The following is a 270,237-nucleotide window of genomic DNA, read 5'->3' as shown; positions in this document are numbered from 1 at the left end:
GCAGGAAATAAGGTCCGTGGAAAACACAAAAGTGTTTATCAGAGTTAAAGTTCATCAGACTTGAATGTTTGGTTCAGCAAGAATATCTTCACAAGTGAACACCACTTTAATGATTTTTGTAGCATAAATGCAGTCACCAGAAGTAAAAAGCTGACGTCAGGCTAACAAACTAACTAGCAATCGCATACAACTCGACTCTGGTTCTTACTACGCTACATTATAAAAAGGTTGCAATAAATTGGTCAATCTACAAGTTTTACAGTTGAGGGTAGAATTCTCTGCAACCAGGCATTTAACAGGAAATCATAAAAAAAAAATAAAAAATAAAAAATTAAAAACGCTAACTGATTTCCAGGTTTTAGGACTCATTACTACTACAGCCTACATCAGATTTACAGGTGCTGGCAGCACCTCTGTTCGAACCTTTCTGGATTTCGGAGGCTTTATTCTTCTGCAACGGCTGCCAAACTCCTTATCCTAGATTGCGCTCTGTTAGCCAAAACCGACAAGTCTAATGTACCGTAACAATAAAGCCAGTGGAATCTAGCCTGTGAGCAACACTTTCTTAATTAAACACTCATTTCATCCATTGTTAAAATGAAAATATTAATCAGTGCAGCTTTAATTACACCAGCTCAGACAAATACTCCAGCTGAGCAGCTCCAGACGGTCTCCTCAGGTAGTGCTGCAGTCAGTGAGTTCGAGACGCACTGTAAAGTTCCTGAAAGTAAATATGTGGGTGGGGAATGGCATGAGTAAGACCTCTCATCATCGCTTTGAGTTTAATGCAGAGATGAACCTCTAATACCTGCACAGCACAGGGCACTGGGGAACGTACAGGAGTCTGCACCAGCCATTTTACAGTATTTAACGCACAGGGAAGCTCTTTCGCGCCCACTCAATTCCTGAGGCACTGAGCTCAAGTAAGAATTTTATTTTGAGGCCTGTGTTTATGAATTCCTGACCTCGAGTTTAAATTAGATGCAAAGTTTAAATGCGTTTATGTCGGCGAGAGCTCATGCAGTTGACTGCCGAGTTCTGGAGGTGTTCGCTGCTCTCATCTACACACAGACTGCACAGTAGGTAAGACGTTTATACGGCATTGTGCGCCTGTCAGACTGTCTCATTTCATGATATTGGTTTGCAGATTGGTACAGTCCCAGGAACTCTGCATTTAAAAATCCATCTTTTTTTTTTTTTTACCCATTGGCTGGTATATCTGTTATCTGCGAACTGCCTCCTCTCTGTACCAGCGGAGAGCTTGATGTGAGAGCCCAGCACATTTACGATTTATGTGCTTATTATTTAGACATGCTCGAAGCCCAAAGAAGGACCACGGCCGGTGGGGCTTATTCTTCCTCTGACAACTGATGTCTGCCAGAGCTGCGCCGCTGATGGAAGCAACGGTGGATGTCTGCACGACTGACACGAACATCTCTGTCAAACAAAAACATGACGCACGAAGTCTCTCCGTGTCCTCTTTATTGGGTGACAATGCCACTTAAGATTCTCAACAAAACTTGGTGTTTAAAACAGCTGTAAGTGCTGCTGGATGTTATTAGCTATTGAGGCGGACAACAGGAAGCTTAATAGAAAAAAAAAAAGAAAAAAAAAAGAACTACAGTCTAACAGATGTAACATAGTAAAAATGGCGTCAGAAACAAGGGAAATAATATGTTTGGTGCATTAACAAACTCAGTGAGGATTTCATAGAAAAGACATGGAATGTTGGCGGTCTGTATGGAAAAATACCTTCACAAGATAAAAAATTAATTAACCAAATGGTACAAAACACAAGGTAAAAAAAAAAAAAATAGTAAAATCAGATACATGGATTTGAATGATAGATCAGGTAGAACTCTGAGGTCTCAGCACAAGCTGTCAGGTATCTCACTCTTTCCTTACAACACCGTCATTCCCACTGCTGCCTGAGTAAACAACAGGCACACACGATGTTACAGTGGAATATCAAAAGGATTACAGGATAAATAGGTAGACTAAACCAAAGACCAACCCCCCCACCATATCTTTCTTTTTTGTACATTTAAGACCGAGGAAAGAAATATTCAGAGAAAACTCCCGCCGCGTCCCACTGGAACATTTCTTGAGGTTTGGAGGAAGAGGACAGAATCAGGTCTCTGGTACACAGTTCACTGAAGGGCTGACAGTCGTACACCTCCTGGTTTGGCATTTCTTCCCTCCTCCGAGACAAAAATTACAAAACAACAACAACAACCAAAGGAAAAAAAAAAAAAAAAACCCTCGCTGATCTCATCTGGCTGCTTCCCCTGAACAGGAAATTAATCTTCTTTTGACAAAATGGTGATGAGTACAACCTGCCCAAAGCAGCACCGCCGCACGGTGATGAAGAGTCATGAGCAGGGATATGAAGGGACGTTATTGGATCTGCAAGCTAAATAATAAACCGGCCGGGTGGCGCTACCCACAGCCAATGCGATGGGAGGTGAAGATAGGATTCTGCAGAGCACGTTCAGGAGCATCAGTCTGTGAAGAACATAAAGCGAACCTCTCAGAGAGGATCATTCTGGCTCAGTACAACTCGCGCCTCACTTCAAGTCTGCGTTTGTGATTCAATAATAACAACCTCATCAAATTAATTTTCTGAGTTGCTGCCTTTCCACATCTCATCAGTTAACTTTGTGTCTGTAATTATTAGACAGAAATGACAGCCAAAATTGCAAATAGCGATGGGATAAAACAGATTATTACCGCAGATTGCGATAAAAGCTCAGGATAAGTTGATCATGGGGAATTTCTATTACAAGTACAGATATCCAGATCGGCAGATCACCAAAACCACCATGGCTGAAAAATTGGCTTTTCCACTGTATTCAGCACATAAACACATAAATCAGATGTGTGGAAATGATTGATTGAAATTGGAACGATCCTATGATTCCGAATAAGGCCCGACATACTACAGAGTGTTGTTCTTAAAAAATGTAAGCTACAGTAATTCCTGTATGTTTTAGGGCCATTTTAACAGTTTTGAGCATATTGCGACGACTATGAGGATAATATCCCCAATCATAATTATTTTAGCCAACATAACTGTTGCATTTTCTATTGTCCCCTGCCTAATTGCAAAGTAAAGCTGCACCCGGCTCACAGTGTTCAAACTGTAATTCTCAGCAGCCGAGTGGGAAAAAAAGATTCAAGTTGTAATTCTGAGTCAGACTTATTGGAAAACCTTGACAGCTCTTACATTATCTCCCATTAGGCGAAAGAGAACGCCAGAAGTGTCAATAAGCTGGTGGCAAAATGACAACAAAAGTAGCTCATTCAGACTATTCAAATGGTGTGACCACAAGGCTTGAAATTCACATAGAAAATGTGTAAAGATTCCCAAGTCAGATAATGTTTTTTCTGGTCCTCCCATTCTGCCGACGTCGCCTGAATGGAGCATTCATTTATAATAAGCCAAATTGATCGTTTAAAGGTGCAATATGTAGGAATTCTGGTTGAAAACAATAACAATTCAAAATAAAATTATTAACAGAATGCGACAGTTTTCATTCTATGATGTTTATGTACTGTGTTGAAAAGCATGTTTAGCATGCTAAACAGCTAGCCCTGGCCCTTCACGGTCCAAACCTTCTGTTCTAACAGTGCAAACGCCAACTGGTGTTCTGAGCCCCCAGTCCAGATAGCTAACGGCACGGCTAACGGAGCTACAGTTAGCAGCACTTAGTCTGGTGATGTGCTGCTCCCTGTTTGTTTTGAGCAGAAATTCAACAGGTGGCCAATTCTTACATATTGCACCTTTAAAAACGTGCTGACATTGGCCTTTTTTTTTTTTCAATCCAATGCAGCCTGAACACAGTGTTTCATGACTTCAAGCAAATCTGGCTTCAGACGTATGAAAGCCCTTTTGTCTTTTACGTCCCGATTTTCTCAGCACTCCTTTAGCTTCAATGCCACTGGTGACGTTCGCAAGTATTTGTTTTTCAAAGCAAATGCATCTCCACCTCATCTCCAAGCCTTTGGAATTTGTCTTCTTTTGGTAAAGTGTGATTGCCTCCAGTTTGCTCGATCATCCCACAAGACTGAGCCTCTGATGCACAGCACAAGGCAACCATCTGCCCGACAAGTCGTAGACTGACGGCATATCTCCACTGAGTAGGGAAAAACTACAAAATAAAAAATGCCATTTTGTACATTCAGCAATGTATTAGGATTTTTTTTTGTTTGTTTTTGATTGATTCATACATTTATATTGCTGGTAAGCCATGTTCCAATGTGTGTTTTAAGGCAGAGGGTCCATGCAACAATCATCAGCCGATGTGGACGACAACAGCTGGTCCACATTTCCTTGAGCACAGATTTCAGTGCATACACCTGCAGTTTATCGACTGTATATATTCATGTTTGTGCACAATATTCTCCACATGCACAGGTTGATTGATTGAGGGATATACTCTTAGAAGTCTGCATTCCGAGACAAGCACACTGTCGCATTGAGAACAAGTCAGTAGCATAAATAAAGCAAAAAGGTCGAGCTTGTTTGTAACAAGTGTCCTTCAGGTATCGCTACAGACACCAACACCACAAAGTGTCTGTGTATGTTCCTGCCTTATTTATGGGTTTGTATGTGTCTTTATGTATACTTGAAGGTAAGGGTGAGCAGCCTGCATCATCTCAAGGTGCTTTGGTACTCGTGTATGTTTATACATGTCCACAGCGCCTCTACAAGTGCTTCCTCACGGGTGTTTTTTAAGTGTTGACGTGTCATCGGAGAGCTTGCGCAGGCTTTCAGAGGGCTTTGGCACTGGTGGTGTGGGAGACGGTGTGAGACACAGGCTTCTGTGGGTAGCGGCTGTAGTAGTAAACCTGGAACAGGATGGCGAAGTCCACGAAGACCTGCAGCAGCCCACACGTCCAGAACTGCACAGGAGCCTGGGTGAGCAGGAAGTAGCCCGTTTTAAAGGTGTCACCACTGGTCCACATCAGAACCATCTTGATACTGTGAGGAAAGAGTGACAAGAGGGATAATGATTAAAGAAGCTGTTCAAACTTAATGCCACCATGAAAATGTGATTATGAGAATTGGAATGATCAAACAACAACTCTGATGTGTTTATAGCGTTAAACACATTTTGTTTATTCAAGATGCCCCCGTTTTCTGTTCAGAAACCAGGTCAGAAAATCCAATCTCCACTAAAATGAGAGTACTAAGCACTGTCGATAGAGTACAATGTGCTTTTTCTGTAGAAATTACAGAATTCATTTCCACTTGGCACTAGCACCGTGTCACCAGACCTTGCTTGACAATACCATTAATGCATCTTGAAAACATTTATTTTTGCTCTGTGTAAATTCAATTTGGCCACCAAGAGCACAAATTAACGATGGTAGGAAAGGACGCAGACATACGCAATATCAATCCAGACAAGAAGGGGAAAACAAATTTGGCACAGTAACAACCAGAGGAAATTGAAATAGTTAATGTTCTCGGGACGCAGGCTTCTCATCAGCTCCGCATCCTGTGGCACATTTACACGCCGAGCTGGCTCCTCGTAGGGCGCTCATGAGACAATCCAGGGGATGAGTAACAGTTAAATAAGAGTTATTGTGTGAGAAGCGACTGGAGAAAAGCGTTGATGTGATTCAAGAAGGCAGGGTTACTTTAAGTGTAAGCTTTGTCCTCTCGCTGCCGCTGGGAAGCACTGTGAACTCAACTAATGAGATGGAAAAGGAAGTCTAATATGAGAAGAGGAAGCAAAGGGAAAAGACCGAAGCTCCCGGGCTTCAAAAACACAACTTCATGTACATGCCCCTGCAAAAATAGACCATGATACAGTAAACAACGGCACTGAGGAAAGGTAGGGACATCAACTCTTTAAGGCCCCATTAACAGCACTGCTGTTTGCTGTGCTTCTGCAGAGCTCACTTCTTCTCGCCTCTGTTGTGTTCATAAACTTTGTATTTCTTTTGCTTGAGGCAGAGATGTGTGTAGGCAACGCTGGCAAAGACAGGACTGAGCCAGCACTGTGTCTACAACGCACCGGTGTGCACACATAAATACACACACAGGTCCCTTCAGCAACCTGCCTACAACAATAGGAACACATGCTGAGACACTTGAAATCCTTTCACTCATGCGTGCCGGTTTGCTTGGTCAGCACTATTTGAATAAGCTTTGCAGGATTTTTTTTTTTTTTTTTGTCCCTGAGCCAAGTTCTACTGAATCTAAAGGGTTGGTTTATCCCCACTGTTGTCCACCCATGCAAGATAGTTTTGGTTTTATTTGCCCTCGTTTTGAAGCGGCTGTCTCTCAGATTTTCTGCCTCCACTCAAATCCAATGAATGTTGGTTAGCAGGAGTGCTGTTGGACCTGCAGTGCAGTTTTGCCTCTCTTGTGCATCAGCACCTCACCGTAACTGACTGGGCTGTATGCCTCCATTTTCCCCAACTTGTAAACATAATTCAACTGATAACTGTGAGGGAAATGTACAGTAATGTCACAGATCACGCCTCATTTGTAATCACTGTAGTAAATGTAGAGTAAAAAAACTCAGATATCTATATATCGGCTTATATAGGCAGAGAACATACATAATTACACATTTTCTGCAGTGAGCCCTCAAATTTGTTTGACACTTGTGATAAAAACACGTATGTAATGAAGGCAGGATATATGAAAGTTTCATTACAGCTTTTTTTTTTTTTACAACTTCATTGGTTATTTTATAATTATAAAATACCCCAAGTACCTTTTTTTGCATTTTGTTCTGTACATCGTCACATGATAAACAACGTAATCTACAGGTCAAGCTTTAGTTATTAGATCAAAGTTGTTACAAACTGTCACAACTATGGCGTCCCTTTATAATGATAACAGGTATGGTACCAATGGTATCCTAACTAACGCTCGAGTGCTGAAAAACGTGTTGTGTTACTATGACAACCGGCAACTGTAAGATGTTGTCACCATGCTGTAGCATAAAAGATCTGCAAATGGCAATGACTTTGTCAAGTTAAGGGAAAGTAATGGTTGTGGTTATGGAAAGTAAACTATGGGTAAACTGTAGTTAGGGTTAGGTGAATAAAACTCTGTGAAGGTTAGGTCGACCATGTTCATAGTTAATAAAACTACAAACACTGGTTGCATGTCTGTGATGGGAGGGAAGCTCCAGTTTCCTGAAGTCAGACATGCTTATCACTCACCCTTACATTTTGCCCAGACCATATAGGCCACATATCTTCCTGCACTGGCAATAGATGCAAAATGATGAGGTTGACAATCGTCCAGTATGAATGGATTTCTGTACTGGGCTGGACTGAATTGGAGCAAATCCATGCCATCAGGATCCACAGTCTACGACTGTTGTTACAGCAGCTGTAGCTGTCGCTGGATGGCCTGACTGAAAACATTTCCGGGCGACTATTTTCTCACTGTTTCAAGTCACTCGCACCATCTCTTATTAGATCTTGGTTGTCTCAGACTGTTTCTTTAACTGGGTGGAGGATTTTAGTCATGGGGTGTCTGGATCTTAAGGGTGTCACTGCATCCTAATCTGGTCGTTCAACAGTGAAGACAACAACTCCCATTATCCAATACTCCCTAGCTGCACGCCATCAAACTCAGTCTTTGGGTATTGTTTCGACCGGGAGACCCCACATTGAAGAAAATTACATCCTTTGACAAAACAGTCAATCAAATCCAAATCAAAACAGTCAACCCCCGCCCCCTCTGTCTCCAGCTGGCTACCATTAGCTGGGAACTGTGCGCACAAACAATGGTTTTCGATTCATTAGAGAAAGATCAATTCCGGCTGTGATCTCAAAACCGGCTCTCGACAATTAATCCATGGCGGGGTCAAGCATTGTCAATCAATAGAACTGCATCCTGTCACATCCTGTGTGGATCCTCAGATGGAACATGCAGCAGGTTAAAACAGGTGAAAGCGGGTGAAACATGACAGTGTGGCGCTTATCAAACAGGATGAGTCTTTGTGTTAGCATATTGCCTGCCTTTCTGTAAGCCTCTTAACAGATGTAAAGGATGGATGAGAGGTAATCTAGTATTCTCCCCCCCCCAGGTAGAGCAGAGTATAACCCCAACATGTTGTGCCTCATCGGGGGCAAAGCTCTGCAGCCAAATCTCTTCATACATTATTCATGCCTTCAGCTTCACCTCGGCCCTTTTCGTTTGTGAGGCCAATTTGTGCAAACCTTGCCATTTTCCTCATACTGCCGTCTTTCCTTCTACCTGCCCTTTCCCTGCAGCATCTCTGAATGTCCCTTCTGGCTTCCACATACTTTTTTTCGTTTTTTTTCATAAGCCCACTCTCTACAGCACTTCTCTCTTCCTCCATTCATCTTCCCACCTCCTTCCACCGGCGCCTTCGCCTCTCTATACCTGTTTGCCTTCGCCTCCCCCCCCTGCCTTCCGCCCTCACACTCTGCTTTCTCGGTAAGGAGCTTGTTAGTTCTGTGGGAAGAGACCCTCCCCACACAGTCCTCACTCCCTCCCCTCCCCCCTGCTCCCAGCCGGCCGAGTTATGACGATATGTACCTGCAAGTAATGATGAGAGAGGCAGGATCGGCGTTTGATCAATGCCTCGGCTGGTCCGCTAATAAGAGGTAACATGGAGAGAGCCGGGGAAACAGGGTGCGAACATGCCCGGCTACTTATTTGTCACTTTATCTGAGTGATATACAGAGGCAAGGAGAGAGAAAGCACAATGCGCTCCCGGTAGGTGTACTGTATAGCAGAGCTACCTTTGAATTTGTATCTCTCGTAAATTCAGTAAAGACTGATTGAAAGTTGAAGTGCAAACTGATTTATTTACAGGCTATTTTAAGCCAAGATGAAGTGAATTGGCAGCTACAGGCATTTTGGAACAGTTTCAGGGTTAAAAAGAAAAAAAAGACTTTGACGGAATAATATTGACAGGCGAGGAGACGTGGAGCTGTGGTGGGCGACAAACTTTCCACAGTACAAGAACAGGACTGCGTTATATCGGCTAGTCGTGAATCCTTTATAAAGTTTGTGCATAAAGTTCTTAATAACTACTTGTACGTTTCCCGAATGGCTGAAATATCTGTAGCACAGTCCAATCAAAATGCAACTATATAAAAGGCTATAATTGTAAGCTATGAAATCAGTTTTGAACCATTTAAGACATTTCTTGTTTTCCTTCTCTTCTTTTATTTATCTTATCCTTTATAAATGTGAGCATTGCTTCATTTTGTTGGTGATTAAAGGAGACATTTCTGTTTTAAGTACACTTTTCATATATTATAGAATGAGTAGGAAATATTTGGTTATGGCAATCTAGCTATGTTTTCACCTGGGTCCCTTCATTGGTTGGTTTGTCAGCAGGATAACACAAATGCTATAAGACGGTTTACCACAAAACTTGGATGGCGGATGGTTCTCAGCCCAGAACAGACCCCATTAAGTTTAAATAAAGGAACAGATTCAGGTCAAATTTTTTGGTAGATATTTTTAAATAATACATGAATATGGATGAAAAAAGGTGTATTTCAGGCTTACTTTATAGGGCTGGGATCTAAGAGAGAGTCCTATTTGATGCAGATCATAGCAGTTGTGGGTGGTTTAAAATTTAGAGTCATACAGGGTTCAGTGATACAGATTGAGCTTGATTGAATTAATTGAAACTTTCGGGCCTTGGTGGAGGTATGCACTGTACCATCTTCTATTCCAGTTTTATTGTTTTCTTTTCTTTAAAAACATCCGCTAAGCGCAATTTTTACACATACCTCAGACGACTTGTTTTTCTTGCTCATTTATACATTTAAATATATATTTTATATATATAACTTACATTAAATGTAGGTGGAGTTTCTTTTTCATATCACCACCTTGCCAAATGTTGTCGTTAGTTTATTGATGTGAATTAAGTTCCAATTTAAAAGAAAAGTTTACCCGTCCGCTCTCGATAGTAACTGTTATAAACTGACAGGCAAGACACACAAATTTGATTGCATTTCCATGGAGTAAAAATCATACATTTTCATCCTTGAGCTGTGGAACTCAAATTTAACTCTGTTATTTTATTCTCTTTTTCAGTTTTATTTTCATATTTAAATTTTATTTTCTGTTGCACTATTTTTTTGCACAGCCGACGAAGTGGCTGCAATTTCATTTACCTGCTGCACTACTTGTATAATTGCGTTTGATAATTAAACCTTTGAATCTTGAATCTTGAAATCTTTTGTTGGTGGTTGGTTCATTTAGACAGAGTATAGAACAGCTACATCATACAGTTATATTGCGTACATCACTGTTAACACAGTTATGTAGCTGGAACCACCACTTAAGTTGGGGTCAGTTGCTGCAGCTGCAAGTGAAACAGGAGCCACTCAGACTGAAATAAGCTCAAGAGCCATAATTTCATTTGAGGGAGCCGAAACCATTTACTGTTAAAATATCACTTAATTAAAAGTTCTTCTCTTAAGATTCAGCATTGAGTCAGCTCGCCTGTAAACCACTTCACCACGGCAGTGAGCGCACACAGGAGGTAAAGCAGACCAGCTCTGAATCATCGTGCACTTACTAAAACTGGGAGGTAGAACTGGGGGAATTACTATGGTGCTGAAAGGAAAGTCATTTGGGAGATAAAACAGTGAAGGGAGGAAGAATAAATCTTTGTATCCCAGAATGACAGCCTACACTGTCTGTTTCATGGAATAATGTCAGGAAGGTTACTGCCTCCTCATCCTTCAACACGGATTCAGTGTTTTTGTCTGCAGCTATTTTTGTTTGTGATATTTCTATTTTTCCACCCTTATTTTAGGCGACTCCATTCAGGGTTTTTTTTCCCCACATTGTAAATGAGCATAAACACTGTGTCTATGAAAACTGCTGAGTGCAAATGAAGCCAGAATGCTTCAACTTCCCAGCTATGTGTATATATATATACCTGGATCTTCCATTTGTGGGGCTTATAGAGCATTCGCACCAGAGAACGTGTCATTACAAGTGAATGTTTAAAGACACGTGATACAAAAAGTTCCAGCATGCTTTGAGGAGAAATAAAGTGGAAAACTGCACTGTGAAGGGTTACCCCACTGCACGGCAATATTGAAGGAAAAGTGTCTATCACCCTATAAATATTTGCGAGAGAGAAAATATTTAGACTCGCTGTGCCTTTGCTCAAACTCATCATTTCATTTTCTTCAAATATTGAGGGTCGGCACTGTAAGAGTGTAATCATTTTGAGGACGGAGCACTTGGGGTAGCGCTTGCACTGAGTTCCTAATAAACAAGTAACTTGTTATTAGTTTTGTTTTGTGAGTAGATGCCACTTTTTAAACTTAATTTAGCAGTTCTTTATGTTGCTTGCCAATATCATCAGTACTGTCTGCTGCCTTCACTGAATTTCGTTTAATTAGTTTCATGAGAAACGCGGCACAAAGAACAAAAGCCATACTTCCATCGGTTAGTCTCTGCAGGATTCTCCCCCTGAAGAAAAGAAACATTTTCTTCTACGCTGCTCGGTGCCCTGACTGATGTGCGCAGACGGCGGGCGGATGTGTTGGACAGATGCTCTTAAGGTTCTGCGGCTGCAGTGACCCGCTGCAGGAAGCCCCCGAGCTGCTCTGTTCGACAGCCACGCAAAGGCACAGCAGCACCACGCACCCGGCCACAGGGGTGACAGCCCGGCAGCATCAGTCGACAATACAGATCCATCCCAGTATGTGGCTCTGTGTGTGTGTGTGTGTGTGCGTGTGTGTGTGTGTGTGTGGACAGCAGCCTGCAGGCTAAATAAGGCTCTGGCACTTTTATGTAGCATACTGGGATGCAGCTCAAGACCACAAGCCTTATAAGGCCGCAGTTGGCTGTCTGGATGTCCCACTTCGCTGTTTTTTTGTCTGTGTTTGTCTGTGTGTTGTATTCTATTTGTTTTATGGCAGGCTGTTAAGTATCAGCATGCAGCTCTGACTCCCCAGGCTGTGGACCATCTAAAAATAGCAGCAGCCTGAAAACGTTTAACTTCAAACCCTCCAATCCATCCTCCAAACACTGCGCTCTCACACCTTTCATCTGGCCTGATGTCCCCCCCATAAAACATCTGTGTGTCTTCAAGTATTTACAGTAGCACTGGCGGAGGTAGTTTCACTTGGTTCCAAATCCAGTTCCAACTAGTTCAAAAGATTTAAGACGATTTCTTTCCCCCTGAGAAAAAAAAATAAAAAAAAACTAAAAACAAATGAACAAACCAAAAAAAAAAAGAAAAAGAAATTAAACATTAAATAGCAACACAGCCAGCATTAAGGGACTTGGATTAGTTTCACTTTCGAATCTAACGCAAGAAAAATTTATTAAAAAGTAAAGCTACTGTCAGACACAAATCGCACAACTAATTATGGGAAGCAAACAAGCCTTTCCCCCGCAAGACCTCTACACTTTTTTTCATTGCAATAAATCCTGACCTTTGTCCTTTTAAAAAAGGTCCCACTCTGCCTCTTTCTCCATCTCTTGGGGGTTTGAATAAGCTGTAATATGAGCGGTCTGGGCAGCTGCCAGTCACTGTAAGTGCTGTTCAGCCTTGGTAACTGCATCAGAGTGCAGTGTAATAACCAGAGGCTGAAGAAGGGCAGAACCCCTGGGTAGATGCGCACAAAAAAAAAAAAACCTGAAGAAATGGATTGCTTTATGGCACGAAATAGGGAGCAGAGCTTTTACGGGCCAAATATTGAAGAAACTGTCACTCAGGTTTGTGCAGTAGCAACTGGTGAGAGAAGTGGAGAGACAATAAATGAAATCAAACATGGTTATGGCAAACAGAGTACAAGCCGAGACTGAGGAGGAGGACTGTTACTTTCACAACATCCTCTGTAAATATCAACAGTGTGAAAAAGGCCAGCGGTGTCGTTCGCTTCAGCAATTATTGGAAGATATTACATTTGATAGTACTATGATGTTGTTGAACGGTGCATATACTGTAGCTGATACATTCGTGAAGCATCAAGTGTTACGTTTGAGCATTCTCTCACCCACACATAATTTTCTTGTCAATCTTTGGATTCTCTGCACTCTAAATTGACGTACATAGAGCTGAAGTTTGATGATCTGTGTGTTTTTGAGACTTTTCAACAGTAAAACCACAAGAGGAAAAGTGAAAGTAACTGATCATTCAGTGTGTTTTTCTACATTAGCAATGGTTACAAACATTTATGTTCAGCTAACTAGCTCACTAAGATTACTTTGCCAACACAAACGTACTCTAACTACATTACTTTATAGGGTTACAGGTAACCCTGGTTCAGGACTGACACGTGTGGAACCTGGTCCTGGAGACACTATATCAGAGTTTAGGCTAATGTTAGCAGCTCTGTCCTGCTTTTTATTGGATTTGGGTGGATGTCAATGTTACCCAGGCTTGCATCCAGTTAGTAACTAACTCATCAATAAACAGCTCTTAAAATTCTCTTCCTTAGTTATAATAAAACAGTTTAAAATAACAAACAAATGGCAATAAGGCATAAATAGTACTCATGATGCTTGTCCAAGTCTATCATAACATGAGCACTCAAATCAGTTCTTACAAACAAAAGAAAAAACACTGTTCTGATTTTACATTTTTCCTCATTGAGCTCATAACTCTAGCACTAATGAGTTGTACACTGGAACACAATAACAGCAGACAATACAGAAATTATAATCCAGTGAGGACACAGTATTGTTTTCCTGTGAAATGTAGATTATCTTTAACCAAGGGCTTGGAAAAATGGTCTTAAAATAATAATAAACGCATTTTTAGGCTGTATTGGGATAGATATATTTTGCAGCCACCTCAAAAGCACTTCCTAAATGCTGGGACGAAAAAAATTGAATATCATGATGTATGATTTTGTCGGCCAAACATCACGATAATCTGAGTTCCAAATACCTGGGTATCAATATTGCGTTAATATTGTAGCAATGGCTATTGATACCTACATACTTTTAAAGGCTATAAAAAAACAAGCAGAACAATTTGGCAAGCTCAGAAAATTAAATCACGTTTATGTAATGCAGCCTTTAAAGTCAGGAGAAAGAAAAAAACTTAGACGCAATCACAATATGGAGATATCCAAAATCTACACTGATAGTGGCATATCATGATAAAAAATGTATATGCAGTATTGTCCAGCCCTACTATAGCCTTTTCATATGTGTGTGTGTGTGTGTATATATTTATATATATATATATATATATATATATATATATATATATATATATATATATATATATATATATATATATATATATATATATATATATATATATATATATACACACACATATATATACACACACATATATATATATATACATATATACGTGTGTAGCCTAGAGCCTAATGCCTAATGTCATTTTCAAGACTAGTTAGCAAACTAGCTACTACTGATAACTGATACCTGGCATTAGCTGGAAATGATGACAGCACCTCTGTGAAATCATGACATATTTTGCAGATCGACAGCACTTTCACTGTAGACTGCCCAAGCTGAATGAGAGAAGAGAAGCAGAGCGCTGAAAAGATACCAGGAGTTGAAAAGTAGAGAGCTGGAAGGGACAGGGAATATCCTCACCCACACACACACACACACACACACAATGTATGGGTGGTGTTAATGCTGTCCCCTGAGGTCCCATTATGGTAGCAGAACAGTTGCTGGTGTCAGACAACATCAGTGAGGTTAACAGAGAACCTGGGGATGAATTAACATCAGGCAAATACCAAATGCCTTCAGCTGTATCCTCATGGGACAAACATGTCCAACATGGGACTCATCAGCCTCCCCCAGAACTCTACCCGTATTTCATTATTAGAAACTGCTCCGCTGCTGCCGGTCTGACAGTGTGTCATGGTGCAGCGCTGGTGTGTATACACACCGAGGACATACTGTATGATTCATTCTCCTGCTCCGACTCCATCCTCTGCCTACTGGGGAGGGTGTATACTGTATGGTGGTGATGTTTTACAGCATGCCTGAGTACTGGAAGTTTCACTGACACTTGTTAGAAATGTTAAGGCAGTTGGAGACGGGGCACACTGGCTGGGTTATTTACTGGAAGGAGGTCATCGTGCTGTTTTTCCCCCACACAGACGAGCTGCATGGGATCTGATTATTTTGCAAGACAGGGCACTCTGCCTGTTTTTGTCTCTATAAAATGCATATGTGCACAAACATGAATACATTATTTACTTCTGTAGCCTCCACATACCCTCACCACAAAACAAACCTTAAACCAGCGACTGCAACCAGATAAAGGATAAAATCTTTAAAAAAACAAAATATTTTGCTTTAAAAAAAATAATAAAAAAAATACACCTTTCCAGTTCCTTCCTATCCGCCCCCCACACACACACACACACGAGAACCTTGAACAGAGTGCTGAGGTAAAGTAACCTAGCAACAACGTGCTAGACTCAACAGGTTGCGCAGAGAGGGAGCAGGGACACAAACAACAAACAGAACTGGAAATGACAGCGTCCTCCGCCGTCTATGGCAGCTTTATCCTCAGCGGCTGATGGCTGGCACAATGAGCTGTGAGACAAAAGATCTGACAGGCAGAACTGACATGAAACTTCCCCATTCACACTGTCTGGGTATTACAGCATTTTACAATTGCTGTTTTGTAGTTTCGGAGTGTCAATTTGCAAGCAACAAAGTGCTTATTTTTCATAACAGGTTATTTTGTTTCGTTGCACAAACTGCAGCACATCTACCAATGCATCACAACACTGCATGTGTTTATCAGAGAAATTTAAACAGGGTTATATTTGAATATGGTAATAATCAAATAATGTGGTCAAAAGTGTGCAAAATTTAAATGTATTGAAAAAAGATTTAACAATGCTAAAGTTTCAAATGACGCAGTAAGATTGTCCCCAAACCGACCAGAAGTTTATGGCTCAGCTATCCAATGGCGAATGTGTTTTATCCCAATAGGTAACTGTTCAAAAGAAGATGAGAGGATACTTCCTTCTGTTGCTGGGTTTCACAGCAGAAAATGGTTGTGTTCTTTCTAAAGAAAAAAAAATCGAGGGCAGTCCTTCGGTTTTGTTGTCAGTAGTTCAAAATAGAGAGAAAGTGCTTTTTCTAGTGTCAGACACAAAGAAATCCATCTCTGACAGGACAAACACACCAATTGAGGCCTCGACAGTATCTGAAATAAACCATTGCAGCCAGAAAAAACATGAAGATGTTGTGGTAAGTGGGGAACAACAAAAATCAGGTAATCACAAATCAAATGATGAAATCTTCCAGACCGAGCAATACGAGAGTAACTGAGGGTGGGCTACTGTAAGCACTTACAGTAGACAGTGTGGTAGACAATGAGGGTGGCAGACAAACAAGTGTTGGATGTACAAAAAAAGAAAAAAAAATAGAAGAAATTCTAACACAAATAAGGCACAGGACAGAGGGTATGGCAAAGCCCAGCGTGGGGGCTGTCATGGCCAGTTAAGTGGACAGGCAGCCCTGCTGGAGTTCTGTTATCTGTCTGCTGCAGCAAGCCGACCAGCAGAAGGGGGGGTGGGGGTGGTGGGGGTGGTGGGGGCCGGCACTGCTCTGAGGCAGGACACATACTGTGAGGAAGGTTTTCTTATCAGGCCCGTGTGTTCTGTGGACAATCTCAAACTCGCAAGTCTCTTCATACATACGTTATCAGATTGATCATTTCAATTAATTTTTTACGACTCTAACGTCTCCCTTTGTCTTACTTCTTTCTCCCTGGAACCAGCTTCTAATCATTCGGTGCTGCTGGCCTCTTTGAGTGTTTCAAGTGCGATACAATAAAGGTTTAATGTGAAGCAGCTTCCAGGGCTTGGCTACAGCTCAAAAAGCTTGTACAGTAGCATTGATTATGAAACTGTATATGCTTTTGAAAATCTGTTTTATGTCAAGGCCTCTAATTGCAGCCTAAGACTTGATGCAAATCAACATTAATGACCCAAAATGATACATTAGCAACAGATACAGCAAGACAGAGCACCTCATTGTCAAATAGATGCGCGGGGAAACTTCAGAGGGTCAATTAAATCGTCATGTTAGCATTATAAATAGTTGTCAGGAGCCCTGTCCTTACTTTCGGTTCGACAGGTGCCAGAAATACTTAATAAGCATGTGTCAGTGTTAACGATCATTTGTGAGACAGTATAATCTGGAGCCATTACTCACAAGGGTGCTGCGGGACGCACACCCTCAGAGCTGCCGGTGATGGAGGTGGCACTCATAAATAAAACAATACTCATCAGGATAAAGACATGATCATTAATCAAGGAGGCAACAAGCCTTGTTTGGATCTCCATCTGACTGACTGTTGGTAAATTATACTGAGGGCCCAAATAGTAAAGGAAGAGGAAGAGAGAGAGTGACGGCAAATAACCTTTAAGCATTCAAAGAGTGTTCACACTGTGGGACACTCACATCCACCGGCGGCCGGTGTCCAGTTCTGGTGACAGAATCACAGCCTGCGGCTAAATTCTGACACTGTCAGAGATTTGGGGGCAAACTCTCACAATGTCACTGCTGCCAGGACCCCTTCTACAGGCTGACCAATTACAAAGGCATGTGAAGTGATGCAGGCTGTGGGTTGGTATTCATCTTTATGCCTGTGATTTGTGCTTTTTCATCATATTACTGATGTTTTTCTTCAGTCCCCTTATCTACAAGCAAAACATATATCATCTACTCTCCTGGCTGGAGGACAAAAAAATATGTGATGCAATAAAAATATTCTTATTTTTCATTTTATTTGGCATTGTGATTAGTTTAATGGCATGTCTAATGTCATATTAAGCAAAACTTATAAATAATAAAAAGTCTAAAATGGTTCTTGTTCTGGTTTCTAAAAATGAAGGCAATGAGCTAGCTTCATAAGATAAAAATGCTAATTTTCAAATATCGGAATTCAGGATAGTTAACCAATTACAGAACGTATATAATACGTATAATTCACTGTCATTTCATCTTCCACATATCTGTTACATTTTCAGTCCATGAACTGGCTTGAAAATGACTGCAGACCAGCTTCTGTATGCGGTACGCCACTTTAAAGGTAGACTGGAAAATTCCAGTAGGAAGCAGTGAATCGGTCCTGTCCTCCATCTTGTAAACCATGCTGCTGTCACCGCTGTCAGCAACCTCATCACACCTCCTGAATCTTCTTCTGATTATTTGCTCTTCTCCTCCATTTTCATCTCTTTTCTTCTTCTTCTTAATTTTATGGCTCCAAATATGTACACGCGAGGACACGGATCACACTCGCGAGAGTAGAGGTTTCTAGAGTTTATCCGACTGTTTGATATCCTGTCAGCGAGTCTGATGAGTCTGAGCAACCGATAGTCAAACCAATCTCCTATCACAGTGACTGTTTGAGTGGGCATTAACTTCAATATCGCTTTTTTCTGCCTTTTTGAAAACAGATTACTCCAGTAGTGGTGTTTGAGTTAGCAGATGAGCTGCTGATGAAAAACCAAAATAAAAAGATAATGCAATTATTTCAGTGCCCTTGTAACTTGTTTAACATGGGAGTAATACAGAACATCCTGGATGTTTAGTTTGCAGAGGTTGCACTATATGACTGCACAATCAATATTGCTCACCATGACCTTACTAAAAGCTTTTCTATCTATGTCTAGTGTACCTCCTAAGGCCAAAAGGCAAACAAACAAAAAAAAAATGTGCGTGCAACAAGCTCGGGTGATCATTACTGAATCCGTACCTCATGCCCTCTGTAGACTTGTTCTGATAATTGCAGTGGAGCTGCGGTGTGCCCAGCATGGCCTCAGTGAAGACGGCCAGGAAGCCCAGGGTCTCCACGAACAGCGCGGAGTCCAGGAGGAGGTAGGTGATGTAGGCCGCCACCAGCGTGAAGGCAAGCACGCACTGCAAGTAGTCCACGAAGTGAGTCCACGACCAGAAGTGGCTCCAGTCAAAGTCTGTAGGTGCACAACATAGGGAAACCACAAGTGAGTCCACAGAAATGAAATTTTTTTAACAACTAGCCGCTCAAGGGAGAGCAGTTCCAGCTGGCCAACACTGGCACAGCAACAGAAACATTACTTGATGTGCACTGATCCTGAAAAAAGAAAGACGGCGAGGCAATGCAGGTCTGAAAAAAGAGGCAGGAAAACACTTTTTCTCACATCACAGGAAAAAATTGAATTCCAAAGTGAAGTTGGGAATAAACAAACTTATCCAAAGTTTGTGTGTTCCCTAGTGGATGCAATATTCATTACCGCCAAAAGCACCTAAGTGGGGGTGTTGTCATCCTGAAAAAAAACCCAGCAACAATATGACAATGAATTTGCTATTTAAAAAGGGCCAGTCCACTAATTTTTACACATACACACGGGGGTGAAAATAACCAAGATGATATAACCCAGGTGGTCTCAACTTCGGTTTGGAAACAAAACACTGATAAAAGACTTCTTGCATTAGAAACTGTGGGGCAAGGAGTTAGAATAACGCGCGTATAAACCAGACATGGAGGATCAAAATTATTGTGATTTTGATTGCATCATGGGAGATGGAGGCTCCAGTGCTTTTCCAGGAAGTTTTCTCAGCTTTAAAGACACAACTGTGAGATTAAAATGTCACATGATGCACATCGGCCCAAAAAGACCTCCCATTAGCTTACATTGTAAAAGAAGAGGCTGCAAAATGGTGGATTTATTTCTTTTAGCATCACAGCCTCCAAAAACTGACTCATTTCACTATTAGAGTCTGATCCATCTCGAGTCGTCGGTCTAGAAGAGCTGCATGATTAAGAAAAAATGACTTCAGTTTTACTTAAATGTGATTTAAATTTCAGTTTAGGTGAACTGAGAGACTCTTTTACACCTATGCACTTACATCAAACCTGCTCCCCTCACTTCGCACTGGAGGAAATAATTATCTATCAGTCATGTTTGTTCTTTTTTAGATGGTATGTTAAAACAAAAAAAAAAATCTAAAAATCCCATTATTGTCAACATGTTTAAACAGCTTTCACACTTGAGCTGCAGATTTTCACATGACTCCCACCACCCCTTCTCGTATTCAGGAAGAAACTATATGTCACTGCCACAAATAGGCCGTCGGCACTGCACGTGATTTGGACTCATTCTCATTCAGGTTCTCGCAAAAACAGAAGCCTTTGACTTCAGGGTCTTGAGGGAGGAAGCTCTGTGCGAAGGAAAGACGGTGGTACAGAAAGCCCCGAGGGAGGCTGACAGTCAGCCAAGGTTATAGCATTTTCCACACAGCAGTAATGGCCTGGGTAAGAATATGGAAAGTGATGAATGATTAAAGCCCAGTTTTCTGCCCCCTGCACCTCTTGTGTGCCATCTTTCTCCAAGGAAATGATTAGATAAAGATTCAGAGCACAACACTGACTTTCCGTTATATGCGACAGAACCAATACTAATCATACTGTGATAATATTCTCAAATGGTTGTTCGCCTCAGGCACCGCTCTAACTAGCTGATGAGGGAAACAGGTAATCCTACAATGAGCCACGTAAGACATTTTTCTTTCACCTCTAATTCCTTCTACACAGTCAACACATCTTTATGGTGTGAGCAGCTAAAAGGCACAGATACAGATACAGTGTAGCTGCTGGTTTAATGCGTGAGCAGAGCACATTAAAAGAGTTTATCATGAAAATCTAATCACGGCTGAGAGCAAAAGATGTTTCTGCTCTGCTGTATCTTAAATGGGATTTCTACAGGCCTCAAATGCAATAGAGCCGATTCGTTTAATCACGTTTAAATGAGGCTCGCTTTGTCTAAGGGGCACATCTGAGCATTCTACAGAGGCCTACTGCATGGGCCGATATAGCCCTCCAGAGTAGGGCCTATAGAGTAGATAAGGCAAAACAGAAGAAAGAAAAAAAAATCAAAGCATTGTTTGAAATAACTACACCAGCTTATACCACGCTATAATAAACAGACCGGCTATTTTTCAAGGCTGTCAGGTGATAAAATCATAAGGGGAGCGATATAAGCATTTATGATGTGTGGGTTTATGATTTAATGAAATATCATTTCATAAGAAAATGATTGGTTGGTGATTCTGACATTTAGATGGCATTTCTACATGAATGCTCGTGGCGGGCATGCTTGCGAGCAAGGTAACCTGTTAAAATGAGCCAATCCAATTGTTCTTCGATCTCAGACAAATCCTCTAAATATAACTGCACAAACCTCAAAGACCAATTCAAACCAGGTCGCAGCTTTCTGTCAGCCCACCACACAATCCATACACCAAGATTTACCATGACATACAGCATGTAACACGGCCACACAAAGCACTGTTGAAGAGAAGACAAGCAAAACTGTTCTTGAAAGGTATAACAGGGCACGTATTTCTGTTCCGAGTATAATCAGCACTAAGAATATCCCTTTGAGAGCTGTTATGTGTACTGTTAAGCACTGTGCTGTTCTGTAGGTGTTGTGGCTGCAGATGCCTGGTGAGGCTGTGGAGCCAGAGCCAGAGGACTGTGAATCTGGGCCAACTAGCACCAGGCTGGCGTCCCTGATAACAGCCAAACACAGAGGGAAGCAATCAGGGGCAATAGAGCAGCGTTCAGTACCAACGTGACTGCTCAAGCCATGCACAGCTTCGCATTAAACACAAAACTGAACGTATGATGCATGTTACATATGGCTCCAAGTGGTGATGTGGCTGGCTTGGGTAGCATAACAGGCTCACACAGAAAGAGCTGGCAGGAGCCGTTGAAACATTTACAGTGTTGAATACTGTTAGCTAGCCAACAGCATGTTCAACCTCAGCAGACTTCTGGAATAAAGACCAAGAGTAAAACATATAACAGTGTCACACATGTGAACAAATTAGCATCAGCACATTTATTCAACAGTGTTAAAGCCCTTAAATAGCATCCAAAACAGAGCTAAAAGAAAAGTTGTTAGGCGGCTAAAAAACACAAAACTGAACACATGCTAACGTTGCTCTGTGCCTGCTGAATGTGTAAAAAGGCACCTGTTTGCTAGCATGGTAGCCGTAACAACTTCACCGCATCTGTTAGCTTGTTTCGCCTTTCCACAAGTGGCTAAAAGTTGGTGCTTAAGTTAGCAATATGCTAAGATTTAAAATGCAGCTACCTTTTTTTCCATTTTGAACCTCAAGATACATAATACGACAATTTCACATTAAAATAACCGCTTCAAAATCTTTTTTCATGGCTTGCTGACTCTGCCTGTAACTGGATTGGGAGAGCACTCGCAGATTGTTGGTGTTCTCACCACTAGCACACAAGCTCTGGTTCACTGGGAGGAGGCAGTTTTCAGGCCCAAAACAGGGGAACGGGCACCAGAGCTGTAAACACAGCCTGGCCCGGCGGCCTCTGGGGGACATCATGGGTGAAGGAAGAAAAGAAAAAGAGTCACCAAGCAAGAGGCCAATCAAGAGAACATCTCTGACTGGCTTTTAGTTCTTGGCAAGAGTTGAGCAAAATTAAAAGCAGCAGCATAGACGTCAAGTCTGGCCTTATTGCTTTGGGGCAGTAAGATAACTTCATAAAACTAGCTAGTTAAGATATGTCAAGAAATGTGATCATCCAAAATGCATGTCCATACTCTGACAGTGGTGTGTGAGTGAATGGCAATGCAAAACTGTAGTGGCACCCAACTGCAAAAAAAAAAAAAGACCTTTGCAAAGTGCAGAAAACCTTTCTTAAGAACGACTTTGGCTCTGATAAAAATAAATAAATAAATAACTTGATTATGACATGCATTTCAGTTATTTGTGCCATCCCTGCCTCTGCCTCATGTTTCAGTAATTACACTCTTTCCTGCCAGTGCTGTAGTGTCATCATCTCTTAATCCTGCGTGTGTGTGCAGGCTTTGAAAATGCACAAAAATCTGCTGTCAATTCTGAGCTGCAGCAAAAATGTAAAAACAAACAAACAAAAAAAAACAGCATCGTGAACAGCAGCATGTCGCACAGTCACACACTGACCACTATGGGATGTTTATCGCAGTATCGTACCTCAGCCACATCCTGCCACACACCCTCTCTTGCTGTGCCACTTGTGTTCCCTAGGGCACTCTCCTCCGCGCCTTTAATCCCCGTTGCTGTGTGGCAGCTGCGGTGGCACTGTGTGGGAACACACCGGAGCTACACACAATAAGACTCACTCTGGTGGCCAAACGTCTTGCACACAGCTCGGTTTGAAGTCCCACAGAGTTGCGCTGCATGTGTGGGTGAGTCGGGCCGGAGCCTGTTTACCAGCTGCTCCTCGAAAAGTTCCGTTAGGCTCTCGACACGTCTATGGGGTAGTTGAAATAACGACTTGCTGTCACTCAAAAGCACTCGTTGGAGGAGCGTGAACATTATTGTTCGAGACAGCCTGGGAAACTGAACCTCAGATTTCGACACGCTTCATTTTCTGAATTTAAGACATGGAGCTGTTTCACAGTGACTAACAGGCTTTCACTTGCAAGCCAAAGCACCGCAGCATTTCTGCCCTGACACCCAAACTACATGCTACGCCTCTTCTTTAAAAATGGACTGAGGCTGAAAGTTAGGCGTCTACCTGCCCTTAGGGAGCAGGTAAGTGCACCTACAGGAGAAGATGATTTATTATGAGCTGACAAACCCAATGAAGCTACAGGTAGAGACCCCCCACGGGACCACAGTGAGCAATGAGCCATGACCAACAATAGAAACAGTGGAGATCTGTTGTATTGCCATGTAGCTCTCTGGTACGGTATCGCTCTATCGCAGTGACATAATCAAGATACCTGCAGGTTTCATGAAATGCTTCCTGATTCGTGTTTTGAGCGAACCACAACTTGTGCAGGGGAAGTCAATTTAACTTTTGCAAGTGGGAAATTTTACAGAGAAGGGGTACTGTTTCTCTCTGGTGTCGTGTCAAAGTCTGTTCCCTTGTTGTTATGTGTCTCCCCTTAACCACCAGGCCATGAGATGGTTTAAAACCGTCATTCTTGCTATTAGATTGGTAAAGTCAAACCCTGTCTACTTATTAATACAACCAGGTGTTCAACATCTCCCTTTCATAGCACTGAGGTTTCTAGGTCAAACTTGGATTTCTACAGGTGTTTTTTTTTTTTTTTTTTTGCTTTGGACAGTAGCCATGATGATAATGCTGTGTTTGCAACATTGGCGCCAACAGTCATACCGCAGGGAAACACTGGGATGGAGAAATGGGGGGGTGGCAATCGAAAAGTTGTCTATTTCCGCTTTAAGATTAAACTGAGCTGTAACCGAATGAGAATGTGGTTGTGACAAATCAGAGCGACTGCCTCTAAGGAACAAACAGGCGAGCTCCCCCGCAGTCTGAAACCACAGACGGCCTAAAGTTTGCATGAAGGATTTTCAATCATGGAGCAGAGCCCTGTTTGACGGCTTGCTCGCTGACACAAATTCATTTATATGCGGCTGGAGATTTCGAAAAATTCAATCAGACTATTCCTCTTTCAGGTCTTCAAAAATAACCAACAGTAAAGTTTGACTCAGGCACACATTAGGCAAAGTGGAACTTTCCCCACTGTCATAACTTTTTCGACAAATATTCAATCTTACTTTCTCTTTCCAAACCCTTTTACCTCCACCTGAGTGATCGCCAGCATTTCGGATTCCGACACAGCCAAACGATCTGATCTTTTAATCTCCTTAAAGGATTGCAGAAGGCGGTCTTCCATATAAATCACCCTGAGCTGCTATTACACCAGGATTTCTTCTGTCTGAGAAGTTCAACTACACAGTCTCTGAGGACGTACTGTACTGCACAGATGTGGCCAGTTGTGTGAGTGCAGTTGAGGCACCACAGGCACTCTCTGAACCTTTGTGCGCTCTCACTTACATGAAATTATCTCAGCAAATTACACATTATGAAGTACAATGTCACCGGATGTAATGTTCACGGCCACTGATGTCTATTATAGTCCAGCTTTATTTAGACGTCCTCGGAAGTTCTGTGATTTTCGTTCTGAGTGCAAGTCTCCAGCTGTGAGACGGAAGTGCCCTGGTGTTATAATGACGCTGTGCTGCAACGGAACCAATATGTTCTATAATGAGGGCTTGGAGGACATAAAAGAATCCAACTGTACGATCAGAGAAATGTACAGGTTGAGAATTCATCCTGCTGACTAACACTATGGTGAGTCACAGTCAGAAAGCTACCATGTGAGCCTATTCCATCTCACAGCTGCACGCTCACACCAGTTTGGTGCTATATGTTATACTGTTAGCTCTATAATTTGCTTTTCCATCGCCGCATCTGCCCAGACGCCAACCACACTTGCTCCAGGCCCCAAAGGGCCGCCGCGTGTCTAACCGATACACGGCTCCGCTACACCTTTTCATTCCTCCCTCCCTCTACCTTGGCGTGTTCATGCCTCCGTCAATAGCAGACTATAACATGCTTACGCTTGATATTTACACTCGCAGATCAATGAGCAGGCGCAGACCAGCAAAGCTGCAATCAAAGAACATGGCCTTCTGTCAGTTCTAATGATGCTTGGCAGAGCTTACTGATCGATGACCATTCATAGAGAATCGAGCCCCCGCAGCTGAAAAGCTCGGTTCAACATGTGGGCAAAAAGAGCTGATGCCAGATGTCTCAAACAGACAAGACAGGCTGAACCACAGAAAGCCGTAACGATGGTGAAAAGTGGCTCTGCTCCTCTGCTCCTGCTTTTCTTAAAAACGACCGAAAAACCTCCAATAAAAAAGGGAACAAAACAGCACTTCAATACCCAGTCATCTAGTGTGCATTAGTCAGTCCCAAGAGGAGAATCTTTTATATATTACAACACAATGAGCCAAGAGAGCAAGTGCCTTTTTCCCATCCTACATAGATTGTTTCCTACTGCCATCTAATGTCCTCACCAGGAACAACAACAGCTGTGTCCTTTTCCCAAAGACCATACTTATTGTAAACAGCGTGAAATCGATATAGGTTGCTGTTTAATACAAGCGGGGTCACGTATCATCAGAATGCCACTGTCAATTCAACCTCAACGAAAAAGCGTAATGTTTCATTATTTTTGCAGTTGTGAGTAGTGCCTACATTTCTTTGTGCACTGCATTAAGGATAACGTGATATGGATTTGTGTAGGGCCAATACAGATAACCGACATTTGGTTTTGAATATACACAAAAAAAATATAGGTAACTAATGACAAGGTACTCAAGTAATGTACTTAAGCCCACTTTTGAGGTACTTTACTTGACCTTCTCCTTTTTCTGCTACATTTTACTTCCACTCTGCTCCATTTATTCAATAACTTTAGTTACTTAAATTCATATTTTTCAGTGCTCATATGCTACTACTTGTGCAAATGTTACCAGTCAGACAGTGTGTTGAGGGTGGGCCACTGAGTCAGACTACAGAGTGCTAACTACAGTCAAAGCAGGAATGTTGAATCTGAGCCAAAGCAGCAAGTATTTTTTAAAATATGTTTCTAATCAGCAATCAGTCAAAGAAAACAGCAAAACCGATGTGGGAAAATGCTGAATGATAATTGTCCAGGCTGATAACTGGTCCATCCCTTCATGTTAGACTGAACCTGTGCATTGAGTTATTTGACAATTTAGTGTTAGGTTTCTGTTTCTGGTCATACAGGTCACGTGACTGAGTCTCACATTTATAGAGCAGGAGAAGTAGTTACTTCTGCAATCCATTTCAAACCAGAAAGGCCTCTGAGACTGAAAAGTGTAATGGAGCGGCCTTTTGAGATGGAATCTTACATTTTGAAACTCTTGCAAGGTTCATTTAGCCCCAACTCGACTACTTTAACAAACTTTACATCACAGCAATGTGGGGGTGCACAGAGTAAACAGTGAGTAGGATTACCTTTAAGGAATTGTAACTTTATGTAGTGCTTGTGTCATGAAACTTGCTCTAATAAGTTTGTAGTTGTCATTTCCATTTATGAGTTCATTTGTGCTTCATGGAAGTCTTTCAGAGCATGCTGTACTAGCCTACGTCTCCCCTCTCTTTTAAATTGTGCTGGATGCTTATGAAGTCCAGAGACTTGGCATAAGTTTGCTGCGGGTGTCCATGTTTTCCCGAACAGATGCACTTGGCCACATTTAGATTGGAAGCCGGGAACGGTTTACGTTTAGTGCCATGGAGAAAGCTACTTAAATGAGTGGAAAAAACATTTCCTGGTATTGTGCATACGGGCTTACTGGGACATTTAAATAAAGTGGAGCCATTGTTAATGTTATGAATAACACCTGTGTTTTCCCCTACAATGACAAATCCAAAAATCTACTGTAAAAAGGCCTGTGAGGGGCTGATGGAGAACACGTGACTGTGTGAAAACACAACATTTTGACAGTTTGAAGTCAGTGTGAGCTGTACAGATTTCCGTCTTGATCCAAAAGTCAGTTCAGCTGTACTCTTGATGTTTTCTCTGTCATTTTAAGTCATTAAAAAAGACCATTACCAACAATGGCATTACTCTGTCTCAAGATACCTTCATACTCCCTTACTCATGTGTGCTGTACCACTCAACTCACTTTAAAAAAAAAAAGGGGGGGGCAATATATGAAATATATAGTTTCACTTTAAAAAAAACATCTGGGAACTTTCTGGGGACATTTTCAGCTGCAGACTGATACATACTTGCTGCACATGCAAGTATTTACAGCAGCAGGACGAGGTGTGTGGGACTTAAAAATAGACTTCCTATGAAGGAACATGTCTTTTGGCCAGTGCAGCAGTGTAGCTCATTGATTTGTTATTGTTTTTGGAGCTCTGTGGCACAGCTGAAGAAGATATATAAAGCTTTTGATTCACAGACAGTTCAACACATTCACTGCTGCTTTTTTTGTTCTTGTTGACACTCACAAAAACACAGAGACCATCATCAGCCTTAACCTTAAATTAGACCTCTTATTGTCTCGGGAAGGTTGAAATTATGCAAGATGTCTGGAGATAGTGACAAACCCTTTCAACAAGATAGAACTATAGATGGAAAACAGACAAATTCAGCCTAAATGCACAGTTTCCAACACACACACACACACACACACACGCACGCACACACACACACACGCACACACACAGAGCCTGATATCAATAAATCAACAAGCAGTTTTTCTCTTTTTCAACCTGCATATCCATCATACGAGTGGCATTGTGCTGAAACCAAACTTGTAGTTCGAAGAATGGTGGGGAAAAAAGACGATGAGAAGACAACATCAATTAAATGTCATTAGCATTTGACTTTGCATAAATCAGCCATTAACAAAGATGCTTTGGCATTCACAAAATAGAATCAGCATGCACCGGTTTAAGGGTCATTAAACACATACACAAAAACACATTTGGACTGAGATATCCATCATTTCAAATCTCAAAAACAAAAGTTAGATAAGTTAGAAGATGTCAGTATGTGGGTTGAAACTTTACTATCATCATGTTAGTCGGTTATAAATGACTGATTACCATTAACTACTGTATATCAGGTCAGAATACATGATAGCTTAGTTGTAAATACTATAAATACATGCAAAATCACATCCACACAGCTTTGTCAATGAAAGCTGTTCATTCATTTAAAGTGAAGGTGTGAGGTCTAACATGCATCGAAAGCATCACAGCAGTGGCCACAATGGACGGACAGTAAACACGTTCAATGAATCAAACATACGGATGCAACATCGGGACTACATGCGGGTGAAATGGGCTCATGCTTCAGCCAAACATGCGGTGGTGGGTGGTGTTAGTCATCAGTTAGTGTTGGCTGAGCTGGAGGAAGAGCAACAGCGGGGCGTCATGCATGAGACACAGAAATGGAGAGGCAGATGAACTACAACTGATGTTTCATGGCAGACACAGTAAGTTGTGTACATACCCAGAAAGATCCTCTTAGGGATTCTGATCTCCTCGTCCTTACTGTCTGTTGCTACAGACACGAAAATGAGGGGGAAAGCACAGGGAAAGAAAAAAAAGAGCTTGGTTTTCTTCTTTTTGACAGCAAAGCCAGAGGTTAACCGTGATGTGTCAGGTTACTGAGCTACGGCATGACTTTGTAATACTGTGAGACAGTCAGCCACACTTCAGATCATTGTGAGTAATCAGTGACACTACAAAGTGTCTGATTCCCTGAGTTATATTTATATATTACAGTTATATTGCTTCTCTACAGATCCCGCCCAAGCCTCCAGGAACATCTCTACATTTTGAGGCCGATTAGACATTTAATATTAATTCCAGTGTCACATGATGCACACTGACCCAAAGAGGTTTTTTTCCCTATAAGCTTTTATTGTGTAAAGCGGTGAATTTATTATTTCGAGCATCACAACCACCATGAAATGACTCATTTTACTATCAGAATTTGATCCTTTCGGTCCAGTAACATTTTGATGAAAGCCTAAAAGAGACACACGATTAATTTGTTTTATCCAGTTCAAAGTAGGGGAAACAGGATCGCTCTTTTGCCCTTTCTTTAAGTTGGGCTGTCATAGAGGTTTTGAAATGTCTGTCCAGCACTATGTCATTTGCAAACTAACAAAAATATATGCGTAACTGTAAAATGTGTCAAAACTGGTTGGCACAAAATTAGTACACCAATATCTACAAAGACAGAGCCTTGGAGCTGAATAATAGAAAGTTTAACAATCTGTCACATCCGTAGGGAGCAGTCTGGGAAATGAATTTTTCAACACTGGACATTTTTCCTGGCCCCACTGGTTGTCAAGATGGCTGACTGGCCTGAGGCTGCAGCCTTTCCTCTTTGAATGCAGACTACTTGAATGCGTTCTGTTCTGGATTCCACAGTTTTCGCTCTCTGTATTTTCCCATGTGACACTGGGCCTGAGGTCATTCAGCCTTGTTATTCAAGTGTCCTCCCCTGTCCTGTCTTCAGGTGCAGGGCAGGTAGAGCTGAGCAGTCCTGGAGCAGGAGTACAGTATAGTATGCCTGGATGGAAAACTCCAGAAGTGCATGCAACACATGATGCACATAGGGCTGTTCTTTGTTCGTTTGTGCACACAAGGACGCTCATAAAACCACAGGATGTGAGGTACTGAATTACTTAATAGGGCTGTTAGGAAAGACGCATTCTGCTTCCAGGAACACCTCAAGTTACTGCAAATGGCAGTGAGCTGTATACCGTGGACATTTTGAATTTTTCTCCTTATCTCGGGTGCACTTGATAATAACCACCATTAGGAAATGGCAACTGTATTGTTACTTAAACATAGTTAACAGTTATTTGACTGTTAACGAACAATGCAATGCTTTATAGACCATTTAATAACTAATGTAAACTTTAATACATAAATATCAGTTGGTGGTCTATTAATTGAAAAGATGATAGTAAAACATTTTTATATCTTTTCATTTGCGTGTCAGTGTTTTCCTCTTAAGAAGGCTGGTTTGAGTCATTTATTAACAAAAACATCCTGCCCGTCAAGTCACAGGCAACAATCTTCAGTCTAGTTAAAGGGCAAAGTTCACCTCTGGTCATAGTTTGCAACACTTGCGAGGTGTTAAAGCAGGATTTAAGGGATCATCAAAACATTACCAATTTAAGGAGTGGCTCGGTGGTAGCTCGCACTGAGGGGCAAGGAGACCTGTTAACACCATGCTCACACACTCAAGTGCATTCATTCACACACGTTTACACTTCTCTGTGCACCTGCCTACACACATCCACGAAGATATCTTTACACTCTCACACACAGGATCACTTCTCCATCACACGTCCTCTCATATTCACTCCCACGTACTCACTCTTTTTTTGCCGTGTAACATTTGGAGCGGCACTTAAAAGCATGCGCACAGATTCTAGCACAGTGTTTATCTGCAATGTAAAGAGGCCCTGCCGAGGGTTTCTGACCTATGAATGAGCGCCTCTTGGTGTTGAGTTCAGTGGCCATTCGGACGTTGGTGCACAGGTTCAGCATGATGAGCATGGTGGCGATCATGATGATGCTCTGCCACAGCAGCAGCGTCTCGAAGTAGCGGCCAAACCTGACGCGAGGAAGACACAGAAGAATGTGTGAACGTAGTAGGTCACATGTAGCATGCATGATTAGAGTCAAAGCTCTCTTAGTGCTGCAGCAAAGAGAGACCGTGACGGTATCAGCCACTCCAGATTAGATGAACACACAATAGATAAGTGAAAACTACTCAGTTTGATGTCTTTACTAGGAAGTTTGTACTTGCAGCAGACAGTTTTCAGACCTCCTGTTTGTCACATCTCTTGACTTTGTGTGTTTAGTATTACAGTTTTACTTTAGGATCAATTATACACCTTTCATGAAAAATTAGCAACCAATGTTTAACTGAAACAAATGATTGCTGTTATTCAGTGAACTTATAGCAGGGGTAAATTGTGTTTGGAGTTCACTTTTGGGTCACAAAATGAGTCCACCAGTTAAGCACGAAGACAACAGTGAGAACTAAATCTTCAGTTTCAATGCAATTGAAGTTCCTATGATGTTTTCCTTAAAGCCGAATTTCAAAGAATATCCTGCTGATTACTGAACATCTCATTACTTGTTTCATAATGTATCCAATTTGGCTCTTGTGCAAAAGAGTATTAAATTGAGTGATTTCCAAATGGAGTTTTGTTACAGTGCAACAAAGAGGGAATAACTCGTCACCTGAAGAGTATCCTCAGGATGTTTGCCACCAGGAGAACCAGGCACACATAGGTGGAGAACCCCTCTGCGTTCTGGGTCCTGCGGATGTCTCTGTACTGGGGGATGTAGGGCACCACCCCACCGAACACCATGGCACCAGCAGCCACCCACGACACCAGGCTGTTAAACACAGCCACAATCTGTTCGAATAGCTCATCATCCATGTTGAGCAGCTCAGCAGTCCAACACCTGGCCGAGAAGTTGTGAAGTGATGTCAGCTGGCTGTCACTGCCTCAGCGGAGACTACGACGAGGTGTTTCTCCTCGGCTGGATCCTTGAAACGAGTTTGACAGTGTAACAAAACAAACATCCGTGAGTTTCGTGCATAATCCTCACACGGACAAAGAAGAAGCTACTGCCACGCCATCACAAGCCGAGCAGTGAATCCGAAACGACGACCCCCGGGGGCTAACGATACAGTAACATCGGAGAACAGTCCAAACAGTGAGAACATCAACGTGTTAGCTACGGTGCCAGCGGAAAAACAATGCTTACAACAGGAAGCGGCGAAATTTGCTGTGGAGGAGACGACTGTAGATGCTTATCTGCTCAAAACGTCCCAGTTCTCTGATTCAACACTTCTGTTGATGCTAGCTGGCGCTGTTTTGAAAAGCTGCGCCGAACTCACGAGAAGAAACTCTCAGTTTTCCTGAAATAGTATAGAAAGCCCTTGAAATCTGCAGGAAAATTACAACAAACCGCATTTTTGTTGTCCAGGGTTCTTATATCATAATAGTTTGTTCGGCAAGTGGCCCATACTCGGTGTATTTCTGTTATATGGTCCAGCCCACACTTCCTGAAACGTCACACGTCACGCGTGACGACAAAGATGATCGACTCGGACAAGAGAGTTCACACACCACCTAAAACTGTCGTGTAAGCGGTCCGCAGCTCAAAGCAGGGATTTCTGAACTCACAGTGTGACTGTATCAGCAGTTTGGGAAATGATGGAGGGCAAACGGTTATTAATTAGGCTTTTTCTTAAAAAAACAAAAACAAAACAGCGGTGGAACACATGATTAAATATGTGCATACATGTACCACAAGGAACTTTAACTAGGAAACAGGCTCAGTGTAATACTGATGCCTCAAAATAACACCAGGACCATCAGGAAGAATTTTGGCTATTTGTATTCCTATTCTGAATGATGGTCAGTTGGTGATCTTCATTTGTAGAGGGACCATGTTCAATATTAAACATAAATGTTGCCATTTGATGCATTGCACCAGAGTTTACATCTGCAGTCCCTTGGCAGGTCATATATAGGCTATCATAATACCTGCTCTGAAAAAAAGGCGTACATCTGTATGGATAAAACCCCCTTCAAGTAATTCAAAGTCACATTTATAGATTTTAGAATTATTTAGCTTTTCTAGAATAAAGTTAATACTTTCTAACCAGTTAATGTTAGTTTTTATCTAGGGGCTCCAGTCCTGCATGTGGCCCACACCATTTTTTTTTCCTGTGACCGCTCCTGTAAATGAATCCAACCCTACTACAGGCAATGAAAATTGTACTGAAGTGAGGAATCTTACTCTGCCTGTTCTTGCTCTTACAGCTGAGCTGCACCTTGTTGAATATTTCATGCAACCTGGTTTATTTTAGTTGGCTTATTGCTTTGCACACCACGGCAGTGCCATACAAATAACAGGAGCGCTGCAGTTCAAATTGAGATGCCTTTTTACTGTGTTAAGGTTTTTAACATATTCAGCGGGAGTGAATTCAGACTGTCACCGACACAAAATCCAGATTATAAAGATTTAAAAAGGCTTAATGAAAGTTATATAACCCTCAGAGCAGACAACCTCTCATCTCTCAGCTGTCACTTTGATCCAGGATAATCTCTTACGTAAAAAAAAAAACAGAGCTTCAGTTTGGGGGTAGACAGACACAGAGACCTGCCTGACGGGATCAACCAGTTTACAAAGAGTTAATAAAACGCTCTGCCCATATGCTTCCATGCATACAGATCCCCGCGGATGTCAAAGTCAAGTCCAGCAAAGTAAGTCAGCACGGGACCGGATATTCAATAACAGATACCTTCACAATAAATGCGCTAACTATGAAGCTTGCAGGAAACGTGTCGTGGTGTCGTGGCAGAGGACGAATCGAACACCGGATTTGATTTAGTCTTTGCCATTTCGGATCAAGGTCACTTCACGATTTGAATTGGGTTTTCTAGACTTAAGATATAAAGTAAATAAAGCACATCTGATATGAATTGTAATCATACATTTTTCACGTGAAAACTATGATTGAAGGTGTCAGTCATGTTCCTTTGCTGAAATATACTAGTGTGACATGCTTGAGTTGTATGTATTTGAATTAAGCCCTTATTTATTGTAGAAATTAACATATAAACTGACAGTGAAATGTGATGTTATCGGAATAACACAAAACTGAGTAGTACCTCACCAAAGCAGAAAAAAGGCAGCAATGCTTTATCACTTGACCTTTATTTTGAAATGATAGACACGAGCGGAAGTCGTATAGTTTTCATTCCCCCGACTGAACTCGCCGCAAAGTTATGGGAGTCACAGCTAACGTTCCTGGGGGGAAGCCCAGTTGGGATTTTTACTGTCGTGGCCCCGTCTCAGTTACACCAAACAAACGGCATTATTCAGGTTGTTTGGCCGAGGTTTAGACTCTCGTTCTAATCTCTGTTGCTCCTGAAGAAACGATGTCAAAAACAGACAGCAAAGCAGCTGCAGACATGACAGAGGCGGTAAATTTATCCGGTGTGAGCCGACGTTCTGTCCTGTAAGATACTTGTTGTTTTTGACGGTTTTCTCTCCCTGTAGATGGAGAAGACGATGGAGAGACTGCAGGGACGATTCCAGGCGGTGTCTGAACAGCTGGAGTCCAAAAATATCCTTTAAAAAAAACCAGCTACATCCACTGTGGCCACAGCTGGTAACCTTCACTTTGAGGTGGCTCAGGTTCGGTGTGTGGCGTGTAGTCCGTTTGTCTCGACTCAGAGAGGTGCCATGTTAGCTAAATCAGCTAAAACACACCTGGGAGCACCTGCTAGTCTTCAGCATGCACGGCCACCAGGAGGCGTCCACACTCAGTTTAAACAAGGTCCCCTGGCAGCGCCGAAGCCACGCCCCTTTTGGTGGACAGTATAGGACGTAATTTCGGAAGAACAGTATGTTAGTGAATGGAGAGTCACTAAAAATGTTTTGGTCTGGCTTGAATTGTGCCACGAGCTACACATATGATGTTTGCATGATTTTCCAAGTGAAGAAAGTCACAGTTTGTCGTAATTAAGGTAGAATTTAATCTAGTTCTTTGTCAAAGTGCTCAGTGAATGTCACCAACACCAACATGGCCGCCAACTCGGCATAGAAAAGGATCTAAAAAAAGGTGAAAATCACAGTAAATCTTTAAAGTAAAGTAAAGTAGTTAAGGGTTTTGGTGAGCGTTCAACACAGTGACATCACTAATGCGATTGTTGCCTGTGTAGTCTTTATAAGAACCTATTTCCAATGTCTGTTTTTTCATTAGTTTTATGACAAACTGCAACTATTGTTTTAGAAAATTATAATTTCAACTGACAAACATCATATGTGTGTTTCACAACACTGTTTAAAAAATCTGTGCGACTCTACTTTAGGCTTTTCCCACAGCATTTTGACTTGACATAATAGGATAAAGCCTCTTTACGAAACTTCTCACAACAAGGGTCTATATTGTCTTGATTAACCAGGCCATGATTTCGGTAAAGAGACATTACTGCTGAGTTTTTCAAATGTATTTTAGCCCTTCAGGCGGAATGCTGTCTAGTTTAATTATATTAGAGGGAAGGCAGACATCTCTATGGATCATTAGTCCAAAACTCAAGAGACTCACACCAAACGAGTCTAGATGGATAAAAAGCATCACATAAGAAAAAAACATATTTTTGATTTTGGGATGTACTGTTCCTTTAAAAGACACATTTCCTTGTGTTTTACCAGAGCATATCAAACGTGGCTGCTGTGTGTTGCTGCGCTGTGTCCTTGATCTGTGGTACTAGCTGGGCAACCTGTACAGCTCCTGGCAGATCTCTCCTTGACTTTGGAACTCGGTGAGATGGGAACCCGCATCGATGACCTTGAGAAGAACGTGGCTGAGCTCATGACACAGGCCGGCATGGAGGGGCAGGCCACTTCAAAGTGACAGCAGGCCCACGGTTCATCCGTCTGGTGAGCTTGCGCCATGTAACTTACGAAATCTGAGGACTTCTGTTGTCTTCCCAACAGTGATGTCATTTAAATGGAGACTGCACAGGTCCACACATCCATCAGACTATCTTATAGAGGGACGTCTATGTTGTTATGATTTTAAAGTTTAGTTATGTGTGCGTGTTCTCTAAGGTGCTGCTGACAAATCTGTGCATTTCTCTCAGTACTAACACTAAGAAAAGGGTGAGGAACCTTGGAACAACACGCTAACACATGATTTATGTTTGTAACATTTTTTTTGTTTTCAAATCTTGTCCAATCAGATTGCAGCTGATCAAGGTGCTTACATGTATCCTGTTGAGATTTACGGAGATTTATTTATAATCAGACGGGGTCTACTTTGCATTTAGTGTTTTCAAACCACATCTTGTAAAGAACACATTGAATGCATCTGCTACCTCATACAAATTTAAAGCCTTTTTTAAATGTGTTTAACCTGCATTGCGTACCTTTTGTGGACTTCCTCCTATTTTACCAGCACCTACTGATGTTCCCTGACGTTGCAGATGCACAGGTGCACATTGTGACGGTGTTTCCTCATGCACTGAACAGTTGCTGTACAGTGCCTCTAGTGGTCAAACACTCAACAGGTTGGTCTTAAACATGAAGGGCAGGGATTTAAAAATCTGACCACCAAAGACAAAGTATGGTGTGTCATGTGAGCAGGCAGCCAAGCTGTCGCTAGTTAAGCTACTCTGTTATGTGAGCTGTACTCCAGCTGCACCCTGAGTCCCAAACACACATAAACACGTTGTTTCAACAAGAATCTGTAATCGTTTATATCAAAATGGGTGTCTATAGCATGACTTTATAATCTTTATTTACATGTCAAATAACTTTGGGTAGACATTTCAGACTGTATCTCACCCAGCAGTGACGTTGGCTCAGATCAATATGTGTAGGTGCTCTATATCCCAAAGGGAATTTATGACATTTTGGAATGCACACTGTAGCATGTGAAATTAGTCATGACATTATTGGGAGAAAATCAAGTTTTGAGATAATTTATTTTCATGTTTTAATATCACAGAATCGTTCACAGTGTTCATGAAAAACTGTTCCCCACCCAGTTTAATGTTTTAAACTGCTCCCTATAAGGTTTAAATGATGTTTTCATAGACATGTAGCTCACCATATCTCATCACAACCACATCATTGCACTTATCTAATAGTAATATTCTCTTTAGTGGTCACACATTTATAATGATTCCGTGAGTCACCATGCAGTATAAAGAGACGCATTCAGTGGCCTTAAAACAGTGTAGGGTCGACTGTTACCCACAGGTTGACATACTGCTTGTTTTATTGATGACTAACTTAATTTCTGGGAGAATATATTGTTTTACACATCTATGCAATTTATTTCTGTGCATAATATATCATGTAATGTTGACCTTTTTGCCATATCATGTGTCTTATGTTGTCCTCTTACCTATATATGTATATATGTTTAATGCACACGTCGTCGCACTCCGATTGACTGTAGTAGAAACTGTAGTTCTGTGACTGTTAATCACTGTGCACCAAAGCTAACATGCAGCTGCCAAATAAAGATTTTTCCAAACAGTTTCACTCTTACTCCTTGAAATTAAAAGTGGTCGAATTTATAGTGTGTCGCTGTGTTTTCTAGAGAGCATCAGTCCTTTGTTGTATTTACCAGGCCAAATGGTGACAGAGTTGTTTTATTGTTTCCCACAATGCAATGACATCCAAGTGGGTTTCTCACTTGGATGTCATATATCAGTTGAACACAGTTACATTAGCCTCATTTACCTAAGATCCATGAGACTGAGTGGTAATGCCAGTCTGCCGTATGTTAGAGATGAGGGGAAAGTGTCTCACACCGTGTTAGGACAAGTAACTAAATATTTTAAAGCACTGAATCTTAGATGTCTCCCGGTTGAGACTCCAAAGCTGAAGACTCATCTTCCATCAGTCAGATGATGTACCTTGAACAACCAATGCTTCATGTTGTTTAAAAAGCATTGCTGTGAATTGTTCGTCTGTAAAACTGTAGTTTTTTTTAAAATTAACTGGAGGGTCCTCTGATGCAAACCCAAAAAATACAGGATTTATCTTGGTTAGACTTATTAAAATATTTGAGATATTTTTATGGATTGTTTTCTATTCATTTTTGAGAAATCTTGCAGCAGGTCTGTGTTGGGATCTATTTTGCATTCGTATTATATTTTATTGTGATAATTTTAAATAATATATCACCCTCGTGTTTCAAACGACACCTCCTGTATATCTTGATGTGTAAGGCACCAGCCTGCGAGGCTGCCGCTGCACTGATTTTAATTGCAGAATGCTAATCATATGCCAGTCTTAATATTCAATTATCTCACGCTTCCAGCATCTGTTGTACTCCACAGCAAAGTGGAGACGGGTTTACCCATCAGACAAGACATGATGCTGTCAGTGAAAATATCATATATGAATACATTTTTGCATGTTAAGTTGCCAGCTGTCAGTGAGAAGAAAAGCAGGCTTTCCAAACTGGTTGGCAGTTACACAGGGAAATTGTCTCACAACTGAAGACAGTACGAGGCATATAGGGCTTTGGTGTTCATGCCCAAGCAGCATCAAAAGATTTATGCTGACGTTCCTGAAGAGATAAGGAAAAGCAGGGAAATTACATCATAATCACAGCAAATGAAAGACAAAAAATGTCTCAATATAAGTTCTTATTTATTTGGTGATGATCCACAATGATTAGGCAATTAACTTTTTCAGACTTTAGACTGGTAATCCAAAAAAAAAAAAAAAACGCAATGTGAAGCATTATCTTGTCCTATGATGGACATAATTCACTTTTTCTTGATGCATCATGAAGCAGTGATGTGAGTAAATGAGGTTTGTTTATATTGTGAATAATTAAACGTTTTATGTATCTTGAAGTGAACGTCAGTGGTTAAGAGTAGATAGAAAATACGAGCTCTTCTCTACCACGCTCCTACTCCACACTTCACACCTTCAACGCAGCTGCAGTTGTCTGATTCTGGCAGGAATAACAAGATACTTAAACAACTGGTAAATATAGACACATAACACTTTAGGTACTCCAATAGAGTACACATCCAGCTCTTGAGCCAGCCAGCTGATACACTGCAGAGGGCAGAGGGGATTAAAAAAAAAAAATAATCCAACAGATGTGCTAATTCAGGCCAATTCAGGCAAAATCACTCCCCTCTCTGTTTCTGTTTACTGAGGACTCCTCAAATCACAAAGACACTTTCATTTGAAGCACATCAGGGGGAAGGTGACAGACGGGACACCACAGATCATTTGTATAATCCTCAGAGATAAGTGAATATGTAAATGACTGTTTAATTAGTAAAAAATTAAAGAAAAAAAATCAACTGGGCTACAGTGTCTTGCTCAAAGACACTACAGCAGGACTGAAATTGTGGTGCCAGTAGAAGAAAATGCACATAGGACACATTAACCGATGACCTCGTCGTGGTCACACTGCTGCTGATGTGAGGCTGTACCGCCCTCTAGTGGTCACATGTGCTCATTACATTGAAGTTGTTGCTGACCGTGGTCCTGAAACAGCTCTGTGTAACTTGCGGTGTACCTGAATGTTTGTGAATTCAGCTTCTGTAAACAGTATTTTAATTATTTTGGATGCAGTAGCTATACAGAACACCATGTGGCCAAAAGTATCTGGACCACCCTCACACCTTTGTGTACTCTGGGCTGTTCTTCGTTATTTAGAACCTAAGCCAGATCTTACCATCATCCTAAGTAGAGGCTGTCATAACAGCACAAATAGCTCATAATTCCCATGGTTTGTGAATCAGACGTTTAACACTGACATATTGTAGATTCATAAATGAAGACGTCTACATACTTTTGGCCAGGCGGTGTGCACATCATGAGGTCATCGTGTTTGTTGATGCACTTGCGGTGTCTCCGCAGCAGGTGGCAGCGTTTGTCAGTGTCGCTGCTGCTCTCTTCTCGTGTGAGGACCATTTTGCAGCCACCAAAATCACCCCGATGACCGGAACCGACACGGCCAACGGATCAAACTGACACCTTCGTATGCAAGTAATGTACGTGCAGGAAAAAACAAAACAAAACAAAACAAAAAAAACAAACACACACACAGTTCATACAGGGCGTGCACGGATCTGTGTGAAAGTGACCGTGCGTGCTGTGTGAGCGCATGAAAAAAATAAAAAATAAATAAGACGGCGCACGTGTGAGCGCACAACTACCGACGGGCCCCGGTGTCACGCTCGGGGAAGCCAAAGCGCAAAGAGCGCCGCTGACCGTGTTGCTATGGCAACCCGTGCTGAGGCAGACACTTGTCAGCCTGTGTACATGTTAGCGTGCTTGTGTGTGAGTGTGTTTACCTCACAGCTATGTGTACTTGGAGGACAGCCGAGGCGGAGATCAGAATTAAAAAATAGATCAAATAAAACAAAGCGTGTTAAGCTGACGTTCTCTGTTCCTCGCACAGTGTCACTGAGAGTGACGAGAAACACTTTTAGCGTTTTATTTATTTATTTATTTATTTTTTACATGATACTACTTCTCAGTTGGGGCGGTAAATGGAGTTCACACGCTCTTCTCCCCGGCGGTGGAGTGCTGAGTGGGTGTGTGGAGAGCCGTGGCCGGCAGAGAGGGGAGGCTAAGAGGTTCGGCCCCGTGGCCCACGCCCGGGCGCTCTCCACTGGGAGGGAGTGGAGGGAGGGGAAGGGCTCTAATGGATGTCCGCATGGTTGGATGGGGGGAAGCACTTCAGGAAGAGTGTGTGTGTGTGTGTGTGTGTGTGTGTGTGTGTGTGTGTGTGTGTGTGATTGCACGTGGGTGTTGTCCGCCCTATTTCTCCCTCTCCCTAATGCTACTTTTGCACACTTCACTTACGAGGTGAAACACAAAGTAAATGTCAATAGTCTAAAGTGGCCCCCTCTCTTCTGTCATTATCCACGGATCCTTGCACCATCTATCTATCTATCTATCTATCTATCTATCTATCTATCTATCTATCTATCTATCTATCTATCTATCTATCTCAGCTCACACCCCTCTCATCTTATCTCTCCTCTCACTCTTTCCTCCCTGTATCACCATTCTATTTGCCTCCTGCCATTTAACAATCTTCATGCCATTACTGACCCAGCCTGAAGTGGAAAGAGTGCAGCGCGCAGAGGGGCTTCTGTGCACAAGATGATTGCTGTTTTTTTTTTTTTTTTTGCATAATTTTGGACGAGACCAGCCCATTCTGCAAAAATATGGAGCATCTGCGTCCATGGGAGCGCGCGTTTTTTTCTTCTTTGGTCTTTTTGTCAAAGGGAATGAAGGGGCTGAAGGAGATCTCGCCACAGGAATCCATTTTTGGACGCCACAGCGTTTCGAGTACAAAATGTTTCTGTGACACTTTATTTTAGGGCACAGTAATAAGACACAACAAGCTGAACTTTGAATCAAATTAGAGAAAACAAGGAATGATATATTTATTTTATTAGACAGCAAACATACACAGTTATACCTTAATTACAAACCATTCCCATAAATCACGTATAATTAGAATCTCCATTAGCCTCATTGGAGTAAAACATACTGTACTAAGATGCTATTATTTTAAATTACACTCCAATTAGAAACCAAGTAGGAGATCCTCACACACTGATACACACTACTTTACAAGATCGTGCAAGGAGAAATCATCTGTGCGGCCATATCAGATCTGATGCTATTCTACCCTTACTACCAAATAATACATGTCATGAGACGCCACATTAAATACTACCAACATGGACCTACGATGGCTTCATCGAACAACACAGTCTGTAACCGGACTAATGTAATGCTATGTTAATAATGGTCAGATAAAACACAGAGCTCAGAGGATGGTGAATTCATTTGGGTTTTATTTCACCTAGTTTCATTTTATGCCAGGTTATTTTGTGAGTCACTGCAATAAAACTGTTGTGTAAAAATAAAGCTAAATAACATCGAAGTCGCTCATAGTCCAGATGTTTTTCTGGAGTCCCATGAAGTTTGTGGGAACTAAGACTCTCTAATATATATATATATTTTTTTTTTTTGTCATATTTTTTTTCAAATAAATATTTTTGCGGGCCTTTTCATGGTTTTATTAGACAGGACAGCAAGAGGGAAAACAAGAAATCAGGACATGACATGAGGCAAAGAGCCACAGCTTAGATTCAAACCCCTGAGCCTCTGTGTATGGGAAATAGAACAGAATGGTACTGCAAAATAAATGGTGCTTTTTTTCTGTTAGGCCCTTGTTAGACAGGCTTTAACAGTTCATTTGTCACACTTTACAAAAAGAAAACTTTTGGCGGCTGTAGCTCCGGTGGTAGAGCGTGTCCTCGAAGCATCCTTGAGCAAGATGCTGAGCCCCAAATTGCTTCTGATGAACAGTGGGCACCTTGCACAGCAGCCTCTGCAATCAGTGTATGGATGTGTGTGTGAATGGGTGAATGTGACAAATGTTGTGCAGGCCTTTGGGTGGTCAGTAAACATGGAAAATCGCTATAGAAATGCAAGTCCATCCAACTTTACTGCAAAGGAAAACACAAAAACATCTTTATTTCCAACCTATTAGACCCTTTTAACCCTGGAACACTAACGGACACTTTTGTAACACCATCACTAACATTGGGTATATTTTACCCAATATGACATACCTGATAAAACATACTTCCCATCAAAACGTCAGTACTCTCCTTTCCCCTTAGATTACATCTCATAAAACAAAAAAAGGTATCATGGGGAGACCCTTTAAAAGGCTCTAAAATTAGTTTAAAACAATCTGGGAGTTGTTAGCAAAAGCTTCCTTAAATAAAAAGACAACAAAATGGGAACTTGTTCTTCTGTCCACCCATACCTGCGACATGTGAGCCTTGTCCTGTGAAGGCACTGTCTCTAATGCTGGTAAAATAAACCTGAAAAATATTTTACTCTCTATCATACGGAAGCCGAGAACGGCCATGGATTTTTTCTTTTCTTTATGCACTGTTTATCTCTTGATAACGACTTATTATCTGGTTATCTCGATATAACAAAGATTGTTTTCTCGTGATAACAAATTAATGAATAATGTGTCCCATAATATTAAATGAATGAATAAACGTTTCATCTGCAAACCGGTAGCCCCTAGACAAACCCAGTCAAGTAAACAAACTAACGTAAAGTGTAACTTACCGGTAGGCGGCAGCTACAGCCGGCTACGGAAGCCTTTGTGGCAGATCTTGTAGGGTGAAATCAAGACGAATACATTATCAATTAATTTGTTAGCACAAGAAACCAATCTTTGTCATATGGCGATAACGAAATGAATTAATTCGTTATCACGAAATGCATAAAAAAAAGTGCATAAAAAAAAAAGAAAAATCCTTGGCCTTTCTTGGCTTCCGTAGTATCACTAACATCAGGTGAAAATCATTCGAACACGTGCCTGTTGAGGAAAACCAGGGATGGGAGCAAGGAAACACGCCTACATTCAATGATGTCAGTGAGCGGACCGAAGCTACCCGAGGACCCGCGCAACTCAGACAGCAGCAACGCTATGAAAATCACATGAGCACATCTGCGAGGGAGAAAATCACCAGACGTTAGTGTTGTAGGGTTAAGACTTACTTAATTAATTTGGCACACATTAAAATAGACTTGTACCGTTAAGTAAAGTGATGTCACATACCCTCTACTTGAGAGACACCTCCTTCAGCTGCTCTGGTACAAGAAAAATATTTCCAGTCAAACGTAACTGTGAAATGCACGACAGAAAAAAGAGACAGCAGGATAAATCAGCCACTGTCCCCTCCTCAGTGTGGAGCCTCAGCCCTCCGGCCTGGTGGGCAGTGTTGGGGAGACTTAAACTACATGTAGTTGAACCACATAGCTTAACTATAATTTGCTGTAACTTGCTGGTAGTTAAACTACAATCGCATTTTGTGCTGCGTCAAGTATTTCAACTACTTTTTGGGTCATTTTTTGTAGTTTAACTACTCAATTTACAAGCTACAATTTTGGCCAAGAACATGAACTACTTTTTATTTAAAAAATACCTATATAATAGAAATGTTGTTTTATTTTTCTTTGAAAAAAGGCGTGAAACATGTTATGACATGCTAAGCCAACGCTGCCTCTCATTGGCTTGCCTCGGCAGCGCTCAGATGCTTCACAGAGTTGGATGGGTCTTTCTGCCAAGCAAGGCAGTGCTCATATGGCACAAGTAGGTCATGGACATGATGTTGTTGATGCTGGTCAAACAAAAACGTACTCATTTATGACCCACTCTAACGTTTCACAATTTTAAGAGCCAATAAATGTAAATTGTTAATATCTGGTGCCTATAAGAGACCCTGAGAGGCAGATTTATGGGGAAAAAAACACAATAGTGGTCAAAAAGTCTGCATAACAGATACTTCTTACTTTATAGCTTCTAATATATTTAGCTGATGATGCCTCTGTATTTACCATATGTCAGATTTTGAATGCAGAATACATTCACTCCAATTTGTATTGAATTAGCACTAATATTTTGATGTTGTTCCATTGGTTCTTGTGCTGAGGTAGAGGTCTGACTCTCGTGTTGTGGAAGTGCTGCTTTGTACAACACAGAATGCTTCACGCTGTAGAAAGCTTCCTGAAGATGCTGCGTCTGCTGTGGACATCCACAAAGTCAAACACTGAGAGCCGCTCTCGTCCGTGGTAGACTTGCCTTCATCTCCGACAACAACACTCCCCGTGTTGAAAGCCCCGAACGGCACAGACAAAAGCAAAGACAGCAAGAACCAAGAAAGGTGTTGGGAGAGATAAGAGACAAAAAAAAAAAAAAAAAAAAAGAATGACGGGCTCTCTCTTCTACAACACACATGCATGCACACAAACACATACAAACGGGGAACACCTGTGTGTTGCCTACCACCTGAGGCCCTTTGATTCCCGGTGTGCTTTAATCTGCGCTGTGCCCTCGCCCGGCTTTGAAGTGAAAATCCCCGTCACCGTCCACTCGCTCCCTCTCATTCACTCTCTCTCCACACACAAACAAAACCACAAATGACCGCCACCTGTTATCTTTGTCATAGTAGACGCAGACTCGCCGCTCAATCCAAGAAGCCCACCTCTCTCATTCAGATATTCTCTATTCCATTCTGCTGTGCCACAGGCGGCCCGTGCCTAATATTACCCCGGCAGTTATTCTGGGCTCTTTGTAACATACATCACCTTCCGTCTGCTCCTAATTCCGTTATACATCTACAAGAATAGAAGCTGATCTCCAACTTTGTCCTGCCACAGAAGGCTTTTCGTGGTGGGAGGAAGGAGCTGACAGAGGTTCACAGAACAGGTCTGCCTGGCTAATTATCCTGCAAAAATAGCAGGTTAGCGAGACAATAATCAGATGAGCCCAATCTGAATCAGCTAGATGAATGGCTTTTAAATTCTAATTTTTGTTGAGCTGATAATGGCAGGATTAATTCACATGGCCTACATATCAGTAGTTGCCCATAGCCTCCCAGAACTGTCAAACAAATGCATGATCATATTTAAACTGATTCTTACAGCTGCATTATGAAAGAGTGAGAGGCATCCTGTCAAATAAATTCTAAAAAACAACTATAGGGGGCAGCACATCACTAGAATAACCACTAAGTGCTGCTAAGTAGCTACAGTTAGCTAGTTAGCACAGTTAGCTGTGCAGCTAACAGTTTGGACTGTGGGTTCCAAGCACTGGGGGAGTGTTGGTGTTTTAGATATCTCCACAGCACAATACACACATGTCAAAACGTCATAACTGTTATTTCTTTACATTCTGTTAACATTTGAATTCATTTTAAAATGTTTTTATCCAAAATTCTTAGATATCAATATAAATTATGACAACTTCCCCAAATCCTTATGAGCATCCTTGCATATGACAGTTGAATTTGCACCAAACTCCCAATCTGACAATAGATATTCATATAAAACCTGCCCAAGTAGTAGTACTTATCATGTAACACACTATTTATGTCTTTCAGTAAATTTATCACCACAAAATGGAATTAAATCCACCAATATAAGCCCACACAATGTTTCCTTGCTTCTCTCCTCTTTTCTAATTTCAAAGTAACACTCCATCTTACTCTAATTTTCTAACATGGTCTATCCTGTTCTTTATACTTTTACTCCAAGAGCTGTTCAACTGTCCTCACACCCAACTTCCTCTCTCCCTTTTCTTAAGTGCTCTCTCATTCCTCTTCCACCCCTCCACCTCTCCTACCTCATCATCCCTTGCTATTTGTCTCTCCAGCTATCTCATCACGTCCTTCCTCTGTCTGCATCTTTCTGTCTCACTTCCCATCTTTTCATCCCCCCCTCTATTAGTAAAAAAATGGGTGTGTCTCGGGAGCCAGCAACCGACCCCGTCTCCATCGCCATGGAAACTGGGTCAGCTTCGCGGTAGCCATGGCAGTGAAATGTGTGTTTCCTCCTGCGACAGGTATGTGTGTATCTGTGCATGTGTTCGTGCGTGTGTGAGTTGGTGACATGTGTGTGCAGGTTGGGGGCATTCTGGAAATAGACAGGCCATGGAGATGAAAAGCAAGTGTGTGAACAGGTGTGTTTGTGTGTGTGTGTGTTTGTGTGAAGCTGTTTGTGTTCATGTGTAAATGATATGAGATGACATTTTGCATTATAGAAAAAGCAATTAGATATAATGCAATCATAAGGGTGACATTATTCAGAATATAAGGCTAAATATTGTGCTATATAAACAATGACAAAATATTGCATACCATACAGTCTACAGTGATTACGCTTCTACAAACTAACCCTAATGTAAACAAATGAATCCATTGCTTGGACATATGGAATGTAACACACTGTTATCATTTAGCAGCTTTCTGATTGATTAGCAACTAACAAGACAATTGTGGGGCCATCTTTAAAGGCAAAGTAATAATAACCTGTTAGCTAACGTTAGCGTTCAACCACTTTTACGCTCACATTACTGTTTGATTACATCCCATGTGTATTACTTCCAGGTCTGAATAAATGCGTCCGAGATGTGTGTCGATACATTAGAATTAATTTACGCCTCTTCTATCATTTTGTGTTACATGTATCAAACTGCACCATTAGCTTCGAAGTGCTTAAATGCCAATGTCGGCTGTTGTCTGATGGAAGCTAATGGGTATAAAGTTAGCTTCTGCTAGACAACAGCTAACAACAGCATTTAACCCCTACCGAGTCAACGTAACGGTCTGATCCACATTACACGATAAGAAAGCAGGGGCGTAAAATAATTCTAAAATATCACACCCATCACATCACACACCTTAAACAGATTAATTTAAACCTGGAAGTGAGACACACCGGATGTCATTAAACTGCAATGTTTGCAAGGAAGCTGGCGAATGGAAATGTTAGCTAAGGTTATCAAAAACTTTCAATATGGTCTATGGTGCTGAACATGTGAAGGTTTTGGCCATACCCTAACCCCAACCCAACACAAAGATGTTAAGGGTCAGAAAGTCTAGGGTCAGTGTGTATTTTCTGATCAATGGGTCTCTCAATAAGTGAGCTCTTGCTTTCAGTGTAAAGAGCTGTTGAACAAGAGGGATTTTCATCCAATTGCACATTTCAGACTACTGATGGTTTGGAATAATGGGACACTGGGACAACTGGCAGTCCTCACTCGCTGAGCTGACATTAGCTTGATTAGCTAGTTAGCTACAGCTGATAAAATCTGCCAGCAATCGATCTAGACATGAGAACGGTATTTCTGTCTACTTCCATCTTAAATCAAGAACCCGTTGCCACAAAATAAGAATGCATTTGATGGTAAATCTGCTGTTATCATGTGTGAGAATAGAAAACCTGACGCGTATCGACAGTAACAAAGTGGGACATATGGCCTTCTGTAATTGTGCATAGTGAAGACTTGCAGAAGCATCAGGATTTTGAGGATCCTGCTGTTTCCCCAACTTCTCCTGTCTCTCCTCCTCCCCCCCTCCTCTCTTACTCATTACCACAGTTAATTAAGGATCTGTCAGACTACATCTTCCTCCTCTCCCTCTCTCCCTCGTTTTTTCCCCCCTTATCATCCCTGTTGCTCCTCGTCTCCTTCCATGTGAAATCACTGGAGTGGAATCATTGTCCAATTTGCTCTCCCCTCACTTCATCTCACCCCTCCGTCTGCTCCCTTTTTTTTTTGTCCCCCCATGATTAAGCGGTTCAGTGCCCAAGGTGGTACATCCATTGGTCTACTAAAAGACAGGGTCATTAACACCAGCGAACTCTATCTACAGAGAGGTGAGAGTCGTTAGCTGTCTGCAAAAAACTGGGAAGCGAAGAAGCTCATACTGAAATATGAATTATCAGTGAAGATAGCCTGAGGTAATATTGGATTTTAATGCCAGTGGTGATGGCAGGTTTTTGGAATGGACGTACTCATAGCCAGCATTTTGCAAATGTGACTTGCCGTGACGGGGAAAAAGAAACCCAGGCATATAAATTAAGTAAAATAAAATAGATAAATAAACTGCTAAACTGTTTGCTTTTGAAGAATACATGATTTATACACAAAAGCATTTCATCCTCAGGTTAGACAGCAATTATTCCAGGTTTACATGAGATTCTGCGGGTGTTGTAGTTACAACAAGGTGAAGAGTTTTCACAACCTAAATGAAACACACATATTCCACTGGGACAGGGGAATTACAAAGATGAAATGTCACAAATGAACTGGTTAACATCTAGCAGTAACAGTTTTGATCGTCACAGTAGATTCCACTCAGAAACAACGGAGATACTATGCATATTTGCATTTATCTAAACACTAGCCCAATTTCTGGAAGTGGGGAGTATACTAAAAACTATATTTCTCCAGGACATTTGTGATATTTCAGCCCCGTGAAGGCAGTTTCTCTGCCTGCTGACCTCTCAGCAGCTCAGTCATGAAAAGAGACATAAATAGTAATGTGACAAATGAAAAACGAGAGCTCAAACGTTCAAACCCTGGATCCTTTCTCAGCTCTCCACAGCCGTCCAATCACAGTGTGAAGTGCGTGTGAATGTCAGATCACTGGTTTCAGAAAGTTACATAAATTGCCCGGTACGGCCCCTACTAATCCAACAATGTATTCTGTGGACTAAAAATCTTCAGTAAAAGATGCCTCAAACGGTCATTTGTGTAACAGGCCTTTAGACTTTTGAATTATGGCTAATCCTCACCGTTAACTTCTGTGGATAGCAGATCCATGGCCATGTAACTTTCCTTGCCATGTTAAAATGGATCTCTCGCCAAAACGCACCCGTATTTTTGTTTTCGGGTCAAACTCATTTTCAGTGGGAGTGCTTAGAGTATATTAGCGAAAGCATCAAAAAAGCTATTTTTAAAACGCTAAGAAGGCTCGACAGACCATTAAACTTTGCTTAGTATCACCAGGGCCTCTACACATGAACACGAGCATTGAGAACATTGTTTGTGTACACAGAGTTTGCTAAAAATAAAGTTCTTGAATATTAACATATAACAATCTCAATTTGTTTAGGTTTGTGCAACAAAACTACTTTGGTACGCTTTAGAAAAGATGACAATATCTACTACACAATGTAAGTAAAATACATTACACCCAAGTTAAAACAAGGCAGCAACTTTTGGTTCCACACAGGAAACAAAAACCTTTTTCACTCTGGTGAAAGTTCTGTATTTCCAACCCCTCACCCAACGTGGACACTCTCACTCTTCAAACTAAGTCTCCTGACATTTTAAGGCTTGGTATTTTGAGGCATGTGTTTTCCACAGAGCATAATGGGTAAACACGCACAATTAGACATGGTGAATTTACTTGCTGTAATTCTAAAGTCTAAGGTCATTTGCTTGGTATGCTTATTGAAGTGACTTTGCTGCTTTAGCTGTGAGGCTGGGTATGGTGAGAAGAAGTGTGTTTCTGTTCCTGGCAACCCACTCTCATGAATAAACAACTGACTGGATTGATTGCCAGGAAATACAAAATGTCATGTATCCTAAAAACAACATGACTGTTGCAGCATAATAGCAACAGGCATACTGGACCATTGTTGTACAGTCGTAGTTTGATTAGGTTTAGACACTGAAACTACTTGGTCAGATTTAGACGCTAAAACTACTTGGTCAAGTTTAGACACTGAAACTACTTGGTTAGGTTTAGGTATTGAATCTACTTGGTCAGGTCTAGACACTGAAACTACTATGTTAAATTTAGACACTGAAACTCCTTGGTCAGGTTTAGGAAAACATTGTGGTTTGGTTTAAAATAACAAGATTATCTTCTGTTACTTGAGTTTAAGACGTACCAACGTTTTATAAGTAACTTATGTTCGGTTGTTAAAGTTAAAAGAACTCACAGTTGACTTTTGGTTTCACACTGGACATGAAACAGCAGTCACCAGCAAGTCCTGTTTAACCTTAGCGGCCATCTCTGAATTCCTCTACGCACCGTTCCCTCTTTATACTATTTCACCCCACTTACTCCTTTGCTGCTCTAATAATTTAAACTGCCACTAGAGGACGCCGCCTAACAAGAAATGTTAATTGTGTGTTGTACTTAGCTGCTTTCATCATTAATCTGGATTATTAGGTGTTTTTCTGATGAGGACATGCTGGTCCCAGGAATACACTTTCAGCAAGTTGAAAAGTTAAGTTGCTATATTTAAAAAAAAAAAAAAAAGATTTTACGATTCTATTTTTATTTTTTTTTTTTATTGGTGATAACGTTCACATAACCAGTACAGACAGAACAACAAAAGAAATAATAACAAACAGTTAAACACTACATGATCGGTCAGTGTCCAGAGGCAGTGATTATAGTGATTCGGCAGCGTATACAGTATGTGTATAAGTGCGTGTGGACATTTGTTCGAGTGGCAGTGTGATGTATTAGTGTGCAGTCGGGAGTATGGCCTCTGAGTGGTGGGGAGAGTAAAGGAGAAAAGAGGTGAGAGAGAAAGACAGACATACTGAGAGGCAGGAGAAAGGGTGAAAAAGAGAAACCAAAAAAAGAAAATACATATATATACATATGTATACATACATACATACACATGTACACATATATACATGCACAAAAACATGCATGATTATAACATTGATGACAAATATTATCATGATATAAGTTGATTTTATGATTATGGTATGCTAGGCACATACTCTCACACACTTTTGCAGCAGATCATGACTTCAACATGGCCTAGTGAAACAATAATGATACAGCTGGATGTGATTCCACAAGGGCTTCTCCTGCAGTGTTATAATGGATGAACACTCCTCGACTCACAAGAGACGAACACTAAACAAACAGTCATCTTTGATGTAGCAGAGGCTCAGATATACCAACTTTAATTCTCTAGAATGAGCCAAAAATTCCGTAAACAATTTTGGTAACCTGACTCAGAACCTCGTCTTTCACATGCACTGTATATGCGAGAGGTTTTTCATGCCTTATGACAAAAATAGTGGACATGTATAGATTTAGGAGGATCGTGTTAGAGTTAACCTTGCACTGCAATAGTTGAGAACAACTGTTATGCTATTTCAGCACCAACCCTGATTATGTGTTTACGGCACATTAGGAGCTCCTAAAAGTAGGTTTCACAGCAGATTTCATAGATTGACAGCAAAACACACCCGAGGGAGTTCTCTCCTCAGCAGATTTAAGCAGATTGAAGATTACATTTAATCTAAAATGACTCCTCCGCTCTCCTGCCTAGAACGAGGAGGTTGATCTGAATAATAAAATCAGTCTGAATAAACACCTGTCACATCAACGACTCGTACTCTTTCCAGCGTCTCCGCGCACGTGCCGCATAATAACTCTCCTGCCGGCCTGATGCTGCAGTGCTCGTATCGCCAGAGGCAGTGTGACTCCCAGTGTTCTATCTACACCATCAGACAAAATGGCAGATGTTGACCTGCGATTGAGAGGTCATCGCAAGACATTTTCCCTAATCTCATTACATCGCTACAGACAGCAGGGAGGAGGAGATGCAGGGAGAGGGTGAAGGAAAGAAAAGGAGGGTCATTAAAAGGAGGGATGAGAGAAAGGTCAGAGTGTTTGTGTTTCAGACAGTACACTACAGGTTTGTGCAAGGAAGAACTGCTGGGACTTGGGACTTTTTGCCAGACTGAAAGCTGCAACACACACACACACACACACACACACACACACACACACACACACACAGAGAGAGCAACCACACGGATCAGTGGTGGTAATCAGCTGCTAGGACACATTCTTGTCTCCTAGACACTCACTTATCATCTCTCCCACACACACACACTGTGTCACCCTTTAAAGCCAGTGAAAGGAGGAATAACAGAGGAAGAGGAAGGAAAGGTAGCAGGAGGGGAGAAAACAGGACTGTAGGGAACAAGCAAATGTGAAACCTGTGTGTTTGTTTCAATCCAACCTCTACTCAACCAGGTAGCTTCCCTCTGAGAAAACCACCTGATGGCAGCATGAAAAGTTGCAGAAACGACAAAACAAAATTAGGTAAACAGATGAAACAAGAACTGTACAATTTAACTAAGAATAGAGACAATTAACACAGAAATTTAGCTTAACATTTTATGAAGACTTAAATTCCTTTAATTCATTTTTCTTTTGCAGACAGTTCCCAGTGCAGAGATATTACAAACGTTTGTGGAAATCATGTCTTTATGTTGTCTCCAGTGGATGCTGTGTATCCCTCTTGGAGCCAACAAGTCATCCAACCAAAACAGCTAAACAGATCATTTCCTCATTGCCTTCCAAAACAGCCCATATGGGCCTTTCTGATCTAATGCCTCAGCTGGCAGGATGACAGTGTTTGTCGGTGCTTTCTGGGGGATATTTTTTTAGCAGCACTGGATAGCTGATAGTATACACACAGACAGAAAATGGGAGAAGAGAGGGAAACAAGACTGTCAACATCAGACAATTCTGTAAGCTGCAGTGGTTGCAATGTAATCCCTTGGGGCAACTCTTTTATGTCCACTGAAAGTAGCTGTTTTTGCCTACTGACAGGCTGTCGTTACTCTGGTTGCAAGGCTGACAACTTTACAGAGATGATTCCTTAGGAGACAGGCCTTTTTGTGACCAGAAACACAAGTCTGTCTCAAGGAGAGATCTTGCTCTGAAAGGCCACGAGAGGTGAGCTGTTGCAGGAAGACGCCGGTGGAAATGTGAGTCAGAGTTTACCCAGCGCAATCGCCAGCAAGAAGTTTTGTCCAAAGTCATGGTTGACTATTTCACTGATATTAAGATAAGGCAAGAAGTGCAACAACAACTCACCTCGTGTGATTTCAAAATAAGACTTATCCACAAATGAGATGAATGGTGACAAAAGGGATTTCATTTTTTTAACAAAAAGGTTTCTCTATGTAATAATGCTTTCAATGAGAATAACAAACTCAGTCAGTCAGTGGCAGAAACATGTGCTTTAATTTCCACTGGGACATCATAGCTGCACTGTAGTTGGTTATCATTGTTTCACTGTGACATACAGACTGTTTTGATTGTTCCATGGTGACATCACAGCTGGTTATGATTGGTCCACTGTGACATCACAATTGGTTATGATTGTTCCACTGTGACATCACAGTTGGTTATGATTGTTCTACTGTGACATCATAGCTACACTGCTTGTTCCGCTGTGACATCACAGATGGTTATCATTGTTCTACTGTGACGTCACAGTTGGTTATCATTGTTCTACTGTGACATCTAGCTACACTGTTCCACTGTGACATCACAGTTGGTTATGATTATCTACTGTGACATCATAGCTACACTGTTTGTTCCACTGTGACATCACAGTTGGTTATCATTGTTCTACTGTGACATCATAGCTACACTGTTTGTTCCACTGTGACATCATAGATGGTTATCATTGTTCTACTGTGACATCATAGCTACACTGTTCCACTGTGACATCACAGATGGTTAGGATTTTTCCACTGTGACGTCATAGTTGGTTCTGATTGTTCTACTGTGAAATCACAGATGGTTATGATTGTTCCACTGTGGCATCATAGCTACACTGTTTGTTTCACTGTGACATCACAGTTGGTGATGATTGTTCCACTGTGACATCAATGCTGCACTGTTTGATCCACAGTGACATCAGAGCTGGTTAGGATTTTTCCACTGTGACATCACAGTTGGTTATGTTTGTTCCACTCTGACTTCATAGTTAAATTGTTTGTTCCACTGTGACATCACAGGTGGTTATGATTGTTCCACTCTGACATCACAGGTGGTTATGATTGTTCTACTGTGACATCAGTGCTGCACTGTTTGATCCATAGTGACATCACAGCTGGTTAGGATTTTTCCACTGTGACATCAGTGCTGCACTGTTTGATCCACTGTGACATCACAGTTGGTTATGATTCTTCCACTGTGACATCACAGTTGGTTAAGATTGTTCCACTGTGACATCACAGTTAGTTATGATTCTTCCACTCTGACATCACAGTTGGTTTTGATTGTTCCACTGTGACATCACAGTTGGTTATGATTCTTCCACTGTGACATCACAGTTGGTTAAGATTGTTCCACTGTGACATCACAGTTAGTTATGATTCTTCCACTCTGACATCACAGTTGGTTTTGATTGTTCCACTGTGACATCACAGTTGGTTATGATTGTTCCACTGTGACATCACAGCTGTTTATGATTGTTCTACTATGACTTCATAGTTACATTGTTTGTTCCACTGCGACATCACACGTGGTCATGATTGTTCCACTGTGACATCACAGCTATACTGTTTGGTCGACTGTGACATCACAGCTGGTTAGGATTTTTTCCACTGTGACATCACAGTTGCTTATGATTGTTCCTGTGTGGCATCAAGGCTTGCACCAAAAGAATTACAATGTAGCAATTGCAATTGGCTGACAGTCGGGTCAATTCCAAAAGTTTAGGTTAGTATGAATCATTCACACAGCAAAACATGTAAATATAGGGCCCGAGTTTAAAAAAATACCCACATTTTCCTTAAGATTAGGAAAAGAGTGCAGTTCTGGCAATCTAAGGATCTTAATCTAGGAGGAGATTGTGGTTACAGTTCATAAAAATGTAAAGTTTAATTGGAGGTTTCCAGTATGCAACAAATCCAACAAGAATACATAATTATTTTTTGTGCACCACACACAGTATAGTACCTTCTACCTCCTGCGTTTGCATTGAACATTGATAATGGACATCACGTGTGAGGTAGGGAATTATATGTTACAATATGTTACATAAACCTGATGATGCTGTGTCGGCTATATGCCACCAGGACACCCTCATATAAATGAAATGATCGTCTTCCTGTCAGGTTAAGTTAATTAAATCACTTTTTTAAGGCTAAAGATCGTGGTCATAGTTGGAAAACATATTTCTTATGTGTGTAAATAAATATTAGGTACAAAAAGTTTTGGATCCCGTCCTGTAGAACAGCTTAGATGGCCACTGTGACACAGCTGAAATAGCTGCAATTTAATTCTTGAGGGCAACTTCGACCTGTCAAATTACATCCACTAAGTGCTTGTTTTTTCCCACTGACAGGCTGAAATTGTTACATAAAGTGTCTGACAGTAACACAAAAAGGGTGAAATTCTCTTGCAGAATAAAGATGACCACCATTTAGCAAAACTTATAATTTCTTATAATTGTAAGCAACACATCATTCAGACTCCGCTGCGACAAAATACAACTCACAAAAAACATCTTGGTTAGTTTCTTTCGCTATTCCAACAATCAGCAACCCTGTTTTGGTTGAAATAAACGCTCAATTAACTGTGTGAGATGCAACAATATTGTGAGAGAATCGAGAAAGAGCATGGGGTGGTGTAAAGATCAAGCCAGATCTTATAATATGACAAGATATTGCCTAGGTAACAAAAGTCAAACAGTCCATTGTTCTGCTTATCAAGAGTAGTGCTGATTCCACCTTACTTCTGTCTCAGAACCACAAAACTGATTTGTAAAATACCATAAACATATGTTGTTTCAAGTTCATTCTTTGTATGCAATCATAGCATCCAGTCAGATGCCATAGAAACCATTACGTGAGACTTTTAAAAAATTCTGACTTTGTGAGTGTCAAGGGAGAATGGCAAAGGAGGATGGGAGAAAGAGGAGAAGGGAGGGAGTATGGGCCGGAAGGAGGCGGGCGGAGGAGCCGTCCTTGGTGTGGAGCGCGTAAAGGTCAATTAGACAGTTTACAGGCCGCCACCGCGCAGAATTACACACCACACGCACGCAAAACTCAGACGCACACTGAGGCATGAATGGAGGTTTGAATTTCATTATCAGGCTGCCAACTTGTCCATCAATTAGCGTGAATAAGATTGTATCACCTCTCGCTGAGGGAACAGGCCTGAAATCACAGCCACCAGCTGTGATCCCCACATTTTGTATCATCCAGGTCTGCCCTTATTATAACAACAGCACACTGCAAAAAATATAATATATACAAACCATTTTCCACACTTGCGATTTGTCATTTGAAGAGATAAACCCACACTTTTTCTTGACGGTTGGATTTATTTGAGAGGAAATTAAATCAAATGAAGTGAAGCAGCATACAAACCACAGAAATGTGTAGTTTCAATACAATAGGTGGTTAAAAGAGGAGTCGAAGTACAACATAGAACAGGAGAGTGTTGAGATTAATGGTGGGTTAGTGACAGAGGACAGGAGAGATGAAAGAGAGAAGAGAGGGATGAGAGGATGAGGACCGGCTCGATGGGTTGTCTCCCTTGGCAACCCTCTGTTGCCATTGAAGCCACACACACACACACACAGCCATGAATATTCATAGAAGTGAAAGAGAGAGAGGTTCATACTATATTCATGCCATTTTCAATAAAGCATATTTCAATTAGGGGGCGAGAGATTCATTTTATATCAATTAATGCGGTTTCAATAATACATATTTGAATTAGCGTGGGGAGATAGAAAGTAGAGACAGGTAGACAAAGTGGAGAAAGGAGGAGAAAATGTTGCTATAATACTTAGATGAGCTGAGAGTTGCATGAGAAGACTGATGCCATTCTCATGTCTACACGGCAAATATAAAGCTACAGCCAACAGCAGTTAGCTTAACGTAGCACAGAGACTGGATACAGGTTAACAGCTAGCTAGGATCTGTCTAAAAGTAACACAAGTCCTTCACATAACCCGCTGTAAAGCCACAACTACTTCATTTTTACAGTTTGGTTTATATATTAATTACACAAACAATATAAAAAGTGCTAATTATTGAGCTTTCAAGGTGATGGTTGGAGGATTTTGTCACCTTTAGACAGAGCAGGCAAGCTGTTTCCCTCCATTTCCAGTTATTTAACTGAGCCAAGCTAACGGCAGCTACGTTCATATTTATCAGACATGACAGTGATATCAATCTCCTTATCTAATTCCCGCAAAATCAAAATGTCAGACTATGCCCTTAAAGGTCCTGTTTGTAAGAAAAGTTGATTTTTCAGTCTCATTTCCCAATCGTCCAGGTTGACGCATCAGGGTGGCGGCCGGCCCGACATGCAATCCCAATGTGTCAGTGTTCGACAAGCTGGGAATAAGACTCAAAAATCAACTTTTCTTACTAATAGCATCTTTAAACTGGTGCGTCCTGCTGATATCTTCCATGATTTCAGCCATTTACCTGCAATACTGATAAATCGTTCTCTAAGTTCAACTGTTGATTTTAAGTGGTTATCTGTGTCTCTCGCCGAGCGAATAATGTCCACCTTGGATTGAAGGACACACACACACAGACACACACACGCACAGTCATCATGGTATCCAAGAAGTGTGGGTTGCCGTGGTCCTGCAGGATGATGGACGTTTACCTTGTGCTACAGATTATGTCACTCCCAACGAGAGGCCCTAGCTGACCTTGAATAGTCAGACTGCAACACATTTTTCCTCCTTTCTGTTATAACTCAGTCTCCGTTTTCTTCTTCTACCATTTCCTCATTCCCTCCCTTACTTTTATCTGACAGCCACAGAGAGAGATACTATCAGAAGGCAAGCTTTTTTGTGTTTCTGTCTGATTAACAACTTTGAAGACTGTCTGTCTTTTCACTTGACAAGCAACTCGGGCTCTGCATACAAATAATATGGCTTTAGACTTTCATACTGCATGCGGTGCATACACCAAATCCAATTTTGTGTGCAAGTGATATGCCAATCCTTCCTGTTACCTTCTGTGGAGAGCAGATCAACAGACAACAACAGACAAAGGACATACTGTATATAGTATATCACCATTCTCAAAACATGACTGTTGAAGCGTACCAGTGACAGCTGTACCAGAACTTTGTTGTGCGCTTGCTGTTTGGTTAGGTTTAAGCACAAAACTACTTGGTTAGGTTTAGCACACAAACTACTTGGTTAGGTTTAGGCACAAAAACTACTTGGTTAGGTTTAGGCCCTGAAATAAATGCTGGGTTTAGGGAAGAAAACTGCATGGCTAGGGTTCAGGCACTAAAACTACTTGGTTAGGTTTAGGCCCTTAAAAACACTTTAGCTAAGTCTAGGCAAGTTTAGGTTTAGGTAAAAAAAATCATTTGGCTTTAAATAACTATGTGACTCCTGTAACCTACATCACAGATGTACCTACTTATTTAATTAATCAATGTACTGTACAGATGCAACTTAACTACATTAGTGAGTTAAAAAAACAAGTTAAAACAGGTCAACATCGAGTCTTGGCTTCACATTGGAAAGAAACACCAGTCCCTCTGGAGGAATGTCCTGTGTTTGTTTGTCCCAGCCCTCCTCCTCCTGCTTGTACCTTCTTGCTCTTTATACAATGCCATCTGACATATCTTATGTGTGGTATTTTGACACATCCGCTTTCAGTAGAACTAAATAGGGAGGATTGTCGTGTCACCATCACCTTCAAGTCATGTTATTTGTACGCAGATTAAAGTGACTGGAATGTGTCTGTACCTTGTTAAACAAGAACGGTAATAAAACTGTCATGGTAGATCAACAGCACATACTGTAGTTGGAGAGGAAATACCAAAAATAATGCTTATATAAACCCAAATCAAATAATAATAGATGCTATTGTTAATGGATTTTGCAAGTAACAACAGATTGTAAAACCATGTCAGCTCAAAAGGAATCAATAATGCACTACAGTTGAAATCATTATATAACCATGCAGAACATTATTGAAGGCTGTGCTGTCATACGGTAAGACAAAGGGTAGGAAACAATTCTCTGCAGCGACAATTTCTCTCAGTTAAAATGACATTTGTGTCATTAAGAGACAAAGTCTTGGGGCTTTTCTCGCTCAGCTAACAGATGAAATATGGAAATGTTAGCCATGATAGGATTGTCTGAATTTCTTGTTTCCTTTGCAAGACAGCATAAAGTGAGCCTGTATCAGTCTGACTTAGAACATGAATATTTCATATACCAACACCGCAGTATTTCCATTAACAAGTCATATGTTGATATATTGTAGAAAGGGAGAATTATTAAGGTTTAAATTGTTAATGCGGACATGATCAGGACCTTAAAGATCCTATACAGTCATGTTTTAAGTACATCAAATAATTGATTTAACACGTTTGAAATATATGGAAAAATGTGGATGATTACAGACGTAGCTACCGTTCCAGGCCACAAGAACCAATGAGAGAGGGAGGCATCCCAGAGCCGCTGACATTGCTGACATGCAATGGTAAACCTTTAAAGCATAGAAGCCAACTTTAGCCAGCATATTGCTGTCGACAGAAAGTTAAGATCTTGCTTGCAGTTCTTGGAGAGCAATAGAAAACTTAATAGAAAAATAAAAAAAAAACGTTCTCACTGCAAAACGTTACCATGGCAAGTTGTTGCAACACTCTAATCTTCACTGTGTTTATGTCTGCTTCGCCATGGGGACTGCAATTTGCACCAAATTTGACACTTCCATTGGGTCCTCTGCTACAAACCTGCCATGTTTGAAAAGGGTCAGATTCCCTCTCCAGTCTCCACCAGATACAAAGACATTAGTGTCAAACATGGCTGTCCCATTATTCTGCACAGTTAATTTAAAACATCACAATAAGCAAAACATATTTTTCAACTGGGGGAGGACTTTAAGTCAGACCTCCTACTTTAATACCTGAACACGGGGACCTTCCTGAACTTGGGTGCTTGTGTCAAGCCTAGCGTTATAGTTTAACATTCATATTCCTCGATTAATGGAGTATGACAAAAACAACCAAGAGTTTACAGCTTATTTCTGCCCAGGGGAACCAGGCAGGTTAATCCAGCCAAGCCTTTTCTCCAAGCTGTTTTTCAGTGTGCAGTTGTTTGGTTAATTAGATGTTTCTTGCATTGTGGGTTTATTAAGTCAATTTTCTATTATGTTGTGTCATGTAAGTCCAGTTGGCCACCATTTAAAAGCCCAAGAGCTAGACTGAAGTCACAGCCTTTCAATAAAGAGCTTCAGTGTAAATTAGATCAAATGACGAGATTTCACTTATTTTCATGGTGAAAGATTATCATATCTATAGACCTGCTTTAATTGTTGTCTTTCATTTCCTTTAGCGCTTTTTGCAATATTTCCATATCTCTCTCTCTCTCTCTCTCTCTCTCTCTCTCTCTCTCTCTCCCTGTCTCTCTCTCACTCGCGCGCTCGGCGGAGCTTCAGAGGGGCACAGACGCGCGCGCGCTCAAAGCTCTCCGTCTCCGTGTTTGAATGACAAGTCGCTCCGTCCAGTCGGTGAGCAGGATGCGCCTTTAAATCGCAACCCTGGCCAATCGCCGCGCGGGGGAGGCGGCCCTCATGCAAATGTGTTGGCAGGGGAGACGCAGCGGTTCATTCATCTTCTTCCAGAGAGAGAGGTGAGTTAACGCGAAGGTTATTTTACATGAGGGAGGAACTGCCGGTGACCAAAACACTGCCGAGAGATTAGCTGCAAAGCAGAAAACACGCTCTTGGTTTGTGCCTGTGAGGAGCTTATATTTCTTCCCAACATTACAGGGTAAGTGGAGGACATTTTTAAAAAAAAAATTGTATATGGTTTGTTTGTGTCCTCATGTTAATGTGTACAAGTGTTGGTGAGAATGTGTCAAATGTCCCTCTGCTTACCTCTAATGCCTAACTAAGGGAAGCAATTTGGTGATGTTAAAGGAAGTCATGGACATTATTTTGCTGGTGTGTCCTCACCAGGAGGGGGGGGGGGGGGAGTGAACACTTAACCCTGTCAGTGTCACTTATTCAGCACTTCAAATGAGTCAAGTCAAGGTTTCAGTAATACTGAGCTGTCTTACGGAGCCGTCAGGGGGCTGTGGAGATAACTGAACCTGGGGCCATGGACATGGGGCACTTAGTTGATCATGTTTGCCATGGTGGCAGCAATATTGTCACGCTTGTGCTGTTGTTTTATGTGTAACATTTGGTGAGTCACCGTTAGAGAACAGTCTTCACATCTTGGACGGACCCCCAAAGTGTTTGCTTCGGCTCGGGTCTGAAAATGCAGCAAGTCAGTGCGAGAATGTCCTTCATGCTGTGGGCGCAATCGATGGATGAACAAAATCAGGCTACCTGTATGTCGCACCACTGACACTGGACTCCAGCGCATTAAGAGCATAAATGAGCATTATGCAAGCATGTCAGTTGAGTCAAATACAGGTTTTTTCCTGCTCATAACAGTGCTTGAAGACTGCAGGTGTAAGGTATGAATGCCTCCTGAGTGGCTGGTAGTTGCACTAACTGTAGTAAGCGCAAACAGATGAATAGTCAAAGAGCAAAAGAAGCCATCGGGTGCACGTCTCACTGTTTTGGCTTTTCAGTTTGAACTGTGTGAGTGAAGAGAGGAGCCACAGCAGGCTGAACATGTGGTTCAATTCTATCTGCATAGAACCAGGTCCCGCACAATCAATAGCACCAGCTTCCAATGTGTTCTGCGTGTGTGTGTGTTTGAGCTTGTTCACATTACTGGTGGCCTTCATGTGGCATCATAGGGTCATTTCAGATGAGTTATTGCATCACAGTCACTGACCGTGTGTGTCAACTATCTGTATGCCCTGCTGGGTCTATACATAATGTAGCGTCATTGATTCATTGTGTTTACATACAGTGAAATGCAGCACAGTGATGTTTGGTGGAAATGGAAAGACACAAATGCGTGCATGCACACCCGAGATGAGCACGTCAACGACAGACAGCTGGTGGCAGTGACAGCTCAGTTTGGCTCTGGAGCCCTTTTGCTGCCAGGCTTTGAGTGAGCAGGAGCAGAGCCTTGGTGCATGATGGGTTTCAGTGCTGAAGGGTCCACGTTTGCCTCTTTGTCACATTTTTAAAGCTCTGTTGTTTTTTTTAAATTAATCTCTCAATACAGTCTTCTCCATACAGATATAATTCTGTGTTGTAGCAGCATGATTGTTTGATTGAGGCGAAAACATACAGCCGGTTCTGCTGCTTCATTTCCACTGCAGCACACTTTTAGGGTGCATTCAGACTCATTGTGTTCGCAGTTTGCGCAAGCAAACCAGGAGGAATAAATATGAAGTTATACAGGCTGGCATAACTCATTGATCAGACAGTTTTTGTCGATCCTGCATCATTAGCTCATCATCATCGCCCACGTGGGGTCTCTGCAGCAGTTTATGCAGCACTTTAATGCTTCTGATTTATGTCTTTTGGTGTCACAAACAGCTCGCAAATAGATAATTTTCAGAATTATTAGCAATATTACAGTGCAAATCAACCACGTTATGACTTAAAAAATGACCAGTATGCAGCGATGAACACAAAGCCAAATTGCTTTTTGTCTGCAATCTGTAATAAACACAGAGAGGAATAAGGAGTGCAGAAGGCTGTTGTCACGCTAAAGACGTTAAACTGCTACAACTGTGAAGAGCCATGCATGGTATAGTACAGAGTCAAACATGTTGTCACTGCAGCCGTGACATTTCATTTACAAATTTAAAGAAAGACAACACGATCGTAATTTGCCCTGCAAGGGTTCAGAGAGGAGGGAAGAAGTATGAGTTCAACACAGCAAATCTTATCAGAGCTATGGAATATTAAATCATCTTTTTGCTTATCTTTACCTATCCTACATGAACTTAGAAATGAAGAACTTTCCTTACGATTCTATCTCCTAGATTGAAAATCCATGTAGTGCATCTGCACTGTGCAGAGCTTATTTCTGTGGGATTGCTGCCACACACTTTAATGAACTATAATTAATGCATTAAGTGCATGGAGTAGGATACAGCATGGGGTAAAGGTTAGTTTTTGACGTGCTAATCAGGGAAAATATCCGCACTGACTTGCATGCGTATTACAAAAATACACGGCTTGGCTACAGACAGCTTAGCGGATGAATATGTTTGTGGTTTGTGAGGTCTTGTGGTTGGTCCGCTTGCTTTTGCAACAGAGTCTGCTTGGAAGTGAAACAAGGCCAGTCTTTTCAAGTGGCCTCAGTCTGGATATTTGCTCTGCTCCGGGTTCGATTGACAGCTTGGACACCAGCCCAACAACCCCCACCCACCCCCCCTCAAAAAAACCCCACACTATTCAGGAAACTGCACCAGGGTCTGTTAAAACCAAACCGAACAGGTCAGGTGTGAAAGCACTCTTACGCTCTCAGCAGACAGTGTAGAGCTCAACCTGTCTGAAGTAGCACTTATCATCCCATGAGTGAACTATTACAGTGCCACAATTAATATCTTCCAGTACCATCTCCTCCAAAGTATCTCTAAGATCATCACTTATAATCCGTATCTGTTATCCCCTTAAGTACCATGTAGTGCTATATATAATGTTTCATCCATTTTGAATTGCACGATTGTTTAAATACGTGGTATAGTTGAGATTGACTTTTACATCACATCATATATAAATCATCAAAAACATGGAAAACTTTGATTGTTGTAATTTAGTATCAGTCCATGTATAAAAAGACATGTCATTCACTTTGGGAGTGACATCATGTCCCAGTTCTCTGCCTTCGATTTTGGTGTTGGAGCCACTGTACCCCTCATTTTTATTTATATCTTGTGTTATACGGAGAGCGTAGACTGCTAGAATGATTGTTAGCTCCACTCTAGAAGTACATTACATACACTTTGTTGAGGGGTAATCCAAATAAAGATGACGCAGCCTTCGCTAATATGTCTTAGTGTTGTCTCATTGACCTATACTTTAAGACTTTGTGTAAACACAGGCAACAACAGCTCATTTATTGTATATTCTCAATAAATCTGAATAGGATTAACAACATTTCTGCTCAGTGGTGAACACTGTTTAGCTTTACAGCTTCTACAGCCATCCACCACAGGCTAATTAATGGATGATTTTGGTGTTCCCATTACACAAGATGAGCAGCTGGCTGATCCTAAAGATGAACTAGGTGGGTTTCCTGTTTTTTGTGGTTATGTGTGACATAGTCATAGCTCCCTGTTATTTACGACATCAGAAGCCTCAGTTACACACAACAGCTGAGTGACAGATCAGTGGATGGGAAAACACATGATTACAGCTACTTCCTCTACTCTGGAAAGACCTATTGATCCATATTCCGTAGACTACACTAACATTAGCTTGGAGCAACATGTTATGCTACAGTTTCCGGCCTGCTTCGGAGCATGTGTGTGTTGTTTTGTTTTTTCCGGTGTCTGCGTCTGCCTCTCTTTCAGTTAACAGCAGATGAATGATGTGACGACACCCACAACCTCCCCCCATTTATTTTATCTCTTTCTTTCCTTACCTTTGTATCACTTCCATTTTGCCATGAGCCCGTGGCCAGGTGTACTATGAATCTGTCTCATGCATCACTGCCTCATTGTGTGCGTGTGCGTATGTGTGTGTGTATTTGTAGGAAGGTGGCTCGCATGAGCTGCTCCATGTGTATGTCTCTTGACTGATTGATTCATCCATTCCTGTCACATGCTTTATTACCCAAAGAGACAGATGTTGGAGTGTGTGTGTGTGTGTGTGAGAGAGAGAGAGAGAGAGAGAGAGAGAGAGAGAGAGAGAGAGAGAGAGATGGACCAGCTTATAGTGGTTGAGCAACAACAATGGAATGTTGAGTGAAGGAGTTTGGCATCACCAGTGGATAACTAATGAACACCCACAGTTATCAGTCGACTCCTTTGATAGTGTCCACAAGAGGCTTCACAGATACAATGTCGCACAATGGAAAGGTAAATTACACCAGAAACTGTGCTGAAGGACTGATCTCAGAAGTGAGACAAAACATTTTAAAGGAACAGTTCACCCATAAAATTTAAATTAATTCATTATCTACTCACTTGAATGCGGATGGAAGTTTTGCACAGTTCCTTCAATTTGTTATTTATGAGCTTACGTTTTGTAGATACTTGTAGATACATTTGAATTAAAGAAATAGGTGGGGAAACAGACTGAACTGTGCAGCAGATGTTATTTATTAAGACTTAACAATACACATATTCAGTGGTTAGCACGTTTGCCTTCCAGCTAGAAAGTCAAGGCTCTGAAATCTGTGTGGGTTTCTTCAAGGGGTGTAACAAAATCCTTGGATTGGTATGCGCCTCCTGCTATACCTTCACTCACTTATTTATTTATTCGTTATGTAACAGTAGCTCATTGGCCCCAAGTATTGCTTTGCAGTTAAGGCACTCTGATACTGGCATATTGTCATGGGAAAATTGAATAACAAAAACAATGTCCTCAGTGATCTCCCATAGCATTAGTTAATAATAGCACTGCTTCGGCATGACCAGAACCTGCAGTGAGAGGCTGCCTGAATGCTGTGGGGAAGTAGGACTCACCTTCATCGTCGCATTCGGTCAGTGCTGTCGTAAATGACATGCTTGAAGACTGAAGTTTCCACAGACCTACCTTTCCATTTTCACTGTAACTGGGAAACCATAACCGTCCATTAAGGTGGATCAAAATGTCGCTGGCGAGTCCTCCAGCTCTGGTCTCTCTTGTTTTGTCTGCCATAGAGAGCAGCTACACTACACAAGCTTGGTCAAGCCAACTAACATGCTACAGCTGATAAACAACAACAGCTAGACTGTGTGGGTAAATCTTGTGTTCTAGATTGTCTCACATGTGAGGACTAAACATTAACAGATTGTTTTGACAGTTAGTGTTTGGATCACAGGGTGTATTGAGTCAAGAAAGTCGCATACTGAACCTAATGTCCTGTAGCAAGCAGGACGAATACTTGTACTGCTGCAGTGCTTCAGTCTCCTCCCACAGTTCGAACCCATACAGGTTAGACAAACTGATGATGCTAAAATTGTCCGAAGGTGGGAATGTAAGTGTGAAAGTGTTGGTCTATCTATACTCTAAGTGACAACCTGGCGATAGACTGGCAGCCTGTCAGAGTTGGAAACAGGACTGTTAAACCTGCCTTGGTAGAATTGAAAATATTTCATCCAAAAGATAACACCTTGTATACCGGAGTTTCCTTCTTAAACAAATTTGAGGCTAATCTGTAGATGACCTGGGGGATGGTTTGGCATTTTATTTTTTCACACTGTACACTCTGTACTCCTTTCGAGGTTTTTTTTTTTTTTTTTGCAATTTAAATTTTTGAGAAAACAAAGTCCCACCAGCTTTTTCCTTTGACATGTACTATCTAAACCTCTGTACAAAGACAGCCAGCAGATGTCTGTGTGGTTGGTGTCCGATCCGTGAGAGTAAGTCAGCTGCAGCAGTTTTAATTTAATTTTGTACTTACAAACACTCACAGTGTCACTGTACAGAAATGTGGCTGTGAGTTAATAAACTTTCACCAGAAGATAAGTGGAAGTCAAAAGAAGTCAGGGCTAATGTTTGTTGAGTGCCAAAACTAGATCCAAAACAAGCAGAGACGCTGCCAAAATTATCTCAAGGTTGAAGACACATAATGCTTGAGTTTTTTTAAATATGCAGTGAAAAGTAATGAACTCTAACCCTACTTATAATAGAGTTTTGTGCTACGCTTCTTTTGTCAATCAACCAGTTAGGGAAATGGAATATGATATATAATAATATAACCCAATTTATTTTGCATATACACAAGTCATCTACACCCCTATATAACAATGTATCCACTAGATTATTAAACCATATCGTGTACTGCGTTTTCTATTTGCCGTATGTAGTGTAATGCATATGAACTTTTTTTTTTTACATTTTATGATCTTTTTGCAACACACATACACCAGAAACAAAAAGATGTAGACATAACTAAATAGAAAAAATCAACTGCCACATTGCAGAAAAAGTGCACATGTACCTGTCAACCCTAACCCTAAATCGAACCTGTAATCTACAATGCTGACAGGGAAGAATGGATTTCCAATTAGAATAATCCTTTTTGCTGTAACCAACATGAGAGCTTGTTGTAACACTAGGATAGAGTCATAGCATTGGAGCAACCCAATATCCCAAAGAGACTGTCAGGGATTAGTATTGTTGGATATTTCACTGTACAAATGAAAAATATTTTCCCAGAAAACCAAAAAAGATGACCTAGGGTGCCGTCAGCTAATTTACACTTGTCACAGGAAGCAGAGACAGTAGGGGAGATTCTGCTCAGTCTTGTAGCAGTGCATCCGAGAGATGACTTTAAACTGGATGAGTTCAGCATTAACAGAACACACTTTGATCCCAACTAAACCTTTCGTCCATTATTCATGTAAAAATCTCTTTATCAATGTCTTTTATCCATGCCTCTTTAATGTGTAGAGAAGGGCTTGCCAGGGTAAAAAGACCAACAAACCTTTGGACTATATGTTTGGAAGTTGGAGTTCTGGTCAGTTGTTCTTAAAAGCTGTGTTTGTCGGGATTTTAATGATTATATCAACTGCTTAACAGTGTAAGGTATATTTTGTGTGTATTACAGAGAATGCTAAGAAGAAATTATATTGTTTGGCAACTTCTGAAATGCAAGTAATTAATAAAACTTAAATTTGCGGCAGTGTGTTATATATGTTTTTGTGCATGTAAAGATCATGAAAGTTATAAAGCCCACTATCTGCACAATGGGAGCTCCTCTCTCTAACAGAAAACACTGCTCCTGAAGTGCCTGAAACACCTCATCGGTAGCCCCGCCCTTAATTCCCTGACTCCGTGATATCGCTATGTTACCATGTCACACACTTGCATAATTTATGCCTATTTTCACTGGAGAAGTGAAGCTAAATGGAAGAGCCGACTGGAGACACAGTAAGCAGTGCTGGCTCAGCCTTGTGTGAGCTGACCAATCAGAGTAGACTGGGTATTTGAGATGGGGGATCTTAGAGACAGGAACAAATAAAAGAGTTTTACAGACAGAGACAGAGAGAGAGTGCTGCAGGACTGGACAGGATGAGAAAACTGATGCATTTTTTGAGTACTGAAACACCTCTTACACACTTTAATTTCAAAAATGAAAGGATGAACTAGAACAATTAGCATAAAATGTCTCCTTAAAAATGGCACTCATAGTAGCTTTGAACACACTGTTCTGACATTGTTCTGTTGGCTGTATAATGTTGATTTGCCATTCATCAGTAGTCTTTTTTACAGGACACATTAAATGTTCATGTCAACATTGGATAGTGAGGACAGGATAGCGTTCAGTACAGGAGCAGGGGTAAGTGCTGCAGGCATTCTTCCCATGTTCTTCCTCCTCTTTTCAATTACCCTACTTTCAACGCACTACACAATAAATACAGTGTGTGTATGTGTGTGTGTGCATGTGTGTGCTTATGAGACATGGGTATATTTGTTCTAGAGACTGTTTTTGTCTAGAAACACCTGAGCCTTACAACCAAACAACCCTCCACCAGGGCTTTATGTAATACTGGAAAGTGTGTTTATGCATGGTGGTGCATGTGTGTGTGTGTGTGTGTGTGTGTGTGTGTGTGTGTGTGTGTGTGTGTGTGTGTGTGTGCATGCTGGCAGCTTTTCACTTGTGCCTGAGCTTAAAGGTGTCGCTGGAATATTATTAGCCACATTTTATGAGGCTGTGCAGGTTTGATAGCGTGCAGACAGAAACAATAGGCGACAATTAGAGCAGCCCTCAGACATGAGTCACCCAGACTTCAGCAAATGTTTAATAATTGTGGCAATAAATACATACTGAGGTGAATATATGATGTTTTGGGAGATATGGGAGATAAAGGTTAGCTGAGAGTCTGACTCATAAGGGCACACGCTCACAGTCGTTTTGTCCCCCGTGTTCCTCCCCAGGCTAGACATGCTGCCTGGTCTTAAATTAGAGTTTGAACCGAACAGAGGTGAGCTGCGTTTCTATAGTGATGCATCCTTCCTGCACCAGTCACCAGAGAGAATATATGTAGATTAGAATAATATGGAGATCCTACTGATAGGGAGCAACGCCTCAGCACCTCTCTTACATAACCATCCATTTTCCCTTCATGTTAACAAGGCTTTCAGCCTTTGTGAAGAGCAACACATTACTGACATTTTTGGATTCAAGCATCTATTGCTAATGCTTGGTTCGTTCCAACAGTTTAACCATTCAAACCATGATAACATAACTGCAACTATTACCACTTCTGGAATAATTACAATCATAGTATTAGAACAATGTTGAGTGATTTAAATACTTGATACTTCTTGGTCCTGGCTGTGGTGCAGGACTGCTCATTGATTTTCATCTTTACCCAGAAAAGCTTATGACCACTAGACAAAGTAATAAAGTCAAGTCTTAATTCTCTCAGGTACAGTATACCATTTGAAAATTACCCTCTGAAAGCAGTGTTCCTAAGGTTCCAAGGTTTTTACTTTTGTACAGCAGGTCAAAAACTTGAGTCATGAACATTTTACTTTCAAGTCTAAAGTCAAGAGTATTGACCTCCAGCTCTCATGTGAATTAGAATCAGGTCAAAACTCCAGTAATCCTTTTCATGACTGAATTCTGATTCGAGTCATAAGACTTCTGCAATCAGCGACTACAGACAAGGGCATAGAACATCTGAAAGAAGCATTCACGCATTCCTCCTTTAACAAATCAAAAGCTGCTGCTTTAGCTATTCAGTGAACATTGTGTATCTCATACTGTTGAGTCAGTTTGCTGATGTTATGGCTTGTCTCTCTGCTGTCCTACGGTTACACTGTGTAAGCGAGTCATAAATAAACATTTGTGTGGTCTTATCACAAAAGCAATACAAGAAGTAAACACAGCTCACCTTGACAGATTTTTCTTGTTTCCTGCTTGCAACAACATTCCTGCCATCTTTAAAGAGGCTCTGTAGAAACAAAAAAAGTAAATGTTATTGATGTATCATTCTGCTGGCTGCTGATTGCTAAACAATTTTCTGACATATAAACATGTATGCATAAATTGTATGCATGTATCTCACTGGATGTCAGTTAAATGGCCCATCACTTTTAAGAACATTTTGTGTGTCATGAGTGAACATTTTATGCTTTACAGGCAGATTTATTCAGTTTTGGATGTGCAGCACAGGATGAAGTCAGGTGACAGTGGGGTTGATTATCATAGTCTGGTGACCCTTGCTGTCATGATAATAATAATGAGCATGTTTGTTTATATTTAGGCACCAAAAGTACTTGGTCAGGTTTAGAAAACACCATAGTTTGGGTTAAAATAATTTGTATTTCTTTATGTACTTCTTAAACACGGATGTAAGACTGTTAGAGTCACATGGGACAGGAACACCAGGTCTCCTGGATGAAAGTCCTATTTGAGTTTGACCAATCCATTCACTCCAACTTCCTCCAGCTGGTGTTAAATGACAGGCAAAAAACAGGAAAATGTATTGCAGCAACTTTTAAAATGACTTCAGACATTGACATGTTATTCATATGCCATTTGGTCTGACCAAGCTGGCGTTAGAATTGTGTCTGGTTGCTTCTAATAAACAACCAGTGTATTACCCTCCTGCTTGATTCAACAATAAAAATCGAATCAAACACAGGGCACCATGTGGGATGTGGATGACTGACACTGGCCAATATTTAGATTTTCAATAAACTCCCACATCAAGCCCATATATCTGTCAGCCAGTCGGTCAGGTCCAGTTGGCAGAGGGACTGCTTCGATTGGCCGAAAGCCTCATCTGCTACCAAACGGCTGTTTGGCCGTGGGCCAGGAAACTGTTGTCAAGACAACGTATTGTTCTGTTTCACTTTTGATGGTTTGGTGAGCTGCCACGAAGACCATTCAGGGTGTGGTTTATCATTCACATATGAATATGCTCGCCGTGCACCTCTCATTTAATCCCTATACTTTATTATTTCTCTCTGAAACGCGCATACACACAAACACACACACAGACATTTCACTGCGTAGTACACGGATGGGCTGGTATTGGACTGGTACCCTATTGATTGCTCCCCATTGTACTTTTTCCACTCTCACAAAGGTTATTGCCATTGCAAACACACACACACACACACACACACACACACACACACACACACACACACACACACACACACACACACACACACACACAGGAAATAAGTACTGTATAGGAGCTCTAGCTTCCCATTTTTGCTCTGTTTCCAACTCAATTACAGCTTTTGCCAGCTAATCATTTTCAGTCACAGGGACACCAACCCATTTCCCCCTCTAGGCTATGTTCACTTAAAGCCAGAGAGCCTGAGCCTCACAATAATGACAGTGTAAGCCCACTGCTTTCCAACCTTTTTTCTGGTCCTTGTGGAGTACCTTGCTGTGTGTGTGTGTGTACACAAAGGAAAACTGTTTGTCTTATAAGAGTAGTAGTCGATAATTCTGTCGTGATTTGTGGTCATAACGTGAATACCCCTGTGACTCAAGTAGATTGCTTGCAGTTTTTTTTATCATATCATCCATGTCAGCTACATTTGTATTTTCCTTTGTGTCCTCTGCTATTAGACAGTTAATGACAGTAAAGTTGCTTTATACATTTGCCTGTGTTATGTAGCTAGTAAACATAGCCTCGAAGAAAAGTTCTTCTTTGGCTGTTCTGAGGGTCTGTACAGTTTGGAACAACTGGTCCAGAAGAGCACTCAGTAATGTGAAAACCAGTAGGTCGTCAAAGCAGACATTTTGGGCCGTCATGGCTGTAAGAGCACAGGTGTGAATAATACAATCAATGGTGGCAGAATTTAATTTAGCTACTTAAGGTTTAGGGTCCTGCTGTTCTGCGTGCTGGCTTACTAAAACAGAGCCATCATTATTGTCTTTTGCAATTATCCACTGCCTAAATGCTTTCGTGGAACAGATCTATGCTGTTATATTATTTTGGGGATCAGCCAACGATTATTGGCTTTGTTGTTGAATTCTTTCTTTTACTTCTTTTACTGGTGATGTCTTGAAATTGCTTGTTGTGTCCAAACATGCTCAGTTTTCAGAGATATATAGGAACATTGTCATCAGCAAGAACCAGGAAATGTCGACGTAAATGATAAATTATCAGAATTTTTGACTGATATTCTAATATCATATGTAACCGTTTTAGTGTCTGTCTATGTGCTATATGGCCACTGAGTGTCATTGAATTATTTTTTTCTTGGAGTTTGTTTGTAATGTGTTCTTCTGTCCATCTTCCAGTGTCTAAGTGAGACCTGATCAATACAGTTTAATCAAGAAATAGCAGTACATTTGACTGCACTGTCATCCTATACGTATATTGCTAATTTCAAGGAAGCAAATTGATAGTAAAGTCGATCCACCTCTCCTTTTAGTGTTGACCTTTTAGAGCTAGTTAGTCCTTGAAAGAAGAACATGTATAGCAGTTATGTCATACATTAGCCCAGTAACATCTCTCCTTAGTTTTAGAAAACTGCCATCAAAATGTAGCTTTAGTGCTACTGACTCTGGCACGCATACGTGTTTAACTATCTTATCCAGTCAGCTAGATAGCAGTCAAGCTGGCCAATACGCACACATACACAGAGCCTCCCACGCATTTGCAACTCAGATTGGAGTTAGTGTTTACTATCGGCCTGACAGCCGGAATGAACATGCGTTAAGGCCCCTTCAGACTCAATGAGATACATGTCTTTCTCGTTTGAATGCCTGTTGGGACAATTTTCTACAAGCTCTGCTTATCTGGTGGCAGGCTGCTGTCTCTCCCCGTCCCTCCATCTTCATCGCCTTTTCACTCCCCGTCTCTCTCCCTGTCTGTCTATTTGTCTTCTTCCTCAGAGGTGTGAATCCAGATTGAGTCATCCTCCTTCCTCTGTTTTTTTTTTCTCACACAACCTCTTCATCTGCTCTCGCTGGTTCAGTTTTTCTTCTTTATCATGATATTTTTGATGTTAATGTCTGAGTGTCTGTACGTGTTAGGATTCCACAGACCACCTGTGTGTGATGGAACTAATATGTCCTTGCTGTCCCTGGCTGAAGCTGGCATGTTTGTGTGTTAATGTGACCGTGTGTGTTTGGGCCTCTGCTGTGTGTTGACGTGAATGGACTGTCAAAGCCATCATCTTGCACAGCAGCAGCATGTTGCCAGGCCAATTGATCCCATTTGGTGGGAGGTGCAGAGCAGCAGGCATTCAGGGCTCTTTAGTATGTTTGAGGGAGACTGCAGCATTTAGAGAATATGGCATATTAGCACCGGAAGGAGTGACTTTGATTGCACTGGTGTTAGAGAGTATAAATAGATTTCCCCTGGGATCTGAGACTTTGTTTGGCTGTTCAGGGTGTAACAAAGCCAAAACTGAAATTTGCAGTTTTGTACTAAAGCTGATGATAGTTGGAAAATTCAGTGTTTTTGCCTGGACATCATTCTTTTCACTGTGGGGAAATTCATAAAGAGCATATTACTTTCTCTGGATGCTAATTAAATTCTATTAAGTGGGTTAGCAAGTGTTTTGGGTGCTTATTTTGGAGGTTCATTATTGTTCTTTTGTTTTGGTTTTATGGTCACTTGGAAGAATCGGAGCTGTTTGTACAAATCTGACGTATCATCATCACCATTTATGTCATGGCAAAAAGGAAAAACATGCAAGACTCTGGGCAGGCAGGTGGAAGTAACTAAAGGTGAGCTGTAATTACATAAACCTATTACAAAAATAAAATCAGGCAGGCAACACAAACTGAAGAAGGAAGGAGGGAGGCAGGAGGAATACGGAACTAAATCAAGAACAAACCAATGAGGCAATTGACTGACAACCCAAAGAGGAAACACACAAGAGGATAATCAGGGACAGGTTAAACCAATCAGGGCAATCACAAAGGCGTGGAAGAGACAAAGACAGGAAATGAAACAAAACACAACACATGAGGGTGACACCTACAAAATGTAAGCAGGAAATGACTACAGTAAATCTCCAAACCATCACAGTCTTGTTAATAATATTGCCTTTTTATATAGTCTTTATAATCACTTTCAGCAAACATGGACTGCATTAGGTTTAATTTGAGGTGCTGAATATGTCAACCCAACAAATGTCTCTGCAGTATTCGCTTTCCTTTTAACAATATTTTGGTCCAAAAATCCAAAGCTCTGATTGTTGCACAGCTGGAATCTGCTGTCAGTGAGCACAACACTAGACCTTTTTGAATCTTTAAAGAAATTGTTGATGTGGCACCAGAGTACATTAACAGGCAGATTAACAGTCCCTATTTAATGCATTCACATGTTCCGTGTCTATTAAAACAGCAAGCACATCTGTAATCAACGCAAGCAAACCCTAGTTTGACATACATATGCGCACATACGTGTTAAACCATATGCTCACAACTTTCAGGGCAGACAAAATGGAGAATTGGCTACGGAAGCCAGTTAGAGGCCAGTCTGTATTCTAAAAGCATCTCTTTGATTCTGCAGGGATTTGACTTATTTGCTCTGAAAGGCAGCCTAATCCAGGGGAAGTAAACACAAAGGGTTATCTGAAGATAACCTCCAATACCCCTGAATAGTCTACCACAATAGATTTCTGCCTCAGTAAAATGAGCTGGCAGAGACCCGACCTGACTGGAAGATAGCATCATACCCAGGAATGATTAGAATGAATCTACAGGTTTGATTATTTTGCTTGCGTGAGCAGTGTTTATTTTGATTTGTTCAAATGGGACGAGTTTCAGATGTGTTTGCTCGCCTGGCTAGTCGCGCCTCTCTCTGTCCCCCCACAGGAAACTCTATTATCTGCTACATTTGGTTCTCTAACAGAGGGATAAAAACCCATCGGCCTCAGTCAGAGGCAAGAAACGGTGTTACAGCTCTGTTGTTTCAACTTTGTGGACTGTTTTTGTGTGTGTGTGAATAGAAGGGAAGGGCCAAAATAAACACACAGCTTGTGGCAAAAGTTGGTATGCTTGTGCTGTGTGCATCTTCATTGATGCAGTCAGTGATTTACAGAGCTACTGGTGTGGAAACTGTCAATGAGTTCGAGAAAGTTCAAGTTTCGTTCCATATGCCATGAGAGTCATACACATTTCAGGGCTCCAAGCTAATATTTCACAGTAGTAACTTTGTCATTTAGTTGCACTGGCAGATAATTTAGGGGCACCCGGTAATCCTTTTTAATTTCTTAATACATCATGAAAATTATTATTAACAGGATCAAAGTTGCAAATAGATGGTTTGCAAAGTTGCTACATTTCATGTGCACCGCTGTGACCAATGAAAATGTTTAATCCCGCTCGACGCAACCAAAATAGGGGCACCGCGGAGCCCTGCATTTTAGAGAGAGAGCAGGCTGAATCCTTCTAATTGAATAAGGACTTCTCAGGGGAGAAGGTGTTGCTGCCACAACATGAACCCTTGCGCGTGATCCTCCTCCAAACAGTCGGCCTCGACATCTGTCTGCATCCATCCTGCAGTAGTTAACCTTGTGAAACTGTGTTAATGTGTCTGAGTAGATACTGCATGTGTGTCGGAGCAAGTAATGCATTACAGAAATGGTCTGTGAGATGTGATGAAACAGTCGCCTTCCTAACCTAAAAAAAGCCCTGAGTCACCTCTGAAGTGATCCGTTTGTGTCACTGCACAATTGAAGCACACAGGTTCCATTGTGGAAATTAAACACTTGAAATTGCTCTTAAGTGGTTGCCACACGCTGGGGTCTATTATAAACAGGCTAAAAGTGGTAGCTGTTTTCCAGCAATAACTAAACTATATAAATAAATAAAGTCAAGGACGCTTTAATTGGACATGACTGCAGAGAACAGAATGGGTTATATTCAGTATTAAGGCATCGAGTCTTTGATTTTATTCTCTTCCTGAACAGAAATCTGTCTTTTTTTTCCTTAAACAACTGTAAGAGGATTTTCTGTGTTTCAACTTGAGGAGATCACAGGTGACCTTTTCAACACAAGTTAACGCTCAGAAGGCCTGCTGTCCCATTGATATCCTTTACTGCTGTTCCTCTAAGCTTTTGGCACTCCTACAGTGCCTCCCACTTGTCATTGGAATATAAAGTCCAAAATATTTGTACAGTCTGCAGTGACTCGGGGATTTGTTGCCTCCTTCTACATGACTCACTTGCCATAAAGCACAGCAGGATGATATTTCAGCCTCTAAACTGTCCCCACACTCGCGCTGCAGTTTAGAGGAGGATTTGTGGCCGCTTGACTCGGCTGTGTCCTGGTGTCAAAGCGCGAAAGCTGTCAGGTGGGACTATGAGTCAGGCATGGCGTCATGAAGGCGCTGCAGTGGTCGTCAGCCATGGGAATATGTGTGGTGAGGAGCCAGGCTAATGGGCCATTTTATGGCCAGAACAGCAGTGATGCTATCAGCTGATTATGGAGGTACAATGATAGGAGTCATTATAGGACTCGAAAGACATTTTGTGACATGGACTTCTTGTCTGTTATCTGTTTCAACACATCTTTTAAACAGATCATATGATAATTCCTTTCGTCTAATGAAGATTTACTCTTCAATAACGACTGCTCTTTACTTATCAACTTGATCTTATTTAGATATAAGTGTTTTTGTTGTTTTGGCTAACTTTGTGTTTGTTTTGCAGTTAGCAATCCCCTCCCTTCTCTTGACGTCACCATACATGACTCCTTTTCCTTCTTTTTTTTAAGGCAGCTCTCTTTGCCTTTTTCATTTTTTTCAAGCATTATCCTCTTTATAATGGCTTAAATTCTCAATAATGAACACATTGTATCTCTGTCACCATCACTGCATGCGTATAGAGTTTTAGCTTGTAGTTACTAATGAATGTTAATTAATGAACGTAAACAGACAAGAGGAACTTTTAAACAGTAAGATTATTTCTTTGCCTTTATTGGATAGTGACAGGTAGAGGCAGACAGGAAATGGGGGGGGGGGAGAGAGAGAGAGAGAGAGAGAGGAGAGAGAGAGAGAGAGAGACGGGGCGGAGTTGACATGCTAACCTAACCCTAACTCATGCACATGTGGTATGTGCTGTCAAGTTTTGAAGCTGGTCCACAGACACTTATCGTAAGAAAATACATGGAGACAGTTAACTGAGGTTTAGGTGCCATGAAAAAGTTGTCCATATGGATATATTTATTTGGCATAGCATAGAAAATGTTTTGGCACGGAACATGTGTGCATGAATGTTTTATTATACATATTTTGACACACAAAGCAACATAATGACAGTGCAGCTTCCCTTTGTGTGTGGCTCTGTGCGGGATTCCGTGTTTGCATCCGTCCTCAGAGACCTGCGCTGTTGCAACAACACAGGGCATTACTGCTGTTGCTGTTGTTTGTCTAGCATCCTCTCACCTGTGTGCTCACTCTCTCTCCCTCTTTGTATCTGCTTCCATCAGAGAGGTGAAGCATCATGGGGAAACACAACAGCAAGCTGGCTCCAGAGGTCCTGGATGACCTGACCAAGAACACCGAATTCAACGAGGCAGAGCTCAAGCAGTGGTACAAAGGCTTCCTCAAAGACTGTCCCTCCGGCATCCTCAACCTGGAGGAGTTTCAGCAGCTCTATGTTAAGGTGAGCCTGAGGTGGAGGGAAGGGAAGGAGACATGATGCAGAGGAGGTGGAAACATGGGGGTTGATTATGCAGTAATAGGTAGGCCTGGGGTCAACAAATAGGTAGCAGAATGTTTTTCATAGCTATTTCCTGCATTGCCTACAGTGAAAACTGTTATATAAAATTAATAGGGTTGCTTCTTAAATGACTGAGAACATTGTTGGGTTGTTACATAGAAGGCTTATGTTACCATGGATGACTAATCAGCCAATATTTGGCGCATAGAGAGGAGGCGGAGTCTCTCATACTGCCAGTCACTCTGTTGCTGCCTGAAACTTCATCAGAGCCTTTAAAATGGCAGAGCACCAGCAAGAGACCGACAGATTGTACTGACTGGCTTGTACCTCAGTGTACTTATTGACCTGTCACTGTGAATGAGATACTGACTGTTTTCAAAGTTGTATTATTATATCAGAAACCATCCTGGCCCCAGGCAAACAGCAGAAAGTAAAGAACAAAATGACATCTATGACGTTCTTATTACAACATAACCATTACAGTGTACCAACAACAGGCGTAACAGATCTTTGTCATACACTTGCAGTTTGCAAGGGTTCAGGTACTAAAACTACTTTGGGTTTAGGTTCAGGAAAAATTGTGGTATTGGTTAAAATGATTACGTAACTTCTGCAACTTCAGTCACGAATGGAACTACGTTCAGTATATAATGTAATGTAACTGCATTAGTAAATTAAAATAATTCACAGCTGACTTCTGGATTCACACTGGACACAGAAATCTTATACTACTGCTCACTTCCTTTGTAGCTGTTATAATTACAACAGCCCCTAGAGGTTACTACCTAACAAGAAAGGGATATATAATAATAATAATAAGTAGAAGAAGAAGAAGAATGCATTTAATTTAAAGGCACCTTTCAAAGCACTCAAGGACACCGCACATAAGAACAACAGTACAACAAACAGGTGACAATTTAGTGCAAATGAGGTGATAAATAATAAGAAGATGCAATTACATAGTGCCAGATGCACAGAATTCATACTCAGTAGTCCTCACCATACAGGAAGTCAGCCGGGCCGGGTTAGGCAGGGTCAAGCTTCCGGGGTGAGAATAGTGCAATAGAGTGGAATAAAGAATAAGGCAAGAGTGTGTTAATATGATTAGTCTAATACAGAGTAAGCCACTTGGAATAAGTGTGTTTTCAGGCAAGATTTAAAAGTGGAGACAGTGTCAGAAGTGCGAATGTCTTGTGGGAGAGAGTTCCAGAGGCTGGGGGCAGATCTGCTGAAAGCTTGTGACCCCATGGTGGTTAGGCTGGCAGATGGGGCAACGAGCTGCATGGTAAAAGAGGATCGGAGAGTGCGGGAGGGTGTGTGGATATGGAGAAGTTCGGCGATATATGGTGGTGCCAGGTTGAGATGTTATGAAGGATCTTGATCTTGAAAAATATGGCTAACAAGCTGCTTTCATAGTCGACCTATATGGTCATTTTGCTGACAAGGACTGGCTGCTTTTCTGTAATGTCACAGCTTTGTACCTTGGACAAAAAAAAAATGGAAAACCTTAGAAAAATTATCCATTTAAACATGTGGTTAACATTGTGAAAGGGTCTATTTCAACCCAAACCTTTCTGAAACAAAAGTGTTTTCGTTGCAACAGACAACTGAAAAGACACAGAAAAAAATAGTCAACTTAGAGTAAATATATTAGGTGAACAGTCTAACAGTGCGCTCCAATTGGGATACAAAACCTTGTCTCTGAGTGAGAGTTCTGTACTTGACCCACTCAGCTGTGAGGGCTCGCTTCAGATGTGGACTTTGGTGCTTTTTCGTGTTGAAATGACGGTACTGGCGCTACATTAATAATGGCATTCTGGGAACAACATCAAAAAAAGCTATATCAGATGCATTCAAAATAGATGGATAGATTGAAGCTCCATCTGTCAGTTCCATCCATTTCATTTTGTAAAACAAGTACTCTCCAGTGGCAGCAGTTTATTTCTAAAATGTGGCTGTCACACAACAACTGCCATTTTCTGTGTATATGTTTGGAGCAGCTCCTGTCTGTTAAAACCCAAGACATCAGATAAGACAGTCTTGTTATTAACCCTAAAATGAAGAGGGGAATCTATCAAATGCATTGATGGTTCGACAAACATTCCTACATACTTCAGAATACTTCTTGAATGTAACAGATTTAATAACACATAAAATCACATTGCTGTAAGCATCTCAAAACTCGGTCTCTGTATAATACGGTCACAGAGATCCAGAGAATATGTTTAGGGAGTTCTTTTAACTCAATTAATGCTTAATGCAACATAAATATAAGGAAATGAATATCCAGCAACTGAACAAGAAATCCACTCTGTACGTGCGTTCACCCCAGTGTTGAATACAAGGTCAATATAGACAGCTCTCTGTCCAAGGTAAAATTCTTGTTGTTTCTGCAAACCTGCATCCCCATTTGTACATGTCAATCGAGTGACCACATTTCAAAACTGTGTTCCAACATTTGTAACTGTCACACAGCAGATATTTTTGAAGGGACCTCAGGACAATTTCTAGCCATGTTTGTGGTGTCAAAACCTGGTATTTTAAGTGTAAACATGATCTTTTCCTAACCCTATCCAAATGTTTTATTGCGGCTAAACCTAACCACATCATAAACACAGTGCTGTCACAACACGCAATTTGTTGTTTGCAGAAAAGCACGTTGTAAGCAATTCCTGTGATTGGATCAATACAGTAACATAAATGTTGGGGGAGTCAACCGAGACAAACAAAATAAAATTGTCACACAATTTGAGGTCATGCTATCCTGACTTTTAGAATGTAACATGGGTCACCCTTAAAAAAGGTTGGATCCTACATTACCCATAATCCAATCCAATTCAACAGGGTTTTTTCAATGCATCTAATTGTTATTCTATTTCACTTTCTTTTCCTTATTCATCACCTTCCAGTTTTTCCCATATGGTGATGCCTCCAAGTTTGCCCAACATGCGTTTCGGACGTTTGACAAGAACGGTGACGGGACCATCGACTTCAGGGAGTTCATCTGCGCACTGTCCATCACCTCTAGGGGCAGCTTTGAGCAGAAACTCAACTGGGCCTTCAATATGTATGATCTGGATGGGGATGGAAAGATCACACGCATGGAAATGCTGGAGATCATCGAGGTTTGTGTTTGTGAGGATGTGTTAGTGTGCGCTTGAGGTTTTATTAAGTGTTATTTACACATTCAAAGACAAAATCTAAATGTTTTTCATTTCCTCCTCTGCAGGCCATCTACAAGATGGTGGGCACTGTGATCATGATGCGTATGAATGAGGACGGGCTGACCCCGCAGCAGCGCGTGGACAAGATCTTCTCCAAGATGGACAAGGATCACAATGATGAGATCACCCTGGAAGAGTTCAAAGAGGCGGCCAAATCTGACCCCTCCATTGTCCTACTGCTGCAGTGTGACATGCAGAAGTAGAGAGAGGGGTGGGTGGAGAAACACAGGGAGGGGGGGAGGGAAGGGTGAAGAGTTGAACTGAAACAAGAGAAGGAGGGAGGATGGCAGAACAGAAGGGCTGGTGAAGGGAGAGGGAGGGATACAGTTTGGGGAGAAGGAGGAGGAGGAGGAAGGTAGGGAAGCTTTTCTCCTTTATTTGAGGCAGTGATGACTGGGAGTGAGCTATGTTTGGAACAGAGTGGACCCTCTGATTTATGCCATTCTTTTCTTCCAGACCGGCCCGCTGTCCAGTACAGTCCTGCAGCACTCCTGCTGCAGTCTAGCTGGTAGTCTTTACAAATTCAATTTGATGAGAAAGGGGGAAATTCCTGCAGCTCCTTCAAGCACAGACCTTAGAAATAGTGTCGGGATTTACCAAGGAGATATGTAGAAGTGTCACTCACACTTTGAGTGTCAGGCTCTGTGCCAGGCATCTGAAATTACAATACTGCAGGGTACTGCAAAAGTCTGCTGCCTATATATCACACTTCCACATTTTACAAACTGTAATATAGTGAATGGTTTGCACACCAGTTTCAAGATCTACTGTGAGATACAAGTTAACACAGATTTCAACTGGCATAAAGTAATAGAAGTTATTCATAACACTACATCACCAGATGTCTGCACCATCTGCTTCTACCACTTCATCATTGTCCCAAATGACACTTGGAGCTATCTGTGTAAAAGTATACATTTGAAAATACACTCAGTTCACTTTCTTTGTGAGAGTTACATGATCAGCTCAATACCACTCCCATATCTGTCAGTTAAATCTGAAGCCACAGTTAGGTTGGCTTACAATAAAGACTGACAACAAACAGCTGGCAAGGCTCTCTTCAAGGGCAATGAAGTCTGCCTACCAGCACCTCAACTCACTTATCTCATGAAATAAAACACTGTTTGTTTAATCCATTCAGGGACCAAAGTGTCAAAATGACAACTTTTGTTTTTACTGGGGTTGACGTGGTGTGTTCGCTGGCAGCCCGGCCAACTCGCAGCTCAAGAAATGAAGTGAATTCCAACAAAGTCCCTAAAGCCCCTAGTATAACAACAACTTGTCATTTTTCAACACACGCTCAAACCTAAATAGTCACTGCCAGTGACTCCCAAAACAGCATCACAGTTCCCAAAAAACATAACTACAGCGTTGCAGTCTATCAGCAGCAACGAGTGGTTAAGTTAAGGCACTAAAACTAATATTATGAACCTATGTGCATGACATGACTTTACATTATTTAGTCTACAAGCTTTAAAGTTCTATGCTGTTTGACCTGGCCACCCCTTCCCAACTTCCTCATTTGCTTCTGTAATAATTACTACGCCACTGGAGGGTGCCACCCAACAACAAACATAATTAAGGGAGTTCCTTTTATTTTCGACTTTTTACCTTTGGACAGAGCCAGGCTAGTTTTTTCCCTGTGTTACTAGTCTTAATGCTAAGCTAGCCTCTGTGCCTTAGCTTCATAGTTGCTCAACAGATATGAGAGTGATATTTACCATCTCATCTAACTCCTCTCAAGAACTCAAATAAACATTATTCCAGATTGTGTTACTCAAGTGTCAGTTCTGGCAGGCTATTTTCAGAACAGAACCAATGTTTGGATGCTGCGCACTGTGGGATAGTTTGAGAAAAAAAGAATGGCATTAAACCAACAGAGGGCCTGTTGTTTGGTCCATATGGTCCATACAGAGTGACAAGAGAGGAGAAAATGCTCTGCTGATAGCGAGAGAACCATGTAAATGAACACAACCATGAGCTGTATGAGTTTGTGCTATTGTCACCATATGTGCGAGTGTGACTGTGAGAACGATGTGTGTGCACAGCTGCATCTGTTAGTTCCTCAACGGCCAAATCCACAAACAAAGCATTTCCGACAGTGTACAGTACGGTGTCCGCACGCTTTACACTCCAAGTACGAGGCGAGCAGGTGACAAATGTCTCAGCCTGCTGCATCCAGCGGCATGGTGAAGCATACTGATGTGCTGCTCAACAACTTCTGGCTGTCCCCCCCCCAGCCACTCCACACATGCTAACAAAATCAATATCTTATCAAGACGATTACAAGTGTTGTATTAAAAGGACATGTAATTAGGTTAGAGTAAAGCTTCGTCCTGCAGATAGTCAAGGCAAGGCATAATGGAATCCAGGCTTCCTCCAGCGTGGCTCTCTGTGTGATTATTTTAGGCTCATTTGAATGTCAGCTACAGTTTCAGTGGGATGAGGCAACAGGAAGTGTAAAAATTCACACTTGACATTCAACATTACCAATAGTATACAATTATTATTGTTAGAAGAGGAGGAAGAAAAGAGTGGCATGAAAACACTACATTAGTTTGTCATAATTAAAGCCAGCATTGGTAGAGTTTTTGTGCGATTATAGTATACTCAGATTCTTTTGCTGGCGTAAGTATTTGTTCATGGAAAAATAATGGAAAAACTGTCCCATTTGCCATTCAGCTCCTGCTAGAGTTTGTATTCTGACTCACATGTCACAAAAAAGTGACATCGCCTCTGACCAACAGGCACGCCCACTTCAGACTACTCGAAGTAGCGCAGTCAAAAATCTCTCAAATATTTTTTTTAAGTTTGCCAAAGTCTAAATTAAAAAAAACTGATTGACAAAATGCTTTCAAAGCCTTTAACATAAAATTGATGTAACCTGTTAATTAATGAACACAAGTGTGATTTGATAACGACAATGGAAATGTTAACATATGCATTGTTTCTTAATTAGTACTTATTAGATTTAGATCATTAGATCTCACAGAGTTAATTAATACTGCTAAATTAAGACATTTCCGATTCCATTTTTGGTATTTATTTCATATTTTACAGGTTGAATTTAAAATTAGACTTACACTGATATATCATGTCATTATTACAGCTGATTACATTAGATATGTCTAAATTGCATCTCATTTAAAAAAGGCCAAAGAAGAGTCAGCTTCGTGCTCTTCATTGTAAAGTAGCACTATGAGTTCTGGCAGCAAACTGAATTAACTTAAACAACCATAGATATTGTGTTAACAGTCTGACATGTATGTGTTTTAGGCAGAATGACAACCATACAGAATATGAAAAATAATGTTGCTTCTCTCAGACCAGCAATTTGAGCAACAGAAAGAGCCACTAGAGGAGTGTGGAGTGGGAATAATCAGGACAGTAATTACAGGCCGTATGGCAGAAACGGTATTTCTCTGAAAGGCCAAACCTGACTCCATGATTCATCGTTGTTTCGCACGAAAAGCTGAAGTAGCCGTCTCTCCTCTTTCTCTTCTCCCACTGTCCGGCTTTCCCTCCCTTTTGTCTTCTTCCTCCCTAAATGTCAGAGAGGAAGCGCTTTGATAATAGGTGGAGAGCAACTTTGCTGAACTCAGCTCAGATCTAAAATCAATTTGAAAGAGAGCAAAAGGTTGAAGAGGAAGCCTGGGTGGTGTACATGTGCTCACCGGTGACTGTGAATAATAGTGAATAATAGTGAATAATATTGTAATGCTACCTGTAGCTACATCACATTTGTAAATCAGTAAATCTATGTAGCCAGTGTGTTTCATTGGATTATCTTGAGGAATCGGAAAGAACAAGTGGTTGCTCACAGGATTTTTCTAAACAGATGAAATTTGTCCTTCATTAATTTTTTAATTAAAATTTAATTTTGTTGATTACAGGGTTTTTAATTACCCACTCTACCCTGCCTCTGACTGGCCATACTATACTCTACCACTAGTTAGGTCAAGAATATCAGGGGTAAGCTAATCAGAAGCAGGTCATAAACTGAAAACACGAAAAGAGCCAACAAGATACAAGATGTTAATTAAAGATTTAGAGGAAAGGCAGATTTGCTTACCTTTGAACAGAGCACAGCTAGCTAACCCCTATATATATATATATATATATACACATACATATATATATATATATATATATATATATATATATATATATATATATATATATATATATACACATACATATATATATCCCACAATGTCAAACATTATTATTACTATGGTTATTAGTTATTGTGGGTGTCAGTCTTGAAAGCTAACAGGAACACATATGCTAGTCCACACCTAATAAACCAAGTATTGGGGAGGAAAGAAATAAAAATGCAGTAATCTCTTCACCTGACTCTCTCAGAAATGGTGATACAAGCATTACTGGGTCATAGGTAGTTATGAAGGAGAAAGTATGAGTTATGCTAATGTATGGCTCACATTACACAAAGCTAACCTAATCAGGCGTAGTGATTTAGTAAAGCTCATTTCCCCCTGTGGGAATGGAGCTGTGTGGGGGAAAATGATTGAGTAAAGGAGGCAGTGGAACATCTTGTCTTTGTGCTTGAGTATTTGGCACCTCCAGTCGTGTTAATTCAATTCAACAAGTTGTCAGCTAGGCCCCTACTTCCAGGCCTGCAGGAACCCTGCGACTCCAAAACAACTCTTTGCCTCATCTCATCAGTCCTGCATTAGGGATTCTGATTCACTGGAGCAGACCACTGCATTTTTTATTGTGGATTATTTAAAGATTGTAGACTCCCTGGCATCTCTGCGCAGCAGCAAAAAAAAAACATTTGACTTCTCTCCCCATCAGCTAATCAGATTCATCTCCTCCTTCTCACCCGGCCAGTGGGCATGCTCCCTCCCTGGAGCTTTGTGCGATACTGTAATGATAAAAACTACATGTACATTATGATACGACTGTAATCGTATTTATGAATATAAACAAATATAATATGTAAATGTAAATGTACCACTAGCTTAGACCTAATTTCATATGATGACACAGCTACTGTGTGCGTGTGTGAGTAAATGTGTGTGTGTGTGTGTGTGTGTGGGAGAGAGAGAGAGAACGAGAGTGATAGAGCGAGCCTGCTTGTGAAAGCTCTGTGTGTGCTGTATGTCGGGACACTTTTGCGAGTGTTCAGGTGTTTTGTATTTGTATCATTTGTGTAACAAGAGACGCCTCAGTCTAGTTTAACTTTGTAAAAAAAAAAAGGAGAAAAAAATGAGCGTAAGCCCTCACACCGAAGCACTGAGTATTATTACCCTTGCCTACACTTGCTTTTGTGGTCCGCTGATATAAGGTATGTACTGTCTCTGATATGGGACGTGTCGTTTCGTTTGCTGTAGCCTACTGTTGCAGTTCTACAAGTAATACTCACATATAGACGTTACGGTTCACCAAATGGCTTCGACGGGTTTTCTGAAATGGGAGTTGTTGAGAAGTTGTTGGCAGGAGAAGCCCGAGGTGTGAGGAGAGGGGTGTCGCTGGTGAGAAGGGGAAAAAAAAAAAAAAAAAAAAAAAACCTGTCCTGTGTCACAGTGTCACCCAGTGGATGGAGGTATAATGTCACACCTCACAACGGCCCAACTGCCGCACAGCTTATATAACGAACACGCCTCGAGATCAAAACTGACACTGTTATGAGATGTCAACAGCTTCATTAGTCATGACGGTCTTGTGTTTCTCAGAAGAAGTGCAAAAATCTGAAAGTGGGGTGAGTTGCCTCTGCGCAGGGTAAACTGGAATGGATTGTTCTGTGACAGACATTTTTTTTTTTTTTTTTTTTACCTGTTTCTTGGCTTTTTATTGAACCACATAACACTAACATCTTCATGCTAAACATTTAAAGTAGACTGACATAGGTGAAACAAATTGACTAAGAGGCTTGCAATCTTAAGGCTCTCTGAAGCAGTGTTGTAAAGAGCACCCAAAAGTCATGCTTGAGGTAAAAGTCAACATATGATGTTAAGTACTACTTAGGCTAAAGTGAAAGTCACCCATATAAATAGTTAATTGAGTAAAAGTCTTAAAGTATCTGACTGGTGATGGACTTAAGTATCAAAAGTAGCAGTAAAAGTAAAGTGTTACTTTTTTCTTTATGTAATTAAGGATACATTAATTCGAAAATATGTTGCTTTGACTTGGATGCAGCATGTAATCAGCGAAGTATCAAGTAGATAAATGTATTAAAGTAAAAGTATGAGGTAGCAGAAAATGGAAATATTCAAGTAAAGTACAAATACCTCAAAATTGAACTTAAGTATACAGAACTTGAGTACATTAACCTAAACCAGAAGCTAATGAATGCTAATGTTGCTCTGTACCTGCCCCTCATGGTAATAGACAATTATAGCTATCACAGCTTTATAAGGTGATCAAACACCAACAATTGTTTTTGTCCCATCATGTGGCAAAAACAAAAACAAAAGTTTTGTTTTATTGCAGCAGCAGGAAAGCGATTTTAAATATCTTCCATCTACACATGCGGGCTTGTATGAATGTTTTTTTGTTGGAGTTGTTCAAGTTTTTAAGAAATCGCTCCACTGGCAGATTTTGTGCACCGATTTTCAGAAATAAAAACAAAGTCATGCGGTTAAGGTTGACTAGATTACTTTGTTTGCAGTGTACAAACAGTCACCCACGCAAACCCCGTGTGTTCTGTCGCCTCTTGCTTTGACTCACTTCATTACTGTCACAGGCTTTGTTAGTCATCCCATTCTACATTCATCGGTACGAAATGAAACAGTTTGATTGGGACAGATTGGCTCCCAAAGTGGCTCCACACACGTGTTGATCTCCAATCTCCTCCCGCTTATTAGATCCCGTCCATCTTAATTAGCACCGGCACGGGGCTGCAGGAGAGTGCGTCTTCTGATTTGCTCTCTCCGAACGCTCCGCTCATCAGCTGTTCTCCCATGCAGTGTCCGATTCGAAACCCCTCAAACGAGAAAACATTTAAACATTTAATCTGTGGGTTTGTGTGTGTGTGTGTGTGTGTGTGTGTGTGTGTGTGTGCCAAAGCTGGGAGTGTGTCACGTGGAGAGACCGATGGCCGCCGGTCGTATCAGGTGGAGTTAAACGCGGAGTGATGGCGTATTGATCACACGCGGTGCGGCTCATCAGCTGTCGGAGCTCTGGACAGACGCGCTGAGCTGTGCGGCGTGAGGATCAGCGCGGACGCTCCGCTCTTCCTTTCTGACGGGGGATCATTTGTGCTCGATTGTGCAATATACTTCTACTCTTCAGCATTTCTCTATGATGTTCATGTAAATGTCTCTTTGTCCCGTCTGCTGATTTGGCTTCTGTTCCCTTTCTGTTTCCAATATTGTTAGGCTCCTAGAACAAAGACGATGTCATTATTTTTGTTACATAGAATAAAACACATGGATGTCCAGAGCGGCTGCTGTTGTCTTTCCTCCTCCTCTACCGCGCGTGTCCCTCCTTCACACGTCTAAACACGCACACACACACGCACACACACACACACGACAGCGAGCCAGGAGTATGAGTCACCGTCTAGCGATGATGTCACACTGCTGCAGTGATGTCACCCGTCATGCTGTTCTCATGGTAACCATGCTGGCGCCACATGATAGGGAAACCGGTACATAAACACACACACACACACACACACACACACACACACACACACACACACACACACACTCAAACACAAAGCACACTCATCTTTAAATCAGCTTTATGACCACACGTATTCACGCAGAAACGCACACACAGTGTAATTAGTGAAACGTAATGACTGCAGATTAATCTCGCCCGTGGTATCCGCGGGCTCAGCTGCACGGCGATGGAGGAATAATTGAACATCATTAAATGACTCACGAGGATTGAGCTTTGGCTTCATGAATGAATAAGGACATGTACTTCCCACGAGAGGCGGAAGCACCAACAGGGACTTTTTGTGCTGAAGAAATTCAACAGATTTCCTGTGTTCGAAATGCTGCGTTTAAAGGGCAATGCCACTTGATTTAACATCCGGGCGTTTTGTTTTTTTTTTGTCTGTGATAAAGGATCAGCCTGTGAGGAGACTCCGCAAATAAATAGATGAATAAATATAGATTCCTCTGGTCAGGCTCACTCCTCTGGATAAACTGTGGTTGGTTTTCCATTGCCCCTCCTCCAGCCATCCATCACGGATCAATAAAAATCTATTCTGAGCCCCGTCTGTGTTAGGCCTCAGCTCAGTGGAAAACCCAGCATCACAAATGCAGCAGAGAGACCGTGAATCACACTGCAGCAACAGAGGTCATGCCGAGGAGATGCAGTTTGCGGAGCGGCCACAGGATGGAGCTGTGAGCTCAGACACACAACCCGAACAGTCATGTCGCTGAGAGTCCATGCAGAGAGCAGTCTGAGGGTCACTTTGAACAAACTGAAGCACAACAGAGGAAGAGCACAGGGGAGACATAAACCACAAATTCACAAATTATTTTATGGTCAAAAGTGGGTGACAGACATTAACCAACAAATGAACCACAATGCAACTTGTTTCAACTGGAAGAACTTCTATGGCGAACTAGAAACCTTCGAGGAACTACTGCTGCGTTTCCACCACAGGAACCTTTAAGTTCTGGGGCCATATTTTTCCCCCCAAAAGACCTTGTTTCCTGGGGGGGGGGGAGACTTTCCTTTTTTATATTGTTTGATTTAATAATAGCAAAGAAACACAGAAAGAAACTGAAATAAATAAAACCTTCAAGTGCAAACCTTGTTTTCCTTTTGTACAGTGGTTCTTTGGTTCCATGTGCTCTAACATGGAGAGTAAATAATATGACAGACAGAAACAGATGACAGATGACAACAGAAACAAATGCAACACATTGAAAACACAAATGAGAACCTAAAAACTGCATTAGGTCCAAAATCACATAACATTCATTCGGCAGATAAACAGATGACACTTACTTGCAAATGAAGGGTAAAAGTTTGAAACAGATCTTAAACTGCACTCACAGTATTACATCCAGGTATAATACAGCACTCTCTGATATTACCATGTTGTTTCTAGAATATCACAATAAATGTTGCTTCAGGATTATCATATTTAATCACAATAAAACAACAAAATCCACTTTTTAAGCAGGCGGTTGGGCGTCATGGGTCGAGCACATGACTCTCACCCAGGAGACTGGGATTAGGATATACCGACTGGACCATATTATATAACTGTCAACTATCTGATATATTAAATTATATTCTGTTTGTTTTATTTTTTAGGCTTCAGGTTTCTTCTGTTCTTGTTTCAGCAGCAAGAACGGTTTAGGTTAAGTTCAGGAAAATGCAGTTCGGGTTGAAATACATCGTCAGCGTGCTAACGTGCTCATAATGACTGGCAGGTACAGTATGATGTTTACCATGCTAGCATCTACTTACCAACACTAAGCACACTAGCAGTCTACATCCCTTTGTGTACCATGAATATCTATACTAAATGCTAAATACTACCACTGATAACAATACATTTTCTTTGCACTACCTTGTGCTGCTGCTTCGCTGGTTACTACTACTGATATTAGTTCACTTCAAGTGAGACAGCAAGGAAAGCGTGAGTGATAAATACACTACAAGTTTAAATATGATCAAATATTAAAAGACGAAAAGACAGGATAATGAAACCGAGCGCCACACAGGTTGGTTGGTTCCCCAGTGCTCACTCTCAGCCTCCGCAGATCAGAGCTGAAGCTACAACAATAAACTCTGCAAAGATATTGACTGTGCAGGTTGGCAAGGCAGTGAAGTGAAGCCAGTATCCGGGTACACTTATATGTCGGGAGTCTGGTCACACCTGTTTAGACGATCATCTGGCAGATATGATCAGAAAGGAGACACTGAGCCGCGACGGAGCGAAAGCGTTCGTTTCCTCCTCGATTGAAAGATAAATGAACTTGTAGAGCCGCCTTCGCATGAAACGTGCCTACACACCACGGAGGCATTTGGCCGTCGATGCTCTGGCACGGCTCTGCAGACTCCACACGCGTGAGTCAGGACACTAATGGCCCCGTGTTTAACTCTGTGCACAACCTTGGTTTTAAATGAAGGTTACATCCATTATCTGCCACCTTTAGGCTAATTCAGCTCCCCGCTGCCTCCCCTCCCTCGCTCACTCGCTCTCATTCTCCCGGCCGACTACTGCTTTCTCGACTCACACTTGCAGCAAAAGAGAGACAGGCACTGGGACGCTGTGTGAAATGAAAATGAAAACAAAAATGCAATAAACTTCAAACTGTGGGGGAGCACTCCAGAACACCCTGGCCTCACAGGATGTCGTACGTACCCTGTATAAATGACCTGGCAAGGTATGGATGAGGGTATAGTGACGCCAGATCTATGAGTTTATATCCCATCTGGTCTTTGGAAACTGCTGTAGATATGTCTACCCCGACAAACCAAAACTGCTGTCTGAGTAAACTCGCAGGACGGCCTTCGATCTGTCTGGTGGCAAACTCACTGTCTTCTACGCACTTTCTCTCCGTTCCTCACCAGCCCACAGGTGAGAAGCTCCGCAGTAACATTTCACTTATTTGTTGCGAAACAGATAACTATGCATGGGAGGGCGGCTGCTTTCTGAGCTGTAGATATAATCTGAACATTGGGGAGACTCGGCAGGATTAACGTGGCACTGCGCTGTGCTGCAGACAGATGCGCTTGTTATTTCACTTCAGTCATCGGTGCCTCTGAGCTTTCTTCATCTCTTCTGAGTGGAACACAAACAAAATGTATTTACCGACAGCGGTCACACTGTGTTCCTGAGCCCATGTAGCGATATAACGTAGAGTGTCCCTTTCACACCCGATCACGATACTATCAGCTGTTATGAACCTGTGGAATGTTCCAAACAGGTGATTTACAGCCCAACTCGCCTGAAACGTGCTGCTGCATCAAACTCAGAAGAAGCAGATATTTTTAGATGAGTCAATTAAAAGGTCAGGCCACCTCAAAATCAAACGTGCATATTTTCCCTTTTTATCTGTAGGGCTATTTATCAATTTACTGTAGATTGTATTGGTGCGAGTTGCTGTCTGCCTTCCCTTGAATACAATAACGCTAGATGGCACTCGGCTTGTGATGTTCAAAGCACCAAAGAAAATAAATAAATAAATAAATAAAACCTTTTTCCAAAGCAATTTCTCTCTCTAGAAATCATGACCTAGTTACTCAGGATCAGAGGTGCCCAGCGTTTTTTTCCCGCTGAGGGCCCAAACTGAAATTAATGATGGGCCACAGGCCAAAGCATGAAGCTATTGTACTGTGGGCTACCGTTAAAACGCATAATGGGAGCAGGATCCCCAGTCCTCTGGATGATTTTTTACTTCCTGTGCACAGTGCCTCCTTTTTGTAATGAAATAGCCTATAGTAATAATTACAGATCCTACATAACTAAGCAGCATTTTTACCTCATAAAAAATAGAACAGCATAAAGAACAACTTATATCAGATTTCTTTTTTATTAAAACAATTTTCACTCAAAGTCTGGTGTGTCAGCAGGCGACCTGTGGCAACCAATTTGGCCAGTCCTGCTCAGCATAATCCACAGGCCTTGGTAAGAGCAGGTTCTTAAACAGTAGGACTATTTTCTTTCTACAGAACTACACCCGCCAACTATATCACTACACAGAAGGACGTGTACATCTACTCATGGACGAGAGACTCGGGCTTGTGACAGCACAGGATGTGAACATTAATGAGGCTGAACTATAACGTTAATTAGCTAAGTAACCTTAATTTGCTAGTTAGTTCCCAGTTGAAGGTCCTCACAACAAGGTCTGTGGATTATCTTCAGTAACTGGGTCATGATTTCTGGAAAGAGACACTGCTGTTGAGTTTTTTTATAAATATATTTTTGGTTGTTTTGAGCACCACAAGCTGAGTGCAATCTAGTTCCATTAAATTCCAGAGTAGGCAGACATCTCTCTAGGACCGAAAATCTAAACTAAATAGCACAGGTCAGAAGAAAAATATGTATCTTTTGATACTGGGGTGAAGTTATATACTTACTATATATATACTTTGTACTTTAATTTAGTACTGTAATTTAGTATACATGTTTATGTTTTTGTGTCCCCAGTTTCTGTTGGAATCAGATCCCAGCCATTATGGATGACTAAAACACTCATTATAAAATGTGTGAAATGTGTTTACCAGAAAAATTCTAACCTATATCAAAATTTTAATATAAAACAAAAAGAAAATAATCAAATGTTGCAAGCCAAAAGTACACATGGGAGATTCTGAATGTGTGACACCAGCATTTAAATGAGGCTCTGTGAGAGATGATCATCTAATAGCTGCGTGGACTGATTACTTAAACGTACCCTGTTCAGATTAGAGCCTGAACAGTGAGAAGAAGTAAGTTACACTGTAAACAAAACAAAACAAAAAAAAGTGAACGAAAAATAATCTGATCTCAACTTCTGACAGCGTGCGGTTTTGTTTAGCCTCTTCCAGTGAAGCGTTAAAAAAAAATAAAAAAAATCATCCCGGTTCATCTCACTTATTTGCAAAAAGCAGGTCTGATTTGCCACCAGATTAAATGGCTTGTCCTGATGGCTATTTTCTGCTGTGTACTTACTGTGTGCCTGAAAGTCCCATGAGCCTCTTGGGCAAATTGCACTGTCAACAAGGGACAGTGGAGGCGGGGCAGAGCCATGCTGAATAAGGAAGCGGGGCAGCGATTGGTCGGTGGGGAGAGAGGGGGACTGCACGAAGCCAGGGAGCTGAGAGGGTGATTGAATGGGATAGGGAGGAGGGGGACGGTGAGGGGGGGCGAAAAGAGAGAGACGGAGAGATAGCAGCAGATGGACTGCTGCACAGCCTGCAACACACTCACAAAGGACAGACTGCATGTGTGACAGTGTGTGTGTGAGAATGGCTGTGAATAAGTAAACCGTCTTCCAGGTCCTCTGGAGGTGGATGCAGTGAGCGGTAATCCTCCTGAGGAGAGAAGGGATACAGGAAGTGACCAGGATACAGAAGAGTGAACACTTCTGCTCTTCACACTCGGGTTGCTTTCACAGGGCAGGTGCAAACTACTGTAGTAAGCCTGTCATCAGTGCACGTGACGGGAGTATCTCATTAAATGCTGCAGGCTGGAGCAGAATATTTCACTTGCCTGACTTTGCCGGAGAAGAGAACCCGTGCCTTGTGCGAGGGAGAGGGGTGAGGAAAGGTCGGAGGGCACCGGAGGGGGACCCTCTATGGTGAAGATGAGTCTGGACCCTGTGCAGGTGATGAGCGGACAGGTCAAGGAACTCAAAGTGGCCCCTTCGTCCAACGGGGAAAGCAGAGGGTCATGGGAAGCGAAGGAAGAGTTTGATCAAGACCACTTGGGGCTCACCACCAAGCCAAAGCCAGTAAGTGTCACTCACACGTCCTAAATGTCAGTACTTCTGTGTCTGCAGCTAGAACCCCCCCGCCGTGCTCCTCTCAGCTCCTCTGCACTGCTGCTGCCTTCCTCAGGTTACTCTGGGGAGTCAGATGTTTACATCGCCCACGTGCAACTTAAAGCGTAGCTCATAACTGGGGGTGGGCGGGGGTTGGACAAGGTGACGGTGTCTGAGGTTTTTGAGGCCACAGAGTATGGTGTCACACTCCTGCTGCACCCTCCTTTTGAATTATGAACAGAGTTTTAATAGCCGACTCTGAAAACATCTAAATATCCAAACAGCAAAAAGTAAAGTATGAAAGTCAGTCAAAGAAATGCCTTTTTTGAGAGTAGTCAGTCCCTTTTTGCAGTGATTGTCTTTAAATGTGATTTTGTCATCACTCTTAACGCCCTACTGGACTTTTGGGCCACAGTTTCATCTGATTTTGTCTAAATAATTACATCAATCACCAAGAAAATAAAGGATATGATATCACGTATGACAAGATAATAGCACTAACTCAACACATAGCTGATTAAAAGAACAACGAAAACGGTGAATCAAAGTGTATGTATTTAAACGACAGCATGCAGTAGCGCTGTCCTGCAGAACTGGATCATGTGACAGTGAAAGCCCCACAGCTGGATATTTTTGACCGACACTCCAGATGTTCTTTAGCGACAGTGAATTAGAAGGTTATATAGCTTTTTGGATTTAATTACCTTCCACGGTCAGGCTGCCCAAACAAGTTTTATTCAAATGCAGTTCTGCCTGCAGAGCAACTTTTCCTTCTGAGAAGCTTCTTCCGAGAAGTCCAGTTTGCAAAAGGTTAACATGAATCCCAGCTGACCGGTAAAAGAGACCCAGACACGCTGAGCTGCAGGGTTAGTTAAGTGCTGTTTATAGCACATAGTGCACAGGACACATCAACATTACCACGGGACAGAGTGCCGGAGCTACTCTGAGCGACTCCTTAACAGAAAATTTGAAACTGCATACACAAAAGTGATACTTACAGAAAATTTGCGTAAACCAGAGTGAGCAACTGGTGAGGAAAATAAACTGAGGTGAGGTCCGAGAGCTAAAAGTAGCTAAAAGCGTAGTAATCTCTGCTGCGTGAGGATTAGTGTGTTCTTTCAGACTGTAAAACAGCTATCACTGCATATATATCAAACCAAACATTAATGTATTACTGACCTAATGGACAGCCCATATCCATCATCGCCTACATCTGAGACTCTGTACGGTGGGCGGTTAAACTGCTGGCATGTAAAGACACAGTTCCAACATTAGTGTCCTGCATGTAGTTACTCATCAGAGGTAATGGACCCAACGGATTACAAAGCTTCTATTGAAATGAGTGGATGGTAAGATGACAGTATAACTGAGCAGAATGACGCTGTGGCAGTGATGACATCTTTTTGAATTGTTGTTATCATTGTACATGGTGAATAGCTATCACCACATTAAACTTGATGTATACTGTCAAATAAACATGACCATGCCTTTGGATTTTTCATTTGTTAATTTTTCAGGATGCTAAATCTTTTCCTGGAGGCTAAATAAATGCCAAAAAAAGTCATTTTCTGGTTATCTCTACATCAGAATCCCTCCATTTCCCTTTTTCTGGTAGCCTGTTGGTGGATACAGATCAATGGAACACAACATGTTAATGTATCCAGGACATACTATTTCTATTACTTACCTCAAACATTATTTATTTCTGCAGCTGGCCTAGAATATTTGACTTCATCACACCTGGTTCAAACAATCAGGTCGTGTTCAAGCCTGATTGCTCTTCATGTGAATATTCATTTTTCTTTTTTTTGGGGCGGATGATGAGATAATTTTCAAATAATTTTTGAATAATAACAAAAAAATCAAACAAGACAAAAACAGAGGAGATAAACTGTCTATTGTGCAGATATTAGCATGTCTGGCTAATTAGTTTATTTTCTGCAGTAGTAACCCTGATCGAGGACCAAACATCCACAATTATGAATCGTTTCACAATCAGATTTTGATCAGTCCTAAACCAGAAACTAGCCGGCTCAGCTTGCTCCAGGTAACTTCATACTCAGGATGTCACACATGTTTGGGCTTAATGCATCACTGAGCAGTTTACACAGGAATGAAAAACAATACCACCGGTGCCATAGCCAGTTCCCATTATCTATACTGCCATGTGCTACAGGTTCACAACCAACACTTCCACTTTGTGGAATCCAACTTCTGGATATGTGGAAGGTTAAACTCATCAATAACATGAAGTGAAAGCTTTAAGGGTTAAACAGGGTTGTGTTGGGCAACTACTATTTTTTTTTATTTTTTTATCATCGTTAGGAATAACTAGCTCTACAATATGTTGAAATGCCATTTCTTTATTTCCATGCCTTCAAAATGGATTACCACTAGCTTTGTAGTGTTGGAAAAGAAATTCAGACTCTGAATTTTGATATTTACAATAGGTAATAATACAGACTCAGAAATATTTTTCTTTTCCATAACTGAATAAACAAGATGTTTTTACAGGGCAATAAGGTCCCCAGAACCCTGTTTGAAGCCAGAAAGGCGGCAGGGTCCGCCACATATAGACAAATTAGTCACTTTGTTTATTTAGCTTTATTTAGCTCTTCAATGTAGATCATTCTCTTTTCTTCCCAAAAACTACTTAGTGCTCCTTTAATGAGATAGCTAGCTGAAAATCAAGTCTGCCAGCAACAGTTAAAGTCTAGATCTGTTATTTTCATTCTTTAAAGAATATACTTTTATCACTTTTTTTTGCAACACCACGAGTTACTATTATGTGGTTATTTCAAAACATAGCCAGAATCTTATCCAAATGGCTTCTATCTACATTACCATCAATATCAGCCTGATTCAAGCCAAAACAGTACATTAACGGTGTCAGTGTTACTGGCAGTGTTCAGTCACACTCCCCTGTCACCATATCTGCCAAAGCCTTCACAGACTGCATCATCACTGGCCTTTTACTTATCTATAAATATCAGCCCCCCCCCAACTGCTTCTCTCTCTCACCCCGTCACTTTCTGCTCTCACTCTCACCTCTTTATATTCCCCACCGCCTCCCCTCCATTCTCTCTTTCCTTGTCTGTTGTCTGGAAACCCCTTTCACCTCTCCTCTTTTCACTCTCGGATGGAAGGGAAGGAAGGGGATGTCTCACCGCCTCAGATATGTAAATAACAGATGACTCATGGATCTGGGTTATGCACAGATACCAATCCTGCTGATCTGGCAGAGCTCTGATGGGATTAATATAGAGGGTGGGAAAGGCAGCGGGGGGGTCAACAACAGTTCTCTTTTTTGTGCTTTACAGGACAATAAATGGAGCTGTAATTCCTTTGTGTGCCATAAAATAAGCATTAATTCATGATTAAGGTTCAATCATATTCACTTGTCTTTGTCATACGAATCGATAAGAGGGAGGTGTGGGTTTGGCTTGTGGGCCTTGTGATCGATGCATTCCCAGGGGGTTGGCGTCCCACTGAGAGAGGGCAAGCTGTAAACACTAGCGGTATCAAATCGCAGCAAAGAACCGGACCCTTGCTGCTGGATCACTCCCAGACTGTGTGACATGTTATTCATAGAGTGAAACGACTCTAACGGATAAGCTGCATTAAAGGTCTCGTACATCTGCAAGGCCGTCTCTGTGCAGAATCCGCAAAAGGGACCCGTGCTTTACAAAATAGCCACCTGAGTGGGTCAATAGTGTCTTTACGTAGAGGGAAAACAAGAGAAACACACAGATTTTTGGTAGGACTGTCAATTAAACTCAGTGTAAATACATGTTCTGCATACCCGATGAATTAAAAACAACTGTCGTTTTGCTAAGGTGACAGGGAGACGGGCCCGCAAGGTGGAGGGAGGCGTGTTCTTCGTAAGTATGCCCCATCATCAAAAGCGTGAGGTCAAAGGTTGTGTCCATGGCTACTGAATGACCATCACCACTGCCCTTTCACCTCCTTTTTTTAACCTCCTCTGTGATGGCTGTCGATGTGACCTGCATGATCACGGACACCCCCACTCTACTAACCAACAACCCCGACCTGATGCATCGTCACGTGTGCTGTCATGTTGATTCATGTTGCGCTGGATGCTCTCTCCGGCTGGACTCGGCTAATGAACCAACATGCTGTGTGCTAATCATTGGACGGCCGCAGAGAGCTGCTGTTCTTTGATTTGTGAACTCATGCTCCTGTGATTTATGAATCCCAGTATTAATGGACAGATTATATGCCCAGCTACAGACTGAAACAAATATTTAAAAAGATCCCTATGGGGTGTAAAAGAAAAAGCTGAAGTAGGAATTTCTCATTCTTGTGTATGTAAGGACATATAAACTGTGGACAATTGCAACTCTTTTCCAAAGAAGAGAAAATTGTGTTGTTTTGGGATATTTTTGTGGAAACAGTGTCTTAGTTTTAAACCTCTGGTTGACTCATACTCAAAGGCCAGTGTTGCTAGGAGGCATACTGTCACCCTCTGTGGTATGCTATGTACTGACTGGAAGACGTGTTGGCCTTGTAAAGTCTAAGAACTGATATAAGACGCTTATCTATCCTCCTTCAACAAGTCCACATACCCTTGATTATGTATCATGAGCATTTTAAGACATTGAAGATGCTGTTCCCACTTCCCACGCAGGGTCCATCTATACCATTCCCATGGTTAGGATTATGATGTGGTCTTTGACCCAAACACAATAGGAGGGTTAATGAACCCAATCCTACCAGAATACAGGGGCAGTTCAGACCCATGGACCATATTAACCGGGCAGCCATTTTCTTCTGACATCACACTCAATTTGGGAAGCTCAAATGCCAGGATAGGCCTACTGTGACGCCGCAGTGTTTCAAGTATGATGCAAGTTGTCTAAATGTGGGAAATCTGTCACATTGTTATTTTGCGCTTCTGACTGATGAGCAACAGAAAAGATGAGGGTTATTGAAAGTCTGAAGTGACATCTGGACATATTTCAAGACAGAACAATGTATTTACTAACATGATTGCTAACGTTAGCATGCAACCACTTCCTAGTTAACATTAGCTAGGAAGTGCTTGAGTGCTAACGTAAGCTGACAAGCAGACAAGTTATCAAATATGTTGTTTTACTTTGAATTATGGCCCTACATGCCTCCAGATTCGTTACTATCAGTTGTCTGTCCGGTTGCTGATCAATCAGTAAACAAGGAAGCGATAACAATTAGTCAGATTCAATATTTTTATAGAACTTGCAACCACAGCAGTACAATATTTGAGAATCCGTGCCCGGGCATGGTGTAAGAGGAAAATGGCCGCCGTGTGAATATGGTCTATTGTGCTGTTAACACACCAGCAAAGTAGGCTAACCAGCTTCCATTCAGAAAGTGAAAGCTAGTTAGCCTAGTTTGCTGTCACCTGCTGTGTCATTAGCACTCATTGAAGGGTTTGTTGTGGATGTCTTTCACAATCCAGCAGCATTAAACAACACAGGCTTGTACAGGCAAACGAGAGGGACAGAGAATGTCTTATTTTTCACGCCATGTTTCAATCTGCTCACATATGGCCGATTACACAGTGATTGATACATGTAAGTTGTTACAAATTATGACGTTGAGCCCCTTTGAATGTTTGGCCTGCATCCTACAAAGAAGGCTGGTATAGCTACGATTAGCTGTTGTGGCGATGGCAAATTACCAAACTGCCAGAACACCCAGCAATGAGCAGTGTCGTGAACTCGTCACTCAGGGGTTACCCCATTTTTGAAAGAAGTCACAGAATGATAAAGTCACACAGCTACATAGGAGTGCCCAGATCTCAGTAGGGAATCATATGTGATATCATTGTCTTTGTGCTAACCCACACAGATATGACTGAAAAACAAAGCTGTTTTTCTTTCGTACTTAAGTTGACACCAGTGAAATGTTCTCAACAAATGAGCAAAAGAAGTCAAAGTTGCACATTGAGCCTATTTTTGAGCTGTTTTCAGTGTTATTTTTACCTTCAACCCACTCTTGCACCTTTGAAGGTCCTGTGCGTTCATTTAGTTTCATCCGGACAAATCCCAACCTTCACACCTGCACCTGAGGCAGAAGCTCCTTCTCTCTCTCTCACTCTGATGACAAAACAAAGCTAGTCTCACCAGTGTGAGGTACAAACTCTACCTTCACGTCTGTGTTTGTATGTATTGCCACAAAACCTTCAGGAAGGTGACATGTGTCTTTGTATGTCAAGCGCGTCCCGTATTTTTCTCCATAGACTCAAATTTGAAAAATTCTTCACTTGAGAAAACATGTGGACCTTAGAATTGCATACTGTACAAAGTATGACAAAAGAAACACATTCTGCACGTACTGTGCACGTTGCATTTATGTGTCAGAACATGATCTAGAATTTTCAGTTCAGTGGACACAGAAACAGAAATTGTGAAAAATTGGATTAGGTTGAACTTTTGATCTGACTTAGATGCGGAACAGAATTAATCCTGACAGGATGACGTGTGTGTCTGTGTGTGTGTGTTTCACCAGGTAAGTGGGTGAGATGTCAGCAGGCAGTTGTGTTGTGACGGAATAAGGCTAAATAGAGGGACTATGGCTCAGCACCCCTGTCAGCTTGTGGCCTATTTTACCGGCAGACGGCCATCGGGGCATGGACACAAACATGCACAGATTCCTCCTCCCACTGCAAACACACACAACAGATTCAGACGTAGACTCTGTCATCCACGTCTTTATGGACCTTGCTTTGTGCACTGGTGCACAGTCATGTTGGAAGAGGAAGGGGCCCGCTCCAAACTGTTCCCACAAGGTTGGGAGCATGGAATTGTCCAAAATGTTTTGGTATCCTGAAGCATTCAATGTTCCTTTCACTGGAACTAAGGGGCCAAGCCCAGCTCCTGAAAAACAACCCCATACCATAATTCCTCCTCCACCAAATTTCACAGTTGGCACAATGCAATCTGAAATGTACCATTCTCCTGGCAACCTCCAAACCCAGACTCGTCCATCAGATTGCCAGATGGAAAAGCGTGATTCATCACTCCAGAGAACGCGTCTCCACTGCTCTAGAGGCCAGTGACGGCGTGCTTTACACCATTGCATCCGACGCCTTGCATTGCACTTGGTGATGTGTGGCTTGGCTGCAGCTGCTCGGCCATGGAAACCCATTCCATGAAGCTCTCTGCGTACTGTACTTGGGCTAATCTGAAGGTCCACACAACAACAGATTCAGACGTATCATAAATCAGAGGCACGTATTATTTATTGCTACTGTGCCTTGATTGCAAGTTTCCTGCTAATGACACATTTATACTAAGCAACACGATGGTCAACATCATGTCTATTATTGGATTTGTAAGAGTGATGTTGAATTTATTTTCTCATTAGATTATATGCATGATTTAGAGCCTCTGCACGGCACATTCAACCGCACATTTAGACAAACCACACACATACATAGACACACACACTCTTTCACAGTGACAGTTTTGCTCGTTAATCAGTTAGCCCCCTCTGGTCCCACCACCCAGACATGTTCTGCTGCCCGCTGTGGGCACTAATGCTGGCTGCCCCCTCAGGAATGTCGCCCTCCCCCCTCCCCATGAGCATAAACAGACATGAGGGCAACTCGAGCGCAGGACTAGGTCGCTGTGTCATGTAGTATACTCATGGGCGCGGGAGGTAGAGGTGCCGAGAGGGCTGCAGCAACCCCTGAAACGAGGCCTTGGAGAACAACAATTGAGAGAGAGAGAGTGTCCACAGGATATGACATCTTTCTTTGATCGTGAAGCCAAGCCAAACCTTCTGTGGTTTATCAGTCATGTGTTTGAACTACACTGCAGACTTAAGTCTCTCTTAACAGCGACACACGGGCAGATCTGGACGGACACGTTTTTTTTTATGCAAAAGAAATACAAAATACAAATACAAATTTGATGTATAACATTTGCAGAATTTACAAGAGGACCCAGATAATTAAGAATTTGTTGTACACAGCATTTCACAAAGTTTATAAAGTGTATCCTGACTCAATAACTCATAAAACTGAACAATTTTTTAAGGGAGTCTGGGGGCTTTCTCTCCCTTTTCATCTCCTTGCTGTTGTTGACCTTAGTTGATGCTGCTCCTTCGACCTGTGGAATGCTGGCGTTCCAGTTTGCCATCTGCTGTGGCACAAAAACATTCTCAATGTGTGTAAACTGTTGCTAATATCAATTAGACATAAGTCATCCTGGCCATTTAAATCGGAGCAAAATTCACAAATGTCGTGCGCCAAATGTTGTAACCAAGTCCTGAACATTGGTCACTGGCTTGACGGTCTGTTCGGCTGTGACTCCACCACGACACCCTACACCTCCAGACATTACAAATATTACAGATGTGAACGTAGCAGTGGAACGCAGAAACTTTGAACTGCTCTTTCAGAAGTCAAGGGTCCAAAGAATATCTTGATAGCATGCAGGAGGGTCCTAACAAGTTAATTTTTAAAACTTGAAACATAATCTTTAGCCCCATTTAACGAGAATAATCTTTGTAAAGACCCTAAGACCTAAAAAAGGAATGAACTTGTGCCAGCTGAGTTCAGGTAGTTGCAGCTGTACTGCATTGCATTCCTGCCACCACTGTGAATGAAGCATTAGTAAATGGGTGGTCAGGTGGAGTTACATACGTAGCCTTCTTATCCTGTGATTAGAGTTGACAGCATTCTACTAATAACATTCATGCCGTTTGTGGCGGCTCTGAGATAATTACGATGTTGTAATGGCATTACAACAGATAACAGGCATGGCAACAATCGATCACATGTTTTTGCATGTAGCCCAGCATGTACTCTAATGTAGAGAAAGAAGCACCCTGAGGTCGCTTGTAAAAAAAAATAAGTAACAGCAGCACTTCTCTGTGCATGCACTTGTAAAAAAGGAACATTAAAGTATTATTAGCGGGGTTTAGCTCGAGGGTCAGTTTGTCACGACAGGCAAAAATAGGTCTATTCACTCCTCTGACACCTCTCACCTCTCCTCCCCTTGTGTTTTCCAGTCTTCATCTTAATGGGCCATTAATGCTCGCTCATTTCCCTTGTCTTTCTCTGCCTCATCATTCCATCTTCTATCTCATTTTTCTCTTTCTGCAGCCAAAGCCAGAGAACGCAGTGACCGTCGCCGTCTCCTCTCGGGTCTTGTTTCGGACTGAGCGGGAGCAGAAGGTGTTCGAGCAGAAAGGAGTGGAGGAGTATCTGAGGTACCAGATCGAACACGAGACCGAACCCTTCGCCCCGGGACCCGCTTTCCCCTTCGTAAAGGTTAAAGTCACACCAGCGCACACTTACAGACATATTAAATGAAGCGCAATAGTTTACTCTGTTGCTGTCCCGAGCTTCTGAGCCGACCGTTGCTGTATCCTGACAGGCTCTGGAGGCGGTGAACACTCGTCTGCGGGAGCTGTACCCACAAAGTGAAGAGCTGTTTGACATCGTTTTGGTGACGTACAACCACGCACACGTGGGAATCCGGCTCATCAACACCATCAATCATCACAGTGAGTCTTACAAACAGCGAATTATAAAGTAGATGTGGCTGCAAACGAGGGTTGTCCATCACTGGCTGACAGCCACCGGGGCTGAGCTCTCCACTATCATAAAAATGGTGATTGGAAAGCCCCACCCCACCATTACTCTACCAAACAGAGAGCACTAAAAAAACAGTGTGTCCCTTCAGAGATGGTGGTGTTTGTGAAGCTGTTTTTGCTGGTTAATGAACTAGGTCTCCGTCTCTTGTTTATTGTCCGATTTGTAACACAGCTGATTTGTCAGTCTCATTCCCAACTTGTGAGATACACAGGTGTGGGTTTCCCAGGTCATCGGCCACTGATGCTCTGGCTGGGCCATCAACCCAAAGCCTAATTATTTGATGAGACTTACAAATTGGGCCTTTAACTTTGCTCAGTAAGGCGATCCAAAGACAATCGGTTTCGTAAGTGGCAGTGGCGTTTCTCTTCTGAGGGCAAAAAGTTCAAAGACTAGAGACAACACAGTGATAAACGCCGCATGAAGAATCAACAGGAAGGAAACGCCAATTTTGCCAGAGCTGACTTTGTCTTCATGATCAAATCACCGGACTAAATATTAACATTGTATATTTCTGCAAAACCACTGATTATGGAAACTTACATTTCTTCAAGTACCATTTTCAATTGTATCTTATACAACGCTGTGTTAATGCTCCTGTTAGGTTTAGGCACAAGCACCCTTCGGTCAGGATTAGGAAAAGATCAGGTCTCGACTTAAAATACCTTAAAAGACCCAAACTGGAGACGTCTTAACTTCCCGTCAAAAATATCTGTTTTTGCTGCCACAAACATCTGTCTCAGACTGCGGTCACTTGCCTGGCAGGCTTTTTTCACCCGTAACTCCACCACCATCCCATCAAAATGTAATGTGAACGTGATGTGACACGTTTTTATCGAAATGTCAGTACGGTATGAATAGGCCTGTGACATGCACAAATGTGAATGATGCAGTGGTCAGCAGAAATGTTGAGTGCCAGCACTGTTTCCTGGCCACTGGGCTGGTCTCTGTGGTGCAACCAAACAAACAAAGTTGATCGTTTTTTAGCGTAGAACCTGTGGCAGTAATTAGACAGTAGTGGCAATAACACTATGTCAAATTTAAGAGGTTCTGACTTTGGTGACTCTCAGTAGCCCTATCCAAAGACACAATGTGACACACAGAATAGTGTCTTTAAATACCTTCCTGACATTAACGGGCTGGTAAGAGAGATCCGATTTCAAGCGCCCACACAGACACTTACAATTCAGTTTGACAAGATCATTATCGCAATATCACTGTAGCCAAACTGAACATATACCCGCAGCCCTAGTCTGACACCGCGCATGAATAAAGCATGCAGCCTGACATACAATTATATAGCAGAGAAAAGGGAACCATCGTGAGTAAGATCTGAGACACAGAGAGAATGATAATATTGAAGCGAAAAAGAAACGATGGAATCCACTTAAACGCCGTACAGCAGAGTAAGTCTAAAAGAAAGAAAACGTGGCGTTAAATGTGCAAGTACAAGCTCAGCGTGTGAGTGCGGAGGCTGAATGGTCAAGGTCTTTGAGAAGACGTTGTTTGGAAATAGTGACAAAAGGGAAAGCTTTTCACACAGGGTACAGAAAGACTGGCACTTTTTTTGTCAAATGTGGAGGAGAAACCAAACAGTTAGGTGAGGCGTCTGGCGAATCTCTCTGACTTATAAGGAGAGGGCTGGGGGAGCAAGCCACTTGAACTTCATCACTATAAGACATCCAATGTTATTTAGAACAACTTATACAGAAGGGATTCCACACAAAGCTGGGACTGAGGTTAATGTGCATTGCATGTTTCAAAGTCATGCAAGGTCACAGATCGGGCCTATATCTGGATACATTTTATGGGATCTGGCTTTGGGCCAATAAACTGAAATGTTTTGGACTTGGAAGGTTTTTCACTTATGTCCAACACAAAACAGGACGTTCCTTTTTTCTTAAAAAAGTACATTTGGTTTCTGTGTGTCATTTTACAACCAAGACAGTCTGCATAGGTTGAACAAAGACAAAACCGGGTGCATCTTTAAAGGGATAGTTCGGTAGTTTTTAAAGTGGGGTCATATTAAAGTACATATCCATAGTTGGTCAATTGCCCAGATGCTCAGCTTTGTACTGTAGTGAACAGTTGCAAAGCGAATTCTAACCACCTAAAACAAGGCCCACCTAAAAAAAATCTATCTTGTTTAGAGAAAATTCACACCGCTTTACATCGCCATCAGACCGCCCTTTCTTTTGGTACTACATTTTCTCAACCGTAGAACATCCGTATCCCTACGCATTAGCGCAACTGGGCCTTGTGCTGTATTTCGCTGCTTGCAGATCACCCGTTGCCTAGTTACGCTAATGTGTAAGGATACGGAGGTTCTATGGTTAAAATTCACTTTGCATCTGGACTCCAAACTGAGGCTGCACTGATCGGCAATTACGGTAGGGAACAGACCGACTATAGATATGTACTTTATATGACCCCACTTCAAAAATCCAAACTATCCCTTTAAGGTTAAAAAAAAAAAAAAAAAAGGCTACTAGTTGTTAAGACGCACGCTGGTGTAACGAGATAATCCTCATCGAAATTCATCGGGATACTGACGCTGACGCAAGCTCAGCTGACAAACAAACAACCAAGTGTATGAACAGCTGACTGACAGGACCCTTCCCAGGGACATCGCAGACCCTGTGATGACATCTTCCTCACGGACCACTTCCTGCTCAGCTCCTCACATGTTTTCATGTCCTCGGAGGTCAAAACGACCTCCTCCGGGACGTAAGAATAATCTGAGAGGCCCGAACCAAAACCATTATCTGAAGGGAGCCACCGCAGCCACGCACGGCCCTCCAGAGGCCTCCGCGTTAGATCTCTCTGGTGGCTCTCAGCATGCGAGGCCCAGTGTATTCCAACAGTCTCCTGACCTCTAACTTTTCCTACGGAACTGAGAGGAAAACGCGGCTTCTATGATGTAACGGAGATGAGAGCCCGTTGGACATCGGCCAGCAGTGAGCATCTGCGGGCGATACAGTCGTAAAAATGATTAAGAGAGGAACAGTCAGTCGCCTTTCAAATCTGAAACTGAACGTGCACCTCGTAGAAACATTACGATACTCATTTATCAGCTGCTTACGCACTATTTATAATGGCTGCATGATGAGGCTTAAAGTTTCTCACCTTGCATTTGGAAGTCTGGTGATGACTATAAAGTCAGGGAGTGTGAAGTGAATGACAAGGTGCCCAACAGCAATTTCATACATCTGCTCTGCATGTATACACCATAGGACCCATGGGCCAGGATGACTGGCAGCTGCTGTAATGTGCCCCGCGTGTGGAAAATTGAGATTTTCACGTGATGACATTATCGTTCTCTGCGGAAATCAGAAGACGGCACACGACGGCAACACGGATGGTATCCTACATGGACAAACACCTCGCTGCTCTGATAGCAAACGGCACCGTGGAGCCGCTCTCCCTTTGATGTGACAGCAGCGTCTCTGCAGTCCTGCTGATTTCCTGCCCTCCTATTACCATGTTTTAGATCTTCTGAGCAAGCAAATAAATCATACGAGGATAAATGATATGAAAACATTTTTTCAACAGGGTGGGGAAAAAAAGCGATACAAAGACATCAATGGCGTGGGGATTTTTTTTTTCCCCTCGAGTGACTCCCACGCTCCGCCACCCTTCTCAAAGACAAGGGACCCTTGAAGGATTTGATTTGATGAGGTACAGCATAGTGCGAAGGTCAAACGCACCAGGGCCGCACTACAAAGCTGAATAAACCATTTAGAAAATCTGTAGAGGACAGTTTGTTCTTTGAATGAGGAAGAGATCACTCTGGGGGTTTGAAGGACACTGTTTCTCTGTTTCCTCTTCACCGAGCCACATTGGATCTGTATCTTTGTTTCCGTAAGTCTTTTCTTTTTTCAAAACTGCACCGCTCTGCGCCGTGGCAAATCCAAAACAACAGGAAGAGTTTCAGATCAAAAACACGAAAGTTTAGTGCTGCCGAGTTCACAGTTTTCCAGATGGAACTCTGTCTCTCAGCCATTCATCTTATTATCTCTGGAAATCGAAGCTTATTTTGCCAAGATTTCAAGAAAATGAGGTCGGAATCCCGAGAGGAAACAGTATTTGTTATTCCAAAAAACTACACACACAACCCACGAGCTCGAGAAAACAAACACAATCTAACTTGTTATCACAGGAAAAAGAAGGAAATAATGTGTTTAACCGGTGACTATAATGATTCTGTATGAATCCAACAATCTGCACGTGGACATTCATCAATTTTCATGCCCAAAACTTTGGAACCACAGCGCGATCACTGTTGTTTTCTTTCCTGTTTCTGGCAAGGAGCGGTCACTGTTATGTGTATCTTTTTCCTGTGAGTCCTCTGACTTCCTGTTGATGGCGGCACATGCTACAACCAACAGTTTTATTTTTTCTTCTGTTTTCTTAGTGTCTGCTGGGAGAGATCTGCCTGTTGCCACCCTGATAAGGGCAAAGGAGCTAAAAACACACGGGGAGTGAAGCTTGGTGCGCTCGAGAACAGTTCTAGGCACATTTCATTGTCACTCGAATTTTATTGAAATGGTCTTCACCTTGCTGTGTCAGCATTCTTAAATAATAAGTGAAATAAGGGGACCTACAGTAATGCCTGGTGTCCATTTATATAGATCAAAATGTCTCTGACAATCACGTTGAATGCGATTTGTTACAAAGACAATTCCCCTCTAATTTCACGGCTGACAGAATTCCGCTTGTTCATTTGTAGAAACAGGACACCCTTTGTTGTTGTCCACATTAGCATATCCAGTGCACTTTCATAAAGACCTCGGCCCACGCAGGAAAACATAAATAGTCGAATCTCTTTGTCTTCATCCTCTTTCAGTTGTCAAACTTTCAAACCCTCAGAAACAGTCCCTGCTGCACAGCTGTGTCGATCACATCACCAGTTTAATACAGTGAAGTCGTCTGACAGGGTGAACGTACAGTTAGCGAGGCGTACTAACTACAGCTTGCATTGTGTGATCCGCTATGCTGACATTTAAAAAAGAATGATCATGGAGAGAAAGGCAACAGGGAGCTGCTTCATTTTCTATGATAGCTTTCGTGTCTTTGGTTGTGAAATAATGAGCGTGAAAGGAGGGCAAAGAGAGTAGCAGTTTTGTAAAAAGATGTCAGGATAAGTCCCACACACGTGTAATGGTCTCCAGTGGCTCTGGAGGGAGGTCTGTAAAGTCTGTGCCTGTGCCCCTACCACTCATCCCCACCCTCTGATTAGCATCTTTGCCAGATTCAGAGGCACACTTTGAATTGCCTTTATTACAGTGCTTTTTCATCATAACAAGCGTAAAACAATTGCCAAAAGTTATGTCTCTGTGGCTAACTAGATACGTGACATTGTTATTGCTGATCTGTGCGTAAAAGTCCTGTTTTTTGTTGGATTTTGATGTTGCATTCCCCACTTTGATGGCATATTTAACCTGATATTCCACAGCCAGTTGCTGCAGTTGGTACTGCTTCTTTAATATCAGTGCATGCTGACAGGATAGGAGCACAGGTTGCTAATGCTAGCCTATAAATCAACTAGTTGCAAGGCGATGAAGCAGTGTTCTCTTTTAATGACTTGACTGATAGCGTGAAGTTGTGAGTAAACTGCGAGCGTTCATGCATTTCTATCTCCATCAGATAAAAGGCAGCTGTTATTGTGATAATACCAGGGTTGCCACAGCCACACAGAAGGAATCACCGAATCTGAGGGCACCATGTCGGAAATTTCCAGCTGTGTCAGTTTGCTTAATCGCTATCGATGGCTAATGGTGACATACGAGGGTCACAAAGGGTCGTCCCATGTCGTAGAGGCGATTTCAACCAATAACCCTCGTAACTCTGCTCTGATGGGCAAGGGGGCACTCGTAAACGAGGGGTAGGGGATAGGAGTGGAGACTGAGCCACAATAACCCTGGTGATATCACAGCGATGTCATCAGGGTGACCTTAACCTTGGGTTTGGACACTACGAATTTATGAAGAAGAGATGCGTTTGATGAGTATGTTAAAACATAAGCACATAGCAGATGGTAGGAGAACATTAAATATATCCTTTTGTGCATTGTGGGAAATGTAGGATGGTGTGTGACTCATTTTAAAAGATTAAAAGTCAGGAAATCTGATCTTATATTACAAGTCCAATCTTTATGCCAGTGCAACGATTAATTGCTGCAGTGACCCTTTAATGTGGCTGAAGTCTGAGGGAAGTTTCTTGACGAGTGCGTAAATTAACGCCATAACCTCGCCATCTCTCTCCTCATAATCAGCACACTTACCTCCCACCCACACTAACCTTCGCTTTCACTATCGCCATCCATCCCAGGCGTCGCCCACCTCCTCTCATTCTATTATAACCTTCAGCGCTTCTCAGGCTCATTCTATCACATCTCCATCCCAACATTAGTCTGTATTACTTTACTCCTGTGCCCTTTATAACGCTCCTCCATCTTCACGTATCCCCGCTCCCTCATAAATATCAGCTCGTTTCACCTGAGCAGCCCTGTAATCATGGGTCTAATTTCCTGATATCAGTCTGCTCTCGTTTCTCCACTCACATCCCGTCTCCATGACGCTCTCTGGATCGAGCCTTCCCTCAGCCAAAATGCAAACAGACACTTTCCCACCAGTCTTATTTCATCAGCCTTTCATCTGAACAGTCCTGCCCCCCCACCCCCCGAAAAGTTCAATCCCCCCTCAACCACTTAACCCCATCTTTGGACCCTCTCCCTCTCTCTTGTAAGTTTATCCTCTCACCATGTCCTTACCCAACCCTCTCCCCTCCACTTCAGCTCTCCAAATTGCCTATCATCAATGGATTTAAAGCCACAGCCACCAGCAGAAAGAAGGCCCCATGGTGTTTAAATGCATCACAGTCTGAAAAATACAAATAAATACACGTATCAGTATTCTAACTGATATGTGATACTGTTGATGCTGTGGGGCGATGTACTGAAATTAAAAACCGTGTTGCTGTCTGTTCTTCTTGTTACCAGATTTGTTCATAGAGAGGTTTTGTATGACCGGGGGAAGCAGTCCCATCGGCTATCTGAAGGCCTGGCACACCAACCTCTACCTGTCTGCTGACGCTGACAAGGTCAGGGAGGCGCTGGCTGAAGGTGAGTGCACGTATACACACACACACACACACACACACACACACACACACGAGGAAGATAAAGTCTGATTATATTAAAACCTAATGAAAAATGTTGACCCACTGTAGAGCAAAGCCAAAGAATGAGAAATGGAAGAAGCAAATCGGAACGTTAAAATTTGTCACACAGTGCACAGCACACACACAAAAATAATTTGCTTAAGTTTTGGAAGCACACTATCCCAGACTTAACATGTAACACTGCGGGCGGCTGTAACTCAGGAGGTAGAGCGGGTCATCTAGGAAGGTCACTAGTTTGCATCCCCGGTTGCCCCAGCTACATGCTGAAGCATCCTTGAGCAAGATACTGAACCCCGCATTGCTCCTGATGAGCAGTTGGCACCTTGCATGGCCGCCTCTGCCATCAGTGTTTGAATGAATGTGTGAATGGATGAATGTGACAAGTGTTGAAAAGCACCTTGAGCGGTCAGTAGACTGGAAAAGTGCTAGAGAAAAGTCAATTTACCATGTGTTTTTTTTTTTCTTGTTTTTTTTTTTTTTATAGGAAATGATGTTTGCGCAGGAAACGTTATTGATCGTTCAGATTTCGACATTATCCAGGCCCTGTGTTTGTTAAACCTGTAGAGTTACACCTGAAAATGTAACCTGTATGTACTGAAGTTTGCACTTCAATACATACAGGTTAAGGCTTCCAAACAGTTATGTTACCTGTTAAAAATAAACCACCAACCATATAAAATGTGGCCGAACCGTCTGGGTCTAAAAAGTGTTGCAGGGGGTGACTTCAATGGTTTCAAAAAGAAGATTGTATGTAAGCTCATCCGAAAACGTGCCCACTTCTCACTTGATTTACTACCTCAGTAACAGATTGATGAGTTTATGGTCTCAGTAGAGTATGGGTAAAATTGATGACAAAGCCGGGTAAGCTTTAGGTCGTGGCTACCTTGTGACTGACACATCATTACTGCAGCTTGTCCTTGGGTTTCTCAGTCAGATCCAATCAAGATAACCTCCCTGGTGTCACCCTCTCGTCATAATATGCTAATATCTCTTCTAAGCAAAAAAAAACAAAAAACAAGAAGATGGAGGCCAAAATACAGACTCACTTTAAAATGGTAGTACACAAACCAGTGGTGACCCCGCAGTTGTGATAAGCCCACTTTGGGTTTTAGTTTCAGTAACACAGACAAAAGTTATAATACAGTTTATCCTCCACATACCTTATTTCACTTTGTTAAGTAGATCATGACCACATTGCCATAGTTTTGCTGACAAACTGCTAAATAGTGTAAGTCAAGTGGGGTGATCAGATACGTGGATAAGATGTTAACATCCCACAGTTTTTAATCCAAGCACTTCAGCTGCCGGGTTTCTGAAACCAGCATGTGATGTGAACAGTTGCAAACAGGTAACTGATGTCATAACGTGGCCATATAAAGCCACAGTGGTTCTGAATGCTTCAGACCATTTACTACACACTGTAGCTGCTTATGAAAGGGCACTACATAGTGTCGGAGTAGAAAATTTAAACTCAGAATTTTAGTATTCCCTATGATAATGGAGGTAATAATACAAACTCAGACATATTTATTTTTAAAATAAGGTCTCAGAACACTGTTTGAAGCTAGAAAAGTGGCAGGGTCCACCACATATAAACAACGTAAAACGGTACGTAAGTTTTAATTAGTTTAGGCATATACAAATCAGTCAGTGGAGATCTCTCTCTTCTGATTACATTTTCTCCCCCAACACTACATGGTGCACCTGTAAAGCTGCATTAATGTTGTGAAGTCTGAACGTATTTCCTACCTTCCAGGAACCAATTTATTTTCATTCATTTCGTTACTGTGTGAAAACTATTTGCTGAGACTTGCTTCAAACAAGCCTTTTATTGTTATCATCGCAATTATTGGTGCTACTGTGAGGCTGAATGATTTAATAGTGTCGGTGAGCAAATATATATGTCATTTTAGATAAATGGAACAGAATGTGAGAGCTGCCGTCAAACTTCAGTTTAAATGGAGAATATGTGTGCATGCATGACTAAATTCTTACATGCGCAGTAAGCTGCAAACAGTTTCATGTTATGTTTGCATAATTAGCAGCAGTGACTGACATGTTCTCCAGTGCTGCAGTGTCATTATCATAATCAAGCATATTAATTCTCTCCTCTCTTTGTATTGTCTTGATGGACTCCCGCGTGTCACCGCATATCAACACACACACCGGAGGGAACAGCAGCGTTTCTCTGACTGTAGCTCTGAATGTCAGTGTTTGAGAACACGGGCAGCTCTCTGCCAAAGAGACACAAGATGTAAATATGCTCTGCTGACAAGGAGCTGGGAACACATTGATGTGAAATTTGTGGGACGCGAGCTGACAACCGCAACTGAAGGTTTAAATTTGTTTGGTGCGGCACATTTCACGTTGCATTATTACTGCTGTCAAAAAGGATGAGCGCAAACCACGGAGACTAATTTATGACCAAAACAAAAAAGGGTGTTGTCTTGGGCGACACGGAATGATTTTCAAATTCTTGATTGCTCCAGCTATCAGAACCAGAGACCATCATACTGGGTTCAGTGGGAAATTTCAGTGCAGTGCTGATTGATCACAGCGGTCTCTCAATGTGACTTCTGGGACATTTTTCATGTGTATTACACGCCCAGTGTCACTAATGCAGTGACTCTGGGAAGCACACACCTGCTCCCACAACCACAGACACACAGTGTCCTTGACATTTTACTTGAAAGGTCTTAATTAGCTGTGCTGCCATCTGTTGATACTTCCTGTGAGCTGAAGGCCACCACAGTATGTTTTGAGAGTGTTTGCCTTAGTAGACCTACAGCTGTAACAAGGTCAGTGAATCATTCCTGATTTGTTCTATTTGCAGGAAATTAAGTGAATTGAAGCTAGTTGGATTTCACCTCGGCAAGAAATGTTTTGTTTTGTTTTTTTTCACTTGATTCTGATCCATCGCAGCATGTTATTATCTCCAGTTTAAATTCAATTAAATGTGTCATGTGAAAGCTGGCATCACCGCAGTAAAACATGTTACCGTTGACATGATTCTGAGGTCCCATATTGTAGAAAGTGAGATTTTGATTTAAAAGGTTGTGATGTGACAACTATACAGTTAACACTCTCAGCACAGACGTGATTGCAAAAAACACCAGCAGTGCTGATGCAGAAATACAGTAGATGGACCTTGCTCAGGCCTGTGAAAGCAGACCAATCAGAGCAGACTGGGCTTTTCAGAAGGGGCCTTAAAGAGGCAGACCCTAAATGGAGCATTCAGATAGAGGGTGAATAGAGGTGTTAAGGTAATGGACAGTTTGGGAAATATTAATGTATTGTTTCGACGTTAAAGCATGTAACCGTTTTCTAGTATCCCAGTGGACCTGAGCCCTGTTCCTCATCGTCTGAGGCTTCGTGGTATCATAGTGACACTTAGCTCCACGGCTAGCTGAGCTACTTGCTAGTTGCTACACCCAAAGATAGCAAAGAGAATAGTGAGCAGCAGTTGGTTAGTTTTGGAGCTAAGTTTGAATTTTATAAGTAGCAACTTAAATTCAATTCAAGAAGTGATGTCGAAGTGAAATGAAGAACTGTATAGTGAAGCAAAGAAGTGAAGTTAAGTGAAAAGCAGTGCAGTGGAGTCAAGTGAATTTGAGTAAAGTAACATATGGCTCCTGGATGATTACTTGAACCGTCCTTGCAGAACCTACAGAAGCTCTTATTTCTGCTCTGAGGAGAGAGGAGCGAGGAGGAATCTCTTAGGGGACATGAGTGAGGATGCACGACAGTAGCTTTCCCTGAAGACTACCAGCTGAATGCCCTGACATCTAGATTTGAATTCAGATGAGAAGTAACCCCTCAGAAAAAAAGACGTCTCAATGCTAGGATGCAAGGAACCTACTTTTATGTCTTTGACTGCATTTGTGTCCAGGCATCGCTGCAGCCACCATGTTCATGCCAGAGAAGCTGACAGAGGTATCGGATACACAGCTCAGGGTGGCATTTGATGGGGACGCCGTCCTCTTCTCGGATGAATCTGAGCGCATCTTCAAGGCCCACGGGCTGGACAAGTTCTTCGAACACGAGCGGGACAACGAGGACACACTATTGGATCATGTATGTAGTTTTCGCTGGAAGTACTGTTCTTATCTTGAACAGTAGCTGATGTGTTGACACCCTCCAGTTCACTCAGTAATCAGTACAAATTGCATCGGTGAGGTTTTCATTTATTTATTTTGTTTGTTGTTCATAATTTCAAAAAAAGAAAAAAAAAAGTGCCTCTAACAGAATTTAGGGCAACAAAATGAAGCTGAGGTTTAAACCTTAATCTCATTTGTAGCATTTTCCATGAAGCCCTTAATCACCTTTAAATAACTATGCAGATGTTCTTGATATAAAAACCATTTCCTTAAGTGGTTATTCTATGAAGACATTATGCAAAATATAATAAATGCTTTTAAAGGAAATTGGGTTTCAGACCTTCAGTTGGTGCATCGTTCTTTCAGACAGACGGCAATTTATGAAATTAGCTCTAAGTTGTGCAGGCATTAAAATAAAACGGTGCAGCATTCATATGCAGATGTGGCATGACGAGGCAATGACAATAATGTTGCGAGGCGAGAACAGACACAGTCTCCCCAACTCTGCTTTATCGTACGCTCTGTCTTTCTCTCTGGCAGGGTCCCCTGAAGGGCTTCCTGGAGGCACTGGGGAAGCTCCAGAAAAAGTTTTACGCTAAAGGCCAGCGCCTGGACTGCCCCATCCGAACATACTTGGTCACAGCTCGTAGCGCAGCCAGCTCTGGGATCAGGGCGCTGAAGACACTCAGGGCCTGGGGACTGGAGATCGACGAGGCCTTGTTCCTCGCTGGAGCACCAAAGGGCCCCATGCTGGAGAAGATCAGGCCTCACATCTACTTTGACGATCAGATGTTTCATGTGGAGGGAGCGGCTGAGATGGGCACCATCGCCGCCCACGTGCCATATGGCATTGCACAGAAATACACCAAACAAAAAACCAGCGCGGGGAAGTAGCCAGCAGGATGTTTCAGAGAGCTTGGAAAGATGAACTTGTTCTGGTTTGCATGTGGAGATGCATCATTTCCGTACTGTACGAATGTGTTGTAAGTTTGTTTTATCACAATGTCACCTGTCTCAGCTTAATGCTACAATGTTAGAAGTTAGGTAGAGGTCTGGAACCTGAGATGAGCGTCCCTCATCTTTCCATTTCAAACCATCGATTCATATTGAAGTGTTTTATGCAATCTTGCTTTAAAACAGGAACATCAAAATGTGCTTGACTGCCATGGCAACCTGCCATTTCTCTCACTTCTACCTGTCTTCACGAAGAAGTCATGTGTTCAGTAAATGCTGGTGGATGCAGAATGAATGGCTCCATTGATATTAACATGCCTCCTATCTGAGAAAAGCACAAAGACCACAATGTACCGTACTTCGCCAATATATGAGCCATAAGCGCATTGCAGAAGTTTTGCAAAGTGAAAAATGACAGTGATGTACCGTCACAACTTCAATAATTTTACAGTTGACTACACAAGAATGTAAAATTGTCGATTTGCACCCATAGGAAATGTCCTGTATATTACTGAATATATTATCTACAACTGTGTTAGTCCAAAACAAATATAGGAAGCCATAAGTTTCATTTGGTGCCTTAGTTTAAAAGATTACACAATTTTTAGCCTGTGGAGCAGTGTGGGCAGCTCAGTACTTCTGGGGTGGAATATCTAAACAACAACTGTTGAATAGAATAAATCTTTACCTAGAGAATGACAGCTAAGTGATGATACGTGACTTTTCACGTTACCTCACTTGCAAAATTGTACAAACATAAACCAGCTATTGAGATATTGTCCCTATCCTCAGCTGTACAACATTATTAGAATGCTTTAGTTTCTTCTCTTTAGCATTGTTAATGTAATTACTGAATATATGAATGTATAATACTGAAGAAGGTACACATTTATAGACACAGCAATAAGTTTCAGTCGGTGCCTTTAGTTTCAGTGAAGAGCTAGCATTTCTAGCTATGCTAGTAGTGGGCTCTTCGTCCACAGAGAAATATCTTGACAACTGGAATTTGGTGTCAGTGACTTTTTAAATGGCATCATGCGTTCAACATGTTCACAGAAACACCTTCCAAAATAAATGATTAATTTCCATCACCATCCTAGGAAAACACACCATTAGCATTCTAAGGTTTCCTTGCTTAAAATGTCAAAGCGACTATGCAAGAATTCTGGTTCATTCAAAGATTTTAAGTCAGAATATCAAAAGATTGTGAATAAATAGCAGTTTTGACATTCTGATGTCTATGTATTGTGTTGCAGAGATATTGACTGAAGTTAGCATGCTAACGAGCTAGCTACAGTCTGTCCAGGTCCGAAGCCCCTGTGCTAGTGATGTGAACACTAACACACTCTCCTGGTTCCTGAGCTCATAGTCCAAACCAGTAGCTGTTCTACTGGTCTATCTTGCTAAGGGCAGCTACAGGTACCAGCCATTAGCGGTCACTCAGGTGATACGCTTCCCCCCTATTTGTCTTGAATATGAATTTGACAGCCGGTCAACTCTTATGTATTGCACCTTTAAATGTAGCCTACACACTGAGACATAATACTCTTATGGTATTATTTAGTATTCTTTCGATTCAAAATATCTATTGGCAGCCACAACTTTCAATAGATGCCTAGCATGCTATCACTGTGGTTGGTTTGGTCCAGTGAGAATTATCTGGACACCTTGGAAAATGGGTGTCCCCTTTCATATTCTGGATTGTCGTCGACAGTCCAAAATGAAACATGAGTTCATTGCATCAGTAAACAACACAACACACTTGAAACTAATTAAAATATTACAGCAGTTAAAGCAACGCACTACCGTTAGTATGCTAAAGTTTACCAAGCTAGCATGCTAGTGTAAGTAACCTGAGGCTGGCTATGTGCACAGTGGAATGATAAAAATTGGGTGAATTCTGATGGTCTCAGATGTCCCTAAAATGGCTGCTTGATGTGTTACGTAACACTACTTTGCTCACTTTGGCCAATATTTCCCCACAAGTTATAGGAAGAAGAGATTTATCTCCATATTTAACCTGCTCAGCAGTTTAGCTTAGCCCAGTAGTACAGAAGATTGGGCCTTCTATGGCTTCTCTTTTTTAAAAGCCATCCTGTTTGCTAATATGAGGACATCACAGCCTCTGTGCAGGGTGCTATGGTGTCCCGCTAACTGAGGTATCACATTAACAGAATCAACAAGCAGCTAGCTTGATTTTACTGCCCTCTCCTGTACATCAAAGTTAATACAAAGTCACACTGAGGTGGGATTGATTCATGTCATAAAGTTAAAACATTTTTTCTTTAATTGACTAAATGGCCACAGTGGCCTTTTGAAAATGCCAGTCCACCTCACATCACTCTGTCACAGCTGGCCCGTCCTCAGGTGACTTCCACCTAGTGTATCTTGAGCGATGTTCATTATGTTTTATCAGCCTTCTGAGGGTGTTGAAGCTCAATAAAGTGACAAGCGATCCACTGGTCACAGCCAACGAACACATAATTAAACAGATGTGTCTTTTGGCAGACACTCGTCCTCAATTGCTGGCTGAGGAGTCGGACAATAAAGCTTCAGTGGCAGCAGTCCGGGCAGGTTTGACTTCGAGGTGGACACTCAGGATCAGACTAATGCACACGAGGCAGTGTTCGAACAATTCAGCAACACGTTTCTGATGACTTTGTTATGTATAAGACATGGTAATATAAGACAGTGTAAATGAGCGAAAAAAAATAAAGATGTAAATGCTTTACTCCTGAGCGAAAATAGTGTCAGAGTGACTGATTTCTATGATGAAGTGGTTGGTATGAACTCCTGCACTGGGAGCCACTGATGTGCACTCCTTCACACTGCCATCGAGTGGCAGCACTGGAATGATAAATCGCCTGCTGCTGCAACCGGTCTTCATTCGCCACATGTTGTTTTTGCTTCGGATGAAGAAACATCATTTGGCCATGCACATTAAAAGCGACTGATGAAAAACACTATCCTTAAACTGTTTCTCCTTCCCTGCCTGCCTTATTTCTTTATATTTCCTTGTCTGGTCTGTCTTTCCCTCATCTTTCCCCTCCATTTGCTCTCATTCTTTAAACTTCATATCGAGCGGAATCCCATTAGTACCCACACTCTCTCTCCCCCTGTTCACATATCTCTGATAAATGTGTTAATATTCCCAATCATTCCCTGCTGAATAGGATCTTCCCAGCAGAGCCTGGGTAATAACAGCCAGAAAGCGCCAACACGCAGTGCTGGTCTATCCGGAGCCGTATTGCTAACAACACCACAGGGACAGGCCCTGCTGGTAAACGCTGATGGATTGACAGTTGTGTGGATTTTATAAGCTCCAGAACAGTGGGCTGGTGTTGCTGGCTCCATACAGTACAGGATAGGGGCAGATAAGATAAGATAAGGCCAGCTGGCACACTCTGCGGAGCCTATGCACAGTTCATAATGACACATATGCGTAGGCTGCCAGCTGTATCCATAAACAGACAATAACCATCAGCGTGAATAGGGAATGGCGATGGCGGTCTGCCTCACTATGCCAGATCGAGACGGCGCCTGGGGACAGAAATGACCATAAGAGCCCATTATCCTGCATCTTACACACACCCAGTTAGTGGGTGAATGCTGGAAGGTGCTCGAGTGAAGAGGAGATAAAAGAGAAACGGTAGGTGGAGTTGTTTATTTTTGGGATTGTATTTTCATTTCAGAGATCTGCACCGAGAGATCACAGCGCTGGCTGAACACCGATGACGGTAGGTGCAAAAGAGCGAAGGAAACCACACAAAACAGAGTAAAGTGCGGAGTTATTTTATGCACAAAAGATACAGTCCACTGACGGCAGTTGGTGATCGAATGTGGGACATTATGTAATGGCCCGTGAGCTCAAATATAAGCAGTCTTACTGCCAGATGTGACCTGCAGATGAGGGGCTGAGCAGGGCGTTGGGGGTTGGGGGCTGCAGTCAGCCTTTATCAGTGCCGGAGAACAGCACACAATGAAAGACAGTGAGAGAAAAATAGATCAGACTGGGGGGGAAAAGGCAGATGGAGAGAAAAGCAGCTCTTGGCCCAAAGACACAGATCACAAAAGGATTGTTTTCCTTCTGCTCAAAGCGGCGTGGCGCCCGTGGAGGCAAAAGATGGGGTGACTCACTCCGTCTTGGCTGGTCAGACTCAGAGGGACTCTGCGGCGCGAGACCGGTCCACAAAATGTTTTCTGTCCGTTCCAACACTGTCTTTCTCCGCTGTGCATGCAAGCTCTGTAGCCTCTGTTCTGACACTTTGTGCTGCAGCCTCCTTAATTAGGACCAGGGCTGAGAACGCCATTCACAAGGCTCCTCTCTCTGTACTGCGTCACTTCATGTTAATGAAGAGGAAGCACATTGAGTTAATATCCTGACTCATGGTTGTCACGCTAATTTGGTTGAAGTTTTAATCTGATTTGAAATGTGTAGTATGTTAGGTGAAATTAATAGTCTGCTTGGCCTCAGTAACTGAGAATTCATTAACTGGCTCGCATTTCAGAGATTTCTGCGACTGCCTGGATGGGAAGCAGCTGGTAGCAGGAATGTAGTGTGTGTGTGTGTGCGTGTGTGTGTGTGTGACAGAGGATGCCAGTCAGGTATTGTGCACAGTTACGACTTAATGAGTAAAAATACCAATTTGTCACACAAATGATCGCGTTCATCTGTCTCTGTGCGGTTTTCGTGTTCGAGCATGACAGCAAAAAGAAAAAAAAAAAAACTGTTCCTGTCACAAGTGAGAGGATTGTCGCTCATACCAAGACACGGATACCAGCTGCTGCTGATTAACAAATCTCCTCACATTCGTATGTTTTCTGGCTTTTTCTCGAGTATTTTAACCGTGCCGGAAGAGTGGTTCAGCGGACAGTCTGTCTTCCACTTTGGTTCAGATGGGAACATCTCGACATCTCTTCCAGGTACTGTCATTTCATTGCTGCACGGACATTTATGGTGCACAGAGAGTGAACGCTAATGATCCCCTGACTTTAACCATCATGCCACCGTGAGGTTAATACTTGTTATTTTGAGGGAAATGTCGGCGTCATAAAATTTGTTACATGACATTCACATCCACTCAGGGCTTATTGTGATCACGTTATTAATCCCCTAACTTTTCTTCTGATTAGGTAAAAATGTTGTCGTACATGTCAACTCATGGGTAGCTTCAGAGAAACTGTTGAAACTCTATTACTGCCTATCATGGGCTACCTTCAACCAATCAGATCAACAGTAGGAGAGTGCTTTACACAAGGGAGCTAATCGGTAAATCAAGGTCTTACCAGAGCCAGTTGTGGGGAGAGGTAACACATGTTTTCAGTGTCTCTGGTTCTGATGTAACTGATGCCAGCAGCAGATGCTACACTAATCTTCTGAAGAGTCGCCACTGTCGCTTTGAAACTGGAGTTCCTTTCTACAATCGTATCATCTAAACCACAGCCATAGCTGCTAGAAGTTCCTCAGAGGACACGCGCTTGTAACCATTGCCATTGTAAGCATATCAATATTAGCTTCATGTCCATGCTAACTTTAGCATGTTGGCTAAAGTAGTACCACAGTTCCTAAGCAGACTCTTGGTCACAGCAGTGCAATCAGATTTGCAGTTATGATTTAATTCAGAATCATTATATTGGAATAGTCTCTTTGCTGGGATTTAGCTGCAATAAACAGTCAGACACTTGTTGGATCATAACTTTTTAAATAAGACACACAAAAGCTCCACAGTTCACAAATGTGATCTTTGATGGCTCATTTTGCGCTCAGAACAAAATGTGAAACCGCTTTGCTGTTTGAGCATCATTCAAGAATTTAATCAAATCCTCACTGACAGAACACCTGGTTCAATCAGATAAATGAAGACATCCAGCCAAAACGAAAAAAAAAAAACAGCAACAAGGCCCCAATACTACGGAAGTGCATTGCATTCACTGTATAAAAAAAAAAAAAAAAAAAAAAAAAAAAGACACCTTATTTTCCACATCAAAGTTGGCTGAAATATATGTACTCTTGTTCTCTGTTAAGGATTTTAATAGAGGATTACTTAAAAAGTACACAGTAGAAGTACTTCATACTAGTTACACAAGTATTCTAGGAAGTATTTAGTTCAGCAGTATATGAATCTTGGACTACTTATACTACTACTACTACTTTTTTTACACATCCACAAGTTGGGCAAAATATCCTTATTCTTTTCTCTGTTAAGGATTTTGACACATTATTACTCGAAATGTACACCGTAAAAGTACCTCATATCATGCATGCAAGTAGTCTAGGAAGTACTAAGTTTGAAGTTTTTTTTACTTGTTTGTTTTTCTCACATTGTCCTCTACTTTGAAATACCTTCAGTTTATTACCGGGAGTAATTACTGTAAAAATATCATATGTTTCATAGATCTGATGAACTCAGAATTCCGAGATCTTTTCTCATAATTGATGAGATAATCCTGATCACCAGCAGAAAAGGTTTTATCCAGTGAATGCAATACGCTTCTGTACAATACACTCCTTTTTTCCTTCCTTTTTTTTTTCTTTTTTCTTTTCTTTTGTTATTTTTTTAAATGCTTGGGTACCAAGCAACACCTATATCCAAATATAATACTTCCATGGCAGTAACCTCTGGCTGGAAATGTGTATTGACCTTTTAATGTTCAGCTCTGTCAGGCTGGAAGAGCTTTTGATATGATTGCCGCTGCCGTGCCCTCGGCTTCATACAGTAACCTTAGAAAATCTACGGCATGTTGTTTGAAGTAAGTAAGGTCGGTGAGTGAGTGAGTGTGTGCGTGTAATAGATTGTTGAACAGAGGGGACATGCCTGCAGGGCGGCAATCAGGAGCTTCTCACTGTGACTATAGAGACTCTTGTAGTGAATGAAACTGACTGAGCGTTCTCAGTGAACAGATATTTAAAGTTGACCAACAGGACAATTTCAGCAAAACACGTTCATGTCTTTCATGAGCCTCAAAGTTACTTTTAGAGGGATTCTAACCCCCGTGGCAATATCTCTAGCAACAGATTAAGTCTATCCCCCTTGAGAGTGACGAAAGTTTTAGTGTGTGTGTGTGTGTGTGTGTGTGTGTGTGTGTGTGTGTGTGTGTGTGTGTGTGCAAGGCAGGTTAAGTAATCCATGGATTGGCCTTTACAAAATCCATTTTGTCTCCAGCACACTTTGACTGTGTTTCCATGGCTACCTTATCCAGGATGTTGATGGATGGAAAGAAAGAATAAAGAAGGGAACAATGGATGAAAGTACACATGGATGGTAAGTAAGAGACAAAGCCAGAATATAGCAATGGATTTTGGATGTGCAGGTGTGCAGGAAGTGAGAACAAAAGTACAAATTAAAAATAACCACATATTTGTAGCGTGTGTGTGCGTTACCTAAAATTGCAGGCAGGACGTGCACATGTACACTAAGCATAAAGAATTTGAAGCCTGCGCGCACCTGAGGCCATTTAAACATTCAGCACGGGGCTTACATCAGAAGTGTCACTTGAAGTGTATGAGCACACACACACACACACACGCATATCCAGTAGATAATACTTCACTGAACGCGTGGTGAGGCATGTTGCTAAGCACTTACAGATCTTCTGAGATAAAGGGGATAGAAATGTGTGGCTGATGGGGATGAAGCCAGGGAAGATGTTTGGAATGAGAGATATGGAGTGGATGGCTGACGGAGACGTTCTACCTCACAGGGCTTCATCTCATGGATTGATTTTGTCCCCGTGCAACATATAAGCAAGCAGGGCTTAGCCAAGACAGCTCCAACCATACCCAGCTCCACTGGACGAGATAAGACGGTGCTAAAGCTCACCAATAAGGTTTCCAATATCCTTGCTGCAGTTAAAAACAAACACCCACAAACATCTGGCCTTTGTCTCTGATGTGAATTTGTCTGCTCCTGCATCAGTTTAAACTGCAATGGGAAAGGAAAAGGAAGGAAGGAATGTCAGGCTTTAGGCCTGCAACACACCAGGCCAACCGTTGGCCGTCTGAAGCGTTTGGGGAGAACAAATCTGTTCGGTGTGTTCAGCTGCGTTGGAAGCTTTTGGAACCACGTGGACAGCGTCTGCTCCGATTCAACTTGCGAAGTCTGACAACGTTGGCTGTTGGCCGTCTAAGCCATTAGACACTCTGATTGGTTGTGTGCTAGCTGTATGACCATTCTGATTGGCAGTGTGCAAGCGAATCAGCGCAGTGTGTGGGAGGGGGGGTAATTCTGTGTGCGCTGGTCACCAACAAGACCATGTTGTGTTTTGGTGCCGGTCTATGCTGGGTTTTCCAGCGGGGCAGCTTCAGCACTGAACACATCTTAAAAACCACAAACTGTAATTTTGTTTGATTAACAATCAAGATGTTTGATCACCTACAAGCTTTTGAGCTTTAGAGTGAAGCTTTATTCAAGCTTTCTGTTTCTGCCTGCTTCCTGTCTTTATGCTAAACTAAGACGATCTGCTTCCTGCTCCAGCTCCATCCTTAGCACATGGACATAAGAGTGGCTCTCATCTAACTCTTAGCAAAAGAGACAGACAAACCCAAAAAGTGTGTTTCCCAAAAAACAAGAGCCATTTGTCAGAGCGGATTCATTAAAACAAATCATGTCACACTGGCACATTGATTTAACGTTATTTATCATTCATCTCTGATTCACACAGCTAATGAAATGTGACCACCTGGGAGGAAAAATAGTATCATTCATGCTTGTTTTATAATCATGGCATGAATTATGCATATCAGAAAGCACAAAGAATCTGTCTTCTAATTAATGAGCGCGCCCCGAGTACGGCAGAATCAGAGGCGCTGCCAACAGCAGGAAAACAAGGTCTGAAAGTAAAGAGCAGCGAGCTCCACACACAGTGTCAGAGCCGTAATTTATTCAGGATTGTTTTTCATTTTTCACATCTGACACGCACGACTGGGCCTGATAAAAGTAGATGCTGCTCGCTCAGTTGCTGCTTTCCTAATTACTATGTTTAAGGTACAATATGGCTTTCAGATTGCATCTGTTGCTGTTGTGTTGGGAAACTTTGATTGGAAAAGGTGGGATTTTTAAAAGTTCGAAGGCTTTGGAGACTATAAAGTGTAGACCTTTCATTTTTCATATACCTGTAATCAGTAATCATGCGTTTCTAAGTGGTACCTCAACAACAGTCATCCCACATCATATGGTATTCCTCACGTGTGCAAGTTTTGTCCAATAACTGTACACTCCATTTGCCTCATGTTTTTCCTTTTGCTACGTTGATGTATAAATTAGCAACTAGAAGGCGTTGGGTAAGTGAACGAGATTTCCAGAACTACTCTGGAAGAGGCAGTTGACGATAATGTGTCGGGACTCACTCAGAGGTGGATTTCGTCGTTCGATGTCGAGATTCACTTCCCGTCGGTCAGTTCGGCAGAAAGAATCGTTCATGTCGTTCGTTCGTTCGTTTGCTCAGTCGCGTTTCCGGTACAACGTCGTTTAGTGGTGAATCATGTAACGCACAGTTTTCTCAGCTCCTTGTTCTTAAACGATCGTGCTAACGGTCAACAGAACACTGTAATTCAAGGCAAATGCATAGCTGCAACTTCATGATTATGTGTACTTTTAGACAACACAACAGTGGATAATGTGTATATTTACCTTGATATTAGTCAGTTTGTTCGTGCTAAAGTGTTGTTCCTTCGAACTGATTCGTTCGCAAATGAGACTAAGATTAAAGGGATATTCCGGCGCAAATTTAATCAGAGTGCAGTAAGAAATGCTCGATCCCAAGCTGTCACTCACTCGTGTTAATGCCAGGTGTTAATTCAACAGGCCAAAAAGTGGATCGCTCAGGACAGATGTTGACACCAAATGTAAACAGACTGGTAGTAACAGTAACCTCTGGGTGACTAGGAGGAAGATGAATGGAAGGGAAAGAGAAAATGTGAGTTAACGAATCTTCAAATCTTCCACCAAAGCAGCAGCCAAGAACTGAAAGATAGAATACTTATTGAGGTGAGGTGATATAAAAATTTTCATAACTTACAGTTGTAATACAGGAATGTGCACCAGACCTTCAGCTGGATGTTATTTGTTCCCACTGTGTTGGATTTTTTAAATTCAGAATGCTTTAGACCACAAACCTTGACGAACTTGAATGCCAGTACTGATACCAACAGGTTCCGGAAAGTTGATATTATGTGCAAGATTTCGGTAAATCATTACAAAGCTTTCCCCCGGGATGTTTCATGCCAAGGAGACGAAAACCTCTAATGCAGCGTGTGACACCAGGCCATAGATAGGAGGCTTTTTTCACCCGGCAGCTACAGCAATTAGACAAACGGACACAGGCCCTGTAATTGAAGCTGAGAGCGGCTCACTGCAGCCAGTTGTAATGGCTCAAACCTTTCGTTGACCCCGAGCAAAAACTTTCTCTGGAGGCTTACTGGAAGTTAAAATGTCACCCTGTCATATAGCGTTGAGTTTTAAAAGCTGTTTAAGGTGGAGCATTCTGTTGTGGTCAAGCTAACGTGGTAATGTCGAAAGCTTGGGGGGAAAAAAGAGAAACTCTGCTGCTGTGGAAGCTGAGATGGTGCTTTTCTGTACACATGCTGGCTTATTTTGACTCGGCCTGTCAGTCCAGCGCAGCAGAGCTTTGCCTTTCCAATACAGCAGGGCTAGCTGCTTATAGCTGCTGACGAGCTGACCCCTGAGTAGCAATTAAAGGAGTGGTTGTACATTTTTTTTCCTCCTCGCTGTATTATCGAAGAACCACCACTTCACTGATTATTATTTAATTACTTTTACACATTTAACCTCCTGCAAATTCTTCACTATAAAAGTCTGCTGCTATTTAGTAATATAAACGCTTTTATTGTGAAGCAGCACAACCAGGACATATTTTGTTTATGTTACTGCTCATTTTCACCAGCAGTAATTTAAAGGGGCAATCTGTAGTTTTGAAGAATGAATTCAAACTCAGAATTGTGATATTACAATATTAATAAGGTAATAATACAAACTCAGAACCTGAATAAACTCTGAATGAACAAGCTGTTCTAAGAGGAAGACAACGTCACAGAACACTGTTTGAAGCTAGAAAAGGTGGCAGGGTCCGCCATATATAAACAATGTAAATAGTGTAAAATATGTCAGACATGTGGATGAAGGAAGTTTGTGTGTTTAATTTGTTCAGGCATGAATAACATCTCTAAGTGAAGATGTTTCTTGTCCAATTACAATGTCTTCCCCAAAACTGCATAGTGCAACTTCTGAAAACAGCTAAAAGGGAACATGATGCACAGTATAATACTGCAGATATCTAAAAGTAAAGACAGAGATGCAGGAGGGAGAAACTAAACTTGGCAAAGCAATGAGTATAAGAAAAAAATCTATCTGGTCTCCTGCTCAAACCTGAGTCTCACAACTGCACTACAGGCTTGTTCGACGAGCAGAAGGGGGGTTGTCACAGGTTGCAAAGCGTCGATGCAGCCAGCTCCGGGGATTATCCATCTCGGGTGCGGTGAAACTAGTTATGGAAGAGCAAATCAGCGAGGCTCTGTTTTACACAGAGAGCCCACGGAGGAGCTCCCGAAGTGTTCATTATTGAATGTGTTCCTCAGTCCTGGTCCTCTGGGCCCTCCTGCCCTGCATGTTTCAGATGTTTCCCTGCTCCAGTACACCTGATTCAAATAAATGGGTCTTCATCAGGCTCATGCAGTGCTGGCGTGCTGATCATTTGAATCAGATGAAACCAGGGAAACCTCTAAAAAATGCTATGCAGTGTAAAATGTCATGTTTGATAATTTCATAATCTTTCAGATTTAATTCAATTTAATTCGGCACTTACCATGATCAGGCAAACAACAATTGATCATCCCTCTCCTACGCCCCTGGCTTGTGAGATAGTCAAGCATTGTGTTTTTTTCTATTCTGGATTTACATTTTGCAAAAACATGCCTTTAGCTTGCTTTAAGCCAGGGCGCTCAATACTTTTGAGAATGCTCAACAGAAATCACGTATTTCCGACAGTAAAAACTGCACTCGACGCTTGAGAATATTGTTACCTCGAGGACACTGTCACATTTCTCACACAGTATGATTGGGCAGACACGAGCGGCTAGAGGATAGATCATAAATCAGGCTTCAGATCTTCACCAGAAGTAAATCTAGTTAGGACAGGATGAACTGAAGCGCCTCAGGTAAGGGGAGAACATGCAGCAGCCCCTTGTTGACTGCACCCGTACAGTACTTGTGATCTAAGAGAATTTACAAAACTGTAGCAATGCAGAGAAGCCTCAGTGTTTCAGGTTGGAGAATCCTTTGCAGTGGAGAGCAGAAAAAAAAAAAAAAAAAAACATAGCATGGAGTCAATCAACACCTCCCTTAACTGTGAAAAAAGAAGAAATATACCATCTGGTGTTGTCTGCTGAAACGTTGGTGTATAATTCAGGCTAATTAGGCTTAAGTGCTTTTTACTATCTGCTGTGGGTTTGACAGAGCGCTGAACTTCTTTCCTCACCCAGTGTCTTGTCAATAAAACGCAGAGTTCAGTCTCTAATGGCCCAGGGAAGGGTCGGCCTCCCTCAGATGATGCAAAAACACTCTGAATTTGCGAAAGGCTTCATCGCTGCTCTGGTATACGGCCGCTATAATCACTGATCAAAGAGATAATGTTTGTGCTAATGGCCTTAATGTGCACAGATTAGCCAGAGCAATCTATATGTGTGTGCGAGTGTGTACACGGCTGTGCGTATTTGTCTCTGATTTTTAGTGTGAGTGAGGGACTTGTATGGCCATTTGTGTGGTTTTATGAGCATGTGCTGCGTGTGTGTGTGTGTACTGACAATTAGGGAGGAGACTGACAGAATGGATTTCCTGTTTGAGCAATAAGGCGATGCAGTCATTCAGCACTGTGCGACACATGTACACACTCGAACACTCACATTAGGCACACGTCGGCTTCTATAACCCTACGAGAACCAACCATCCAGCTCCATGTGAGTCGGATACGCGTCATTCTCGCATTTCTTTTTAAATATATAAATAAGACAGCTGGGGAGTTCATAGAAGGGGTGTTTTTTTTTTACTTTGACAGAGCTACAGCACAGCATTTTCTCACTGCTTCAGGCTTAATGCAAAGCTAGGATACACATGTCCAGGATGTAGGATGTTTGTACGTACAGAAATACACACTTCATTTTGAATGTACTAAATATGCGAGTATGGGCTGCTTCTTTAGTGAAATTATGGACCTTTTATTATTTCTAACCCCTGGTCACATCAAAGATGCAATATGTAAGTCTGCTAGCTAAGTGCTATCTCCAGCGATGGAAAAGCCAAAGTTTGGCAAGGTATTCTTTTGCTTCTGTTTCTGGCTGTTGCAGTTTCTCGCCATCGAGGCACTACTCCCTCTTCTTCATCCTCTCCAGTTAGACTGAGGGCAAACTAGACGTTACAGTAATTCACTTTTGAGGTACAAAATGGTGTTTTGAGTCAGGGCGGGCCGAGGCTAGCTGGTTAGCATGCTAACCTCTTAGAAGTCTCTCCAACGCTCATAAATGTCTATAAGAACATTTAATTCTTCAAACTCTGCTGATTATTTTAGTCACTTCTCAGTTGTTTTAAGGTAAAATTTGTTCATACAGCTTCTTTATTGTACAGTTAGAGAAAACATTAAGAATGACAGGAACAGCTTGACAGTTAGGAAATATTAACGACTTTCTTACTGCAGTTGCCAAGAATATTAGTACCACTTTCATTTCAAGCTAGATGCGGTAGTTTATTAGCTTAGCTTAGCACGAAGACAAGAAGCAGGGGTAAAAAAGTCATTCTAGCACTGTCAAACAAACACGAAAAGAAAACCCCACTCTAAAGCTAAATAATTCACCCACTGTATTGTATTTGTCCAATCTCTATGCTAATTATGATGTAAAAACTTTGTCAGCGTGAGGTTAGCAGGTCAGCATATTGTGGTGTTGAAATGGCTATGAACTCAAGGAGAACAAGCTTGAAATAACACAGCATTAATTGTGGACAACGCATTTTTAGTATTCTCAATTTAGTTGTCTTCAAAGTCTTTTGCTCCTCGCAAAGTTAAAAGAACAAGATCCCGCACATACACACACAGCTAGTGGTGTGAGTCAGAGCAGAACAGCTGGATAATGCACAGATGACAGATAGGAAGATGAAAATCGAAGGGCACAGGGATGTAGATTTGAAGAAGAGAGGAAAGGTTTAGGAATTTAAATATAATTAAAGATTAAAAAGGAGGCGAGGACACTCAGAGAGCACAGAGGGTGGATGATTAAAGCTCTGCTGCTGCTGTTGGTGGTATTTTTGTTTGCTCTGACATTTTTTTTTTCCCAACAGAGCATATGAAGCAGCCAGCTGTCACTCCAACAACAACCAGTACAAGCCACCAGTCATGCACATTCATTCATTTACATCCACGCTGACACACACACAAACACACAACCTTGCGTACACCTCACTCCATCACTGCCACGCTGCGTCCATCTCTCCCCGAGGGCCACCTGGCAGCGAACCGCTCTCCCTCGCCACAGTACAGGGATCCAATCATGACTGATGGCCTGTCACACACATGATAACACACACACACACGGCAAACGAGCAGATGCACTGCTGTGCTGTGAGCACACGCGCCAATACGTCACTCCTTACCTTATTGAGGTCAGCGGGGTTTCGGCAGAGTGTGTTTGTCGAGCCGGGAATGGTCTTCTGGTGTGAACTGGTGCTCAGCTTTCAGTCTGCAACTTCCAGAATCCAAAGTCCTTACATTTTGCACTGCATCTTTTTTTTTTTTTTTTTAATTTAAACACACAAATTTCTGCCACTACGGGACTCACAATTGAAAATCAACGGAGTTGTCATCTTCATCGTCGTCTTCATTGTACAACCATCATCACAAATAAAAATCTATCCAATGTGACTCAGGCAGAAATGTTCACAAACAAAGTGATGTAACACATTTTGTCACATTCGCTAACTTCCTTCCTCGCCCTCTGACGTATCATCTGGTGTTTACTGTGTTGCGACCAAACAGAACGCACCATCACATACAGAAGAATAAAAGAGTTTAAAGACCTCTCTAAGCTCTTAGTAACCACTGGCTAGTTTCAAACTTGTGATTTAATCAACTGAGTTCCACCCTTAGAAGAGATAGGTCAAAGCTAGTCAACTCCATGTTAATTCTTATGGACTTACAGTAAAGAAATGGATGCATCATCAGAGGCAACGCACCGTTCATTCCTATGAAAGCTGCTCAGAGGCACATGATGCCAAAAAAGTTGGACGTCCTACATACAGCTCCCACCTGCTGAGCAGCTAACTTCCTGTTAAGCCCTCTGCTAACTTGAATAGGGATGAAATGATGTAATTGTGTGGCTTCTTAAGACTTTCCAAATGTTATCTGACCAACCATCAAATTCTGAGAGAGGAAAAAAAAAAAAAAAAAAACATTTCCAAGGGTTATAATGCTCAAACAAGTGTAACCACTATTTTATAGATGGACCCTTCATCATGTAAGCTTATGGGAAAAACTATTTTTGGGACAGCGTATGTTACAATGTAAACAGGAAGTTAATGTACAATAACCAGCAAGTCCCAAATGTAACTGTTTTAGATTGTAACAAGATGTATTAAACTTAAAGCAAAATTAGGCAGAATTTGACAGTTTGTGAAATTTGGCGCCCCCCCCCTCACAGTTTGTGAGTGCACAAGTCACATCCTGTTGCTTAAACTGCCAGTCCTTAATTCCTGTATTCCTGTAAGTGAATTGATTTACATTTGTGCATCTAACTGTGCCTAAGTCACAATGTTATTTGCTCACTAGTCATGATATTTTGTAATAAGAAGTATATTTTGTCATTTTTGTAAAATATCATTGACAATCCTCCCAGTTTGCACCATTGTTAAACAGCAGTGGCAGGCTGAAAGAGATAGAGAGAGACAGAGGACTGATGTAGCAAGTGAAACGAAACAACTTTATGTGCTAGTTGGTGTGTGTTACAAAGGACAACAAAACACTGAGCAGATTGTGGGCAGATTGTGTTCATCTCCTTTGCAAATTCAATTCAGTTGCCGGAGTATTACGAAAGTCACTTGCAAAGAACAACCTTATGATGTGCAATCAAACAGATCATGTGCGAACATCAAATCTCAAATAAAACTTGATGGAAATGCGAGCAGGAATGAGCAAATTGGCTTTTTACTTTCTGGAGCACATGAAGCATAATGATGAACCGCAGTGGCTCACACACCTCTTGTGGCACGAGCCTTGAGTATCGAACACCTCGCGGGACAGGAAGGCAATGGGAATGTATGTTGGTGTTCGTCCTGGCTTCATTATCAAGCCAGCGCTGCTGCTCATTCCACCTGGGTGATTCAACACTGGAGCACACCTTGATAATCAGTAGCACGTACTCAAGGCCCATGTGCACATCGATCAGTTGGGTGTTCAATATGTGGTCAGTGGCATGCACGGGCTTGTGGAATTACAGTTCAATGAAGAGGCTCGGGGGGAGAGGAGAAGGTTCTAGTGAGAGGAGGAGGTGAGGTATTTGTTGACTCAGGTTACAGCAGGTTTGGGTTAGGGTGGTGTTGTACAGTACAGTCCAACTGTGTTTCTGATTTTATCTTGCAGTTTTTCAATTCACTTGCCTGTTTAAACCGCGGGCTGCACAGTGGCCCAGTGGCTAGCACTGCTGCCTCACAGCTAGAAGATCGCCGGTTTGCGTCCCGGTTGGGACGCCTGGGATCTTTCTGTGTGGAGTTTGTATGTTCTCCCTGTGCAAGCGTGGGTTTTCACCGGGTACTCCGGCTTCCTCCCACAGTCCAAAAACATACTGAGGTTAATTGATCATTCTAAATTGTCTGTAGGTGTGAATGAGAGTGTGATTGTTCGTCTCTATGTGTAGCCCTGCGATAGACTGGCGACCTGTCCAGGGTGTCCCCTGCCTTCGCCCTAAGTCAGCTGGGATAGGCTCCAGCCCCCCCGCGACCCTGCAGAGGATTAAGCGGCGTGCATATAATGTGTACAGATGATGGATGGATGGATGGATGGATGTTTAAACCGCTGTTTAGATCAACAAATACAAAAGCTGTAATGTTCCAACAATATATACAGTATACATACTTTAGTCGTCTTTTTGTGTATTTCATTTTTTGCAGTTCTATCTCTAAATGCAGCTCATCGTTTGAAATTCATACCAGTTTCAAACTTAAAGGTGCACTTTGTAGTTTTGGGGAAGACATTTTAATCAGAAGAGAAAGATGTTCATTGACTGATTTAACAAACCGAATAAACTCTTCATTTTCATGACTTAATAAACTGAATAAACAAACTGACCTTAAAGGACAACATTATTTCATACTGTTTTACTTTGTTTATATATGGTGGACCCTGCCACCTTTCTAGCTTCAAACAGTGTTCTGGGGATCTTATTTTCCTCTGAAAACCTTAGATTGTATTTTTACACGTCAGACTTCACAAAGAATTCTGCCAGAACTTTCTGATGTGAATATAAACATTACGGTACTTTACACTAAGGGTGCCAAAACCCCTGTGCATGCTGAGGTACCTTGAGAGAAAACAATTATGGAGCTTATTAATGTTAACTCTGTCAGGTGGTGGGAAAAAGACTGGCTAATTAAAAGAAAGGTGAATGGTAGCATTGAGCTTGCTGAAAAACTTTGTGAGTTGAGCTGTCTCGTTATGAAATGTGAGGCCACCAAATGGATCATTAATGGAGCTTTTTATAATATGATCTGATCCTACAAGTGACGTGCAGTATTAGCCAGTGATATACTATCTACCGCTGGACACAATGCTGGGCTACTGCTTTAAGTAATAACCTTGTTAGCTTGGCTCGCTTAAACGTGTATTTTGTAAGCAATAGCCAGATTTATAGCTAACTTATAGATAACCCTAACCATAACCCTCACCCGTATAACTCCAGATCTATTGCAGCAAGCATGACTGCTCACACTACACTGGACTTGTGAATTTTTGCTGTAGCTATCTTTGGCTGCAGTGCTCTAAACTGCCATCAATGGGAAGCTCAGTTGGGCCCTGTTAACTGCACCACAGGCAATGGGGCTCAGTAAACCAGTTCCTTTTAGTATGGAAAATAACAAATAAAACATAATGAAAAAAAAAGACTCCTGGTGTAGCTACAACGTTTTCTTTTAAGAGACAAGACTGGCCGGGGCTAGCTGGTTAGCATGCTAACTTCAGAAGACTGTACACAGCGTTTGATGTAACCAGTGTTGGGCAAGCCACTTGGAAAGTGTAGTGAGCTAATCTACCAGTTACTCTACATTAAATTAAGCTTCACTACACCGAAGCAACTCCCCAGAGAAATGTAGCAATGTGCAGCAACATGGCAAAAGTAGTTGAACTACATCAGAGCTATTATTTTAATATATTGGAACAACATCATTCCTAGTCAAAGCTATCTCAGTGATCAATAAAATTCAAATGTTTCTCTGTTCCCTCATTTCCCCACCTCTTACCTCTTATATGTAATGTTACTGTATTTGTTTATTATTTAAATTTGTCTTTTGAACCCTGAGCTTCAGAGATGTGTGTAAAAATGTGGCTTGTGTGGATGCTATGACACTACTTGGTCAATAAAAAAGCTAAGCTACTGAAATGCTATTTGATTCAGAAGACAGCGATGCTACCACCACACAAGTGACAAATATAGTTAAACTAGTAACGCTGCTTGTAGCGACGTTACTGCCCAACACTGAACATAATGTTAATGTTGTTTCTTTAGGCACTACACTGTGTTGAGAGTGCTTTTAACTAACATTCTCACATAATCTTACAAATTTGCCCTTCAAGTTAGTGCTGATAAAGTTTTTTTCAAAAAATGTACATGATCAACATGAACTTCAATTCAATTAAATTCAAAAAACTTTATTTGTCCCCAGGAGGCAATTGAACATCCTTTCAATACTGATTATCTGCAGCCCAATGCACACCACGACAACATGTGAAGGAATAAAAGGCAACTGTTTTCAGAGCTGTAATCATTTCACACAGCAGAGTCACATATACAGTAACAACATTTGTAGGCTCATATGTTAATGTTGTCTTGTTAGCAGGTTTTGTATTTCACTGTGAGAAGGTTTACAAGCTCACCCAATGTGCTCATAACTGCTCATAAGATCCAACTGCCCTCTCCTGTGTGAGGTGAATCATGGCTCCATTAACAGTGTGTAATGGTTTTGTGTAATGATATTAACGTACAACTAAGGAGAAATCAAGACAGATATTCTGCTCCATGATGATGATTGTGCAGACCATATTAAACGTGAGTTAGTCGCTGAAGGTGTGAGCGGGCTTTAGCACTTGAGTGCTGTTTCATTATGAGTGAGATGAAGTAAATGAGGTTTGGGAGACATCGCTGACCCGCGCACAAAAATACAGCATCCCCATTCGGCACAGAGTTATTTTCCAATGCAAAATCCCCACAAAAGTGATGATTGGCACGAGGGATAAGATACCAGACACAATGCTCGAAACCCAACTAGAAACAGTCGGGCTCATCTGGCCCCCCAGCTGCACCCACGAGCAACAGATTACACAAACCGCGGTGGAAACCTCACGCATCCCACTGCCCGTAGGAACAATTCTCTCGATGGCCCTTGAAACAGAGAGAAGTGCTGCTCTCAACTGCATGCCGGAGCTTATTTTGCTGAGGCTGTTCTGTCAGGTGCTGAAATGAAAACGTCGGTGTCAACTGCATCCGCACAGAGTAAGCAGAATGTCACCATACTTATCAGCACTTAGTATCTGTGTTTGTTACACACCCAGTGAAACACTACGGTTGGCAGAACGCTATGTTTTATTGTCAGTTTAGCCTTTGAGGTCACCCCGACTACATTGTAGACCCTGTGCAGACAGTGTTTTGCAGTTCCGCTCTGGTTGGCTCGCATTTTTAAACAGTCTTGTGACCTGTTGGGCTTATCTTGTTGAATCCTTCCATCTAAATCATCGTCTATAACCCTGTTTAACTGTCACGTTACAGCACCTCATACACTTCTTAGATAAAGAGAACTGCTATATTCAGTATGTACTGGTATGCTGTTGCAGCATTGTTAGACGTTAAACTGATAGTGCGGCTATTTTGCTGAGGGGTTGTATGAGGTTCTTATCCGTAGTCATTGTATTACCTGCAGTAGATGACCGTCAGCTCTTCCTCTGTGTGGAGGAGCAGCATGTAGTCTGACAAATTCAGCATGGATGGGGCCAGCAAGCACTGAAATAACAACTACAGGGAGAATTTGAATTATCGAGGATGAAAATGGAGGTTATTTTGGGATAACAGGTCATCGGATCAATGGGAATGTTCCTGTTGCAACACAGGTAGCCCCAGGCAAAGTGTAGAATGTTACATCCAGGCATAATAAATAATGAACAGTGGGTGCCATCGGCCTGCGACACCAAAAACAGGATGCGGGCCATACCTTTGCAAATCACACAATCAATCACGGTTCGCAGGTCACCGCTGGTTTCAGTTCATGGGGTTAACACACAAACAGAAAAGTAAACAGACTAATTATGGAATGAAGGTCTCACTATTCTGCAACATGCCAGCCTCCTCGCATCGGTGCTCCCTTGCTGCTTCCTCCTCAGCAGCTGCCTCCTCCAGGACAAGGACAACTATGTGACCATGACAACACTGTCATGTACACTTCACTGATAGTAGCCCTGCCAGAATGTGCCAACTGCCTGACACAAGCCAAACATAATGGAATGAAATTAAATAAAGCAGAAATATTGCCCCCCTTTGAATTTGTTTTCATACTACAGAGCAGGAGTTCACTGAAAATTACCCTGCCTTGCATCATTTATTACCAGCTGTCACAGTGCTACTGGTGATGTTTCCACCTCGTGACTCTGTGTGCGTGTCATCATGGCAAGACGTGGACGCCTTCTTTAGTTGGAGCTGACACAGAGGCGATTCAGAGTATTTTAGCAGTTTTTTTTTTGCAGGTAGTTCTATGCAAGATATAGGATATAGAGATCAGATATAGCCAAAATGAAGGGGGTGGATCTCTAACACTTTATGCCACTGCACTGCATCTTGTCACATATGATGTTTTTGTAACTGTAACTAGTTTAGACATGACAGCCCTCACCAGCAAAGGCCCGTAACCGTAAGCGTCTTTAATTAATTATGTGCCGATAGGAAGTGGGAGTTCACCATTGTCATTTATTTTCATTTTTCCCACACACCTGTCTTGCAGCCGTGTAATGAAGTGGACAAAGTGCCACGCTGACTGAAATACAAGGCAAAACAAAAGGTTTAATCTGCATGCTGATTTGGAAAGTGTGGGCGGACACAAAAAAGGCAATTCAAAGCGGGTGCTGACAGTACCTGTGAATTAATGTTTAACACTTTAGATGACTGTGGAGTGATCGTGGGAACAAAAAAAAAACAAAAAAAAAACAAAAACGCAGAAAACAAATCAGATGTGCTTGTCACAAGAAGTTCAAATCAAACTCCAGGCTAACTGGAGCATCTCAGTGAGAGATGGCTGAGAGCGTATTTATTAATCAGTGCTGAGTTCATGCATGCTGCTGCGCGAGTGTAAAGCACGGCGTTGTCTGCATACATGTTCAAAAGGTGCTAAATCAATGATGACCGCATGTCTTCATCACATTCCTCCCAGCAGCCCGGCCCTTCCCCAGTGCAACAGCGCTCCTATTTTTAGATCCAGGACCCAGAATACAGTAGCCAAGTAATCACCCCCATCCTGTGTGAGTGATGAGCTGCTCCCAGCCTCCCTCCAAGGCCCTACAGGGGGCTGAGGAGTCTCTGCCAAACAGCTCTGTGGTCTGTATCAACTGACATGTTACAGTAAGATGGATCATCACTTCAGTGGCTGCTATCAGATGCACGCACGCATGCAAACGCACATGCGCACACTCATGAGAACATGTAAACACACTCACCCGCACATATTTCTCACATTACGCTCTGTGATATAGTCTGCATTCTTAAGCTTAATTTCATAACACCCCTAACTAAGAATTATTATTTTATTCAAAAACATTCACTTTAAAGAATGAATAAAAAAGAATGACATAATAATGATGTGGAAAAAAGCAGAACTCTGGATCAAGAGCTGCACTGGGTGTTAAACAGTGAGGGAATGTAGAAATCACTGAACGTCCCACTCCCCCTTTAAGATGACTGGAGATCTCAATCCCAAACTTGGTTTCCATGGTAACAGTCCCCTCCTCTTTCTCTCCATCTCCAATCTATTTTAATTAAAGTGTGGGAGATGCCAAAGGCCAGTCAGCCCATCTAGATGTTGCTTGACTCTGTCCTCTCATGTTTGCTTTGACTCACACAGACATTTCCCCCATCATCTCCCCGTCCCCACCTCCTGTACGTATGCAAACGGCATTTTCCTTTGTTTACTTTTTCATTGAAGCCCTCTGAATCATTCATTTTTCAGCAGGACCTGCCTTCGTTACCGGTTACCGGTACAGAGCACCTTAGGCTTAGCTCTCAGAAGAATGTGGCAGATAACAAGCTAGACATTCATTGCAAAGAAAGGTGAATGTCAGGGAACATAGCCATTATAGTGAATGATGGAAATGGAGCTAGACGGCAAAAGTTTTCCCACCTTCTATCGTCTTAAAAGCTTACTTTGATTCAAAACTCAAACTTGACGTCAAATGATTTGCTTTTGCAGCCATAAAAAAGGATGGTTCCTTCCTTTCATTTTACAGTTTTGAGGAAAAAAAAAGAGATAAAAAGATCAATCCCCTCCTTTCAGTCTATCATGTCATACAAAATGTAGCGCCTCTTGTGCATTAGCTTCTGAGACACAGTACTGCAACAATAATCTGTGAAAATAAGTACTTGCTAGCAGCTTACTCTCTAATTGCTCTAATTAGATTTAGAATGATAGTGAATAGAAAAAAGCAGAATTAGCAATAGCTACGAGCTGCCTCAAAGTAACTTTAGCATCTGTTTGTTGCTGTGTTTCTGGTGAAAAATGTAAGTCCAACTTTATCTCTATTTTTCTTTTTTCTTTGGGTCAACAACTCCTGAGAAAATATATCTATAGCTACAGGCTATAGCATCAGTATCTCTTTAGCTGCTAAATGCTTGACTGTGCTAACTAGCTGGGGCCTAGCTTTTCCTGTTTGTCTGTTTGGTGCTGGACAGATGGCAAGGCCTTCAACCTTTCACAACACATATCTTTTGTGTTTGTGAGTGCAGAAATGATTGAACTGTGCATCTTATCAGAGAATTACTTTTCTGTCAGCTCAGCTAATCCATTGTTGATTTAGGCTAATTGATTTAGTGCTAGCTTGGTTTGCAACCCTACTGAAGCACCCCTATTGCTGTTTATGTCCCACCTCCCTCAGCAGCATTCACCCATTCACTTGAGTCAATCTTTGTCATAACTGAATAAAAAAACACAATGTAAAGAATAAAAAAAAGCCTAATTGACTCCCTGAGCATGAACATAAGCTGATTATGGTGATCACATGGTCGGAACAAACTGTGTTTCGCTTTCTAACAACATGCCATCCCCTCCCCCACGTCCCCGGGCGGGGGGGATCAGAGGAATTAGATATCAGACCACTCATGTGTCACATCACATTCTTCACGCAAGCGAATTCCGGCTAATTAATGTGCAGAGAGAACAAATCGGAAACATTTGACCTCCTCCAGCTTAAAAATAAGTCCCGCAATCCTTTGGGTTATCAGAACTGCGCGATGGGATGTCCCGATTTCCAGCGCATAAATGTGCATGCGCGTGTGATAATTACTGCAGTGCAGAGGCTAATTGGGCCAATGCATATTAATTCATTAAAATGTCTCCCTGCTGGTATCCACTTCATATCTGGGCCTCATCTGTTGGAGGGGTAGGTGTCCTTGCAGGTTCCTGAGAGAAATACAAAGGAATTATTCTCAGGTAATATCCAGAGATATGGAGAGTCTGTCAGAGCCAAGCATAGATATTCAAAGCTGCCCAACTCTGTGCGACTTCCTCTTATTTTCAAGAGGGCCTGAAATAGAAATACTCTGAGCACGGCCCATTTTCAAAAAGAACATCTTGTCTTTGATAAGTTCCAGATAATAAAAGGTCCTCAAGCTTTGTCATGGTTTGTATTTGACGATGTGTGTGTGCACATGTGTGTAAGAGGAACACAACTAAAGGCTGTTAGGGCCCATAGGGGCTGTCGCAGGGACCTGGATTGAGAATGGTTGCCATAGCAAACTGCTTAGTATTGACTTCTGGCAAAGACTGAGATCCTCTGGTTTTTGTCCGATCCCTATCCTGTGTGTGTGTTTGTGTGTATACGTGTGTGTGTGTGTGTGTGTGTGTGTGTGTGTGTGTGTGTGTGTGTGTGTGTGTGCGCGTGTGGTTTTAAGCTGTCCATCTAAGAAAACCTTTTATTACATGTTAAATGAACCAAATGAGCAGATAGCAATCAGCTAAAGGGCAAAATGAGCTTCTGCACAGCAACCCTGAATACAATAGAGGCAGGCTGTGACCTTAACCAATGGTGTGTGTATGTGCGTGTATGTGCAGGAGGATGTGTGTGGGAGTGGGTGTGTTCAGGCTACCTGAGGCCATATTATGCATAGGCACTATGGGATGGATCCAGATTATAGAGCGCCGTCAACAAATTGTCCATAGGCCTGCACCGACTTTCAGACCAGAACATTACGAGTCACAATACATCCTGTCCGTTTTCTCCTTCATGAAAATCTTCATTATTCACTTGAAGAATACATAATTAAAGCTGTCTCCAAAGAAGGCTATTTACTTGAATGGAGAGAGAGGGCGGAAAAAAGAAAATCAAATTATGCCTAATCAATGGCCCCATTTGAAAAGGAGTGGAAAAGACACAGAGGAAATGTAGATGAATGGGAAAAGAGCAAAAGTGAAAAGGCTGAGGGAGAGACGTACTATGGAGTCGTGACGGAGGAAACGGAGGGAAAATGTCTGACCGAGTGGTTTATGATGGCTTTAGTGGGAGAGCGGCGCGGTGATGAGGGGAAGAGACAAACCAAGTTGGAGAGAGGGAGGAGGAGGGAGAGGAGGGAGCACTTGGTACCTTGTCTAGGGCAGGACAGAGAGGAGAGCTGCGACACGACACGCTGCCTGTAGAGAGTAAACAGAAGATGTACAAACAGACAAAGCAATTCTTGTGATACATATACTACAGGAGCAATACAAGATGCTGAGCTGTGTGTGTGTTTGCGGTCTAACAAACTAACATCCCGTGTTGTCTTTTATCTCCCCACCATTCAATATTTTTATATTAAATAAACGGATCAAATTATTACACTTAAATGTGAAAGTGGCCGCACGGTGACACATCGGAAGAGATTTATTTTAATGAAAATGTTTTGATGGACCCATTGGACGGTACCCACTCAGCACCAAACAGCAGACACAACTCATTATTTTGGGTTTAAGTAGCTTTAGGGTCCACGTCTAGCATCGTGGCCTACACCTTCTCACTCCCAGCTCGTCAAATAACACAGCTCGGCCAATGAGGGTGGGAAGCATTTCAAATCTTGGTGGGACAGTGTGACAAGGTTTGGGAGTAGAGTAGGTGGAGTAGATGTCATCGTTTCTTGTGCTCTACTACCATTAAAAAGGTGGTCTGATGCTCTTATCTGCCAGCACCATTATTTGAAAAGTTATGGATCAGTCTACATTTTGCAATTTCATCCGGAGGAAGCATTTGGCCCCAGATCACATATTTTTAGATACTAAAAAGTTTGGAAGTACATAAATCAGATTTCTTGATCAATTCATAATAGCTTTGTGGCACAGGCTCAAGTTACACTGTTTACTTTGTTAAGTAAAAAAAAATACATATTTGCTAACATTTCAAATAGAAAATAACTTAAATTCCAACACAAAATAAATTGTATTAAACATCCTAACTGATGAGACACAGTTAATCACCAACAATGAATTTTGCTGTTTGCTATTGGTAAATGTTATGACCTCCTGCACTTATCAGGTGCCCAGTTGTGTCATCTAATGTAAAAGTGGCAGTGCAGAACGTTAAAAGATTACAGGAAAGGAAAATAAAAGTATTCAGCTAGGGCTCCTGCTTGCCTTTATTCCCTTCATTGATTTTTCTTTAGTTCATTTGTTCCTTCTTTACCTCCTCATTAAATTTCCCCTTCTTTCTCTCTGTTTTGTTCCAAATGGTCTTTCCTCTTTCCTGTCATGTTTCCCCTACCCCCATCTTATACTCTCTCTTTGTTCAAGGAAAGAAAGTTAGAATGGATTTGATGATGAAGCACACACACAGCGCACCGAACGAACAGACCAATGCATTTTCAACCCACGGCTTGGTCAGTGGCCTTAAGCTTCAAACTATGACGCTCAACCTACCAATGTTCACATGAGGGCTGCACAGTCAAGTTATTAATAATACATATGCAGCACTGGTTAGATTTTCAAAAAAAGTGTGGTGACAAAAAGGTCAGTTATTTTATTTGATCTTATTTTATTTATTTATTTACATATAATGACTTTTGGACTGTTGTTAACTAACTATGGAGAACTACCGCATCAAATATTTGTCTTGTCCATTACTGTATTTGCCCGAAATTCAGCCACAAGATTAAAATCACTGAGTTAAGACACTTTTGTGGTATACTGAAAATTAAAACCAAAAATGTATGTTGACACAAAAATGTATTTTCAACTTTCTTACTACAGATTTTAAAGTATGCAAATAGGAAGCAAATGTCAGAGTACGAAAGCAATCATATGAATAACTTCTTACTCACTATAGGAGAGCTGATATACCGTTTCTTAAATGTGAACCTTGGAATAATAATCCTGCCATCACACCTCCTGGGGGCTGTATTTGATTATTTGGATGGATGCTTTTTGGGCTTCCTTTTTTCGTCTTTGTTTGGGTGGAAAAAGTTCTGCAACTGTAGCTCAACAATTATTGATTCTGAGACCGTAGTCAGTATCTCCAGGCAGGATGGGAATGTGTATCTGCATGTCATTGGGGGAAATTTACATGCACTTCATGTAGGATTATGCTTAATGTGATTGGGTACAATAAAAAAAAGCAGTGGTCCTTAAATATGGCTTTGGGGTACCCCACAGCCGAAAAACAGTGAATAACAATCAGAGTTTAGTTGCTCTAAATTACTATGTTAGAAAGAGGTGGGCGAGGGAAACAACATTTACATTTTAAGAAGAGAGAAGAGGAAAAGATTTTGAACAGTAGACATGAGGAAAGAGATGAGGACACAAAATTATCAGAGATCAGATGAGCTGCATGTCAAGCATGCGTTCACTCTTTCCTCAGATCGCTGCTTTGCTCGGTGTGAAATCGGCACAGGAATCAATAATTAGATAATGCTTTCCAGCATCTCAGCCCTCACATTCCCACTAACACATTCTGGGCAGCATTCCTAATAGCTCTCCTCATTACCCTCCTAAAAACTCACTGTGAAGGGACTGAAACTTTGAAAAGAGACGTATCCAGAATTTAAGGGAACGCCACAGTAATTAATTGATGTTGCAGTGAGCGGAGCCAAGAAAATTCTCATCTTTAATGCTGCCGCCGGGGAACGCACTCAAGCAACGTGTGCATTACTGCCCATCTATAATTGATGTGTCACGTTCACCACATGCAGGCTGGGAGGATCGTGTAAAGGGATACGCCACACACTCCAGATTGAAAGGCAGGCATGCAGTGGCACAGACACACAGACGTCACCGCACATTTACGTTACTGTATTCCTCGTCGGCGTCTTCTCTCATTTTCATGCTATTCTTAACCAAACTTCATTCAGATTTTTTGCAATTCTAAATGTAAAGTTGAGATAAGCCTGCAGGAGGATTCTTGCTTTTAAAGGCATTTTCAGGCACACACACTCTTGGGGAAATTCTGAGAGAGGACTGAGATAATAGAAGATGGTTCTCGATGGATGAAATGTGAAAGGTCCCAGACTGGAAATGAACTCACGATATTGAGTTCAAGAACTGTTTGTTTAATATATCTATTATGTACACACCCCTCCCGTCACATTTCCCCCTAGCCAGTCTGCGACATTTTCAAACTGTAATTCTATTTGATTCCATGAAAAAAAAAAAAAGAAAAAAGAATTTGATTGCTACAGAGTACGTGGGAACAGAGTTGGATGGGAGATATTCCTTTGAGTGGTTTACATGTCATAGACATTTCATAGACATTATCATGATGTTTATACAAAAGCAGAGGCAATATGTAACTGCATTATCTGTTTAAATCTTCAAAAGCAAACCCATTGACCTTTCATTGAACTTCATGTCGACTTTGCACAGAATTCCGCCTTGCTTATTAGAGTTCAGTAAAAACCCAACAGCAATACTCAGTCTGCTGCAGCATGTACAGTACATGTACCAATCAACACTGAGTGGATGGGACAAACATATTAGCTCTGAAGATGCAGTGACAGTGCTCATCTTCGTCACGACTACACTGTGCTTTTGAACAGACGCGTAGGGCAAAAGCTGTGAGTGCATCAATACCACTCACACAGAAAAACATGTATCTTCCCAAAGAAATCAAAATGTTCACAAAATCTATATAGTTTATTTTAGTAAGTCATTTTTGACAACAACAACAACAAAAATAGCCTAAGTCAGCTCTTCATGATGCTGGCCATCTCTGGTAAAATCACCTCCATCCTCAGTTGAACAGATTATGCGATCCTGCCCCTGTAGTATAATGGCCTATGTAAAGAATGTGAATTATTTTGCCCAGTCATAAGACAGAATGAATATAAGCTTTTCAAGACATGTATTTACCCCAAGGGACTATGGAAATAGTCATCTATTGTCGTCTATTGTCAAAGCCTTTTCGTGTGAAATGAATAATAAATATGATATAGTCTGTATCTGGTTGAGTTTTTAATTGTTTTTTGAAAAACTTGAAAAATATGACTGAGACCATTATTTTACGAAGGTGACAATGTTATATGTAATATTACATGTATAAAATATGATAAAATGATGAAAGGATAACTCTAGGTACTTTTTCAACACATAAATATAAATGACAGACAGGTTATCTACAAAATACAAGACACTATTTAATGGTGTTGAATATAATATTTTGCACCATTTATAACAATAAAAAAAACAAAACAGTGATATGTGTAACTAAGTACAGTTACTCAAGTGCTAAACTATTCAGATTTTGTAATTGTTGATCAGCTACATTTGTGTGATAACTTAAGAAACTGGGGCGGCTGTAGCTCAGCGGGTAGAGCAGGTCGACTAGTGATCGAAAGGTCGCTAGTTCACATCCCGGCTCAGGGCAAGGCTGAGCTGCATGTCGAAGTGTCTTTGAGCAAGATACTGAACCCCATCAGTGAGGGCCCTGCGATGAGCTGGGGACTTGTCCAGGGAGTACCCTGCCCTCGCCCTGAGACAAGGCTGGGATTGGCTCCAGCAGCAACACCCCGTGACCCCATGGAAAGGGATAAGCGGTTACGGACAATGACATGACAACTTAAGAAACTATTTTTGCTTCTCTGTAAAGGGCCAATATACAGTTTTTGGAGAATGAATTCAAATTCAGAACTATAATATTTACAATATGAATGAAGTAACAACAGAAACTCAGACATTTTAGTATTTCCCATAACTGAATAAAGTGAGGATTTATTTCAACCAAACTGCAGGTGACCGTGGAAAGAGAACTGTTTGGGTGAGTTTTATTTAATTTATGTTGAGTCTGAATAAAGAGGGTAAAAATATTCTTTCTTGACATTTTTTCAGTTTATTTTGTGTACTTGAAAGACAAAGCAGCAAGCTCGTCTCTTATGGTACAAAGAGGTATGAGACAGGATGGGCCGGCCTGCTAGATTTTAAGCATGCTACTGTCAGTAGACATCTCTGCAACACAGTTCACGGATGTTGATATCATGTCAACACTGTTGTTTCTTCTCTGTTGATAATGTCAGTTCATTTTTTTTCATGCCAAATCGCTCCTTCACTTAATTCGGCAGAAGCCCATAAAGTGTGAGTCAAGTCACTGTTACACTCTGGACTGGTTGCAGTTGTAAGCATATGCATGTTGCATTTTTTGTCCGGGGCTTATGGGTGAGGCAGACTGTTGCTTAGGCAACCGACACAGCATCCACCCAACAACACACGCACTTTCTAAATGAGGAAAACTCATCAAGGGGTGCAGGTTTACCACACACTACACGCACACACACACACACACACACACACACAGACGGTGACACAACAACACTGTAAGTAATCCCTTCATCCTAAACAAGCCCATAAACAAACAAGCACACATGCACACACTGTGTGTGATCAACTGTCCACAACGGTGCTAATGAGTTGCTATTGTAAGAAACAGATGGGCGTCCTGAGTCTGTGCAACACAGCTACAGGAGGATTATACTAATGGACGCACTTAAAACAAGACAACAGTGAATTATTTTAGTATGCATTATGGGAAGCATTTATCAAACTTAGATATTTACTGCTCCTTTTCTGGTGGTTATAATGCCTTAGTCCTTTATCACACTGACTCTGAGCCAACATTGCTTGATGTGTTTGTTGCTGATAGTATTGTTTTATTGAGTTGGTAAAAGCACAAAGTTAAGATAGAGAAAGGCAGGGAAACAGCATTAGAGATATTGTGCTATGACACTGGCTTATCTGTTTGGGTGCAGGAGAGTGCGTGTGTGTTTGTGCTTTGAGAGTCTGGTGGAAGATGAGAAAATTGGTTTGGGTTCAAGGTTGGGATTGAAATTACTGTCTGGTGTATTTTAGAGTTGAGGCTAAGGTAGAGTGCATACGCTATATTAGTGCGGGAAGGATTAGAGTTTGGGAAATAATGTAATCAATACAAGGTTCTCACAAGTAGTGCACAGAAATTGTGTGTATGCTTTTGAATCAGACTCATCCATTCCATGAATCACTTCGCCTCAGATACACCGGCCCAAAAGGCGTGAACTAATCCGTTCCTCCTGTCTTCTGTTTTCCGAACTCTAGAACTTAAAATCTAAGTACTTACTGACTCATCGAAAGTTTAATCAGACCGATGCAAAAAATGCTGCCTTTCATTCTTTTTAATTGGAGATGCAAGACATATTGTTCTTATTTTTTTTTTCCGTGCTTGTGAATTACAGGGCGCTTTCGTCATGCTTTTCCCTATTTCCACGACAGTTAGGCTGGCAGGTATATGACACGCCACAGCACAGCTTCACCTCAGAAGAAGCACTGCAGCACCCTAAGCCAAAATCAATTTTTGGCAGAAGTATTGCTCTACTGCGAGTACTAGCAAAGATAAACAATGCTTCATAAAGCACAAAGAGCAAATAGTAAGTGCTCTCTTTGGGTTGTTGTGTCTGGAGGACAGGTGAGGATGGCTGTTATGCCCGGAGGATCGCTGTTGACCTTTAAAAATTGCCATAAACTGCTCACACAAGTCGTATCTTCTAAATGGAATTTGAATTCTTACACATTTTATTATTTAATACCATATTTTAGTAATATCTATGCACTATTTTTTTCTGGATTTGCTATTAACTGTATAAATCTCTGTGATTTATGTCAATCATATGATATGTAATTTTTCTGAAGTGAAAAATGACTGGACCTATATTCTATATTTTCTTGAGTTGTTTCCAGATAGTTTCCAACCATGTTCAAACCAGAACAATCAATAGTTTGTTCAAGCTAGTGGGGCGTTTGATTTGGTCGCCTATAGAGTCGAAGGAAGTCGACAAACGAGATTGACAAAACATGAATAAAACGTTCTAACATTGTCTGTGTACGTTTCCATCTGAGTCCTGTAGGTCCAGAAGTGGTGGGTGCTTATCAGTGAAGACAGGAAGTCACTTGAGCCCAGACTAGTCACGTCTTGTGTGTGGCAGAAATTACAAGCCTGTCCTCATCAGGCTCTAGTCTCCTTAGTAACTGTCACGGCAGTAAAGGAAGAAGTCAGGTGAAGTAGCATAAAGAGCAAAAGAGTCCTCTAGGGAAAGAGTCAGGGATGGACACGCCTGACTTTCACCAAGTGAAACACTGTTTCCAAAACCAAAAGTAAACAGTGAGTTATTTTAAAGCTGTTGTAAGTGTCATGGTTTTATTAAAATAAGTGTTGAATAACTCTATATTGGGACAGTTAAAGTACATTTGGTCAGTAAACCGTGTCTCTCCTCTGTGGAGCCCCCTAAGGGTCATGACGAGAATTTCTTTATGGATACTTTTGGGTTCCCTTGCACTACTTTGGCATTACGAAACAATTGAACAGTGAGGCTGATGTGACAGACTGTGAACCTTTGCCCCGCTAGTAAACAGTAACAAAAACACCAGCTGCAGCGTCTCTGTGCTCGTTGCTACCTTGCTGCTGCGCCGCCACCCAGGCTGCACGCTCTACTTTAGGTAAAGCAGACATGCTGGGTGGCGAGCAGCTCCAGAGGATGAGCAGCCCTGACAGGAGCAGCAGAAGACTGAGGGAGAGGTTTGATCCATAATGACCTGGCTGAGAAGGAACGGCGGTAAAGCAAAAATAATGCGAGGTAACCCAAGACAAGTTTTAAAAAAATTCTAGCCATGATGCTTTGGGGGCTCTGTCCTGTTGAAATGTTCTGGTATCCCTGCCCAATTTATCCTGTGTGGACCAAAACAAGTTCACAAAAAGGTGGTACTGGTGGTGAAATGGTAGAGAGCAGGATCCCCTTGTTTGCTGCTTTGTCTGGTGATGATGGCTGCACATTCAGGCGGTGACGAAGAGAGGAAGGAGAGGACAGGAAACTAGCATAACGAAGAGGAAACGCATACAGCAGCTTTAGCTTTCCAACATCATGAAGTCAAGTCACGCGTATAATGTAGTTGCAGGAAAAACAGGAAAATGAATGACATCAATAATTTAACTCAACTATAGTAGATTTCTAAATGTCAGTTTTCAGTAGTCTTTTTTTTTTATTTCATTAGGATGAACAAACGCTATCTAAGCTCTAAGTTCTCCAAATGAAAACAAAATATGGTATATGTCCTAGTGTTCCAAAACGACCAACAGAACAGGATTATGATTAAAAGAAATCAACATTGACTTTCAGTAGGAAACTGAAAGTGAACTGTACTGTGCCACATCAAAATCCAAATCTACCACAGATTATTTCTTTGATGCTATTCCAACTTTTGTTCTTAAAGATACAGAATTATATTTCACATGGCCCCTGCTGATGTCTTTTGCCTTGCAAGGAAAGCTAACAGCATGCACTTAATAATGATTTGGGATATTTTGGGGGTTTGAATCATGTGACGCACAGCATCAGCCATTATCCTATCTGTGTGAAAGAGTTTCCATCAAATATAAAGAGGAATGCATGGTGTGATTCCTATACATAATAATGCATCAGAATAATTTACCTATGCTGCATTATAATTTATTTGCACTAGTGCTCAACTTACTTACAGTGACCTTGATGTGTGTGTTGTGAGCAAGTTAATAAAACAGCTTGAGGAAGAAAAAAGCTAAACCATGGAATCTGAATTGTTGGGATAGTTGCCTCAAGACATCAAGTTTTTCAACATCCATTAGTCCTCTGTCACTTCCTGTTGGTTTCCATGGTGAACTGATGTCCTAGGGCTGCCTGCAAAATGGCCGCTGTGCTGTAACATGCTAATGGGATGAGAATCCAATATTTCAGGATCCATAGTGGAAGCCTTGGGAGGTTACAGCTCGTTAACTCGGACTGTTAGCATCAAACCAGAGGTATGTGTGTAGAATGATTGAAAATGACCAGTACAGAAGGCAAGTACACACACACACACACACACACACACACACACACACACACACACACACATTCACACACATTAATCCGCCAGTACTACAGGTTCAAGGGGTGATATGTCTTCTTTGTTTTTGAAACAGCAGGGAAGTCACGAATCAGTCATTCATCACGTCAGAGGAGGCTTCACAGCTTATGGTTTTTTGGCTCTCCATCCTATTGGTTTCGATAATATTGTTTTCTCCAAACTAATTAAGAACATCTTTAAACACTAAGGACAATCAGACAAAGCAGTCATAAAAGATGGAACAGATGGACCTGGCTACGAAAATAAAACTTAAGTTTTGGAGGCTGCAACACAAACTTAAGTTTCTTCAAATATAATTCTATATGTTGAAAAACAGACAGCTAGCTTGGTTGAAAAGACCGTTGTCCAGCAAAACAAGAACCCTTATAAAATCAACAGGCTTGTACAAAGTTTAATGCACAGTGCAGTTACAGGAACCCAACGGAATTAAGTTTTATTATCAACATAATGTGGGAATGTTAATCTGCAACCTATGTATCTACATATCTTGGGGTCCCTTTTTGTTTAAACGTCAACAAGTATAGGGTTCTCTGATTGTTTTTACATTGACAATAAAAAAGTCTGATTATAGCTGTGTTAATCAGCATTCCCTAGCCTTCAGAATAACGGCTACAGCCTTGATAAGAAGAGCTACATCTGAATGCAGTTAATTGACTTCAACTCATCAATCAACCCAATCTCACCCATGAAGCTGATTGGAAAACTAAAGACTCAGATTAGCACTCACACCTCCTGCCGTGTTGAGTACGTTAGTGCTCAACACTGAGGCCCCGTTTCATACACTACACTCATGACTGCATTTCCAGATATCAAGAAAACTGCAGTATGCAGATGACACAAACACATCATCGCCCGTATTATAAACAAAGATGAGAGTTTATGAGTTCATGAGCAAATCAACAGTCTGCAGAGTGGTGCACAGAGAACAATATACTGCTTAAAGTCAACAAAACCAAGGCGCTTTGCTTGTTGATTACACAAAAATGGATGCAGAGACATACAGCCCTGTCTGCATCAGTGGAACTGAGGTGGAGAAGGTGAACAGATTTAGGGTCCTGGGAATTACTATCACTGAGAACCTACAGTATGTTGGCCATCACACATCACCCCCCTGGTTAAGAAAAGACAGAAAAGGTGCTACTTCCTACAGGAACTTAGGTTGGCTAAATTGTGATTTTGGAAAACTTTTACAGAGGAACAATGTCATCCTTTTACTTTTACTCCTACCGTTTGAGTTTGTTATATTAATTTATTTGTTTTATTCATTCATTTTCTTTATTTTATTCATTTTTATCATTATTTCTTTTCGTATATTACTTGTTTCTATTTATTTAGCTATAAATGCCATTTATATAATTTGCCCTTTGCAATTTTACTCTATGTTTTATTCTACATCCCTCTGCTGTGTTTTGTCAAAGCACTTTGAAAACTGTCTTTTTAAAAAGTGCTGTATAAATAAAGTTTACTATTATCATATTATTAATAGAAATCATCCTGACCAGAAACATCACAAACTGGCATAGTTTGTGCATGGCCCAGGAGAGGAAGGCTCTATAGCAGGTGATTCAAACTGGCCAGAACATCACTGGTACCCACGCATAGAGCATTAGCAATATCAGTAAAGATCAGTGAGATTGCTGAACTTATCATCAACACTCCATTTTATTAAATGGATGTAGCTCAAAGGATGCAAACATGGTTTCATTTTTAAATTTAAAAAAGTTTTGAATTAGCCTTAATCGACGGTTACAAGAGGTAGAAAGAAGGCCTCTTGTGTTCTGTGCTCTGTGTGCCCAACCATCAACCTCAACCTCTCCCTGGTTGGAAAAAAAACACTACCAGTGAACGCAATCCAGAAACCAATCATGTGTCCTTGAAGCAAACAAGTCGTATATAAATACACATTTAGTAGGAAACAGGGCTGAGATAGATAGTTCAGTGATTTACTTTTTGTCTCCCTTGCATTCCTGCTAATTCACAGACCACATGGCGGTCGCCTGCCAATAAATCCTCATGATCCAAATGTTTATCCATATTTTGGGGCAGTTTGCCCAGAAACTTAGTGTTTGCCGTCTCCTCCAACATGTAGGAGAGGCTGTAGTAACAGCTGAAATCATTAGTCTGAGTATTAATATAGACCACGATGGGGCAGCTACGTCACAGCAGATAATGTCTATTATCTAGTGAGTCGCGGTCGCAGTGAGGACCAGAAGCACGACATTTTAAATATAGGACAATGACGCCTCGCTCGACATCACTGGTGATCATTTTCACCTATTTGTGTTATGTGCTGGCAGTGTGCGACAGTCAGGGCTTGGACAGTTTAATAAATGGTTCCAGCAGCAGATTGACAGCATGATTCACAAGCAGCCTTGTTAGCTCAGTTACACAGTTATACAAAGTGTATGATGCACTTACGAGTTCAGTCATGTAGTACTATAAGTGCTCCTTTCTGACATCCACGAAACAGTGTCTGAGAATGGGCTCCACACATGCTTAGTCATCATCGATGGATGTCTACATATTGATCCTTCTTGTGAAGGTTGTTAAACTGGTTCTGCAGCTGCTGGACAAAGAATTTCAATATAATGATTTCGAAGTCACCAGTTTTCCCATTAAGTCTCCTAATCTCTGCAGAGGGTAAGCTACTGCCAGAAGGGTTCACCAGCTAATTTGTTTTCTTCTGAGGGTGTTGAAGATCCGACTTGCTTTTTCCTTCCAGTCGAGCTACACCAAATTTGAAAAGAAGAACCGCGTACTTATTAATCGCTTTGGGGAAATTACACTTTTTAACTTTGTTTACGAAACACACACACACACACACACACACACACAGGCCCGAAATACACCCTTACCCACAAACAGGAACTATACACACACTATAAATCAGGAAACAGATTAGCTCCGAGTTACCAAGTAAAGTAGACCAATAAATTTAAGTTGTTCGAACTAAAAAGTTTTAACATATAATTATTAGTCTGCTCGACATGGTCATTTTTAATTAATGGGTTTCCTTGATCTTTTTAAGTGAAGTCACCTTATCAGATTTGACAGTAGATGCAGTAATGCAAGGAGAGCTGTTGGAGCAAGGGTGCCGTCCTCTTGTTTTGCATTTTGGCTTTGGTGCCACACTCAAGTTTCCCTTTTTACTTTGGTCCTTGTTCCCTGTGGACTCAGCTTCTGCCGGGATGCTTTCACTTTCTCACTAATTTCTTTTTTTGGACATTTATCAGAAATGAAACCATCGCAAAAACACCCGCCACACGGCAAACTTTTTACTTTCCACCATTACCAAATGATGCGTTTCCCCACATACCTCCTGGACCCTGTATAATAACACAGACAGGGTGATGTGTATCCCATGTTCTGATGAACAGTTATTATTTTTTTTTCATTAATCCTGATAACACTGTGATGTAAAGGTCAAATATTTATTTTTTAGTGGCCCTGAGGACAACAGTGGCAGTGTTTCCAGCGCTTTGTGTTGTGAAGATCTGCATCTGGCTAGTGTGTGTTGTTGAGTTTTTTTTATGGCATCAGTGTAATCTCTTACCATTAAAACAGAGGGGATCTCTGTGGCGTCTTACTCCCAACTCGTCGGATATAGCTGCACGGTCAGTGGGCTTAAGCTCCAAACTATGACGCTCTGCAGACACCTCTAGCAACAGTTTTGCACGTGAAGGGCTCCAGCTTGAATTTGCAATGCCAAGGACTTTCAAAACAAACTGTGCTGAAAAAAAAGTTCACACAAACTGATATATTGCATTCATTTAGCTTTTTGGAATGTTACTAACATTTTCAAAAGGTTATGGTTTGGTTTAGTTTACATACAAAAACTGCTTGGACACAGGTGATGTAAGTGTTGAACTCACTTCAGGTAACCTACATCAGGCCACTGCGTGTATGTCTACTTCAGTTACATACATACTGCTGTTTTTAACGTGGTAGCAGTGAGAACAGGCTGGTTTTTGCAATGGCTACATTTCTATGAATGTTCAGGGCCCAAAAAGTGTACCAAGTTTCATGCTTTTATGAAAAATGTAACATTGTTTTCACATATCACCTGGTATATGTAGCATATTACATCATTTTGGACACATTGGTAAAACTTTAAACAACAGATATTTACATGCATAGTATTGTATGACTGTCAGTATGTGACACTGTCAACAATTCATGAGCCATTTAGAGGCAAGTAGACACACATCTCACCCAGCACGTTTTCTCCATCCGCCGTAGAGGGCACTCATCACGTTTAACCTGCTATAGGCCCATCCAAGGGTTTCTAACCCTAACCCTGCCATTGAGACTTCCCACCAACATGTTTAGCTCAACAGACATGTCCAGGGCTTTATCTTCTTCTGGAATTATGGAAAAATATGCTCTGTCGTACTTTTCAGTTCAACGTCATAGCTGTATTTGAAAGTGTATGTAACATAAAGAGGGGTGAGATTCTTGGCGAGCCAAAGACATTTAGAAACTGCTCTGTCTGAGCTATGATTTGGGTGCTCGGGGTTAAAAAATGAAGCCAAGACTCGCACTGTAGGCTTTATGCTCTCCCTCTCCATCTCCAGCTCCAGATGAGTCATTCCCCCTGCACTCAACTCATCAATATTACAGAACCCTCCCTCCTCCTGCCAGGGCCGGGGGCTGGGCCGCATTACTAATTTAACTTTTATTTTTCTGTTTTCTCTTCCTGCTCACCTCTGCCCCGCTGAGATGAGTCAGGGAGGTCGGAAGGAGCATAGTGATGAGCTGAGGGCCCCTAGAAGCTGTAGGAGACTGGAAACCTTACAGTGGAGCCATTGATTTAATGTACCCGTCATACCGGCTGTTGGGGGAAAAAATGAGTTCAAATGTAAGACAGCCGGGTTGGGTGTTTTCCAGCAGGGAGTAGCTGAACGAAGATAATGTGTACTGTGATTTATTTTGCACAGCTGCAGAACACAATTACTTCATATTACAACCGCCTCTTAGAAGTTGCATTGGTGTGATTACTGGCCACGTATTGTATGGTTAATTTGCGCCCCACCTCAGTATTGGCAGATTTATCACTCTAACAAGCACAAAGGTCACTCTCAGCCTCACCTCATTGCTCTCCTCTGGCTTTGACAGTTAGGGTGTTATTGGACATCGATCCTGCATTAGGCATCCTTGAAACGGCGAGAGGTCAAACACCGGGCTGGGCTGGTTTTTCAAGGCTGTTCCTCGAGAACATGAAAACGATCTACAGTTATGGACCAGTTGCAAAATATTGATACTGATCACTTTGGCAATCTTGTATTGATTTCATGGGCCCTGCATTGAAATTCCAGAAAATGCATTTCTCTGTACGTCATGAGTTAGTGTGCTTGTTGCCATAGGCGTGTGTGTGTGTGTGTGTGTGTGTGTGTGTGTGTGTGTGTGTGTGTGTGTGTGTGTGTGTGTGTTATATAACCATTACGTAGCCATAGTTCATTCCCCCACTAGAGGCGATGAACTAGCCCCGGGCAATTAGCCAAGTCCTAATCCTCTCATTCAATTGGTGGTGTTATGGCTCGCTAGTGACTAACAGCTGTATCAAGTGCTTCTCATCACATCACAGTTCTGCATTGTGAATAATAGATGAGTAGTAAAGTATACAGGTTTTATAGTGTGAATAGGCTACAGGTAGCTCTGTCTTTGGATGCTTTAAAGGCTGTTGACAGGGCGGAGTGTGGGTTTGTCTTTAATATTCTCAACTGTGTTTTTCTCCTCTTTTCTCCAGGTTTCTGTAGTGTTGCATCATGACTTTATATTCATAGCCGGTACTTCAGTTATCACGAATGGCCTGATGCATTCTACAGTTTTAGTGCATATCCATATGCATATAGTGTGATTATACAGGGATGCCCTCGTTTTTCACTGCTGTTTGTGATTGCCCTCAAAGGAACACTTCTCTAAAAAAAAAAATCAGTTTCGTAATCCACAAAATGTGAGTTTCACATCAAAACAGCATTCTCCTAAATAACAAAAGTCGATGGAGACGTGCTTTAAAATATAAAACAGCTCCAGACAGCTTGTCTGGTGTAATCCAAGTCCCCAGAAGCCCAGAGATCCCAAATTGATTTGAAAATACATTATTTACAACCTTTTAAAGCTGAAATCTTCACCGTAGCTGCTAAAATAACAGCTCCTGAACTGTTTTATGGACTTTTTGGGTGAACTCTTCTTTTAATATTTCTGCCGTTGCTACATGGGGGAAATCCTCATTCTCACAATACCACAATCATAATACTGTTTTAATGAAATTACATACATTGATTCTGCACCTTCATACAAATTCCTTATAAGCTAATTTGCTACGCTAGCATGACATGCTAGCAATATGACATTTAGCTGAGCAGATATGTCTTTGAAGTTATTTGTATAACAAGGTACAATGTACATTTATTAATGAATATAAATAGATATATTTATATCTAATAGATGTATTTATTATACATTAATACAAATAAATACATTGACCTTGTATGTATTTTGGATTTAAAATCCTATTTGTTAAAGTATCTCATATCAACATCTTCAAACAGATTAAGTAAGAAGAGCTGTACTTCATAGGATTTCATTTCATAGTACTGCATAGGCTGCGTAAAATGTAAAGTTCAAGTACGGTATCACTGGCCATTCGCGATGTTTACGTGATGAGGACAGTAACATCCAGTCAGGCTGATCCATTCATTAACTCTACATGGTGAAGCAGCTCTGTATATGCATCTTCTGTAGCCTTCCACATTAACAATTCATAACCAGAGAAACCAGAATGTGAAAAACTGAGCCAAGTGTTGTCATCCACAGTATGGGAAGAGTGCTTTCAAAAGCCAGAACGCCGAAGACATTCACAAAGAAAAGCCTCGTTATAACTGGAAACTTTCATCAGAACTGGGGGGGGGGGCGATGGGTGATGCGCTCGCAAATGAACACTCTGGCAATCCTATTTGCAGCTTTATGCACAGTCACTCGCCTTCATCTGAAAGATGACACTCTTCATCTCGGCACCAAAGACGGCACTCCTGTGCTTCATTAGCGGAAAGGAAAAACACAGAAGTTTCACCTTGGTCTGGAAGACCTTGGACCATCTGCCAATTTCATGATTAAGTTATGATGCGGGGACTGTTGTGGGGATGGAGAGCACTCTTATAGGGTGGCTTCTCTCTGTGAGACTCTACCTCCCTGAGAAAGGGAGCAGGCTCGAAGAACTCAGGATCTGCAGTTTTATTTAGCACAGTGCATGTTGACCTTTAATTTGAGAGCCACAACCATTTTCTCAGGGGGATATTTTCTCATCTTGAGGTCAAATATCTCCAAATGTTTTATCGGAAGTGAAGCCATCTCATCTATCTCCAGGCTAATGTTTATACGCACATATTTTCCTATCTGTGTAGCCGAGCAGCTTATTAAGCAGAGTAATTCATCATCATCAGCTCAGTCACTGCTCCCTGTCCTCTCTTACACAGTCATTAAGTCCTCCTGTGTTGATCTTACAGGTGAGAACATCCTCTGCTCACAGCCAGAGGAGATTAAGCGGAAGCATTACAGTGTGCAGTCAAAGCATTAGTGAGAGTCGCTCAGTGCATTAAAAGTAACCATCTCAGTCTGGCTGGACGGGAGTGTTTAAGTCTGTGAAACAGGGCCCAGAGGGATCACGCATCAGTGAAACAGAAACTGCTGTGGCCATTTCACATCGTGACTCATCCCACCGGGCTTCACGCGTTCGCCGCTCCTCTTAACCTGTTGTAACATTTCGACTGGGATCTTTTTTTGCTTTCTTTTTTTTTGTTATGTTTTGTTTTGCAGCAGTATTGTGTTTCACACAGTCACGACTCGCCACGGGAGGCGTGTGCGCATTTAGAACAAGTTGTGTGAAATTGCTCGCAGGCATGATTTTTTTTTTTATTTATTTATTTTTATTGGGATTACCAAAAGTCCCCGTTCCTCCCTCAGAAATAGCTCTGGTATAATCCCTCCATCTGAACACAGGTGATATCAGCTGCTGCAGGATTTAACCGCCACACAGCGGACAGGTGCTCGGGGAAACCTGGTGTCCCCTGACAGATCATCTGGTCAGTGAGCGTTCAAACATGCATTATCCTTCTGCGAAAATACTCCTTCTGCGAAAATACTCTACAATACTCGATGCAGAGGAATGTGACGTTAATCAATATTCAAATGATTGTAACTGCAATTACACATATTGCATATACTACCACTGTGCAAAAATGCATTGTCTATATATGGAGATCTACTATATTAACATACATTTTTGAATGCATAGTGCAAAATATTGAATAATCTAATTTTAACATACTTCAGAATAGTGTTGGTGCTGCTGATCCCTTACTATGAAGACCTTATATTTTCCTGTATCTTAAAATGATCATTATTATATACAGTTGTGGCTAAAAGTTTACGTACACTTGTAAAGAACTTGTGTATTATGGCAGTCTTCAGTTCCAATGATTTCTACAGCGCTCATATTTCTGTGATGGAATGAGCTGAACACAAACAATTTCATGAGGTTTGGTTCAATAATGAATTCATTCTAGGTCTTCTGAAAATGTGACCAAATCCACTGGCTCAAAAATATACATACAGTAATTGTGATACTTGGTTAAATGTCTCTTGGCCATTTTCACCTGAACTAAGTGCTCAGCTCCTGGCTGAATTTTTAACCACTCCTCTTGACAGAATCAACAAAATTTGTTGGCTTCCTGGCAAAGACTTGTATCATCAGCACGGTCCAAATATTCTCTATGGGGTTGAAGTCAAGACTTTGGGAGGGCCGAGCCAGAACCTAAATTCTAGCCTTATTGATCCATTCCTTTACCACTTTTGATGTGTGTTTGGCATCATTCTCCCGTTGGAACACCCAACTGCAGCCAAGACCAAATCTTCTGGCTGATGACTTCAGGTATTCCTGAAGAATTTGGAGATAATCCTCCTCCTTCATTATTCCATTTACTTTCTTGAGAGCAGCAGATCCTCTGGCAGCAAAACAGCCCCACTGCATAATACTACCAGCACCATGCTTGACAGTAGGTATGGTGTTCTTGGGGTCAAAGGCTTCACATTCTCTCCTCTGAAAATATCCCTGCTCATTGTGGCCAAAAAACTCAATGTCATTTAATAGTGTTTGAAAATATACACAGGAAGTCTATGCACAGCAAGATTAGTAATATTACAATATTAATGTAATTGTAACTTGAGTCATTTCCGTTACTTCTGGATTACTTCAATACCAAATAAAGGCAAAAAAAGACAAGGAGAATAGAATGCCAGTAAGACAGCTTATATTATTCTTATATTATTCTTGAATTCTTGAATTGTGTGCAGATGTGTGTGCTTTAAAAATGTTTTAATCTCTTTAATAATCTGCTTTTTGAGTAAATATATCTGAAATCTAATATGTTTCTTCCTGTAACTTCAACAGAATAGAGTTATCATATCGTGTTAGGCTACATGTATAACATTGCTCCCCAAGCCTCCAAACAGATTCATGCTAAAAATGAAATGTGATTCTTATGTTAATGTCTGTGTCTTCCTTGTGGGCTGCTGAGGGTGCTTGGGACATGCATATTTCAACCTCATACTGAGTTACTCATTCACTAGCCTAGCCCGACCATCAAGTTTGCTAAAACCCCTTTCCAATTCTGTACTTGTGTGAAACAAATCAGCTGACACCAGTAAAGAAGTCAGCCTGAGACACATTTAGACCAACTCCTGGAGCCTTAATAAGCTGAATAAGCCAGCTCCAGCTGAAAGTTCACCTCATTTCAGATGGAAAAATAGAGGGTTGCCAGTCTGCCTCTGTCTTGAACATGGGTTCAGCTTTTATCATTGTAGGCTGCTTGAGTATCATCAGTAGCTTAGCAGCCAGCTGAGGACGCTCAAATGGTATTTTTCCCAAGCACTCCGGGATTTCTCATCTATTACTGACTGAGAAAGTGAGTTTAGTTGTTTGTCATGGAATTATGTCTTACATTTTGGAGGTCAGTCATTCCTTATTTTTCGGGCAGAAAATGTTTTTATTTTTTCAGTATGTCCCTGTTTTCATTACCCGACACTGTCAGCTGTCGCATACATATGATTAAGGGAACTACTGGCTATCTTTTGGGCTCTGCTAGATTTATTTTCCCAGGTAACCTTCAGGCGGAGTCACGGTAGCCCTGCTGTCAGTCTGGACACTCTCTTCCATACACTTCCACCCACAACCGCATGGACCTCATTTATTTCTGCAATTACATCAGACATAGCCAGCACCAGGCCAGCTGGACGAAGGTGAGCCTCGGCATAAGGTCTTATCTATAATAAACGTGTGTATGATGGCATGAGGAGAGGCAACAGTGAGTGATTTCTTCCAGGACCTTCTCAAAATCTGAACACAACACACAGGAGTTAAAGGGTCATTATGTAGTTTCAGGGAAGCAATTAATAAGGGTCGACACAATTTCTGGTTATATTTGGCAGACCCTGCCACCTTTTGAGCTGCAAACTGTGTCCTGGGACTTTGTTTTTCTCTGAGAACAGCTTGTTTATTCACCTTTTGAAAATCAAAAATGCACATTCCTGAGTTTGTATTATTGCCTCCTTAATATTGTGAATCTAAAAATTCTGAGCTTGAATTTCTTGTTGAGTAAGACATACAACAATGTACGTGTGCAAATCAGCCTGAGCTTTTGAGGTGTTTTTCGGTATATTTGTTCCGGCCGGTGTTTGGCACCCGTGTCAGGGTTGAAGTTCAGGTCAGGCGGTAGGGAGATCACACACAGGCCCACATGAGCATTTGTGAACAACCATCCATCCCTCCTGAAAGGATATCTGCTCTTTATTGAAGGCTCAGTGCGGAGGCAGCGCTCCCCTGCAGAGCTCGTAGCGACGCTGGAGATGCAGGTGAGGTTCAAAGCGACGCTGCTGCCATTGTGTTCCCTGAAAAGACAAATATCCAGTTACATGTCCAGCTCATTCATGGATTTTTTCCGCATGTCACGGAGCTCGGGTCAAATGAAGCGGTGGAAAATGCTCCGACAGTTACTACTAATGTTTTTACTATCAGCACCAGTCAGCAAGTGCCCGGCAATTTAGTTGAAGAATTTCGTCCATAAATAAACTAAATTGGCCCCGAGTTTATTTCCTGTTTCCGTGCTTTCCAATATCAATATTTGGCAGGAATAAACATGACCCCCAGCTGTTTTCTTGCAAGTCTTTAAGCTGGATGCAGGTCCTTGAATGCACCATAGCTGTGTTTTGTTTGGCTTATTGCTGACCGCAGCAGCGCGCTGGGAAGGTGAGAAACAGGCCCCGGGCACTTCAGCAGCACAGTAATAAAAGTTCTCTTTCATAGTGATGCCCACAGGACTGTACATGTGAATCCTGAAGAGCCAGGTAGTAATTCACAGGAGAAGATTTGGGTTTTGTTAAGATGCAGAGCAAAAGTGCAGCTTGAGGTGTTGTCATGATATGTAGAAGTTTGTAGAAAGCTGAATTGAACACGTTGGTTCAATTCTTTCCCCCATAGTGAAAAGCATCCCTTATTATCAGGAGTCCGGTGCACAGCGAGGAGCTCATCTGACAATCATTCGCATTTTATTCCTCCTCAATTTTTTTCTACAGTCCAAAGATTTTCTGAGCTGCAGGCTACAAGGATCCGTCTCAGAGTTTTTGGTTTTTTTTGTGATCAAATTTTTATTGCTTTTGCTACACTCTTCAAACACACACACACACCCTGCACACTGCAGCAAGACGACGTGGAATATTTTGTGATTCTCTACACCATACAGGGGGGCCTTCACAACATTTCATAACCACCTTACCCCACCATCTTCATGGCCCCCTACCATATCATTTCAAAATAAAAGTAAAACATTGGCAAAACTCAGAGGAGAAAAAAAAAAGAAGAAACTTTTGATCTGGACAGGATTTCAGCACAAACTTAAGAAAATGGCAGCCTATCCTTTATACTTTCAGCACTTGTTACATGAATATTGTTCTCTCACTGTTTCTCCTAATTAACAAATGTGTGATTATCCATGCATGGTGCTTTGCAAATGTGTTTAATTTAAATTATCATCATCTTCATTATTCATCTTTGGCATTTCTCTCTTGAAACACCTTCTGCTGCCAACGCTTATTTCATTTCATAGTTGTCTTTCCATTTTCATCTTGATGGAGTTCAACATGCATGAACTGTGCTGCTGTGAGACTCTCCCACATAGTCCTGTTAGTCGAAACTGCTGGTGCAAATAATGTGAAATCTTCATTCAGTTGGCTCTGATTCAGCTTTGGAAGTTTGCCTTTAAACACATTTTTATAAAATTCAACCACTAGATTATATTTGTTTTCAGATTGCAGCTTTGATGTTACCACAAATGACTGCATTTCTTTTTTCTCTGAGCTCGGGCGCTGGAAAGGAGTCATGCTTGGATTATCTGATTTTATGCTTCACTACGATGGGGGTCATTCACAGCGAGTAACATCCAATCATGATCGTGCAGGTGCACACCAAGACCATTATAACCCCACACTGCTTATTATCCCTCCAATACACCAACCGCCTTATGTGCTATCCCTTTGGGATTGTCTATTCAAATAAGATCTGATGTCGACAGGATTATCAGAACAATACTTGTTTACTGCTCTGATCATTAAAAGTTCCCGGCAGAGGTCTGGTAAGTTCACTTTTTTCTAACTGCACGCCTCCAGATTTCAGATTTCAGGTTCCAAACTTCCAACACAAAAACAACACTGACTCAATAGTCTTCACTTGAGGCAATTTATCAGACATGCCAAGACTTTGGAACAGTTTCCCCTATAAAAAATAAAAATCTTAAAGAGAAGGCCTTTGGGATAACAACCTTGGTGCTGTGCTGGTATCAACAATGAAATTCAATCTCCAGCCTCACTCCCAGAATGAATACATGTTGGCATTTTAGGTTTCTGCAAACCACGGGTGCGTTTCAAATCATATGTCGTATGAGTCATAAACATCATAACAACATTTCTACAACACGTGTTATCACGCTCATTAGGACAGACTGTCACTGTCACTGTAAGAGATGGATGACATTTTTAAGCCTGAAACCAAAACCATGCAGGCCAAATTGTTTCCTAACGCCAACCAGTTTTTTTTTATTATTTATTTTTTTTTTTTGGCCTGAACATAACCAGACCATAATCATTGTGATGAAAAAAAAAAAGAAAGGAAGAAAATTGTGGGCGGCTGTGGCTCAGGGATCGAGCCAGTGTCTTGTTATTTGAGGGTTGCTGGTCGTCACCTTGCATGGCAGCCACCGCCATCAGTATATGAATGTGTGTATGAAATACTGTTGGTCACCTTGGACAAAAGCGTCTGCTGGAATGCTCGAAATGTAAGCCATGTAAAACTGAAACTAAACAAACCTCCAAATTACATAATAACTAAATAATTTCATATCAAAAACCACACAGTCGCCCAACAATCTAAAAGAAAATGGTTTCTGCCTTTCAGTCAGTATGTATAGAGAATAACCATGTGGATAAGCAAAGGCCATCAGTGCCAGGTTTGTCCTTGTATAGTGGTTTAAGGATTCAAAGTGAATGTTATACAAGATGTATACAAGCTGTTCTCAGTGGAAAGTAGAACACTGTTTGAAGCTAGAAAGGTGGCAGGGTCCGCCACATATAAACAAAAACAGTGTGAGACTGTGTCGTCCATTGAGGTCAAGGTTTCTTGTGGGGTAAAACAAAAATCGGTCAGTGCAGATCTTTCTCTTCTTATTAGAATCTTCCCCAAAACTACAGCATGCACCTTTAAACACCTGTGCATCCCTCGGTGCTGAATGACATTGAGGCCGACAGAAAGCCGAAACAATCCCATCAATAAATAATGAAATAAAGCGATTGTGCCTCACGTCATTTAGGAGTTTGAGCCTTCATCTAAAGCAGATTCCAGTCCTCTATCCTACTTCGACAAAGGTCGTGCAGGCCTGATGACGCTTTCCTTTGGGAGTTGAGCTCCGCACACAGCGAGGGGAGTCTTTCTAGAATACTGAAATGAAGGTCAGTTTTCTGGGCCGCTGTTTCCCACGGTGACCATCCCGCCTGGGGAAGAGGAGATGGAGGATACAACGCAACACGACCGCTGCGCGGTTACGCAAGACCAGAGAAAGTGCAACAACAGCACTGAACCCTGGCTCGGAGGAGGGAAAGTGCCAACAGTACACAAAACACAAAGGAGAGAGAGGGAAAAAGAGAGGGATCGCGAGGAGGAGGGGGTAATTCAATCACATCAGCGTCCTCATTCACAGGACAGAGCGCCGCAGTTATGAACGACTAATGAAATAAGCAAAAGCTGAGTCAGATATTTGTTCCCCGTCGAGCTCTCAGTGAGACAACGGAGAGGTGAGACGAAGAGAGGGATGAGGGTGTGGGCAGAGAAAACGTCAGGAGCGCCAGAGTGGGCTCTTCACCTCCACTCCTTCAGGTCAGAAGGTCGTGAGTGCGGGCCAGATCACAATCCGCCATGCAACTTTCCATCCACGCTAATCCCTCTGATCTGAGGAGTACATGAATGATCACACACACACACACACACGCGCGATCAGGCCTCAAACACACCACTGCCAAAGCCTCAACCTTCCAGGCTGTACTTTATCATTCACATCCATTCCAATGATGATTCCCCAGATCTGTGGTGTGCTCTCCTATCTGAGGCCACCCATCGCTGATAGTCACCTGGCACTTAAGATCAAGCCTGCATCCAGAAGAGACTGGTGATATTGGCTCATACGCTAAAATGTGAAGTATGGTTATAGATAGGCAAATCAAGGTTCAAGGCAATTTATTTGTCATCACACAACACAACTTCAAGTTTGAACTAATTCCACACAAATTACAAATAGAACATATATACAGAGATTTATAAACGTACTGTGTGAAATGGTTGTGCATTTTTGAATTTGTGACGGGCTGAATGCAGACAGCAGCGACAAGATGGTGATGATAATATTGTTGGCGTCTTCACATTTAAAGTTAGACATCAGGGAAACACTGTCCATAAACTTTCACTGTGTTTGAGCACCAAGCATCGATGACGTAAACACAGAGTCCGCCTTTTCTTATCCCACTCTAGTCCTGCGCCCAGAGCACAGTCTGCCCATCGAGTGCAACAGCTTGATCCAGGATGTTGCGGTGGAGACAGGTCTCCATACAGATGTAAGCATGGTCTCTGATTTCCTGTTTTGCCAGCTGTACCTCATTTGTCCATTTCATTTTCCTGTGAACAGACATCAGCCAGGAGCAGCCTAAATCCAATCTGGATCAGCCCGACTCCCATCCTGTATCTCTCCTCTCTCCTCCGTGGGATCGTCCGGCTGGTCAGACTGAAAGATGCCGTCTGCAGGGCTCGTCTCAAATTCTGTTTATTCTCCCATGCTGATGATTATATTTCTGTAATAGTTCGTACTTGTCATAGCAGCTAAAAAACAATATGTAAAGACATTTTAAGGAGCTACCAACACCTGCATTTGCACAGGCTTAAGCTTCAGTAAAGAAGTTGGTTATGGTTCAAACTAGATAAAGTCACAGTCCCACTACAGTCTGACCAGGCTGATGCCGAAGTAAAACTATTCCAGTACCTATATATCAGCTTATATACACACATTTCTGGCAATTATCGCTCAAATGTTATCGAGGCAAGATGTTTCCCAGTTTAACAGTGAACATACTGGCGCACTGATACGGTCAAAGTCACGAGAATTTTAGTAATTAAGGATTACCCCAAGCATCTTTTCCATCTTTGATTGAAAAGTTTCCATACTGACACATCAGACAGCTTATAAGTCAGTACAATATATCTGTGATAGGCCAAATGGATGGATTAATTTCCACTGTATGGTGCAGCTTGGCTCGACTCTACTTGTTATTCTCCCCTTTTGTTCCCACTGTGGACAGTACTTTCACGTCATTCGAGTGTCCAGGAGAGTTGAGCCAAAAGTAAAAGATGGCGTATGCAGACTACTGATCAGAGAGAAGCGTCAGTAGACTCATATTTCGTCACAATTTTTTATTTTTTTTTATCAGTCAAACTGCTGCTGTGTCAAAAGCAATGGCAACCCAGATGTGCAGATGTTAGGTTATATAATGTAGAATATATGAAGGTGAATATAGGCTGTGTAGACCAGAGTTAAGCTCCAACTTAATTTCGGAAAGTCATGAAATTATTTATACCCAGCTCCACAGAGGGCTCAACATAATCTCTGACTGAGGGTTTCTTTCATCTGTCTTACTAATAAAGTTAATATGTCTCCTGGGCTCACTGCCCAATGAGTGTCCAATCTGAACTCTTTTTGGAGCTGAACGCCCTGAAATCTCATTTTCAGCTCCCTGTTGTGAGCAGTGGCAGCGAATGGTTCATGAAAAAGGTTTCGGTCTGGTTTTTTGTGCGAGCTGTTCCTCACAGGCTTGAAGTGGAAAAGGACGAGTCCTGTGTGGGACTTGCATTGAAATCGGTCAGGATTTAACATTATTTGAATCAAAATGTGAGGACGGCTGTGTGGTTGTTTGCTTGCGTTGTTAGCCCTGTCAGTCAAATCTGATTATTGGAAAAAGTCACGATCTGGATGAGTCGAGTCAAATTTCTTTCCACGACTTTCATTTGTACTTGCGTCAGTGTCCTTTCACCTGATGTATCTGGGACCAACTGTATAGCACCCCTTTTCAGACATCTAACCAGGATCTTTGAATGCAGCACACTGCACCACCTTTTGCCCATGATGTGAAACTCAAGCTGTGCACGGACATTATAATTCCTCTCTTGCCATCCTCGGTTGCATCTCCTTCTGCATTTGATTTGTCCAACCCCGCTGTGATTCCTTCCTCCCTCCTTCGTTTATATGCCAGTGTATGATATCTCGGCTGCAACATTTATCAATAAGTGATCCCCTTTCAGCAGACGCATAACTTTTAACTTTGTATTTGCACTCGCCTCTATTCCATCTCTGCACTCCGCGAAGAGCTATAAAATCGACTGCGATGTCATGATCACATTCGCTATGACTGGAATGAGTCTGGAGCTTTACTGTATGCGAATGATTCACCCCCGCAGCAGAAGCGAATGGAGGGAGCAGGGACCGGCACACACCGGCCATGTCAACAGAATATGTGCTGCCTTAATGACCAAAAGGGTAATGAGACATGATCATCACACGCTGCACTGGCTGATTAAGAAGCTGACCATCCTTGAAACCTCACTTCCGTCTTCTAAAATCCATCATGGCATGGATTGTCTCAGGTAATTGCTGCTGCTCCGGGCGCCCGCGTGCTCCCTATAGGGAAAGTGTCATTTTTAATGTTCCTGTTGTGGTAGCTCTGGTTAAGCAGGCCAGCTGTCCCTTCAACGAGCAGCCAAACTTAGTCCAGCGAGACCACCGGCTGTGAGTCATCTTCAGCCTTTGAGGTAATAAAAAAAAAAAAAAAGCTTCCCGCAGCTCTCAAGTTCTGTGAGGTGTGACAAAGTATGGCTGATGTCTGGCTCAGATGGCAAACCCCAGAGTGTATGTGAGTGTGTGTGTGTGTGTGTGTGTGTGTGTGTGTGTGTGTGTGTGTGTGTGTGTGTGTGTGTGTCTGATGGCTGGTACCCGGCTTGTCCCATCAACACTAACATCCACAGACTGTCCGATGTCTGAGTCAGATATGAAGCGTGGTTTTTCTGATGTATGCGTGTGTGTCCCTCCATATGAAATACACTGACACTGCTAAACACAAGTGAAGAGCCCGAAGTGTGTGTCCATGCACCAGTTTTACGTGCATTCACGAACGATGTGTGATTAATGTGAAAAATGTTGAGGTGGAAACGTTGGTACATCAATAAGAACAAAGTGCAGTGGAAACATTGAATAAATCATGACGTGAATAAAGCATGCGACTGTGACATCTGAGGGGTTTGCTCCACTGAAGGGATGAGAGATGGTGGGAGGTGAATCATCATCATCATCATCATGATCATCTGATCATCTGATCATCTGATTCTGATTCTGATTCTGATTCTGATCATCAGATCATTATCAGAAATGTGGTGATGTCACGCCTGCTAAATTGAGAGATGTCACAGTTTCCCATTGATGCATTGAGGAGTGATTCTAGCGTTTTTAATCCTAGGCCCATATTATTATTGTTATTATATTTATGTATTAGGTGCTGAAATGACTAATGGGTACAAACATTTTTGGAATCGGTCCAGTAAATCGTCTCACCAAGACAACCAAGACACTGGCTGCAGTTGCATCAGTGTTACATCCAATTAAAGTGCTTGTTTGTTGCCACTGAGAGACTCAGATTGTTATTCTGAATTTACATTTACATTTGGGGCATTTAGCGACTCCCAGTAATTCATACATACATTCTTACACTGATGGCGTTGGCTGCCGTGCATGGTGCCGACCGGCACATCAGGAGCAGTTTGGGGTTCAGTATCTTGCCCAAGGACACTGTGACCTGCAGACCAGGGGAATCGACCCAGTGTCCTGCCAATACGAAGACGCTGGCTCTACCCCTTGAGCCACAGCTGCCCCAAATTTCTGACAGCCTCATTTTTGTTTAAACAGAACCAGCGGTTAGAATGCCGCCCTCAAAGCCACCGGGCTCCATCATATAACACACATATCATGTAAACTCAAAAGAAACGATATGTAAAACTCAGCGGAACATCTTGGTTAGTTTCTCCACTGTTCCAACAATCACCAACTCTGGATCGGTCAAAATAAACCTTTATTTCACACTGTCACACTGGGGAACAGACTTCGACACAGCACTAGGCCGCTCTCCACTCTCCCTCTTCACCTTCTCCGCTGCCTCCATCAGTGAGGTTTTCAGTTATTCCAGTTGCTCCACCTTTACCTGGGGATAGTGACCGGGGAAAATAATGTCCCTTCCTGATTTGGTTGCACGATGACAGTCGTGCTTCCTTTGAGCAGTGAAAGGAGGGTTTTAAACAGCACCATTCTCTACGAGGATGGTGGCTTTTTTTTGTCTATCACCATAACACCGTACAAACAGTATTAACTTCAGAATGAGAAGTTAAAGCAAAAAAGTTGTCAGTCGCTCGTTTATTATGAACTGATACTGTGGTCGAGAATGGCGCACGATGTATTCTCCTGAAAGCTGCTCGCTGGGCGCCGATATCTATCCAGGCCTCTGTGTGCTTTTGGAGCAGCACCCTAAGGTGAACACTAGACGCAGACTCCACTTAACTGGCTTTAATGGGATTTACTCATAAGACTCTTAACTGGTGGACAAAGAAAGGGATCCAATGAAAAGAAGCGCGATCATACAGAGAGTCCACTCACTCTTCATCATTTTCACCCTTGAAAGTCGGAAAACAAAAAAAGTCATATTTTTACTGCTCCTTTTCTAATGATTTGAATGACTCTATAATGTCCCCCCTTCAGCTGCAGCGGCACCTGACTGGAGAATTTCAGAAATGCCACTGTGGAAAGGCAGAAGATGACGGAGGCGTATCAGAATGATAACACAATACTCTCCCACACGACCTTCCATAGAGACCAGGATGCTTTATCACTGCATAACCACAATGACTATTACAGAGATTATATATAAAAACCGTATGATAAGCACTGTATTTTCTCTTCTGGGTCCCAGACACACACACACACACACACACACACATTGCAGTGATACTTTATATTTTATAATGTATGTGCTTGATGCAGCCCCAATAGCAATCATCATCTCCATCATCGAGGATAAAAGTAACGCGCAGTGAACTGTATTATTATACACACAGCATGGTGCGCCATGATTCTATGTTTTGACACACACATCTATCTGCCTCACAGAGAGAGAGAGAGAGAGAGAGAGAGAGAGAGAGAGGGACAGAGAGAGAGAGAGAGAGGAGGAGGAGGAGGAGGAGGAAAGGAGGAGGGCTGTGCGCAACGTCGGTGCCAATAGGCGCTGCGCTGTCTAATTAAACCCCTACCACGTAATCCAGCCAAACCATCCCCCCGTTTAAAATCCACTCCAACGGCGCTCACCGCTTAAACACACTGTCCTCCGCTGCTATCCCGTCCCGAACCGTCCCGGGCCCTGGAGGAGAGGAGACTCCAGCAGCATCACCGCCTCCACCTCCGCCTCCAGCAGCAGCTCCGCGCCGCAGCACCGTCACTGCTGCCTCTCGCCTGCACGGTAACATGTTTTGCGGGGCTCGGCTGCTGTAGCCACGGGCCACTTAGCCAGTCACCCAGCCAGGCAAGTCAGTCAGTCGGCGTGTGCGCGCGTGGACGTGTGTGAGTGTGCAGCGAGGAGCAGCAGTAGTAGTTAAACAGACGGAGATCTCGGTCGGTCCCAGCAGCAGCAGCAGCAGCAGCATCCACCAGGAGCACCGGAGGAAAGCAGCCCGAGCATCCCCGCAATCTCTCCCCCGGCTGCCCTGCGCTCCAGCCCCGCTGATCCGGAGCAGGGACATCCTCCTCCTCCTCCTCCTCCTCCTCCTCCTCATCCCCTCCACCGACACCACCTCGGCTCTGTCGGGTAAGGAGACGGGACGGCATTCTTACACATCGCAGATGTTTTGACCTACCTAGTGTTTAGATGTGTTTTGTTTGTTTTTTTATGTAACGCTGTGGCTGTTGTGTTGGGGTGAATTCGGCGCAGACGCGTTTGTTTACCCGGAGAAACGGTGCGTGTTTTCGGCTGCGCGCTGACAATAAACCGCCGAGTGAAGCGCAGCCAGCGGTATGTGCTCCGAAAACATCCCCGTACCGAGCAGCCCCCCCCACCACCACCACCCTCACCCCCGCTGTGTGTTTCATTGCATTAAGACAGATGTTTTGTTACAATCCACTCAGGCTGATCATCCTCGCTGCGCTTTAATCGAGTTAGAATAGAGAAGAAAAGCTCCCTGTGTGCAGCCCGGAGGGCGACAGCGGTGTCGGCCTGCCATTTTTTATGAATGATCTTGACACGGGACAAGGATGCGCATGGTGGTGCTCTGGATCTTCCAGCTCTCCTCCTCTTCCTCCTCCTCCTCTCACTGTTTTGGAGCCATGTGGTGCATTCAAGTCCCATCTCTCTGACTGAGGCAGGCAGGGGGAAAAAGGGGGACATTGCATCCGCTTCTTTCAACCCTGATAACTGCGCCGGCTGCTGTATTCCTGTTCAGACTGCAGTTACATTATTTTCTAATATTTCAAATTGGCTTTTTGAATCGTGTTTTTTGTCTTCGTACGTTAATAGAATAGGAATCAAAAACTTATTGTGTAGTATTTTAAAGGTGCACTCTGCAGTTTTTTGGGAAAGAAGAGAAACATCTTCATTGACTGTTTTTTATTTTCTAAACAAACTTCATTTGTTTTCATTACAAAATGACTTGACCTTAACGGACAATAGAGTTTTAGACTGTTTAAACTTAGTTTATATGCGGCGGACCCTGCCACCTTCCTAGCTTCAAACAGTGTTCTGGGGACCTTATTTTCCCCTGAGAACAGCTTGTTTATTCACGTATGGAAAAAAATACTTATGAGCTTTATAATCACCTGATTCATAACGTAAATATCAAAATTCTGAGCTTGAATTTCCTCTCCAAAAACTACACAGGGCCCCTTTAATAGTAATTCACTATCTATGCTGTTGTATTTAATTGCAGGTCTGAGGGTTTGCTGATCTCACTGTTTTGTATTAGCTTGATAACAGCCTTACTAACCGATCAGTGTGGTTATAACGCAGCTTGTCTTCTGCTCTCTCATGTTGCAGAACGTGACTTATCATTTATCCGTACTGAACACTGAGCAGAGCCTCTCTCGCTCATTGACAGCCGCGTTGAGGACTAAATAAATAAAATAAGAGGCAGAGGCCCCGGAGGCCCTCGGGGTGCATACAGTGGCATGCCATCTTTAATCATCATCCATCACTTAGGTGTTTAGGGCCTCTGCTCCCCGCTTCCTCGAGATAACAGCCCCGCCTATGCCCGATGCAGTCCTGATGCATCTGCCTCCACGTTTTTCCTCCCTAAACACCACCCAGCTGTTCCGCGCCCTTCCTTATAATCCCTCCAGATTTAACTGGTTGCTGTCAGGCTTGGCGTTAGGCACCGAGAAGTGAGATCCTGCGCTGAGAGTCTAGAAAGTTCAAAGGAGTCTCATGAGTGGTGGTTGTGGTGTCAGAGGGCGCTGTGGTCATTCTGCACATGTCATTTAGGGCGGCTAGTAATCAAACTGAAGATGAAGGGTCCGGTAATGTGGCCGCCGTCGGTTGTGACCCGGGGTTAATGGGAATGCGGCGCACGGTGGAGGAGCGGTTCCGACTAATTGATTTGTATTTGGGGATCTAGTCCCGAGGAAACCTGCTCAACTCAATTTGATTCCAGAATCCTGCTGCTTATGTTTTGTTCGGGCTGAGGCAGCGTTTAGCCTTGCATCCGCTAATGCTAGGCTAGTTGTTATATAAGAAGATAAATGCGAGCTGGAGCACCTCACCCTCAGCCAGCCTGGCTCATGAACACACTCTCCTGCGCACACACACTCATAGCTTGTGTGTGTGTGTGTGTATATACATACACACACACACGCACACCAGCATAAGTTTTATCCCCGAGGTGTTAAAATGATAGATGCTGTAATCAAGGTGTGTTTCAGTGAGGACGGTGATTTGCAGTGCAGACGGGGAGAGAGATGGTGTCATTATCACCTCTTCCTATCCTCAGTGGCTCACTATTCTATACCACATGCTCTCAAAGGAACAGTGTTGCTCACATACATGACCTTGCTGTCATGTGACGCTGCCAGGAATTCCTGTCAAGACGGCCCTGACTGCATGTATGCATGGAATACATAATTCCACGGCCTGAAAGTCACTTTGAATTAAGGTTTCTGTCTCGTCACATGAGCTCAGGTCAGCGGTGGATCACGGGGTAGAAGCGCACAGACAAGCTCAGCCTCTTGGAGCTTTTCAAACCTCAGAACAGAGATCTTGGTGGAGTCCTCCAGGCCTTGGGTCGGGTTAACTCTCCCCCTCCCCGACCCCCCGCAGAGGCTTGCTGTTAGCACATCTTTTGGCAGCATGATGGATGTGGAAGGCCAGTGGAATTTTCTCTGAGGAGAGCTCTGAAGGCTTTATGTAAAAAAGGGAGTGTAATCAGTAGGAGAATAACAAATAGAGGAAGGCTAAGTGTAAAATGGCTCTGTGGTCTGGTGGTAAAACACAGTAATGGAGAGGAAATTGTTCTGTTTATCCTTAATGAGAATTACGATGCACTCTGTCTGTATTTCTCTGTTGTTAAAAGCAAATACCACTTTCCCATGAACCATTATCAACATGATTAGAATAATAAGGATTGCCATTAAGAAGAGAAGAAGACCACAGTTGAAATTATTTTCGTTTTTTTTTTTGCTTGTTTGTTTTGTTTTTTTTTTAAGTTACGTTAAATAGAAGCCGGATGTTGTTGTTCTGCTGCAAGTGTGACTTTACATCACAGACTGTGGTTCATCTTTTTGAATTATACTCACATATGGAAGGAATAATAAACAACAAATAAAGTTAGTGTTCTGGAAAAAAAAAAATCAGCTATTAATACTTATGATGATTTTAACACTTAAAAACTAATATATTCATGTCAGGTGTGTGTTGTTTGATTTAATTTGACTGGCAATCCCACAGCTGTCACCGCATGGGGATTCAAATGTTTTAATTGCCTGCACAGAAACATGTGACCTCACCTTGTGACAAATTAGCCCCACCCACTTCAAACCTGATTGACCACACCAGACTGCAATTCAGTCTTACTACATACTAACTTGGCAATATCGCATCTGCTCTAAAGGTGCAGTGTGGAAGAATACAAGTTGGCATTATGATAGCTACTTATTGTGCGAGGATATCTACTGCAGTTAGCATGCTAACCAGCTAGGCCCATCAAAAACCAAAGTTGCTGTTCCTCACCACTAGCGGCATGGCTAACTGAGCTAAATAGCTAACAGAACCTACAGTAAGCAGCAGATAGCTTGTGATATACTGCCCCCTATTTGTTTGGAGTATAAATGAGGCATTTCTTATATCTTACACCTTTAAGGTGACAACTGTATGTAAGCCTTCCCTTACAATAATTATCCATAATGTAAATGCCCTCATATAATATAATTAGGGGATGTATCTCACAGAATGTCACGGTCAGCTCTTATGATCCTTCCTTCCCATTTTCTCAACACAAATTGAGAAGAAATAGACTTTTTGGTTTTGGCGAGATAAAGTTCGACCTTTATCACAAGACTTTAAGCTTTCTTACCCCGAGATAAGAATATAATTAGATTGTGAGCTTGCGATAACGGCCTGAAAATTAAAATAACAGCAAGCGTAGCCATTCTTGACTTCTGTAGAGGCCTGTCTCTCCTCATTTTATAAAGCTCTACTTACTAAATGCACTGACTAAATAACAACTATGTTCAAACAGCCTAGATATTACCTGACAAATTAAACTGATAATGGTCAATATTGTGTCTGCAGAGACCAAGATAACCTGGGAATCAGAGCGACTCTTGTTTACATGCTTTGCCAGCTGTCTGTCGATGTGGTTGTGTCTTTCATAGGTAGGGGCGTGGGATGAGTGGGATGTGGCCTGCATGGGTTGACACGAGGTCTGTGTTTCCCATGAGCGCCGCCGGCCCTTTAATCTGCCCTGATCCTACTGGGAGGGGCCCGTCACACATCCAGCCCGATAAAGCCCGCAATAAGACAGGGAGAGCAGCTGCTCAGCTGGAGATGGACGAAGGGGTGCCGCGAGAGACTTTGAACCCTGTGAAGGAATATAATAATTGGCCCCCATATGTCACCCATGTAGCAGCCGTCACTGCAACAGACCACACCTGCACAACCCATCTAATAACGCTCCACAGGCTGGAATTCCCACTGTAGTCCAATTTTAATTGACTCAGTTTACCAGCATATAGCATGACTGACAAAAAGTGAGAGTAAAGATGCATTACAAATATTAAAGCCAGTGAAAAACTGCACTCTACCATCCACTGAATGGCAGCAGCTGCCTTTATGTAACAGTATCTTCATGTACCCAGTGTAGAAGAGCTGACATTAAAATCAAATCTTCAGTGAGATGGAGTATGATTCACAGTATCTACTTCTGATTTTGATAATATGAAATAAAAAGCTGTGACACCACTTCACACCACACAGCGTGTAGCCTTGGTCAGTATTCACTGCTCTGAAAGAGCGTGCATCTCTTTTGTTCATGGGGGAAAAAAGAACACCTGGGATGTGATACAGTGCCTTTAACACTGGTGCTATGAATTACTCAGTCCCTTTCATCGTTTCTCTACCATTTGCTGCCTTGGTGTATTATTTTTTACTCTGGGAACGACTGTCATTACCGAGGCACTTCTCTGTCTTCACTTGTTGCTAAGAAATTAGCAATTGTTGAGTCATGGGTCATCCAGCAGCAGAGCGTCATCTACTGAAGCCATAGGCATGCCTCAGTATCTGAAACATCCTCGAGCTGAGCCTCTTTTTCTCCCTCGTGTCGCTTCCTCGTGATCTTCTGCTACTACAAGCCCCTCCCCTGGCAGCCGCTTACTTTTCCACTCTGGCCTCCTTCTTCAAGGAAGGTCCCACCTGTAGAGCATCTATATACAATACAATATATAGGCAACTGGATGGGTTTCAGTTTCTTGAAGATGTTTCACCTCTAACCAGGGGCTTCTTCTTCAGTTCTTACTAACTAACTGCTGAAGCAACCCACATGAGCTTGGTTGGTGTCACAGAGTGTCCTTAATGACTCTTTAAGGACACTCCCACACAGGGCTTTAAAAGCCTGCATCCCCCCTCCAGTTAGTTAGAACTGAAGAAGCCTCTTGGATGAGCGCTGAAATGTCTTCAAGACACTGAAACAAGTCCAGTTGCCTACGATACAGCACTTAGAATTATTATCATGGTCATGATGACCCTTAATCAACATAAAAACATTGTGTTAAAATAAGGTAAAAGTGACAGTTACCCTCACTATACTTAAGTAAATGTCTTAAGTGTAAGTTTAATCCATGGTCTAACACACCGTGACACTGAATAAGACCTCGTATTTATGCTTTTACATGAAGAATTTCACTTTAACAGGCTTCCCTGTGCTTGTCAGATTTTTTTAGTTGAAGTTGTGGAGCCTTGACAGCTCACAAGTTCTTGACCCTGCTTTGGACCACTGTTATTTTACATTTATTGTGCTTATCATGCACTTTTGTATGACAGAAGAAAGTGTCAGTGAACAGTAAAAACGAAGAACGTGGTCTACAGAGTTTTTATTGAAGCATGCGTCAACTACAAGCTTGGACTCTATGGCCTAAGTGGGCATCTTTAAAGATCCGATGCGTAAACTTTTTCTTATTTACTGTTTCTTTATCTGTCAATGACATCACTTCAATTCAAAATTGAACTACTTTGGCCCTAATGCAACATGTTATCTGAGACACTCTCAGCCTGTTTCCACAAGTCTGGACTCTTGACTACAACTAAGTTGGACTGAACAATTCAGTGTTGGTACTGAGGGGTGTCATATGGCAAGCTAGGAGACATCAATAACTCCCTCAGACACTCAGTGTTCTGTGTTTATGTAGTCCCCTTCCCCTTTCACCTACGTACCGTTCTTCAGTAAGTGCACACATTCCACCATTTAAACAAGCATGTTACCAAAGTATATATCATATGATTTGATCGTATGATATATACTTCGGTAACATGCTTGTTTAAATCCTTGGGAGGTCTGCCTCACTCCAAGTATTTGGTTCCTTCTTTTGTCCCCCAACAGAAGCATAAAAATAAATTTAAGTAGGAAGTGAAAAGCAACACAAAAGAGCCGTGGGTTAAAACAATAGTAGCTACTGAGAAAGGATACAAAAAGAAAGAAAGAAAGAAAAAAAAACTAGTCAGAAAGTAAGATTCAAGTGGAGCTTTGTAATAAATGACAGTAATTTCACCAGTTGACCTCGCGTTCTCTCTCTCCTTCCCTCTCCACTTGCCATTAGGAGGCTGAAAGGGCAGCCAATTACTCCCAGAGCTCTGCATGCAGTTTTGCTAATGAAGTCAGGGGGGAGAAAAGTGTGTGAGCGAGCGTGTATGTGTGTGTTCTTTGGCATGAAAAGGGCCAACGGCTCTCGACTGATAATGCGCGCTGGAGAACACGCACTCGCGGGCGCACTCCACCGCCGATACCTCTGTTGAGATCATATCTCAAAGCGGCCTCGGCCTCTTTGCCTCTGTATCTCCTCCCCTGCCATCTATCACTTCACTTCCCCGCGGCCTCAAGGATATTTCTCTTCCCGCGCTTCACCTCTTCACGGCGTTATTTTTCTCCCCATCTCTCCGATTCAGTCATCAGATCTCCCGCTGTCTATCTTCATTTAGCCTGTCATCATCTTTCAGCACAATTTTTATTTCCTCTTGTGTCTCTGTCCATCTTTAAAAGGCGCCTTGATAGAATGTAGTTTCGGTCTGAAGGGATGGAGAGTTTAATTAGTCTCTTTAGACTTTGATGGTGTACAGTACCCATTACAAAAATACTCTCTTTTCTCTGGCAAAGACTGACTCTCAAGGGGTGCTCTCTTGATTTAGATTCCTCCGGTCCACCTTTCACACAAGAAAGCTGGAGTTGGTGATGACCTGCATGTTTTTTTGTTCTTTGCTGTTCCTGAGGCTGTTTGTTTGATCCATCCCACCTGGAGGAAGTGGACTAGTTTGTCCGTTTGTCTGATCCATTGCCATCATCCTGTCATGTAGGTTGCAAGCTTTTTTTTTTTTCTTGTGATATCGGTCTTTTGTATGGCCGTGTTTGGCCTGCAGAAGTCGCTGAGGGTTAGGGTTACTTCTAGACTCAAGTTCAGCAGTGAATTTCTAAATCAGTAATGGAGCCAGGCCAGGAGAATGTATCGCACAAGAGGCTGGATCGTTCAGGTGAGAAGGAAGGGACCATTTGGGAAAAACAGCATACCCCTGTCATCTGTTATGCCTGCCAATGTGCACTCCAAGAAATTGAGTTGTGTTCTCCTTCACAAACAGAACTCCAACTCCCAATCTGATTTGGACAGGATTTGTGATTTGATGTGTACCCTTCATAGAATGTCAAGGTACAGGGAAGGGGCACCATTCATTTTGTCTCTGCGCCTTTAATATCCACCAAGAGAATTGTTAAGCTTGTCTCCTGATGCACGCAGCCTTATTTGGGGGACGATTTCAACCACAGCTCAGCCCCATAAGTCCCTTAGTCATTGTTTGTGTACGAGGTGCAGGACCTTTGTGATGCAGCTGTCAAAGGAGCCGGCAAATCTTTTTACAAAGCTCCCCTCGGCTCCTCTGATCATACTGTAACACTCTGTAGTTGCACAAAGACAGAAAATGACTGGACCTCTATCTAAATCACTGTTATAAATGTCCAAACTGGGACATTTTAAGAGAAGTCAATTGAGATTGAGGCGGCATTACGGACACGTTATGTCGCACAAATTTCTGTCTGTGTTTCGTCTTCGATGAAGAGACACAGACCGCGACATCTTTGGAGGCGGTCCCCGTTCATTCTGACAGAACACGCGAATGATGAATTCTTCCAGTCAGTTACGGTCGCGAACCTCAGCTCCTCTTCCACGGAGTATAACAGGAAGGCGGGACGTCATATGTAGAGGGGATCAATGAAAGTGAACGTAGGAGTACAGAAACTGAAACTCAGTCTCAGATGTTCCACATATTGACTCCGGGGGCCTAACATGACAGGTTCTAACCACAACCACAACCTTTACTACTACTACAGCCTTTATACTACTGTGACTTTTATTACTGCTGCTGCTACTGGTACAAATACAACTACAACTATTGCTGCAAGTACAGCAAAGCTGCTGCTGCTGCTCCATGGCATTCTTCCTCTCCTCACTATGAGAAAGACGTACACCTTATTTCCAAACTTCATTCACGCATAAACATGTTTGATTACACCTGTAGCAGTGTCTGAATCTTTTGTTATAAGTATGCGGAACAATTAGAACATCTTTCCTTCACCAGCGTCACTGCCTTGAGTTGTGCCAGGATTCTTGATAGGCAGGGAGTTAAAGCAGGGGTCACAGATTAACCACCAGAAAAACCATGAAGCTGTCAGACTGTCTCTGCCGGTTTGTCAGAGACCACATATTAAAATACATTTAAGAAGTGCCCCAGAAGCTCAGTTGGAAGGGCTTGTGCCCCATGTACAGTGGCACACAGTTCATATCCACCCTGTGGTATTTTGCTGCAAGAGGTTTGGATCATATAGAGCTCATGTCAGAGCGCTGGAACGCGAGATCGCCTGCTTGAATCCTGCCGGTTGGTGAGGCAGCGTGAGGCTTTTTCCGCACTTCAAGAAACGGGCATATCAGCAGTCGCACTGCCTTCTTAAACTGACCTTGTTGCATATGGTCTCTCCTCGCAAAAGCATCGAGACTACAAGAACCACCACCAACATGAAATTGTAATGAGTGTGCAGCCTGGAAAGACAAAATTTTCATGGTTGGAATGCAGAATAAGGTACGTATTTGGCAGACCAAATAAATACGTTTTATTGAAGATCGCTGAGGTTGATTTAATCTTGAGCTTGAACTAATGAAGCAGTATTACGTGAATCTTTAAGCCTTAACAAGGAGAGGATAAGCCCTGGTCCTGACTGCACTGCCTCAAAAATCCTGAAAAATGTACGTATATTTTCCAGACTTCTTTGCAACAGCAGAAAAAAGACTGATTATCGGGCCGTTATTCAGCATTTTTCTGATTATCTGCATCTGATTGGCAGCAAGTCACATTAATAGCCTACAAACACTGAAAAATTAAAATCTGTAATGTAAATAGTGACTAAATGTATCTAATAAATGTAGTGGAGAGGAAGAATAGCAAAAAATAGAAATACTCAGGTTAGGAACCTAGAAATAAAGTAAACTGTTCTGAGGTTCACTTCTTCACTGGTTGTTCAAAATTTTGAGAGATTTACTTTTACTTCAAATGAATTTTAGTCCCAAATATTATTTTTCAGCATTCTAGTCTCCTTGAATAATTGGTATCAGTACCGGGCCTGAAAAAGCCACTTTGGTCGAGCCCTTGTACCCAGACTCATGAACAAATTCATGAAATGTTTACCGCTCTGTGGCTCTTACCCCTCCTCAAATGAAGAATTTTGAACACATCAAGAGTAAAGAAGTAAGTAAAGAAACCAGATACCAGCCATCGCTGGACTCCTTCCAGTTTGCCTATAAAATGCTTCTGCAAACCTGCTAAATCTCGTTTCGAGGCATCTGGTGAGGAACACAAACATGCAAGATCCCTCTTCATCGATGAATCACATTCAGCGCCACGTCCTGTCATACTTTCTGTATTTACTATTATTGACTGCTGTCTGTAAGGTAAATTGCCCCTCTGGGACGTGAAAGCTCCACTCTATCCTACGCCCGAGCAGAATGTGAGGAATTTTATGGAGGGATGACCACCAGCTGTGCCTCCACCGCAACCGCATGAACATTAACAGAGTAGTGCATGCTGTGCCCGCGTTTATTTATTTTTTTATACGAGAGCCGGGCTGTACTGCGACAGCAAGGGGAGCGAGTTGAAACGTTACGGGTGAAAAATTATAACCTGTTTCGTACCGTGACAGCATCAATTAAGCTCAACGTCCTCGCCCCCCTCAAGCCAGCCCCTCGCAGAGCTCTCAGGGCAATAACAGAAGGCCAATCAGAAATAGAAAAATCGATCTGGCGCCGGCTGGCTTGGATGCATTTACAAGCAGCCGTAATGACTGCAGACTCATTTCTTCAGCTGCTGGCGCAATCGCATAGCAACCTCATTTCTGTGAGCAAAAGAGCAGTATTGTCTCGGAGACGCTGCTCAATTAAAGGTGCCGTCTGCCTCCCGGGCCACAGCGTGACACCCTCATAATGCGAGCTGCTGTAACGCCTGTGCCTTACTTTGGTGTTTGTTTTGATCAGGAATTGACTCGCTCCAAACTCTTAGCTGTTGTGCTCGATTAGCCGGATGAAATTGAATTGCAAACGTGGCCGAGTGCAATGTCCAAATCGCAAGAAGCTGCAATTTTTTTGATGAAGGCAAAAATGTACGGCCCAAAAGAGTTCACCGAGATGCCCTGGTCTATAAATCCTGTCGTCCAGAAGTAAGAAAACATGTTACAGACCCCAAGGGATGCCACATTATGGTGATTTTCACAGTTTTATCATTGAGAAATAAAAATTGTTGTAGTGAAATTTTGAACATATTTTGCAGCCGTACCAAGCGGCAGGGATGAGCCAGTACACCATCATCTATACCTCCATCTGTTCAACAAACTAAATGATCTGTATCCATATTCCTACTTGGAATGGGTGGGACGTAACCAGGAAGTAGGCAGAAAAAAACGGCAAAAAAAACCAAAGAATTGAGCTTCGGGACAATGTCGGCGGTAGAGGGTGCATATGAAAAGTCATTTCTTTGGCGGTATTTGGAAGTTGAATTATTTACAACTTTTCTGCCCAAAGCACAGAGTCGCAGTGCTTTTCTGCTAAATACACACGATTGCCAGGCCACAGGAGCGCCATGCTGTTCTGCCCAAAACAAGCTTTTCCTACGGGTTCTTAGAAGTGGCCACATGTGAATATGGAGTCTATATGTATCGAGGCCTGAGATGAGCTCAGAGATGACAGATGATGATGAGATGATACCCGATGAGGTTTTTTTCTTCATCCCACATACAAATATTGACACATCCCACTCAGATGATACTCCCTGTTCTGGATTCTCCAGTACTCACTCAGGCCGACTGAGTAGCAACGGCACCATGAACCAGATATTCAGTGAAAAGCATTAAGACAGTGCACAAAGTTGTCTCTGTAAAAGAAGCTGTGCTGTCTTTGCATTCAGAGTTTCTGACCAAAACACACGTGTATCCACGCGGCCTGACAAACATGTTGATTGCATTCCTTCCCGCCGCCAGCTGCCTGTTAGGCGAAACATTTGTGGATCATGCCAGCGCACACTTTCTCCTGCTTGTTCTGCCCTCGCGCTCGTTGACGACGTGACGTAGGGACAAAAAAGGGACCCGTCCTTAAGAGCGCACAAACAGCTGGGGACGCGTCGGCTGTCCGCTGTAAATAGAGCAGCCTCGGCGCTCTGCAGACCCGCAGCAGAATGCTCACAGTGCAGCACCACAGAGCGGTCTCACATGAAAGCACCGACGCCGGCTGCACCGAGGCTTACGAGCCTGTCACTGATCAGAGCGCTGCTGTGCTGCTGTGCAAGCTGTTAGTCTGCACAGTGGAGATGTGAGCCGTGTCTGTGTTTTGGCTTACATATTAACCAGGGAGGGGAATAAAACAGATGGAGAATAGGACGGGTGTGAAGGGCGGTAAAGACGAGAGGGGTAAACAAGTCCTGAGAGAGGAGCGATAAAAGGAGAGTGTGAAGGAGGTAGAAAAGAGAGAGAGAGAGAGAGAGAGAGAGAGAGAGAGAGAGAGAGAGAGCGAGCTAAAGCTGAATGCACAGATGTGTACAGATCATGTGCATCGCTCTCACTGATTGGTCGCCCTAATCCCCTCTAGAGAAAATGTGTTAGATTATTGATTGTTTATTACAGAGTGGTTCTGGTCATTGCAGTCATACAAAAGTTTAAGTATTGTCACTATTCTAACAATGCATCCTATGACAATGTGATAACAACATGTCGGTGTGCTCGTGGTCGCTCGAAGCGAGCAACAGTCCCCTGAATCGAGCAGCAGAAGTGTAGTTCTGGAGGTGGAATAACCGGATAAACAAGCTGTTCTCAGAGCAAAAATAAGGACAGAACACAGTTTGAAGCTAGAAAGGTGGCAGGGTCCGCCACATATAATCAGATCTTGTTTATTTAGTTTGTTTATGCAAAAAAGGATGATTAAAATGTCTTCAGACTGCACCTTTAAAAGTAAGAATTTCCTGTTTTCTAACTGCACATTTTATGGACAGAACACTCATTTTGGAAAGTCGTTGGCAGACTATTTGATAATGAAAACAGTCCTAAACTGCAGCAGCATCAGGCAGCACGTCTGCTCCTCAACTCTTCATTAATTTAGGAAATTAAGATACTTGCTGGTATTTTCTCCAGGGTGCCGCTCACTGGGGAAAAGTGTCAGGAAACTAACATTTGCAGTCTTGTTAAGATTGATTTAAGTGAGATTTAATTAAGTATTTAATTAAGTATTTGTCATTTAATAAATTGTGTTTTTTTTTGTTGTTGTTGTTTTTTTCCCGTGGACTCCAGGATAGGTAGAAGTTGCCCTGGTGAAAGCTTTTGGGGGATCCATATAACTCACAATCATTATTCATCATTTTTATACACGCAACATTACATCTCACGAAAGTCTTGTACATCATTTTATCATTTAGCCCTCATCTTTCCAAAGCGTCCCGTCTGGAGCTGAAATGAAACGGGCTAATTATGCAGAGCTACAGTGAAGAGCAGATTTTCTTCCCGACGAGTTTTCTTCTCACCCAGGTGTAGTAAAAAGTCACACTTCCAGCAGTCGTAATCTGCATCTTCGTGGTTGAAAGGAGAAACCGGGGGGGAGCCGCTAACCAGCGAGGATGTGATTCTTCGCTCCGGCTGAAGTGTGAACTTCAGAGCCGAGCCCGCAGGAGACGACGAGGGCGGCAGCGTACAGTAGGAGGGTCTGCGAGCGAGCGGAGGAGTTGTCTGAACGCGTGAGCTCTCCATCTGATCCCGGGGTGAGCCCCGGGCGCCAGTACTGTAGAAGTCGCTGCACTGCATTGTGGGATGTCTCCATCATGCAGCTCTCGGGCCTCGTCGGTGCGACATGATCGCTTGTGAAGGGGAAATTCTCGCTGAGCCGGCTGTTTGTAGGGGTGTGCTGGTATTTTTAGATGCTTTGTCTCTTTTTTCGTCACCGGCGCAGGAAATGTGAAAGTGAGACAGCTGTGATGTGGCCAGCCAGCGTAGATTTCCAGTCAACCCTCGATCCCCTGGCACTGAAGCGTGATATTTCTGCTGCGGCCCTTTTTGAGTCGCACACGTTCGTTCTACATATCGCATTTCTTGACGTTACCTCACTGCACTTCCACAGTTGAAACACAATGGATGCATTGTTTCTGTTTCTGTTCCTTTTCGGCCTGGCTCGAGCACATTAAAGCGTCCCTTTGAACCGGAAACCTGCTGCATTATGCAGCGACGCGTCATCAACAGCGTTTGATCAGATCTTCCGAGGATAGAGAGAAGTTGCACGGAACAAGCGAAGGCTGAGTGAGAGTTAGATTATGGTTGTGGGAACACGAAGTGGAGGCTAAATCCTCTTTATGTAAGTATATTAGAGAGCAATGTCCTCTGCCTTATATTAATGTGATGACTTTTAGGCAAGAGCTGCCTGGCTTCACCCCCCCCTTCTTCCCATTCTGTCAGAGGGGGATACACATCAGAGCCCCAATCAGCGTAATCACAAGTGTAACACACCGAGAGGATTTGCGGATCTCCTCGGGACAACTTTGCATTATGTAAAGATAACGGGATTCAGTGTGGAGGGAGGAAAAGAGCAGCACAAGACACGCCACGAGCAGCTGATATCTCGATTCAACATTCATATATGCCGTGCGAGGATGAAGCGGCATGGCACCCACAGCTCACCTACTCACGCACGACGTGCGAGCGCCGCCAAAATTGTCGTTATTTTTACGGATTCATTCAGTGCATTTGTTTTGTGAGTCACACATCTCGAAGGATGCGTGATGGAAGGAGCCGGGAGTCAAAAGGGGGGAGGGGGGGATGGGATCAACAGCCGCTTGTGCTGGTGTTTTTCACCGGCTCATTAGAGACTGTCGTACAGTACGTCGGAAGTCAGCGGCGGGAATATGTGTGTGTGTGTGTGTGTGTGGGGGGGAATCAAGAGTGAGATATGGAGAGAAAGAGGGTGTTTGAAAATGAAGCGGAAAGATGAAGAGGGGAAGGCAAAATGTGGAAGCCAGAGGGGTCGTAACCTTGTCGTCAGCGTGTGCGCCAGCAAACAGCTGGAGAAGGCTGATGTTCCTGCCTCCCCCATCTGCTTTTCACACCCCCGACTCTCCCGAGCGCCACATGATCAGAGCTTCCTCTTTTGTTTTTCTCACCACAGTATGACTATCTTCCTCTCTCTGTCACCTTTTCGGTGCTTTTGTTGTTTTTTTGCATGGATCCTCCCCACTGCTGACCCTCTGCTTGGGTTCTGAAATGACCACCCCCCCCCCACAAAATTGTCCTGTGGCAGTTCAACAAAGACAAAGCCTGGTCCCTGCATGTAATAACATCTACTCCAAAATTATCAGAATCCACTTACATTCACTACATCTCTGGATGAATGAGTGATGACTGGTGATGAGATTTTGTCTATGTGATGAAAGCTTAGAGAGGGGAACTGACCCTGGCTATTCGTACATTTATTCCCACATTTGTGTGGGCAAATTATGAAAGTTGGATGTAAAGGCATTGTTTTATTTCTATACACATATATGATAAGTATGTTGCGGCATTTTGTAAGTCGAGGTATTTTGTGTTGTTCCGCAAAATCCTCCTACTTTACATTGTAATGTAGCGCTGTCGCTACCTTATGAACAAATTATATTAAAAGCAGCAGGGAACAAGCCAAAAGGTTAACATGTCCCAGCACAAATGCACTGCAAAAAGCAAGAGGGCACTATACCAAATACACGTCTGAGGTGAAAATGCATGCAAAAAGATGCCACCATATCATAGAGGGTGTGTCACAGCTTGCCAAATCTGATGCCCAGTGGTCCTGGAAGCTGTCTGTCTTTTTTTATCACTGCTTTCTTACCACAATCCTTGACCTGATTAAAAGAATGATTGCCTCCAGCAACAAAGACAGGAAGTTGATGCCGGGAGAATGATTACCATCCTCATCCTGGGAAGTGTGTGTCCCTGCAGAGTGTGTTTTTGTGACTGTGTGCAGACAAGTGCGTGCGGTTTACGCACGTGGCTAGGAGTGTGTCTTTCGGGCATCGGTGCCGTGCCGATGTAGCGTGCTGCTCTGGGACACGAGCTAAAATACACTTCGCTGCCTCGAAAGCCCTTCACCCTGGAGGCCTCTCTCAGTAAGGGATGTCCCCTTTTTTTAGAGCCCTTGGGGAGCTGGAAAAAACAGCACAGTAACTCTTTGGGCTCTCGGTGTATGTGGGACAATTCACCTCCCAGGCAATGTGATACTGTTGGCAGGTTGAAAGGAGAGAGGTTTGATTCAGTGTCCTATTTAACTTGCCCTTACAATATCATTTACACCGGAGCTACAACTAAGCCTAACCACAAGCTTTTCAAGCTGTCCACGCTGCCGAACGGCCGTTAAAGGAATAACATTTCTCTCCTGATGCATGCAGGTTTGTACTTTTTGAATAACTGCACTGTAGCTAATGGGTGCGCGCACCACAGCCTCATTAAAACCTGAGCGCTTGTATGTCAAGTGCACAAGGGTTAGAGACTAACTGCTCTCAGCTCCATTACTCCCGTGTCTTGTCCACTCAGCGACAAAACTAAACCAGGACACCGCGGCAGCACTCGTGACTCCCAGCACAACATGACGCATCTGAAGCCACTTTTGGGCAGTTTAGGAACAAGGAGAGAGGCCAGAAGGTCGAGTTCTGGCGGTCCTGTTGCCAGTTTTGCGGTTGGCAGGAGCAGGACGGAAAGATCTAGAGCAGCGATACCAGGGGAGCTCAGGCAGCAGCGCGCTAGGCCCAAGGCATTTAGCAAAGATCAAGGGCTGTTAAAAAGCGACAAGCTGACATTGGAGACGGTTTGGAGGAGGGGGAGATGGATGAAGGAAAAGAAAAAGGAGAGGCTAAATGAGACGATAGGGAAGACGGGTGTTGCTTGTCAGCAGATCGATTGAAACTAAGGATAGAACTCTATCAGGATTCTCCTTCACCTCAGCAGCAGAATAGCAACATTTGTAACCCCTGAGAGCAAACTGTGGATGCTATAGATTTGTTTAGGGGTCAGCAGACACAATGCCAATTATGTCCTCTATGGGAATCTATGGGTATTGTGGAATCTAGATAATTACCTTTTATACTGCACCCACAAATGTCCCCATGGACTTTTTGTGCAAGCAATAACTACACTGAGATTTACCTCTTCTTAGAGACCTTGAAAACTGCTCTAACTTTGGCATCGATATTGCATAAGCTATACCTTCTTGCTGATAGTATGAGACATATTCAGAAACAGTGTTCTAGGAGTTTAAATACTGTTTGTGCTAATAATTTTTTAGCATAAGTTGTTTTCAGTGTTTAGTATTGGAGCTCAACACAAAGACACTTTTTAGTTCTAAGTATTGTAGCTCCCCTCACTGATGACTAAAAAACACCATTTTTAGCAGTGATTTACCAGGATGGGGCTTGAAGGTGACTGAATGAGCACAATGCTAATTCACAGATACTGATGCTAAAGGCTAACATGTTTGCAGATGTGTATTTGTTGCGCTATAAGGATTGTTCTTATCCCTAACACTGGAAATGTATGTAATAATCAAGTGTTCATTTGATAATAACAGAAGACTTTTTTTTGTTGGAGTTTGATATTACTGAGATACACTGACATGTTTTGGTAAGTTGGCAAAACTTTGTACATGCTAGTTTGTTAGCCTTATTGTTTGTCTGTTGACTGTACCTTGCTGATGGGCTCGCTCTTGAAATGGTTTGCATGGATAGAATCACAAGAAACTAAGCTAACAACATTTGGCATGACTATACACAATGTCGCCCCGCTTAGCTGTGTTTGCTAGCCTAACTGGTTAAACAGTGCTCATAGTTACCTTATTTCTAGCCCTCATGATACCGTGCGTGAAATGTGGGCATGTCACTTAACCAGAGCAAGATTAGATCAAAGGTTAGCAACTTTACCAATGAATGCTACCAACACTATTATTATTGATTAGCCCACCTGGCTAACGAAAGTGCCAGATGGTGCAGCAGTTATCATGATTCTTTGTTATGCTAGTTCCGACAGGCACCAGAAGCTTAACCCATAAGTTATTAGTTCTTAATAACCTCCCCAGACAAACTCTTGGCTAAGCCTTCTGAACTGAACTGATGATTCAAAATAAAGTTGCTGACAGTCACAAACAGAACTTGCTAATGCTGAGATGAAGAGCTAGCATTGATGGTGAATATTTGACCTGAACGGACAGATGTAAATCGGCAAAGTGATTCATACTGTCCAGCACTACTCCATGTACAGTGTTCTTGTGCATGTTATATCATTTGTGAGAACTGTTCCAATAAGCTGCCTATAATCCTCTGTTCATCTGCAGGATTACCCTGTTAGCTGTATGGCTGCTATACTTGAGCATGTTACCGTGGGACTTGATTTTGATTTGATTTGGATCGCTTTTAGCTCATTGGCTAATCTTTCAAGAGTCCAAGGTCTGGGGTTCTGATAATGGCTTGGGTTGATTTAACCACTGTTGTGTCTTTATTGGTAATTACCGGACCTGCTGAGAGATTTTGCGCTGAAAATGTTGAATAATGGCAGCAATTGAATTTAGTGCAGATGTTCGTGAATGCTTTTGAATCAGTTGTGATTGTGATACAGATTTGGCTCATTCTTTCTTTGAATGGACTCTGACATCAGTGCAAGTTGTATTAGAGCGTGAATAACTGTCGCAGCTTCCTGACAGTCGGTTGGAGGAACAGTTCAGATGTCTCAAATTCTGTCTAAAAATACCGTGCGTGCACTTGAAGAGCTGGAACCTGGCTTCTGAACTGTGACTAGCTCTGCTGTGGAGGCCGAGTCGTTCCAAGAGGAAGACGAGCTGAGTCGTGGCTGTGCCTCCCCCATGGGAGCGGGGCTGCTGCTGATATAATAAGCTGTCTGGGTGGAGGGCCGGGATTCGGCCTGTCAGCAGCCGAGCCTGCTGTCTTCGGTCTGCTCAGCGTGCAGCAGGCACTATGGATTTTCATATATTGTTATGCTCAGGCCCCGCGCTAGAATTACTCGCTAAAGGTCATGCTGCTGCACGGAGCAGATACTGAGACGAAAACAGACGGAGGGAGGAAGAGAAAAAGTGTCGTCGATTATCCATCAGTGTTGCTCTTGTTTTCTTTAATCTTTCTTTAATATGCTCTCCTCTTCTTTCCCCTCTCTTGAACGGAACCTACCATCACAAACACTTTCCACCCGTATCCTCTGTTCGACTCACAGATTGTGTAATCAACAAATGTTATAGCTTGACTCCCTTTGATGCACCAACTGTGCCGACGCTCGGCTCGCTGTCTCCCTGAACCTGGCCCGTCCCACACAAACACATGGCGCGCTACGGTCGGGAAGCCGGCTCGAGCTCCCTCCCCTGCTGTGTATACACGGACAGATGCAGCACTGACCTGAGCCGTATGCTCGTGAACACGAGTCTCTCTCAAAGCAACAGCTTCAAGTGCTCACAGCGCTGGGCCAAATGTTCGATTTTTCCGCCTCCATCAAATGTGTTGTAACTTGTGGAGCTAGACCGCAGCTCAAATGCTGGACTCTGCGTTGTAAGAGATAGAAACGTAGGGGAATCTTAACAAATTGTTATCATTCCACTGCTGTGTGAGGCACTGCACTGCTTCCTGACAAAAGCATTGTAAAAATGTGGAGGGACACTGGGCCATCTTTCAAGGTTAGCTGGGAAGTGGTCGAATGATTTTCTCCATCCATCATCTTTTCAGTGAAATAAACAAAAAAAACAATGGCTTTGCTCTTTGCAAACGCTCAACTCGCTCTATTACTTTGCACTTTACTCATGTGCATGCGGGAAATTGCTGTTGTACACAAAGGAAAGTGCGTTGAAACGATTGCACCGGCTGTGTTTTGTGTCCACCTGCCGAGCGGGGATGAAAATGTGTCTCAAGTATGTAGTTGCGGCAAAGTCTTGAATGCATCGCTTTCGTCTCTGACTCAGCGGGACAATAATCACTCACATTCGGGTCCGTGGTGTGCGTTCCCTATTAATACAAGCAATTTTTAAGCAATCATGTCTCAAACATGTAGAGCGAGGGAACAGCAAAGCAGCTAGAAGATGGAACTGATTAATAAATGTGTGCCGTTACCGACTGTGAAGATGAGCTTCCCTGTGTAAATATTTCATAAGGGCGGCAGCGAGGAGGCTTCCAACAAGTCCTGCTTCTTGAAAAATATTGTATAAATATTATATAAATGAGCATCTTCTCTGTCTTTGTGGTACGAGGTGGCTTATATCTCTACCCTGCATGAAAGCCTAAAGTATATCTGCGCATGGATTCCCACATACTTGTATATATACATGTTGGTGCATGTGGATGTTTGATTTTCCTTTTCTTTCTTTTTTCTCATTAAAAATTAAACAGCCAGGGAGGGTTTTGTGGCGGAGGACATCATTAGAAGAAAGAGTTCTATGCTTTGTGTGATTGGAAAGTGGCGATGCGGCGTTTGAAGCAGCGGAGGGATTCAAAAGCATCAGCCGGGCGAGAGAGAAACATGGCTTCCGACTGGACGGGAACGAGAATAAAGGTGCCAGTGTTTCGGGAAAATGAAATCACTGCTCAGTGCCAAGAAGGCTTTTATCCCAAATCGCCTTATTCTCCTTGGAGTTGCGCGAATAGGTTTACCTGCATGACTTAAAGGCCCTTTGATAGTCCCAGATTTCATAGCAGAGAATTGATCTGTATTCGCTTGCTTGGAGCCCAGGTAATGGATATGCGCAGGCTCTCAGGTTGCTCGAAGTGTTCAGTCACATAAACGTGATTGTTACTCCTAGATGGAGGGCATTAACTCTTGTCTTTGTGACCCAGATGAAAATAGTGATGCCCTCCAGTGGACATGTTATAAATGAGGTCAGCCTCCTTCCAGACTTAGGTGAGTCTTTGAAAAGAGGTCTGCTTGCTGCTGTCCAGCGAGGCCGGGAGGAAGAGCATGCGTATGTTGGCATGTTGAAGGGTACCGTGAAAAGGCAAACACACAGTGTTGCAAAATGTCATTCTATCAGTGATTTACATGACAAATGCCCTTTTCACATTTGGCACTGGAAGCACTACCAGAAGATGGCAGAGATTGACTCTTTCCCATGAGCTAAATGTCGGGTGTTTCGCTAACGGAAGGCTAACTATGTCTGACAGTGCAATTCAGATTGAGTGGAATAGGTCCACTTCTTCCCGAATCAAATCCACTTGATGTGAATAGCCATTTAGTTAATAATGAACTCCCTTTCTCGTGGCTTGTGGTCACACTCACTTTATTGATGTAGTTATGTAAATATTGTTCATCAGCGCTGCGACAATTAGCTGATGAAAGAAAAATTAATCCGCGATCTGACCAGTGAACTGTGGCCGACTGTTAGGGTTAGGGTTAATTAATAGTGAATTAATTTTATCTGGATAAAGCGACAGGAAAGCTTGGAGAGTGTTCAACAATGACAGTGTGGAAAAGAAAGTCAAAAGTAATGAGTTTCTTATAGCTGCTTATAAAGATCTTAGAATCTAACATAATTTTATAATACTATCATAAACATGAATGTCTATTCACAATGTTAATAAGTATCATAGTCGTGGAATGTCTCTGTATTTACTCAAACTCTGTCCTAGCAGAATTTTTAGGCACTTGTGTTTGACTTTAGCATTTCCATTTCCTGCTATACTCGATTCTTCCACTCCATTACGTTTAGAGGGGAAACATTTTACTTTTTACTCACCACATTTATGTGATAAGTGTAGTTAAGTACTTGCTTTGCAGATCGCAAGCTGCATCGGAGCAAAAGCTGCACATTTTTAATTTGATTTATTTTGTCTGCAATGAGATAAAAACAACTACAAAAAAAACTATACAAACACTAATTTAGTCAGAAAAGTTCTGAATATCGAATCAGATAATTGTGCAGGCAGGTAACTGGTTGACCCATAGTATACAGAATATACATACATGTAAAAATATCTATAATTTGTTGAATTCTGTTGAGTTTATAATCCAACCAAATAGGCAGCAACATGTCACTAGAATGATTTACCGCTGATTGTTGCTACTATTGGCTAGTTAGCTCAGTTAGCCTAGGGGCTAGCAGTCCAGACTGGGAACTTAGAGCAGCAGGGGGGGTCGTCAAAGCTGTTATTTGTCTACACTTTGTTAATACTTTAAGTACATTTATTGCCAGAAAAGTACTTCGGATAGTCAAATATTTCATAAGCTACCTCAAGACTTTAACTCAAGCAGACCACTATTTGTGTGGTTGACATCCACGCCTAAAAAATCAATGAAGTGTTTGTCATTATTCCAAATATGTCAAATATTTTGACAATTTACTTAGTCTGCAATAAGTGAATTCAATTAATTGGTGTATTGATGATGACTGGTGGATAAAACATGATTTGTGCCCCTTTTCTGCATTTCACAGACAACACATCAAGACAATAGCAAGCAAATGAGTCAGTGACGTCTACAGTCATTGGTTATGCACACGACACAACAACTTGTTGAGCATTTCATCCTGAGTGCGCTCAGAGGAAGCAGGTACTCAATATCCAGCGTTTTCCTAAATAGAGAATGTATATGCAGGAGAATATGAAAGAGTAAATCCTTCTGCAGTTCTCTGAATTTGTGATCATTCTTATTTCTCTGATTTATGGTAATCTCGGTCGTACGATCTTTCCCATTAGGAGTTATTTCACCATGTCGCTGTCTGTCTGTCTGTTTTTCTGTCTGTGTCTCATCCACTCCACAGTGAATACCACTTAAGCCTTTTAAGCCTTTGCCTTGTGCACTAGTGTGACCTTAACTGTTACTTCATCATATCCCCCACCCTCGCTCCCCCTCGCTTTCCAGGCCTTCCACGTCATCACGGGCTGTGCATTGTATACATTAGTCACTTTAATGGAGGATCACAAAGTGTGTGCATGCACGCGTGATCACACGTGCACGTGTGTGTGTGTGCTCCTTCTGTGACGGAGAGTTATTATCAGGATTTGGACATGCTCTGAAAACTCTGTGCAGCAGGAGAGAGACAGAGAGAGCGAGAGCTCCACACGGAGGACCAGTCCTCATTCTTATTTTTAACCACTCCATTAATGTCTTTTCCTTCAATACCTCTCCGCATCTTCATCAATCCTTCCTCTCCCCTCCCTCCTCTCCCTCTGCCCCTCAGTAACTCTTTTTCACCTAAAATGGAAACCGTGGATTTCAGACCACACGAACTGATTCGTATTGATATAGCAGTGACATTAAAGGGCAACGTAAGGAGAAAGGATGGAGTGGAAGAACAGGGTTGATGGGAAAAGTAGTCTTTATTGACTACATTGTAATCCATTATTCATAACCTGAGGAAAGTTTAAAAAGTGAGTTTTAAAAGTGAGATATTTTTGTATTAAAAATGGATCACGCAGCTACATTTACGTGAACGTAATCGCTAGCAAAGAGATACAAACTCACAGAGAGACTTATCACCCTGCAGTGTGTTTCCCTCAGCTTCACGCAGCGTTTCAGCTTATTTCAGCTCATGTTTAAGCCTCACATTAATGCCTCGCTGCGGTTTAAATTTTTTTGTTGTTGTTGTTGTTTTCAGGGATGCTCTCGCCACATTTGCATTCACAAGCTAATTGGGTCTTTGGAGGATGTATCATAAAGAAGTGCGGTAGAGAGAGCGGACCTCCCGACGGTCAGATAGAAGTTGTGTGTTTTTAATGAGAGACATGGGACGAATGATGGACGTGTCGGATTTGTCAGAGTTGAATATTAGAGTTGAATTAATCAGTCGATTGATGAAATGATGATCGATTCGATCGATTAAACTTTTCAAACTATAAATATCTGGTTCCAATTTGTCTTATGTTAAATGTCCGTACAGCACTCTCTGGTTTGCATCGCCTTCACTGACAGCGAAGTGAATCTGAAGATGTCTGTTATTGTTAGTTGCCTTTGACACCATGATTTGATTTCAGTGATGATGCATCGGGTCACGGTGGAGTGAGATGCAGCGAAGTGATGTGATTGCTCTCCATGTCTCATGGCCTGGCTCAAATAAAAAAAAAGCAAATGAATGCAGGAGGACTTCCTTCTATCATCCGGTTTGACGGTCAGTTAGTCCAGTTCGTCCTGTTTTGCCTCAGTGAGCTCACGGTGCTCTTTGGTTTCTGCTTGGTTTTGGCAGCACTAGTGGCACCAAAAAATAAAGCCTTGCATAGTGCATAGGCAGATTGTCTGCTGGGATTTTCCAGTGTGAAATATTGCCAAATGGCTGACATTTTGGCCCCCCTGGCTAATGTTACACTACCAGAAATCAACTCTTCTTTGCCGTTCTGAAACAGTAGTTGCCTGTGGCAGCGCAGTGCAAGTTGCTGTGCAGGCTACTGTTTCAGAGCGGCCATTTCTGGCAATAAAACCCACGCCATGTTATCCAGGTGAAACCACTTTAAAGTTGACTGCTGGGGAAAAAAAAAAAAAAAAAACTTTTTTAGCTTCAGGCAGGAAATTACTTGGTTAGGTTACGGTAAGAAAACTATTTAATAACAGCCTAAAATAACTGAAGTAAATTCAGTTATGGACATACCTACATTACGTACGTAAGTGCTGTTACATTATGTTTGTGACGTAACATCAATGCATAGGTAAGTTGAAATAATTCAGCCCTCACACTGGATGTGATCAGTGAACAGCTTCTGTTCTCCTTCTTCGTGTGCTTGTTTAACCCGACCATCCATCCAGACCTCCTCAAAGTGTACGCCTTTTATCCCACTTCCTCCTTTGTTGCCGTAATAATTACCACGACCACGAGAGGTTGCTGAGTAATGTCAAGTGTCAGTACAGGTTGTAATAACAGGCTTTTACAATCGGCCTGTACGGTATGAGGTCGGGCTTGTATCAGAGCGACTCCAGAGATCGAAGAGAATGAACAGTCGAGTACCAAACATTCAGCCCTCAAATGTGTTCTTGAGTTGAAAATGTCAGAGCATCCCACCTGTCCCTGAATGCACCAACAAAGAATGTTTTTCAAAACCATTTTTTTTTCTCAAGACGTTGATAACTCAATTATCGTATCATAGCATGTCACCTACACAATGCCCTTCTCACTGTTCCTACAACATGAGTGCTCACAGCCATCCTTTTAACTAACAAGAACAAAAAAAACAAGACTACAAATCTTCTGCAAGAACAATCAGAGAGAGAGAGAGAGAGAGAGAGGAGACAGACGCACAATGTCACGTCTCTCCGGTGACACACGGAGAGGCGACGGGATCAGCAGGGTGGAAGTTTTGGGAGAAGAAAAGCAAAATTGTCGGGCAGAAATTATTGGAAATTGTGAAAGAGAGAAAAAAAAAAATGTGTAAGCGGGAGAGGGGGAGAGAAAAGAAAGAAAAGAAACATGGATAAAAGGTATAAGCTGCCCAGCGTCTCAGGTGGCCTCTCAGATTGCTGCGCTTTGAGAAGAGGCAACGGGAGGCAGAAAACACTCGAGTCGGGGGGTGGGGGGGCAGAAAAAAAAAGAAATCAATGGTGCCTGTCAGATTTCTTGATCTGTGGCTTTTTTCACATGGCACCAGCTCTGTCTGCTTTATTCTAGTGCTGCATACCACTTCAACAGCCCCTCCCCTTCCGTGCCTATCTTCCCTTCTCTGCAGCCCTCTCACTTTCTTCTCTCCATCGCTCTGCCTCCCTAATGACTGAGCTGTTGGCAGGCGATATGAAGGCGGCATTTTCTCGTCTTATAAGCACATTAAAGAGTTGAGAAAAAAAAAAAAAGGCCGACTCTCTAAAATGTTAAATTGGACTTTTGGACTTATCTCTTCTCTAACTCACTCTGACTTTTCTCTTTTCTCACCCCCCCCCCCTTTCTTTTTACCCAGGTTTCCATCTCTCTTCTTCAATCTGCTCTCCACTGCTTTCTTACCCCTCCAATTTATTACAGCTAAAGTTGGGCTGACATACTGTTAACAGCCCCTGTTATTAAAAAGCTGATCTGGGCCAGCCGGAGTCAGCGGTGTTATCTACCTCTGTGATGACGCTGATCGCTCTCCGACCGCGGCAAGTCAATATGCTTTTAATATTTTTAATGCCCGGGGAAATCATTCCGGCTTGCTGTGGGAGGAATTTGCGGGACAGTCTGTAATACCTGCAGTGAAACCTGGTTCAGTCCTGAAACAGCGGCTAACCCAACTCGAAGAATTAAATTACTTTTAGTGTTCACTCCTGTACTCTAAAGTTGCTTCTGAGAGGTTTCTGGGCAATAAAATGTTCTTGTAAAAAAAAATAAAATAAAAAAATCCAATTATAATGTTGCCACAAAAGATCAGCTACTCTGGCGGCTTAAATGACAAAAAATAGTTCAGAATCCACCTTTTATAGGTTTACACCCGTGACAATTCTCTTGTCTCACGTTTCGTTCAAGCCACAGTCCTCAGCAGGTGACGATGAGATATTTCTACAGTCATCAGAACATATTCCATCCACTGCACAATAAAGAGCATTAGTCTGTTGCATTCATTATTCAAACATTGTGGCCAGAAGTGATGTAATTCATTTTGCATGAGATTTAGGTGTAAGGTATGATGTGTCTGGCAAGTTGCTTGCACATAGAATTAATATCCCGGTCAACATGATTAATTCAAAAAGTAATATTTACCTAGTAACTACTAAACCGCAAAAATGATTTGCTTCGTTAGATGTTATGCTACTTTCATTATGCTACAACTCTTTCAAAATGTGGCCGTGAACAACTCCATAGCTTCCAACCACGTCACATTTTCTGTATTTAATGAGCACAGAAACCTTTTATTGACAGAAAATCTATCAGTAACACACTTTCCACCTGATCTCATGTCAGAACGCAGCAGAGGACAAATGGTGAAAGACAAAGTCAGCTCAGCGAAACCATCAGAAGTGAGGGTACACAGGTAACGCATGTTAGCATAGTGCATATACAATGATGTTGGGTGGTTGATCATCGAATCAATACATTTATCCACATCGATGGATTGTTACACCACTACTGGGCTGTGCTGGTTTTTTAGTCAGAATGCTGTTTTATCACTCCTCTGTCAAAATGGATGCGAACTTTATTCTTTATTACTTTATTAGCAACTTCATTAATGAGAATTTGATTCATCAGGGATTTTTCCTGCTGAACAATGGCTTCTTGCAATATCTTTTTCACTCAAACGTGGCGATACACGAGACGCACGAGAAGAATTTTGTACCTCACTATCTTGGTGGGAAATCACCTCTTGTCCTTGGATGTGATCTTCTCTCACCTTCGCTGCCTGTCATTATCTGATTTGATCTATCGTGTTACATCATTTGCATGTCTTTGTCTCCCTGTGTCCTCAGTCTTCCCCTCTGCGAAGGATCATCAGCCCAGAGGTTGGTGACCCACTTAACAACTCTGGAGCAGATGCTCAAGGGGCACAGTCAGTGTCTGTGTTTGTGTGTGTGTGTGTGTGTGTGTGTGTGTGTGTGTGTGTGTGTGTGTGTGTGTGTGTGTGTGTGTGTGCGCGCGCTTGCGTCTAGGCTAGACGACAACAACTAACAAGCACTGGGCACTTGAGTACTGGGACTGGAGTGATGGATTAGTGGTTTATGCCCCTGGATGGAGGGATAGTACGAAGGGATTGGAAGTAGGGTTTGGGTTTGGGGGCCCACAGAGGAATTAAAACAACTGTGGCCGGCGAGCACAGAAACATTTTTACTGTTCTGTGATTCTCAGACAAACAGAGAGGCTTGCAGTGAGCTTTCACAGGTCACAGCTGGGTCAATGAAAGGGAAAAAAAAAAAAAAAAGAAACTAGATGGAGGGGAGGGGGAGAGTGGCTAGCGCAGTGAAAAGGTCAACAGTTAGAACAGGATTTGTTGTGGAGTTGTAGTTATATGAAACACTGGCAGCCAGCCTGTCAGTTTACACTCACTTTTTGTGATTTGGACTCCAAGAGCTTTGTCGAAGCTGTAGAGGGCTGTCTGTCTGTCCTCTTGCAGCCATGTGGGAGATCCATTACCCAGAGAAGCTTATTGTGTTTCTAGTCAAACAATGCAGCAACAACACGGCACAGGCAGGGTGTGGTAATGTTTCACAGGTCCAGTCTGTATCATTGTTGGGAGATATATTCATAATTGTGTTTTCATTTGTGTATAATTACCTCCAACTAAAAATGGTTGTGTTTTCGTGACCTTAGAATAAGTCTTTCATATCTACAGAGGGAGCAGACATGGATCTGATAAGGGAAAATGTAGATGCAGCGTCAGAGGCAGAGACCTGCTCAGTGTGGCGCATGAAGCCGAAAAAGTTCAACTTCCTGGCTTTAAAATTATCCCGATCTTCCACATGGTCCGTATGGCCAAAGACTTCAACTAGTCAAGCAGCTAACTTCCGGTGTATCCCACAGTTAACTTGAACCAGATATAAAATAATTTAATACTACGGTTTTTCCAATGTTATCTAAAGGAATGGCTCAAATTCTGATACATTTTTGCTCAAAAAGAATATCAAGAATAATATAATTCGCACTAATTGAAGCTTATGGGGAAAGAGTCATGTTTTATTCTAGCCTAGAATGGACAAACAGAAGACTCTCACTTTCATGTTTTTTCCTTTTTTCCTTTTGAGAAGCCACTGTGATGGAGGGTGAGGGGTATTCAGTTGGTTGCAATTTGAATCGTCTGTGTACTGTTAGCTAGCTAGATATTAGGTTTTGTTATGTAGTGACAGACTAAATTAGCATTATTAGTGGTTGTTAATATCAGCCCTGGTTGTTTGGCCATATAGGCCTGTTCTGTACATAAAAAAAAGCTACTAATCCTGTAGCAGTGTCCAAGTGAACACATAATAAAGTAAATAAATACACTGGTTTTGTTGTAAATATAAGAGAGAGAAAACAAGAAGAACTTGTACGTAAAGGTGCTCCAAGCTGGTCGTTCATGTTAGTGGAATCCATTTTTCCGCTAACATGTTAGCGACTATTGCTCTCTGTTAACAGAGCAGAGAGAGACACTCGTGAAAATGCATCAAGTCACTTCCTTTGGACTGTTGCAGAATATAATCCGACCTGAGCCCTTCATAAGAAATCCATAGTCCAGCAGCATTAAACAACTGAAACAAATCATCCACAGGATTGTGTAGACTAAGAGTGACGGGGAAGATCTCATTCTTTGCATCACGTTACAATCCACTCACTCCGTCTTTTTCCATGCCATACCTTAAATGACATCTAAAATTGCTTCCTTTTAGGGGCACTCAAACTGTTTTCCACGTAAAGGTCAGACTACTCGTCACATACTACTCAGCCTTTGAAAACAGTCTCGTACTGTCTTCTGTGACTATAGAGGAGCCCCATTAAATCTGAGAAAACAACCCTGATACATCATCAGGGTTGTTTCCTCAGATTTAACAGCAGCTTCATCAGCTTTAGAGAGCACAATGCTTAATCACTGGATTACCACTTGCCGTTTCACTTGGGTCAAATGGGAGCCGAGGAGGGAATGACAGTTAAGCATGGATTAGAGTCCAAAACAACTGTTCAATTGTTTGGAGTTGGCGAGTGTTGTTGGTGGCATATGTAGGCTTTGATTCTTAATGCAGAGGTGAACATTGTGTCTTTCACATCAGAGGTCGAACCATTCACAATCATATTTGACGGAGTTGATACTTTACGTTGCAGTAGAATAAAGTTTTTAAGGTTATTAATAAGAATAAATTCAGATCCATGACCACATCGGTTGTACTGACAATACATTCATTTTCACTTCATTGTATGGCATAGTTTTCCCATGTTTCCTCTGTTTCATTGTGACCACAGCCCCAATGGTGGTAGAAAACTCTCAACAGACAAGCAGTGTGTCAAAACACCCCCAAATTAGTCCTGTACATTTTGCATTGTTTGTGGATGAACACGTCTTTTTCTGTTTACTTGCTTTGCTTCCTTTTGCTAGAAGCCAATTAAGGCGATGGTTCGCTATGTATGTCTGTGTGTGTCATCAGGAAGCATTAGCTGGAGAATCTTTATCTCGCCAATTAAATCTCATCCTCTGCCGTGTGTTTTTCATCTTATACTGTACACCACCAACCCACACACACACATACACACACAGGTACAGACTGTTTTTTTTCGCGACTGTGTTCTCCAAATGACAATTGGACAGCGTGGGTGGCTATTATTAATTTCTGCAGGTACTGAAAAGTGTGTGCGTCAGCGCCTGTGTGACAAGTGTGTGTTTTTCAAACACTCATCTGAGGCACAGCGGTGCACTCAATCTATTCTCTGTCTGCTAAACTAAAACACACAAATGACGGCTCTACACGTGACCTACTGATTTAGCGTATAGCTTTCAGCTCTGCGGATGCCACTCAATTACCCCCGAAGGAGAAATTAATTTGCGCCTTTGTCCTTAGATTGTGTGCTGGGCTGGAGGCTTACTGGGCTGTATGGGACGGCTTAGTGCTGTTTGGATACAGAAACAACAGAGGCACGTCCAGCATGCATTGAAAGGGTGAACATCTGAACCAGTTTGGCCCGTTAACAGTAAAATGTAAGGCATATATGTCCCATTTTAAATGCACACAATCTCAAAAAACACACAAGATTGTAGAGACGTGGAGCACAATGTGCGCCATCTTGGCACTGCTTTACATGGTTACCCACAAAATACAAAAAAGGGCAAAGAGGTAGAACTGAGGTTGGTCGAATGAAGCCTGGTAGCTGAAGTCTAGTTTGATGGCTAGCTAGTCAGTGAGCAGCTAGCTGTTTCTCATGCCATGCCCTTAATTATGCATAACTTTAAGACGCAATATGTAATATTAATATAACAATATGCCACTTGTCCAATTAAAACTCAATAGGGGACAGTATATATACCAGCACTAGCCGCTAGCTAGCTCAGTTAGCCATGCAGCTGTGCCTCAGTTTGAATTATGAACTCAGGGATCAGGTGAATGTTAGTGTTAATGCTAGCATAGGAGTGTTGGACTGAAGTGAATAAATTGAAATTTTCTTTCTTTAAGTTGTGGCCGTATATTTATACCGTAACCAAGTTATTATGGCTAGTGTTTAGGGCTAGGAGGATCATGGTTCGGCTTACATGTTTCTGTCACTACAAGTGAGGCGAATTATTCTCCTAACGTCTCCTTATGAATACTTGTTGTTGTTAGCTGCAGATTGTCCTTGGGTCTGGTTTTGCTGCCAATGTCCTGACATCTCCTTTAAAATATTGAGTGGTTTCACACTTACGATGTTGATACGTGGCCTTGAACAGTGGTCTCTGGCTTGGCAACTGTTTTGCCCAGCTGTCATGCCCGCACCATCCCCTCCTATATGAGGTGACTTTCACCTGTGATGTGAACGTTAATTTCTTGTTTTACAAATGTTGATATGGTTCATCTCAATTGTCTGGGTATAAGCTGCATTTTTATGCCACTAGCAGATAGCCATTATTTTGTTTTTCCTTATCCTCACCAGCCCCTAGACAGAGAGGAGGAGATCATAATTGATCAGCACTTCTCCCCTCGGTACCCTGGGAATGACCGTCAGCGTACAAATATTTAGGACGAAGGCTATAACGATGTAAGGATGTGATGTAAGTCTGATTCTATTAGGAAATGCACAACCAGGCATGTTTTGTTTGTGTTTATGTGAAGCTCTCGGCAGGCAGCGTTAAAGACCTGCAACGCCCACACCGCCCAGTTCATAGGCGCCACGCTCACGCCTGCCGTTTGACTTTCTCAAGTTCACATAAACAAAAACAGGCCTGCGCTCAGTCTCTCTTTCTCACGTACACACAAAGTTGTCGGCGTAATTACCCAGCGTGACTGAGGAAGGACTGGAGGTCGACGGGGTCGGCCAAGTCTCATCGGAGGTGTTCGGGCCCCAGCGATACTGTAATTCAAATCACACGCACGCAGAGAAAGCAACTGCTCTCGACGGTAGAGCACGGGATAATTAGCCTTCCAGTGCAAGGAAGCAAACTAAACAAGCACAAGTTTGTTGCTCTTCTTTACACAAAGTTGTTGCAGTCTCATACAGGTGTTAGTAACAAGTATTAAAGGAGCATTTTGTAGTTTTGCAGATGAAATTCAAACTGAATGGGGTATGAATATCAGCAAGATTTTTATTTTTTTAGTTTTTTAGTTTTGCCATAACTGTTCTCAGAGGAAGATAAGGTCCCCAGAACACTGTCTGAAGCTAGAAAGGTGTTGGGCTTTGGTAAAAACAGTATGAAATTGTTAATTCAGTTTATTCAGTCATTAAATCAGAGCTTGCTTATTTAGGCATAAAAACTACATCAGTGAAGATGTTCCTCTTCTGATTAAAAATTGTTCCCCAAAGCTACGTAGTGCGCCTTTAATTGATAAAGCACAAGATTGATCTGCATTCACTATGAAATGAGTATCACCTAAAATACCACATATTATTAATTAATTCACCCCCGAAAACACACCAAACTACTTAACTGTTTGCGTGTAAACAGTTTATTATCCCATTAAAATCCCATCACGACTACCTTCATGACATCATTGATAATTCAATTTTGAGGTTAAAAAAAGAAGGGATTTGGTGTCATGATGATGGTTTCATTATGTAGTTGCATCACTGAAATCGTGTTTTGCCAGGCAGGTCGGCCTGAGAAGAAGATTAGGAGATCAGGGGACATGGCCACACACACACACACACACACACACACACACACACACACACACACACACATACCACCACCACCACCACCACCACAGTTGATTTGACACACAAACACACAGCTGGCCGGATAAACCCAGAAATGTGATCAGTGGGCTAGCGCTTGACGTCACAGGGGTGTGTTCGGGATTATTTAATGTTTTGCGAATGTGATGCTGCAGTTTAAAGACTTGCATAACATCCCGTGTCAAGGGAATGGGGACACAACACCGTGACAAGGCTCACTTTGATTTCATTTAAAAATAGCCATTATGTGAGTGGACAAAATCACGTTGTTAATTTGTCAGCATCTTGTTGGGGGGGTGGGGCTGCCTTATGTCATCTTTCTGTTGTTCGCTTAGTGATTTAATTCGCACAAAACAAAATGTCCTTGTGCTGCAGCTGGATAGTAACAGAAAGCGTCTTTTTTAACCATCTTCTGCTTTCAACTCTAGCTGTCACTAGTCTGTCTAATCCCTCAGATTTGTGATCTGCTGCTGAGTGACTCCGGTGACGTACTGCCACCGTTTGCTGACCGACTGCATTTCACTTCTCATTCGTCACACAAGGTCATTTTCCTTTCTGCCTGATTATGGCTGACCTCCCATGTCTTTATGTCTAATTGACAGGTGTGAAAAGCAGCCTGGGCAGTGCTACAGTCACTGTTTAGTGAAGGAAACCAAGAGTCCCGTCCCGCTGCCATGGGGAAACAGAACAGCAAGCTGCGGCCGGAGATGCTGCAGGACCTCCGGGAGAATACTGAGTTCTCCGACCACGAGCTGCAGGAGTGGTACAAGGTTCGCTGACACACACTGTACACACAGTCTGGACAATTCTGGGTGATGCCAAGTCATAGTGATGGCACTGCTGTACTCATTACATTTTCTCAGATACTATACTTGGGATATTATACTTGGAGTGCTTGAGTTTTGCCATTTTACTCTACTTCATATTTCTACATGGGCACAATCCAGAGGGACATATTATATAAAAATTTACATAAGATCATCATATGTATTATAATACATTGTTATAAATGTAACTACACAGGAGTTTATAAAGAAGCAAGTTTGAAAAATTTGCTCTAGCTTCAACGTCAAAATGTTGCTTAAATTATTGTGTCTGTTATATTGTCCTATAATAAAATATATAGAATTATATAAAGCTAAAAGGGCCACACTGCAAAGTACCCTTAGCTAGTGGTATTGCAACTTTTACCTTAACATACCCATATTCACCACTGCATCGACATACATAGTTGATGTGATGAAGTGGTTAGCAAACAGTTGCCCATGTCATACATCGAGCACACATAAAACGCCGGTGACATAGAGCTGCACATAAGTTACAGAAGCAAAGGCTCGACTCCAAACCAGGCGTTTCAGGCAGTGCAGGAGCAGTGCTTTCTGTGGGACAGAGTAGCTCCCTTTGGCGTGGACTTTTTCACTTTGCAGAACTTTCACATGCACAAAAATGCTACGAAACACAATAAAGGAAAGTCAAAAACCCCAAAAGCATAATATGACCTCTTTACCAACTGGGAGTCCTGAGGGAAACTCCTGACACTCTTTAGATGCTTAGTGCTCCAGAAGGTACTCGCTAACTCTGGGTGTGTTTGTAGATGGTCAAGCTAAAATAGGCTTACAGCTGAGACTACTGTATGAAAAACACTAAACTGTTGCCCTTAAATCTCATCTTTTAATATTCAAGTTGAGTTCTTCAAAAATGTCACTTTTGGTTTGCAGTGATCACTAGACCGAGGTTAAATGTCAACAGCGTGCCATGTTACGAATTCACACCTGTCTAAGATAATTTAACACTTCGGTCAATGCTGAGCTCGGACAAACAACGCCTGTCGACGCGGATAAAACGTTAGTGCTGGAAATATTATCAGTAATGAAGTGAGGCGATACCTTTACAATAAGCATTACTCTGTGTTCGAGGACAAAGATGAGGCTTCATGTGACAGTGTTTGTCTCCATACAAGACCTGAGCACCACCCACTCCCAGTCTCTTAAGTCTTTGCATGATGAGGTGCCACATTGACCTGATTGCAGTTATCCCGCCGTGTGCATATGGATGTGTGTTTGTGTAATGGCTACAGTATATGGCTTTAAGCATGGATTAAACCTATGGAACAGCTGTGGGAGCCGTCCTGAATAAGAGCCACACATGTTAAACTATCACCTCTCCGACCCATGACTTAAGCCTTACTGACCCCGGGTCTCTTCACACTGACAGCGGTCGTGATGGCGTTCGCTCCCGGCAGATTAACAGCTCCGGGATGCTGTGGGTGTAAAATATACTGGTGTATCTCATAGGATGCTGAGGTGCCTGAAAATGTATCCAGCGTGTCTTTTGGGGGTATTTATTGGCAATAAATCCAAGTTGTGTTGTCTCTCTCTCAGAAAGTGAAAACAGGTTTTATTAGGACTGAACCGTGTCGATATTCCACCGCCACTTGACAGAATATTTGATACGATGATCAAAAAGTAATTCCAGCCTTCAAATCGGGACAATGACTTTCTCACCTCGCCACCTCTATCTTAAAGGCCTTTGTTAAAAAAATTACTTTATTTCTGCTGAACAAAGACCCAGACTGACATGACTTTAACTTCCCTTTTCTTCTCAGGCACAATGCCGCCTTATCAAATGTGACCCTTTGAAAAGAAGATAGAACCGCTTTCATCTATCCAAGACTAAGCTCCTTATAAAAAAAAGTACTTCTTCGATCTGTTAGAATGAAGCATCACGTGACTGAAAAGTTTTCTGATCGAAGTTTTGGGACAGAAATTTGATTTGATCCGTGATCGTTCCAGCCGGTTCCGAAAAGGTTTTACTTGGGTCTGCTGCTCTAACATTCGTATCACAGTGATGGATTATATTGTCCTGGAGACTGAATTAGAGCGTCACCTGTCTTATTTTCACTCGGGCCTCGCCTCATGTCTTCTTCTCCTCAGGGTTTCTTGAAGGACTGCCCCAGTGGAACCCTGAATGTGGAGGAGTTCAAGAAAATCTACGCCAACTTCTTCCCCTACGGTGACGCCTCCAAGTTCGCTGAGCACGTTTTCCGAACTTTCGACACCAACGGCGACGGCACGATAGACTTCCGGGAGTTCATCATCGCCTTGAGTGTGACGTCACGGGGCAAGCTGGAGCAGAAGCTGAAATGGGCCTTCAGCATGTACGACCTGGATGGAAACGGGTACATCAGCCGCGAGGAGATGCTGGAGATTGTGCAGGTGAGGAGAGGACACTGGGCGATGAAGTTCAGTTGGGGACAGAGGATGAGTAGAGGCATTAGGACTGTGAAAAGGATTTGGGGTATTTCTCCTTTAATTCCATCATTAGACACAGCTGTGCAGTGAGCTAAAACGCTAACATCACAACAACCACTACTAAAGTACCTGAGGCTGAGGGGATTGCTATTAGTTTTAAATGTATTTTGTTACAAACTGAAGCAGTGGCAAAATTAAGTAAACCAACATCATAAAAATCAGTATCATCGCAGTCCTGAGGCGGACGTAAACACCTGTGCCAGACTGTAAGACCATCCATCCAGGAGTTTACAAGACACAAACCAAAAATGTCAATCTCATGCTGACACAAGAGGAAAAGTCGGGGAACCATCTAAGTCAATGGGATAAATCCTCCTGGGACCATGAAAGCTGAACAAAATGTAATGGAAATCCAAAATTAGCAAGGCTAAAAATGGTCCAAATGGAAGTGGCAGAGGCTGGGATATGCCCGCTTTTAGTCCCTACTGTGTCAAACTCCAAAACTGGACTTTACATTTCCCATAGTTTAAACAATTATATATTTTTGTTAGACACTTCCTGCTTGGTAAATAACCATGTCTTTCAACCTGCATACTCCTACTTTGTAACACAGACTTAACAGACTTAATCTAACTGTCACAGTTACACAGGAAGACCCAAACACAGGACACACACAGATGGCGGGCAGGTTAAGAAAAAGACAAACATTGAGCTTTAATGCTCATAACCAAAATCCTAAAAGCAAAATCCAAAATCCAAGTCACAAAAGGGCAGGTGACAAAAAGGCCAGACAAAGAAATATAACAAATAATACAAAACTAAGGGCACACCAGAACAACACGAGGAACGAATCAGGAACACAGGGAACACACGCAAGCAAGCTCAGACAGTCTGACAAAGAGTGAGCAAGCTAAACTCATGATGGGGTGAGGTTGGGTGGGGGGAGCACAGGAACTCACAGGAGGGAAACAGAAACACTGGGAACACAGCTGAGCAGGAAGTAGAAAGTGACATTAAGACACAAGATGATCTAACTACAGAATTAACAGGAAATCAACTAACAAACTCTCTCAAACTTTAGCAGACCACTGAAGGAGTTACAAATGTTTTAATGGTCCTACTGACCATTAGATGTCAAATCTGGGGAGTGCCCCTTTAAATACAGAGTGGCTCAATATATAAGGCACAAATTACAAAGAGCACGATCCCAAATATTAGTCACATGGGGATTTGTACATGACACAAGACAAACAAGACATAATGCCATAAATCTCTTAGTCACCATACTAAACTGCTTTTAGTAAAAACATATGGCGCGGTTGATAACGTAATATGCTTAAAATAAAAAAAAAATTGGCTGCAGCATTGTCAGTGCGCCTTCATAATTTCCCACAATCCCTCTACTATACCTAATATTTGGAGCAAACAGTCATATAGAGTTGTGCTGACGGGAACAGACACTTAGCATAAATGCTCACTTCAATTATGCAAGTTAATTCATCCTTATAAGTATGTGCAGGAGGCTCAAGCGCCGATATGCAAAGACCCACAGGCGCACTTAATGTGCTGGTTGCTATACTGGCATAGGCAACAGTTCGCATGAAGACTGTTAAGTACAGTGCAACATTAGTGCTGCATGTAATCTTGTCACTCATACTTGAAGAGAAGAAATAGGCAGGCTCATATGTCGAGATATGAGGATCTCGCTGTATGGTCTGCGTGCGTATGTGTGTGTGGGTTCTCACGGATTAGCGAGTTAAATTTAACAGAGTTTATCCCTGAGTGTGCAGAATACTGGGATTATCCGCGAGCTCACTGAGGTTACGCACCGTTGGATGGGAGAGGAGGGACCCATTGTGTCATTGAAAGAGAGAGAGATGGTCGTGATAGAGGAATCGGGTCTGGTTTACGCCGCACTGTTGGACAACAGGCGGCTTTTGATTTAATATGTCTTAACAGCCTGTTCCTGCAATTGACTGAAAATGGGATCTTAAATGTAGGACGCAAATAAGGATTATTTTTGAAATCGTCCATTGATTTGTATAAATTGGCAACACAAAAACTGAATATGTCCCCAAAACAGGTGTAAGACAGGCTTCCAGGCCTCCAAGATTGTTTATTTGAAAAAGAAATGTTGATATGAGAGAAACTAAGATTGAATATTTAAAAAATAAAATTACCTTTTTTTAAACTGGGGAGTTTGCCAAGTTAATTGTCTAGAATTTGGAGTTATCTCTGGAGATCGATACCACCGTCTTTGTGCTATCAAGCTAACCTCGCAAAAGGTGGACTAACAAGGCAACATACCTGCCAAAGATTAGTTAGCTTGTTGGCTGATGACTGGTTGGCTGTGTGAAACTATTGTTCAGCCTCTGGAGGTCTATTATTTAAATTAAACTGTACTGAGATCATGTCGGGGTGTATTGGGAGAACTAATCAGAACTAGGTAACTACTGTAGTCCTTTGGGAAGCCCATTGAAAATTAACAGCTTTTTAAACATATTCATTGATGGATTTATGTTTGATTTTCTCCATAGTTTCCCCCAAACTATTACTTTAAATACATATATTAAAGCTGCAATATGTAAGAAATGGCCACCTATTAAATTCAAGTCACTGATAACTGCTGCAGACTGTATTATGTTGATACATCCATAACTGTAGCTGTTGTTGTAGCTTGTTAGCTTGGTTAGCCATGAAGCTAGCCAGAATACTGTTGGTGTTTACATGGCAGTTCTAGGAGCTTTGGCCCACGGGGCAAAAGAGGTTTTCAGGCTAGCTGGTTAGCATGCTAACTTCAGTAGATACCTCTCCAACACAGCACACAGCCGTCTTTGACATAATGTCCAAACTGCTATTTCATCACATTCTGTTGACAATTTCATTTCATTTTTGAATATTTTTAACTGAAATTCTTATATTTTGCCCCTTTAAATAATGTGATGAATCAGGTGATAAATCGTATTAAATACATTTGTTTGTAGATTATCTGTTCTGGCCTGAACAACAAAAATACAAATGTGAAAAGCAGCCTCAGTGTCCTTTTATCCTATAGTTTCTTTTTCCAGTATCCACCCAGCTATCCGGCCAGTTTTGGAGAAATATACGGGCTTTCATTTTATAGTCCCCGAGATAAAATTTTAGAGCTGGTATGTCTTACTGAAAAGCACAGAGGGCTTATTTTGTGTGAGCTACCCCCCATCTGAGGGTGCTGCTGCGACACTGATCTACAGTCAGTTATACACCCTATGCTCCCAATGGAGAAGATTTAATGGGCACATAAGCTGATTGTAGATCCGTGTCTGAGGCCGGCTGATACTCGGAGCTTCTCTGCGCTCGCTTGCGGAGGTTAATTTAATGCCATCGGGGGACGGGAGCCGCTCATATCAGTCAACAGATAAAGATGTATCAGATCGATGCAGTAAGCCCTGCTCGTAAGCCCCCCCGTACCCTGCTGGCACATGCAGCCTGTGTCGCTGCGGTGTGACGGTGGTGCTACAGCCGTACGTACCCTGCGTGGGCATTTGTGGCAAAGCTGCCCAGAGAGCAGCTCTTAGCATCTGGAGTAACAAATGTCAGGGATTCTTCAGAAAGCGTTTTTTATCAGCATCTTGAAAGCCACAACGACTCTATTTTTCAGATCAGTTGTGTTTTACTTCTCTCCTGCTGAGGCTCCATAATGGCTCCCTGCTGGCTCGAGTACACTTTCTGTTCTCCCGCCCCCAACCAGCCTAACCCAGTCTCTCTCCTTCTCTCTCTCTTTCTCTCTCTCTCTCTGTCTGTCTCTCTCTCTCTCGCCCCATCTATTAGGCCATCTACAAGATGGTGTCATCTGTGATGAAGATGCCAGAGGATGAATCCACGCCGGAGAAGAGGACGGATAAGATCTTCAGACAAATGGACCTCAATAATGATGGTGAGGGGAGGAAATGGCATCGTGGAGGGGATGAACATGCTGCAGAGAGGGAGAGCGAGTGACGACTGAAGGATGAGTGTGTGACGCTCTGTTGCAGATAATCTTTGAAATGTGCCCATTTTACTGGAAGAGAGGAAACTTTCAGAGAATTTATGACTACGTATTTGAGTTTTTAGTGTTTTTGTTTGATGTCCGTGCCATGCTCAACATTTGGCCCATCCCTCATGAGATTACAGGATGTTATAAGACAGAAAAAGTATCTATGCATGTACAATAAAATCTGAAGTTATGAGTACTTCTAAGCTTTGGGAAATAAAATCTAATAAATTGCGCACTGACTAGCAGAGGAAATATAATTTCAACGTGTCAAATGCGAACAGCCGACCCAATCTGTCTGCATCATCTATATTTACACAATACATGTCTCTTTTTATCTCACTGAAAAAAAAAATGTTGTTTAGTTCCCAGGCAAAAGGCCAAAAGAAAACCTGAAAACTCATTTTCTTTATCACCGAGACAAAAACAACTGTGCTTCTCTTCTTCCAGACTGACAAATTGTCAACACTGAGCTGGAAAATAAGAGATTCATTCTTAGAGTTATATACAACATCTCAGGTGGACCCGATGGGCCATATTTATACGGTCTATAGCGAAGCGTGTTAGTGTGTTTAGCTTGTGTCCAAGTGCATTTTGCTAGTTAAATGGAATTACACGACTTTGCCAACTACCCATCGAAGAAATCAGTTAAATTATTCTTAACATTGTTTTAAGGATCAGCTCGATGCTGGGAACAGGAGGCGAATCCTCCATATCGACACACATATTCTGCATTAACACATGTAGAAGTAGTGCGTATTTGTGCATGTCATGTTTGCACTGATTCACACAAAGAAACGTTTCTGATGCCCTGATTCCACACGGCTCTGTCGAACCACAGCCCATTTGTTCCTACCCAACAGGAAGTCAGCAGAAACAAACTGACTACCTGATCCATGAAAGTAATACAGCTCTATATGAGCATTTTCTCAAGGGTATAAGGTTCAATGGCATATTTTGCTTGATAACACTGGTAGCATATTAGCGATATTTGTGTATATAGGGTGCGTGTATAATGTTAGTGGTTCATACATCACTTAACAGATAAACTCATAGCCGTCCAGCCTTCTGTCATATTAGCTACCGGGCATCACGCCCCCTCTAGTGGAAGCACCATGGGATCTAACTGATGGCAGAAACTGATGGTTGTGAGGTGTGAGGGGAACTTCTTTTTGCAGCTAGATATAAAACTAATCAAGTGTGAGACTTTGCGCGACATCTGTCACTATGGTCAGACTTGTTGTGAGTGTTACATTGTAAAATGCTATTTCTGTGCTGAGGTGACAGCCCTGTTGGTGTTAGTGACGTATGTAGTCCACAGAGCAGTTTGACACAAAGGACTGACTGGTGTTTTACGGGTGGATGACTGATAACCTTCATCAGCATTCGACTTTCACGACTTGTTCAACTGACACATCATATGTGTAGCTCATGGCACAGTTCAAAATCTATACATCTATCTGTCTCTCGCCATTGATTACTGTACAAGTTTTTCCTGAAAACAGTCAGGTCTATACAGACACAGAACAAGACTATGGAGACACGCTTGTGATAGTTTTGAGTGCATTTATAAACTTCACGTTCTTACTTCTACCGATGATTCCTCGCAAAGCTCTACCAGCTGAGGAAGCGAGAACATTAATATATGAAATTCATGTTTTTGTCAATATAGAGGGCTAGATATTTAAATGAGTCTGCAGCATACAGCTTACGTGACCTAGCATTAAACTGTTAAGTCCTATGGAAAGTCGAAAAATCCCTCGAGGAGTTATTTTATTTTTCTTCTTCAGTTTCCATTCTGAATGAATTCAAACAGGCATTCTTGTAGCCTGCGTGTAACGAGGGTCAAATGCCTCCAAGATAACATCTTTTCTTCCCGTCTTCTCTCTCTACCCTGCAGGCAAGCTGTCCCTGGAGGAGTTTATCAAAGGTGCCAAAAGCGACCCCTCCATCGTCCGGCTACTCCAGTGCGACCCCAGCTCGGCCTCCCAGTTCTGAACCCCCCCGCCCCGCCGCGACCCTTCCCTCCTCACCCCCTCTGTTGCTATTGAAACAGTCACTCAAATCAATGCATGATGGTTCTCGTCTCTCATATCATCTTCCTTTTCTTTTCTATTATTGTCGTTGTGTGCGAGGATGGAGGAGGGATTCTAAGGAGGCTAAGGAAAGTCATCTCTGTCATTTTACATTCATTTTTTGTATTTGGGGGAAAACGGAGGGACATGCTTACGTTTAACGATCAGTCGACGGCGGCGTCCACTAACGCTCCCGAGTAACTCTCTCTCTGGAGTTTCCGGAGGAGCCGGTGACAAAGCGTGGATGTTTTCTGCAGGGCGGGGATGGCTCGGTTTGTCCTCCAACTCACATGTATATCATGTATATACTGTATGTCTATGTATATCATGAGATGAAGTACATTTGTCTCCATATATGGTGCACACTTTCTGGCATTGAAAGGCAGTATTATGTAGCGTAGCTTCCTGGTCTGATCTGAACGCGTGGTCGGGGTGGAGGCGGGTGGGGGGCAGGACGTTATAGGGATTTTACTGCTATATGATCTTTTCGCTGAGAAAAAGAAGGCCTGAGATCCCATTTGGTTTTTATCGATATCTTCTTGCATTTTGTTGATTTTTAAACTATCAATGTGTTGGGGTTTTTTTTTGTTTTTTTTGTTTTTTGTTTTTTTTGCTCATTTGTACATATTGTTTTCCTCCTTCATGTTGTTTTATTTATTCATTTGTATTCTTATTACTGTTGTACTTTTACGTTGACATTGTTGTTAAATATGACCATACTCCAGTTTACAGTGACAAAGAGAGAGGGGGAACGTGTGAGTTGAGATCGATCTCTTTGGGATTCGCGGATATCGTTTTAAAGAAGTGGAAGATTGTGAAATAAGAAGATCCCGCGATGCATTTTTTGATCAACGACACCAGTAGCACATTAATCGTTTGAGCCGCCATGTGTTTAAATAAAGGTACGGCTGTGCATTTGGTCTGAATGCGTGTGTGTGTGTGTGTGTGTGTGCACGACGTGGATATGCACCGTGTGCTTGGGGCTAACTTTTACAGTATTATCATGTTGTGTTGTTTTCTTAATTTGTAAGTATTTCAAAGATCTTTAACAACGAGCAGTAAACTTAAGATAGTCGTAAACCTGTCACCATACTGCATGATCCTGCGAACCAGACGACGACAGACTCCACGATAACAGTCATCGCACAGCGGTCTCTTTTTGTAGCTCTGCAGCCTCCTCAGCACTGTACCGGGCAGAAATGATTAAATATTTGTCTTGCTTTGGGACTAAACCCTCCCTTCCCTCCTCTCTTTCTCTCTCTCTCTCTCTCTCTCTCTCTTTTTTCCTCTGACAGACAGAGAACTCACTAAGGGCTCGTTCATCACTCTCTAGCTGAATGCTTTTATAACCTCCTGGATTATTCTGCTCACAGAGCAGGTAGATGAAGGGACTCGTTTCAGGAGACAGGAGCAGGTAGACGTTCTTGCTCTGATTAGGAGTTTTTCAGGGTTTTCCAGACATATGTAGTCATCAGTGGCTGTGTTTACATAAGCACTGATAGAAATCATCAATTCATATTTGGGATTCCATATCCAAACATATTTAATTAATATCTGGAGCACCAAGAGAGTGAGAGAGTGCTTTAAACCGTGTGTTACTTGAGTTTTTGAAACCTGGCCCGCACTGAATAAAACACGCTTCAAAATAAAAGCGCCCCTCTGAAATACTGTGCACATGCAAACAGAGCCACTGTGGCAAGCGGCACCAGCACGACTCCCGTGTGTTCACAGTGCAAGGACGCCCGTTGTAAGATCACTGTTGCCATCTTCTGTTCCGGAGGTTAATCACTACGCACATTCTGTTAGACGTGTTAAGTGCTGTGCTAACTGGGAAACAGTAGCTTCCAAGAGAGTAAAGCCTGTTAACTGAGGATCATCCAAAAGCATTAAAGGATAAATTGTTTTCTTTTATATATACATTATTTATATAACTGTTATATTGGCATTTTCTGGTTTTACTTTTACAGGTTAATATTGCATAAGTGTGATGTTTAAGTGTTTTTAAATTTAAGAATCAGTGGAATGTAAACTAAGTACTTTTATTCATTTGCTGGACAATATTGAGGTACTTCACGAGAGTATTTTCATTTTATGCTACTTTATACTTCTAAACGACATTTTAGTTAGAAATATTCTTTTTACTGAATTAATGGATCTGTCAACTGTAGTTACTATTTACTTTTTATATTAAGTTTTAAAAAAAGCTTAACAATTGTATCTTTAAAGCATGTCAGTGCATATATTATAATGATTCACTGATACATTAAAGTGTTGTGCTGGAAGCCAGTCGTCTTCCATTTCTAACTAATGTTAGCTGCTGTTGCTCTTTGTTGGCGGAGCAGTGAGACGGGGCATCAGAGAGCGTGCACAGAGACACATCCTTTGGACTGTCGCAGGATATCCAACCCGAGTCCTTCCCAAAGAAATCCACAGTCCAGCAGCATTGAACAACTTTAGCAAGTCATCCACAGGCTCACGCAGGCAACAGAGAGACAGGGGAGGTCTCATTTATTACGTCACTGTACAGTTCGCTCACACGTGGCCAATAAAGAAGTGATTAAAGTAAACCGCAACAAAGTGTTACATACCCCTTACCCCTGCTCAGTATAAATGGACAAGGATTCCTTTCGAAAAGAAAAAGAAAAAAAAAAACTTTTAGAGTGGCACATTGCAATGCTTCATTGAAATCCAGACTTTTAAGGCAATTATTTCAGATGGGCGATCAGCTCCATTAAGCAAGCTGAGACAGGCCTCACTTCAAATAGTGCAGAAGGTGAACAGTAATGAAACATTGATTCCTCTGTCTGTTGTGGAAGGTCTTAAAATCTCTTTCTTAAACTAGTCTAATAAGAATCCCGTCATGCCAGTCTTCACCCCCAGATTTTTAAGAACAGGCAAACTCAGCCCAATGTGTGCGTCACCAAACTTTGAATTATTGTGTACAATGGTGGCAAAGTGAACTACCAATGAGTCTGAGAGCTGTGCTGGTGCAGCTGCGTCTACATGACATCAGGACCGACCCAGAGGTTAACTTGTACCAAACATTTGCACAGGAGCTTCCTAACCAGCCGCACCTCTGCTTGGGGGATCCTAATAGTGTCACTGCCTTCTGCTGGTAGGATAAGGAACAACAGTTGCTAACCCCCTGATCTACTACAGTTTAACCCTTTTCTATTCTCACTGCCTTCGATGAACTGGTACCTTGTGTTGGATTAATACATGCCCTTCTTTCTTTCTTTCTTTCTTTTCTTCCTCCCTCCCTCCCTGACCCTCCCTTTCTTCTATCCTTCCTAGTTTTTCTGTTGCATGAAAACCTCACGCGAGGATGTCATGTTTGTTCCGTTGGACCTGAAAGCGAAATATACCTATGTGTTTCAAAGCTGCCCGTGTGGACTGTTTCTTCATTCTTTGGCATTTCAGAACGCACAAAGGAGGGCATTTCACTGCGGACCGGGCAAAAATCTGGTCTGACAACTGAACAGTACTGACACACATTAAGGTTTTGCAACCTTTCAAGATACATTTTAGGCTCTTATTACCACACAGCTGACACAAAGTGGGGGAATGCATTTGTGTTGATCTGCCAAGGTGTCTACATGGGTGCTGGAGTGTAACCAGTCATACCTGTCAGGTCACTAACAGCTGACATCACCACATTGAATGTTTTCAGTGTCAGAGTTCAGACGCCAGCCAAACAAACTAGCTGTGTAATTGTGAGTAAAAACTTTATTCAGTTAAGCAATAAATACAACAAACTTGTAGTACTGGTTTCTCTGGACCCGAGTGGAGGACAAGTGTACGCACACTTGATTCCCAAACGTGCAGCACACAACAGACATTTATCCTAAAAACAGGAAGAAGGCAGTGCCACACACACACACACACACACACACACACACACACACACACACACACACTCAGACTCAGACTCTGAGCACTGCTTCCCTTAACAGAAGCTTTAACCAGCTCTATGTTGCCAGCCTCCATTATTAGTATAAACTGTAACGTTAAAATAATATTTTTTACATCAAGGAAATTCACTTGTCTTACCAAGAGTTAGATGAGAAGGCCAAAACTGCTGTGATCTTCTCATCCAAGTCTTGGCAGAAAAGTGTATTTCCAAAAATCAAACTATTCCTTTAACTGTGAATGAACTAAATGTGTGTAGATCAAAGGATTGGCACCGCGTCCTCATTGAGGAGGATTTGTCTCATCTCTTTGTCCTGATATGAATACTGTGACACTCAGGGGTACAACAATAAAAGAACAGACACACTCACATAACCAGGATGTTGCATACTGACACTTTTTTAGGTCTACTGCACTGCTAAAAAAACAAAAAAACAAAAAAAAAAACAAGCACCAAGTTCAGTTTTTAAGAACTCATGTTTGAATCCAAGTACTGTTGCAACAACACATACCCTCACAGCATTCAGGGGCTTCAGGAAGCCCTGACATGTCAAATATGTCTAAATCCAGAAGCTGGACCTTTCCGGACCCCCCCTCTCCAGCAGCCCGTGTTGCTCCGGTGCCCTTTGCTGGCTGCCAGCCCTCGTTTCATGCCTTCCTCTGTCTGACCTTTCTCTGTACGGCGGGCGAAGAGGCTGCCTCTCCGAAGGAGGAAGACTCCGATACGGAGGAGGAAGATGCTGTGAAGCGGGAGGAGGTTGGCGCGGCTGTCTTGGAGGTTCGGTATTCCGCCTTGGAGGTCCATGGTGGCTTCTTGGAGGTGCAGTATAGCAGGTTGGAGGCTCATTGTTGCTTCTTGGAGGTGCAGTATAGCGGGCTGGAGGTTCATTTTTGCTTCTTGGAGGTGCAGTGTAGCGGGCTGGAGGTTCATTGTTGCTTCTAAGAGGTGCAGTATAGCAAGAGGGCGAGTCAGTGTAGCGAGAGGGCGAGTCAGTATAGCGAGAGGGCGAGTCAGTGTAGCGAGAGGGCGAGTCAGTATAGCGAGACGGAGCAGCTTCCACAATCGGCCTCACCACATTGACCTACACAAACACAGAGAATTGTTTAATGGCAGTGTTTTAATCCAATTTTTAAACATTGCTAGACTGAAAACAGTCTTAGGCACCACGTAAGCACAATCTAATCTCACCGCTCTGCCAAAGTCTCTTTTACTCTTCCTTTTGGGGCAGCAAGGCAGACCCAGGAATGAAACGCAGGCAGCAAAGCATCGGGCAGAAAACACCATCTGGATGACACAAGTCACGATCAGAGGCACCCAGAGGATCAGAGTGGTGCTCTAGGGAGGGAAGAAGGAGTTGGGTTAGTGACAGCCACCAGCTGGACCACAAACAACACGATCTGAAGCAAGAGCAGCTCCACATAATCACGGCTACAGCATGGGTAATGATGTGAAATAGAACCTTGTTTTTCTAGCCCCGGTGTTTCTGGGAATTTCAGTTTTCACAGGAGAGTCAGCGTTGTAAATAAAACATGCGGAGTAGAATGTATCAAAGACAGAGAGCTGTTTTTAGTTGAGCAGACTGCAAAGAAATCGAACATTTATGTTTTTTTTAAGTTTGGGAGCTTTCTTTGGAATTCATGATGAAATATGCGGGGAAACAAAAAAAAAAAAACCTTGCCTAACTATTACAGCCCCTAAGCGACTCAGATATATTGTCCAAAACATTCTTTCAGGTGATGTAATGTGCCCTCCGGCAGCCATATTGGAGCTCCCCAGCTAATAAGCAACTCTTGAGTGAACAGCACGGTCTGCAGTCTCAGAAGACTCCAAAAAAATGAATTACCTCTGTACTGATACGGAGATAGCGCTCTCCTGATAAAAGGATAAATCTGGTTTATTACAACGCAAAACTTAATATTGATCATCCAGAAAAATACAAAGTGAGCACACTTACTATAATACCAATAATCCCTCATCTGGAGTCTGTTGAAAGCCGTCTGAATACGACAAAAAAAACTACAATTCCACCAAAACAAAGACCGTAGTTTTACTAAATGAGAACAACCCTTTGACACTGGCAAAATACTTAAGTATTAGGGCGGCTAATTTGCTATTTACCTACACATGGGTTTAAGCTGGCATGACAAAGCACATGGCTGAATATTGCACTATACACTGAAATGTTATCAGTCTGCAAATAGTAGCAGAGATAGCAAAAACTGTAGCTAGTTAGCATGAGCTGCTTGTGCCTCTTGCGTAGCTTCCATAGCTACGCTGTAATCCCTAACGCACAGCTTTAAGGTTACGTCATTGAAAATACGACAGTAAAACACTAGATTCTACTTATTGGCTGCACATTAAATATCCCAACTAAGCTGTATATTCATATTTAATAGATGGTTATTTACACACTACAAAACAGTTGGGAGTAATACCAGATATCACCACCATCGTGACAGAGTGAGGTGAGATATCTGCAGACCCCAGTGGATACTGACAAACCCATCCCAGCCATGGCCTGTTCACCCTGCTGCCATCTGGCAATAGATACAGAAGTATCTGCTGCCGTGCCACCAGACTACGAGGAAGCTTCATTCCTGAAGCTGTTAGACTTCTAAACCTCACTCTCATCCATTATACGACTACAACTTGCATTCTAATGTACAACCTGGTGTTGTAGACGTGATGACAATTGTAACTCATTAATGCCAGCTATGGGGATTTGGAGTAGAGTGCTACCTACAGAATTCATGTGGGTATCTGACAGTCTATTGAGACAACATTTAGCTCCAGCTGCTTTGTATCACAGTGACTGACAGACTGTACTGTAAACACTGTGACTGCATGAAGGCAGTTTCCATTTCAATAATGAGACATGTTAAACCTTCCCAGCATCACTACGTTTCATAAAGTGAATCAAAGACAGTAAACACATTTGCGGTCGGGGTTGAAAATCTGTTGCTGTGTTTGTGCTATTAATAGGTAAAATCCAACACTGAGCTATAATTTTTATCTACAGCGGTTCTGCCATTAACACCTTGCATCGTCTAGCTTAAGACAAAGGTCACTTAAATGACAAATTGCAGACTACTAGCTGTGCTAAAATGCCACAGTGGTGCTGATGCGTGGCTTTAGCTGTGAGGCTGAGCAGGTCTGACAGTCCATCTGTAGCACACTGGAACAGGACAGAGCCTGAAGAAGTCCGACAGGGTCAGGTCAGCACTTCTGCCACCAGCCCGACGGCTGCAGAGTGTGACTGACGAGTCGACACACAGGACCCATCCTAACACCCAGTGTACACACACATAAAAGGGGCGCGGCCACCGTGACGCGCTGACATGTGTTGTGGTCATGCCGCGGAGACAATGGTCATCTCATCAAAGAGCCAGGTGCCCACAGCTCACGCCTTGATCTCCGCGCCTGTCGTACACACATAAACTCACATAGATGCGGGTGGGGTCAAAAGGACATTCGTTGGTGATGCTGGAGTAGCCAATGGCATCGGGGAAGCGGCAGTGAGTCAGGAGGCTCCGCCCGCCGTGAATGATGGCCCTCACTACGGACACGAAGAGTCCGACGGCTGAAGCTCCTGCCATGATGGCTGCGGCCAGACCCACTGAAAATAGTGACCACGTCTGGGGACGGTAAAGAAAGACAAGAAGAAACATCAGGAAAACAAATACTTGATGACTGATTCAATTGAGCTTTAATGCTCCCTGATAGGAAACTGGGACATCTGCGTCAGTAAACAGATAAAAGGACAGTTAAAAATAAATGATATTAATAGAAAAAGAGCAGATTTAAGACAGCATTTACTGCATATGAAAAAAATAGAAAAGAAAAATAAGTCAGGTAAACATGAAAATATATTAAAAAACTAAAATGAGTTGATGAAGATCTTCTGCCATAAGATCCAATATCTCATAAGAGTAAAAGTCTGGACACACAGCTTTGTTTGCTAAAAAAAAAAAAAAAACAGTGTCGAAACTATGACGAAAACTGCTAGATACTAACTCCTTGTTGGTTTTGGCTTAATGGGATTTGCTGATCATTAAAATCACATATAGGATAAGCCCTGTGTTATCTAAGCCCCCAGTATGAAGCATCCAAGACTAAAGTTATCAGCTGTGTGCAATAATCAATCATACTCTGGGCAGCTAAAATAAGTGAACCCACCCTTGAATAAATGTACAGAAGGTGAGACACAGGCTCAGAAAGTGTCCAGACATTTAAAATCCCTTTGTGAAGATGAGTGAGTTACCGCAAAACCTCGATAAGAATAACAGCAAATTGTAGCAATTTGTCTGGGAGATAAGAGCTGCAGTAGCCTGCAGAAGTAATAAAGGCGTGAGTTGACATTAATAACAGGGAGTGTTGAGATGACTTGTTATTCATACGGTGTGATGCCTGTATCAGTGAATGGGAAAACAAGACGGATGAGGAGTCAAACTGCTGCTAGTCAGCGCTGCCTTGCCCAGTTCGCGGGAGCTCTCTATAACAAAGGAGACGGGGAGTGGTTTATCACACCGGGTTCTCCCGAGCTTACTCATTCTGTTCAGCCCGCTGCCTCATCAGGCCCGTCTGAGCAGCCCGACGGCTGACTGAGCAAACAGAGGCGAAGCAGAGCTGCGAGGCTGGAAGAAGAGAGGAAAAATATTCCAACCCGGCGGGGCCCGTGTTCGGTCACCTGAGGCAATATGCAGGAACTCAAAAGGGATTTTTTTTTTATGTCCTCCTGACGAGAAAGTTGGTGACAGGAAAGGAGAATAAAGTGGTAGACAGCTGGGAAATATCAAAGAGAAAGCAGAAATACGCACACTGAAAGTAGACGGATCAAAATCAGCAGAGAGCGCCTTTAACTACTGAGAGAGAGCACATCAGGGGAGAGGACTGAAGGCAGCACTGTCGGAAGAGTTTTTTTTAATCGCTTTTTGAAAAAATTAGTTAATTGGAAAAATAAAAGTGATACTGACCAGGCATCTGCTCTTCTTGTTTTTAGACAAGACAACAGCCAGAATGCCAACGATGATTCCCTGCAGAGACAAGAGAGATTCAAAGAATATTCATATCTGAAACCATATGTCTGTGATCGTACAGGGAAAACTGATGACAGCTGTGATGCAGAAAACTAAGAACTTGTTTCACATCCTATATTTTTCATTCAGTCTGTGGACAGAGAACATAGGGAAACACAAGTCAAAGTCAAGAGATGATATCTGTCAACGCCACAGATGTGCCAGCACTACAACAGCGTAGGGTGTGAAAGTGTTAAAATAACTTTGCGTGTGTTTTTAAGTTGTTTGTGCAAGGAGGGAAGGAAAACAAATCATTACACAATAGCCTTTTAACTCCACATGCAATTCATATTAACGACTGGAATTACCAGTTTGAGGTCATCAGATAAACCTGCGACTGATTCAAATGACTACTTTCTGCAGTTTTAAAAGGGAAACTGTATATTTAGTAAATATTTGCAGTAGCTGAGGTATTTAACACTTTCGCTTGCTTTGAAAAGGTGCTGTGAGAATAGAGATTTTAAAGATGCAATATGTACGAATTTCAGTTAGTCCCACACACACATTTACAAAACATTACATTTACAAAATGTATTTACAGCACTTTTTACCATTCAGAAAGTTTTCTACAGTACTTTTTAAAGATCAATTTCAAGACAATTTCTCTGAAGGAGTGGATGTGTAACTGGTGGTTTTCAGAGTGCAACCACAGCTCTGATGGGAAAATCACCTGACATGACATTGGAAAGTCGTAGAAAAGAGCGCTGACATGAAAATGATTTTCCTTTATTGTTTCTTTTTCTAAATCTCATGATAATAGTACGAAGAATGCATTGTAAAATTCCCTTATATTCCCGTAGATGGCATCAAATTCACTTGTTTTAAATTTGCAGAACTGCTGTAGGATGAGATTATGCATATTGTGCGTCTGTGCTCTCACCACAAGGCCGGAGGTGAGAGCGACCACGTTGGAGATGGCGTACTCCATGGCCCGGGCCTGCTTGTGGAGGTTGATGTGTCGGAGCACCACGCCGTGCACCAGCGCTCCCAGCAGGAAGTTCACGTGACTGATGAGGAGCATGCTCAGACCCATCTTCATCAGGGCCTTGGGTTCCTCCAGGCTGGCACAACACACTCCTGTGGAGGGGAGGGAGGAGTAAGGGCAACTTAATACTCCAGGCACGTTTCAGACAGGGAAAGAGAGAGAACTGTTTAATGTATTGATTTTCATTATGTAAAGCTAATATGAACTTGCTCCTCAGCCTCTCTGCAAAATAATGTATCACAAGATTAAAGATTCAGGTAATTAAAGAAGTCCTGAAACTTGCCATCTGATCTGGAAATTTACTGCAACTAAACCGGTTCCAAGAGATCTACCTAATTCTGGTTAATTCAGCAACAAAAGTGTGTGTACCCATGACAAGTTAAAATAAAGCACACACTTTATGTCGTCTTGCTGGTTTTAATCTACCTCTGCTTGATCTCACCACTCTTAATCTCTCATTTTCATAAAAGCACACTGGGGGACGAGTTGCAAATTAGCATCCGCTATAAACACTGCGATACTTGCATCAGATTGCAGTGTTCATTTTCCGCCCATGTATCCTGTATCTGTCCCTGTCAAATAATGCACAAAATCAATAAATCACAAGACAAAAAACAGAAAGCTGCAGTGATTTTAGATGATGCAACGCCACCCATGTTGTTCCTGCTGTATTGATCAGGGACACAGAGGCCAGGTCAGCAGGGATGTCACTTGTATTAATGATTAGCTGCTGAACACATAACTACAGTGAAGGGTCGGGGTTCAGACTGGAGCTGATCAGAACCAGTATACTGGAGTCGACTGAAGAACAAAACTGCATTTTACATGAACTAAAATTAAGTCAAACCTTGAGTTAAGAGGATGAATATGCCAAAAAAAAAGAAGAAGAAAAAAACACAACTGCTGCTGATACACAACTGCAAAAATATTCAAAATTCAAATGTTAAAACACAGAAACACGGAGGATGTCTTCTGAAAGGCGCAAAACACTTAAGAAAAACTTGACACCTGACTGTGTTAGAGTTAGATATTAAAAGCGCTATTGGAATTACAACTTGTATCGAGTTTTTCTGTTAGTGGAGTTACACCTTAATATTTGTGTAGGCTACACTCAGTAAATATATGCCATAAAAATATGGCACGCGTCTCGTTTTTAACCTGGCTGCTGCTCCCATCTTCACATGTCAAGGCAATTTTTCACAACTGAATATTTGGGGAATTCTCTCTCGCACATGCAGAGGTGTGATTTCACATTTCACACAGCAGACACACTATTCAGCCCCTGATATTTAAAACCTGTGGGCCCAAAGGCTCAAAGTTGTGTACTTACTTACTTCAAAATGCAGTTTTATTTCTGACTGTTTCTCCCAGGACATGTGCTTACTATCTCAGTTTTGACGCAGGTGCTGTTAAAGTGCATTCTTAGCAGGTGGAAACTATTTTCAGTCAAGTTCACAGCCACCACCACCACCACACCCAAACAGACACTCCAAAAGCTTGAAACAAACAAATGCCTACAGGCTGCAGACAAGCTCATAAACGCGTCAGGCACATTCTTTACCTGTACCAGCCATCTCTGTCAGGTCACCATCAGTTATAACTGACGGGCGGTCTTGTCCGTTGGTCTTATCTTATCAGTGTGATCTCCTCTTCTCTCCAAACTAAGCAGAGCAGCGCAGACAGCCAGTCAGTCAGCCATCAGCGCACAGGGAAAGTGACACTTGTGCTAATAAAATTTCAAAATAAAACCTCATCTCGTCGAAGAATATATCAGTAAAAGCGCAACGAACTTGATGAACACACTGTAGATGTCAATCTGTGAAAGTGGCTTTTTTGAAGAGTTTAAGCGCAGTCATTAAATTTATCATCGCTACTGATGACGTGCAGTAACATGGCATGAATTGAGTTGATAGTGGCATACAGTTGATTTGGCAAATGGAGAAGATAACCAAAGGTAAAATCTTATTTGAGTTATAATCTGCGCTTTATTTGTTAATATTTGACACACGTTTTTTTTTTTTAATTTCCCAAAATGCTCCTTATGCACACTCCCAATATTTATTTTTTGCATCGGGAATCAATTCATGCTTTTATTTTGAAAGTAAAGTTGCTAATTACTCGTTATCTGTTGAATATCAGCGCCTCCGATGCAGAAGAGCGCAGGTGTACCTGTCGGCACCTCACTAGTTACTCTGCTAGTTGAAAAAAGGCGTGGACATACTAACGAACTTGTGTAGACGACTACAAAGTCAGCCGACTTCATTCATGACGTGTTTTAATTGTGAAAAGTGTTTTTTTGAATGTGGTTTGATAAGGACATTAACCTATTAAGCTAGTTCCGGTGTCAACACCTGGTCAAAGGCTGGACAAACACGACAGACAAGTGGTCTGACGACAAAATGGTAGGCTGCAATGTTAAATGCGCAATAATACCCACAGGAAAAGTGTAAATGTTTAATCATATTTGTCAATTCTAGTGAAAAAACATAACAGGGTTTGTATTTGAAAGTGCCGTCTCGCTATGTCACATTAATACCACCTAAGTGCCCACATATAGGTACCACATAAGTTATTTAAGAATACAGTGGGAAGTGAAAATTGTCTACGCAGTCCATATTATATAATCACACAACAGCCTAACTGAACTGTGAGAGGGACCACTGCTGTTTTCTGAGGGCTTCACGCCCCTCACATGACAATGTAGTATGCCTTTAGTGCCACCAGGTGGAGAAATGGCGCCATCAAAGAAGGATAAATCAGGTCTCACACATGGACGAACATTTGCTGTGTTTTTATCAAAGTTGCAATAATTAACAAAAAAAACAACAAAAAAAAACAAGGACAACTTTATTTTAGTTCTTTGGCAAACTTTTTTAGTGAATACAAAACAACTAAAATGTCAGTTGTGGATACTGTCATGATGACAAACATGAGCGGTTCAGTTCTTCATTCAACAACGATCAATTAGGATGTGCAGCAGCAGAACTGGTGCTGAATCATTTGAATTTCGATATCATTAATATGCATGAGATTTTTGGTGGCAAAATACAATACATTTATACATTCATATTAGACATAGAATATATATAAAATCAATTTATTTTATGAAAATGCCCCAAATGGGGAAAATAATCACCCGAATCACCCTAAATTAGTTGGAGGCAAATGAGTCTCCAGCTATGATTTAAGAGATGACTTGCAGCCATCAAAGTCCATGTCAGGGCGGACCCTGCTAGACTTGGTGCGCAAGGTGCCTTGAACTTTGAGAGTTACCAACCGGGAAGCAATCAGATAGAAAATCTCACAGATGTTGAGCACTACACACATGACGGACGCCCCCACCATGAAGTATGTGAAGATGGTCTTCTCAGTGGGACGAGATATGTAGCAGTCCACCAAATTAGGACAGGGGCTGACATCACATTGGACCTTCCTGGGCAGCTTGAAGCTGTCGTAGATGTAGTGTAGCAAGTAAAGAAAAGTGATCTCAAAGCTGGTCTTAATGAAGAGGCTCATGAGGTAAGTCCACCATAGGCCGCCATGCTTTTGGCCTGGGTTGTCGTACAGCCGCGTGTCCTCGCCGTGCTTGGCTCGGTACTTGCGTTCACGGTCTTCCCTGTAGGCCACGTGCAGCACGACCATGAAGGAAGGGCAGGTGACGAAGATAAGCTGGAGAGCCCAGAGGCGGATGTGGGAGACGGGAAAGTAGTAATCATAGCAGATGTTCTTGCAACCTGGCTGGAGGGTGTTGCACTCAAAGTGTGCCTGGTCATCGCTCCAGACGCGCTCTGCAGCCACAACAAAGACCAGCACCCGGAAGACGAAGACCACTGATAGCCAGATACGTCCAAAGGCAGTGGAGTACTTGTTGACTCCGCTGAGAAGATCCTGGAGAAACTTCCAATCCATGGGTTCAGCTTTGATTGGCTTCTCAGAAGTTTACCAGTCTGTCTTTTAATGTTGGAAGGGAAACTTTAGAAGCTTTAGGGCCAGAACACAGTAAACAGAAAAAGATTATGCAATTATCCAGAAAAATAATACAAAAGAAACATAAAATCGAAGATATTCCATAATTTGCTCCAAATATATAACAGTTTGTTTCAGAGTTTTCTTTAATGATCAAACTACTGCTTTGAGGAGCTTCAAAATCTCTGTCCCCTGCCCTGTATCTCTCAGTTCAAAGCATTTTCACTTACTTTTAAAGTATCCCACTTTGAAGAAAGATGCCTTTTATAATTAATGAAACACACACACAGTTCAACACCCAAAACCTCCACAGTGTGCAGGAACACTTGGCTTCAACTGAGTATAAGGAAAGCTAAAGCTGAGACTCAAAGGTAGTCATTTGTTAAACGCTCATCCAAATGTTGTAGTTCACATTGATTTCTGCCCATAATTTAATGTCCTTGTGGTCTTAAAACGAAATTTAAGTTATCCTAATTATACAATTAGATGACAATAATCAAAACTTCTTAACTTACGTTAAGAAAAGGTGCATTCCACTCAGTCCATCGTGTCCTTGTCAGGGCAACAGTCTGTGTGAATGCGTTCAGCAGGCTTCGGGCACCCTCTCTCCAGCAGTGAGTGGCTCTCTGATATTGACTGAGTACAAGAATCAACTCATGGCCATTATCTCGAGGTGTGGCCACTGTTGGCATCCACCCAAAACTTACCTTTAAACCGCGTCAGCATCAATTTATCTCAGAAGTGACATGTTGCTAAGTCAAGAACTATAACTTTTAAACGTCCTTTTACTATGGCAGGTTTATTATGATGGGATACCCTTAAATTTGTGAATTCAGTTAAGGCAAAGTACACGAAAACATCAAAAGTAATGAGTGGTTTGACAGAACAAGGAAATTGGTTCCAGGGATTGACTTTGCAAATTATTAAAGGTGATACGGTACAAAAACATGTGGACTGTGAAAACCTCAAGCAGGTATGCTTGTCTGGGTTTCATGCCAAGTGACTTGGTATCAGTTCCATTAGGCAATTGTGATGTAGAGATATGCAGGTTTGTAGCCTTTGGGTCCAACGCCTAATACTTGTTTGCTCATTAGGACTAAAATACACCTGAGACAGGGAGTGCCAATACCGCAAAATCAGATATGACTAGGGTTGGCTTATTCATTTTTCCAGGTAAGCATATGCTACAGCCACTGCCTTGTAAGTACATTCAGTTTTACAATATGGTCCTTTACAAATGTGCTCTCGGTCCTGTCAAGGGATGCAGGATGTGGTTCATTGTCATCAAGTTGGTCTGACACTTAGTGTAGGAGTGGTGATTTTATCAGCTTTTGTCAATAATGTTACTCCCATCAGTCACTATGTGTAGATCACTTTGTGCAAGACATTTTTGCATGATGTGGTTTTCTGATTAATTTTGAGTATGATATTGTTTCCCATCTCGATTTCTTTTGGTTCAGTTTACTCTATACTGCTGCGCCCATTTGTGTCTGCCCTGCATGATGTATGTTCATTAAAGATATCTTTGCTGAAACACATTTGAGAAGATGTGGTGTTTCTGAAATGTGTGAAAGAGCTGAAGAAGGAGTATGTGGCAAAGAAACCTCCTCGGGATGGTTGTGTACTTAAGTTATGTTCATGACTTGTGTGTGCTTATGCAGAAGTATTTGACTCAGTTCCTCACTTATAGTTTGTGTTGGCAAGTACACACACTGCAGCTCTCATATCTCAGAATGAGCAAGGCAATTTTATTTTGGGCCGTCCAGATAACAAAATAATATTACATAACAAATAATCATATAAATAGACAGTACAGTAAATCACCTTTACTGCATCATCAGTTATTGTAGATCACACACCTTTAAAAAGGATATATACATGTTCAGCTCAACAGTATTAAGAGAGAAACATTTAAAAAAAAAAAAAAACATATACAACAAAATGACATGACCTTTTGTAAACAAATTTTCTTTGAAACCACAAATTTTTGGGAGATAAATCTGGCCAACAGTACAAAAGCAACCTCACATGTCAAGTCATGTCACAAGTCGAACTCATTAGTTGTAATACATCTCGTCTCTCAGGAGACTGCTATGCTGTACGCTGGGGCTGAAGTGTCTCCATTGCCTTTGTCGGCCATCTTGGCCTTATCCAAGACGGGCTCATTGTACGCCGCGTTCTCCTTCCTAGTCAGAGGAGTTCTGACCATCTTGAAGGAGTTTCCTCTCACTGAGCTCGGTCCACTTTTGCAGCACTCCAAGAATCTCTTCCCACACAGATAGAAGACCTCACAAAAAGTGAGGAATATGCATACAAAGCTGGTCACCACCATGAAGATGGTGAATATTTTCTTCTCCGTGGGCCTGAGGGATACATGGTGAAAGATGAGAGACATAATGTTAGTTTTCCAAGTGAAGGTAAGAGGTCTAGTTCAGCCATTAAAGGTCAGGGGGCAATTCAGGAGAAAGACTGTTAATAGTTGAAATCTAATTCCCAGGTTGTCAAATACAAATGCTTTGGGATAGAATTTGGGGCTGAATACAGAACCAATGCATCAGTATTTGACCATCTCTCTCCAGAATAACCCTCCCTAATTTTAGGATTCCAGGATCTTTAACAGTGTAGAACATTTGAAGTACCCTTACCTTGCAATGTAGCAGTCCACCACATTGGGACATGGCTCCTCGTTGCATTTCACCAATGGTGGGAAGAATGTGGCCTCGTAGATGTAGAAAAGGAGGAAAACAAACACACCATCCACCGCCATCTTAAACAGCAGGCTCAAGAAGTAGGTCCACCAAAGTCCTCCTCGCTTCTTGCCTGTGTTATCGTACAGAGGGGCACAGTTCTCTCCGTGCTTCAGCCGATGTTTGCGCTCGCGTTCTTCCCTGTAGGACACATGGAGCGTCACGAGAAGGGACGGGCAGGTGACAAAGATCAGCTGGAGAGCCCAGAGTCGGGTGTAGGAGATGGGGAAGAAATGGTCGTAGCAGACATTGTGACAACCGGGTTGTTTGGTATTGCAATCAAAGTCCTTTTGCTCGTCACCCCAGACCTTCTCACAGGCCACCAGGAAGACCAAGAGCCTGAAGATGAAAACGATGGCGAGCCAGATGCGACCGAACGCCGTGGAGTACTTGTTCACCCCACTGAGGAGGCCCTCAAGGAAGGCCCAGTTCATGGTGTTGTTTCAGATGTTAGGTCGGACCACCTTGGCGAAAAAGAAGGCCAAAATATCTGGAAATGTAGCAGGCACCTTACTGAGTGCTCCAGCACATAACTGAGCATGTCAGGCACAAAGGCTCTTTGATATAGTACTTATTACTACCGCCTTATTGGCACACGTTGGAGGGGAGGGAAGAATATTGAACAAAGCAAACATCAACTCATTTTTCTGCTACAGTCACTGGCGGAGTTAGCAAACACATTGATTAACAGGCAGGAGTGAGGCAGAGATTTCTAGGTGCTGAGCTGGGTGCTGATCAGGCTACTACAGGAGCTTGTTAATTAAATACAACACATTTAGGGAAATTGTTTGGCATTTTGGGAAACCCTTACTTGCTTTCTTTTTGAGAGTTAGATGAAAACATCGATGTCACCCTCATATCCGTCTGTTAAATATGAGCAGCAACCAGGAAACGCAGCATAGCTTAACGTAAACACTCAAATCAGGTGGAAGCTCTGACCAAAGCTTTGCATTTAAGTAACTGATATTAATGTTATCTGTACCGATACTGTCTGAGAACTTCCTTCTCAAGGTCAGTGCCACTTTTTAGATACTGCTTCATAGTATATTTAAAGGCTTATTTGTTTCAGGGTTACAATACCTTCAGTCTCCATTTTTCACCCTTGCATTGCTCTGCTCAGTGAAGAAATGTATACTGTATATCACGCAGCACTGAGGAGGTGATCTGCAGCCTGGCCCATCATCTAAAAAGAAAATATATGCAACCAGAGTTTTCCTCAGGGTTTTGACCAGAGGCTGTATAAGGTTTAGACATTGTCTGTGGCTGACTGTGTGAAGCTGGACAATCAAATCTATATATATTAGATTTCTCGGCAGCTAATAATCCCTCTCCGACTCAGAGGCTGTCTGTGAGCTACAGCAAGGTGAGGATGCAACCGAGGCACCGTTGTCTACAGCCTCGGAGACATGGGGGCCCACAGGAACCTCCAGGGCCCTGAGGGACACATAAAAGAAACATCACCAATCTTTCCTGAACAAGAAAACAACTGACGTGATGCTATTCAGACACTGGAGCACAATCAGGATCACATTCGCAAAACTTTAAATACACGAACAGCTGAGCTGTGTAGGTGACATGCACCCGTTTGAAAGAGGTTGAATGCTCACCCCCCTGTAGATTTCAGAGGCTTGGGGCGGCCACATTAAAATCAATTACTTTAACCTTGAAAGCTGTTCTTCTTGGTTTTGAAAAGTTTACCTCTCAAGGACATCCAAAGCCTCAAGCAGCAACAGGGACAGAGGAGGACATGCCAAGGTTTGCACTCACAGGGCAGTCCCTTTCTGTCAAAAATAAGTAATGCTGTTTGAACATGGGGAAATAAAATCTAAAACATTTGAAGCAAAGCAGGCTGTGCATTCTTCTTCAGTGAGCATGATTCCTAAAATGTACTGTATGTATGAACCAGTGCCCCATTTGCACTCAGTAAACTAGCCAACACACCCTTATACCTGAGATACCCAAGTTACATTCTACCACTAGCGCGATCATATCCATTACAAGACATGTTCACTGAATTTTAGCAGAAATCAGGAAAATTGCCAGAGCGATTCCTTAGAATCTCATTTGCTGAAATTCTCACCAGTGTGTTTATACAGCAAAAAGGCTATATCGAAATGTGGGGTCCAAAAGCAGACGGCTAGATCAGAAGTATTTGCTGGGGAGTCCATCACAGAACATTTTCTTCTATTAAAATTATTATCGTCATAATTGCTGTTTAAATTCCTTTCACTAAATTCTTGCAATTGAGGGAGGCAGCCCATTCTGCAGACAAACACTTATGTGTTGGGTGGTGCTGTGTCAAGGCAGACAGATTCAGTGGCACATTTTGCATTAGTCAACCAAAATAAGAGAATAAATTATTTAGCTGCTGGAAATAGATAATTGTTATTGCCCCATTAAGTATTGTCTATGTATTGCATGCATGACAGTTCTTGATATTTTAATTTTATTTAGATAAAACATACCCATTACTTTAATTTTGGCATTACGTGATGTTTAAATTGAGCTGTGGCCTTTTAGTGGGTACAGTATAACCGGAAATCATGATTATAATTGTTGCTAGCTTGACAGTGGTGTCGGGTGAGGGGTCATAAATTGAGACAGACTCCTCACATTTGCATAAACTATTTCCCCACTGCATAGCTGAAAGACAATATGACCCCGCACCGTTCACACTCGGCTCAGTAATTCACCATCAGCTCGGACCGAGGAATTACTTTCTTTACTGGGGTTTGGTGGAGCGCCACTTTGTCTACAGTTTCCACTATCTTCCCTCTCCGCCCAGCCGGCTGCTGCTATCTCTCCACAGCAACGGGAGGTAAGAGAGGTGCTCCGCGGTGGGACAATCCTGCGCTAGCTAGCTGTCGGCTAACTTAGCTAGCTAGCGAGCTAAAGCCGTTAGCAACTGGCCGCGTCGCAGTCGGACACTCGACCTGACACATGATGTCTGTTTGCGGTCACGTTTAACCATTAATGTTCCGTAAATAACACCACATCTGAAACGCTGGCAACGTAACACACAAGGTGCAAGTTTTGGATAAGTTGTTAGCCCAGACGAGACAGACTGTAGTGTCTAGCTGGCTAGACTGAATAATAGTACTTCCTGTATCCATCAAAATAAAAGCGCTATTTGTGTACATTGATAGCTTTTACAAAAATCTAAGGCTACAGTGGTTTTGTAAAAATAAAAAGATATGGTGTCTTGTAGATGATTTACACTACTGAAAATTCGTTAGGGATATTGGGATATTTATCCTGTGACATTTCTGAATTTTTCTTTTGTGTTTTGTAAAGATTTGCGGCTTCTTATTCCCGCCTCCCAAAATAATAATAATAATAATAATGCTACACATTTCATTTGACTTGCATATCCATGTACATGCATATATGCACCCATATCACAACATCTCAAACTAATTTTGAGTAGGTACAAATAGTTTATGTTAGATCTGACAATGCCTGCAGTAAAGTGGAAACCGTGAACTTGAAAGTTACTAACACAGAATTGAGACATACAGCAATAAAGTATGTTATGAGAATACATTTCAGTTCAGTTTAACCCTACATTTGGGTGCAGTGTGGTGGCTTAATCTAGCTGCAAGCCCACAGATGTTAAGTAAAATGCTTTTAAGAATTGCAGAAAAAGAAATAGATTCAAAATGTGACTGTTTTTTTTTTTTTTTTATTCCAGCCAAACACAACTGGATAAATATGTGTATCTTTTTTTATGGGAATTTCAGAAACTTGGTCATGAGAGCCATTTTATATTGTCTTGTCAGTACAACTACTACTATTATTGTTATTATTATTATTATTATTATTATTATTATTATTATTATTATTATTATTATTATTATCAATGTAATATTATAGGGTCGAAAAGTTTCTCTAGGAAAATGGCTTTATTTTGAAGGTCACTGTGCAGTGCTTCCGCTGTGTGTGTGACCCGTTCCGTCTGGCTTCACACAACAAGGCAGCGGGCAGCTATCGATGGGAGGCTGGTGCTCAGGGGAACCAGCCAACCAGAGTTGACGGTGTCGTTAGCTTAGCCAACATAGCCTGCTAGCGAGTCATCCGCCGTTGTAGGTTTGCCAGCATGCTAATAGGGGCAGCTTAACCGCAACACACTGCAGCAAGTCTCCTGTCTGACTCTGTAGAGGTCCAGCCGAGCTGAACTCCTCTGAGCCATGCGACAGTGGTGTGTCCCCGCTGCGACCCCTCGCACTGAACCACTCCCGGGGCGCCTGTCTGTGTCACCCCCTCCGCCAGGTAAGATAACCTCAGTGACGGGACAACTTCTGGTCGAAGTAAAATCCAGCCTGCTGCTTAGTTTTCTTCTTCTTCTTCTTCTTTTTTTTTTTTAGTTTAGCACAGAAACAACCCCGAATTACCAGTGTGGTGTATTTGTCAGAGTTTAAGTAACGTTACTGTAGCGCTGATAGGAGCCACTCTGTCCTGTAAACACGCAACATTTAAAGCCGAATTCTTTGTTATAAAATTTGACAAGTTAACTTTGTCCTGGTTGTCAACAGAGGAACATGTGTGAGAGGATTACACTTCATGCATCCTGAAATGTATCGAGTTATTCGGCACACATCCCATCTAACAAGATCAACTTTTTAATGCTACTGTAGCGCACCGCTGATTATTTTGGTGGAAGTACTGATGCGTAAAATCATTCTGAGATTGGATTGGATTTATCAGATTTATAAACTGTAATAAGTTCTGTTGCCCCAGATGTTTACCTGTTTCCAGTAAACAAGGTCATGTGACTCAGGTGGATGTGACTAGGCTGAGTTGACCTGATGTTAGGTTATGTATGCCAGGGTGATCTTACTTTAGTTCCACCCTGGACAAAATGGAGCAAGGTTAGCCCCAAGTGTCTGTGCCAAGTGTTTGAAAGGGTGCCAAAATGTTGAATGACCCAAGGGTTCTTCAGAGGAGAATGCAGGCAGGGTTTTTTTTTTTGTTGTTGTTGTTTCCCAGCTTCATAAACCAGAGCTGTATTTATTCAAAGTTATTTGGCCATATAAGACTGAAATTATTTAGTCAGATTTGCATTCAAAGTCTTCAAAGTTGTATTCAGGATAAATAAACCCCATCAAAGGAAGTGTACTGTTTGAATTCAGCTTTGCTTATCTTTTTTTATTTGGGTTTTCATCTATTAATAATCCTCTCATCATTTATCAGTTTGTTGGAGGTTCTGAAGAAGTTTGCGCCACGTTATCTAAATTTACGGATAATAAATCAAAGGTGCTGGGTAGAGATAAATATAGCAGTATATCTGTTTATCTGGTGAGAAATCAACCGAAGCATGCAGACCTTTGGTGTATTAATAGGGCCACAGTTGGTTCCTATTCACAGTTGGTTCCTATTCACAGTTGGTTCCTATTCACATACAAAGTTGGTCTTGTATTTCACTTAAAACGCCAGTCTCGAAATCACTTTGATGCCTGCAGATGCCAGGATGGAGTGCTGTGAGGTGGAGCCACGCTACACCATCGAACAGATCGACCTCCTGCAGCGCCTGCGCCTCTCCGGCATGACCAAACCTCAGATCATCCACGCTCTGGAGTCCCTGGAGAGGCTCGACCCAGACCACCGCCCGCAGCACTGTGACTCTCAACCCGCCCCATCCAACAACGCCCCCACCGCGGCCGCTCCAGCGCCGTCCTCGTCTTCATCCTCCTCCGCCTCCTCGCTCTCCCTAGCCTCTGCCACCACGCAGACCTCCGGCCTGGACGGCGCCGCTCTATCCCCCAGCAACAGCTACGAGGCCTCGCCCCCACCCCTCTACCCTCCCAGCGTGGCGGTTCAGCGGTCATTCAGCTACGACATGATGGGAGAGGAGGAGTGGGACCTGGAGGAGAAGGTGGATGAGTACATGAGGTGAGCATGGAGGAGGGAGGACGGTGGAGCTTAGTGTTATCAGAGAGCTGAGCGAGGACAAGTTGGAAAGCAAGACCAAAAGAATGGTAGAGACAAAGAGAGACTATTATAACATCAGATAATGACAGCTACTGTCCCCAGAGGGCCAGGCTTATTCTCCAGAATTTTAGTGGAGTTAATTCAGGTCAGGTGTTTTGGGACGGCTGAGAAAAGAGAAGCACCAGTGAATAAGGTTAGTCAGAGCAAAGGCTGCTGTTTTAACCACCGTGTAATAGTTCTAATGCCACAATGGCTTTTTCGTTGCTTTTACAGGAGAGACAGCAACCTGGTGAAAGAGGAAATCAAAACCTTCCTCAACAATCGCAGGATCTCTCAGGCAATCGTAGGCCAAGTTACAGGTACTCTACTGCTTTGCCTCATGTTACAGCTTATTAACAACTACAAGGACACATGTCAGATATCAGTAGTGGGGCACTAATGTTAACTGATATGAAGAGAGGGTAATCTTTGAGAATTGTTTTCTGGTTTAACTGGGGATTGTTATAATTGGGAATATGCTATAGTCTTCCATACTAATGAAAAGGTTGAAATTAAAGTGTACCTTACTGAGGACCAATACTGGCTGAGTTTACGTCCCTCCTCTCTAACACTATCACTCTGGAGTGCATTCTACTCTTGCCAACAGCAATCCAAGTGTTCGTTTAATATTACACCTCCAGCTTGTAATGCTAATTAATCAGTTATTAAATTCAAAATGGGCCCAAACGACGTATGGGCAAGAATCAGTGTTTGTCATTTGTAAAGTGTTGCAGAATCATACCCCATCAGTCTTGATCAATGATAAGTAGTTAAAGTCATCTTCACACAAAAAGTGCCTTTCCATCCAAACATTTGCTGCTCCCAGCTTCTCGAAAGTGAGAATTGGCTGCATCTCTCTGTTTTTCTGTCTCTGGAAATCTCGTTTTGGATTCAACAAATTATTTAAAATCATCATTCCTAAGTCATTTTGTGTTCGGGAAAACAATGATCAACATTTTTCACTCTTTTTCAGATTTTTTTGGGAAGGTTACAGTGCTTTGAATATATACATGATCCTGTTAGATCACCAGGAAGGTTGGTGCTGATAATGCAAGATACTTATAATCAGGTAGAGAACTGCTTGTGGCCTCCACAGCCAGTGCTCCACTTATGAGTAATAAATGCTGAACTTCACAGGTAGCAGCGTGTTCACACCAGCAAACCCCCGCCCCACCCCTCCTGAAAGAGAATTGCACATGCCCTTAATTAAAGTATCAATGTTGGAATGGCTTCATTAGCTTAACAGGAGTATTTCAGGGCTGGCTCCCAGCCCGTCTCAGTAGTACAGATGCTACCAGTGCACCGTGAAATAAATCAATGTCTTAAAAGTGTTAAGGTAACATGGCTTGCCTCCGGCACACAGGCATCAGCCAGAGCTACATCTCCCAGTGGCTGCTGCAGCAGGGCCTTGAGATGAGCGACTCCAAACGCAGAGCTTTCTACCGCTGGTACCTGCTGGAGAGGAACAACCCAGGTGAGACACGGGGCAGGGTCAGGGTTGTGGGGTTGGACAGGAAACATAAGTACAATGTGTCAGGTACAGTTTGACTATAACACTGTAGGACTGGGACTATAGAACATTACAGGGGTGAACAATGTCGAGTACATGAAGAATTACGTACATTTCCAGATCAGTGCCTCTGGGTAGAATGCCAGGTTAAAGGAAATAGATTATAGATTAGATAAAGTATGAGAATGTTTCTTATCTTTCTTAATATGAACCACTGCTTGCTAACCTCCCCCCTCCATCTGTCTTTACCCATCCTCCTGCATGGTACACCCACACACCTCTAACCCTTAATGCTAACTCCATCCTGGTCCTCGAGGGCTGCGAGGTCAACGAAGGACACAAGACAAATCTATAATTTCAGAGGAAAGACAAATGATAAAGGTAGTCCTGTCACAGGAGATGGTAATCAATATTATTAAGGCTTCTGGTTTGGGAATGAAACTTTAGTGGGTGAATGCGGTTCTTCTGTACAGGCTAGAGTAACAGCTCAGGTTGGTGCTGACCTCTTCGTGTCCTCGGATACAGATACTTCAAAGTATTTGGTATGGGTTTTTTTTCAGAGAGGGCATGCATTCATGATAAATCACAAGTAAATTTTTTACAAAACAAAGCCGCCGATGGACCATCTGCTGACCCTGCTGCCTCCCTTCATCTTAACCCTTAATTTCTTTTCCCACCCTTCCAAGCTTTGCCTTGCTCCTCTGTAGTTCTCAGCCCTGATGCTGGAGGTACTCTGGTGCTGGTTTTCATTCCGACATGGCTAACAAACCGATTATTTAAGAGTCATACTAACAAGAACTAATTCTCTCAGTGGCCATGATGCTTTGCTTCAAATGAAAGCTCCTATTGACCTGCTCACGAATCTAAGAAGTATCAGTCTTGTCACTCAAATTCAATTTCAATTTGGCCAGTAGACTCAAATACATAATTCTGATTGGAAACTGCCAGGCAGGTCTACAGGAGTGTGGCAGTTAACTCCTAAATACATAAGTCAAACCTGGTGTCTATAATCTGATCCCTGGCCTGCCTGACCGTTGGTTTTGTCCCGAATGAAGGGCTGAGGTGGAGTGAAAGCCAGCACAGCGTGAGTCCCATGCCCAGGGCCAGGGGAGGGGACAGAGACGGGACGGTATCAGGGGCAAGTGGCAGCCTCCCCAACCCCAACACCAACCTCAACCCCAACCCAGTGTGGAGCAGGCAGAGAGAGCTGCTGATGCACTTGCTGCCGTGGTACACTGCTGCTGCTGCAGCCGCCCAGGCCCAGCCAGGTAACCGCGCTCTCCCTGCCCACCCCCGGCCTCAACAGCATGCCACAGGAGGCACCTGTTCATCGGCTGACCTGCATGCCCTTTACCCTGTAGCTACTCTGTTAGCTGGGGATGTGTTTCGTCAGTCTGAAAGGGCAGAGATACTCAGGACAACTAGAGGATTTTATCTCCGTTCCATACTACTGAAATCCTCTTGTCTCTGCCATTGTATCAGCTGGCTGTTGCACCAGCTCCAGTCAAATGTAGCTTAGTTAGATTATAATGTCAGAGTTGTGGTAAACAACAGGGTAACTGTACCTCAAGACGAGCCCTCTGAATACCATAGAAGGTATAAAAGGCCTCTCATTTTACAAATGTTTTTAATATGTTCTCTTGGTCGTCGAGTTTCAGTCAGCACCATCAGACCTGCAGCATCACCCCGAATTTCCACCGGATAAGTGTCCTCTGCATTATGGCTCCAATCCGGTTTTGCTCTGCCAGCCGGCAACCCCCACCGGTTGTGTTTTGTGTCCGCCATGGCGCAGTACGGTAGACAGCTGGCGTTGCGAGGCTGAGGAGTTCTCGCGATAATCACATGATCACTGGCGACCAAAGTTATAGGTCTGTGTTATAAAAACAACAACAGGAAGTGTTACTGATCGAAGAATTGGCAGAAGAGCTTGTGTTTGTCTCTTTTTTGAGACTTGTGTGCTGGTGTCAACATGAAGAGTTTTATTTTGAAAAGTAACCGGATGTTATATTGTGGTTTCGGTGCTTGAATTCCTGTCAGCTTGGTGCTAAATTCAGCTGAATTGCTGCGTCGTGCACCGGCATCCACCAGATATAGAAGTCCTGCGTATCTGCTCAGGAGGACTCCAGACTGCCGGAGCTGGGACGGAGCAGATACACAGCGCAGCGGACCTGGTAGAAATTAACATATAGACTAAACTTATCAGCTCCGCTGGCGTGGCAGACACGTAACCAGTGGAAATTAGGGGTCACTGTCACCGCTGCAGCTAAAACAGAATGTTCACCGTCTCATAATGGGCAAATGTCAATATAAGATATTAGAAAATGTTTTAAAATTTTTAGTTTAAAACATAAACTAACATTATATACAGAATGTAAAGAAGTAACAGTTTACATAAGCACTTAATTATTACATTGTTGCATGTGCTGTCTTCTTCAGGGGCCACCTTATCCATGCGCTCTCTGGTGAAGGAGGAACCCGATTGGAGGACAGGGATCATGACTGGCGACAGAACTGGGCTGGTGGGCGGGCCTCTGAGGCTGCGTAGGGGAAGCAGGTTCACCTGGAGGAAGGAGTGCCAATCAATCATGGAGAGGTGAACAAGTCTCAGTGCTACATACACCACTTTTAAACCAAAATTGATTTGCACGTAGGTTTTTTAAATGCTGGTAAACCTGCAAAAAGAGATGATTGACTCCTCATTGCCAGTGGTTGAATTCCTTGTGTTATTATTTATTTCTTGTGTGGTTCTTGTGTGGTTTGACACAATAGAAAATGTTATTTCGGTTCCTTTTTCGGGTCTAATTTTTCCATCAGTCTCCCTTTCAAATTCAACCCAGAATGAACAGTATTCGAGTGCTTCTTGAACAGCCAGAAAAAGGGCAAAACTTAGTATGTCCAGTCAGGCATTACATCCCCAGAGCCAACCAGAGCTGGAACCGATAAAACACCAGACCTTGCCATGAATATGGATTGCGCCTCTTCCTACTGGACAAAAGCAGGATGTTAATGGGTATTAGTTTTTTTAGTTTTTTTTTTGTGCAGTTTGATAATTAGCTAAACAAACAAGAAAAACTCTATTTCTGTCGTTCTAACATCGTTACACCTGAAAAACCTCAAGTATATTTAAATGAGCTACGGCTACAAGTGATGCTTAGGTTCTCAATCGATTCATCTTTTGGTCTATAAATGTCAAAATATCCTTATAAATCATAAGCTTCTCAGACACTGTTTCACACAGTCTGGAACCATAGATCTTCAGCTCACAATCACACAAGATAAGGAAAAGCAGCAATTCTTTCCAAAGCATTCATGTGAACAAGTGAATGTTTTTACCTTTTTCTTTGGAAAAATACTTGGATGATTGATTGTTAATTAAAAACATTGCATTTTCTGATGATCAGCTCGTTTGTTTGAGCTCTAAAATGAACAGTTTTCAGTTTGTGATCAAACTGCCATGACAAGATATGGTTTTGTTGGTTTACATTTCAGTATTTGGTTTGTTGTAAGAGACAAACACACCTGGTTTACACTGAGTTTGAGTTTTGATTTGAACTTTACAAAACTGATGAAGAGCAACCGAAGACACTTCAGTGTTTGATGTCTGCAGATGAGTTTGAACACGTCAGCACAGGTTCAGCTATCTGGTCACGGAATAATATTCACATATGATAGGAATGCAGCAGTGCCTGAGGTAATTGTTAATATTGATAACCTGCCCAGGATCAAATGTCTTTTATTACTGTTGCACAGAGCAGCACTATTCACTTTATTATGCTGTATCATGTCTCTGCCTTTCTGTAACATATTCGTCCCAGACATTCATCTCAGTAAGTCATAAGGCTGCAGAGAAAGAGGAGTAGGCATTCCTCCACAGTCGTACCCACTGTGTGCAATTGATTTCTCTATTACATGGTTGCTGTAAGTATAGTGTGCAGTCTGGGCACTCTCAGTAATAAGAGCACACGGGCCCTCAGACAGCACTCACCAGCAGTGCCCCCGGATTACGCAATTCTACTGCAGTGCTGATCCTTATGAGCTAGTTTAGACCCAAGGACGATACAGTAGAGGTGAAGATGATGTGCAGTGTGTGTATGTGTGTGAGACGGAGTGGACAGGATAGGGCAACTCAGAGGGTGAGAAGAAGAGAGGCCTGGAGGAAAATTGATCCCTGTGTGTTTTGTAATGTGAGATAATGATTCCTTTTCAGCCTTGGGGGTGATAATGATGATGATGAATAAGACACATTCTGGAGAAGAGAGAGGAACAAATGGTTACTTTGATCTTTACCTGGATAATATATATTTCAATGTATTTGTATTTCTAGGCAAAGGAAGAGATTTAAACTTACAGTATTTCACAGAAATTAATCCCATAACACGTCCATTCATTGCTCCTTTTATACGGAGGACCTCTCCTAATGCTCCGTCTCTGTTTAGATAATGTCCCTACTTTTTCAATACAAAGGCTTGAGGTTGATGAGGTGTAAAATAAGCATCTACTCAGTGCTCAGGCTGGTGCCATCTCCTAATAAATGTTTAACCTGTGGTACAGTGTGATTGAGCTGTTTCCAATACAGAGGATGTTCATCTCTTGCAGCTTCTTCATGGAGAACCAGTACCCAGACGAAGCGAAGAGAGAGGAGATCGCCAACGCCTGCAACTCTGTCATCCAGAAACCAGGTACCAAGAGGCTTTTCTAACTGTGTCAGACCTGGTAATGTAACTGATGTACAAGTCTGTCAGCCCTTGTGGTGAAAAAATAATTCTGTACACTTGATTTGAATTTGTTCTTTAAAGAACAATTGACATGTAATTAGTTGATGGGTATTTCAATATTAAGTCATTCTAGTCCACAGATGTGTTGCTTGTAGCTTGTATAATGTAAATGTTTTCTGCTTTTCTTTGCATCATGTCATTATAGAAGCTTGATTTCACAGAGAGTAAATGATTGATTCATTTATAATCAGGTTAATTAATTGCAGCCTTGATATGAATGTTATATTACAAAATCAAGTTGTATCCACCTCCTATTCAACATAATGCACAATGAATCAGATATAGTAGACATTTAAATGTGTTTCTCTGTCAGAAATAAAAGTCTAAGTAACAGTGTTGTAATGGTGTGTAAAGTAAACATGCACTACATTTTGTGGTCAGTGCAGATGGATTAACATAAAATGTTAACACTTTGCATTGATTTTGAAAATGTAAACACTAACTTTCTTGTCAGGCAGAGTGAAGCCTTGATGAAACAAATTGTGCATATACTGTACCTTTTTAGAGCTTTAGTGTCACTGAAAATTATACTTATGCAAATAATTTTCTTTTAATAGGTATAAAGTGTAGATTCACTCTTGCATGGATAAATCAAATCTCAAGATGTACTTGTATCAGTTTGTATCACGTCTTGTTCATAATTTAGGACTAGGAATTTAAAGTGAGTTTGATTACCTCCACGACGGGATAGTTGAGGATCTTGACTTGTTTTGGAGGGCTGGGCAGTATATATGATATGTTGTTGGGCCCACTTGGTTAAAGATATTGTGATATTCGAAATGTGCAGTCCGAACAATTATGAAGTGGTTGAGAGGATTTCAAAATATCAAAGTATATACAGTATATTTCAAAATGCCTACTATAAATAACATGCTATGCGTGTCCTCACCCAGGCTGTAAACTGTCTGAGTTTGAGCGTGTGACGGCTTTGAAGGTGTACAACTGGTTTGCCAACCGTCGGAAGGAGATGAAGAGAAGAGCAAACATTGGTGAGGACCTTATAAGTTGTTTCTGTCGATGTATCTGCAAATCATCACATTTTCATGAGTTTGTTTTGAGCTTGGTGACACACCATAGGCTTTAAAAAGAGTTCATTCAGGTAGCAGATGTCTTCACCATAACGGAACTATAAATAAAGCCGCCAAAAAGTGGAGAAACTTGAATTACTCTAGAGAGTAACAACATGTAGAATCACATGTTTGTCTTCATTTATATAAAGTGTACATTTTTATATTTCCTGTGTTTCCTTCTCGTCCCTGTCTAACACAACTAGAAGCTGCCATTTTGGAAAGCCATGGAATTGAGGTGCCAAGTCCCAGCTGCCACTCTAACGGTGAGGAGGGAGAGATGCAAGAGTTTGCTGATCAGGTGAATCATCGCTTCTCAGAGCAAGTAAGTAACCAGCTGCTTGAGAAGCAACAGAAAACTGAAAACTAGTAGTAGGACCTGTTGGCTGTGGTAATTGTAGCGAAGTTGCAAATGTTCAGATGGCTGTAATGTATCAGAAACAAACAATGTCCTTCACTGTCTGGGCTTTAGAGTGGTTCCAAGGGAAACACATACCATAAACACTGCTAAAAAAAAGCTGTTTGATAAATGTTCCATAGATCTATGTCACAACAGAAATGCAACTTGTCGTTGCAAGAAAAGTACAGGTTCGCGTCTGTTTAGCTGCGCTAATGAGCCATGCCAATCAATACCTGGTGCTGGCACTGGTGCACATGAACAGAATGCATCCATAATAAATGACATCATTTACCCCGTGTTTGATAGGTGGGAGTTTTTGCCTTGACAGAAAGTCTAATAGCGGCCATGACACTTCTTCAGTTTGTCGCTGTTGACAGTCAGCTGAAAAGTGGGTGCCAGTGTTGTCATCATAACAGCCACTTTGCTACACTGAGAACAAAGTGAGAAATAGCAGGAAGTCTGCGTGGCAGCAGCAGAAACATGGGCCATGTTTTGGCTGATCGCAGAAAAGGAGGAAGCTGACACTCTAAAGTCAATTCACTAACCCTAAAGAAAAAATGTGGTGTATGTCAGCCTTGCATATAAACATGACCATTGTGACTCTATGGGTCATATTTAGACGGTCTAAAGCACAGAGGGCTAGTTCGCTTAGGGCAAGTCCAGGTCCATTTTGCTAGGAAAGTGGCCGAAAATCTGTGCACAAAGTGTTGCAAACAGCGCAAAGAGATGTTACTAAGACTCATAGTCATGTATGTGTTTTGGGTGGAACATAAATCAGACCAATCCGAGTGTTGTGTCCCATTCCCTTTAAGAGCCAGGAGCTCCAGGACCTGACGCATATTGTGGCACTCATCTTTGCTGAGGGATAGGGATGTGATCCTCGGCTGCTGGACCCTCAGCCTGCCATTTCACAATCACCTGTCTCATCAACAACTCTGTTTAACCACATATGAAAAATAAACTGATATCTCACCATGGAGGAGCGCTACTGTGCATCCCTCTGTGTGTGTGCAATTCTCAGTCCATGGATCAGACAGCACGGGTCATAAAAAGTCACCCATATCAATTACGGCTGAGATGAGAGCGGAGAAATACGGCCCTAAATATATAAATGACGTTACTTGCAGAGATCCTCCAGCAGAAACATCAAGTGTATCTCTACATTAACAAACGACAAATTGATACATTAACAGATGATGAACTTCATTGATCATTTAAAATTCCTGCCGCATTCCCTTTGGAGAGTTTAGAACTACAGCTTTCAGTTTTGCTGAATAAATGTGCCATGGAGTTTGTTACAGTACATGATTGCACCCATGGAACTGTTCAATAGCTCAATAACTGAAAATAGCCCCTCATCAGAGTGTGTGAACAGTGTGAACCTGCCTGTGTAGGCCCACCTAATGCGTCCTTTAAATATCAGTAAACAGACTGCGTTTTTGACTTTAGATCAGCTTTTTTGTTGCTCTGTGGCAACAAAAATCCCCATTTTTAGCACATTTGCTATTTACACAACGTGGGCGCTGGTTGTGAAAATGACACCCGCGTCAATCTGATACAATCAAAGACAGGCTGTGCGCCGCCTTGTGCCGAGCACAAGAAAAAGCCCCAATGTGTCTAACTTGGATCTCGTCACCTCTGGGACTTGTGCAAAACTGCTACTGCCTAGAGATCTGTTGTTTTGTCTCGGCTAACATTGTAATGTCAGATCATCATGTGTTCAGGTAACGATATTGAGACAGGTTCACCACAAGGAAAAGGATGTAACAAAAAATCTTAAATGTTAGGTTTCTTTGAATTTATATTCTGCTGACGGCAGAGCAGTTTCAATTTGTTCTACCCAGTTTAGACTTTTTAAAATTGCTTTCAAAAAGACAAATCACTAAATCAAGCAAATACAAATTACAGATTAAAAAGAGGTTAAGTATCAAACTTACTGTTCAGTCACAGTGAACAGTATATGAAGCCCTGAGGTGTTCATGAAGCTCGTTCCACAGGTGAAAAGCACAGAAACTAAAAGCTGCTCCGCCTTGCTTGTTTGTGCACTGAGCAGTAATCGGTGAACTTACACTCTCACAGCGTTCATATTTCTGTGCAGGGCTGATGAAAAACAGATGTAAACATGATATAAATGCTAATTGCTTCGGTAGTGTCCCTGTCTGCATTCACATGTAGAGGCTGCTTAGAAACAGTGAGTGGAAGTCAGAGTGTTTTCTTTTTCGTCTGCAGTTATTGCGTCTTCTGCATTTGCTGTTAAGCAGCGGTTAGACAGCAGCTGTTAGGCACATTAGTGCTGTTTACTGGAGTGGAGCGCTGATCATAGTGGTTAAACTTTGACTCGTTAACATGCTCTCTCCATGTGACAGTTTTTGAATTGTGCGTCGCATGACTACGTCCACTGAACCACGGTGTCTGTGCCGACCCAGTTCGGGATGAACACTTGTACTGTTAGACCCCTGATGGATATGATGATTCAGAATGAAGGGACGCGCCATCATCTACATAATTTCAAGGAGATGATCCGCCTTTGCATTTAACTCTGAGTTTCCTGAGAGGACAGCGTGACTTTAGTGAAAGTCAGCCTCACATATGTAAACAAACTGACGTAAGCAGATGAATATGCAGCATGATTGTGTCACCCTGGATATGTAGATCCCTATGCGGTTAGCCAGAATGATCACAGGGGCTGCTCTTTTTTACATTAAACTGACAAAAAGACAACTTTATTCCATCAGAGTGTTTGTATAGTAACAAATAACATCAGCACTGTTTCGATTAGTTCCCTCGAATCCCCCCTTTCACCAAGCAGTTTTGTCTGCTGTCTCTCCGGAAAATAATGTGTGACTGGCACCATTTCCCTCTGCTTTTAGGTCCCCATTATAAACTCAATGAGTGAATAAACCCATGTTTTGTTCTCGCTGTTGTTATTTGCTGCTCTGAGGAAAATGGAGAGCAATCTAGTTGTTTTTGACAGTGGGGCCAGCAATAATATCACTTTGAAATGCTTTAACAGTTTGAGCTGTCTGAAAACAAAAACTGTCAGTGGGGACAATAAAGACAGAAGAATCCAAGCTGCCACAAAGCTTTGTACTAGACAAGTGTATCTAATCAAGTAGATACAGAGTGTAAATCACAATGCTTTGCTGACACATCCGTACTTTTCCACAGGAAGAGACATCTTCCCTCAGGATTGTTGAACAACAAGACCCCTCCTCATTGGCTACTACAGAGGTGGCAGCCCTGCCGAGCCCCACCCCTCAGGTCCTGGATCAGAAAGAGGAGGATTCAAAAAGGGAGACTGTGGATGAAGAGTGACCAAAGCTGGTGGAGTTTGGATCGCAGTGTTTCGGTTTAAATCAGATGAAATAGGAAAAGAGTATGTGTCCTCCTTTGGGGCCTACGGCACCCAAAACTCAAAGGGAGAAAGGTGCTGAAGCTCGCTGAGGTGCCTCTGATGGTAAGGAGGCCACTGTATTTATCAACAGTAATCCTGCTTATATTAACGGCAATATACAGTATATAAATATATATATCAATATATAGTGCATTCCAAGATGGTATTAAAAAGCCTAAATTCCTTAGAGGGAGAATCATGTAAAGGATACCTCGCCCATTTTAAGCTATGCCTTTTCTTCTTTCTTTGCTACATGCCTTCTTTTAGCCTTTTCAGAGTGTTTGTCTGATGGACTGTGGTGACATGAGCGTGCTGAGCCTGCAGGTCAGGTGTGTTTGGGTATGGGGATAAAGTACGGCATCATGGAACTAGCGTATGGTGACACGAAAGCCCTCTGCTCGCCTGAATGTCTTTGACTCCATCTAGTTCGTAAGACTCTAACCTCAATCAGTCGGCTGATTCAAACAGTCGATCCATCATCAATCTGTAAAGCCCTGAGGGACGACTGGAATCTCAGGTAATCCCAAAAAACATGATGGATAAAGACCGTGAAGAGTTGTCGCAACATGTGCTCTGTTTGCTTTATTTAGATTTTCTTCATCTTAACCAAAACAAGATGTGTTATTTATACCTTTTTATATTAGCGAAACAAGCCGAGGACAATATATCATAGTATCTCTGTGTCATCTGTCTTCTTTGTTATACTGAATGCTGCTGTTTGGTCATTTTTGTACTCGGTCTCAATCCTCAACTCAGCCAGTGAAGCTAGACTAGCTACACAAGTCTACTCAGATTTTTTGTCTTTACTTTTTTTTTTCTTTATTTTTTTTTTTTTTTACGTTTGAAAGAACGCTAAAACCAATGTGATCAAAAACCCGAATGCGTCGTTCTACATGCTCCAAGCACCTTCTCTCCTATTGGAATAAGCTAAAGCTTAAGCTCGTGTAAGTTCGTATGACTGCAAAGCTGCACTTCAAAGTGGATCTCACTCTAACGGAACGATGGGAGTTGCAGACTGTACCTGCATTAGACATGTACATAACCCAGAGAATATACACGTCTATGGGTGCTTTCCTTCAGATTACATTAGCACTATATAGAAACTGTTATTTGTCAAACTTGAAATATGAACTTAGCTGACTTAAACTCTGCAGTACTTAGTCCCCTGTATTTACCGGCCCAAGGCCTGGGGAGTTACTCCCGACGTGTTCATGAAATGGACAAAGACGCTTGTTCTCAAACGGCCCACAACAGGGCGCTACCATGTTACCTCCTAATGCCAAAGCTATGCCAAGGTAGAGATGAGCTACAGAGTGAACTGTGCTCACAGGAACAGGACATGACACAGTCACAACACTATAGATATACAGTACATAGATGTTTATTTGCTCAGTACAACACTAGCCAACTCTAGCTTACCTCAGAATAACTGTGTGTCATGAATGTGTTACAGGCTAACTGACTGTCAGAGAGCTGACAGCAGCCGTTATTGTGACTGTTTATGATATGGACAGTGTTATGTAGCATTTACGACAGAGGGGGTTTGCCCTGTATTGTTAACGTATACTCACCTCAGACAGTTCTCTCGTCCGGCTTTGGACAGGATCCCCAAAGCTGCACGCTGTTTCTGATTATTCTGCTCCTCTCTATCTGCTTTTATCTGACGACGAGAAAACAATAACAATAATAAAACTGTAAACAATGAACGTGACATGTCTTCATTTGTTATTTCATGTGATTTTTGAAGGTCCAGTTTGAAGGATTTGGTGGTATCTGGCACGGAGGTTGGCCTCAATGGAAACTCAAAAGGCTCCGTGTAGAGAGAGTCAGTGATTGGTTTGCCCGTCCTGCACTACTGTAGATGCATGGGGGTGCGGAAGAGGACCTGCTCCCTCTGTAGTTATACAAGACTCATTCTAACGTACAAAAACACAATTCTTAGTTTTTTTCCAGGTGATTTCACATGAATAAATACAATGAATGTTGTATACCATTTCTGCCCCTGATTCCTACACACTGGATCGTTCATGTCTGATATCAGAACGTTAAGTCGGTGACAAGGTGACGAAACTTTATTCAGATGCCTTGGACAAGTTGAGTCACATCAGAAACGGGTCACTGTCTTGCCCTCACAGCCCTTGCCAATTTAGGACTGATGTATTGAATGAATGCTAAACCAATAATGTGTTAACTCTCTAATCACTAATTTAACGCTAGCTCAAATGACTCGTTAACATGATTGTTCGGCGAAAGAGACAGTGTCTCCTGCTGTATTCGGTTCTGATCTGGGGAATAGCGCCTACGTTGTGAGATCATATCTGACGGAGGAGAAGCTGAGGGTCACTGCTGATGATGTCTGATAACGCAGAGGCAGCTGAGCAGTTCTGTAACTGTAAGATATGAGAAAGGTGAGGCTGCACGGTGTGGCAGAAAGTTTTTACATTGTGATCATGTTGACTGATATTGCAGTATGATAACTGAAAGCGATCGTTTTCTCATGTCACTGTAAAGACACTTGGGTCCGTGGCATCTCTGCAGCACCACAGAGCTCCATTATGATGCTGTTAAATCACGTTTTACTGCCTTCAGAAAATCGCAGCATCTGTGATTTGGATGTTTAATTTGACAATATTGCAGGATATACATTTAAATATGGATAAGTTGCGAAGCTCTCCCAAAGTCTTGGCAGTTTGTATTATATATCACCAAATCTTCCAATCCAAAATATAATGTATATACAAGGAAGCATGTCTTATTTTGATTTATGCTTTTATCCTTCATTGTTTTCCCTGTGTAATCAAGTAGGTTAAGATTCAAAATGTACGTTTTTAACATCAGAGACAATGAGACAAATTGCCACACAATTTCCAATTTTTTGGTTGCAGTAGCTCACCTCTAACATAAGATGGCAGCATTGTCTATTGCAAAAAAAATCAAATGTATGTGTTTGCCTAGATGAGAATAAAAGTGATGCAGCCCTGTAAAGTCATTATGAAGGCCACAGGCGTTTGTTTGATTCGGGTCAAATATGTGTACACACACACGCGCAACTGTGTAATTCAGTATTTAAGGACCGTGATAAAGATGCTGAGCAGATTAAATGAGGAGTAAAGGTCATGGCAAAAAATGCGATACGTTGTTAGAATGTATAGAAAAACAGCAAATATTCAGCCCTGGATCTTTTTTCCCTGTTTTGTGGTGCGGCAGCCTGAATTTAAATTGGACGCACTTTTTCATTTACATTTCTGTCAACAGCTTTGAAGTTTTCTTGGACTCTTCGAGGTTGCATAAAAAGTTGTTCCACAGGTTGACATTTAAATTCAGGTCTTTTGTTCGGCACTCTGTGACTTCTACACTCCTGCTCTGAGATGAGTTCCCGTGTTAATTTGTCTGTGTGCTGAGAGACACGGTCCACTGCTCCGGTCTGATTTTGCCTTCCTCACAGTCCCTGCTGCTGATGAGCGACTGCCTGAACTGTCTGACCTTCCCAAACTGAAGGCGTCGGTGCCTTCGGGGTACTCTAACACTGATCCGACAATGATTTCTCCAGTTTCTTTGTTCAGTTTGAAGTGAAGGAATAATCACTTTGTGTGGGGATATGATTTTAAAATTCAGATCAGGCGTTTGTCGAAAGTGTCCCACGTTAAAGTCCACCAAAAATGAACTCTCAGTGATAATCTTGCCACATGCCGATGGGAGAGTGGGATTACGTTTCGCAGTCCACAAAAAAATCTCTCGACCCTCACAGGAAAACAGCAACGCATCGTTCTTCTAAAGAACTGAAAGAGATGAGGACTTGAAGAACATCAATTTAACTTTTGATTTTCACGTGCATAATTATTATTCCAGGTATTCCAGTGTCTATAAACAGACACTTCTCCTGTGGTTTGCGTTTCTTCATCTTCTCTCAGTCATCCACTAATTCAGCTCTCCAACAAGATCCGTTTGCTTTCAGCTTTCCAGGTTTCGGTCAACTCCATCTGTGAAGACAGGAGGTGGAAAGGTCAGCTGATCTTGTCTAGTCCTCGGTCACGCGTCACCGTTCTGTTTCCATGAAAACTGAAACTGATCCATGTTAACACAGGCTGATGGTCTGCAGTCTTTATGGCCATTTTCTGTGTATTTTCTGAGGACAAAATAATCAGTACCAATGTGTGCAGGTCTGCTAATATAGTGAATACATACGCAGTTTGAAAGTCTTCTGTCCTTGATGAGCTGTCCTTGATTTGTACAGGTTGTAATATGTGATCGCTTATTAAAGTGTCAGTTGATGTTTAGAAACAGCTTTTTACTTTGATTGGCCAATCTTCAAACCAGCTAAAGTAAAAAAATCTTATCAGCTTGTTTTATTTTCTTAACAGATTAATTAATTTTTTATTCATTTAAACTTTTTTCTGTTTTAGCATTCTCCTTCCGCTCCACTTTTACAATTTCCCTCAAGCTCACATGTACAGCTTCTTCACCCTCTTCAACAATTAGTTGTCAACTAGTCAGTTAATCAACAACAATTTCAATAATAACATTAATGATGATTAAATTTCAGTAAAAACACTAAGATTCCCTAAAAAACCCTCAAAATGTCGCCGCTATAGTCTGGCTAACCCATGAGATTAAAGGAACACTACACCAAAAATGAAAAATTGAGTCTCTGGGTGACAACATGTGAGACATGCTTCTATCTGAGGAGATTCTTCCATCGGCATGTCGGTGAGCAGATAATGACTGAATTTTCATTTTTGGGTGAACTGTTCCTTTAATAGGAGTCATTGGAGTGTGAGTGTTGAGAGCCGAGTAGCTGATCTGGGTAACGACACATACGCTTAAAATGGAACCTGAGCCACAGCCTCTGTTTGGACACCATGCTAACTCTAAGTAATGGACTGTACATACTGTATGTAGCAAAGTGTTCTCAGAGTGGAGATTTCCCTTAAATGTGCACAGAAATCACTTCATACTCTCATATTTATGTCGGCTAGGTTGATAATTGATTCTGCACGGATGCGGTGAAGTGAAGTGAACCCGTCTCAGGAAATTTGGCATTTACAAACAACATAATTAGTGCTTTGGCGCCCGCGGACACGTCGACTGACGCAACGCGGTGGCAACGCGATCGGAATCGCCCCCAAATCCCTTGGAAACGCCGCCGCGTGCTGAAACTTTGGCCTCAAGGCTGAAATCTGGAGATCCTCCAAACGTTCTTAATCCAGTCATTAAATGAGCCTATCAGCGTGTGAGCTGGGTGTGTGCTTGTATGAATGCTTCAGGGATTAGTCACACCCTTTTACATGTTGTATCGCCGTGGAATACAAAATTTGGGGAGTGAACTTATTTTTTTTTTAACCTGTTAGTCCCTCTCAAATCCACAGGAGGGAAACACCGTCCACTGCTGATTTCCATGAAGTTGAATCAGATGGTGCTGCTGCTGCAACCAGCTGCCAAAAAAACAAGCTCAACTCTTACTGTCCCGCCTAATTTTACACTAAACTCAAGATTTTTTTTCTTCTCTCCTCGTGGTGTGTTTAAAAGTGTAAACTCGAGTGAGAGGACTTTTTTTTTTTTTTTTAACACAGACGACTCTTTCTCGCCTCCTCACACTGGTTTCCAGGATGAGACAATATGATGAGTGTCAGCGATCACACTGGCGTACTTTGCAAGTCAGATCAGCACAGCTCTGCGCGTGTTGGGCTCGCTGTCTGGCGCCGTGCGAAGAGTCGTGCTGCAGTACAAACCTCGACCATCTGGTCCGACGAGCAGCCTGAAGCAAACTCTGGTGTCCTACACAAACAAACTGCATTAGGAGCTGCGTGTGTTTGTTGAATGCAAAGTGTTTTTTTTTTATTATTATTTTATTTTCGTCTAATTATGTATGTGTTAAGTTATGACTGACATTAAATGAAATGGCTGGTCTGCGAACAGATTGGTCCGCATGTTGGAAAGGAGCAGAGGCTCCGCGCTGTAGCTGTAACTGCTTTTATTACAATCCTGGATCATCACAAGGTCAGAAATGCTTCTTCTTAGTGTCAAACAGAGTTTGAAGTGCAGCATGACAGCCAAATATATATATATATACAGTATATACAGTATATACAGTATATATATATATATATATATATATATATATATATATATATATATATATATATATATATATATATATATATATATATATGTATATATATATGGGGGGGGGTCAGAGACCACGAGTTAAAATACTTGTAATTTGCATTTATATTGAATTGATTGTATGTGCCTAACAATATGAGTGAAACGTCTCCTCGCTGTGAATGTCTTACTTGGAATCATGACTGACTTCTTTCATCATCCACTGTGGAATTCTTGTATTTCTCAGCCCACCTCAAGCGTTTGGCCTGGTTCCCATCCTGAGGAGCCGTTTAGAAACGGCTCCTCGTCCTCTGAGACCGCTACATGACAGCTTTCTCTCCACAGGACGTCTTCGAGCATGCTTTATTGTTTTGTTTTGTTTTGTTTTGTTTTGTTTTTTTGCAAATTCTGTGTCTGTGATGAAGCTGCTTTTCTATCTTACAGCAAACTGAGCTTGATGTTTTCATCTTCTGATCCACTGTCTGAAAAGTTCCATGCACTCATTGCCCGCTCAGTAGCTTTTGGTCTCGCCATGATTTGACACATATTGACGCCGCTGTAGGATGGATTGTGACGCCGGTGTCATTCAGTCCACAGCACACAACTCCCCAAATCATTTACTTTACATTCCTGTTTGTGTATATATCAAACAAATGAGATACAGTGTGTTAAACAGCTCAGTCTTGAGCTAGTTAGCTACGCTAGGCTAACCACTTCCTGATTCCAGCCTCACACAGACGTGTGTGAGATGATGGGTGTCCACAATCCCATTATCTCGTTTACAGAAGGCTTTACTGTTCCTGTAAGATTGAACTTTTTAATATATTTTGTACACATTCGATGACTTACCGGCTTTACTCTTTGCAGACTAGCAGAGAGGGCTTAATGGTGTTATTAATGACATACAGCCACTGAATGTAGCATTCCATCCATCTGTTGTTAAGAGACAGTCGTCGCATTTAATTTATTAAGGCTATGTTTTCTTCTATGTGTGTATGTATATTTATATATCATTTTGTATGTATAATGTACAGATAATGGATGGATTTTGTATGTATGTCTATACATTTCTGAATCATTGTCTATTGATTTAGTTTTATTTGCTCATTGTCTTTCTGTGTTGATATTTGACACTTTGTATTATGTTACATACAGTTTTATAGTTGTTTATTCTCTGTTTTCGCTTTGGGGGGTCGCTAATGCTAATAAAGTTGCTAATGCTAGCCAACAAAATGTCATGAATTGAAGGAGCAGTTACGCTAACCGAGAGTTACAGGCGAGGAACGAGTTGAATTTATGTGTTTATTTATTTTGTTTTTTTAAAATAATTTTGCTCTGTAGGTACAGGCAGAAGTCAAATAGTGAAAAGCAAGCAAGAAACTGGAAGACCCGCAATAAAATTGTGTTGCCAAAGAGTGTTATTTTCCAGGAGAGACGATGGTGGGAAAGGTCGTGGGCAGCATGTCAACAAGCTCAGCGGCTTATTTTTGGCCTTTAATTGCTGTTTTTCGTCACTTGCATGCTCTCTCTCTCTCTCTCTCTCTCACACACACACACACACACACACACACACACACACACACACACACACAATGCAACAAACTGGCATTTGAATCTGTACATGCTCTTATACACAAACCTGGAAATCAGACGCTTTCATGCACACAAACATGCAAAGTCAAACACTACTACACACTCACACATATTGAGAAAAAGCACCGTGCACAAGGGCCTTGTACACATACGCAAACACATACACACACACACACACTGAAGCACACAGCGGTGTGTTTTGGCCGCGTCAGGCTTTGAGACCGACGTGGCTCTTCTATCATTCATTCCCTCAGAAGTGTTTTTCATCCTCTTTTTCCCTGTGGAAAACAGAATTCATGACCCGTCACCTTTTTTGCTGACTGCACAGGCCATCCGCTGCCTTGGTAAACGATTTCCCGGCTATTTTAGTTGCCTCACAAAACACTTGATGACACAAGTGGCATGAAAAGTATGCAATTCAATTTGTCAGTGGTTATTACTTTGTGGCGCGGACAGTCACAGTTATGTTTTGATTATGGGCATTTTCTGTCGACTCGGCTGTCAAGCTAAACAGTTTTTAAAAGCAGAGGAAAAGCGTTTCTATCGCCTCTGTGGAGATCTATTAAATGGCCCCTCTTGTCTGTTTAAATTTCGTCTCATTGCAGGCTCACATTTTAGCGAGGTGTCCCTTTGTGCGACGAGAGAAAGGGAGTGAGAGACGAAGTGCGGCGAAGGTGTTCACAGGCGAAGATGAAGCGAGGAAGGGAGAGGTTACCTTCAGAATGACAGCAGATCGGAGGATTTGTGGTGAATGTGAGAGAGAAGACTCCATCGATGGTTTCCCAGCGTGTGTGTGAGCGAGCACGCCGCTAGTGTGTAACTGTGTGTTTTAAATAAGGCCCCGGCACCGGGCCGAGAGGTTGTTCGCCCTTGAAGGAATGACGCGAGTGTGGATGAGGAGGGACCTTTTTACCATGTCCCATTGCTCAGGACAAATAAAAAGAAATAATGCACACACACACACACACACACACACAATGACAAGTGGTGCCCTGAATCTGTCACGGCCTCGGTCCCCCATTTCTTACAGTCAGATAAGAATTTCCACAAAGGACTCGTCGCAATCTCACCGTGCTCCCACCCCCTCCCCGTCTCATTCTCCACATAATTTAGAGCATCTCTCAGCAGCGCCTAACAACTCCCTCATCCTTGTACGAACCTGAGCAGGTTCAAATAAAATGAGCGAAGCTCTTCAGAGGCTTCTCCTTTTGAGCCACACGTGTTTTCTCTCCCTCTTTCTCTCCAGCCTCTGTAACTTTCTCTCTTTGCTCTGCTCTTTCCCAGCATCATTCCCTCCTCAGTAGGGCCGCAGACTTCAAAAAAAAAGGAAAGAGAGAGCCTTTCATGTTGAAAGAAATCCGACTTCTGGTTACTGAAGCACCAAACCATCAGCCGTCAAATGTTCAAATAAGACAAAAATGACAGCTACACATATATTTTTAACCTTCCTCATTTCATCCAGGAGAAGGCTCTTGGCGGAGCGTGTGTGCTCAGCGCAAACAATCCCCTGCTTCGTTCTCACACTGTAGCACACATTCACAGAGGGATCATCCCGGCGCAACCTCAATTTTCTGCCGTCGGTACGCCGAGCAAAGCCACTACATGGTGTGACTTTCAAGGGCACTTACTCCAGGATTGAGGGCAGAAATATCACAATGTTTATTGGTGGATAAATTTACATCAGATTGCAGATGTAGTAATTATCTACCGAAGCAAGAAATTAAGACGATATTCTGAGACTCGACGCGCAGGTCGAGCTGGTGCGCCCGCTTCAGATGGGCTGCGCTCTCATGCTATTAGCAGCCACAAAGAAGATTTGGGGTGTAAATAACTTGTATTCAAATCTTAGACATCAGTTTGGGATCTCTGGGCTTTTGGAGACACAGATTACAGCAGCCGAGCCGCGTGGAGCCGTTTTATGTTATTATTTTTCTGTTCTTTAGGAGAATGCTGCAACGCTACTGGGTTGTGAAGTTCCAGAAATGTGTCAGAACTTTTCCTGACTTTTGAATCAGTGCGAGGGTGAGTAGATAATGGCGGACTTTTCACATTTAGGTGAACTTGTCCTTTAACGGAAGCTCTAGTTTATTATGACATGGGTTTTACTTTCCAATGGCTAAAATGCTAGCTGAAACAGGACAGGTGGTTGCTGACAGTTTATCAAGATTAGCTAACGCTGTAGACCAGGAAGTATCACTGCCATAGTGTTGGTGTGTTGTAAGATCATAGTTGTTGGATGTTGGAGTTTGGGTGACATAACATTTTAATTGGTTTTCGTTTACAAATAAGTTGAATTCAGATTTATTTAAACCTGCACGAACACATTTTTTGGCCACCAGGTGGCAGCATAAACAAGCGGGGACACCAAACACTGACATATTATCACCATACACAGCTGATGTAGCAATCTTGTTTTTGAACATACGTTTGTTAATACATCAAGAAGATACAGATCTGGTTTCATCCCCACCTACTTGCTAGCTGCAACTGGAAACCATGCAGATGAGATGACTTGAAACAAAAAAATGTGGGCTGAAAAATCAAAACGATGAGCTGAAAGACGCTAAAATGCTTGATTAAGCTGAAGGGAACTTGCAAAACTGGGTGGTTATTTTCCTGTGAGTTTTCTTCTTCAAGCAAGTTCTTTTGCATCACAAGTGGTCATTTTATGCATTATTAATATGAAAGTATTGATGAGTGCAGATTTAAGATATCTTCAGGCTGAACACTTAGAGAAGTTTAGAGGCAGTACAGCTGCACTCACAGTGCATAGACACACTTCTCTGCAAACAGACACAGATTCGCTGGTGGCATGAATTGAGCTCAAGACGCCTTTGCGGGAGTTGAAATTGTTTCATCTTAAGTGAAAATTGTACTTACCTTTAGGCTGTACATCTATAAACACACAGACACAAAAAGGAGCAAAAATAATGAAACCGTTTTGGGGCGAGCAGAAACAGACAGCAACGGCATGCTGTCAAATACAAGCAGAAAAAAAAATCTGAACACGCCTGATGGATGGATGGATGGATGGATGGATGGATGGATGGATGGATGGATGGATGGATGGATGGACGAAAGTGACACCACAGACAGCAGTTCACATCTCATCTCCTCCCAACAATCAACACGTGTTTTCCTTACTCTGACCGAGTACATTTAGTCGCCACATTATGCCCATTTTCAGTTCTTTACTGTGATGTTGGGTGTCTTTATGTTTACATAATCTAATTTTCACCAAAACACATTATTTCCCTCATGTGGTCCAATACTGCAGCACCTCTATTCACCCTCTGTCCCTGCCCAAAAAGCCCATCTACTGGTCAGTTCTTTGTGTATTGAGTGTTTTGATGCTGTTAAGGTGTACATAACAACTAGACCTGCTTCATAGTCAGAAAAGACACCTCACTTTCTACAATAATGAGACCTTTGAACTTGAGCACGCATTAAAGGTCCAATTTGCATGAAGACCGACGCTCACTCATCGAGACTTTGGGCTGGCAGCCAACCTGACCTACAATTCCAAAGCATCTGTGTTTGACCAGTTGGGATTGAGACTCAAAAATCAACTTACTTTGTTTAATTAAGCATGGTAATATATAATATATAAGATGTATGTAATATTATACTACACTGCATTGATATAGGTAATTTTAAAAGGCCAGGACAAACAAACGGTTGTACCATTCACTGTTGAACGACTTGTTGCCAAGAAAGGCAATCTGCCTCATCTGTAGACATCTCAACTTTTAGACACTTTTATTATTAGCAGCCACAGATACTGGCTTACCAGACGGCATTCCTCATATGATTTCATGTTCCAGCCGCCCCGCTGTTGCATAAGGGTTTAGGCTTACTGGCGAGAGGACACCTGAGAAGAAGCACCTGAGTGTGCTGAGCTTCAGAGTGCTACTCTGCCCCGCGATAGATAAGACCCCGACTCCGCCAGCCTCCTCCACCACACGCTCATCCCTCGGTGAAAAAAGATTGAAAAGGAAGATTTCCTGGGAAATTTCAAAGCAGCAAACAGGATCAACAGCTTAGACGGCTTTTTCACTTCTCAGCAACTTCCTCGTGCCTAATGTTTATGCTTTTTAGGAGGATGCTGCTGCTGCTGCTGCTGCTGCTGCTGCTGCTGCTGCGTGTGTGTGTGGACGTGCATGTGTGGGGGAAAAGGGTGGTCTTATGAGGGAATTTATTCTCCTGTGTATCGGAGTGTAAAAGATGCCAGAATGCTGTCTTTCACTTCACTGATGATGCACAGCAGCCACATGGAGCAGGAAAGTAAACCTCCCGTCACACACACACACACACACACACACACACACACACACACACACACACACACGCTCACACTGTAACTCTTGCCCTTTTTACCATCGCATATAAATATACCCACTCAGTGCATTATTACTTTAAAAAAGGCCATAATGTTACGCTCCCGCCTGTGTCACTTTTTATGGTCGCTGCACAGTCGCATGAATGCAGATGAGACAGAGGATAAGCAGGGACGGAGCAGATGCACAAAAACCATCAACCTGGAGACAAAAAGGGCTTGTAGCCGTCACTGCCAGAGCCGGCGTGCATGAGCCGACTCCTCATTCTGCCTGTCATTCCCTCAGTCACATCATTGTTTGCTCGTTGGAGTTGAAATGAAACAACACTTCAGCAGTCCCGCGGCCGCAGTAAAGAGCTGCACTGGCTTCCTAGATGTTCTGTCTTTGCACCAAGTGTTTTGGTTGGTGTCAGTATTTTCAGCAGGACAGGAAGGACCTTCGGTGTCCAGCAGTTATTTTAAAGTAAGCAAAGCAGCACATTGTTCAGCCCGCGGGGCTGAAATCCAGCTTTGCATTCCTCACCGTGCCCTGTAGAAATTCACTCAGACAAATATTGACTCAACAAGACTCTGTTGAACCTCCATTGTGTGATTTAGATTAATAGAATAAAGGAATAGCAATAACATTTTCTTCATTCTTTGCCAAGAATAAGTAGGGTTTTAAAGATTTTCACAATCCCTGATTCGATTTGATTTCTGACTCTGACAATTTTCGACTATCTGGAATTGTAAAGATCCAAATATTTTGTTCTTGTGCCCTGACAACTGTCATTTACTATTTCAAATATATTAAGATGGTGTATTCTACGACAACTGGCGGTCTTTATCCTGGTGGCTCTTTGCAGGTTAAGGTGAGGTACGGTCAAATAATATTCACCACAAACAAAGTCATTCAACAACAAAAAAAATAACCTTCCACCTATCGGGGATTCAACGATAAACAACAACAGATAAAAAAAAGTTCAGTTTCTCAAATCTGTCCTGAGTAAACCCTCTTCCAAAACAAATCAATAAAGGATCTTTGAACCACAAAATGTTGTCTTTGAAGTGTTTTTTTTCTTTTTTTTTCTTATTCTTAAAGCACAGGTTGAGTCTGGTGTGCAGGTATTTATGCACAGTATTTTTACTCCTTGTTAAGTTGTGGATTACTAACTAAGTTGAGTATATATATTTCCATCTCCTTTTTAATTCCAACCCACTTTATTTTGGAGGAACATACTTACATTTTTTGTTACTCTGTACTTGAAAAGAATAATTCAACTTGAATGTGTTGTTTAGGTGCTGTATCGTAGGCACCTGGACTTGTTTTACTTCACATCCAAGAGACTTGTCCATCCTAAAGACAAAACACGCAGGCATAAACAGAGTAATGTAGTTTACACTGTTCAATGCAGGCAGGAATGCACAGATTTGTAAGCAAAAATAACCATAAACGAATGGAACAACACAGGGGGTCCAGCCCCTCAGGTCAAGACTCTGCTGTCCACTTACACCTGAAGGAGACAAATCATTCCTTTGAGGACAACAATGGAAACATCGTGACACCTTGAGAAGACAGATGGTTTGAAAGAGGAGTAAAAGACTCCATCTATGTCAAACTGGAACGACCGTCTTCTAACAGAGGAGGTGGCCCAAGACATTACTTATCACCCACCTACAATGCTGTACTGAGATGACTGAGAACCTTCATCAACATGTTTAATCCGTTGTGCTTCCATGTGTCTACAAGTTGCATAGCGTAACAGTAATGTGACCAGAATGTCTTCTCACAGATCGTGATGAAGATTATTCAACAGCTTTTTCATTCCCATCTCATCTCGAAGTGAGCGCAGCCACTATAAAAGACGATGAGGGTGATGGAAATCTATACTGATGATCACCATTACCATAGTAAGGGCAGGGCACACTGCCAGCAACCGCTGTAAGGTTTATACAAGGTTTATAAAATCAGCATTTGAGCACTTCACGACATTACCGTCAGAGAAAAAAATATAGTGTAAATAACCAACGTTAATGGAGGGTTTGACGTATACAGTGAGAGGTAGAGGAGCGCAGCAAAGCACAGGAGAACTGCCTGGCTCTGCACATTGCACTGCAGCCCAAAACATTTTCTTAAATTGTGATAGAAGACATGGCGCTTGGACCAAACTACACGGAGGACGTGGGTTTTTTTCATACCGAGAAAATCAAGCTTTTTTGGCTTCATGTCCTCATGTCTCCAAAGCTGTATCCAGGTCCTGGATGCTCATCAGTTCAACCACAGTACCATGGCTCGAAGCTTGGCAAGATGGATTCTCAAGATCGCACGGTCTTGCAAATCCAGCTGCCTCGGAAGGTAACAAAATCACAGTAGAACTTCAGATGTAGTCCTTTTTTTTAATAAAACATGCTCTTCGTCCTCATCTAAAATGTGGCGCAATCCGGCACAATTAAGTTTGAGATTTTGGAGAGTTATGTGAGTAGCGGACGTAGCTTCGCAGCCCATACCGCCAGGTGGAGATGAGCAGCAGGCTACGGAGGTCTGGTAAGCTCACTTCTTCCTCAGCCGACACCTCCAGACTTCTTTCATTTCCAGTCTTGTACAGTCTTCACACCCACCTGTGATGTAATAATCCCCATGAGCTGGAATAGGACTTAAAGAAAGCACTACCTAAAATCTTTTCAGTGTATCTCCGTCGTGTCGTGGGTTGATTCAAACCACACTACAGCTTTGAAAAAGCTTTGCTAATTTAAACTGTCAACAGACAGTTTTTTCCTTCGGTGTGTCATGATGATCTAAATGTTGATTGCACGAGTTAATGGGAACGGAATGATGTCACCATCGGCATTCAGAGTTGTTCCCTGTAAACATGGCTTTTTCTCTCTGCTGTTTTGTCTGCCAACGGGGATGAAGTCTCCCGGGAAGATGAGGCCTGACTGGCGATGCCGTCAGGCTGCCAGCCTGGCACCATTTTTATCTGCTTTCACGTCTCCATTAGAAGCCGCTGTGAAGGAAACAGAAAACAATCCTATTGTCTTTGCGAGAGGAGTGCCAACAATAACACCACTTGGAAACGGTGGAGGCTGTCCGTTTCCTTTCTTTAAAAAACTCCACTGTTGCAGCCAATGAATGTTAAAATTCTGCTATCATGACAGCACTGCTGTATACCAGCTCCTGCACACATTCAGAGGAGGACGTCTGCAGAAGAGGAATGGAATCCTGCTGTTTGTTCTGCTTGTTGCTCGGGCTGTGGGTTACCCCTGTGTACTGGCCTGTACTGACCTCTGTCCGTATGCGCTGTACACACTGAGCAGACGTTCTTCTTCTCTGACTGTGCTTTTGGCTTCTTCTGTCGGGGCTTGCTGTGAGGGGGCACCTATGCCCCGGCATGCTCAAAGCGCCAGATCGATCCGCGCTGAAATGTGGGAAAGTTGTCACATTGCTTCTCAGTGTGTGTGTGTGTGCGTGTGCGCGCATGTGAGAATGACGGACGTGCGGCCTCGTCAGGTGATCCTGTGAGGTTTGACAATTTATCCAGAGACAGGCTGAAGACTGATGCGGGGTGTGCCGTCGGCTCGTGTGTCGAACAGAAACCTCGCTCTCTGACAGAGAGATAATTAGAAACTTAAGTATTGAGTCGTGATCACATCCAGTCTCCGGGAGGATTACGACCATTTTCCTCATTCCCTCTCTCAATCGCTCCGTCGTCCTGCTTGACCCTGTATTATTCTAATTACTGAGTGGCTTTAGAGACTTCCCCTAGCAGGTACAGCGCTAACAGCAGAGGCCCTGCTGACCTTGGAAACAATCAGATGATGATGGCTCATTTAAACACAACGGCGATGCTCCTTGGTTGCTGTGTGGGAGGACGGGGGGAGGGAGGAGGGGGCTTGTGGGCTCGCTCTGGGAGCTGGTTTGTCTCCTACACAGGTAATTAATACGCTTATTAACTCCTCAGCTCATATCATAATCAAAACCTCGAGGAGAAAGTGGTGGGGGTGGAATATCTTAATGGAATCCACACGGCTTTAACTTGCGGCGTTGAGCCTGGCGGCGGAGGGAGTGAGTGTTAGAGGTGAATGAATCACTGAATCGTTTGATTGAGTGGACTGTGTTTTTGGCAGGTCTGTGCATGAGGGTCAGTTGGGCACGGTGAACTGTGGGCAGATGCTGTATCTTAGCCTGTAAGTGAGGACAAACTACATCATGCAGATTAAATAAGTGAAGGTGGAGCGGAGAATGGTCCCAACACATGTTTGGACGTCATGAAAACAAAGAGAAAATGTAACTGCTTGTGGTTGTTGTATCTCACGCTCGTCTTTTGGGAAGCAGGCTACTGAATTTTAAGTGTCATAGTAATTATTTGCATATGAAATGTTGCGTGTGAGATACAGTTGATGCATTTGCATGAGCTGAAGCACCAGCAACCAACAACCCAGGTGAAATACTGAAGGTGAATCCCGAAAGTTTTAAAGCAATCTCTGAGTTCTCCTGTCTGTAAACAGTTCTGGACCACAGCAGAAATCCAAAGGGATTGTTAATTGATTGTTAAGTCCAGAATCAGCTTCCCGACATCTAACATGTTTGATGGCACGTAAGGCAGGTGTATACAAACCATGTGGTTGTACATTTTGAAAATGTGATCTGGGCTAGGGCATTAGACGCAGATAATGACGTTAAAGCAATTAAAGGCATCGTTGAATAATAGCTGATAATGCTGGAAAGATTTTAAATGTCACTTGAAAAGGGGGAAGCACGGGCACTGTATCGTGTGCACTGATAGAAGTCCAAGTGTCATGCGGTATACAAGCCCTGAAAGAAAGTTTAGATTTAAGTCGAAATGTCGAAACCATTCAAGCATCCGTTTAAAAGATGAAACCGTTTAAAATGCCATTTGACATACAGATGTAATTGAGCAGAGCATTATGGGACTAATGTTCCCTAAAAAACGATCATTTGTTTGGCGATGTACCATATGTGGAATCATTCATCACGTTGTGTCAGTCATCTGTTATTGCTCCGACATGCCACCAGAACTGAGGTACAGCTCTGGTTTGAGAGTAAAAGACTTTTCCAGAACTGCAGGCTTTACTGAGCTGCCATCCCTGGATGAACGATGAAGGCGAGGGGTTTTAATGCACAGCTGGACAGAACTCTGCAAGAGCAAAGCAACCCAAGCAACAGCAAAAAAAAAAATCTTCCATTAAAATGTATCTAATGTTTGGTGTTGGCTGCTGCGGTTGGATGGTCTGGCTGACCTCAGTACTGTAGGATACACTGCAGGTAGCTGAGCGAGCCCATTGAGGATGCAGCGTTTCAGATGCCCGAGGCCACATCAGACCTGATCAGGCCGGCTGTCTGGATCTGGGTGCTGTCTGAGTCGAGAGGCCTCACCCTCCGCTTCACCCGCGGCTTGCGTGTGAGAGTGTATTTGTATTCGGGCGTGCGGCGCATTGCTTGCGCACGCGTGTGCTTTTACTAAAGGCCAAAGCAGACAAATCTGACTCGACACTCAAGGAGGGACCTCGTGACCTCGACGTGAGGAGGGGGTCGCGCCTGCCAAACAAGCGGATCACCGAAAACAACGGGGAAGGGGTGGGTATCCCGATATGTGGGAAGATTAAAAAGAAAAAGAAAAGTAGAACTCCCCTCAGGGTTTTGATTGATGGCCTCTTTGTTGTCCGTGAGAGCTAGCCTCACCAGAAAAAAAAAAATTCAGAGGGTGCACGATTTTTTGTTTATGCATGCCTCGGGAGCAGAGTGGCGAGGTGAGAAAAAAAAAAAAAACATTGCGTTTTAAATTAACAGGTGTGACATGATTTTGTGCCGTGGGGTCGGTCGCTCTTTGCGCCGCATGCACAAACAGCATGTATAGGTTAGGCTTACAGGTAACATACACAGCTTTAGCCCTGCACCGCGCTGTGCTGGGATAAACAGAGCATTATAGCCGTGGAGCGAGTACAAAGGGAAAAAACGTGTAGAGAGCCAGCCAGATGTCGGATGTGCTCCTTTAGAAAGCCGAGTCAGAACATGAATATTGTTCTTGGGGAGTGAACAGGAAAATGTCTCCCTGGCATAATTGCGAATTCCCATGAATAATTGTTGAGCGTTATGTGGAGCGAAGAGGTGATAAATTGCATTTCTCTGCATTCGTTGCGTGCATGAAACATTCAGAGCAAGGGGTAATGATGCAGGGAAAGTTAGGTGACTGCGGCGGCACTTTTCTCTTTCCTCGTCGCGCGCCCAGAGTTGAGTGCGGGGCGTCTGTCATTAGCCGGGAAGAGCCAGAACCCCTAATTTCAGCACCCGCGCCTCGGATGGCTGATCACACACACTTGACTCATGGGAACACGCAGTTTTTGTTTACTGTTTACATGAACACATGCACATATACACACACACACACACACACACACACGTGTACAGTACACATGTGCTCGCACACAGCCTCACGCGCGCACACACACATTGGCACGGCCGCCGATCAAAGGAAACCCTGAAAAGAAGCTCAAAGGCAGGATTTCTCTCCTCTCCTTTACCCCTCCATTTTACCTTAAAAAGAACAGTGGCTTTGAAGAAGCACTGTGAAGCGAGGTATATCATTTACGATCATTAAAAACTGAATGTGGGATGAGTTACGGCTGTATTTTTTATAAATGCCCTGAAGGTAGAACGCAGGTGAGGAGAGGGAAAATATCTCAGCGCTCCTGACATTTCTTTACAGAGCTTTAGCGGCTAAGAGAGGCCTCTGATCTCCACCCGCAGCAGGCCTTTGAAGGCCTAAACACATTTCTAATTACCAGAGGCGAAAAAAAAACCCCAAGTCCTAAATCCTCCGTTGGTTTCAGAGATTATCGATAGTATTTGCGCTTTTTAGACATCATTCAGCAGAGAGCGGCAGGAGAGACCACGGTTTGACATATCAAATGGGCTGTGGAAAAGATACAGCCCTGTTTGATGTTGCTGTGTCCCTGAGCCAGCAGACTCTGGAGCGCAGGATCACAGTTTTGGCCTTGACAGTCCACCTGTTGTGGGTATGGAGAGGCTCAGCTGAAAGTTGCCTATGATGTTTACTCTTCGAAAACAACAATTAACTGCACACAGTGTTAAGCAAATAAAGCCATGTTTTAAATAAAACATAGATTTTTGTATTTCAATTACCCAATGAAATATGGATAGGGTTTGCTTTGCTTTGGTCTCCACAAATGTCCCAAAAGATGTCCCGAGACAGTGAGAATTTCCAGCGATGCCAAGTGTACAAATGTTGAAGCACAGTCTTGAACTGTGGTCACTGGCTTGGCAGGTGTCTTGCCTATAACCCCATATCCATCCCCTCCAGCTCCCGATATGAAGTCTGGTCAAAAACATATAATATAAACTTGATGTGACACGATATGATCCACACACACCATTGTGTTACCGATGTTTTTAAAGCATGACCACAGTCCAGCATAAACCATGTGTTCATTATTATAACCATGATGGCGCGGGTCCCCTAACCTGAACAAAGTAGTCACTTTTAACCCAAACTATAATCTTTTAATAAACCTAATCAAGTCGCCTTTGTGTCAAAACCTGTTTAAACCTGAACCAAAGCTCTGTCATGTGAAGCAAGACACTTCTGTATCTTTTGCCGGATGGCAGCAGGGACAGACTGTGGCCGGGGTGTGTGCTGTCTTTTGTATCCTTCGGGCTTCTGTGCAGACGTCTCACTCCACAGTGCTTTGCATCTGTGTGTGTCGTCCTGCTGATATAGACATGTTCTTCGAGACTGCGTGGTGAGACAGAATATTTTGTTGTTTGTGTGGAAGGCTTGTGGCACAACAGCAATAAATAAGTCACACAAAACCTATTTAAGAAGAATGCCTTTGTGGCTTTCTTGTGGCTTAGGGGTTAAGACGCGGACGATGAATATATTATGAGGCCGGAGACATTTGATGCAGCTCTCTCTCTCCCTCCTCTGTTGCCTCTCTTCTGACGATAAGCACACAATATGTCATAAGCAGTAATTACATAAACGCAATCAACCAGTGCAGTGATACGTGCAGAGGCACATGAGCAATCTATTCTGTCATGTAATTATGTGTATCTCTGTGTTTCTACACGACAACTGGCTGTTACAAAAATCTTTACATGTTAAAGGTGGAAGATGTAGCATTAGGAAAGACATCTTAATCAGAAGAGAAAGTTTATGACACGGTTACAAATGTTGGAACGCACGCTTGACCTCACAGACGGCCTTTCCTTTATGCCTAAAGGAACAAAAAAAAAAAAACAAACAAAAAAAACGTCCTGTTTTAATGACTGAATAAACAAACTGGCCTTAAAGGACAACACAGTTTTCATACTGTTTATATGTGGCGGACCCTGCCAGCTTGTTTGGTTTAAATAAAGTTCTGTGGACCCTCTTTTCCTCCAAGGGCAACTTGTTTATTTGGTTATAGAAAAGATGACATTTCGGAGTTTGTATTATTTCCTCATTGATATTTTAATCACTACATAGTCACAAAATTCACATATCTATGGCATCTATCTGTTAACAGTTCTTGTGTTTAAGCCCGTTGAAAATTAACCAATTCAATTCTGTTAAAGTCTGTTTAAGCTGCGCTGATTTCCACCCAGAATAAAATTGCCTCGCTCCCACCAACCTTGAAATGTTTATTCATGATAACTTGAAATGTGCACACAGGGGCTTTAAGTCCTTCAGTGGACCACTTCATTATTAATAGGAAAAAGCTACGTTCATACAAGGAAATGGGGACGAGTAAATTCCCTCATACTGTGCGTTAAAACATTTACACAGCACAATGAAATTTGCACTTAATCTGCGTTCGGTCCGGCAGCCCTTCCTGAGAGCCTGAGCATCTCCCACAGCCACTTTACTGTTTGCTTACTGATGACACTGAACCAGGGTTGAATGCAAACTGTTACCTGAGCGGTCTCCCAGAGGTAACACTGGATATAAAAACTTAACGAGCCACGGGGCATTATGCGAAGATATATATGTGTCTATAAACACCTTATTGGCTTTTCATTTGGCTCCGATGAATGCTGTGGGGCACCATAAATCAATACTGTAGGTATATCTTTGGCAGCAGTGTGTGCAATGCTTACACCAAAGTGTGAGGCGGAGAGAGAAACCCCTGAGTGTAAAGCATGTTCTACACAACACGCACACACGCACACACACACACACACGTATCCACCGGGACACACACAGTGCACACACTGAAAGACAGAAGAATTATAACAACACTCAGAGAAAATAATGAATGAAATCCTTGAGGTTGAGAAAACAGATCAAGCAGTTCCTCTGCCCCCTGGGCTCACAAGTGGCCTACTTACACCAAGCACAAATCATACCACTGATACAGTCATTACACCAGCTCATTCTTTAAACGTGTAAACCAGTGTTTGGGATGCTGACCGGATAGTCAGTTTATGTTGGAACAGGCTATATGCACAGAGAAGATGTATCCCTGGCACATAACTGGGTCTTGGCCAAGCAAGCATGCACTATGTTGGGTTACCTACTTTATTAGCTAAAAGGTACCTTTTAAAGTTAGCTTGCCAGAGGCTAATGTGGCTAAAGATGTTTTCTGATTAAGTTCAAACACTGAGAATGTGTTGGTTTAGGCAAAGACTTGTGGTGCTTTAACCAGGATAGATAGATAGATAGATAGATAGATAGATAGATAGATAGATAGATAGATAGATAGATAGATAGATAGATAGATAGATAGATAGATAGATAGATGCAGTCAAAATGACGGGCTGTAACAATAAAACAATTTGCTAATAGATGCAGCAAACATCAGTAGATTGCACTGCTCATTATATTCATTGTTTAAGAAAAACCTGTCCCCCCCCGCCCCGCCCCTGCCTTTGTTTCCACACAGATAGTTTTGGTTTAATTTGCTCAGGTTTTCAGATCCATATGTCCGACAGCCCAAAGGATTTTGTTTGTTGTCCTCACGACACTGAAACTTTACATTTATAAAAAAAACAAATGAGATGTACTGATTCAGAGACCTTGCTGTGAGTACATTTCCTGTGGAACTCATTTCCACCAAGAGATAGATATCACAGATATCACCTGGGCAGAGAAAAACAGAACTACTGGCGTTTCAGGACATTGTTAGCATAAGGAAACACTGTCATCCCATTATAGCTGTATTTCTGTCTTCTTTATTGACCCTTCATATGTATTTGTATATACAACCTTCGATATTGATTTACCTATATAAAGTTTTTAAGACTGTAATGTTCTGTTAAAATCAATGTAGTGTATGTGAAAGTAATGATCACATGCCGCTGAGTGTAGATTTATGAGTGTGGTGTGTACGTTCTCTTCACCAACAGTGTGTTTTTATCAGTTCCAGTGCACATTTATATCTCTCTATCTCTGTACTCTATATTCGAGAAAAGGTTGCAATAACAGTGACCACATTTCAGCAGAAATGAGTCTTAACAGGAGCAGAGTTATTAGGGCATAAAAGAGTTCTCACCTTTTCTCCCATCAAAATGAGCTTCTTCTTTTCCTTTTTTTTTTTTTTAAATGAGAATAACTGGAGTCATTTACCGAAGTCCTCTCAGCACTATCAGAAATAACCCAAGCCGTCATATAACTTATTTATTGAAGCAAAAGACGGTGTGATTTCACCTGCCATGTCTTTTTATTTATTTATTTTTTTGCCCTCCGGTTTTTTTAAGAGGCTAAATGAAGGTTTTTTCCTGCTGGCTCCGTGCCACAATTTTGGAGTATTTGCAGCAGCAGCAGAATATGTAAGTGCCCTCTCTAATGGATTTTCCTAAAGCTCCTGTCTCAGGGTGGCGGAACGAGACTCCTGCAATGCAAATAAAAGTCTTTACTTTCAAGAAACATAGCATAATGCTCCACACAGTGTCAGGCAACTTAACATATATGAAATATTCATCAAAATTCAAGCCATCTATAAAAAAAAAAAGATTTTAATTTGCAGCCTTTAATATAATGTTTTAATCTCGCAAGCACTTCTTCAAAAGCAGAAGCCTCCGTTGGGACACGGATCATCAACAAAATAATCACCTCGTGGGCATGACGGGGACCGACAAATTCTGGGGGATTGGATGAAGGGAGAGCTTATATTCTGTGGTGGGTGGGCGGTGAGGGAGAGGTGGAGAGGGTGGGAAGAGGAGGATATGGAGGAAGAAGAGGAGGGTGGAGGGGGGACGGTGTTACAGACCTAAGCAGGTGTGACAGTTCTGAAAGCTTTCATGGGGAAAAAAAGGCTTCTGTGGCCTTGTAGCGATGCTAAACTGAGCGTGACCCTCAGACTGAACCCAGCCGTCTCTCTCGCTCCCTCGCTCGCTTTCGTGCCTAAACTGCCCAAGAACAGGAAAACCCTCCGCTGACAGTGTGTGGACTGGAGGGTTTAAGCTTACAAATTCCTATTCTCCTCCTATTTGTCTCTCCAGTGCTTTCATTTGCTCTTTTTTTTCTGGCTACTGTTGTCAACTTAAGAAATACTGTACGCTGTAGGGATGAAGGCGCCTTATTTGGAAATGAAAACCACTTATTTAAACATACAGTATGTTTGACGATGCTGTGAGGTAGCGTGGCATCATGGGAGTTGTTGTATTCATTACTAAACGACCACCGTAGACCCTTTTCACAGCAGAAGCTTTGACTTGTCTAAGCAGGAAAACGAGACAGGTGTGACCGATAACCGACTCCCTTCTGTAAAGCATCCCAGTAAGCCATGTCAGTGAGTGAGCATGCACAATAACAGGTCTCTGGAGCTGCCCTACCTTAATGGAATGCAGCCGCCATTCATGTTAGAAAGTCAAAGGCAAAATCTCGGCTGTGAACAGGGTCTATTGCCAATGAAAACTGTCGTGGCGTGACTCAGGCATGACTGTTCATGAATGAGGAGGCATTATTCTCCCCACGTTTAGTCCCATTCACCGACAAATCATTGAATTTTTTTCTTAGAAGGTACAGGGCAAAAACCATCCTGACTGATGTACATCGCTCGTCGCTAAACCGGTCGAGAGAAGAAAAACTAGGCTTCCAAATGTACCTCCAGTTGGTGCCACTCCTTCCCCTTTTGTGATCTGAATTGTAGCTGTTAACTTCTGATCACTTTCATTGTAAATTTTCATTTTTTTTCACATATATTCCACTGTAAGCTATAAATGTATGAATATTTGTTCTATTAATCTGGGGTGTCGAGTGATATGGGGCTGGGAGCACTGAAGGAAGGCTGTTTGTTGATACCCCAGGAAAGAAGGGATGATGTGAAAGGGATGTCCGTTGATGGGTTGGTCCTCCAAATTGTTCCAGAGTAAAATGTCTTAATAGC

General features: G+C 42.2%; 8 protein-coding genes and 3 long non-coding RNA genes across 24 annotated transcripts; 5 read left to right on the top strand and 6 right to left on the bottom strand.

Moving 5' to 3' along the window:
• Positions 1 to 1,465: 1,465 nt before the first annotated feature.
• LOC119016728 (solute carrier family 66 member 2) lies at positions 1,466 to 32,790 on the bottom strand. Of its 2 annotated transcripts, XM_037092922.1 has the most exons (6): positions 32,121 to 32,790; positions 31,587 to 31,899; positions 30,818 to 30,951; positions 28,825 to 28,875; positions 18,714 to 18,930; positions 1,466 to 4,984 (listed from the first exon to the last, which is right to left on the bottom strand). In XM_037092922.1, exons 2-6 carry the CDS (start codon positions 31,787 to 31,789, stop codon positions 4,774 to 4,776), a joined length of 816 nt encoding a protein of 271 aa, XP_036948817.1. In that variant the 5' UTR covers positions 31,790 to 31,899; positions 32,121 to 32,790; the 3' UTR covers positions 1,466 to 4,773. The 2 variants fall into 2 exon arrangements, with proteins under 2 accessions (XP_036948817.1, XP_036948818.1); XM_037092923.1 differs by lacking the exon at positions 28,825 to 28,875 and having other exon boundaries at positions 31,587 to 32,778.
• A 27,860-nt stretch (positions 32,791 to 60,650) lies between these two features.
• On the top strand, positions 60,651 to 81,178 carry LOC119017395 (hippocalcin-like protein 4). The gene is made up of 4 exons (XM_037094067.1): positions 60,651 to 60,817; positions 77,483 to 77,658; positions 80,625 to 80,840; positions 80,945 to 81,178. The coding sequence occupies exons 2-4, from the start codon at positions 77,497 to 77,499 to the stop codon at positions 81,140 to 81,142; spliced, it is 576 nt and encodes a 191-aa protein (XP_036949962.1). The 5' UTR covers positions 60,651 to 60,817; positions 77,483 to 77,496; the 3' UTR covers positions 81,143 to 81,178.
• LOC119017396 lies at positions 77,536 to 88,405 on the bottom strand. The gene is made up of 3 exons (XR_005074418.1): positions 86,329 to 88,405; positions 84,376 to 84,482; positions 77,536 to 77,664 (listed from the first exon to the last, which is right to left on the bottom strand). It is a non-coding gene; the product is annotated as an uncharacterized LOC119017396 (long non-coding RNA).
• A 5,348-nt stretch (positions 88,406 to 93,753) lies between these two features.
• On the top strand, positions 93,754 to 118,925 carry nt5c1aa (5'-nucleotidase, cytosolic IAa). Of its 2 annotated transcripts, XM_037089259.1 has the most exons (7): positions 93,754 to 94,321; positions 98,188 to 98,232; positions 103,464 to 103,631; positions 103,738 to 103,867; positions 110,956 to 111,078; positions 115,027 to 115,211; positions 115,775 to 118,925. In XM_037089259.1, the coding sequence occupies exons 1-7, from the start codon at positions 94,166 to 94,168 to the stop codon at positions 116,126 to 116,128; spliced, it is 1,161 nt and encodes a 386-aa protein (XP_036945154.1). In that variant the 5' UTR covers positions 93,754 to 94,165; the 3' UTR covers positions 116,129 to 118,925. The 2 variants fall into 2 exon arrangements, with proteins under 2 accessions (XP_036945154.1, XP_036945161.1); XM_037089266.1 differs by lacking the exon at positions 98,188 to 98,232.
• An 887-nt stretch (positions 118,926 to 119,812) lies between these two features.
• On the top strand, positions 119,813 to 215,483 carry LOC119017132 (hippocalcin-like protein 1). 2 transcript variants are annotated; one of them, XM_037093586.1, is made up of 5 exons: positions 119,813 to 119,837; positions 203,351 to 203,518; positions 205,682 to 205,963; positions 209,810 to 209,915; positions 211,912 to 215,483. In XM_037093586.1, the coding sequence occupies exons 2-5, from the start codon at positions 203,423 to 203,425 to the stop codon at positions 212,007 to 212,009; spliced, it is 582 nt and encodes a 193-aa protein (XP_036949481.1). In that variant the 5' UTR covers positions 119,813 to 119,837; positions 203,351 to 203,422; the 3' UTR covers positions 212,010 to 215,483. The 2 variants fall into 2 exon arrangements, with proteins under 2 accessions (XP_036949481.1, XP_036949480.1); XM_037093585.1 differs by lacking the exon at positions 119,813 to 119,837 and adding an exon at positions 169,956 to 170,595.
• Positions 215,484 to 215,792: 309 nt separating this feature from the next.
• LOC119017130 lies at positions 215,793 to 223,775 on the bottom strand. Of its 5 annotated transcripts, none has more exons than XM_037093582.1 (7): positions 223,387 to 223,454; positions 221,952 to 222,148; positions 220,970 to 221,029; positions 219,440 to 219,631; positions 217,185 to 217,331; positions 217,042 to 217,077; positions 215,793 to 216,999 (listed from the first exon to the last, which is right to left on the bottom strand). In XM_037093582.1, exons 1-7 carry the CDS (start codon positions 223,430 to 223,432, stop codon positions 216,556 to 216,558), a joined length of 1,122 nt encoding a protein of 373 aa, XP_036949477.1. In that variant the 5' UTR covers positions 223,433 to 223,454; the 3' UTR covers positions 215,793 to 216,555. The 5 variants fall into 5 exon arrangements, with proteins under 5 accessions (XP_036949477.1, XP_036949476.1, XP_036949475.1 ...); XM_037093581.1 differs by having other exon boundaries at positions 215,793 to 216,807; positions 216,850 to 217,077; positions 223,387 to 223,451; XM_037093580.1 differs by lacking the exon at positions 223,387 to 223,454 and adding an exon at positions 223,618 to 223,775 and having other exon boundaries at positions 215,793 to 217,077.
• Positions 223,776 to 224,797: 1,022 nt separating this feature from the next.
• LOC119016853 (gap junction beta-3 protein-like) lies at positions 224,798 to 226,903 on the bottom strand. The gene is made up of 2 exons (XM_037093175.1): positions 226,538 to 226,903; positions 224,798 to 226,037 (listed from the first exon to the last, which is right to left on the bottom strand). The coding sequence occupies exon 2, from the start codon at positions 225,963 to 225,965 to the stop codon at positions 225,234 to 225,236; it is 732 nt and encodes a 243-aa protein (XP_036949070.1). The 5' UTR covers positions 225,966 to 226,037; positions 226,538 to 226,903; the 3' UTR covers positions 224,798 to 225,233.
• An 870-nt stretch (positions 226,904 to 227,773) lies between these two features.
• LOC119016852 (gap junction beta-4 protein-like) lies at positions 227,774 to 230,608 on the bottom strand. 2 transcript variants are annotated; one of them, XM_037093173.1, is made up of 4 exons: positions 230,468 to 230,608; positions 229,850 to 230,203; positions 228,668 to 229,259; positions 227,774 to 228,385 (listed from the first exon to the last, which is right to left on the bottom strand). In XM_037093173.1, exons 3-4 carry the CDS (start codon positions 229,201 to 229,203, stop codon positions 228,103 to 228,105), a joined length of 819 nt encoding a protein of 272 aa, XP_036949068.1. In that variant the 5' UTR covers positions 229,204 to 229,259; positions 229,850 to 230,203; positions 230,468 to 230,608; the 3' UTR covers positions 227,774 to 228,102. The 2 variants fall into 2 exon arrangements, with proteins under 2 accessions (XP_036949068.1, XP_036949069.1); XM_037093174.1 differs by lacking the exon at positions 229,850 to 230,203 and having other exon boundaries at positions 228,668 to 229,233.
• A 717-nt stretch (positions 230,609 to 231,325) lies between these two features.
• On the top strand, positions 231,326 to 247,588 carry zgc:91944 (uncharacterized protein LOC436941 homolog). 6 transcript variants are annotated; one of them, XR_005074275.1, is made up of 12 exons: positions 231,330 to 231,587; positions 232,927 to 233,038; positions 234,229 to 234,658; positions 234,971 to 235,056; positions 236,100 to 236,210; positions 237,302 to 237,514; positions 238,683 to 238,839; positions 240,843 to 240,925; positions 241,915 to 242,010; positions 242,295 to 242,413; positions 245,657 to 245,945; positions 246,150 to 247,588. XR_005074275.1 is itself a non-coding variant. In XM_037093170.1 (11 exons), exons 2-11 carry the CDS (start codon positions 232,957 to 232,959, stop codon positions 245,801 to 245,803), a joined length of 1,521 nt encoding a protein of 506 aa, XP_036949065.1. In that variant the 5' UTR covers positions 231,326 to 231,587; positions 232,927 to 232,956; the 3' UTR covers positions 245,804 to 247,588. The 6 variants fall into 6 exon arrangements, 5 of the variants coding, with proteins under 5 accessions (XP_036949065.1, XP_036949063.1, XP_036949067.1 ...); XM_037093170.1 differs by having other exon boundaries at positions 231,326 to 231,587; positions 242,298 to 242,413; positions 245,657 to 247,588; XM_037093168.1 differs by having other exon boundaries at positions 245,657 to 247,588.
• Positions 247,589 to 251,236: 3,648 nt separating this feature from the next.
• Positions 251,237 to 252,308, bottom strand: LOC119016855. The gene is made up of 3 exons (XR_005074277.1): positions 252,176 to 252,308; positions 251,530 to 251,657; positions 251,237 to 251,314 (listed from the first exon to the last, which is right to left on the bottom strand). It is a non-coding gene; the product is annotated as an uncharacterized LOC119016855 (long non-coding RNA).
• Positions 252,309 to 252,650: 342 nt separating this feature from the next.
• On the top strand, positions 252,651 to 254,754 carry LOC119016854. The gene is made up of 3 exons (XR_005074276.1): positions 252,651 to 252,786; positions 253,326 to 253,986; positions 254,183 to 254,754. It is a non-coding gene; the product is annotated as an uncharacterized LOC119016854 (long non-coding RNA).
• Positions 254,755 to 270,237: the final 15,483 nt, after the last annotated feature.

This window comes from Acanthopagrus latus, chromosome 3 (assembly GCF_904848185.1).
Source record: "Acanthopagrus latus isolate v.2019 chromosome 3, fAcaLat1.1, whole genome shotgun sequence".
Taxonomy (NCBI): Eukaryota; Metazoa; Chordata; class Actinopteri; order Spariformes; family Sparidae; genus Acanthopagrus; species Acanthopagrus latus.
This window is presented reverse-complemented; position numbering and strand designations above follow the sequence as displayed.

Coding starts and splice junctions, on each gene's coding strand:
- LOC119016728 (XM_037092922.1), bottom strand. CDS start 31,789: ATGGATGATGAGCTATTCGAACAGATTGTGGCTGTGTTTAACAGCCTG. Junction 30,952..31,586: donor ATCCTGAGGATACTCTTCAG/GTGACGAGTTAT, acceptor TCCTCGCGTCAG/GTTTGGCCGCTACTTCGAGA. Junction 18,931..28,824: donor CCCTAAGAGGATCTTTCTGG/GTATGTACACAA, acceptor GTGCACCTACAG/ACTTTGACTGGAGCCACTTC.
- LOC119017395 (XM_037094067.1), top strand. CDS start 77,497: ATGGGGAAACACAACAGCAAGCTGGCTCCAGAGGTCCTGGATGACCTG. Junction 77,659..80,624: donor TTCAGCAGCTCTATGTTAAG/GTGAGCCTGAGG, acceptor ATCACCTTCCAG/TTTTTCCCATATGGTGATGC. Junction 80,841..80,944: donor AAATGCTGGAGATCATCGAG/GTTTGTGTTTGT, acceptor CCTCCTCTGCAG/GCCATCTACAAGATGGTGGG.
- nt5c1aa (XM_037089259.1), top strand. CDS start 94,166: ATGGTGAAGATGAGTCTGGACCCTGTGCAGGTGATGAGCGGACAGGTC. Junction 94,322..98,187: donor TCACCACCAAGCCAAAGCCA/GTAAGTGTCACT, acceptor CGTTTTGCTAAG/GTGACAGGGAGACGGGCCCG. Junction 98,233..103,463: donor TGGAGGGAGGCGTGTTCTTC/GTAAGTATGCCC, acceptor CTCTTTCTGCAG/CCAAAGCCAGAGAACGCAGT.
- LOC119017132 (XM_037093586.1), top strand. CDS start 203,423: ATGGGGAAACAGAACAGCAAGCTGCGGCCGGAGATGCTGCAGGACCTC. Junction 203,519..205,681: donor AGCTGCAGGAGTGGTACAAG/GTTCGCTGACAC, acceptor TCTTCTCCTCAG/GGTTTCTTGAAGGACTGCCC. Junction 209,916..211,911: donor AATGGACCTCAATAATGATG/GTGAGGGGAGGA, acceptor TCTACCCTGCAG/GCAAGCTGTCCCTGGAGGAG.
- LOC119017130 (XM_037093579.1), bottom strand. CDS start 223,432: ATGTCCTGGGAGAAACAGTCAGAAATAAAACTGCATTTTGAAGTAA. Junction 222,149..223,386: donor AAAACTGCATTTTGAAGTAA/GTAAGTACACAA, acceptor TCCCCTCCACAG/GAGTGTGTTGTGCCAGCCTG. Junction 217,078..217,184: donor AAAGAGACTTTGGCAGAGCG/GTGAGATTAGAT, acceptor GTGTTTGTGTAG/GTCAATGTGGTGAGGCCGAT.
- LOC119016853 (XM_037093175.1), bottom strand. CDS start 225,965: ATGGATTGGAAGTTTCTCCAGGATCTTCTCAGCGGAGTCAACAAGTAC.
- LOC119016852 (XM_037093173.1), bottom strand. CDS start 229,203: ATGAACTGGGCCTTCCTTGAGGGCCTCCTCAGTGGGGTGAACAAGTAC. Junction 228,386..228,667: donor GTGGACTGCTACATTGCAAG/GTAAGGGTACTT, acceptor TGTATCCCTCAG/GCCCACGGAGAAGAAAATAT.
- zgc:91944 (XM_037093168.1), top strand. CDS start 232,957: ATGCGACAGTGGTGTGTCCCCGCTGCGACCCCTCGCACTGAACCACTC. Junction 236,211..237,301: donor GCTGGAGAGGAACAACCCAG/GTGAGACACGGG, acceptor TCCCGAATGAAG/GGCTGAGGTGGAGTGAAAGC. Junction 242,414..245,656: donor ATCATCGCTTCTCAGAGCAA/GTAAGTAACCAG, acceptor ACTTTTCCACAG/GAAGAGACATCTTCCCTCAG.